Genomic DNA, 284007 nt, shown 5'->3' with positions numbered 1-284007 from the left:
CATCTAGAACAGAAGCTCCGAGGGCAGAATGAAGCACCTATGATAGCACCTGGCACAGAGTAAGTGCTCAGTTAATATCTGCCAGCAGCATTAGTGAAAGTTCAGAGACTCTGCTCTTGTCATGCAGCCCCAGAGCACTTTGGGCCTGGAATCCTCTTTTAACAGATCTTCCCTAGTAACTCAGATGGTAAAGCGTCTGCCTACAATGCGGGAGACCCGGGTTTGATCCCTGGGTCAGGAAGATCCCCTGGAGAAGGAAATGGCAACCCACTGCAGTATTCTTGCCTGGAAAATCCCATGGACGGAGGAGCCTGGTAGGCTGCAGTCCATGGGGTCATAAAGCGTCGGACATGACTGACTGACTTCACTTCATTCGCTTTAACAGATCAGGAAACAGAGCCAGTGGCTGCCTGGGGTCACAAAGGCCCAGTGGCTCTCCTGCCCACTCTGAGGTCCCCAGGTATCCGGGACATAGCCAGTTTCCCCTCAGACATCTGGTCCCATTGCAGAGAATAGCACATGAGACCCAGAGAGCTGCCACGCCCCCAGAAAATGAGCAGAGGGGCACTGGGACACAAATGGGTTTGACTTACACTTGTGCCCATCCCTCACTACCCTCCCAGGAGACAGTGGACCCCTGTACACACAGAGGTGGTAGCATCAGCCCCTGAAGCCCCAGCTGACACTCCCAGGCCTTGGGGGGCCCTAATCCTCATCCCCTAGATGCTCACAGGGCTTTCCCACCTCCTGGGGTCTGACAGGGCCCTGGAATCCAAGCCCTTCTGAGCAGCTGGTCCAGGTGCTGGGCACCCAGGAAGGAGGGTGGGCTCACCTCCTCAAGAGCCACTGCAATGTGTCTGTAGACGAGATCTCTCTGAATGATCCTTCCAGAAGCCCAGCTGGCAACTGAGAGGGGCTGTTCTGTGGACCCCCATCGCCCATTCCTATTAGTCACCTCCCCTTCCTCGTGGGGTTCCCAGGGGGCTGTGGATGGTCCCAGAGGACTTCAGGTGGTCACAGGGGCTTCAGGTGGTCCTGAGGGGCTCCAGGTGTTTCTGAGGGCCCACGGTGGGTCTCTAATTTGTCTTGGGGGGCCCCAGGTGGTCCGCAGGGACTCCAGATGGTCCCTGTGAGGCTCCAGTCTCCCCAGGGAGCTCAGGTATTCCTAAGTACTCCAAGTGATCCGAGGAGCTCCAGGTGGCCACAAGGCAACCAGTTGTGACAAGAGGCCTGGATGCTCCCTGGTCACATACCCTCCCACATCCGCCCCTGCCCCCCAATTATAAGAGAGAAAACTGAGGGCCAGAGAGGTGGGCAGGACTAGGGCAAGCCATGGGGAGCGGCCAGGAACCCACCCCAGCAGGATGGCAAGTTCCAGGTGGTGCCAAGGAGAAGAGCTGGTGGCTCAGGTGGGCCATCTGGCCCCAAGACCCTAGAAAGGGAAGGTGTGCAGGAGAAGGCCTCCATCTGGGCCCCCTATACCACAGGCTCACTGACCAGCTCTCCTGCTCCCTCTGCCAGGGTTGGTCCAAAATGGCCATGTGACCCAAGACAGTCAGTCCCCCTTTGAGGGTGGAGGGGGGCCATCCTGGAATGAGATGGGAGGGCCTCCCAGGGACCCCAGACCAGGATAAGAGAAAAGAGGGGAAGAAACCCATCCTCGGACTTTGCCTGAAGCAGCAGCGAGAGAATAAAGTTCATCTGGAGTCCTATTTCTTCTATGGCCCTGCTGCACCCCACAGCACCCACAGACAGGGACCAGCCTGCATCCTCCAAAATGTCCTGCCTTGACCCTATATTCCCAACAGAGTCCAGGCTGGCAGTATCCCTGAGAGGGACAAAACCCTCCCCTTTCCTGCCAGGGCCAGGCCTGCCCCTGGGAGCCCTGGTCATCAGCACTCCAGTTCTGCCTGCTGACAATGCGCTTGCCACATCTCATGAATCTATCTTCATCTTGGAGTGCCACTTCCCTGTGCTCTATCCAAACTCAGAGAGCAAATGATAGCCCCCCAGGACATCTGCCCCCAAGGGGCACTGGAAAACTGACACCAGAGCAGCCCCTCTCCAGGGAAAAATACTGGAGTAATTCCCAAAGCATCCCCACTTCCCAGAGACAGGGCATGGCCATTCTCCGTGTGTGGTCCTAAGCCCAGAGCCCTCCAGCATTCCCTTCCAAAACCTCAGAGGAAGAGGCCATTATCTTCACTCCATTCACAGACGGGGACACTGCAGCTCAGCTGAGAGTCTTGTCCTAAGTGGGTTCCCAGTAGCTCACAGAGGAGGGGGGCATGTCTTAGGTGGGTCCCCACTGCCTCCCAGCAGGGGGCCTGTGTCTTATGTAACTTTCTCTCAGTAGCAGATCCTGCTACACAGATCGAATGCAAAGAGTTTATTTGGGAGGCCACCCAGAAAGAATAGTAGAGGAATGGAGAATGAGGCAGAAAAGGGAAGAAAGCGAACACACGTTGGCTTCCTGAGTTGAATATTGTCCCTCATCTCAAATCCATGTTCACCTGAAACCTCACAATGTGATTTTACCTGCAAGTATATTTTTCACAGATGAAGTTAGTTAAAATGAGGATCGAGTGGACCCTAAACCCAATGACTGGTGTCCTTATAAGGAGAGGACAGGACACACGGAAGGCCTTGCGATGACAGAGGCAGAGACTGGCATGTTGCAACTATACACCAAGGACCAGCAAAGTTCACCTGGAGTGACCAGAAGCTCACTCTGGTGTGTGTGGCATCGAAGATCCTTTCCTAGAGCTTCCAGAGTGTACACAGCCCTGACGATATCTTGATTTCAGACTACTGGCCTCCAGAACTTTGAAAGGATAAATTTCTGTTGTTTTAAGCCACTAAATTTGTACAACAGCTCTAGCAAACTAATACAGATTTGGTACCAGGAAGGGGAATGCTGCTATAACAGATATCTAAAAATGTAGCTACGGAATTGGGTAATGTGTAGATGCTGGAAGAATTTTGAGGCACATGATAGAAAATGCCTAGATTTCCTTGAAGAGATTGTTGGTAGAGATATGCACAACAAAGTTGACTCTGGTGAGACCGAGGTCAGAAGGAAGTGAGGACCCTTGGGCATATACCTGAAGAAAACCGGCATTCGAAAAGATACACGCACCTCAATGTTTATTGCAGCACTGTTTACAACAGCAAAGACATGGAAGCAATCTCAATGTCCACTGACAGATAAATGGATAAAGTAGACATGATAGCAGCTACATGGATAGACCTAGAGATATCACACTAAGTGAAATAAGCCAGACCGAAAAAAACAAACATCATGATGTTGCTTATATGTGGAATCAAAAAACAAACAAAAAAGATACAAATGAACCCATACACAAAACAGAAATAAATGTACAAACACAGAAAACAAATTTATGGTTACCAAAGAGGAAAGTGGGAGAGAAGAATATATTAGGAGTTTGGGATTAACATATACACACTATATATAAAAGAGATAACTGACAAGGACCTATTGTATACAGCAGAGAGCTATACTCAATATTTTGCAATAACCTATAAGGGGAAATGATCTGATAAAAATATATATGTATGTATAACTGAACAACTTTTCTGTACTGGTGTACAACATTGTAAATTTTTACTTCAATTAAAAAAAGAAGAAGAAGAAAAAAAAGAAAAAAAGAAAAACGTCCAAAAAGGAAAAGAAAAGAAAGAAGTGAGGAGAATGTAGAGAAAGTTTCTATTGCCTCAGAGAATACATATATGGTTGTGAACATAATTTTGATATAAGTATGAACATGAGAGATGCTTCCAATGAGATCTCAGATGGAAATGAAGAACTGGTTACTGGAAAAGCCATAAAGTAGCAGAAACTTGGCTGAATTATGTTCTAATGTTGAGTAGAAAGTAGAAATTGTAAAGAATGAACTTGACTATTTAGCTGAGGAAATTTCCAAGTAAAATGTGGATGATATGGTCTGGTTTCTCCTTGCTGTTTATAATAAAATCTGAGAGGAAAGAAAGAAATGGGGGAAGGAACTGATAAGCAAAAAGGAATCAGCACTTGATGATTTGAGAAGTCCTCAGACAGTAAAGAATCTGCTTGCGATGTGAGAGCCCTAGTTTGATCCCTAGGTCGAGAAGATCCCCTGGGGGGGCCGGGAATGGCTACGCACTCCAGTATCCTTGCCTGGAGAATCCCATGGACAGAGGAGCCTCTCGGGCTATAGTCCATGGGGTTGCAGAAAGTCAGACACAACTGAACGGCTTTCAATTCACTTCACTTCAGTTTGTTAAATTTAGGAAATTTACTGTTCAGAAAATGTGGTCTAAAGAGAGCACCAAAGGTGTTGTGGGAGAACCTACTGCTGAAGAGATTAGGAACATGACTTGCAGGTCTACCCCACCATCTCAGTGGAATGAAGGAACAGAGATGGGTTATTCAGGAAAAATCTGTGGAGCCTCTTATCTGATGGTGTGGCTCCCTGTGAACTATACAGAAGACCAACAAGGTTTTTGAGACGGTTACATCAATTACATCTGCCAGTCTAGATTGCGAGGCCCAGGGATGGAATGAAGTGAAGAAAGAATGGTTTGGAGGGCAGAGCCATGAAGGCAGAGGCAGAGAAAAGAGAAGGTGGGGCTACAGCTGCTACCAAAGCCACAGGAAGCAGGGCCACCATCATGCACCCAGAGCATCAAGTCACAAAGGGTTATTTACAGGCCTTGAAATCTACTGGAACTTGCACTGCTGGGCTTCTGACTCACACTGGACCAGTGGCTCCTTTGTTCCTTCCTTTTTCTCCCTCTAGGATTGATTTAAGGCTTTGGGAGATGTTGGGATGGGGTGCATGTATTTTGTACATGGGGGACCAAACTGACTTTTGAGGGGTCAGAAGGCAGATGATGGGTTAAATAGTGTCCTGCACTAAAATTCATGTCCACTTGGAATGTCAGAATGTGACATTATTTGGAAGTAAGGTCTTTGCAGATGTAACTAGTTAAGATGAGGTCCATCCAATCACTGGTGTCCTTATAAAAAGAGGGAAAGAACACATAGAGACGTGATAGTGGAGGCAGACTGCAGTGGTACAAGCCAAGGCACACCAAGGATTCATCTGTTGTTTTAAGCTTCCTGATTTGTGGTACTTCCTTGTAGTGGCCCCAGGACACTGATACACAGAGTCTATTAGCAAGCAACTGAGGTCTGGAGCAACTGACGCTAGGCTGCAGGGGAAGCCTGTGTGCCAGTCACCCCATTCCTCCCAGCAGAGACCCCAGGACAACATTGGGGTTTTTAGATCTCCCGCAGTGAGATGAGATGAAGTGCTCGCAGTGGGAATGTGTGACCCATCTCAGTACAATGGTGTTAGGGAAGACCTGAGTAGGGTTTGGGCTCATGTGAGGCAATTTTGATGAGGGTTCAAGGAAGCAGAGCTGGATTGGATGCCGTGAGGAAGTGGGACTTGTTCTATGCCTGAGTATCAATACATTTTATTGGGAAGTGTGAGGAATGAAGGGAAGCAAAAGCTGTGTCTGGTAACAAAGCAGCGGTCACTTATATCACCAGGAAGGGGACGGTTAGTTATGTCTCTATCCTGGTGATGTATGCTGTTGTCTGTCTCACAGAGTGACCTTGTCTGATGCTGATGTCATAGTGCAGAACCATCACCTCGGAGCTAACCTGCCTATGGGGCTGGGGGCTGGGAGCTGGGAGCAGCACGGCACCACGCAGGGCCACAGAAGGAAGCACCACTGTTTCTCAGGAAGCAGAGGGAGAGGGGGACCTGTGGCGAGAACCTTTACCATGGTTTCCACAGGAAGGAAACAGTGAGCAGGCTTTACTCCCGGGCCCTGGGAACCCAAGAGATCACAGAGGCTGGCAGCATGGGGCACAGAGTCAGGTAGGAGCTGGTATTTAATGACTGCATTGAATAAAATAGGGAGTCAAGGAAGAGCTGGGCAGGGACCTTTTAACTAATTACACTGTGAGCCCGGTTTTGAGAGGTGGTGGCCATCAGCAAGGCAAGGCAGGACCTGTGCACTGCCCCCAGTCCTCTGAAGGCTGAAGAAGCATGTTCCCCACCAAGGATCACCGTGTTCTGTCCACACGTTGTCTCTGCCCAGGGGCCCCAGTGAGCACAGAGACAGAAAGACATTTAGCCCGTGCAATACCCTCGGGGATCTTGGCCTTCACCAAATGGGCTGGCCTCAGCCTCCCCTGGCCCTCCTTGAGCCTCTCAGAGGAGCTGAAAACAAGGTGGTTTCCAGGAGGGCTGGGACCATGGTGGATACAGGGGACAGGGGAGAAAAGTGTATAGCAATATCCATGATTCACATGAGCTTGGACCCACCTGGGCTGAGCTGGGCCTTGATGGGAAGGAAAACTCGAAGGTACCATCCCTGGGACTCCACAAGTGGGTATATGAGAGATGACCTTGTATCTGGGTATGGTCTCTGCCCGCCTGCCCTCAGATAGCATCTTTACAGCCCAAGGCCAGATGAATAAAGTGTACATTCCCCTGAAGGGTTCAGAAAATGTGGACAAACATCAAAAACACAGACATTACTCATATTTCCTATCAGCACTTAACACCATGTCCTCCAGCCCTCCTGTGTTTGCATCTGCTTGTGCATGTTTTATCAGAACTCAGATTACACCTACACCTAGGGTCTGAATTTGATCCTAGTTCTCTAATATGGAGTGGCCACTAGTGTGCAGGTGCCCATCAGATACTCGAGAAGTCTGGCCTAGTGCTTTTGCTCCCATGGTGGCCCTCAGATTTGCTGAAGGTGAGGTCTGTCTCCTCTCCTTGAACCTGAGTTCCCAGGCTTCTTGATAAACAGAATACAGTGGAAGTGACATTCCAGGCTAAGGCCTGGATAAACGGGCACTTTCCACTCCCTGTCTTCAGGAATGCTTGCTCCTAGAAGACAGCACCATGTCATAAGGAAGCTCAAGCAGCCCTGTGGAAAGGTGATGATGCCCTGGGATGAGCCCTCTCTAGTGGAGTCTCACTGTGGAGCAGAGCCAAGGTGCTGAGCCCTGCGTGGACTGCAGATTTATGATCAGAAATGACTGTTGCTGTTATAAACAGTATCTGTGGTTATGCAGCCACAGGTTCCCAGAACCCTGGTCCATCGAGTGACTCTACCTGACACAGCTCTTTGTCCAGGGATGAACGCATGGTCCAGCCCACCTCTGGGATGAGGTGTTGGGATGCTGAAAGAGTTGCTCCCCTGCTCTGGGATCCTTAGCCTCAAGGGCGTCCCTCAAAACTTTAAAAACTGCCAACAGCTATCTCTTCTGGGTTGATACTGGGTTTCTATTCCTTGGAGATGACTAATGCAGCTACTCAGCAAACATGTGACTCACAGGCCTGAGCCTCAGTTTCTCACTTGTAAAATGGGGACAGCAAAGAGCTCATGATGATTACTGGAAAAGCGCAGCTGTCAGCATAGAGTGGGGAGGTGAGTAGGTACGCAGGCTGTAGGGCTCAGAACAGCCCCTTCCTGCTCTCTGCTGATCCAACCTTCTTACTGGCTCTGACTATGGGGCTCGCATGCCGAGCACACTTGGACTTGCAATGTTCCTTTGACCCTGGTATGAGCAGTGTTAACATGCCCATCTCGGGGAAACTGAGAGGCAGAGACAGCCAGGATGTCAGGCCCCAGAGGCTGGGCCTTGGGGATGAGCTGTGTTGCTATGGACAGATCCTTCCCCCAGGCCTCAGATTCCCCATCTGTGAAGTGGGAGCCCTCCAAGCACCTGTTCCATGCAAGTCTCTCCAATCTATTCATTTGGATGGTCTTGGCCAGCCTTCCAGGCCTTGTGAAAGACCACTCCCTAGGAGGCCCAGGAAGTACCTTCCCCCAAGGTGTGCGCCAGGCCACCAGCCTGGGCCTCAGTGTCCCTGAGCCACGGCCTCAGTAGATGTGGTTTGGGAGAGCTGGGGAGGAGACAGGAGCCCAGAGACAGGGCAGAGCTTACCCAAAGTCGACCAGCAGGGTGCAGAAGTGGTTAAAATGCCCTGTGAGGGGCTGATGAGGGCCAAGAAGTCACAGTGTCTGTGTTAGGCAGGGGGAAGCAGGCAGGGAGGATGGGGAGGCAGGCTCTCATACCTCTCCTGGGACTGGGGACTCGGGCTCCCGCTGGCTGTGCAGGTATATGGCCTCAAAGAAGCTTAACTGGCTCAAAACCACCAACCCTCTGGATTACCCTGGACTCACCAATGCACATTTTACCCCAGGCTTACCTAGGAAAAACTTCCGTCTGTGAAAACACACCACTTCCCCCTGGCAAAGCATACCCTATGAGTGAGCCCTCAGACCACAGTAATGAGGCATCATTCGAGCAGGCAAATGGCCACAGATGGGATAATTCCATCTCCCTGAGTCTCAGCTTCCCCATCTGTAAATGAGGGGCCAGTCCATATCTTTTCAGACAGGTAGAATTTAGAACTGTCCAGTGAATGCGTGTAATCAGTTACATGTATTCCACCTTTAAAATATTTATTAGTTTCCTGTTTTCTGAAGAGAGAATAGATTCATGCCTATTGCAAAAAATTCAGACAACACAGAAAAGCGCCAAGAGGCAGGAGAAAATGAGCCACAGTCTGGCCACCCAGAGGTGAAGGAGGAGCCCCGGAAGTAGCCCATCAGACTTTGTCCTTCCTGGGCACCCTGTGTCCTGGCTCCCAAGTGGGCCTGGCATTCGGGGGGGCCGGCCCCCTCAGTTCTGTGACTCCATCATCTGCTTTTGCCCCCCTGGGAAAGCACACAGCCCATAGGCTTCTTCCTCCCACCTGCTTTGCTTCACATCTCCAAGCCATCACTGTGAACCTGTGGGTGATGGCTCAGATGTCGCCGGGGGTGACTCACCTTTCTCTCTCCTGAAAGTCAAGGAATGCCTCACTTGTGCAGACTCAGGGCCAGGGAAGACAACCCAGCAGTCAGGGCCCTGATGGGGAGTGGGCTCCGGGCAGGCGTTCCCTACAGAAGAGGACCAGCTCTGGCCTGCCTTTGGAGCAGCCAGAGGTCTAGTGTGTGTGTGGAGGATCCCAAACAGCCTGGCAGAAAATATTTTGGGGAAAATTCTTTTCTCCCCAGATACCCAGCTCATTGGAGCTACAAGTTTAGATTACTTTTTAAAATAATTGCTCTTAATTTAAAAACATAATTTTTTAAAAAAGAGGCAAAGCCCATGAGTGCTTAGTTACTTTGCTCATTCGGGTCCGACACTCTGTGGCCCCATGGACTTTACCCCGCCAGGCTCCTCTGTGCATGGGATTTTCCAGGCAAGAATACTGGAGTGGGTTGCCAATTCCTACTTCAGGCGATCTTCCTGACCCAGGGATAGAACCTGCAGCTCTCACGTCTCCTGCATTGGCAGGCAGGTTCTTTACCACGAGTGCCACCTGGGAAGCCCTTAAGCCCATGAGACCACTCTGCTTCCCTGACTCTTATTTTGGGATGGAATTTTCTAGCCTTGGTCCATTATGAGAAGTTTTTAAGATAAAAATCTTATTTTTATACTGAGTGAGAGAAAAAAATGGAGAATATTTAAAGAAAAACAAAAAGCATTTTACATTTCCAAAGTTATTATACAATTTGTGGAAAACAAACACACACAAAATGACCACTCCCTGGGGTACCATGGCCTATGGATGCTGTGTCAGGAGAATCAGGTTGAGGTAGGCTCTCTGGGACAGGCAACACTCCAGCTAAGTCTTGAGGGAAGAGGAGATGCCCAGACGAGATCTTCAGCATCCCCTCAAAATCTCTGGTAGCATGTGTGTAAGCCCATTTTACAGAACAGACTATGGAGACCCAGAGCTTCCAGAACCTTCCCCTTTCACCAGTCTCCCTGGTTCCTTCCTTGCAATTCATTTATTCAACAAATGTTTGTCTGGGCATACTCTGTGCTCCCAGATGCCAATGAAGATGGGGAAGAGGTTAATGGGGTGGGGGCTGGACCCCAAAATGCAGAGAGGCCAAGGCTTGGGTCAGCTGCTTAAGAGCCTCTGTTGGCTTTTTCTTGCCTCTTTGCCAGCTGCCCACACGCTGCCTTCAGCAGGGGAGCCATATGTCTTATCTGCTTCATAGAACTTGGGGTCATGCAGTACAGAACAGCTTTGTCTGGGAAGGGCATCAGGGAGGGCTCCCTTAAGGAGGTGGCCAAGGCCTGAGGGCCTGGGGACACCAGCCTGGCATAGCACAGGCACTGCTCCCCATCTGGGACAGGTCTTGGAGAGGTGGGGGAAGGTAGGGTTGGCCCAGCTTTCAGATGATGGTCCATCCCTGATCATGTCACAGTCTCCCTTCCCTTGGGAGGGTGGCAGGATCTTTTCTATCCCTTAGATGAGACTTTTAAGGCTCAAGCATCAGGTGTCTGTCAGAAGCATATCCCTGACATGAATGGAGCAGGGCCGAGGTGGCAGCTGAAGGAGTCTGAGTTGGTGGTGAGCTGCCGCCTCAGTTTCCCTCCCTACCCATGGTAGGTGTTGCTGGTGTCCCAGGAGCATGCCATTCCAAGAAGCCCCAGAAAAGGTGGATGGGGTCTAGACTGAGTTCATATTGGCCGAGAACCCACTGCCTCCCATTGCTCCTAAAGAGGTCTTTGACACAAGTGGGTGTTCTGAGGCATAACAAAATGTACGGTTTCTTGTACAGACGTCTCAGGCCACTCCCAGTTCCCTAACAGTACAAATGGAGGCCAGCACCACATGCTTGAATACCCAGAACATGTAACTGTGCCACAGATGGCCGAGAAAACATGTTGTCTCACTCCTGACATGTTATAGGCTGTTATGGACTGAACTATGTCCTCGTCAAAATTCGAGTGATTGAGACTTAACCCTGAGTACCTCAGAACATGACCTTATTTTGAAATACGGTCTTTATAGAAGCAATCAGGTTAAAACAAGGTCGTTAGGGTGGCCCTATTCCAATAGAACTGGCACCCGTCTAAAAAGGGGAAATTTGGACACAGAGACAGACATGCGCAAAGAGACAGAACAGCTGTGTAAAAACTGGAATGATGCTGCCACAGCCAAGGAATTATCTGAGGAGAAGTGTGGGAGAGGTGTGGAAAAGACCACTTTTAGTGCCTTCACGGGGAGCACAGCCCTGCCAGCATCTTCACCTCAGACTTCTGGCCTCCAGATCCCTGAGATTACACACTTCCGGGGTCCTAAGGTACCCAGTCAGTGGTACCTTGTTACAGCAGCCCCGGGAAGCATATACATTCTAAATAACCAGGCCCTGGGCCAGCGTGTGGTAGTGTAGGGCAGCCCGCAGGCAGCTCCTACCAGCTCTATCCTGTGATTCCAAGGGCCACACCAGACCTCCCCTCCCAACCCTGCTAATGCATCTTCAGACAGCTGTCCTGGATACACTGTTGTGCACAAAAGATCAGAGCCAACGAGAAGGCCACAAGACCCCAGAGGTGGGCATGGGGCCATCTGTAGGGAATTCTGGGGTCCCATGTCCCTGAGGGCTTCCCTCTGGGGCTCAAGGGAAGACACAACATGTGATTCAACTGGTAAAGAATCTGCCTGCAATGCAGGAGACCTGGGGTCGATCTCTGGGTTGGGAAGGTCCCCTGGAGAAGGGAAAGGTTATGCACTCCAGTATTCTGGCCTGGAAAATACCATGGACTGTATAGTCCATGGACTTGCAAAGAGTCAGACATACCCACCTCTGGGGTCTTGTGGCCTTCTCGTTGGCTCTGATCTTTTGTGTACAACACTGTACCCAGGACAGCTGTCTGAAGATGCATTAGCAGGGTTGGAAGGGGAGGTCTGGTGTGGCCCTTGAAATCACTGTCACATGTCCCTGAGTGTGGTCTGGAGGGGGCAGATCACAGTAGGCCCTGTGGATACCCCTGGATTCTCAATGTGGCAGATGGGACGTACATGCTTGGCTCATTTCAAGGGAAATGAAGAAAGTCATTATGTGTGACCCACAAGTCTGAAGTGGGAATTAGATATTATGGGGAGAAACAACTCTGATTCAGGAAAGAGGAGGGCCCTTATGTATTACACTGAACATGAGTGTCTACCAGACTAAGAAAGCAAAGGTGGGCAGGGGCCGGCCTGCTGGGAACCTGCCCTATTGTCCCACAAGACACCAACCTCTTTGCTGCTGCCCGCCAAGCACTCCAGAGCCAGTTCTGTCCACCTGGGCCATCTCAGAGACTTCCAGGGGTGGCTACACTGAACTTCTGGTTGTACCTTGAGCTTCCAAAGAATTAAGATTGTAAGGCCTTCTCATCAGCTGTTTTGTCACTGACTGTCTTATGGTGGCTCTCTGGATTCATTTTGGTATTTACTCCTAGTCTAATGGTGGATCCCTGGGTCTGTCTTGGTTTGCACTCCTGGTCTAATGGTGGATCCTGTGTCTCTTTTGCTCTCCATTGCTTAGTTCAGCGTTGGGTCCCGGATCCATCTGGGTCTAATGGAGGTCCCTGTGTCTACCTGGGTCTCCATTCCTAGTCAAATGGGGCATTCCTGGATATGTCTTAGCCTGCACTCCTACTCTAATGGTGGATCCCTGTATTTGTCTGGTGGAGAAGGAAATGGCAGCCCACTCCAGTATTCTTGCTTGGAGAATCCTGTGGATGGAGGAGCCTGGTGGGCTGCTGTCCATAGGGTCACACAGAGTCGGACACGACTGAGGCGACTTAGCATGCATGCATGCATTGGAGAAGGAAATGGCAACCCACTGCAGTATTCTTGCCTGAAGAATTCCAGGAACGGAGGAGCCTGGTGGGCTGCTATCTATGGGGTCGCATGGAATCGGAAACGACTGAAGCGACTTAGCAGCAGCAGCATTTGTCTGGTGTCTGTATTTGTCTCCACTACTTAGTAACAGAGGATTCCGAGGTCTAAAGGTGGACCCCTGGATCTACCATGGTCTCTACTACCGAGTCTAATGGAAGATCCCTGCGTCTATCGTGGTCTGTACTGCTACCCTAATGTTGGATCCAGGTGTCTATCTTGTTCTCCACTATGTATTTAAGGGTGTACTCAGTCACTCCAGTCATGTCCAACTCTTTGTGATCCCGTGGACTGCAGGCACCAGGCTCTTCTGTCCATGGGGATTCTCCATGGAAGAATACTGTAGTGGGTTGCCATGCCCTCCTACGGGGGATCTTCCCAACCCAGGGATCGAACCTAGGTCTTCCACATTGCAGGCAGATTCTATACCAACTGAGCCACCAGGAAGCTTATCCCTTCTCCAGGGGATCTTTCTGGCCCAGGAATCGAACCGGGGTCTCCTGCACTGCAGTTGGATTCTTTACCAGCTGAGCCACCAAGGAAGCCCTACTTTAAGGGCGGATCCCTGGATTTACCTTGGTCTGCACTCCTAGTCTAAAGGATGGATCTGTATGTCTATCTTGGTCACCACTACATAGTCTAATGTTAGATAAACTTAGTGATCCATTATTAAACTAGGAGAACGGACCAAGACAGACCCAGAATCTTCCACACACCTTCCCCCAGTTCTGCAGGACTGGTCACCTGGAGCTGCCTTGGGAAGACCCCGCCGTGGACTCGGTAATCTTAGAGTTTCCTCAGCATTTCCTGGGCCTGGGCGGGGTGCAGCGCCTGGGCTGGGCGGGGTCCTAGAGAGAGGAAGGGGCGGGCCGCAGCTCTGAGCCTAGCCAGGGGCCCCCTCTAAGGGGGCTGGGTAGGAGGAGTCACGAGAGGGCAGAGGCCCCCCCCCCAGTGGGGTGTGTGAGCCTAGGGCCAGACCCTGGAGGGCAGAATCCTGCCCCCGCGACCCGGGGGTCCTCAATGAAGAAGTGCAACATCGACACTCACCACAGAGGGCCTGACCCAGCGACACAGACGGGGTTCACATGTGCTACTCACTCAGAACACCTGGTCTGGGGAGGACCCTGGTGGTCGGAGGGGCAGGGACCGAGAGCAACGCCTGCGCAGGGCCCTGGAGCGAGACTTTCCGCTCAGCGACTTTCGCCCCCTCCGGGCCGAGGGCTCCCGCGGGGTCGGCCCCGCCCTCTACCCTGCGAGGGCGCGTCCTGGCCGCCCCGCCCACGCTGGCCCCTGCGCGGCAGTCCGGCCAAGCGCCGCGGAGGGCGCGGGGATGCGCGGGGCGGCGGCGACCCTCCGCCGCAGGGCGAGGCCCGGGGGGCGCAAGGAGAGCGCCATGCCCACCCCCGGGAACGGCACAGGTAAGGGCAGAGGCTGCGGGCCACCTGCGGGGGTCTGCGCCCATTACACAGACGGGAAAGGTGAGGGGCTGCGTGCACAGCCTCGGGCGGGAGCGGGGGACGGTGGGCTGCACTCTGCCGCGGGGAGGCGCACACCCGGCGGTTAACGCCTCCCGGTCTTCGCCGCCGCCCAGCGGGCGCCCCAGCGGAGCTGAAGCCCGGCAGCGAGTGCCCTGAAGCCAGGCGGCTGCGTTTAGCCGCGCGCCAGCCCAGGTGCGCGCCCTTTCCCACTGGGGGCCTTGGGGTGATGTGGAGGATGACTGCGCGACGGACGGGGGGGAAACCGAAACCGGCCTTACCTCGGGGAGATACTCCGGTTCGCCGGCTAGCTCCTCAGCCCCACTTTACAGGTGGGGAAACTGAGCTTGAGGGAGGAGAACGGCAGTCAGGCCTGGGGTGTGGCTCCAGTGTCTCCGGACGGCTGACTGTTACCGTAAATGTTTGATTTCTGGATTGTTCTGTAGGAGGTTCGTCTTTCTGCCCGCCTTCCGTGTGGGGAAAGCGTCCCAAGCCCGGGGTTCGAATGTCAGGCTTTGCGCCTTGAATGCGTCTGAAATTTAATCCTTTTAGAAACACAGATAAACCCAGACGTTGAGCCCCAGATGTTCCTGGAGGCTCACTGGAGGGCACACTGTCAGCTCCCCCTTAAACCTGAGGGTCTCTGCGCACCTGTGCCCCAGGCCGGGCGCTGAATTGTACGGGTGGAGGCCGGGCCTGGAGGAGCAGCCTGGCCCAGGACACACCCCATTGGGCATGCAGCCAGTCAAGCTTAAAACAGTGACACCTGCCAGCTTGGGAGCAATGACGGCTCTGTCTCCGCTGGGAAAACAGGCCCAGGGAAGTCAGTCTCAGAGCAGAGGCATGTGGCTTGATGGTGTGAAAGCTAAGACCTGAGACCTGCCCCTGGCCTGGTGGGGTGGGTTTTTCTTTAACTCCCTCTGGCAGCCTGATGCCCCGTCCCGAATTTAGTGTTTCAGTGTGTGTGAAGAGAGGATAATGTGTGCGAGTTGGGCAGCGCTGCCTGGGGAAGTGAGTGTCCACTGTGAGGCAGAGGGACTTGCCCAAAATCAGCCAAGGAGAGCCGGGGGGAGACTGGCTGCATACAGAAGACTGTTTCAGAGAACTGTCCTGGGAGAAAGGGGGTCTCAGAGTCCAGTTCCTGCCTTCTATCTAGCTTGCCTGGCCTGGCCCCAGCCCTGCTACCCTGGGGATCCCAGCCTGTGAATCCTTCCCAGGAATTTGGGGTTGAAGCACCCCCCAACTTGGGGTACGTCTGGCCTCACTGTGCGCCTCAGTTTCTCCATGTGCTAAGTGGTGGGCCTTGTATACCTGCCCAGGCTTGTGGAAGCCAGGGAAGGCCCAATGCGCCCACCCTCACCATGGCTCTGCCCCAGGGTATCACTGTTGTCTGGACTGCTCTGCTCCATAGCCTCAATATCTTGGGCTGTGAAATGGGCACCCACCTCTCCTTGTGGGGCAGTAAAAGATGGGTATGGGGGGGTCTTTAGAGACAGTTTGGCACTGTCTAAAACACAGGAATGGGAGGGGTGTTTTTCCTGCAGTCTGTAAAATGGGTACATTATTCTGCTCTTCCTGGAGGAGGTATGCAGATCCAACCAGTCAGACACAGAGTCCTAGGATTCTGTCCTCATCTCCCATGCACAGCCAGGGAGTAGCAGCCTGGGGGAGGCTGAATCGGAGCAAGGCCTTAAATCTTTGTTGAATGGCTGACTGGGAGGCTCCCCTCCCACTGCCCTTAGGCCCCTGGCCCTATTCCCAGGGCAGCTCCAGCACTCCCCAGTGGAGGAGACTGTCCAGGAACATGGCCCTGCAACAGGAATACGTCGGGGTTTCAGTCCAGAGAGATGACCTCCCCTACCCCTGAGAGGGGGCAGCAGAAGGACTGCAGGGGTGAGGACGTGCTCTATGGCCGTCCTCTTGGCTTCACTCCTGCAGGCCAGCCCCACAGCCAGCCTGGGCCCATTTGATGAAAAGACCGAAACCTGGGGGGAGTGGGTGGGCGTTGGTCTCTCAACAGGGTCTCCCACCAGGGTCTCCCACCAGGGTACAGACAGAGCTGCTGGTTGAAAGAGGCTCTCTGGAGCCTCAGTGCTCTCCCCTGAGAGATTCAGAGTGGAGGGGATGGGGGCATGGGGCTTGCGCTCTTACTGGGTTGGAATTAACCTGGTCACGTTCTGGAGGACGTACCTTCTCATGTGAGCTGACGTGCTGTCGGCGGACTGCCTGGGAGACCCAGGTCTGGACTGTAGCCAAGGACCAGAACTGCAGTCGTTCTGAACCCTGTGCCTGCCTCAGGACACAGCCAGGGCGTGGACCTCCTGCACGTGGCTCTCCCCACTGCTGGGGTCTTGTGGGTGGGAGTGGGGGGTGGCTGACTCTCCAGAGAGTACCTGTGCACCCACACCCCTCACCCATTTTGATTTCTCTTTGAGAAATCTCTCCTGTGGGTTCCTCTTTCCACTTGAGGATACTGAAACTCAGAACAAGGAAGTGACTTTCCAATCCCGCAGTGACCCAGGCCCACAGTGGGCGAGTCCAGGAGCCTGCTTCCCCCATCTCCCCATTGTCCCTGTTGTCCGCAGCCATGGCCAACATAAAAGGTTAACTTATTTACCTCCCAGCGGATGCGGTCAGGGTTTGAGGGCTGTGTTGGCTCCAGGAAGGAGGATGGGAGGGATGATCCTGTGGTCCAAGGTTCCAGATAAAAGATTAACAAGCAAGGGTTGTTCTTACCCCCACTGGCCAGGCAGGCTGGGGGAGGCATGGGCTGGAAGGACAGGGTATGCAGGCCAGGCCATACACCCACTGTGTGTTAGAGGGTAGGAGAGAGCATTGCCTGGCACTGGGGAGTGAGTTGGGGGAGTTGGATGCACACTTGATGAGCTGATCTGCCTCTCCACTGTCCAGTGACTTTATAGGGTTTGCTTTTGTTTTGTATCTTGCCTGCATCAAATCCATTCCTTTTGTTTTATTTTTTCTGTTGTTTTTCCTCTCCTTTGAGATTTATTTGTACATAGTGAAAAAAAAGATGGATTTATAAAGGGTGCAGAGAAAAAAAAATGCACCAAATATTGAGGGGCGCAGGGGTCCAGCCAGAGGAGGTCTGGGGGAATGCAGCATCCAGTGTATGAGTCGGGCTGCAAGTGGGCAGGGCCAGGCACCAGGGCTGAGTGGGGCTGGGAGGGAAGGACAGCTGGGAGTTGGGGGTGGGGTGGAGACCAGGCCTAGGAAGGATATACAGGGGCAGCTGGGTGTCGGTGAGGATTTTCAGCAGGGGATGGAGGAAGTGGGATTTGCCTCTTAAACACCATGTGTAGGGAGGGACTGTTGGGGGCCCAGCTAGAGCGTCTGGGGGCCTCCAGGCTGTGGAGGGTGTAGTGAGGAATGTGGAAAGGGGCTGGGTTTGCCGTGGTTAGGGGATGTCTCTGGACTGTCTCTGGAGCCAGCTGGTGGTTTCTTGGAATATCCTTAGAAGATGGGTAGACTGAAGCCCTCGTCGTCCCCTGACGCGGTGCCACCTTCCTGCCCCGTCTGGCCTGTGTGTCACAAGTTGGGTAGAAAGGTCTGGGGGGGGGGCACTGCCAGTGTGTACCTAGGGCCTTCAACAGGTCTGTGGACCTCAGTTTCCTCATCTGGAAAATGGGCCCAGCCCAAAGTGTCTTGCCAGTCTTCCAGGGCCAGAGAAGGGATGCAGGACATCCTGTTGGAGTAAGGGGATGGCAGATAAAGGTGTCTTGGCAGAGTGTCATGGTCTTGGGGAAGACTTGGCTCTGAGTCTGGGGGTAGCAGGTGCAGACCCAGACTTAAGTCTGGATACTGTGGACTTAGGATGGGGGATAGAAGTGAGGTATTAAACCTCCTCCTAGGGGCATTCCTGATCTCCCAGGCACAGGTTTAAGGCCTCCACCAGGTGGTCCCACTCTTCCTATCACCCGGAAGAGCAGGTCATCCTATTTTACAGGTTGGCAAACTGAATCTGATCAAGTTTAGGACCTAAGCCTAGAGGTGGTGGAGCAGGGCCAGACCTGGTGGAGAGGGGCTGGGGCTGAGAGGGTGATCCTAGCAGACCAGGCCCACTTGGCTCTCTGCCTTCGCTTCCTTGCTTGATTGGGCTCTCAGATTACTGTAGTTGAGCTCCTTGCCTCCCAGGTAGGGGAAGGTTCCATGATGTACTCACTGCAGGGAGGGGCCTTGGGCAAGGCTCATCGTCCCCCTGCTCTTTCTTCTCAGAGTTATTTCCTCAGACCTTTCATTTTCATTTTGAAAAGAGGACCTGTTCGAACATACACTTGGGCTTGAAGCAGGGGTTCCCTGCCTCTGATGGGCGTGAGACACCTGTATTGGCTGGCAAGAAATGCAGAGTGTGAGGCCACAGGTCTGGGTAGAGAGGCCATGATGCCTTTTAAAGCCCCCATTCTGAGTCTCTCGGTGGCCCTCCTGCCCCCATCCGAGCAACATGCATGGTCATGGGCAGTGGCGTTTTCACTGGGCCTGGGCTGCGAATTCTCTTGGACCTTTCCCTTGAGTCTTCAGTTTGACGCACACCCTGGAGGCATCCACACGTTAGGCCTGTTCCCTTTCTCTGGCATCACCCCTCTCCCTGACATCTTGGTGAGATTCCAGGAGCCAGGACAGGCTCTGGGCCTCTTGTGGGGAGGGCTTATTTCTGTCATTGAAGCAATGTGAGCCCCTTGGGTGATGAAACAGCGGCAGTGCTTGCCTCGGGATTGCATGTCACCATAGCGGAACCCAGCAGATGTACAGGATGTGGCTGTTGACAGCCGGGCCCTTTCCCCACGACAGGGGTGGTTTCCTTGCTGGGTTGGGGCTGCATGTCATCTCAGTCAGCCCCCGCCCAGTCTTGCCCGCTGCCACATTTACGGGTGAGATGAGGACCGAATTGGTAACCTGGTCACCCCGCAGGTTCAGTGTGGTTTATACCCAGATGTGTGTGTCTGTAGAACCAGCCTGCTGCCTCCATTTCTGAAACTTTTTCTTCTGTCTATGACTCCCCATGCCAGGGCCAGCTAAGCTGGTAGTGCAGGATGTGGACTGGGCTCTGGGTAGGGAGATGAGCAGCCAGCCCCTGGGGCATATGAGGCAGTCAGATAAATTCAACAATGATGCCTAAGGCTTTCTCCCCACATTAAAATTTTTTTTAAACATACCACAGAGGGAAGAATTTATATCCACACATCCCTCAGCTCTATCCTACCCTTAACTTTTCACCAGACCTGCTTCATCTCATCTCTTGCCATCTCTTTGTCCCTCCCTCACAGCATCTTATTTTTTTGATAAAGTTCTAGTTGCATCTTTAAAGGATAAACACAGGTTTATCCCTTCCTCCTTTTATTCGCCAGGTGCTGGGAATACAAGTGCCCACGAAGCTCCCACCCCTGCTGATCCCTTCCAAGGGGCCCTCGCTTCTCCAAGGGCCTCATGGGGCTGAGGAGAAAGAAGGTGCTTAGCCACAGAAGAATGGAGAAGTGGCATTTCTAAATGGGGGACTGGGAAGTGTTGGTTTCCGGTGACCCTGGGGAAGGGGCCATGTGGCTGGCCTGTGGCTGCCCTGCTGTGTCTGCCCAGTTCCAAAACTCCAGTCCACTTCCCTGGCTGGAAGGACAACACATGTCCAAGTCCACAGATCCTGAAAAGGAAAAGAGATTTCTCCTGGAGGAGTGCTGATCACAGCTTTCGGCTATTAGGTTGTCTGTTCACTCATTTGTACATTCATTCGTTCATTCATTTCTACTTTGGCACCTGTGGAAACACACTATGATGATTAATTAAGGGCCTATACTCTGGAATCAAGAGTACGACTGTACTACTGTGTACAGTACTGAGCACTCAGTACTCTGTACAGAGTATTGAGTACTGGGTGACCCAAGGCCAGTGAGGGTAATCTGGAAATGTCTGACTGGGGGCTCGAAGTTGGTGCTGTGTCCTTCTTGCCCCGCCTCCCTGGGACTCCCAGCTCAGGCTCCTTACCCCTTCCTGCCTGCAAACACCTGCCTGTCCCCTGCTGCAGGGGAGGACTGCTTCTTAGGTCTTCCTAAGGTGCCCTCTGCCCTACCCCTTTTCCCACAACCTCACTAACCCGGTGGGCTGGATTTTTTGAACTAGACCAAGCCAAAAGTAATAACTTGGGTTTCAAATTCACACCTCTTTAATTGAGATAAATATTTCCCCTGAATTTTTCTAACAGGTTTTATTGAGGTATTATTCATGTGCCGTACAACTCACAGATTTAAATTGTACATTTAAAGTGTACAACTCGATAACTTTTAGTTCATTCAGATACGTACAACTATCACCACAGTCAATTTTAGGACATTTTCATCATCCCAAAAGGAAGCCCTACATAACTTAGAGTTCACCTCCCAATTCCCCCTCTCCCTTGCCCCAGACAACCACTGATCTGCTTTCTGTCTCTCTAGATTTGCCTGTTGTAGACATTTCATATGAGTGGAATTATACAATATGTGGTTTTTTTGTGACTGGCTAGTTTTGAAGCTTCATCCACGTTGTAGCACATCAGTTCTTCAGATAATATTCCATTGTAAGGGTGAACCATATTTTAGCTCACCGTTTAGCAGTTGATGAACATTTAGGTGGGTTCTACTTTTTGGCTATTATGAATAATGCTGCTAATGAACATTTGTGTTCAAGTTTTTCTATAGATGTGTTTTCCTTTCCCTTGGGTATATTGCTGGGAGGGGCATGGCCACGTCATTTGGAAGTGCTCTGAAAACTGTTAGAGAAACTGCGAAGTGGCTGCCCCATTGACATTCCCAGTTGCAGTGTGTGACAGCTCCAGTTTGTTTACATTCTTGGTACACCTGCTATCATTTTTTTCATGTGTCTTTTTCATGATAGATATGAAAAAGCACCTCCCTGTGGGTTTGGTTTGCATTTCCTTGAAGCTAGTGATGTTGAGCATCTTTTCATGGGCTTGTTGGTGGCCACTGGTATATCTTTATAGAGAAATGTCTGTTCATATCTTTTGCCCATTTATAAATTAGGTTGTCTTTTTATAATTCAGTATAATAATTTATACACTCTAAATGCAATCCCTTTTCAGACAGATGCTTTTGTAAATATTCTCTCCCACTCTGAGGGTTGTTTTTTCACTTTCTTGATAGTATCCTATAAAACACAAATTTTTTCATTTTAGTGAAAGTCCAGTTTATCCGTTTGTTTTGTTTTTGTCTTTTGGTAATCATTGAGAAACCAATGCCATTGGAAGGTCAGGAAGATTTACCCTTATGTTTTCTTCTAAGAGTTTTTATGGTTTTTATCTGTTGTATTGAGATCCTTGATTCATTTTAAGTTAATATTTTTATATAAGGAGAGGTCCAACTTTCTCCTTTTGCATGTAAGTCTTGTTTTCATGGCACCAAATGGTTGAAAAACTATTCTCTTCCTGTTTAACTGTCTTGTCATCCATGTTGAAAATCAAATGATTATAAATAGGAGTTTATGTCTTGAGTTTAAATTCTTGCATTGGCCTGCATGTCTGTCTGTATAGCAGTGTCCTCTGTTTTCATCACCATAGCTTTGTGATAAAATTTGAACTAAGGAAGTATGAATCCTCCAACTTTGTTCGCCTTTTTCAAGATTGTTCTGTTTGTGCTATTCTAGGTCTTTTTGCCTTTCCTTATGATTTGTAGGATCGGTCTGTCAGTTTCTGTGAAAGTAGCAGCTAGGACTCTGATAAGGGTTATGCTGAATCTGGGTTATGCTGAATAAGGGTTAAACTGTTAAGTGAGCAGAGGAGCGTTGCCATCTTAAACCATACTAAGTCTTCTGACCCCCTGGTATGTCATGTATTTCTATTTTTTTACATCTTCTTTAATTTCTCTAAACATGCTTTGTAATTTTTAGTTTCAGTTTTACCCTTCTTTTGTTAAATTTTGTTCCTAAGTAGTTTATTCTTTTTGATGCTCTTGTAAATGGAATTGTTTTCTTAATTGCATTTTTAGTTTGCCCTCATTGCCACTGTACTGAAATACAACGGATTTGTGTGTGTTGATCTTGTATACCGTAATCTTGATGGACTCATTTATTAGTTCCTGTAGAATTTTTTTAGCAGTTTCCCAGGGATTTTCTAGATATAGGATCATGCCATCTAATAGAGAAGCTTTGCTTCTTCCTTCCTATTGTGGATGCTGTTTAATTTTCTTAATTAATTGCTCTGCTCACTAGTTTGGGACCATTTCCATTTTTTTTTTCCTAACATAACCATTTTTTCTGTTGTGACTTTTGTCTTGTGTAAGTGCTGTTTATATAAGAAAGATGCTCTGTTACACGTATGTTGCAAATGCCCACACTCCTCTGTTCTGCTGTTGATTAGGAATCTTAAGCTGTGTGTCAGTCCTGTCTGTGGGTTCCCTCTCTATCTGTGGATGTTGGGCGGGCCAGCCACCTCTCCAAGCTTGGTTGCTCATGTTAAAATGATATAATGACTGTTCTCCTCTGCAGACAGTTGAGTGCCACATGAGGGCAGGAATTGGGGTCCTTCTTGACCAGATGTTTCTATCAGACCTGCATTGCTATTGTTAATGTGAAACCAACAGTGGACATCTCAGACAGGGAAGCCCAAATCCTCCCAGACGTGTGGTTTACATGACAGCCGTGGCCTAGCACACTTCCACCCCATCACCCTCAGCATGTCATCCAGCCTTGCTGTGCTTCAGTTTCCCCATCTGTGAGGTGGAGATGGGTGGTCTTCTCATATGGCTGAAATGTAGTGAACCGTCCATTAGGTGCCCAGTGTTGCTTATGTTCTTCCAACGGTCAGTCCCCACTCCCTGCTAGGTACACAAGCTGCAAGGACGCCCCAGGCACAGACTCCTCCCTCCAGCCTTTTAGCCTGATGAGGCACCAGCCAGGTTCTTGGTATGGTGGGGCAAAGGCATGGACTACATGCAGCTTGGCCAACCTCACCCAAATGATGTCTCTGACTGTTGCTGCCCCACACCAAGGGTCTTGGGGCAGCCTTGGCCTCCTTGAGCGCAGAATGCAGGACCGAGGCTGAAGCCTAGCTCTCTCACTGCCCTGTTAACACCCTCACCCTAAGTGGGGCAGGGCCAGCAGGTTCATGCAGGGGGCGGCCTGACCTTCTTGAGCCTCGATTTCCCCTCTGGACGGGGCTGGTTGTGCGCAGACATGGAGGTCTGTCACGAGGTATGTGAGTGCATGTGTGTGACCCTCCTGAGTGAGCGCCGTGGCCCTTTGGGCAGTCGCAGGCATGCTCTGCCCCCACAACCTGTATGACCCCGTGTCCCATGCGTTCTGCCGTCGACCCCCTGTGGGGCTGCTTCCAGGTGGGTGCGGATTTTGGAGGACTCTCCAGCCTACTACGTATGTCCTGGGTGTGTATTTTGAAAACAGAGCTCACAGAGTTTGCTGGTGAATTGGTTGTGGACTGAGAAAAGGAAGTCCAGGGAGGTTCTAAATGTGAGGGCTAGAGCAAGTAAAGAAGAGAGGAACTGGTGGCTAACATCAGAGTTAGACTAGGGGTGTCAAGTGATGAGCAGGTTGGCCAGGGCAGGAGCTTGGCTGGGTGTGGCGGGCTGAGTGGGCCTTAGGACATCTATGCCTGGTGCCCAGGGCACGGTCCTGGCTGGAGGCATCATCCCATGTAGGTCAGGCGCAGCACTGTTTGAGGTTGGTGTGGAATAACAGGGTCCTCAGCCTGGGCAGCGCTAGCCCCTGTCCCAGTCCCCACCCTTGCTCCCACCTAGCAAGGGAGTTGAACACAGATGCTGCCTCTGGTCATTGTGGCCACAGGCACAGGCCGGACAGCCAGCTCAACCAGTCTTCCTTTTGTCCTTTTTGAGGCTAAGCACTTTATAGTGCTTATATACTGCTTACCAGTAGTACAGTCAGAAAGTTCCAGAAAAGCAGAAGGAAGAGCCTCTTGCACTTGGGCACGAGGAGGCATGCTCCAGAACATCAGTAGCCGCTTCATTCCATATTCTTGAAGGCCAGAAACAACGCACACATCCATCTGTCAGCAGGAACAGGGAAGCATACAGGGCATCCGTACAGTGGGGCTCTGCTCCACCATAAATACGGACAGCTGCCAACACACGCAGCACACCTCTTTCATGCTAAGCAAGGGAAGCCAGACACTAAGGACACATGATGTGTCTATCACATGTGTATATCGAGAGGGTAGGCCCAGATCCTCCTGTGTGGTTCAGAATCTCTGCCCTACAGCATAGGAGCTGTGTTACTTCAGGAAATGGTTAAACCACTCTGTGCCTCAGTTTGCTCCCCTGCCAAATGGGGAGGTATTTTGTGGATTGATGAGTTAATACATGTAAAGCATTTAGAACAGCATCCAGCACACAGTAAATTCTGTATATGTCCTTACATAAGGACATCATTGTAACGCTTTAGGATATCATTGCTGTCATTCATGTCAGCTGTACTCTGATTAACTGCACTGATGCCCACAGCTGGAGATGTGGATGTAGACAAATATCTTGTTATAGAAATCCTGGCAGCAGATCGTAAATATTTACTTTGGCTAAATTCTCAGATTTATATACAGGCATAAAGCTGTGAATACACTTTACCAAACTCTGTCCAGAAAGATTTGGGTCTGCACCCCTATCAGCAAGTCAGAGAGGAGTTGTTCTCAGGCCCTTGCTAAGTTCACATGTGGGGTTTTTTTTGTTTGTTTATTTGTTTTTACGTTTTGCCAGTGGAGGAGTGAAAGATTAGCTCTCATTTGAATTAATGTTTCTTCAGTTACTATGAGGGCTTCCCAGGTGGTGCTAGTGGTAAAGAACCCGCCAATCCAGGAGATACAAGGGACTTGGGTTCTATCCCTGGGTCAGGAAGCTCGCCTGGAGAAGGGCATGGCAACCCACTCCAGTACTCTTGCCTGGAGGATCCCATGGATAAAGAAGCCTAGCAGACTACAGTCCATAGGGTCACAAAGAGTCGGACACAACTGAAGCGACTTAGCACTCACAGTTAACTACGAAGGCAAGCATTTTCTCGTATCTGTTGGCTACTTGTTTCTTATGAGTAGCTTGTTCACACATCAGTTCATTCTGTTTTACTTGGATGTTCAGCTTTTGCTGATGCGTTAAGATCTCTTTATAAATTATGGATGTTAAACTTTTGTCCTGTGTTTTCCAAATATCTTTTCCTAATTTTTTTCATCTAAATTTGCTTTTCAGTGATTGTTGTTGTTCAGTTGCTAAATCATGTCCAATGCTTTGTGACCCCATGGACTGCAGCACATTAGGTTCCCCTGTCCTTCTCCCAGAGTTTGCTCAAATTCATGTCAATTGAATCAGTGATGGTATCTAACCATCTGATCCTCTGCCACCTCCTTTTCCTTTTGCCTTCAGTATTTCCCAGCATCAGAGTCTTTGCCAACGAGTTGACTCTGCATTAGGTGGCCAAAGTGTTGGAGCTTCAGCATCAGTCCTTCCAATGAATATGCAGGGTTGATTTCCTTTAGGACTGACTGGTTTGATCTCCTTGCAATCCAAGGAACTCTCAAGAGTCTTCTCCAGCACAACAGTTCAGAAGCATCAATTCTTCAGTGCTCAGCTGTGCAATATTGTTCTTTCCAGCTTTGGACTTTACTTTCACCACCAGACACATCCACAGCTGAGCATCATTTCTGCTTTGGTCCAGCCTCTTCATTCTTTCTGGAGTTTTCAGTAATTGCCCTGTGCTCTTCCCCAGTAGCATATTGGACACCTTCTAACCTTGGGGGCTCATCTTCCGGTGTCATACCTTTTTGCCTTTTCATACTGTTCTTGGGGTTCTTGTGGCAAGAATACTGGAGTGGTTTGCCATTTCCTCCTCCAGTGAACCACTTTTGTCAGAACTCTTCACTCAGACCTGTCTGTGTTAGATAGCCCTGCACGGCCTGGCTCATAGCTTCATTGAGTCATGCAGGCCCCTTCTCCATGACAAAGTTGTGATCCATGAAGGAGTTTTCAATTATTAGGGAATGACAAAAGTTTGTGTTGTTTACTTTTCATGAAATCACATCTGTCAATCTCTTTCCTTCCTTTTTTTTCCCCCTTGATTCTGCCTTTTAAGCTGCACTTGGATAGATGTGTGTTTCTTTTATCAACACCATGGTCTCAGCACCTCTAGATTTCACTTAATGTAGGGATTACACTTTGACCACATGGATGCCACTGACGTTTGTCTGGGTGACTGTCTGACCTTCTCCAGAGCACATACGGTCGTTGGGCCAGGTGCGGTCTCCCGCCAAGCCCTCCTGCCAAGCCCCTGCCCCCAAGGGCGGGGTCCTCACGTTGTCTCCCCTCTCTTCTCTCCTAGGCATGTGTGTGCAAATGCAGCAGCCCCTGCAGGGCACCTTCCAAGTACTTCGTGGGGACGGCACTTCTGTGGGGACTGTCATCGTGTTCCACTGCCCCTCGGGCCACCAGATGGTGGGGTCTGGCCTCCTCACCTGTGCCTGGAAGGGAAACATCGCTGAGTGGTCTTCAGGGACCCCCATGTGCAAGAGTGAGGCCCATTCTACCTGAGCTGCCCCCAGCTCAGCAGTGCCCCCTGGGGAGAGTGCTGATTTTGTCACATGGGTGGCATGGGTGTCCACAGAGAAGGTCCCATGGGCGTCTGTATAAGGTCCTGTTCCCAGGGCTGGTGGTCACTTGGGGCTCCATGTCTGCAGTATAGACTCAAGTTCTAGTAGTTGCTTCAGATTCTAGCACTGCCACTTACTTGGCCTGTCATCTCCAAGAGGTGACTCATGCGTCTGAGCTAGCACTTTTATCTGTTAAGCAGAAAACTGCATTCATTCATGTGTTATTTCATGCACAGATTCAGCAAAGCTTAATAGGATATTCCATGTGCCAAGAATTCTAGGACTGGGGAATGGGATTGCCTGGCTGTGGGGCTCAGTCTGGAGGAGGAGATGGTTTTCTATATTTGCTGTACAGGGTGTTGAAGAATAATACTTAGCACAGCATTTTCCAAAGTGAGGCTACGTATGTTGTGTTAATGTGTATTGTGCATTGAAAAAGGCTCTGTAGTCAATATAATTCGGAAAAGACTGGGTTAACAGGCTGCAGGACTTCTCAGAGCCTTTAAAATACTCCTGTGGTGGTTGAATCTCTGAGAAGGAGAGTGTCTCTTAGGATTAGACTCCAACAAGAGATAGAAAACCCAAGATAATGAGGGTTACCAAAGTAATGGGGGATTATGAGAGGTTTTTCTTGCCTCTGGCCCTCAGGATGGGCAGTCCTAGGCCTGTATAGTGCCCCCTGGTGGGGACCCAGGCTCTTTTCATATTGTGGCTCTGTTGGGCATGACCTCAACTGCATGATCCATGGAGTTGTTACAGGATTAGTTGCAGGGCAAGAAAGGCTCTTAGAGTTGTCCCACACCCCTGCCCCACTGTTCACCACTGGCCAGGATGTGGTCATGTGAAGGGAAACTGTAGTAGTCTTCAGTCAGGATGGCCAGTGTCCAGTTAGGGCAGAGGGACTAGGAAATGGAAAGCATGATCCATATCTACTACATGGGAAAATATGCAATGTTGTTCAAATTAGGATTCTGGGCCTCAGTTTCGAGAACATCCTTTAAAACCTGATAGAACTAGTACTCGGCACATAGCTGATAATGTGCCAAAGGCCCTTTGACCCCAAATACTGGTGTTTTCCTTTTTTCCACACCTTCCTAGAAAGTGACCTAAGAAGGAACATAGGCCCCCAAAGGGTTTTGCCAGCTTGCAGCATTGTGAAAATAGACCATGTGTTGTCTACTGTTCTCTGGTCTTAGGAGTCCAGTCTACAGGGGATGGAGCCAAAGAGGCCATCACTGAACTCCCTGTCAGAGCTTCCCCCCAGTATGCCACCCAAAACTCCTACACACTCACCAAAACCCTGCTTAAATACCTGCTTCTTGGGGGCAGTCTTACCTGGTAGCCCTACCCCTACAACAGTTTTCACAGACCTTCACCTCATCTGTCAGTGGCTCCCTGAGGGCAGGCTGGGCCCAAGAGCTGGTCTTGTCTCCCTCACAGCTGTGCCCCCCTACGAAACCTTTGGCTTCAAGGTGGCTGTGATCGCCTCAGTCATCAGCTGCGCCATCATCATGCTCATGTCCATGGCCTTCCTCACCTGCTGCTTAGTGAAGTGTGTGAAGAGGGGTGAGCAGCGGCGATCCGACAGGTACAGTGACCTGACACCTGCTGGGCACTTCGGGACCCCGAGGGGTGTCAGGGAGCGGGGCTGCTGCGATCGTGGCCTCTTGCTGTTCACAGAGCATCTAGGCCGTGGGGGGTACATGGCTCGCTTGTCTGGTCTTTTGTAAGACAGGTGACAGGGACATGCGGGCCCTTCTCATTCTGCAGACTGTGCACACCCCCAGACTGTGCACACCCCCAGTGTATGCTCTGCTGTGTGTGGATGTGCAGGGCTGACCGCACGAGGGGCCCGCAGGTGGAGTCTGACTCACCTCTACTTTTCTTTGCAAAAATTTACCCCGTTTTGTGTGTGTGTGTGTGGAGGTGGGTTTTGTGGGGTATTTTTTTTTTAACTGTGGTAAAATATTTACAACATAATAAAAGTTACCATGAGAAGCATCTTTCAGTGCACAATTCAGGGGTATTGGTTATATTCACAGTGCTGTGTCATCATTGGCTTGATTCATCGCAAGAACTTTCCACCACCTGTCTTTGTATGTGGTTTTTCTGGCACTTGCTCATCACCCATGACTGCCTTCTCCCTACAGCAGCAGAAGTGTCCAGCCCTAAAATTCTCACTCTTGGCCTTGCAGAAGCTTGCAGGACACGCTTGCACCTGAATGTCTCTCCCCCATCTCTCCCCAGGGCAAACCAACTGTGGCTCCAGCTGAGAGGCGAGGATTTGGAGACGATGCAGGCTCCCTACCTCGGCCTTAAGGGCGTCAACAGTGACAGCAGCATTAGTGGAGGGTCCAGGATCCAGCCTGTCCAAGTGCACGACAATCGCAGCTTCACCACGTGGGCATGGACAGGGCAAGGAGGGCGGCAGGGCAGTGATAAGGGCGGGGTGGGAGGTGCCTGGCTTGGCCAGAGAACCTGGACACGACACCAAGGGTGCTCACAGTCCGCACATGCTGTGAGTCCAGGCCCACCAAGGCCTCGACTCCCATCTGTCAGACGAGCTGATGGTCCTTCTGCAACCTGTGCCTGACCGTGTACCCTAGTACCTGGAGCTGCCCTCCACTCCGTGTCTTTATCTTGTCACCCCGTGTCCAGAGAAGGAAGCTTCCGGAAATGAATATTACCCTTCACCAGGACCCACAGGGCCCTGTCAGTTTGCTCTGTCTTCCCATCTCTCTCCCTGCCCCTCTGTCTCTCCTTGTCTCTCTTTCAAAACACACAGACACACACTTTTTATGAACCAATTCAAGGACATTTTTTACATACTTTTTTTTGACTCAAGGAGTCTAATCTTGGTGAATGTGGACTGCAGATAGAACATCGCCCAGTGTTTTTACCAGCTTTGAGTGAGCACCCTCTGTCCCAGGGCTTCCCGGTGTCTGGGCTCCTTAAATCGGGCAGGATGTTTGTCTTTGGTGGTGATTCCCTTGGCACACTCAAGGCCAGTCAGTGGTCTCCTACAGACTGTATTCTGGACTGTCTTGGCATTCCTGCATGACTCACTTGGGCAGCATTTCTGGTGCAGGTGCCCCGTGAGTGGTACTGGTGTGAATCATGGATGTAGGCTGGGCTATCGCCCTGAAGGCATGAGGCCTGGGCCCTCTTGGCTGAGATGAGCCCGTTGTCAAGTGACAAAGACAGGATTCTGCTAAGGGTCACTCTGCTGCCCCCATGACCCCTGACCTGTAGCCTTAGCATCCAGGGATGATCCAGCCAGAATCAGTTTTGGCCGTGAGGGTTATGGAATACTGATTTTAATTCCATTGTGATTCTGTTATTCCCTCTCTGAGGAATGAAGATGGATTTTGTCTTATCCTTCCTTTCCTTTTCGTTTTGTTTTGTTGTTTTTGTATCACTCTGAACTCATAGGTATTCTTTTCTCAAACTTTAAAAAAAATTTTTATTTATGGCTGTGCTGGGTCTTCGTTGCTGCGCGGGAGCTTTCTCTAGTTGTAGCAAGTGGGAGCTACTCTTTGTTGCAGTATGCAGGCTTCTCTTATTGCGGAGCGTGGGCTCTAGGCTTGCTGGCTTCCGTAGTTGCAGCACCTTCTCTCTCGCACAGGATGTTCTGGCCCAGTGAGTGCTTTCTCTGCCCCTCCCTGGCATCGCAAGGTCAGTTTCTGCTCATTTCCTCGGTCCGTCCCCCCAGGAACCTCCCAGGGAGCCCGTTGCTTGAGCCTGACACCTCTCTGTGTGGCAGCTGCTCATGCCTTGTTTGCCAGCCTTGTACAGTGAGGATTATGGTGGGCCTCACTTCTTGGCCCTGTTGAGGTGATACAGGTCAATGGGCTTGACTGGGCCTGGAGTACAGTTTCAGTGAGTGCCAGCCGTTGTTGTTCATTCTTCTCTTGTCCCTGGTACGCACGTGAGGAAACTGAGGTGCTAGAGGTGGTGGCCTGTGCAGGAGTAGCAGGGGCCTGTCTGATCCCACGTCCACACTCAAAGTGCTGGGGCTGGCTGACTCCTGGAGTGGTAAGGCCTCTGGGAAGGAATTGACTTCCTACCTCCTTTCCTTGAACTTCGGACACACGTTAGACATACATGGTGGTGGCCATGGCAGGAATGCCACCTTGCACCCTTTCCACCTGACCTGACACGTTGTGTGGCCGTGGTGGTCTGAGGCCCCTGGAGCTTCACTCCAAACACTTCAAGTGCTGTGCTCAGGTTTAGGCAAATGCCTGTACTTAGAGCTGTTTTTCTTTTTTGAGATGGTGTTTTGGGACGATCCTAGGAACAGATTGTTTAGGTCAAGTAAGTCTGAATATTTTTATTACCATATTCTTTCTCCAGGAACCCAGCACCAGTTGAGCCATTTTTACAGCTAACCATTGCCAAACGTTAATGATTTGTTTTCCATCACTTCCCTAGCAAGTGTGAGTTACATCGGTGGCTTTCATCAGCACTTATTTGATTAATATTGAGAAAGAGCATTTTCTCCTGCCTTTTGCTTACCAGTCGCATTGCTGGCTTTAGACATTTTTGGTTTGCTCTGCTGAATTGCCTGATGTTTTTTCTCATCAGTACTGGAAGCACCATGTACATTGTAGAAGAGATCCTTACCCATCAGCCAGCTGCCAGCACTTTCCTTTTTGTTTCAGTTATTTTCAGATTATGTTCAGGATATATTGGTAGTGCATATCCTTTTCATATAGTCACATTTCCTTGGCAGGTTTCAGAGCCTCTCCATTACACCCTGCCCTGTGACACCCTCTCCCCATTATAGACCTGTGACATACTGTCTGGTGTCTCAGTTGGGAAGGGCCCCAATGGAATAGGGGAAGGAATTGTTGCATTTCAGGATGTACCATCCTAGGCAAGGCCTAGATGCCCCAGTTCTCCCACTGATTGGTGGTAAAATCATCTTTAGTAAGGTGAGGTTTGCCCCTTGACCTTACTTTTCTTTCATAAATGCTTCTCCGCACTCACATTGTGCCAGGCACTGTTCTAAGCTTTTCCAGACATTACTTGTTCTAACCGTAGGAGTAGGGACTATTTTTTTATCCCATTTTGAGAAACTTGTCCAGAATAACACAACTGCTAAGCATGAAGCTAGGTTTGAAGTCAGCTCCAAAGTCTAGCTCTAGTCAGTGGACTTGCTTACTAAGCTGATTTTCCTTTCTGCTAGTTAGTTTATTCACTCACCTATTCATTGAACCAACAGATGATGTAATTCCTATTACTTCTTAGAGCTTTCCTGAGAACTAGATGTGGGTGGGAACAGAAATCTGGGAAAGCTTCCTGGAAGAAGTGGTGCCTGAGGTGAATAGATTGGGAGAGCCTGTATTGGAGAGGAGAGAGAGCGCATCTTAAGGGGAAGAAGTAGCCAGGCAGCCTCAGGAAGCAGAAACCAGTGTAAGTGGGTGGGAGCAGGGCCAGGTGGACAAAGGTGGGGGCCAGGGTTTGCTCAGCTTGGAAATTGGGTGGGTTTGTGGCTTGGGGGCTAGAGGAGGCCACAAGGGAACTGAAGATATAGAAGGTAGGAGATCTGGCCCCAGAGTGCCAGAGGAGAGCCTGGCAAGAGTGAGGGTGTCCTCCAGAATGTTCCTGGGACCCCAGTGTCCCTTCTCTGCCTAAGGCATGCTGTTTCCACATAGTTTATGCTCTGAAAAAGCTTCCTTCCTCTAGAAAGCCCCAGGAAGGTGAGTGTGCTGCCCCTTCAGTCATCCGTCTTGTATGAAGGAGGGACTTGAGGCTCAGTGAGAGGCACCTATGGAGGGGCCTCCTTGGGTGCAAGGCAAGAGAAAACAGGGGCCCTCACCTTGGGGCAGCAATCTATTCCAGACCCATTGCAGACCAGGGCCTGGGTACCCGGCATGGGGGCAAAGTTGGAGTTAAATGGAGCCCTCACTGTTCCCCCAAGCTCACCCTTCCTTTTCCTGCAGAGACCTTGGCGAGGGTACCAGAGAGCTGGCCAGCGTGGCCCGAGGCATGGACAAGGACTTCTGGACCGCTAGTGGCCCCACCAGCTCACCCCATGCCCAGGTGATGGTGCATACAGCAAACCCAGGGCAGATCCTGCCTCCCTCCAGGCCAACTGTGATGCTCAGACAGCCTGCAGCCTATGTCCCAGGGTGACCAAAGCAGAGACCAGAGCCTGCCCTCCACAGTGGGAAGGCCAGGACGACCCTACCAGCTGACACCTGCATCTCGACATGTGTCCAGCTCAAGATTGGTCAGTGAAATCAGCTTCCGGGCTTAGAGATCCCTCAGAGCATTGAGTTGGGGACCCTCTCAGGGGGTGACCTGTCCCAGGGGAGCCCAGCCATAGCTGTTTTTATAGACAGGGCTCCTTGAAACCACCACTGAGGTTCACAAAACCAGCTGCAGCCTCCCTCTAGTGAGGCTCCTTTGAAGAGACTGGAGGACATTTTAGGCACGTCTAGTTTTGCATAGCAGAGTGGAGGAGATGACAGCAGACTCCTCAACAGTTACAGCTGGCTGCCTTGTACCTACAAGCAGAGACCCAGCTGGGATGCTGCATCCATTATCTGTAAAGTTGTGGTAGGGGTATGAAATAAACAATTTTTTGAAAAACAATAAAGGTAAGAATTACTGTCTCAGTTTTCAATCCCTGTGTAACGGAGCCTCAAGTGTAGCAGCATAAAACTGTAGTTTCTCGTTATTACAGCCTGGGATTCCAGGACTGCTGGGCTCTGCTTGCCCCTCCCGTGTGCTTGTGGTCAGGTGGATTGCTGCCAGGTGTCCCCAGAGACCCACGAAGTGGTGACCACCTCGAGTGGCCAGGCCTCCTCACATCACGGCAGCTGGTTTCCACAGTGAGAGTCTCAAGTGCAAACCTTACCTTTCAGGGCCTCCGAAATCACCCTCGGTCACTACTTCTGTGTTTCATTCAATGAGGGGAGGTACTTGGACTCCACTTCTCTCCTGAACCAGTTGAAATCCGACTTCCAGCCTTCTGAGATTTGGGGTGTGATCTGTCTGGCCATTGAGGAACCTCACTGGTGTTTGCTCTCTGAACTTTCCTGCTTCCTGGAGGCCCTGCAGTCATGCTGAGGATGTAAGGAGAAGAGCCTGACGAAGAAGAGCTGGTGGTCCTGAAAGAGCCTGTGCTACCCTGAAGCCATGTTCGTCATGGTTTCCGTCACTAACAAATACATCTTGATACAGGTTACACGGGGCAGTCCATCTGTCCTGCCTCCAGCAGGGGGCACTTGGGTGGTTCCACATTTTCAGCTGCTACATTGGTGCCAACATCCTTTCTGGTCTGGGACGCTATTCCATCATGTGGCTTCCAGTGAGGAATTCTGAGGCCAGAAGGTGTGTGTGCTTCTCCAGTGAGGAGAAGGTCATGCAGGGGGCACTGGAGGGCAAGCCCGGACCCAGCCCGCAACCAGATAGTGCAGCATTCATGCTATGGAGTCCCTGGTAGACTCAGGCCCTCTTCAGCTTTTCTGGGAGGTGCAAGTAGTCGCCCTCAGCTCTGTGCCTCCAAGGGTCCTGTGGGCTCAACTTTGTGGGGCCAGACAGGGGTGGAAGGTCCGCCCTGATCCTGCAGAGTGCCTTCAACAGGAAGTGGGTGCTTTGTCCCCGGTGCCTGGACCTTGGGCTACTGGAGCAGAGGACAGGAGGGATGGGGTGAAGTGGAGCCAGGAGGATGGCGCCACCCTGCTCCAGCTCCCAACAGCTGAGAGTTACAGGAATAGGTGTCCAGAGGGCCACAGGGTGCTGCAGCGGTGGGAAGGAAGTGATGTGGTGCCCAGCTGGAGAGAGTGCTGGCTGAACCTCAGAGTCATTGCTCAGGAGAGCTAGAGGGGCATGAGGCCTCTGGGGTGCAGCACGCTGGACCCTGACCTGTCTACACCAAGGCCAGGAGTCTTAGCTGGATTAGGAGACAAGCTTGCCAAGGAGCAGAAAGAGAGCAACATCCTTTCACAGGCGTTTTAGAACAGAGGGCTTCACTTAGCACCAGAGGAGAAGCGGAAGGGGGAGCCAGCCCCAAATCTCCCCTAAAACCAATTCCAACTTTTACTGGGAAGAAAGAGGAGTGAACACCTTTTCTTGCTTACCAGGCTTAACCCCCCATGGACAACCCTTGGTACCTGCAATACTGCCCTTATAGGCCACATGGCCCACTGCCACACTTGCTTTCTTGGCTCAGGAAACATTTACCACTTTTTAGATCAGCATGGGCGAGACTATGCTGCTGAAACTGACAGCCCCTGATTCAGTCAGCTCAGGCAGCTCTAATACCACAGAACGGGTAGTTTAAACAATATAGATTTATATCACACAGTCCTGGAGGTGAGAACTAAGTGCTGGCTGATTTGTTTTCTGTTAGGGGCTCTCTTAGTGGCTTGCAGGTGGCCGCCTTCTTGCTGTGTCCTCACGTGGCCTTGGAGTGTGTCCAGAGAGAGGGAGAGAGTGCTTTCTGATGTCTCTTCCTAGGATACTCGTCCTATGGGGTCAGAACCACAACGTTAAGACCTTGTTTTACCCTAGTTCAGTTCAGTCGCTCAGTCATGTCCAATTCTTTGTGACCCCATGAACCACAACACGCCAGGCCTCCCTGTCCATCACCAACTGCTGGAGTCTACCCAAACCCATGTCCATTGAGTCAGTGATGCCATCCAACCATCTCATCCTCTGTTGTCCCCTTCTCCTCCTGCCCTCAATCTTTCCCAGCATCAGGGTCTTTTCAAATGAGTCAGCTCTTTGCATCAGGTGGCCAGAGTATTGGAGTTTCAGCTTCAACATCAGTCCTTCCAATGAACACCCAGGACTGATCTCTAGGATGGACTGGTTGGGTATCCTTGCAGTCCAAGGGACTCTCAAGAGTCTTCTCCAACACCACAGTTCAAAAGCATCAGTTCTTCAGTGCTCAGCTTTCTTTATAGTCCAACTCACATCCATACATGACTACTAGAAAAACCATAGTCTTGACTAGACAGATCTTTGTTGGCAAAGTAATGTCTCTGCCTTTTAATATGCTGTCTAGGTTGGTCATAATTTTCTTTCCAAGGAGTAAGTGTCTTTTAATTTCATGGCTGAAATCACCATCTGCAGTGATTTTGGAGCCCCCAAAAATAAAGTAAGCCACTGTTTCCCCATCTATTTGCCATGAAGTGATGGGACAAGATGCCATGATCTTAGTTTTCTGAATGTTGAGCTTTAAGCCAGCTTTTTCACTCTCCTCTTTCACTTTCATCAAGAGGCTCTATAGTTCTTCTTCACTTTCTGCCATAAGGGTGATGTCATCTGCATATCTGAGGTTATTGATTTCTCCCAGCAGTCTTGATTCCATCTTGTGCTTCCTCCAGCCCAGAGTTTCTCATGATGTACTCTGCATATAATTTGAATAAGCAGGGTGACAATATACTGCCTTGACGTACTCCTTTTCCTATTTGGAACAAGTTTGTTGTTCAATGTCCAGTTCTAACCATTGCTTCCTGACCTGCATACAGATTTTTCCAGAGGCAGGTCAGGTGGTCTGGTATTCCCATCTCTTGAAGAATTTTCCACAGTTTATTGTGATCCACACAGTCAAAGGCTTTGGCGCAGTCAATAAAGCAGAAATAGATGTTTTTCTGGAACTCTGTTGCTTTTTTGATGATCCAGTGGATGTTGCCAATTTGATCTCTGGTTCCTCTGCTTTTTCTAAATCCAGCTTGAACATCTGGAAGTTCACGGTTCACGTATTGCTGAAGCCTGGCTTGGAGAATTTTGAGCATCACTTTACTAGCGTGTGAGATGAGTGCAATTGTATTGTTTTACCTAAGCACTTCCTTAAAGGCCCACCTCTGACACATAGCCACAGTGGGAACCAGGGCTTCAGTATATGGATTGACGGGAATAAACACTCAGTTCATAACAACCCCCTAAGTCTCAGGGGCTCAAACAGCGTCATTTACTCCTTGCTCGGATGTGTGTCCAGTTCAGTCAGCAGGGGCTCTGCTCAGCGGAGTTGTCGGGTCCTCACCTAGTGGAGCAGCCCTATCCAACTTCCACCTCCACAATCTCCAGGAACAAGAAGGGACGCTGGAGCCTCTTTCACCAGCAGTGGAGGGGACACACCTCACTTCTGTGTAGGACATGTCAACCAGACTGACCTCGGGGCCCAGCAGGGTGACTCTCTGGGGTGTGCAGAAGAAGAGGGAGCAGGTACAGACAAGAGTCCCACCAGGGCTGCCATGTCATCCTGCATCAGCTCTTTAACATTTGGTGCTGATGAGATCCACGGTTTTCAGTTGCTATGACAGCTACTTTATCAGAGAAACGCCAGCCAGCCCTAAATACTGGAGCAGCACCATTCTTGTCACCAGAAGTAGCTGTGAAGAATCAGGCTGTGATGACCCAAGGGAGACTTCATTCCCCATCGGTTGGGGCACAGCAGTTGGGGAAAAAAACAAAACAAAACTGTGCCTCATATTGATTCCTCAACAATTTGGTTAGCTGTGTGTCACATTTATGCACTGCTGGATAGTGAGTCATCCCAAAACTTGGTGGCTGTAAACCGCAGCCGCCAAGTTGTCATCTCTCTTAGTGCTGTGGGTTCTTGCAGGCGTCCCTCCCCCACTGCTGCAGTTAGCAGGATCCAGGCCTGAGATCTCCTAGAGGTGATCACTCGCTCAGTTTAGTTGACCCTAGTTGTTTGGGACCTCAGCTGGGACTCTGGGTAGAAACACCACACATGGCCTGAGTATTCTTTACGGGTGGGGGCTGGGATTCAAGGGTAGCTGTCCCAGAAGTGGGAAGTGGGGGCTGTTGGTTTCCTATGGCCTGGGCCCAGACTATTGCCAAGCAGTCCTGAGGCAGGAGATAGATGGGCTCCAGGATAGGTATTTATAACTGGCCTCCTATTCACACCTCCTGGGGTGAGAAGAAGTTGAGTTCCAGGTAGGATATTCATAACCAGCCCCCTGTTTACATTTGCTGAAGCAAGAGACAAATGGGCTCCAGGATGACATATTTATCACTGGATTCCTGCCTATATTTTGAGATCTATACCTCGATATAAAAACCAGCAGAGGAATAGAGTAAATAACCAGACATTGGGTATTTTTATGGCAGGGACACCGGGACTAAACCCTCTTAAAAGATCAGGACATCATATATTTCCCATCCTTGGGACAAGGGAGACATTTCACAAACAGAAAGACTCCTGGAGGTAAAAAAGGAGGGGGCATCACCCCATAATATGTGATGCTAATATGTGGATCACATAGACCACTGGGCTGGGAGCCATCTTGGAAAAAAAGTTGCACATACATCTTGGGGAGGGTCCTAGGATTGGTCAGGTGTGGAAAAAGAAACCAGATAATTGGTTAAAGGTAAACAAAACCCAGAAGAACTGTCCTATATAAATGACTTAACCACCTCTTTTCTGTGCTCCTCCTCACTAGTGGGAATGCCCACACACTTTCTCTCTGTGTGTGTGTCTCCGCCTTGCTTCTATTTTAACGAAACAGTTTCTCTACCTGCTCTCTCACTTGTTGTGCTATGTCTCTAAATAAACTTTTTGTCTGCATTTACAGTTCTTGCTTCACTGAGAAATACAGTTTTCACCGGGGGCAAAGATCCAGGGAAAAATAGCTTCTAGCCTCTGGCCCTTGCTGGTCTGGTGGCTAGGATTCCTGGTTTTCATCCAAACTACCCAGGTTCAATTCTTGGGCATGGAATTCAGATCTCACTTCGAGCCACCGTTCACTGCTACATGGCTGGAATCATCCTGACATTTAGATATGCTCACACTTCTTGAACTCAGTGCGCCAAGCAACTGTCCCTTCTACCCTTCTACCTCTCTCCATCCCCTTCCCCAGGCCAAAATCCCTGGCCCCACTTTCTCTCAGACCCCATATCCAATCCTACAGCAGTCCTTTTGCTTCAACCTCAAAATTTAACTGGAACACACCCCATCTCCCTACCTCCACAACTGCTACTCTAGTTCCAGCCTCCTCCTCCTTTCACCTGGACCGTTATAGTAGCATCCTCCTGGCCACCCCTTGGTCTGCCTTCCGCACTTGCCTTCCTGCCAAGCCCCATCATCTGCCCCCAGGGTCAGTTCCCATATAACTACAAGAGGGTTACTTTGCTTTTTAAATTTTTAATTGTGGTAAAAGATGCATAACATAAAGTTTACTCTCTAAACCATTTTTAAGTGTGAAGTTCAGTACTGTGACGCACATTCACGTTCTGCTGCTGTCAACACCATCCATACCCAGAACTCTTCATCTTCCCAAACAGAAATTCTGTTCCTGTTAAACACCAACTCCCCCTTCGCCTCCCTCAACCCCCGGCACCCACAATTCTCCTCTATGTCTTTATGAATTTGACTACTCTAGGGACCCCACATAAGTTTAATCACACATTATTTGTCCTTTTGTGACTAGTTTATTTTGAAGTAGGAGGTAGATGGGTCTCCAGGCTGAGCAGCTGGAGTTTGTCAAGTGGAACAAATTGGAGCTTTGTTTGCCCTAGAAACTCCAGTGAAAATGTTAGTAGCTCAGTCATGACTGACTCTTTGCAACCCCATGGACTGTAGCCCACTAAGCTCCTTGGTCCATGGAATTCTCCAGGCAAGAATACTGGAGTGGGTTGCTTTTCCCTTCTCCAGAGGACAAAGTTAATGGCAAGAGCTGGGCTCTGCTAAAAAGATAAGATGACCACATGAGGTCAAGGAAACCTCCCCAAATGAATGTGCACAGGGAAGGTCCTTGGGGGTTAAAAGAGAGGAGGCATTATCCCACAGTTCAGTTCAGTTCAGTCACTCAGTCATGTCCAACTCTTTGCGACTCCATGAACCACAGCATGCCAGGCCTCCCTGTCCATCACCAACTTCCAGAGTCCACCCAAACCCATGTCCATTGAGTCGGTGATGCCATCCAACCATCTCATCCTCTGTCGGCCCCTTCTCCTCCTGCCCTCAATCTTTCCCAGCATCAGGGTCTTTTCAAATAAGTCAGCTCTTTGCATCAGGTGGCCAGAGTATTGGAGTTTCAGCTTCAACATCAGTCCTTCCAATGAACACCCAGGACTGATCTTCAGGATAGACTGGTTGGATCTCCTTGCAATCCAAGGGACTCTCAAGATTCTTCTCCAACACCACAGTTCATAAGCATCCATTCTTCAGCACTCAGCTTTCTTCATAGTCCAATTCTCACATCCATACATGACCACTGGAAAAACCATAGCCTTGACTAGATGGACCTTTGTTGACAAAGTAATGTCTCTGCCTTTTAATATGCTGTCTAGGTTGGTCATAATTTTCTTTCCAAGGAGTAAGTGTCTTTTAATTTCATGGCTGAAATCACCATCTGCAGTAATTTTGGAGCCCAGGAAAATAAAGTAAGCCACTGTTTCCCTATCTATCTGCCATGAAGTGATGGGACTGGATGCCATGATCTTAGTTTTTTGAATGTTGAGCTTTAAGCCAACTTTTTCACTCTCCTCTTTCACTTTCATCAAGAGGCTCTTTAGTTCTTCACTTTCTGCCATGAGGGTGGCGTCATCTGCATATCTGAGGTTATTGATATTTCTTCTGACAATCTTGATTCCAGCTTGTGCTTCCTCCAGCCCAGCATTTCTCATGATGTACTCCGCATATAAGTTGAATAAGCAGGGTGACAATATACAGCCTTGATGTACTCCTTTTCCTATGTGGAACCAGTCTGTTGTTCCCCTATGTGGAACCAGTCTGTTGTTCCAAGTCCAGTTCTAACTGTTGCTTCCTGACCTGCATACAGGTTTCTCAAGAGGTAGATCAGGTGGTCTGACATTCCCATCTCTTGAAGAATTTTCCACAGTTTATTGTGATCCACACATTCAAAGGCTTTGGCATAGTCAATAAAGCAGAAATAGATGTTTTTCTGGAACTCTCTTGCTTCTTCGATGATCCAGCGGATGTTGGCAATTTGATCTCTGGTTCCTCTGCCTTTTCTAAAACCAGCTTGAACATCTGGAAGTTCATGGTTCACATATTGCTGAAGCCTGGCTTGGAAAATTTTGAGCATTACTTTACTAGCATGTGAGATGAGTGCAATTGTGTGGTAGTTTGAGCATTCTTTGGCATTGCCTTTCTTTGGGACTGGAATGAAAACTGACCTTTTCCAGTTCTGTGGCTACTGGTGAGTTTTCCAAATTTGCTGACATATTGAGTGCAGCACTTTCACAGCATCATTTTCAAGGATTTGAAATAGCTCAACTGGAATTCCATCACCTCCACTAGCTTTGTTCGTAGGCCCACTTGACTTCACATTCCAGGATGTCTGGCTCTAGGTGAGTGATCACACCATCGTGATTATCTGGGTCGTGAAGATCTTTTTTGTACAGTTCTTCTGTGTATTCATGCCACCTCTTCTTAATATCTTCTGCTTCTGTTAGGTTCATACCATTTGTGTCCTTAATTGAACCCATCTTTGCATGAAATGTTCCCTTGGTATCTCTAATTTTCTTGAAGAGATCGCTAGTCTTTCCCATTCTATTGTTTTCCTCTATTTCTTTGCATTGATCACTGAGGAAGGCTTCCTTATCTCTCCTTGCTATTCTGGTCATAGCAAACACCTTCTTCCAATAACACAAAAGAAGACTCTACACATGGACATCACCAGATGGTCAACACCGAAATCAGATTGATTATATTCTTTGCAGCCAAAGATGGAGAAGCTCTATACAGTCTGCAAAAACAAGATCAGGAGCTGACTGTGGCTCAGATCATGAACTCCTTTTTGCCAAATTCTGACTTAAATTGAAGAAAGTGGGGAAAACCACTAGACCATTCAAGTATGACCTAAATCAAATCCCTTATGAATATACAGTGAAAGTGAGAAATAGATTTAAGGGACTAGATCTGATAGAGTGCTTGATGAACTATGGATGGAGGTTTGTGACACTGTACAGGAGACAGGAGTCAAGACCATCCCCAAGAAAAAGAAATGCAAAAAGGCAAAATGGCTGTCTGAGGAGGCCTTACAAATAGCTGTGAAAAGAAGAGAAGTGAAAAGCAAAGGAGAAAAGGAAAGATATCCTACAGTATGTGTTCTGAAACCTCCCTTGAGCCTTTGCGCTAGAATCCATCTTGGCAAAAAGATGTGCGTGCATAACAGGGAGGGTTCTAAGAAAGGTCAGATACGGGAAAAGAGGTGAGATAGTTGGCCAAAGGAGAACAAAGACTAGGAAGGACTGTCCTATATATTGATTTAACCACCTCTAACCACAGCCTTTGATTGTGGATCACAACAAACTGGAGAATTCTTCAAAAGATGAGAATACCAGACCACCTTACCTGCCTCCTGAGAAACCTGTATGCCGGTCAAGAGGCAACAGTTAGAACCAGACATGGAACAATGGACTGGTTCAAAATTGGGAAAGGAGTACATCAAGGCAGTATATTGTCACCCTGGCTTATTTAACTTCTATGCAGAGTACATCATGTGAAATGCTGGGCTGGATGAATCACAAGCTGGAATCAAGATTGGTGGGAGAAATAACAATGACCTCAGATATGCAGATGATATCACCCTAATGGCAGAAAGTGAAGAGGAACTAAAGAGCTTCTTGATGAAGGTGAAAGAGGAGAGTGAGAAAGCTGGCTTGAAACTCAACATTCAAAAAACTAGGTCATGGCATCTGGTCCCATCACTTCATGGAAAATAAATGGGGGAAAAATGGAAACAATAGAAGGTTTTATTTACTTGGGCCTCAAAATTACTGTCGATGGTGACTGCAGTCATGAAATTAAAAGATGCTTGCTTCCTGAAAGAAAAGCTATGACAAACCTAGACAGCATATTAAAAAGCAGAGATATCATTTTGCTGACAAAGGTCCGTATTGGTGGTTTAGTTGCTAAGTTGTGTCCACCTCTTGCAACTCCATGAACTGTAGCACATCAGGTTCCTCTGTCCATGGGATTTTCCAGGCAAGAATATTAGAGTGGGTTACTATTTTCTTCTCCAGGGATCTTCTCTACCCAGGGATTGACCTCGGGTCTCCTGCACTGCAGGCAGTTTCTTTATCCACTGAGCTACCAAAGCTATGGTTTTTCCAGTAGTCCTGTTAGAGTTGGACCATGAACAAGGCTGAGCACTGAAGAATTGATACTTTTGAACTGTGGTGCAGGAGAAGACTCTTGAGAGTCCCTAGAACAGCAAGGAGATCAAATCAGTCAATCTGAAAGGAAATAAACCCTGAATATTCATTGTAAGGACCGATGCTGAGGCTCCAATACTTTGGCCACTTGATGTGATGAGCTGACTCATTGGAAAGACCCTGATGCTGGGAAAGACTGAGGGCATGAGGAGAAGGGGCCGAGAGGATGAGATGGTTGGGTGGCATCAATGCCTCGATGGACATGAGTTTGAACAAATTCTGGGAGATAGTGAAGGACAGGGAAGCCTGGCGTGCTGCAGTCCATGGGGTCTCCAAGAGTTGGATATTACTTAGTGACTCATCAACAACAACAGTTACAATGTTGGTCCCCCTGGTAGCCAACCTCCATCCTTCAGTAACTAGGGGCTTTCCAGAAGTTACCTGAATATAACAATATAAAATATAAAAATATAATAAAAAGGTTTCTCTTGGGAGCAAGAGAAACCAAGCAGGACCAACTAAGCGGGACCCTGTGGGGCTCCTGGGCACATAAGTCTTTCTGTATCCCTCATTTCTTGCTTACAAGAAAATAGGCTTCATTCAGCCTCCATGACATTCTCTGCATTCCAAAGGGCAGATTCAAAGCATTGCTAATCAGGGAAGGGAGGGATTGCGGAGACAAGGGAGTACCAGTCAAGAACCAATGATCCTGGTTCCCCCTCAGTGGATGTACACAATATGTTTGAGCTGCTTTGCAGATACTGAAACCTCCACCAAGTGGGAGATGTTAACTCTATACTGCCCACAAGCACATAGACTTGTGGTTAAACTGGTTAGAACCAGAAGGTTAAGAATGCTGACTTCCAGTTGCATCACTACCAACCAATCAGAAGAATGTCCATGAACTGATCCTGTTCTCCTCTTTGAATCATTACTGTAAGACTCTCTGTCCCTTCCAGATTGAGGCACAGTTTTGAGGGCATTAGCTTGCTGTGGACCCTTTTGCCTGGCAAAGTAATAAAGCTATTCTTTTCTACTTCACCCAAAACTCTGTTTCTGATATTCAATTCAGTACCAGGATACAGAGGCTGAATTTTGGCTACCCAACCACTTGGGAAATTTCAAAGGCTTTTAGAAACTCTGTGCGGGGAGCCAGGATGAAAATCAAATATATATTTCTCATTGTAAATTGTAATATCACTCTTAGCATAATGTCTTTAAGGTTCATTTATGCTGTAGCATGTGTCAGAATCGTCTCCTTTTTAAGGCTGGATAGTACTCCCATCTTAGGTATATGCCATATTTGCTTATCTATTTATCCCTCAGTGGACACTTGTGTTGGTTCCACCTTTTGGCTACAGTGAATAACACTGCTTTGAACAGCATTCAAAGTGTGCATACATCTCTTTGAGACTCTTCATTCAATACTTTTGCGTGTTGTTGTTAAGTCACTAAGTCATGTCCGGCTCTTTGCCACCCCATGAACTGCAGTGTACTAGTCTCCCCTGTCCTTCACCGTCTCCCTGAGTTTGCTCAAACTCATGTCTATTGAGTCAGTAGCCATCTCATCCTCTATCATCCCCTTCACCTCCTGCTTTCAATCTTTCCCATCATCAGGGTCTTTTCCAATGAGTCGGCTTTTGCATGTGCAGGGGGTTATTTTTAAAACTTAAAAATCAGAGCAGATCTCCATTCTCCCCACCCTAGCTCATAATTCTCATACTGTCAGTTCTCAGCTACCTGGCCTGCCTGACCCTATGTGATTGGCCTGTCACCACCTGACCTTCCCCTTCTGCTCAAAACAATCATCATCATTTAGTATCTCTCACAGTTTCAGGTGAGGCTTGGCGGGGTGGCTCTGTCTTGGCTCTCTCTCTCTTTTTCTTTCTTTTTTAAAAAAATATTTATTTCACGGTGCCAGGTCTTAGTTGCAGCATGTGGGGTCTTCCATCTTTGTTGTGGCATTTGAACTTTTAGCTGTTGCATGTGGGATCTAGTTCCCTGACCAGGGATCAAACCTGGGCCCCCAGCATTGGGAGCATGGAGTCAAGATATTGAACCACCAGGGAAGTCCTTCTGTATTTCTCTTGAGGCTGCAGGCCTTCACCTGAAGTCTTAACTGGAGCCAGGGACTTCCTCATGGTGAGGCAGGAGATAGAAGGACTCTAGGTTAGACATTTACAACTGGCCTCCTGTTTGCATTTCATGGGGCATGACGAGGTGGGCTTCAGGCTGGATATGTAAAACTGTTAGCATTTCCTGAGACAAGACAGATGGGCTCCAGTTAAGACATTTACAATCAGCCTCCTGTTCCCCCTCCGAAATGAAAGTAACAATATAAACAGGGTAAATAGCCGGTGTTTGTCTCTTTTAAACCCTTTAAGGTAATAGTCATAGCAAGGAGAAAGAGGAGCAAAATCCTGTTTGAGATCTCTGCTCCCCTTTTTGGGACAAGGGAGACACTACACATGCACAGAAAGACTCCTTGGGGGTCAAAAGTCAGGGGATAAGGCCAGGCCATAATGAGTCTTGCTCCTTCCAGAAGCCTTCACTTTGAGACCCATCTTGGCTGAGAGGTGTGTGCTCACCCAGGGAGGGTCCCAGCGTAGGTCAGGCAATTGACCTGAAGGAAGACAAAAACCTGGAAGAACTGACCTATATAAATGACATCTGCCTCTTTACTGTGCTCCTCCTCACTAGGGAGGAGACCCACACCCTCTCTCTCTCTTTCATCTCTGCCTTGCTTCTATCTTAAACAAACTGTTTCTCTATGTGCTCTCCCACTTGTTTCGCTATGTCTCAAATAATTAACTTTGTACCAACACTTACAGTTTTTGCCTCTGTGATAAAAGTTTTTTTTTCCACCAGGTTAAAGAGTCAGGGAAAAATAGCTTCTAGCCTCTAGCCCTTGCTGGTCTGATGATGAGGGTTCCTGGTTTTCATTCAGGCTACCTGGGTTCAATTCCCAGGTAGGGAATTAAGATCTTGCTTCACACCACCACTCTCTGCTGCCTTGCTGAGATCAATGGCAAGCTGATGCATGCTGTTGTCTGGGGTCCCAACTCCTCAGCACACTCCTCAGCACTGCTTGCTCATCCTCATGACATGGTAGCTGTCTCCCCTAGAGAGAGTGATCCAAGAGAGAAAGGCAGAAACCACAATCCAGAAACCACAATCCCCTTGATGATCCAAGCCCCAGAAGTCAACATGACTTCTGCCATGTTTCACCAGTCATAAAGATTGGCCTGATTTGCTGTGGAGGAGACTGCACAGGAATGTGACCCGGGATGGTGCAAGCAGCTCTTTCACCCCTTTTCCATTTGTTCATCCCTGCTTTCCTCAGACCTTAACCATGAACATGAGATCGCTAGACAATGTTTAAGTTTCCTGATTTTTGCTTTACTGGATGTACACCATATTTCGCCTAACCTGTTGACTCCTTCCCTTAATTAAAAGGAGTAAGAATGAAGAATTATGTATTAATAATTAAAGAATGACTGAATCTCTACCTTATCTTGCCCTTGGTACATTTGCAGGCAGACCACAGGCAAGAGAACATCTAGTTGCCGGGGGACCATGTGAACAAGACAGTGTCCAAAGGAAGATCAGAAATCAGCAGATCCACACTCAATGGAAAAATGACTAAGAATCCAATCTCCTACATTAATGATTAACTGAAATCGTTTCCCCTTTATCCCTTTAAAGATTGTCATGGCTGAGCACGATCTTTGGAGTTGGTCTCCAGACAAGAGTTCACTTTCTCCCCAGATTGGCAGCTCTTCTGAATGAAATACCTTTCCTTTCTATTGACTCTTGGTCCTCAATTATTGACTTTGGAGCAGTAAGCAGGTGATCCTGAGTTCAGTAGCAATATGAGGGGCCATCTTGCAGGCTGGCAGGCTCCCCAGGCAGCCTCTGTCTAACCTCTTGCTCTTCACAACACTCAGCGCCCGCACTCAGACGTGTTTTGTTGCTCTTGGTGGAAGCTCCATGTGAGCAGGGCTCCTCTGCTCTCCCAGTGATAGCCTATCTCTTTTTTGGGCTTATCACAGGTGTTTAGGAGACATGCATTAAATCAATCAATGAGTAAATGAATGAATTGTGGCCTTTGGCCATCTGTGAATGTGGAGGAGAATGTCCTTGCTCTTCCTCAGTGATCAGGCCCTTCATCACCTGCCGTACTCCTTTGAATGGTCAGCTCTAGCCAGGCAGCCTGCCCCTCGGCCCATGGGCACACTTCATTCCTCTTGCCTCAACCTGTGCGTGCCTCTTCTTTCAACTCATCTTTTTAGGCTCTGAGTGCATTTACAGAGCACCTGTTGTATGTCTGGCACTGGGACCAAGGTAGATGTGGCCCTGTCCTTGGGAACTGACATTCTAGTTGGGAGACGGGTAGCAGAAAGTGCCTGGGGGGCAGAATGGGGAGCCTATGGTGGTTCCCTGTGGTGAAATGTTCCATGGCCTGGCCCACTGAAGGTCTGATCAGGAACTTGAATTTGTGCCAGTTGTACGCGTGGAACACAATGTTATTATGAATGAAATTGAGCAGCTCCTTAGGTGTTTCCTGTTTCTCTGATGATAGGAGTATTGACCTCTAGGGTTGATTTCTAGGAGTTCTTTATTAATTAGGGAGATGAGCCTTCTGTGAGGCGAGCAGCTGATATTTCCCCATTTCTAGTCTGTTTTTTGACTTTGTAGACATGTTGGAGGGAAGGGCAGCCGTGAGATCAGGCAACTGGCAAGTGCAGACACCATGTGGGCTGAACCCTCCCTGCCTGAATTTAACTTGTATTTACTTTCTGATCAGATAAAGCATACCAGGATTACAAAATTCGAAGACAGCAAAAGTCAGAAGTGAAAGCCACAGTGGTTGGGGGTGAGGGGCAGGGCCAGTGCATCCTGGACATTTAGGGACAGCTGGGGAGCAATGTCAGTTTGCACCAGTAAGTCCACACAGGGTGATCTGTTTCTGTCTGCATATAAGACCCCCCCAGTGTTCAGCAGATGGAGGAAGGTCCCCAGGAGTCCTGCCCCCCCACCTTGGATGGCCCAACCTCTTACCCAAGTGCTCTTTTTTTTTTTTGGCTTGTTTCTGAATTCTCTTTATTACTCCGACAGTTCACACTACATGCAGCTATAATTTGTCATTATTCCATATCATATTGTTCTTTATCAATTTACCTTTTTTAGGAGAGGGTCATCAGAGGTTCTACTACATATATCACAGTAATATCTAGCAAAACTTACATATTAAGCAACGGAAGTTAACATTGGTTGAATGCCTTAACAATGACCAAATCTGCCTGTTTTTTTCCCATGGAAAAACTGTCTTGTTTATTTGATTAAACAAAAATAAAATAAGCTCCAAGTACTCACTTTTGATTTGCATCATGCAGCATCTCAGTGGGGACAATGGGCAAGGAAGGAGACACTGCACATGACCCCGACTGGGCAAGGGAGTGCCCAGGGTCCACCCTTTGAGTGTCCACCGGCCACTCACAGGGTGGGATCTGCTGCCCTTGCTTGCCTGGAGCACCCATCCCAAGGGGCACGGGATCCATCTGCCAGGGAGTGGAGCCCCCATAGCAAATCCTGCACTTAGGAGATCCTGTCCTTGTTGTACAGGGGCAAGGTCCAGAAATCTGCTGCTCTTGATCTCGGAGGGAGAGCAGTGAACAGTCCTGAAGAGAGATCTTAGCTCCTTGTCCAGAGATTGAACCTGGCTAGCCTGGGTGAAAATCAGGAACCCTAGCAGTTTGACAACCAGGGGCTAGAGACTAGAAGCAAAGTGGCCCTGGTCCTTTCCCCTGTTTGAAAGCAAGCATGTTTCAAGGAGACAAAAACTGTAAAAAATAGGTACAAAGTATATTTTTAGAGACACAGTACAATGTATGGGAGAGCACACAGGAAAACAGTTTAAGTCAGAAGCAGGGCAGAGATACACGAACCCAAAGTGAAAAGGTATGATTGTCCTCTTGGTGAGTCAGAAACGAGGCAGAGAGAGAGGGTATGGGGATCCTGAAAGAGGAAGAGTGCAGTAAAGAGGTGACATAAATCACCTACATAGGACAGTCCTTCCGGGTCTCTGCATGTGTGCTCAGTCACTTCAGTCGTGTCCAATTCTGCAATCTCATGGACTGCAGCCCACCAGGCTCCTCTGTCCATGAGATTCTACAGGCAAGAATGCTGGAGTAGGTTGCCATTTCCTTCTTCAAGGGATCTTCCGGACCCAGGAACCGAACCCATGTCTTTTATGTCTCTTGCATTGGCAGGTGGGTTCTTTACCACTAGCACTACCTGGGAATGTTAATCACTTATATAGGACAATCCTACCTTTGGCCAATTATGTTGTTCCTTTCTTCACACCTAACTGGAACTTGGATCCTCCCCAAGATGCCTTGTGCAACTTTCTTCTAAGCTGGATCCCACTGCAGAAGTTTATGGGTGCATGTCCACACTTATAATGGGGTGGAACCCCTCCCTTTTCAACTCCCAAGAACCCTTCCTGCACATGTGCAGAAGAGTCTTCCGTGACCTCACGAGAGGGCACCTTGTCTCTCTACTTCAGTAGAGCTCAGCTTTCACTAGTTTTGTCCTTGGAATGTCTGGGTGAGAACAACGCTTGAATTTTACTTCACTTGACAAGTACCAGGTGCCCAGCCCAGAGGCCCATCTAACTCCTACCTCATTCTGAGTCTCAGTTTCTGCATCTGTCCCTCGGTGGCAGTGGCATAGAATGCTGGCCACCCAGGAAGGAGTCGAGCCTGAGAGCCCCCCTTCCCCACTGTGTCCCCTGTCCATCTAGACCCCAGGCTTATGGCACTGACATTACTTCTGAAACTGAGCAGCGTCCTGTGAGGCTCCCGGGTCCACAGAGAGCCTTTTGGTCTGCCACTTTTTGAAGGCAAGACTATAGGCTTCTCTGAGTTCCAAAGGGGAGATCTGAACAGTTGTTAATCAGGGAGGAGCACTAGAGACAAGATTAAAGGGACCAGAGAAGCTCATCAAGGTTAGGAGCCCAGATCACCTGAGATCCTGCACACACCCTAATCTTGTCAGCAACTTAACTCTTTGAAACTTTGCAGAAGAAAGAATGCATGACTGTTCCTACCTTGATCCTACTACTATCAAGTATCTCTGCCTGACTATAAGAGCTCTCCCTATCCCCCAAGGAGGGTGGCACAGTTCTTGAGGCACTAGCCTACTGTGTTTCCTCTTTGCAAAGAAATAAAGCCACTCTTTCCTTCTCCTCCATAACTCCGTCTCTGTATTTCTGTTCAGCATGGGTACACAGAGAGTCAAGATTTTTACATCACTCTTAGAAAGGAACTGAGAGAAGTAAATGCTAGGAACCATTGACTTTTGAAAAACACACAGGACTTTCCTGGTGGTCCAGAGGTTAAGAATCTGCCTGCCAATATAGGGGACACGGGTTCCATCCATGGTTCAAGAAGATTCCACAAGCCAAGGGGCAACTAAGTCCATGCTCCACAACTATTGAGCCTGTGCTCCAGAGCCCAAGAGTTGCAAATTCTGAGCCCGCGTGCCACCGCTACTGAAGCCTGCAAGCCCTAGAACAGTGCTCTAGCACAAGAGAAGCCACTGCAATGAGAAGCCTGTGTACTGCAAATAGAGAGTAGCCCCTGCTCACCATAATGAGAGAAAGCCCTCTTGCAGCCAAAAATAAATAAATAAAAACATACAGTCTTAAAGTTGCCAGTTATGCTTTCTTTATTCAGAGACCTTAGTGAAGACTGTAGGCTCTCAGCTCTGAGAAAGTGTTCTGTGAATGAATAATGTTGCCTGCCATATCAGTAAACATAAAAAGATGCTGGAGCCATCAGTCATTACCACTGCCCCTTACGGTGAGAACTGGGAACTCAGGATGCAGACAAATGAGCTGCCGCTCTCCCAAACCCTCAGCAACTGCAGCCGCTCCCATCAATGCCCAATAAGGGGACTCAGAATGGGAAAGAAAAGGATCATGGCCATAGATAGCTATGGTGCATATAAAAGGGATGATTTCAATGAACCCAAACTCTTACATCTGCCCATACAAAGAAAAGCAACAAATTCATCAACTTGAGATATCTGGTTTTATTTATTAAACAGTAAACTTTTGATGTTTCAACTATCTGGTCTTCCTTGCAAAACTTCTATATATCCTGGCTCTTCCCTTACCTCTTTGGAGCTATCTGAGAGACTACCTCCTAGTATTGAAGTCCTTAGAAAAAGTGTGGCAGATAAAACAGAGCTCAGTTTTCAGCTGACTGTTTCAAAGTTAAGAAGGAACCAGGATACACAGGAATTTTGCTAAAAGAAAAAAAATAAAATCCACAAAGAAACTAAAAAACCCATGCAGTTGAACATCGGAAGATTACTAATTACAAAAACAGACACTTCAAGCTAATGATCTTAGTGCTTTACTATCTTTGGGAAGATGCAAGAAAGTGGGTTCATTGAAATTATTCCTTACATACACATCTCAACTATCTGAGGCCAGTATCTTGTTTTTCTCCATCCTAAATTCCCCACAAAGCGAGTGGTACAGAGGCAAACGGCTTAATAGTGGGTATCATTTACCTTTACCGGGATGGCAGGCAACATTTTTTATCTGCAGAGTCATGATCCAGCAAGAATGATGCAGAATAATGAGGGGGTCAGGCCAGTTCCACTGGTGGGCAGGATGCCCCTCCCTCTGGGAGGACGGCGCCCTAGGACCTGGAGCAGGCCTGGACTTCCGCTATCACCCTCAGGTCATGTTACACAATCTTCTTGTCCAAAGTAGGTTCTGTCCCCCCCAGCTTAGGATAGGCCCTGCCTGGACTGCAAGGAGATCCAACCAGTCCATCCTAAAGGAACTCAGTCCTGAATATTCATTGGAAGGACTGATGCTGAAGCTGAAACTCCAATACTCTGGGCACCTGATGCGAAGAACTGACTCTAGAAAAGACCCTGATGCTGGGAAAGATTGAAGGCTAGAGGAGAAGGGGCCGACAGAGGATGAGATGGTTGGATGGCGTCACTGATCTGATGGACTTAAGTTTGAGTAAGTTCTGGGAGTTGGTGATGGACAGGGAAGCCTGGCGTGCTGCAGTTCATGGGGTCGCAGAGTCCGACACGACTGAGCGACTGAACTGAACTGAACCTCTCCAGTAAGCATCCTCCAGTTCCCTCATGGGAGAGGGGAACTCCGTGGTGGCGGGGCGGGGGGCAGCGCGGCGCGGAAAGCAGAAGCACCGCTGACTGTGTTGCGAATCTGGCCGGCCCGCCAGGCCAAAACATGGCTGGACCAGGGCAGACCCAAAGTGGAGCCAGGCCTGGGAGGAGTGCGTGGGCTACAAACGAAGTTGAGTCAGAGTTGGGGTGAGGCTCGAGTGAGGGGAGGGGCTCAGGACTGCGCAGCGACGTAGCTAGAGCCGAGGGGGCGGAGCTAGAGTGGGGGCGGTGTTTAGAGTCAGGACACGGTGGTGATTTATCCCAGAGCAGCGGGGGCGGAGCTCAGTGAGGGGCGGAGCTGAGGGCACCTCCTATGGGCGGGAGAGAGGCGCAAGGCTTTCGGAGGCCCGGTAACTAATGAGGACCGAGCGAGGGGCGGGGTTCAGCGTTGTGGTCGCGACCTAGTTAACGTCTGCAAGGGTGGGGCTCAGTGAGGGCAGGGTTTAGAGCCCTCGCGTTAACAAAGACTAGGCCCTGGATTCCCGGAAGGGCGGACGCAGTGAGGGGCGGGGCTAAGGGCTCTGCGGCGTCCGTAGCCCACGCGTTAGGAAGCTGGACTGAGGCGAAGGCTGGTGGTTTTAGACCCTACGGCAGCGCCGCCGACGCCATGGGCGGGGCCTAGCGGGAAGGGGCGGGCTCAGTGAGGGCGGGGTTAGAGCTTAGTTAGCAGAGAGGATACCAGGGGCGGGGCCCACCGGGAAAAAGCGGGCCAGAGCAGGAGGCGGTCACCGGGGCCCACGGGCAACGCGCGGACAACCACACGGACTAACAGCGGCAGGGGGACGGGTCGGGTCGCCCGAATGCACGGCGTGCCGCCGCCATGACAGGTGAGCGCGGTCCGGGGTCGTGCCTGCCATGCGGGGACAGGCACGAGGCCACGGTGGCGCGTAGGGTCCGAATGTCCCGATACCACTCCTCGCTGTGACGGCGAGTGACCTTGCCCGTGACTGCGTGCCCTGTAGACAGGACGACGGCAGAGCGGCGCGCGGCCTGGGGCTGTGTTCTTTGGGGGGCGAGGCCAGGCCGGGTCTGGGAGGGTGCTTGGGGGCGGGGGCCATGGACAAGCTCTGGAGAGTTCTGGTGGGCAAAGCCACGTCAGGCCCTGGAGGCTTCTGAGCGTTAGGGGCCGAGCCTTGGCGTGTTCTGGGCTGTGATGCCAGGTCAAGCCGTGGAAGGTTCTAGTGGGCGGGGACCAGGTCTTGGGTGATTCCAGAAGGGCAGGGGCCAACGTTCTGTCTGCAGGTGGGGAGCTGCTGGGGTGAGGATCTGTGGCCTGGCAGTGGGAGGTGAAAGTAAAATTGGTGTTAAGGAATACTCTCTGGGGTTCTACTGTGCTTCGGAGAGACAGAAACTCCTGATAAAAGGCTGTGTCTTCTATTAGGAGTCACCTGAGGAGACTGCCCTTCCTGGGCAGTGTGTGGTTCCTGTGGGACTCTGGTATCTCCCAGGCTGCACCCCTTGTCCAGGGACAGGCCCAAGGGAATCTTGCACACAGACTCTGTCTCCCAAGGCTTTGTGCCCCATCTGGACTGCCCCAGCCCCTCCAGCTTTTTTTTTTTTCCCGGCAGAATGCAGTTCCCAGCCTAGCCATCCTCCAAGGGCCTCTTGGAATGGGGACCCACCCACCACCTTCCTGATCCTGAGCAGAGTGACCCTGCTCTGTGGACCTTTCCTTGTAGGAGAAGCTCCATGAGAGTAACAGGCTGGTGAGAGTCCATGACAGTGTAATCAGGGAGTGTGGTGGCTTCCAGAAGCCATACCTTGTATCAGGGAATGCTTCTGAGGAAAAAGTCACTTAGGGTGACTCACAGGGTGTGGGAGGCCCCTGAAGTCCCTCTTCTCTCCCTAGCTGTCACTGGAGTCCCAGCCTAAGTCCCACATACAAGTAAGATTTCATGGGCAGGAACCTGGTGATTTCCAGGACACCAGTGTACCAGCCTAATTCAGAAGAGACCCCCAGGTACTATTCATTCCCCTGTCGTCTCTCTGAACTGTTTTTATCTGTGGCTGCTATTTCTGAGTAAAGTTGATCCTCTGACCTAAGGTTTCAAATGTGACGGTTTCAAATATATGGATTTTTTTTGATGCATACATACTACTGCCTGACCTGAGGTTGGCTGAATTCTCAGATGCAAAATTATGGATACGGAGGACTGACTGTAAAGTAATGTGTGGATTTTTGACTCCTCAGGGTCTGTCCCCCAATCCCCTCACTGTTCAAAGGTCTATTGTACCTACTGTGCATCTGGCCCTGCATCAGGTACTTCCTACTCAGGCCTGCTGTATGGGGAAATACGGAATATCTCTGTGTGAATGAGAAAACAAAGACTCAGCTTGGCCAGGTGCCCTAGACCGCTGGGGCAGTCAGTGGCAGAGCCAGGACTAGACCTTGCCCAGGGCCACCAATCCCCCTTCTCCCTGCTGTCTCTGTGTTCTGGGCTTCTAGAGATCTCTTCCCTCAGAGCTGTTCATTTTGGGGATGGGGAACTAGGGCCCAGAGAGTACAGACCTGGGAGGCTGTAGGTCCCAAGTTCCTGGCTTACTGTCTCCATGCACCAATAGCAACCTGTCTTGTCCTGGGGCCTTTATGAAGGGTCGCAGAGTGAGCGTGTGGAGCCTGATGCATCTTCGCAGGGCCCGAACTGACCAAGTATCACTGTAGCAATTACTGTTGCTGCAGAACCAGCCCCTTCCTTGTGGTGTGCTGGGGAGTGGGCCGTCTCAGCTCCATGCCTGAGGCCAGGTTGGACACTGGGACAGGAGGGGATTCTGGGAGATTCAATTTGGGAGGGGAGGTTGAGGCCCAAGCATCTGGACTTTGATAGGGGTGGTGGTGGTTGGGGAACTCAGGAAAGTCTCTTGAGAGGAGGACAGTGAGTGTGAGTTAGCCAGGTGGAAACCATAGGAAGAGGTGGTCTCGTCCCTGGGAATCCAAGGCAGAATGATGCAGTTGGGCGTTGGTGTGCAGGGTTGGCTCAGGGGCTGGGAGACCTGGTGAGGGCAAGTGAGGCCAGCTCCCACAGGGCCTCCAGTGCCAAGGCAGGCTAACAGGTTGGCCAGCCTAACCATGCTTGTGGTGCCAGGAGGGCAAGATGATGGGGGAGGGGGACTTCCGTGGTCACACAGTGGATAAGAATCCCCCTGCCAGTGCTGGGGGCACGAGTTTGATCTTTGGTCTGGGAGGATTCAACATGCCACGGAGCTTCTAAGTCCGTGCACCACAACTGCTGAGCCTGTGCTCCCGAGCTCATGAGCCTCAACTCCTGAGCCCATGTGCCGCAGCTGCTGAAGTCCACCTGCCCTAGAGCCCACCCGCTGCACCTACTGAGCCTGTGTGCCTAGAGCCTGTGTTCTGCAACAAGAGAAACCACTACAATGAAGAGTAGCCCCTGCTTGCCGCAACTAAAGAGAGCCTGCATGCAGCAGTGAAGACCCAGCGCCCCCCAAAGAAAAAAGCGACGATGGGGGAGGTAGGGCTTAGCAAAGGTTGCTGGCGAAGGTCTGGTGAGTTTTTATGCCAGCGCATTCCTCTTCCTCCTTCCTTAAAAACTATCTGGGACTGTCACTTGGGACCAAACTGGTTTCCTTTCTTGTGCTTTGTCATGCCTGTGAATGGCCGCCCGGGTGTGGTTTGTGTGCACAGCTCTCAAATGGCCACAGGAAGCATGGGGCACGGCAGAGCCCAGAGCTGTGGTCCCCAGGCTATGCCATTATGCCCAGTGACACACAGCTCCAGGCAGGGGAGGGCCCCCTGGCTGGCAGCCTGCCGGGGGGTGGGTGGAGCCACTGCAGAAGAGCTGGTCACTGTCCACTGACAGCCCTTGCCCTGAGCCTTGGACCTCTGTGCATTCGTTCCCACACTCTTTAGTGAGTGCTCCATGTGTGCCAGCCCTATGCACAGGTGCGCACGCTGGCTGCGCTGGGCACGACAGCCCATGGCTCGGTCAGGAGCAGACAGGATGCAGCTAAATTGCGTGATTATTTAGTAGATTGATCAGAGAGGCAGAAATGGGCCCCAACACTGTGCCTGGGTCCTGAACTCAATCCATCACTCTCCAGCTGATTGCGGTCTTGAGCAGGTACCTTATCTACTTATGGTGCCTCAGTTTCTCCTTCTGAAAATGAGGGTAGTGGTCATGCTTGTGTAGCAGAGCTGATGGAAGAATGATGATGCATAGAGCTCTCAGAATGCCCAAGCACGGGTCCCAGTCATGAACTATGGCCAATATTGTTAACTCTTTAATCAGAGAGTCTACAGGTGATGAAGCCAGGTGGTCAGGAGGGTCCTGCCACATGGTGGTGATAGGTGTTTCTGCATCCCTGTCCATGACTTCTTTACCATGTTGGAGCTGCTGACAAGTCTGTCTTCAAAATATACTTTCAGAGACTGGGAGAATCAAAAGTTAGAAATTCTTATTCTACGGGAAATAGACCATCCAGGAGGAGGTAGTATCAGGAGAGAGAGATGAGAAGGTAAACAGTCTATTGAGTTGGGCCCATGGAAGAAATCAGGCGGAGGCCCCACTTGTTCTAACTCAATGACCCTATATTTTAAAAATCAACTTTATTGAGGTACTGTTTACTTATAAATACACTCATTTTTAGGGAAAAATTCTCTTTAAGTTTTGACAAACGTATATACTCATGGAACAACTGACCCAGGCCAAATCAAGCTAGAATGTTTCTGTCACTCCAGAAAATCCTTCATGCTCCTTTCCAGTGAACACCACCCAATCCAAGAATTCATCTCCTTTCTGTGACTGTCGTTTTGATCTTTAAAATTCAATAGTGGAGGGTTTCCCTGGTTGCTTAATGGTAAAGAATCTGCCTGTCAATGCAGGAGACATGGATTTTATCCCAGAACTGGGAAGCTCCCACAAACTGCAGAGTGGCTCCGCCCTTGTGCCACAACTATTGAGCCCGGGAGCTGCAACAGCTGAGCTCCGCGCAGCCTAAAGCCCACGCTCTGCAACAGGAGAAGTCATTGCAATGAGAAACGTGTGCGCTGCAACTAGAGAGTTGCCCCTGCTCAGCACAGCCGGAGGAAAGCCCGCACAGCAGTGAAGACCTAGCACAGCCAAAAATAAAACAAATAAAATTGTAAAAGAAAAAAAATTCAACAATGGAACTTCCAAACAGTATTTCTTATTAATTACTAGAATTTATTTTTGGAGCATTTTTAGTTTATAGTCAATCGAGCAGATAGCACAGAGGGCTCCCCCCACCCCGTTTCCTCTGTTATTAATATCTTGCATTTGTATGGTTGTTACCTTAATAAGCCAATAGTGATACAGTATTATTAATTTCAGTTGTTACTAACTAAAGTCCATATTAATACGATGGTTCATTCCTTGTGTTGTATACTTTATGAGTTTTGAATAATTCATGATGTCCTGTATCCACTATTACAGTATCATCCAAGAAGTTTTACTAGGTTAAACATCTGTGCTCCATCTATTTATCTCTCCCTCTTCCATAACCCTTGGCAACTACTGATCTTTTTACTGTCGCCATTGTTTTGCATTTTCTAAAATATCATATACTTGGGATCATATAGTTTATAGCTTTTTCAAATTGGCTTCTTTAACCTTTAACAAAACTCATTTGTTTCCTCAATGTCTTTTTGTAACTTTGTAGGTCTTTTTATCACTGGGTTATATTCCATTGTAACTTATTAAACTGAACCACAGTTTAATATATTATCCACTTACCTTTATATGTATTTTGTTGTTCAGTCGCTAAGTTGTGGCCGACTGTTTGCAAGCTTGCTCAGGCTCCTCTGTCCTCAACTGTCTCCTGGAGTTTGCTCAGATTCATGTCCATTTATATGTATATGTGTGGTAAAATATACAGAACATAAAATTTACCATTTTAACCATTTCATTGGGATTAAATACATCCACAGTGCTGTGAAACTGTGCATTTCAAGAATTTTTTCATCATCACAAAGAGACACTGTGTACTCTTTAAACAAAAACTCCACTTTCACCCCTACCTGCAGCTCCTGTTAATCACTATGGTACTTTCTGTCTTTAGAATTTGTTTATTCTAGATAGTTCGTATAGTGGAATAATACATTTGTCCTTTTGTATGGGCTTCCCTGGTGGCTCAAATGGTAGAGCTGCCTGCAATGCAGGAGACCCGGGTTCCATCCCCGAGTCAGGAAGATCCCCTGGAGAAGGAAATGGCAACCCACTCCGGTATTCTTGCCTGAAAAATCCCATGGACAGAGGAGCCTTGTGGGTTACAGTTCATGGGGTCGCAAAGAGTCAGACACAACTGAGCAACTAACATAACACTTCACTTCATTTGTCCTTTTATGTCTAATTTATTTCACTTAGCATGTTGTTTTTATGGTTCAACCATGTTTTTGAACCCATGTATTAGAATTCTGTTCTTTCTTATGGTTGTATAGTATTCCGTTGTATGTATATCAAATTTTTCTATCTGTTCATCTGTCTGTGGACACGGGATGTTTTTACCTTTTGGCTTTGTGAATAAATGCTACTCTGAACTTGACGTGCACATATCTGTTTGAGTCTCTGCTTTGAATTCTTTTGAGTGTATACCCAGGAATGGAATTGCGGATGTATTTGATTAACTATTTGAGGAACAGTCATACTGTTTTCCATAGTAGCTGCACCATTTTACCTGCCCACCAGGAGTGCATGAGAGTTCCAGTTTCTCCTCATCCTCATATTCATGTTCCCTCTCCATATATTTATTTTACCCTAATGAGTATGCCGGAGAAGGCAATGGCACCCCACTGCAGTACTCTTGCCTGGAAAATCCCATGGACGGAGGAGCCTGGTAGGCTGCAGTCCATGGGGTCGCTAAGAGTCGGACACGACTGACTGACTTCACTTTCATGCATTGGAGAAGGAAATGGCAACCCACTCCAGTATTCTTGCCTGGAGAATCCCAGGGACGGGGGAGCCTGGTGGGCTGCCGTCTATGGGGTCGCACAGAGTTGGACACCACTGAAGTGACTAAGCAGTAGCAGTAATAAGTATGAAATGGTATCTCATTGTATTTTGACTTGCTTTTCGCTAATGACTGGTGATGTTGAGCATCTTTTCATGTACTTAGCAGTCATTTGTCCGCCTTTGGAGAAATACCTGTTCAAGTATTTTGCTCATCATTGTATTGGTTATTTTGTAGAATTTTTTGTTGTTGTTGAGTTGTAGGGGTTCTTTTTATATTCTCTGTCTTTCTATATATGTTAATCCCCAATCAGATATATGCTTTGCAAATATTTTCTCCCATTCTATGGATTGTCTTTTCACTCTTTTTTTTTTTTTAACTCAAAATAGGGTTAATTTCTGGACTTTCTAGTCTATTACATTGGTCTATATGTCAGTACCACAGTTTTGATTCCTGTAACTTTGTAGTAAATTTTGAAATGAGGAAGTGTGAATCATCCACTTTGTTCTTTTTTCAGGATTGTTTTGGCTGTACAAGTCCCTTGAGATCCCATATGAATTTTAAGATGAAAAAAAAAAAAAACAAAAAAAGATTTATTGCAGTTTGGATAGGGGTTACATTGAATTCCTGGATCACTTTGGGTAATATTGTCATCACAATATTAAGTCTTCCAACCGATGGACATGGAATGTCTCTCAATTTATTTGTATCTTTTAGCATTTCTTTGAGTAGTGTTTTGTAGATCAGTGTACAAGTCTTCCATCTCCTTGGTTAAATTTATTTCTAAGTGTTTTATTCCTTTTTTAAGAGTTCAGCTTTTTGTTGAATGTGTTGAATGTGTTACTGAAGAGGTTTAGTCAAAAAGACCAAAGCCCATGTCATCATTAGATTCTTATTTCTTTGCCTCTGCTTTCTTCTCCTCAGCTAGGGCAGCAGTGGTGAAGAGGATTGGACCTACTGCTGGTGCAGCGTCAGCTGCTTGGAGCAGATCCACCAGTCCCCCATGTGGCAGATGAGGCTCCCGATATTGACACTGGCCAAAGCCTTTGCAAACAAGCCTGGCCAGAAAGAGTCAACATTTATACAGGCTGCTTTAAGGAGGGCACTGGTTTTGTTGTTGTTGGCTGCACTGGGTCTTCATGGCTGCATGCAGGCTTTCTCAATATGATGTTGTTGTTTAGTTGCTAAGTCATGTCCAACTCTTTTCGACCTCATGGACTGTAGCATGCCAAGCTCCCCTGTCCTTCATTCTCTCCCAGAGTTTGCTCAAATTCATGTGCATTGAGTCAATGATGCTATCTAACCATCTCATCCTCTGCCAGCCCCTTCTCCTTTGCCTTCAATCTTTCCCAGCATCAGTACCTTTTCCAAGGATCAGCTCTTTGCGTCAGGTGGGCAAAGTATTGAAGCTTCAGCATCAGTCCTTCCAATGAACTTTCAGGGTTTATTTCCTTTAGGATTGACTGGTTTGATCTCCTTGCAGTCCAAGGAATTCTCAAGAGTCTTCTCCAGCACCAAATTCGAAAGCATAATATCAACACTCAGCCTTCTTTATGGTCCAATTCTCACATCCATATGTGACTCCTGGGAAAACCATAGCTTTGACTAGGTGGACCTTTGTTGGCAAATGATGTCTCTGCTTTTTTAGGTTTCTCATAGCTTTTCTTCCAGGGAGCAAGCATTTTTAAATTTCATGGCTGCAGTCACCATCCACGGTGATTTTAGAGCCCAAGAAAATTAAATCTGTCACTGCTTCCACTTTTTCCCCTTCTGTTTGCTGTGAAGTGATGGACCAGGATGCCATGATCTTAGTTTTTTGAATGTTGAGTTTCAAGCCAGCTTTTTCACTCTCCTCTTTCACCCTCATCAAGAGGCTCTTTAGTTCCTCTTCACTGTCTGCCACTAGTGTGGTATTATCTTCATATCTGAGGTTGTTGATATTCCTCCAACCATTCTGATTCCAGCTTGTGGTTCATCCAGCCCAGCATTTTACATGATGTACTCTGCATTTAAGGTAAATAAGTTTTTAAGTTAAATAAGTGTGACAATATACAGCCTTGTCGCACTCCTTTCCCAGTTGTGAATCAGTCAGTTGTTCCATGTCCTGTTTTAATTGTTGCTTTTTAACCCACATACAGGTTTCTCAGGAGACAGATAAAGTGGTCTGATATTCCCATTTCTTTTACGAATTTTCCACAGTGTGTTGTGATCCACACAGTCAAAGGTTTTGGCATAGTCGATGAAGCAGAAGTAGATATTTTTCTGGAATTCCCTTCCTTTCTCTTGTGAGCCAGTGAATGTTGACAATTTGATCTCTGATTCCTCTGCTTTTTTCTAAACCCAGCTTGTACATCTGGAAGTTCTCCGTTCACATACTGCTGAAGCCTAGCTTCAAGGATTTTGAGCATTACCGTGCTAGCATGTGAAATGAGCGCAGTAGTACAGTAGATTACATGTTCTTTGGCCTTGCTCTTCTTTTGGACTGAATTGAAAACTGACCTTTTCCAGTTCTATGGTCACTGCTGAGTTTTCCAAATTTGCTGACATATTGAATGTAGCACTTTAAAATCCTTTAGGATTTGAAATAACTCAGCTGACTTCTGTCACCTCCACTAGCTTTGTTTGTAGTAATGCTTCTTTTTATTTATTTTTTTTTACACTGTTTCCTCTGACAGGTTACAAGACAGACACCCAGTTTGCCTGAGTATTAAAAGGTTATTTCCTTTGCCCCACTTGAATAACCAATAAAGACATAAGTCCAGTTGGCAAAGTGAAAGGGGGTGTGTAGTAATGCTTCTTAAGGCCCACTTGACTTCACACTCCAGAATGTCTGGCTCTAGATGAGTGACCATACCATCCTGATTATCTGGGTCATTAAAACCTTTTTTGTATAGTTCTTCTGTGTATTCTTGCCACTTCTTCTTAATCTCTTCTGTTTCTGTTAGGTCCTTATACCGTTCCTGTCCCTTATCGTGTCCATCTTTGCATGAAATGCTCCCTTGATATCTCCAGTTTTCTTGAAGAAATCTCTAGTCTTCCCATTCTATTTGTTCTTTTTTTTTTTTTTTGAGCATTAAAATATTTTATAACAATAGAAGGTAGCTGGAAACACTACATGCTAACAGACAATATGATACATAACTCGGGGTGGGGGTAGGGGTAGGGGTAGGAGGAGTCAGCTAGGAGTGTGGCCAAGGCCACTGGTTTAGACTAAGAGCCTTTCGATGGACTGCTGGATGGACTGGATCTGCTGCTTCAGTTGTGAGCCCTCTTTGATGGTGACGGAGCAGGCGATGACAGGCCTGGCGACCCCACAGGCTCGCCCCAGAGCCTGCTTGGAGCGCACGAACACGTAGGGCACGTTCTTGTCCTCACACAGCAGCGGGAGGTGCAGGATGATCTCCAAGGGCTCTGCATCTGCAGCCATCACGAACTCAGAGATGCCTCTGTTGAGGGTTTCGGTGGCCTCATTGGCTCCTTTTCGAAGCTGCTTGTAGTTACATGACTGCTGAACGAGGTCCAATAGTTTCTTGGTGGGGTGGGCATCGGCAAGAGGGTAGGCCTTCGGATTGACGTCAGCCTCGGTCATAGCTGCGGTTCAGTGGTACTGTCCCTCCTTCCCATTCTATTTGTTTTCCTCTATTACTTTGCACTGTTCGTTTAAGAAGGTGTTCTTATCTCTCCTTGCTGTTCTCCGGACCCTGCTTTCAGTTGGGTACATCTTTTCCTTTTCCCCTTGCATTTCACTTCTCTTCTTTCCTCAGCTATTTGTAAGGTCTCCTCAGACAACCGCTTTGCCTTCTTGGTTTCTTTTTTCGATACATATTTCTCAATGCTTTTATTTCTGACACTTTTGGTTACAAAATGTGTGTGGGGTTATCCTCTGTCAAGCAGTTTTCCAGTTCTCTGGTGGACACCAACTGGGGGTCCTATAGATTTAACTCAGTTCTTACACCATCTGTCTGGAGAGTGTCAGATCCCACAGATTCACTTTAGGCTCAGTCCCACAAGATTGCCCCCACTTGAAATGCCAGTCACCAGTCCAGGCTGCTGACGGCTATAAATCAGAGTTCCCCTGACTGTCATTTGCTAGAGCAGTTCACAGAACTCAGGAAAACACTTACTGTTCACAGTTTGTTACACAGGATATTTCAAGGATACAAGTGAACATCCAGGTGGAAGAAATGCATAGGGCAAAACATGTGAGAAGTGGCATGGAGCTTCCATGCTCCTCCCAGGCACCTCCATGCGTTTAGGAATTGGGAGGTGCTCCAAACCCCACTTTGGTAGGGGGGAAGGTTATGGAGGCTTCCTTAGGTAGGCATGAGCTTCCCTGGTGGCTCAGCGGGTAAAGAATCTGCCTGTAATGCGGGAGACCTGGGTTCGATCCCTGGGTTGGGAAGATCCCCTGGAGAAGGGAAAGGCTACCCACTCCAGTATCCTGGCCTAGAAAATTCCATGGACTGCATAGTCCATGGGGTTGCAAAGAGTCGGACATGACTGAGTGAATATATATTTCCTACTGTAAATCACAGTATCACAAATCTATTCTGTCAATCTGTGTCTTTTGATTAGAGAGTTTAATTGATTTACATTTAATTACTGATAAGGGACAACTTGTTTCTACCTGTTTGCTGTTTGTTTTTCTTTATGTCTTATAGCTTTTTTGTCCTTCATTTCTTCCATTACTTCCTTTTGTGTTGATTTTCTGTAGTAACACACTTTGATGTTCTTTTGTGTATATTCAGTGGACATTTTCTTTGTGGTTACCGTGGGCGTTATGTTTAATATGGTAAAGTTACAGCTATCTAATTTGAATTGATGCCAGCTTAACTTCAGTCACATACAGAAACACCTCCTATACAGTTCTGCCTGCCCACGCACCAACCCCCCATCCCCTGGGTCTACCAGGAAACAGGACAAGCTCACATAGGTAAGGTGGTGCACTTGTTCAGGTAGCTAGGGCTGCAGGGACTTGGGACCTTTCCTCAGAGATTCTTTGCCATCTGCCCACCAACTTCTCCCCATCCACTCCCTGCCTTTAAAGGCCTGTCATTCTAAGGGACATTCTTAATGGGAAAGATAGTGTAACAGTGATGGTTGAATGATGATTCTGAAAGAAAAAAACAAAAGGAAAAGCATTTCCCAGCCTCCTGGGTAGCAGGCATGTTGGTCTGCTGTTTGTGGCAGCTTCCCAAGGCCTTGCAGATACTGTGTCTGGCGGCCGTGCTGGCTCAAAGTGGCCAGGCCACTCTAAGCCCTGAGCTCCTGTCTGCCTGTCTGTCTCCTGTCCCCATGACAACAGTGGCTGTAGGAGCTTTGGAGTTGGGCCTTCTCTGTGCTGCTGTGTCCTTCCTCAGGCCTGGCTATTTCCAGAGAGCACTGGGGGACTCCACAGACAGCAAACTCTTCACCCTTCTGAGTTTTTTTGTGATAAGCTCTCAGGCATAGAAGAGAGGAGGAGCCAGAGGCTCTGGTCTGCTTTTGAGCACTCTGTACCTTTATCACTGCACCCCCCCCCCACCCCACTGTTTTGCAGGGGGATTGGCATGACTTGGGGGAATCCTGGGCTGTGCATGAGTCGGGATGTCAGCACTTGTCCAGATGCTTACAGCTGGCACACCTCTTGGTGGGCACGGGGCCCTCCTGTGGAGCTCCTGCCATGGCTGTGTCACGGTGTGTGGGACTCTACACCCCCGCCTTGGGCTGTGCTGGCTCATGTCCTTCTGTGTTCTCTGCTTCTGTTTCAGAGCAAACCTACTGTGATCGCCTAGTCCAGGACACTCCTTTCCTCACCGGCCTCGGACGCCTGAGCGAGCAGCAGGTGGACAGGATTATCCTCCAGCTAAACCGCTACTATCCCCAGATCCTCAGCAACAAGGACGCAGAAAAGGTGCCAAGGAACCTGAGGCTGCTCTCCCATTCCTTCCTCTCTGGGCTGGGGGAGGGGGGGTGGGGCAGGACAGCTTGGAGGTGAAAACCTATCTCCTTGGGGTGACCTTGGGCCTAGAACATCAGCTCTTTGAGCTTTAGTCTCTTTAGATGTCATCAGAACTTCTAGCCCCTTTCAGAAATGCTGGAGGATCACAGGGTATGTGTGACAACATGAGACAGACCTGGGAGGGGGAACAGGGGAGTACCAGGGTGGGAGGGGAGCAGGGATACCAGATTCACTCTACTGAGTGCTGCAGAACTCTTCACTCAGCATCTTCCAAAAGTTCAAAATGGGCAATCACTTTGGGTGTGATCTGGCCCGTCCTGTTCGGGGACACTGGATGAGGGTGGGTGCCCCTTGTGCACCCCACCCATGTCTCTGGTGCCCTTGTGGCACTGGGGGTTGGTGCCAGAGACTGGGGCCCTGGGGCACATGACCTGCCTCCAGCTGGGTGACAGAGCGAGCCCTTCTCCTCTTGAGGCACCTGTGCAGGGCTCTCTGGAGGGTTGAGGCCTCTCCAGGGGACAGACGATATTGATCCTCAACAGAGCTAGAATCCACCCTGCACCCCGCTACTGGCTCAGATGCTTGTTGAGTTATAAAAGTAGTGCAGTAAGTTAAAAAGTAGGGGCTCAAATTTCTGTCTTGTAATTAAAAGTCTAATATGCATTCATTATTTTTAAAAAATTTGAAAAGCTTCAGGTGTTTACATGAGAAAAAGGAAACTCCTGCACACACACACCCGCACGGTTCCTTTCCTTGGAGATACCCATGGTTTCGGCTGCACACTTGCCTTTGCTTTGCAGTTTCTGTACTTGTGGTTCAACGCTAGTTCCTTGTAGAGTGGCCCATCACCACCAGGTGGCAGCACCCGCCATCCCTCCACGTTCTGGGGGTCAGTGCAAGTACCCTGTCCACTGACTTTACAGCCACGTATGTTTCAGTCAGCCACATCGAAAAAGCCACCTCTTTTTTCTGCTTAACCCTTGATATATTTTGTAAAACTTGAATCACATTCCTATAGACTATGAACTACTAGAAGTTATCATTTATGCCATTACCTTGAAGGTTTCCTATAATGATCATACTGTGTGTGTTTATTATTTCCTTTTTCACACGTGGGAAAACCAAGTTAGCAAGCTGCTAAGTTTCCACACTTATGGACATTATGGTGGCATAATGTCACCACCATCTTTCTTGGTGACCTGTCTAGGCCTCCAATGGGAGTGCAAGGATTAGTGACGTGTAGCACAGTCTTGGGCACTGCGTGGGAGTGGTTGAGCCTTTGGTAGCAATTGCTACCTCCCCATGGGTGTTCCAGCCACCAAGGTGGAATCACAGCCATTGAGAAGGTTGGGGCTGGGGCTGAGTCCAGAGTCCTCCAGCCTGATCTCGTCTTGTGCCCCTTCCTCCTCCAGTTCCGGAACCCCAAGGTGTCTCTGCGAGTGCGTCTCTGTGACCTCTTGGGCCATCTGCAGCGGAGCGGTGAGCGGGATTGCCAGGAGTTCTACCGGGCCCTGTACATCCACGCCCAGCCTCTGCACAGCTGTTTGCCTAGCCGGCACGCCCTGCGTAAGTGCGTGTCCCAGCCGCCTGGCCTTGGCATCTCCTTGCTCAGCCCTTCGCCAGAGACAACCCTCTGGTTGTGTCTTGTGTGACCCTCAGAGAGCGTAGAGAGAGTGTTTTCAGGCAACACAGATCTCTCTGTCTCCAAGCTCCCTGTCTCTGTCTCTCCATGTTGCTGTGTGTGTCCGTCTCCATCTCTCTGTCTCCCTTTTGCTTCTGCTATTTCTTACACAAAAGTATCTGGTGCGTGTAGTCCTCCCCGTTCCTCTATAATTGAATGAACCTGGGAATCCTTACCCTTCTGATCAGAATTAGCTCACAGCTGTAGGCTACACCAGCCTTGAGTGAACTGCCTCCCAGGACAGAGGTTGTATCTGCTTTCACCCAGGTAGATCGTCAGGGCGTGGGTGTTTCTGTACAACAGTCTCTGGCACATATGGCTGGTCACGGACAAGGTATTTGGGTTTAGAAGTGCCAGCCCATGGCCCAGGAAGCTTGAGAGGGATCCTCTGAGCTGCCAGTATGGGTACAGGGAAGCCACGGGTACGGATGGCAGCTCAGTCTTGAAGCCTCTGCACCCAGGTCCCCAGGGTGAGTGGCTACTGTCCCTCAATCCTCTCATGAAAGGCTGGAGGCCGTGAGGGGAGAGGTGGCTCCCCTCAGGCCACTCAGCTGGACCGGGGACCCCAAGGACAGGCAGGCAGGACTGGGCCCTAAGCTGCGGCATGGAACGGTCCTATCACCCCAGCTGTCAGGACCACACAGCCCTGCCTGGAGTCAGGGACCTTCCAGGGTGCCCTCAGGGTTATCAAGGAGCTGGTTGATTGGGGACCCCCAGAGAGGTCTGGGGAAAGAGAAAGAGCGCCCTGCCCTCAACTCAGCATCATCAGACTTTGCACAGGCAGGTGTTTGCACTGTTGGGTGCCTTGTGGTTGCCAGGGAACAGTGAAATCCCCATCCCATGGTCCTCAAGTTCCCATAAGTGGACAAAAGGAGAAGAGCCCCAAACTGTGCAGGGGTCCTTCCCTGGTGCTGACTGCCCCCCCCTCCTCCCCAGCCCCCCTCCCTGGCCCCCCTCCCTGGCCCCAGACACAGCCTGGAGGGCTCGGCACCTGCACAACCCAAGCGGCCTGGGTGGTCTTCGGGGAGGGCTTTGGCGGCCTTCTTGGTTTCTCGATGGCAGGTGACCACCTTACTCTCCAGCCCCCCATGACTAACCACGCCCTGTGATTTTGTTTCCAGAGAACTCAGATTGCACAGAGCTAGACTCGGGCACCGCAAGCCGTGAGCTCAGTGACAGGGGTAACCGCCTCCCACATCCCTTTTCTCTGTCCCCTGACCCAGGGCTCCACCTCTGTCTCGGGGGCTTCTCATTCCAAGTTGGGTTCCGTTCCTGGCTGCCCATTGGACAGACCCCATCAGGGTGCTCACTAGGGGCATCCCTGCCTGGCTGACCCCAGCACAGGGTGTGAGCCTGTCCTCGAGGCCTCTGGACCCCTCCCCACCCTTCAGGGCTCGCGAAGCTGCTCACCTGCGTTTCTCCCCAGGACCTGTGGCCTTCCTGACCTGCCTCGGCCTGGCCGCAGGCCTGGCGCTCCTCATCTACTGCTGTCCTCCAGGTGGGTGCTGCCTGGCCAGGCCTCAGCCAGCCCTCTCCACATCCTGGGGCTGAGCCCTGCCAGATGGACGGAGGCCCACACCTGAGGCCCCTCCTTGTGACGCAGTGTGGCATGCCTGCCGTCGCTTTCCTGCCTTGCTGACCTTGTCCAGGTCCTGGGTGGGAGTAGCGCCAGGCAGACCCTCTTGGCATGGGAACCCCACATCACTCAGGTGTGGGCTGGTGATGCTGCGAGGATGAGAGAAGGTACCTTCTTGAGGAGTTCTGAGACCCCCTTGTCTTCCAGACCCCAAGGTGCTGCCAGGGGCCCGGCGTGTCCTGGGCTTCTCCCCTGTCATCATTGACAGGCACGTCAGCCGCTTCCTGCTGGCCTTTCTCACAGATGACTTGGGGGGCCTCTGACCTCAGCCCGGCCCACCTGCGTGTTTGCTCTCCAGGGGCTTGCTTCATTCCTAAGTGTTTATTTCTTGCTATTTATAATTTCTGTAATAAGCACTTTACTTTCATTGTACAGAGGTGTTCAACAATATTAAATGTTTGAGTCTCATCCCTTCTCCCAGGAGTGTTTTCTAGATGATTCCAATTCAAGAAATGACAGCGTCTCTAGCTAGGGTTGATCTTGTGGGTTCTTCACTTCCTGAGTCCAACCCAAGACCCAGGTCCTGCTGAGGCCGCCTTCCCGGACTCCTCGGGGCTGGGTCTCACCCCTGCACGTGGACTACCCACCCCAGGTGTCCCCGGCCGTCCCCAGTGCACACTTCCAGATACAGCCCTGCACGTGTCCTGTTCCCTCCTTCTGTGGCCTTCTTCCACTGCTGCTCTGAAGAACTCCCTACCTTGAACCCTTCTTGCCATCTCCTACCTGGAGCACTGTTGGTTCCCATACCCGCCCCTGCCCATCTCTGCTCTGTCCCAGTCCTCAGCCCCAGGTCTGGAGGATGGACAGGCAGGCCCTCTGGACTGCTCTGTTACCCTTCCTCGGCTCACAGGGCCACCAGGGCCAAAGGCAGAGCACCAAACCCTCTTGGATGTGTACACTCACCCTTCCGTGTCCACAGGGACATTTCTATGACAAGATCCTGAGCCTGAGGCCAGGAGGTGAGACAGATGGGTGCAGGCTCCCTGGCTGAGGGGACAGGCCTTTATCCCCAAGGCAATTACAGGGCTTGGCTCAGAACAAGGGGCCTGCGTGTGGCCAAACCCCAGGCCGTTAGGGGAGGGCCATGGAGGGGCACCAGCCAAATGCCTTGTGATGCTCTAGTGCTTCCATGTGTTCCTTTGACTCCTCCCACAGCCCCAGAAGGTGGGGGCTGCTGCCCTTGCTTTCCTGATGAAGAAGCTGAGACTGAAAGGGGAGGTCACTGAGCCAAGAAAGGAGGACCCGGCATGTGAGGGGCTCGACCACCATCTTCATTCCCTCCCTATGATATGTCTCAGGGAGATACCCCCCATCAGCCCTCTTGTCTCTGTCTAGTCACCAGAGCCAACACCCAGTTCCTGGGCCCTGTGAGGCTCCTCAGACCCCACTGTCCGGGAGATGGAGCCCCTCCCTCCTGGGGAAGCGGTGACCTTGGCTTTGGGGGTCAGGGACACATATATGGTCGGAGCCTAGAAATGAACACAAAATCTTATCCCTGATCCCAGGTGGAGAGGAGGCTGAGACAGAGAAAGAGTCCACAGAGCCCTCTAGGACTGTTAAAGATGAAAAGTGTAATTGTGCCATCCGAAGTCTTGGGCCCTGGCTCCTCACACCCTCCCCTAACAGCCTGGGGGAGCTGCTTGTTGGCCACACACAGCCCCTTGTTCTCAGAGCCGAGCCCTGTAATTGCCTTGGGGAGATGGGCCTGTCTCCTCAGCCAGGGAGCTTGCACCCATCTGTCTCACCTCCTGGCCTCAGGCTCAGGATGTTGTCGTGGAAATGTCCCTGTAGACACAGAAGGGTGAGTGTACACATCCAAGAGGGTTTGGTGCTCTGCCCTTGGCCCTGGCAGTCCCCACCGCATGGCCCCTGTCCGCTGCGGGTACCCTCATGACCAGTGAGGGAGCTGAAGCTCAGCGCCCAGGACCACACGGCACCCGAGTGCCCTCGCCACGTGCGCACGTGCACACAGACGTGAGAGGTGTGCACAGTGCACAGAGACACACGTGCGCATGCACAAGGCTAGGCCCCTGATGGGTTCCTCTCCCCGTTGCCTCCCTCTGTCATCTCCTTCCCCTCCAGCCTCTTTCTGGGGAAACAGAAGTATGTCAACCCAAGAATCATCATGTGCTTGCATTTCCCACCGGGGGTTTCCAGAGGTACAGCAGGCTGACGCCAGGAATGATGCTGCCGCTGGGCAGGCCCTCAGGAGGAGTTCCACGCCCGCGTCCCTCAGTCTCTCACAGCGTGTGGGAGGGAAGCAAGACGGGAAGCAGAGGAATTAGCATCACGATGTGGTCTCTGGCCCTCGTTCAGTCAGCCTGTGGGTTCATTCACTCATTTGTATGCCCAGTCATTAAAGTGAGGGCCAGGGCCTGGGAGAGCCAGTCAGAGGAGCCCTCCCGCCCGCCCTGAAGCCCCAGACAGCACGGCTTACCGCTAGCTCTTCCATCTCTGCCCTGCCGGTCTTGGGGGTGTGGTTCTAGATTCTGAGCCTTAGTTGACCCATCTATTCAAAGAGACAGGACCCCTCCTTGAGCATGGATATCCTGAGCTGGATAGTCCTGCTCTCTGACAGACGTGCTTGGGTAAAAGTGGCACGTGCCCAGTAAAAGTGACAGATAGAACTGGGTAAAGGGCACCGCTGGGTGAAGGTGCCAGATGCCTGACTGTAAGTGATCGAGACATCCGGGTAAACGTCAATGCGGCCACTGTGTGTGGGGTGCAGGCAAAACAGACACCAGATAGCCAGTGCCTTGATCTCAGTCTTCCAGTCTCCCGAAATAAATGTTACTTATATACCCCCCTGATATATATCCTTTGTGATTAGCAGTCCTGAACTATTAAGTAGAAACACCTTTGAGGGCACATCCCAGAAACAGGCTGTGGCAGGGAAGGTCCTGGTACTTAAGTACTTACCCGTGAGGCCCTGTGGCAGGGAAGGTCCTGGCACTTAGCCGTGAGGCCCTGTGGCAGGGAAGGTCCTGGTACTTAAGTACTTACCCATGAGGCCCTGTGGCAGAGAAGGTCCTGGTACTTAAGTACTTACCCGTGAGGCCCTGTGGCAGGGAAGGTCCAGGTACTTAGCTGTGAGGCCCTGTGGCAGAGAAGGTCCTGGTACTTAAGTACTTACCCGTGAGGCCCTGTGGCAGGGAAGGTCCAGGTACTTAGCTGTGAGGCCCTGTGGCAGAGAAGGTCCTGGTACTTAAGTACTTACCCGTGAGGCCCTGTGGCAGGGAAGGTCCTGGTACTTAAGTACTTACCCGTGAGGCCCTGTGGCAGAGAAGGTCCTGGCACTTAGCCGTGAGGCCCTGTGGCAGAGAAGGTCCTGGTACTTAAGTACTTACCCGTGAGGCCCTGTGGCAGGGAAGGTCCTGGTACTTAAGTACTTACCCGTGAGGCCCTGTGGCAGGGAAGGTCCTGGCACTTAGCTGTGAGGCCCTGTGGCAGGGAAGGTCCTGGTACTTAAGTACTTACCCGTGAGGCCCTGTGGCAGGGAAGGTCCTGGCACTTCAGTACTTACCCGTGAGGCCCTGTGGCAGGGAAGGTCCTGGCACTTCAGTACTTACCCGTGAGGCCCTGTGGCAGGGAAGGTCCTGGCACTTAGCTGTGAGGCCCTGTGGCAGGGAAGGTCCTGGTACTTAAGTACTTACCCATGAGGCCCTGTGGCAGGGAAGGTCCTGGCACTTCAGTACTTACCCGTGAGGCCCTGTGGCAGGGAAGGTCCTGGCACTTAGCCGTGAGGCCCTGTGGCAGAGAAGGTCCAGGTACTTAAGTACTTACCCGTGAGGCCCTGTGGCAGGGAAGGTCCTGGTACTTAAGTACTTACCTGTGAGGCCCTGTGGCAGGGAAGGTCCTGGCACTTAGCCGTGAGGCCCTGTGGCAGGGAAGGTCCTGGTACTTAAGTACTTACCCGTGAGGCCCTGTGGCAGGGAAGGTCCTGGCACTTAGCTGTGAGGCCCTGTGGCAGGGAAGGTCCTGGTACTTAAGTACTTACCCATGAGGCCCTGTGGCAGGGAAGGTCCTGGCACTTCAGTACTTACCTGTGAGGCCCTGTGGCAGGGAAGGTCCTGGCACTTAGCTGTGAGGCCCTGTGGCAGAGAAGGTCCTGGTACTTAAGTACTCACCCGTGAGGCCCTGTGGCAGGGCTCCATCCCCGGAATGAGGGGCAGGCGGTGCCGCTCCCGGGCCTCAGGTGAGCTGGTGAGCTGCGGTAGTCCAGGGCACCGATTCCCTTAGCTCGAACTGGGCCACATCTTGCGAATGCTGACTTTCTCCTTTCAGCAATGACCCACCCAAGGCCTCGCCCTGGTGGTCCAAAACAGCCCCCTGAGTTCACGCTGTTCTTGAACCCCCTCTGTGGATCCCAGCCTCAATGGCCCCTTCTCCAACTGTGCCTGGACCTGGTGCCCACAACCAAAGTCTGTGGCAACAGCACAGACACCAGCCAGGCCCCTCTCCCATCTGCTTGCCCCTGGCTTGTGGCTGCCATACTATGACCACACTCGTAGGCTGGGACTGGGGGAGGTGGAACCATGGAGCATCCATGTCTAGGCACAGCACTCTCCCCATGAGGCCCCCCTGCCAACTACCTGCTCAGTCAGTAACCATGACCTGGAATGAATTAAGTCCATCAAGGTGTGAAAGAGGCCAAGGGCCACAGTCTTACTTGCTGGCCCCCTGGGACAGGCCCTTACCTTCTGTCCCCTGTCCCTACCTCCATAGCTCAACAACTGGAACTGCTCATGATCCATACCCCCACCTTTGCACATGCTATTCCCTCATCTGGAAGACTACTAACCACTCCCCCCACCTACTTAACCTTCAGATCTTTGGTAAAATGCCACCTCAACTGGGAAAGTACCCCCCGAACTCTAGTAAGAAGAGTAGTTCCTCATCTACCACAGTACCTCAGCTACCTCAGTGCTGGGATGACTGTCCCATCTCCGGTCTGCCTGGGTGGGGAAGAGCTCCCAGGTGTTGGGAGGGGAGTGAGGGAGGATGTGAGGAGGGTGGAAGGGAGGGAAGTGATGGGGTTGTTCAGGAGGAGTGTGTCTGTGAAGGAGGTGTGTATGTGAAGAGCAGAAGTCCTGTGATGGAGGCAGTTAGGGCCCTAGATGCTCTCAGGGATGTGGCTTCAGGCCCAATGAAGTAACAGGCTGTTGCCTATGGAGCCGGAAATGCAACTGCAATTTGCACAATGCAGGGTTCCCCTCTGGGAGAAGGCACAAGATCTGGATAGGGGTGCTGACACTGCTGGAATCTGGGGTGGTTATTTTCAACCCGCCAGGTCAGCGCTCTGAGGACTATCTCAGAGTGCCCACACCACACACCAAAACCTCTGCGCAAACCCCAGACCTGACCAAGTTGCAGGTCAGGTCCTTGCTGGATGGGCCCTGGGGCCCCAATCTTGTAGACAGTGTGGGGGTTTGGGAGCGTGGAGCAGGTGCCCTTCCTCAGCGCTGGCTCGGTGGCAGCTAGCACCTCAATTCTTATCCCACTTGGAGGCAGGACTGGAGCCCCATATCCCCTCAGAGGGCATTGAGGCCTAGGGCAGGGCCTGGGGGGGGGGGGGGCACTGCTGCCATGGGGCATCTTCCCTGGGCCACACACAGACCCAGAAGCTTAAGCAGTTAGCTTAGTTTCCACTAAAATAAATACTTAAGAGAGAGAAGAAAAATGTTAGAACATTCTGCTCGTGGATTCTTTAATGTAGTGAGAAAAGAGGAATTAAATTCCATTAAAGGCAGGTGGGAGAAAAGTTGCTTGAGAGGGAGGGAAGTGGGTAGGTGGGTGTGGCAGGTGTGGAAGGAAGGAACATTCCCACTCTATCCTGCAGCAGAAGTCCACCTTCTCACTCCACTGGCCCCATCCCATCCCATCCTGGCCCACCTTTCTCAGAGCTCCCTGCCTCACCCTGTCCTTCCTTCTCTCAGATCAAGTGGGCCTGAGCCTTGAAGGGTGGACAATGGGGATGGAGAGTCAGGGGAGGAGAACTCCAGGGTGACCTGGGGATGACTCATCTATCCCTACCCCTATCTGTCATCTATCTATACCTATTTATCTATCATCTATCTGTCTTCCATCCATCTGTCCATCAATCTATAATCTTTTTGTCATCCATCCGTCATCATCTCTCTATATTGTACAGCAAGGAAGTTAAGCACAAAATCCTCCCAGCTCAGTCGCCCCAATTCCTAGCTCTTCGTGACTTCCCCCTCCCCGGCACTGACCATCCTACAGTCCTTTAAGGCCAGCCCCAGCTCACGTGGCCTTGGGGCTCATGCACCACAGGCTTGTCCTTCCACAGGGCTCCCTCCTGGTCCTGGGTCCTGGAGCATCAGCCTCGAGAGCTCCCCTACTCTTGACTTCCCTGCGTGTGTCCCTCTGTGGAGTCTCCCAACTCGGCACATACGTTTCCTTGCTTCTTACTCCTTGAGCCCCTTGCTTACTCTCAGGGTCTCTGCCGTCCCCTGGGATGGCAGAGTGGGGTCCCCAGAGGGGCAGCTGCACAGCAGGGCTTGGCCCTGACTGGCTCTCTGGGCCCCATTTTTTTTTTTTTTTGTCTATCCCTTGGCCACTGTAACACATGTGCAGAGCTTGGAACTTAAGGAGGGGATCTATTGTAGACATATACTAAGTACCTAGACTAAGTATGCCAGACACAGTGCTGAGCACAGGCTTTGAGTCGTTGCATCAAATGGAAGGGCAGAGCAGATCAAATGGAAGTACAAGTATGATTAGGGGTCCACCTCCTTCCCCAGCTCAGGCAGAGCTCCCTTAGCCTTCAGGGAGATGGTGAGCAGGACCTTCCTTCTCAGGCAACAGCCCTGATCATGGGCCAGATGATGTGGGGGTAGTCAGGGCTCAGATGAGGGCCCCAGAGGGACACTGTGGGCAGTGATGCAACCAATGACATCAAAGGCCAAGCAAACCCAAATGGCCCACTGTGACAGTGACCAGAAGCAGTGGTCAGGAGGGCCAGTGGGGAAGACTCAGGGCACAGCCCTGACGCTAGAGACCTGCAGCACAAGCCAAGGCCCTGAGACACGAGTACATCCGCAGTGAGGGTCGGGGGCGGGTCTGCTGACATGAGCCTGGGCGCTGGTGGGTGGGGAGATCAGGGGCTGTCAGGGGTACCTGTGGGGGAGCAGCTGGGGCAGAGGCTGTCAGGGGCTGAATGCACATACCCACCCTCTGTCATGCGCTGTTCCCAATGCCCCTAGTGCCTGTAGGGGCCAGCCTGATTTGGTGACCTAGGACCCATCCAGCCATCTGGGGCTTACCCTCTGGGTTCTGGGTAAATTTCCTGTCCTAACCAAACGAGGAACTCAGCCATCTGCTGGCCATGTCCATGGTCCACACAGGCTGGCACCCCCCTGGTGTGGCTGTCAGGCAGCCCACACCACAGGCCACAGACTGCTTCAGGCTACCCCAGGGCTATGGTTCTGGGTAGCCTTCACTTGTGCAGAGCCCTGAGTGGGGCTGGACCTGGGGGCATGGGCCCAGATACCACCCTTGATCCACCACGAGGGCCAGGTAGTGGGGCAGGTTCACAGCCAGGAGACTGACCCCTGCTGCTTCCTGGCAGTGAGACAGCCAGAGTGCTCATGGTCACCAGCCGCAGAGGTTGGCCTCTACCACTTGGTCCCAGAGCCCAGCCCCCTGACAGCTGTGCATCTGCCCTCCTCTGACCAAGTTGGCCCCAGGCTCACCGGCTCCTCTGGGAACATGTGTCCACCCACTGCCCACCTGCTGGTCTTGCTTCTTCAGGGATCTCATCCCATGTGTGAATCACCTTTAGTAGCCTTCTTTACGGGACATTCGGACACTCAGCAGAGCAGAGAGCTGGCTCTGGGGCCCCAGCTCTGCAGTCCCTAGCATTTCCAATCTTGCTTCCCTGTCCCTTTTCCCTGAGTTATTAATTTTAAAGCAAAGCTCAGATTAGATCATCTCACCCATAAGCACTCGTTTATCAATCACTCTGTGCTCATCTTTCAGCCCCACAGAAGACTCTGGGGTCATCTGAAAGTCTGTTGGAGCTGTCCCAGGCTCAAAGTGGGGAGGGCAAGAGAAATGTGGGGGAGGGGCCTTGGGAGCTCCTGGGGGCTGCATCCCTTCCCCAGGCTCCAGTTGCTTGGAGGGAGTTCTCAGGTATCCCCCGGGGAGAGGCCCAGGCGAGGGCATTGCTGACTCGAGATGAGGGAATGGGGCCAGCAAGGGTCAGAAAGGAGAGGACAAGGGGGCGAGAGTGAGGGCTCAGGGTGGTCACAGGATGCACGGAGGGAGCTGGGGGTCCCAGCCAGGTGAGAGGTGGCTCCGTGAGCCCCCAGAGACAGCACCTGGCCCTCAATGGTGTCTCTGCAGGGTCGAGGCTGGCTTGGCATCAGCCCCACTCTCCTTGATCCAGTACTGTGGGTATAGAATGGAGCTAGTTGGGCATGTAAACTGCAGGAAATGTGGGAGTGCTAGAACTCTTCACGAGGCTCTGGTCAGGGGTCATTGAGCTGACTGCCCCAAGGAAATGCATGTGGGGGTGATGTCTGGAGATGCCAACAAAGGTTGCTCCTCTCATAAACCAGAGGCTTGGAGGCAGGGAGAGAGGAGGGTTGTATAGGCTGGGGGTCTGAGGGGCACAGTGCAGCACCCAGGCCTGGGTGGCGGGGAGGGTGGTGCTGGGAGCCACACGAGGAGAAGAATCAGCTTTATTGGTGTTATACATAGAAAAGTGGGGGCTCAGATCCCCAAGAAGGGGCTAAAGCCTTGCCCAGTTACTGCTGGTGGAAGGTGTGAGGTCTGGGTCAGTGGCCACGGTGGGGGTCCCACAGGGTCACTGATGGTCTATAGTCCTGGGTCAGGAAGTGCAGAGGTCACAGGTCACCCAGGGTGGGCAGCGCACAAGGCCAGGACGCTGCTGCACTGGCAGAGGGCAGGCATCGCCTCGTCTCTCTGGAAATGTCCCAAGATGGGGCCAGCCCCTTGACCCCTATCCTTGGGCCTGCTGCATGTCCACGCCAACGATGACCCTTGTTGAGGGCTCACCCGTTCCATCTTCTGGGCCTGGCCACTCCATGCTCCAGGAGGAGGAGCAGTTGAGGACGGGGCAGGCCCTGTGTTGCCAGAGTGGCCTGAGCACGTGTGGCTTATTTGGATGCAGTCCAGCCGGGCCAGCCTGGGCTCCGGCAGTTTAGGGGAATCCCGTGCACAGGATGATGGGCCTCAAGGGCGAGGCACCTCCTGTGTCTAGGCAGCTGCAGCCAGGCACGATCCAGGGGCACCTGCAGAGAAGAGAGAGGAGAGGCATGGAGTCACCAAGGCCAGAGGAGCCTCCAGCTCTGTTCTGGTGACCCTGCCTCAGCGTGGTGTCTGCTAACCAGCCCATAAATGTCAGGGCCACTCTGACTCCAGAGTCAGCCCAATCCTGACCTGGGAGAGCCACTGTGGGACGCTGTCAGGGTCTAAAAGCCTGGCCCGGCATGCTCTGACAGGACACCCCTGAGAGCAGGGGCTGGTGGGTGGACATGTGCTGTGGGGAACTTGGGGCCTTCTCACTAGGCTGATGCTTGGGGAGACTCAAGACTGTGTTTGGGGCACACAGCAGGTGATTAATAAATGGCCCCCCTGTCATCCGATGAGCTGAGGGAGCAGACTGGCATCTAGAGGATTCCACGAGGGACAGACGGAGCAACAACCTGGGGCCAGCAGCTGGGCAGGGAATCGATGCCAGGTGGGGCCAATAGTGATGGCGGGGCAAGTGGGAGCCAGATACTCACAATGGGGCCACACAAAGGCCCTGCTCCCAGCATCTTGCTTCATCGTCCACTTGGTCAATCTGGAAGGTTTCCTCCTATGTCCCTGACACACAGGTGTTTGCTGTGTAGAGACAGTCTCCTGTCCACTCTGCTGTGGATGGACAGCTGTCTGTCTGTGGCACCCGCCTCGCCTCTGTGGCAGGCCTGAGGACTGCTGGGTCCAGAGCCCTGTGGACCTGTGTTGTGCGACCCTGGCCAGGACATGTGCCAGACCTGCCAGCCTTCTGTATCTGCCCTCATGACAATCCCGGTTGCCTGCATCTGAGCCCCCACAACCTCCCTATAGGAGGGGCTTGTTGAGTGTGTTACAAGGCTCACTTGACTTCCTTGTGGCTTCTGCTCCCATGTGGGGTCACCTTGGGCAGGCACTGGGTCTCTCTGAGCAAGGACAGTGGGCTGAGTATGGTGTAGGGGTGCACATGCCCAGGGGCACCCACCCTGCAAGGTCTGGGCAAGGACAGATGCAGTCACGGGAGGTCTGCACAAAAGACCCTGAGTTTCCCACGCTGAGTCAGCAGCCCAGTGGGGTGAGCGGGTGGAACAGACCCTGCTGCAGATGGCCCTGCCAGCTCACCTGAGCCCCTACTGCTGGGGCGCCATGTCCATGGTGGGCTTCTGGACACCAAAGGCAGTGATGAAGATGTTGACCACGACGATGATGAAGACCAGACCAGTGGCCAGGTTGTTGAGGAAGTCCAGCTTGGCATGCTTGGCAGGGTTGTTGAGGTCATACCTAACTGTGAGAGGAGCAGGCACTGCCCAGGGCTGTGAGATATCATGGGGCCCTCTTCTACACCGCCCCCCCAACCCCCAGAGAGAGACATGCCTGCTTTAAAACACTGCCAAAAATGGGGCCTGGCTCAGGCAGTCTGGTATCTCTGTGCTGCAGAGAGATCTCTGCTGCAGCCCCGCTTGCTCTGTGAAAAGAAACTCAGAGGGGCCTGGCACCTCATCATGAAGTGGAAGGTGTGGAGGCCCGAGGCCCAGGCTTGGATTCTAACGCACAACGTACTGCACACACATAGGCAAGCACCATTGTGAGCACTGGCGTGTGATAATCAAGCCGTTCCCACATGTACCCAAGGCTGTCCTTACGCTCACTTTCTAGGCAAGGAAACAGAGGCCCAAGAGGTCACGTAACCTGCCTGAGGTCACACAGCCAGGCGGAGGCAAAGGGGAGCTCAAATTTTTGCTGCTTCTACACCTGACCCTCACCCGGGGGGCAGGACCATCACCCGATCCCTATGGACCACCTAAGGACTAGCAGGTACATAGTAGGTGCCCATTACACGTCCACAACATGGTTATGATGTTTTCCTGTGTCCTCAGCTTGGGTGAGTGGAAGGATAGGGACATGAGGGGCCCTCTGGGGGCCACAGTGGGAGCTGTTAATACATTTTGGACCACCCAGCTTACTGAGGTGGGCTGGGGCTCCTGTGCGGCTCGTGAGGGCCTGCAAAACGTTCAGCCGGGTAAGTGACCCATCCCAGAGTGTGTACAGGCAGAATCAGCTGACCATAGGAGAGGGGTACCCCAGGGCCCTCCCATGGCTGCAGCCCCCTGCCCAGGCACGCACCGAGGAAGATGAGCAGCACGCCCACGCCAATCTGCAGCGCGAGGGAGATGGAGATGAGGACCACCAGGGGGATGAAGAAGGCGAAGCCAGTGCCCTGCTCAATGACAGCCTTCAGCTGGGAGGCGTTGGCCATCAGCAGTGCGATGTCCAGCATGCTCTCGGCAGCGCTCTTCTTGTTGGCATAATGGTTCATGTTGATGGGCCGGTTCCTGCCCCAGCGGCTAGGCTGCAGGGAGCGAGGTGGTCAGGCCAGGCTCTGCAGCAGGGGGCTGTAGGCCCGGGCCCACCCTGGTGTCCCCTACTTTGAACCTGGTCTCCTTCCTAGGTACTGGCAAGAAGGTGGGGGTAGATCAGGTCAGCAGATGAGGCTCGAAAGGGATGTGCTGCTTAACAGAACAATAGGCCCAGAGAAGAAGACTGTACAGCCCTGCAAGACCCACCCTAGGAATCAAGTCCTGGAAGAGAAAGGAAAGAAAACACAACCTCAGCGCACTCTGGTTTTAGACAGGAAAATGCTGCCAACCATCTGCCTGCCATGGGTGGGGCCGCTTGGCAGCCTCCCCTGCGTGCCCCTGCCCGCCCTTCCCTTCAGGAGGTGACTGGTGCCAGGGCAGGAAGTGACGTGACAGCAGCTGGATCTCAGATTTCCACACACTCGCCCACATGTGAAATAAGCCTTCCTGGGATGGCTGATCCACCCAGGCCATCTCCCAGCTGTCCGGGCACACAGCAGGTGCTCAAGAGATGCCTCAGTATTCTAATCTACAGCTAAACTTAGCTTCTTCCTTACTTTTTTATTAAAAACAAATTTAAACCACTTTACTGAGTGAGATGTGAGTGACACGAACAACCTGAGGAGTTTGCAGCTAAGTATGCACCATGACACCATCACCACACATCGACCCCTCCAGAGTCTCCTCCTGACCTGTTATTACTAGTATTTGTGATAAGAAACGTGAGGTCACCCTTAGAGTGCCCTACTGGTCATGGCGTGTGGCTCTCTAGAGCTTATCCTGCCTTCATGTTTGTATTGATAAAATGCAAACACAAGTTCGGATACTTCCTCCCTCACTTTCTGCCTGAGAACATCCCCAGTCCTCAGGGCCAGGCCCCTGTCACTCTCAAGTGACAGGCCTCAAGGTCCCACCCAGAGCTGACTTTCTCTGCAGGTTAGGTTCTCTCCAGGGGCAGGAGCAGGGAGGGGAGTTAGGGAGAAGGCTGGCCTCAGAAGCTGGAGTCCAGGCCACACAGACCGCTCCCCAAAGGGACTGGAGTTTGCCTCTGGGACGGCTGTTTCACTTGAAGACAACTCTAAGCTGCCTGGCCTCCTCTTGGCAGCCAGCCTGTCTGCCCTCTTCAAGCTGCCCCTGGCCAGGCCCTTCCCCAACCTCCCAGAACTAACCTGTACCCCTCAGCCTTGGCCCCTTGTCCACAGGCCTCCCTGAGCCTAGGCCTCCTGGGGCCATTCAGGAGATCTTATTTCTAGACTCATGAAAGATGCAGGGATGGGAGGTGGGGGTTCTGGGGAGGGCAAACCTCTACTTTTTGTAGTTAGAGAAAGCATGGAGATTACAGAACTATACATATCATGGAAATTACAGAAATACAGAAATAAAACTATGTTTACATTATATCTTCTTTTTTAAATTGGAGTATAACTGCTTTACAATGCTGTGTTAGCTTCTGCTGTCCAACAAAGTGAACAGCTGTATGTACACATACATCCCCTCCCTCTTGAACCTTCCGCCCAATCTCCCCATCCAGCCCTCTAGGTCATCACTACATTGTATCTTTTAGAGTTTAAATTTAATCTAGAATAACAGGCTCAGGAGGGAGAGCATGGGAACAGAGACTCCCGTGTCCTATGTTCCCTCAGTGTCAGTTGTTCTTAAGCAGCAAATCCCCCTGGTTTAAAATTCTAGACCCAAGAGCTCGCTGGGAAAACCTTCTCTGTCCAACCCAGTGCCCTGGCCCTGCTCTCTGGGAAATTCCATGTGCAGCCTCTTTCTTTCTTCAAGCGGGGTCTCTCCTTCGCCTCCATGCCAGGCCTACACTTGCACTCACAGCTGGGTGGGCCGCCCGCCTTGGCCAAGAATACCCAGGGCGCATCACTCCTTCCCAGGGTCTGTGCCCCACCTCAAAAGCACCCAGGCTATCTCCCAGCTCTGCTCTTGCGAAGTGGCCCAGCTGGCCATGTGCCCATAAGTTTCATAAACCAGGAACACCAAAACGTCTTCCCTTGAGGCCACCCTGGGGCCTCATCCCAATCCCCAATCCCAGAGAAAAAGCCAGGTGCAGGTCTTCCAAGGAGCTTCTACCTTCTGGGGGCAGGGGAGCTATACATACACAAATACACATATTCATGAGCATATACACGCCGTACACATGCATCTATACACACATACACAGAAGCACAATATATATATGCATGTAAGTACACACTAACACATATACCTGCTACACATGCACAAACACATGTGTAGATACCCGTACACATACATGTACACACATGCACACAATACACATGCATGTATGCATTAACAAACACACGCAGCTAACTGTGGAGGCTTCTGGGCAGGAGGGAGAATTCCTCTTTTACTTGAACTCTCTTGAGCTGTATAAATATTTCACGCCTATGCAACCACACACACATTCAAATACACAATGGCGCCAGCAGCAGCAGCACCCCACTGCCCTGCACCTTGGGTGCCCAGGGCACAGCCCGTCATCCTATTCAACCTTCAGCTCGGCGCTTTCCTCCAGGGAGTCCCTGTCTTCACAATCACTTCCCAGGGGTAAACTGAGGCTGTACGGGGAGGAAATGTGTCCAAAGTCAATAGGAAGTGAGGGCTGCACTGGGATTTGAACCCAGGTCCCAGGACTCAGAAGCTCTGTGAACTGACACCACGGTCTCCTCCGGCCCTGCAGAGGGGGCTGGGGTCAGGGTCACCTGTGAGGCTGAGTGCTCAGAAGTCCCCAGCCCCCGTGGTGGTTGTGCGCCCTAGGTGTGCAACAGGGCCATGGAGCAAACATGCCAGGAGGTTCTGGGGGGTCTGGTCACTGTCTCAGGGCCCCTGGGAGCAAGCAAGGGCCTCAACCAATTTGCCCTTCCTGGCCAGGACATTTCCTACCCACAGAGCCATATGCTTCCTATTCAACCCATGCAGTGATAAGGAGCACTGGCCAGAGGCTGCAGGCCAGATGGTTGGTGGGGAGGGGGCTCTGGTCAAGCCCTAGCTGACTGCAGGCTTGCAGTGTAGCCTCGACAACAAGTTCCCTTCACTGGGCCTCAGTTTTCCCATCTGTACACCCCCGGCCACAGTCTGGGAAGTTCCACCACCCACCAAGTATACTAACAGTAAGAAAGAGCACTGTTCTCCCATTCTAGAGAGTGGAAGACTAAAGTTCAAGGGGGCTTACTCAGGGCCACCATGAGGGAGGGGCAGATCGGAATTTGAACCCAGCTCGTCCACCTTGAAGCTAAGGGCCACCCAGGACACGGCACAGCCTCATGTCCACACTGGGGAGGGGGCCCGGGGAGCTTTATGTGGTAGGGCCTTGGGTGGCGGGGGGCGGATTTCAGGGTTGATTCACTTTCCTCATGCCTGACCTTGGTACCCCAGGCCTTCTGGGGAGGGCCTTTGAGCTGTAGGGAGAGATCTGGGCCCGAGAGGTGACCACTGTACAGATGAATCCCAGGGAAGGTACTATCCTGAGGAGGTCACCCAAGTTGGGGCAAAGTCAGAGCCCATCTTGCACAGGTATGAGGCTTCATCTCCCCACCACCCAGCTGCCAGGAGTCACACTTGGGACCCTCCCACTGAGACCTCTGCCCATGTCTTGGGCGGTGCAGGGAACAAATGCCCAGTTTAATGTGTCCCTGGGGCCAAGAGGAATTCACTAAAACCCCAGTGGCATCTCAGAAGCTGAGTGAGCTCAGGGCTGCCAATTTTTTTCTTTTTTCTAAAAGTCAGGAAGGAGCCTGCAGGGAAGGAGCTGGTTTTGGCAGGGGTGCCCACAAGGCTGGCTCCTCAAGCCCACTTTCTGTGGACAGAGTGCCTCACCCCAGTCATTTGTACACAGGCAGCTCGCAGGGACCCAGGCCACCTGGCCCAGGGTCACACTGCACTGGGCAACCTCAGCTTGGACAGGGAGGCAAGTTGGAACAGAAGTGAGATTCAAAACAGGTCTGCAGTACTCAGAGTACCCAGCTTCAACACAGTGCATCCTCCAGTTCACCCTGGGCTTGGAGAGGCTGCCCATGGCCTCCAGCTGGGCCCACGAGGTCTGGCCCATCCTCAGCCTCTTGGTACACCCTCTGCTTCCTTGGGAGATGAGGGCAGGCCAGGGCCATGGCTAACTGAACCTCTGCAGGACCTCAAGGTTTGGGTTATGGACTTCTTCCAATCCTGCCTGTCCCCAATTCTGCCACTGACTCCAAATCCCAGGTACAAGCACGGAACAAGATTCCCATATGGGAATTCCTGCCCTCCTTCCCAGAGCCCAATTTCACATCTAAAGAACGAGAGACCAAGGCCCCCAAAATCTATGAGGCTCATCAGCTGCTCTGGGAAGAGGTGGGATGTGGATGTGGGCCTTCCCTTTATCATCTCCACATCCTGCCACACCACAGACCAGCAGAGTGACTGGTCTGTGCCATTTCCTCAGCTATAAGATGGGCAGGCAGGCATATGACGGGGAATGAACGAAACACTCAGAAGCCCAGTGGCTGGTTAGAACACAGCTGGCGCAGGGCAGGACTTGATGTTCCTCTTCCTCACCACCCAGCCTCACCACCTTGAAAGGCTGCCTCCCAAGTGAACTGTAACCATTTGTAATTAATTCTATGGTGAAAGTCCATAACAAGGAAGAGTGAGGACTAGCCCCAGAAACTGCAGGAGCTGAGTGAAGCGCAGCTCAGATGCTGGCCATTGCAGCCACTCCTGCATAGGGCCACTCCCCTTGGGCTCCATGGGCAACAGTAGAAGTGGGGGCTCTGGAGTCCTCACTTCTGGGCTGGGACCTGAGAACCCACCAAGAGGATCTGCTGGGGCCGAGTACGATCTGTCTGACCCATCAGTGTGGGGCAGAAGCTGCTACTGTGTCCACTGCTTGGGCTCAGCGTGAAGGCACCCACCCCAGGTCACACTAGCTCACTCCTGCACTGTCCCCACACCATCTGTGTCCAGCCTGCCTCGGGAGGTCTCTTGCTCCATGTCTGAGTTCCTGGCAGGAAGTTTCCCAGGGTTGGGGTGGGAGGTCCTCGCAGCAGCTGAGTGGCGTTGGGCAGTTCTGCTTCCTGTGGGCTCACCACTGACAAGGAATGACCGCGCGGCCACGTCAGGGTTGCCTTTTGGAACATGGCTAAGACCCCACCAGCCTCGGGATCTGCCAGGAGAGCAGAAATGAGAAAAAGAGCAAACTTGGAACTTCCCTGGTGATCCCGTGATTAAGACTCCACAATTTCAAGGCAGGGGGCACAGGCTCAATCCCTGATTGGGGAACTAAAATTCCACATGCCAGCTCAGCAAGGCCAAAAAAAGAGTTTAAGAGAAAAAGAGCAAACCTCTCCCAGCAGCTGAGGCTATGCAAGCAACCCTCCCTCCCAGGACTTGGTTTCCAAGCCCAAATGTTGCCCTGTGAGCCTCACTGCACCCTGTCCTGCCACCGCCTTGCTGTGTCCTCAGCTGGATATAGCCCCAGAGTCTGCTGCAGTGTCCGAGGCAGCTGCCCCCTCAGATAAACCCTGGGCATGGCCACATTTATTTTCACAATATAACTAATGCTTCTTATTTCTTCTGCTGCCATCCAGAAGTGAGTTAATTGACTAAAGACACCAACTCACTCAAGCAGGGGCCCTGAGAAGACTGGCCTTGCATGGAGGCCACAGGGGTAGGCAGCATGTGGAGGAGGACATCTGTGGAGCTCCCTCACTGCCCTGGCCTGACAGCTCATCTGCCCTTGGATTATACATACAACTCTCCTCTGAGCCCAGTCACCCTGGGAGGTGAGTGATTCTTCCCCACTCTACAGAAGAGGAAGCTGAGGTTCAGAGAGAGCCCGTACTTGCCCAGGGCCATGCGGCAGGGCATCTTGAGACCGATGGGGGCTCTGGGCTTGGGCTCCCAGTCAGTCTTCCTGCAGCCAGGGGCACGCTGAGGACATCATGGTGACTCAGCCCACACATCCTGTCTGGGGGCTCTTGCTCAAGTGGGGACATATCTGAAGATCCTGGGATTTTCCTCTTTCCAGCAAATCTTTCTACCCCTCCTCAAGCAGGACCTCGGGACTCAGATTCAGGCAGTGGCCACTGGGAGGGGAGGCTGTGGAAGAGCCAGGTGAGGTGCAGGGGGAGGGCCATGCCTATCGCGGGGTGGGGGGAGAGTGGACTGCACCTGGGAGAAGGTGCTGCCCTTCCTAAACCCTGTCGGGATGTCATCTTTGAAAGAGGATCTAGTTTGGCAGGCAGGAATGTTAATACTATGTGTCCAGTTTCCCCCAGCACTTCACACACAGTAGCCCATTTAGTCCTCACCACAAGCCTCTGAGGGCTTCCCTGGTGGGTCAGACAGTGAAGGATCTGCCTGCAGGACAAGAGATGCAGGTTCAGTCCTTGGGTCGGGAAGATCCCCTGGAGAAGGGAATGGTCACCCACTCCAGGATTCTTGCCTGGAAAATCCCATGGACAGAGGAGCCTGGCGGGTTACAGTCCAAGGGGTCACAAAGAGTCAGACACGACGGAGTGACTAACACTTTTACTTTCTTTCATAACCCTCTGTTGGAGGTGCTGCTCTCATCCCCTTTCACAAATAAGAAACTGAGGCACAGAGTGATGTGCCTAAGATCACAGTGAGGCAGGTCCTGAGGGTGGGAAGCGGAAGGCAGAGGCTGGAGAGAGAGCAGTGTTGGGTGGGCCTGGACCCCAGGCTGGATGAGCAGAGCAGCTGTCAATCCTGACTTTCTCTCCCAGAGCCTCCTTGCCTGTGACTGGAGCCACCTGGAAGAATGTGTCCACTCTCACATGAGCGTCCAGAGTCTCCATGGCCTCCGCAGCTGGCAAGGTCTGACCTCCTATAACCAGCCCCGATGTACTTGGTGGACCAGCTGCTGGGCCCTTCTCCCACTGTTCCCCCTGCCTGGGATGCCCTTCCGCACATACTCACACCCCAGGGCGGAGTGCCAATGTCCCCACTGGTCAGGAAGTCTTCCCACCCACCTGTGTGTTCAGCACTCTGCCCATGGCTTCCCCGTCAGGACTGGTCTCAGCTCTCAGACTGAGTGGAACAGGGCTGAGGCCCCCGCAACTGGTCCCAAGGCCAATGGCAGTGACCCCTGAGCACAGGGATCCCTGCCTGCTGAGGGCCTGTTCCCCAGGCCAGGGCCTTGCTTGCCTCACATGTTGCCCTCCGCCCCCTGAACATGGCCTGTTACTACAGCATCGCCTAGGACTGGTCGCCCACACCTGAGCAGGGTCAGTCTCGGCCTTAGTCTGGCGTCCATGACTGAGAGGTCTCTGTCCCTGCCCCCATCCGCAGGGGGTCAGAAACTGAAAGAATGGCCAATGTCAACAAGTTACCAAAGGGTGGTGCTCAGGGCTGCGCCACAAACACAGGCCCTGGGGAAGTGTTGGTCCTGGGCAAGGCCGGTTACCAACCGCTACTCTGGCTCTGCTCCAACAGTGGGACGGGACCCCAGGGTGGGAGGGTACTGGATCTAAATGGGACCACTGCCAGGTCCTGTCCCCATGCTCACAGCGCTCCAAGGCCAGCAGGACGGACTGAGGCGCAAGAACCCGCGGGTGGAGAGAGGGGAGGAGGCCACAGCGGCCCCAAATTCCCCATCAGGGCATGCACAAGACTGTGCGGTCGCTGTGGACACCGTAAGTGACGTAACTGTCTGCCCGCTGCTGGCCTAGAGCCCAGAGGCCGGGATCCGTTCAGCGCCTACTCCCGGCGCGCAGCGAACCGGAACAGAGGCAGAGCTGGAGCGCTGTGTGAAAGCCGGGAAAGCAGGGGCCCGCGGAAAGCGGAGTGAAGGTGGCGCCCAGGCCCCACGGCTGCGCAGCTCCGTGTGGGCGCTACCTGCCCCGGGCCACCTACGGCAGCCTGCCAACCGCCCGCGCCCCAGCCCAACCTTCCAGAGTGGCTTGAGCCCCTGGGCTCCCCGCGACCACGCTGGCAAGGGGGCGGGACGCAGGGGGCATGGCGACCACCCGACCTTCACTGCGGACGCGACGCGCAGCGGGTTGGCGCCCGTAGGTGCCTGGGAGCCGCGGGCGCAGGGCTCAGAGAGAGCGGGCGTCGGCCAAGGTCGCACAGCGGCACGGAGAGAGGGGGTGCTTACCGAGGCGTCTGGGGACCCGGGCGAGCTCGGGCGCAGGTCGCCGTTGAGCTCGTACTCTTCGGGGCGCGAGTCCATGGTGAGGCACTGGGTCAGCTTTGCTCCCGGTCTCAGCGTGGCCCGCGCCCCAGCCGCGCACACAGACTCCGCTGCGGGTCCGCCCACGGCCCGCCCCCTCCAGCTCGGCGCTCAAAGTCGCCCTCAGACTCCACCCACGGCCCGCCTTCCTCCGTCCCGGCTCACGCCCCCGCCCTCAGACTCCGCCCCCAACCCCCTGGCGGAGGCCGGGGGGCGGGGCTTAGGCCACCCGGGACTTGCCCTGCGTGGACCGCTATGGCAGGGGAAACCCGCGCTGAGTTTCCGTTCTGTTAGGTCCCCGACTTCTCGTGTTCGTGGTAACGCATGTCGCCTTCTGTGTTCCTGTCGTGGACCCTTGTAATCCATAAAAGGAGGGCAAGAACCGACCTTTCCCTGGCCGCTTCGCTAACCGCCATGAAGTCTAGCGGGTGCTGCCGCGGGCGTGGTTTTGTGTTTTCCCGGATGACGCTCATCCCGGGGGCCCCGGTGCAGCTTTCGCCAACATAACGCTCGCCCCGCACACGAAACCTGCCAGTCGCCTGGGTCTCACACCCTCTGAACTTTGACCTTATCTAGGAAAAGGGGACGTGAAGGCCTCCCACGCACTCAGGAGGGGGCAGACAGCAGATCACCGCAGCTTGGGCTGGCTTTGTGCCTGCCACCGTTCATGGAGCAGCCTCTGTGTCTTCAGGCAGGGCCCCTTGTTTGGGGTGGCACCTTGTCTGTGCCGGTGCCATCCGCTAGGGGTGGCAAAAGCATGTTGGTTCCTCCAGCCCTTGACTCTTTCAGTCCTGTTTCCCGGGACGCAGGCCTCTCCCAGAAGCCAGGCGGGTGCAAAGAGGCCAAGCATTATCTCCCTGGCCTGGTAGGCGAAGGTCTGGGTCTCTGTGTTCTGCCCTGACCCTGACCTGGCTCCCAGGACCAACAGCTTTTTACTCCTCCCAGTTGCACTGCCCACCTCCACCCCCATTCCCGCCCCACCTTCTGCCTTCTCTCATAATATCTGCTAAATTCTGTTAGCACAAGTCATTTGACCAAGGCCATGTAGGCGTGACCTTTCCCCTCCTGTTAAATCAGAGATCCGAGAGAGTAAGCAGCAGTGCCCAAGGTTGGGAGATAGTTACATTGGCTTAGAGCTCGTTCATTCATCCTGTAACCAGAGTGCCTGCTTTATGCTAGGCCCTGTTCTAGGTGCTGTGGCCTGGAACAGGGTTATGGGAGGTGATATGGGATAGCCTTGCGAAATGGGTTACCCTCTCATTTGACATGGGAGGAAACTGAGGCATAGCTGGGAAGAGACCTAGGAGGGCCATGCTCAGAACTCGGGGGATTGCATGGATCTGTAAGCAGTGGACTTGTTGCTCTCTTGGCTGGTCTAGCCAGTGAGAAATGAAATAGTTCCTGCTGTGTCAGTAAACAAGGATGCCACAGTCATCAGTGATTGCAGCCCTCCAGTGTGAGCTAGTGAGCCCTAAGGGAATTCAGGAAGGCAAAGAATACCTGCTGTCTAGCAGCCAGCAGACTACAGCCATTTCCTATGGTGAGCCCTGAAGAAAGGAAGTTCAAGATGTGAAAACACAGGGTACTGGCCCCAGATAGCTCAGGTGCATGTGAAAGGATTGATTTCAGTGAGCGCAGACTCTTGCATCTTCCTATAAATAGAAAAATGCTGATTTCCTTAACTTGGAATGTCTCATTTTCTTTAGATAACAGTAATCTTTTGATGATCAGACTACCTGCCCTTTGTTGCAAAACTTGGCTCCTCCCCTCACCTCCTGGAACCAGTTCTCTCAGGGTTACTTGAGATGCTGTCTCCTGGGCTAGAAGTGCTAAAAATTTCCACTGAATAAATATAACTCTCAACTTTTAGGCTGTGAGTATTTTTTCAGTCAACACCAGCCAGCAGGTGGGCATCCATGAGCACTGTAACCTAGTGCCTGCCTCACCTGTGATTGCCCTCCACACCAGGACCTCCTTGTCTCCCCCTGCCTAATGCCTTACCCTTGCTGCTGCTGCTGCTGCTAAGTCGCTTCAGTCGTGTCCGACTCTGTGTGACCCCATAGACGGCAGCCCACCAGGCTCTGCCATCCCTGGGATTCTCCAGGCAAGAACACTGGAGTGGGTTGCCATTGCCTTCTCGAGTGCATGAAAGTGAAAGTGAAGTCTCTCAGCGGGGTCCGACTCTTGGCGACTCCATGGACTGCAGGCTACCAGACTCCTCCATCCATGGGATTTTCCAGGCAAGAGTACTGGAGTGGGTTGCCATTGCCTTCTCTGACCCTTGCTGCTAGAAGTAGCTTTTTTTTTTTTTTTAAACAATCTTATCTTTTTAAAAATTGGTTGATTTAATTATTTTGACTATGCTGGGTCTTAGTTGTTTCATGCAGGGTTTCTCTAGTTGTGCCGAGTGAGAGCTACTCTAGTTGTCGTGCACAGGTTTCTCATTGCAATAGCTTTGTTACTGAGTCCAAGCTCACTCTGCCCACTGCATGTTAGGCCAATGAACCCAAGAGACAAGGTGTTGTTGAGGCAAGGAATACTTTATTCTTATTCAGAAAGCTGGGAGACAGAGAAGATGGCAGACTAACGCCTCAAAATAACCATCTTGTTTGGATGCCAGGTTCTTTTATGAACCAGAGATAGGGGGAGGTGAGGAAACAAAGTAAAAAGTCCACTTAATCTTGCAAGTATCTCCTGGAACAGCAAGCTTCAGGCAGAGTGATGTGTTAATTTCATCCTTCTTGCCATCTACACAAGGACAGCGTTCTGAACAAAGGCACTTTAGTTTAATAGTCAGGCAGAGGGGTAGGATTCTCTGAGACAGGCCATTATGTGTAATTATAATAATAAAAGCAACGGAAAGCAAGTCAAAGAAACCATTTCAACATGGAGTCAGAATTGACTTCTCCCTGCAACAGCTCATTAGTTGTGGTGTGTGGACTTAGCTGCCCCCGGGGCATGTGCAATCCTCCCAGGGGACAATGGAATCCTTGTCCCCTGCATTGGCAGTCAGGTCTCCAACCACTGGACCACTAGGGGAATCCCTAGAGGGAATTTTGAAAGTGAAACTGAAAGCATGGAAAATGCAAGTCACCTTGGAGATTTATCAGAAAAGGGAAACTTCCTCTAAATCCTGCTTCAGGCCTTCCTCCTGACATGCTGGCACATCCGCATCATTTGTGGTGATGGACAGGCTGGGGGCCGTGGGGTGCCCACAGCCCTGGCTAAACCCAGCTGGGTATTTACCGACTGTACGATGTGACTGTATGATTTCCTCCTCTGTTCAGCGAGCTGTTTGGGCTTGATTCCTCAGGGCTCTGGCCGTGGTGGGACCCTGGGGTCTAGGGTCTGTATGGGCTAGGCTGCCTGGGAACTTGTCCTGACCACAGCCCTAAAGTCCTGCAGCCACAGCTCAGACCAACAGGCCTCCGTTTTGTGCAGGTGTGGGCAGGTCCTGCCCACTTGCAGCGCTGCTAAGGGCCCAATGCATATTAGCAGGGCCTCAGTTCTGGCCACTCACAGCCCTCTGGTGAAGAAGGAACTGCTGTTGTCCTACTACTTCATAGCTGAGAAAATGAAGGTTCACAGAGATGGCTATTGCCTCAGTCCTGGTTGACAAGGCCAACATGAGCAGGGACACAGCAGTGCCTGGGGCTCTGGTCAGACCCAGGCATGGTGACAAGTAGCAATTATTGTTATTCTCACATGACCCAAGTGTAACTAAACACGAGCAGCTAGAAATCTCTGCTGCGGCAGCAGCCTGGCTCCTGGAGAGGCTTGGGAGAGGGCAGCAGGAGAGAGGGCCCTGAGGGTGCAGGGGAGGCCCCAGGTGCAGGGCTGGGCCAGGTGGGGGAGGTGGGAGGAGCGTGCTTGAGAGGGCTCTGTCCTTGCCTGTTTACTGGATGAGAGAGTTTCGGTGGGTGTCCCCAGGATCTCTCATGTGGGGCCCGTGGCAGCTCTGTGCTGAGGTTCATTATTCCCTCTGTCCAAAAGGAGGAAGCTAGGAGAGATCATGGTTGAATAAATAATTGGGCATTCAGACTTGGGTTTGTAACCTTGCTCTGTATGACCACCAGGGACCCAGGCAGGCACTTCACCTTCCCTGAGTAGAGCTGATGGGGGCATGGTCAGTCCTTGGCAGGGTCTCATCCTCCAGATATGCTTGTCCTCAGGGAGGGACTTTCCCCAGTCTGCTTTGTCATCCTCATCTGCCTGTGCTGTCTGTTTACCAGACTGTTCCGGGACAGACCGAAAGGGGCAGTCCATACTTGGATGTCCTCACATCTACCTGGTTTCAGATTCTCCTGCTGGAGAGATCAGCATGGGTTTCCGAGGTTGGTTCCCAGATTCTGATTGTGAGGCTTGGGTCCATGGGGAAGTGACCACTGGGGAATGTCCCAGGAGAGAAGGTAGGCTGGGGAGGGACAGGGCCTGTTGCTTTTCTACAGCAAAGAGACACATAGGAGAAGGGCTCATGTGGAGGCAATACACACGTGCAGACACACACATCGTGTGATGTTTAGTTCACCTGCCCATTCTGATCTGTGTCACTGGAGGTGCATTTCCTGTCTGTAAAATGGGGATGCTCTGAAGATAAAGTGACCCAGCCCAGGTGAAGCCCAGACAAGCTCCCAGTAATGGGGATGATGACAGTCTCGACCTCACCCCCCTCCTCATGCTGCCCCCCCCCCTTGAGCAGGTGCTGAAATCCTGCTGGCCAATGATAGTCAAGAGCCACATCACCCAGAATAGGCCCTAAAGTCGGGTGGCTCTTAGGGCGGTGGCTTCACACTCTGGGTGAGACAGAGACCAGATGCCCGGGCAGTTTCACTCCTCATCAGGAAGGATGGGGTCTCATGTCTAGAAGGACCCGGGCCCCGCTCCACCCAACACAGCACTTGGAGGAGGACAAATATTGCCTGCGTCCCTGAATTACTGTGGGGAGAGCATGGCTGTGTCAGCTGGGATCTGGGAAGATGTGCATTCAGATAGATCACGTGAATGGGAACCTTCACAAATGGCTGAATCCCTGGCCCCTTTCCATCTCTGAGAGGCAAGGAGACAGGGAGGGCATTTCCATGTACAGAGAGAGAGGAGTTTGGAAAGGTGCTGTGGCACGCATGAGGTGCCCCAGGCTAAGCCAGGCAGGCCTGTGCTCAATCCTGCTCTGGGAGGCTGGCTTTGCAACCGAAGCTCCTGGCTCTGCCAGGGCCCAGGCCAGCCCACACATGCCCACTACCAGGGAGAGCGGGAGGAGGGGGACGAGCTGGAGGTCAGCCTGGGGCAACTGGTGCTTCCTGGGAGCTGTTGGCCTGACTTCCTGCTACCCACTCGAGGGGAGCCTTGTCATGGCTGTGGAGTGGGCCTAGGATCTGCATTCCTATCAAGCACTTCCAGGCAGTACACTACCCACTTGTTCAGTGCTCAGAGCCAGGAGACTGGGCAGGGCTGCCACCCCATTTCCAGAAGGACAGAGGAGTGAAGCCAGGCATGTGAGGAGGTTCTGTGTTATCACCCTCATTTTAAGGATGGGGTGGCACCTGCCAAAGTCATGCGTGGTAATGGACTAGGTAGTGTGAAATGGGCACCCAGGTAGTCATACGCACCACCTCACTCAGTCCTCCAGCAAGATGTGACATGCCTAAGGTCACACGGTTAGGCCCTCATCCCCCAAACAAAGTGGGTTTCTCCCACGAGGGTGTCGCTGAGTTATGCTCATCGTATTCTGGAATATCACCAACAGGACAGTGTCTGGACGTTCTATAGCCTTCACCAGAGTGTGAGAGGCAGGTTGGGTGACTTGGAAGCGCCCACCCAGTACTGTGGAGAGACAGCAGTGAGACGCAGCTTCCTCCGTGGAGACTTGATCCGCCCATTTGTCTTGCCTTCTGTGTATCAGTCTCTCCCTAGTCCCCACAGGGTTGACTCCGCTTGCCATCTATAGGAGTCTATGCCCAGCCAAGTCCTTGTTCCCACAGCAGGTCAAAGGGGCAGGGATAATGGCCATCCCTGCTATTGGTTCTCCCCTTCTCCTTCAGTCACAGATGCCTGAGTTTTAGCTCAGCCAATGGTTTCCCAGAATAGGGGTCTCTCCTGCACTTCTGAACTTCTCCTGCATTGAGGTATGGCGGTGTGGCTACATTCTGGCATTGGAAGAGGTGTGCCACATTAGGAAAGGGACGGAGGAATACCATTTCTTTCTTTTTTTTTTATTACTTCTACCTTCCTATTGGCCGAAATATGGATGTAATGACTGGAGCTCCAGTAGCTCTATTGGACCATTAGACTGGGCACGGGAGTCTCACACATAGAAGGAGCCTGTGTCCCCTTGGAGCCCAGGCCTTCCCTAGCCTGCCCACCTCAATACTTCTTAAGTGTAAACAAACAAACAAACAAAAAACTATCTTGTTTTAAGATACTGGAAATTTTTTTCCCCCTGATACAGCTGATCTTAATCCTAGTTTTTATTTGTGTTATATTTTTCATTGATAAATAGGTTTTTCCCCCCCTTTAAACATAGGACATAAAACAGATTAAAACACTCATCCCTCCCCACAGTCTTATCTTGAAAAAGTAAATCAGGTTATACCCCTGACCAGATGAAGTCCCTCTGAATTCTTATGAAAATCCTCACTCCTGGGACGTATATATCCGACACCCCTGCATCCTCCCCTCTCCTCACCCTACTCACTGCCCTCTTTTTGTTCCTTGGACTCATCGCTGTGTCAGGACTTTGCATTCCCCATATTCCCCACCTGAAGATCCTGTTCCCAGGTCTCCACGTGTCCAGCTTCTTCATGACATCCGTTGTACTCCATCGGTTTGTTTACCATCTGTCTGCAGTAGCCTTGGCCTCCCTCAGCTTGTGCCCTGGATCAGCCCCTGAAAGCCCCACGCTTGTTGTTTGCGTGTTAACTGTCTCCTCCCCCGACGGGACACAAAGCCCCAGGTACTGCTGACAGCCCACGCCCGGTGGCTGCCCCGGGCATGCCCTGGCCGTGCCTACTTTGCCCAGGCTTCGGGAGCCCCTCAGCCTAGCCAGCGCAGCCCAGCCTGTGCTTTTCAAACCACTAATGATGGGGCTCCGTATTCTTGGCTCTGACAGTGACCACTGACTCAAACCATGAAGCTACTGGGCCACAGGTGAGTGTGGGAGTGAGGACAGGTGTCTGGAGCACTGGTGGGGTAGGTGGCTTGTGGTTTGGCAAAGAGGTGTCCTCTGGGAACAGGTCAAGTCTAGTCTAGGTACCCCACTTCCTGTTCCGAAGGTTGATTGCTAGCCTTGCCCTGTCCAGGGAACCAGCTGGCCAGAAAGCCCAAACCCAGGCCGTGACGAGGTCCTATGGACTGATGATGGCTCCTCCATGGTAAACTGGATCTCAAAGCTGCACACCACGTGCTGAGAGAAAAGTTGCTGAGGGACCGGTGGGGCCTGTGCACATCCAGCCTGAAGACCACCCTGCCACTTCCTGCCTTCCCCTTCCAGGGTCAGTGTCCTCCTTGTCCAAGCCTGGGGGATGTGTCCTCTGGGAAACCCCAAGATGCCCCTGAGGACATGCTTTCACACCCCCGAGTCTCTCCCACCGCCTTCCAAGACTCCTACTCATATTGAGGGTCTCAAGGCTCAGGCTGGGGCTGTCTCCTTTAGCACCCACAACTTCCCACAGGTTGTGGACAAAGTGGAGACACCGCCACCAAGAGGTCAAGGATAGAACTAGCAAGCATTGCTGAGGGACGCTGGTCTGGGGCTTTGGTGCGAACTATCTCACTATTCGCCCATTCAGCTTGCTTAAAAACTACTATCTCGCTATGCGCCCATTCAGCTTGCTTAAACACTAAGGCTCCCAGAGCTGAGGTTTGAACCCAGGTCTCCTGAGCTCACCCCACCTGCCCCAGATGGGGACTGGGAGCTACCACGAAAACAGAGGTGAGTCTCACAGGAGCACTCAGCTGCCCCAGGCCCTTTCCTCTCTTCCCTGGAGAAGCGAGGCCCGCCTCAGATTCTGGGCTGACCCATGGCTTCACTTTCCTTAGGGCTGCTGCTGCTGAGTTGCTTCAGTCATGTCCGACTCTGTGCAACCCCCCGCCAGGCTCCCCCGTCCCTGGGATTCTCCAGGCAAGAACACTGGAGTGGGTTGCCATTTCCTTCTCCAATGCATGAAAATGAAAAGTGAAAGTGAAGTCGCTCAGTCGTGTCCGACTCTTAGCGACCCCATGGACTGCAGCCCACCAGGCTCCTCCATCCATGGGATTTTCCAGGCAAGAGCACTGGAGTGGGTTGCCATTGCCTTCTCCGACTTTCCTTAGGGAGACCCCTGAAAATACCCTAGGAGCCACAGCAGGGTGGGAAATTTGAGCCTCCTGCTCTGAGGTGGGGAGGGGACAGTGGCCCCTGTGTCTGCGGACATCATGCGGTGCCATCCACATAGGTGTCCTTGTTCTGACCCTGGTTGGACCAGCATCAGAACTGCCGAGGGACGCTGCTCGCTACCCACTCCCTGCATTTCTACCCAGGTCCTGGGGAAGCTTGTGTGGCTGCTCTGGGGACCCCACTCTGAGCCCCAGGGTGGGAATTTGAGTCAAGTGGATTTGACTGAGGGGTGCGGAGGGGAGGAGACCCCACTGCTGAGCACCAGCCTTGGTCCTGGCGTCTTTGCGCAGATGCTGCCCCCAATCACCCCTCAGCACACAGGGCATGTGTCTCCTGCTATGGAAAAGCTAAGACTCCTCAGGGTAACATGTTAGAAATGCCTGTACTGCAAAGGCACCATTTTATTTCACCTGCATAAATCCATGAAGGAAAGAGTCCTAAGGAGGGATCCTGCTCAGATTCCAGGGTCAGCCGGCACAGTCTTCATGGTGGCTGGATTCTTGATGCCCTGGCATCGGTCATTTCTCACAGTTGATGAGCAAATTCGGTCCAACAGATGGCAAGGTTGCCTTCATCTTGGTAAAGCCTATGCCGTCAAAAAGCAAGGGTTTCAGAGGACTTCGTTTGCTAAGAATAACTGCGGGGCAGCCAGGTGAGGGAGCAAGATGGTTTCACTTTAACTTGCCCTTTGCCCTCTGGCTGCTGCCTGCCCGCTGTAAGGCCTGGGCTGTGCTTCTCCATCTGACAGTGTTGGTCTCCACAGCCTCTTCTTTGAAGCTGCTTGTGAATTCCATTTGCTTGGCTAGCCTCTGGTTCTTTCCTTGCTTCCAGCCTAGGCTGGCTGGAAGAACTTGGAAGCTGAGATATTCCATTCAATTCCACAGCTGCCACCTCCCATCTAAGGGAGAGGGTATGAAGGTTTGGGGGGTGAATTGGCCTGCCCAGGAAAGGACTCTTGTCCCTTCAGGAACAGGCTTGAGGCAGGTGTCTCCTCCTGGTCCAACATGGAGTGGGATGGGGGTGGGTAAACCCAGGGGCTCGTTCTGGGGTTACCACTGCTTGGGAGTCCAAACCACCAGACCATTGAGGCCTCCAGCTCCATATTCAAGGCATTCACAGGAGCCAGGCCCTGCAGGACCTTTTGTGGTCACTGGCCTCTTCGTGGGGCTGGCTGCCCATCTAGCCCATGGGTGTTGCCTTCACTGTGCAGAGGTTGACATTTCCAGGGTGTCTCCCCCAAATGTCCTTCTCCCGTTGCTGGCTCTTCTGCTGTCCCAGCTGGCAGGACGTTTGCTGGGCAGAGGCCAGGGCAGGGTGCAACCAGCTCTCACTAAAGACATCTCGTAAGTTGATGGAAACCCATCTAGCACAAAGGGGCATTTACTGGACTGGATGGTATGTCTCCATCTGAATGCAGGGAGGACAGAAATAGCCTTTCACGGAGTGCCAGCAGGGCTGGGCTCTCCCGCTCTGAGGGTGTCAGTTTTCCAGCTCTTTCTCCAAGCTATGCAGCTTGTCCCTTTTTCATGTGAGTTACTCACCCTGTCCTGGACAGAGGACTCGCTGATCCCTCTCTTGCTAAAACTGTTAGAGAGAGGGGGGAAAAGGGGGAGAGAGTGAGGAGGGAGAGAGAGACTGAAAACATGAAAACACAGGCTGAGTTTCTGTTGAGAAACTGAGATGCTGTGTCTCAGTGGTTCTCCATGATGGGGCGTGACATGCATTAATGTCTTACCTGACACCCTCTCAGTAAGATGAGATTGGATGGTGTCATGCTCCAGGAAGCGATTCTTGTGTTTCTGAAAATGGCTATCATTTCCATGATAGCTTTGCTTGTGTTCCTCCTTCTGCCTATAATGTTTCTCCAAAAATGCCCAATTAAGCAGCAGTTAAGTCTTATTTGACACCTATACATAATTTTTTAAAAAAATTCAGTGTGCTAAAGCCAATGCTAGTAATGTTTTGGAGAGGTTAAGAAGTAGCCCAGCTGCTACTTTATTGCTAAAAAATGCTATCATCTGACACAGGTTGCCACAAACCTTCAATTTGTGAAAAATGCAGTATCTACAAAGGGCAATAATGCAAAGCACAATAGGAGAAGTTATGAACTGTAACTTAAATTTCCAGCAGGGAAAACACATGATCATACTATGTTATAATCACTTGGTGGGATTTTCAGTCACTGTAAATGTTACTCATGAAAGACGTATAGTAACAAAAAGAGTTTTTACAAAGTAACTTCAGAGGAAAGTCAGAATATAAAAATGTGCATTGCAATTATTACTAGTTACTGTGCATCTGCAGAAGGCTGGGAACAGAAATGCAGAGTGGCCTTAAGGAAAGGTTTTCTTTCTAAACATCCCAAAAGCTTGTTTTATACATATGCACATACACATTTCTTTATATTAGAAACTTAAATAAATAATAACACATATACACAATAAAAATGTATATAAATAATAAAATGTTATACTTCATTAAATATACTATATAAATAATAAATATATATTGAACAAAATATGTAATTAGATTAATATAATATTATGTTCATATCAGAAAATTTAGAAAATGAAGGTAAGGGGGAAAAAAGAAATTAATTCTGTTACGCAGGAATAGCAGTTTTTCCTATTTTGATGTTGTGTAATCAGTCACAGCCACTGTGAACAGTAGGAGGTGCTGGAGGGGAAGGGTGTAGGTCTTGCTCTCATACCTGTGACTTGGCTAGGGCTCGGCTTCAGCTTCCAGTTTAGTCCAGGTCTGCTCCACACGTCTCCCATTCTCCTGGGACTGCCTGCTACTCAGATGAGAGTCTGAAATTCCCAGATTGGCAAGGAGAGCATGCAAGTCCTCTGAAGGTTTGGAAGTGGAATAGGCCACTGATGCTGCTGCCAGAACAAGCCATTTGGCCAAGCCCAAGATCAACATGGTGGGAAAGTGTCCCCCACTCACAATTGAAGGGGAGGTGTGTGGATACATGCCCATCTATAATCCCAAATTACCCAGATGGGTAGCCTTTCCTTCATTTTCTATGCTTTATATAAAGACATGTTCTTTAGGGGGCTTCCCAGGTGGCGCTAGTTGTTAAGAACCCACTGGCCAGTGCAGGGAACATAAAAGATGAGGGTTCTATCCCTGGGTTGGGAAGATATCATGGAGAGGGTCATGGCAACCTACTCCAGTATTCTTGCCTGGAGAATCCCATGGACAGAGGAGTCTGGTTCATAGGCTGTCCATAGGGTCACAAAGAATCGGACACAACTGAAGCAACTTAGCACTCACACATGTACTTTAGGACTTCCCTGGTGGTGCAGTGAATGGGAATCTGCCTGCCAGTGCAGGGAACATGGGCTCGATCCCTGGTCCAGGAAGATTCCACGTGTCGCATAGCAGCTAGGCCTGTGTGCCACAACTATTGAGCCTGTGCTCTGCAACAAGAGAAGCCACTGCAATCAGAAGCCTGTGCACCGCGAGGAAGAGGAACGTCTCCTTGCCACAACTAGAGAAAGCCCACATGTAGCAATGAAAACCCAGTGCAATAAATAATAAAAGACTCATTCTTTACACAGCAGAATCATTCTACCTATGTTTTGTCAATTATAAGTACATCTTTCTATGTCATAAAATCATTCTGCAACATATGACTACATACAATTCTATTTTAATATCACATTATGCCTTATTCAACATAATGGACATTATGTCCCCTCCCTTTTTTTCTGCTTCTAAAAGCAATACTTGAGTGGCTATCCTCTCTTGGTACTTAAGTCTTTGTGTATATCCATGATTTTAAAAAATTAATTTCTTTAATTTATGTTTTTGGCTATGCTGGGTTTTGTGGCTGCCTGGGCTTTTCTCTAGTTGTGGGAGCAGGGGCTCCTTTCTAGTTGTGGTGTATGAGCGTGGCAGTGGCTTCTCTTGTTGGAAAGCATGGGCTCTAGGGTGCAAGGGCTTCAATAGTTGCGGTATGTGGGCTCAGCCGTTGAGGCTCCCGGGCCTTAGAGCGCAGGCTCAACAGTTGCGGGCATGCTCCGAGGCATGTGACGTCTTCCTGGATCAGGGATCGAATCCGTGTCTCCTGCATTGGCAGGCAGATTCTTTACCCCGAGCCACCAGGGAAGCACTGTCTATGACATCTTTAAAGAATCAATTTCTAAAGTAGATTTAGGGAGGGAGAGAGCTGACCTTAAGGTGGCCGCAATAATCTTTGCTTTCTTATTCACATCCTTCTATAGCCTCTTCTTACAGTAAATCAAGGCCAGACTATCTGGCCAATAAATTACAGCAGAGGTGATGGTGTCTGACTTCTGTGGCTGAGTCATAGAGGGCACTGTGGCTTCTGCCTTTCTCTCCTGGCTCAGAGCCACTCTGCAGGGTGACTCCTGAATTCTTGACCAACAGAAACTACTGGAGACATTAACTGATTATTTTTTAAAGCCACTTACTTGTTTTAAAGTGATAGATAGTGTGCGTATTTTGATCGAGAGGCCCAATTCTGCTTTGTTATCGGATAAACCCCAGCATCTTGGTGGCTGAGTATGGTTTATTTCCCACTCCCACACACCTCATGTGGGTAAGGGGGCTCCCCTGCTTTTCAACCAAGTGGTACCCAGGGACCCAACATATTTCAGTCTAGTAGCAGATCACTGCCTCTCACATCCAGGTGGTGAGAATTAGTCAGGTGATCACACCCAGATGTATGGGACCAAGAAAATCATTTGACCAACTCTTGATGTTGAAGCTGAAACTCCAATACTTTGGCCACCTGATGCGAAGACCTGACACATTTGAAAAAACCCTGATGATGGGAAAGATTGGGGGCAGGAGGAGAAGGGGACGACAAAGGATGAGATGGCTGGATGGCATCACCAACTCAATGAACATGAGTTTGGGTAAACTCTGGGAGTTGGTGATGGACAGGGAGGCCTGGTGTACTGAACTGAACTGAACTGAACTGAACATTATCTCTGCCAATGAATCAAAAGAAACAAAATGTAGACTCAGAAATAAAGATCTATATATTGAAATCATGATTCACAATAAACAACAAATCCTGAAGGTGCTCAAATTTCCACAGTTTCTACATGACAAACATGTACAAACACAGTGACTCTTCCATACGACAATTTGACAATCTATACCAAGGGGTTTTAGAATATTTATATCCTCTGACCCAAATAGGGACTTCCCTTGGTAACTCAGCTGGTAAAGAATCTGCCTGCAATATAGGAGGTCCCAGTTCGATTCCTGGGTTGGAAAGATCCCCTGGAGAAGGGAATGGCTACTCAGTCCAGTATTCTGGCCTGAAGAATTCCACGGACTGTATAGTCCATGGGGTCATACAGAGTCGAACATGACTGAACGACTTTCACACTGACCCAAATAATTTTGCTGCTGGGACTCTATTCTAAAAATACGTTGTCTAATAAGATAAAAATCATTATGAATAATTCACCTTAACACTATAAGAAGTAATGAAAAATTGTAGGCAACTGAAATGTATGCCAGGGAAAGGATAATTTGTCAGCCCCTCCATGATAGAATATTACATAACCACTACAAGAGATGCTTGCTGTGCAGTTGTCATAGCTGACACTATACTGTTATGGGGAGAGGTCGCAAAATTAAATTATTTCAATGATACAAACACAGTCAGGGAGAAAACACTACATTATTTACAAACTACCTTATTTTATAACCAGAAAGAAGTTGAAAGAAGCAATTTAAAAAGCGTTGCTGGTCTTTCGGATCCCGAGTCAAAGGCACATCTATTGGCTCCACTCTCCCCTTCAGGTGACAGCTTCCCTAAGCTTCCCCAGGAGTGGATGTGGGAGAGGGTGCAGGCCAGGTAGGAGCAGGGACACTTCAGAGCGTATCAGAGTGCTGGTCCTGCATCCCCAGGGATGGAGCTGGGATAGCCCACCTGGGCACCACCCTCTTAGGCCAAAATGAGAGCCCAGCCTAAGGCCAGGGACATGTCCCTCCTCACTGGCTCCAGAAGTTGGTGGCCTCCACGATGCTGATATCCCTCCATGAGGTCCATGTCCTTCCATTACGTCCACGATGCCCATGATGCCCCTGGCCCCCTTGCTGCCTATAGCTCCCATGGTTTCTATGGTGTCTATAGCTCCATGGTATCTATGGCCCCCATGGTGTCCCCCCATGGTGTCCATGACCCCCTGTGATGTACAAGGCCTCAGTGACGCTCATGGCCCCTGTGATGTTCATGACCTTCATGATATCCAAGACCCTATGAGACCCACAGATCCCCAGTGATACCAAGGGATCCCCCTCAAAGGTGACCTCTGCTCCCAGCCCACCATCTGCTGAGTGTACTGTCCTCACGGACCCCTCAGGGCAGGCCCTATGTGGGCTGGCTGGACAGAGGAGTGGGTGCAGAAGTTAGTCACCAGGGTTTGGGCTGGGGAGGGCAGAGAGAACCCAGGGGACCCACTCATCTCAAGGCTGGCCTCAGGCCTTGGTTTTACTTCTCTGAACTGTGCTAGAGCTGCTTCCTCAGGCCTGGGTGCTGAGGAACATCAACCTTTGATCCTGGTGAATGGTGTCCTGGAGGGAGGGGGACTGGCTTGCATGCATTGCTCATAGCAAGTCAAACTGTGGATACTATTATCCCATTTGATAGATGAGGAAACTGAGGCCCAGAGGATGGCAGAGCTAATGGATAGAGGAGAGAACTTGAAAGCCTGGAGGTCAGGCCAGAGCTCTCTCACATGATTGCTGTGAGGGGGCAGCTCCCCCCTGGTGCAGGCCAGGTTCAAGCGGACAGGGACGCAGGATGGGTCACAAGGCTCAGGACTTGGTCACAATAGGGGCCATCACCAAAACTTAGGCTGCAGAGAGTTGCTGTGTCAGGCCCAGGGGCTGCCTCCTAGGGAGGTGCCTGAGAGCTGAAAGGGAGGAGAGGAGGAAGATGGCCAGGCTGTGGTGTGCCCAAAATCCCCTGAGGCTCTTGGCCTTGGCTCAGGGCCTGCATGAGAACAAGGCAAATCCAGGCAGCTGGAGGATTAAAAGTGCCACGGAGCACATGAGTCCAACGCTGTGACGTGATTATCAGGAGCAGAGAAAAGCCCAAACCTGTGGGCACTTTGCAAAGTTCCGCGTGTGATTGTCCATTTAGTTCTATCTCATAGGCGGGACCTGAGGCAGAGGGGATGCTTGACTTAAGGTCAAACGGCTGGTACAGCAGGAGGATGGGAGAGCCTTCTAACGTGGAACTCAGCTCTCAATCCTTCAGGGTGCAGGAAGGGCACACAGTCACTGCCTCACCTCACTGCCTGCATTTATTGTCAAGGATGATGAGAAAATGGAGATTTGAAAGTGCAGAGATGGATGGAAGCGAGAGGGAGCCGTGAGAAAGAGAGAGAAATACGGGAGTAGGAAGACAGAGAGAACCTGAGAGAAAGGAAGGGAGGAAGGAAAAGGCAGGGAGTGGGGGAAGGTGAGTCCGCCTCTTGGCCCCACTGGCTCTTGTGCCTGGTTTGGTTGCCCCTTGAAGTCACTGCCCACCTCCCCCTGACTTGGCTCAGGTGCGTGCTGGCTCTGATCTCCAGAGAGGGAGCCGGCCACTTCGTGACTGACTGAGAAGGGGCGTCTAATGCAGTTATGGCCTGAGTAACTCTTGCAGCTGCTCCTGTGACATTCCTTGGTCTGGGGTCTGCCCTCTCCCCTGTGCCCCTGGATCCTGGTGCCCAGCTCCCGACTTGGGAGGCAGGTCCTCCTTCAATACAGCACATACCATCACTAAGGCCAGCAATGGTGGTGTCGCCCTGGGTCATCCCCTGAGACGGGTATGCCTCTGGCGTGAGGCCCAACTTCACAGCGGTCGGTAGTGGGTCCTAACAGCTGCCCTCCCTCCCTTGGGCTCTGGTTCAGCTGGCTGCTAACCCCTGAGCTGTGGTGAGGGGCAGGAAGCAATTACTGCCACTCGTCTACCTGTGGTGTCCACCCTTGGCCCTGGGTATTTAAAAGACAATCGGACTGGGAATTTCAGAAGCTCTTTTCCTGTTTAAAAGCATCAGCCATAATTGCAAATGACGGCATTTATTTTTCTGCCTTTTTTCTTATGTTGCCCAGAAATTGCTTCTAAAACACATGCTGATTAGAGTGGATTCAGGTAAGCGTTTCCTCCCCTCCACACTGGGCTCCTGACAGCCCAGCCAGGGATGGAAAGAGGCAGCAGGCTGATTGGAGGGGGGTTCCAGGAACCACACAGGCCCATGGTCATGGGAACACCAAAGTGGGTGAGATGCTCACTCTTCACCTCGAAATTGGGGCATCAGGAGAAACGATTAAGGCACTGCGAGTTAGTTTTTAGGCAGCATCGCAAATTGTGCCACTAAATGTGTGCCTTCCCTTCTGGTCTGCTGTCTAACCTGGGTAACAGCAGCCAGAGAACTCCTAGCACTCACCACATCCTCAGAACTCATCCCTGGGAGTGGCTGTCACAGCTGGCTTATAAGCTAAGTTTTGTCTATCCACTAGGAATTTATGGGGTATCAATAATAGACATAGTTTTATCCCTCCCATCACTAGATCAGACCCAAACAGCTGCTGCCTTGCTCAGAAGCTTGATGGTGTCTGGACAGTAACTCTGAGATGATCTTGGCCTTCTCCATGGAGTTGTTCCCTCATGGTCACAACTGAACTCCCACAGCTTCGGGTATCACGTCTGTGTGCAGACCAGGGAGAAACAGGGAGAAGACCAACAGCCACATCTGTTCCCCTTCTGGAGCAGAAGTTCTGCATTTCTCCAGCAGACTGCCCTTTAAGTCTTAGGGTCACCCCTCACTGCAAGGGAGGCTCGGAAATATGGAACAAAACTGGCCCAGTCACCTGTCACCTGGGCTGAAGATGCTGTCCCCGGGGCAGAGATTGCCACCCAGTATTCATTCTTTCCCTCTTGATTTTTAGTAACTGAACCCCCAAATTTTAACTGGATTACCCCCAAATAGATACCACCTCTTCCTGTCTTCGTAACAGCCAGATGAGACTGAGTTCCAAACCATCATCTCAACTCACTGGAGTTTTGTTCACAAGAAAGAAGGGAACCGTGGCTGTTCGGGATGTGTCAGGGCAGTAAGTCCACTGCCCTGGTCTTTGCTCAGTGGAGTGAAATATCATTTCATAGCTTGATCCTTGGCTGATTCATCACATGGAGCTGCTTCTCCTCTTTAGACAGAAACTTCTTATCATCTTCAGGCTTTCTCTTCTGCGTGGTTGGGTCTCCCTCTAAGAAGGGGCCCACTGGGATATGGCATCCTGTGGGTTGGACAGGGCTAGACAGGGTGAGACATGCTTTAGATTTTAGCAATGGATCATTACTCACATTGGAGAAGGAAATGGCAACCCACGTCAGTACTCTTGCCTGGGAAATCCCGTGAATGGATGAGCCTAGTGGGCTACAGTCCATGGGGTTGCAGAGTCAGACACGACTGAGTGACTTAACTTTCACTTTCACATTATTACTCACATACACCAAGAAAACACCCATCTGGGAGGTCCAGACTGATGTGTTCTGAGGACTGTACAGGCTGACCATCACGAATATCAAGTCTAGAACACTGCTATCCCCAAGAAAGCTTCCTCAGGCCCCTGTGCAGTCAAGCCCTTTCTCCCCATTACAGGGGCTACCCTTGTTCTCATCGGCTTTGCCTGTTCTGAATCAACAAATAAATGGATTAATTTATTACATTTCTGGCTTCTTTCACTCACAAAAAGCTTCTGAGATTCATCAGAGCTGTTCATGTATCAGCAGCCCATCCCTTTTCCCTCTTGAGCCCACCCCAATGTGGGGGCACCCAGCATGTTTTCACATTCACCTGCAGACAGTCGTCAAGGTGGCCCTTGTTTGCGGCTGTTATGAATGAAACTACTCTTAGTGCAGTGTGTAAGGACTTGTGTAAGCATGTTTTCACTTCTCTTGGCCAAACAGAGAGGAATCTCTTGTGTATATTTATAAGAAACCACCAGACCATTTTCAAAGTGGCTGTACTATTTCTTACCAGCAAAACATAAGTCCCAGTTGCTCCCTGCCTCCCTAACACTGGTTATTTTCTATCTTTTAAATTTTTAGATGTTAAAATGATTGGTGGAGGTACTTCATCGATGACACTTAGCACACTTTCAGGGGCCCAGCCATTCGTATATCATCTTTCGTGAAGTGTCTGTTAAAGTCTTCAGCACATTTAAAAATTTAGGTTATTCATCTTTTCAGCCTTGATTTTTAAAGGAGTTCTTTACACACTATGACCACAAGTGATTTTTTTCAAATACAGGTATTTTTTCCAAATCTGTGTCTTGTCGTGTCATTTGATAAGCAGAAGTTTTCAATTTTATAAAGTCCAATCTACCAGATTTTATTCAGATAATAAATTCAGATAAAACAATTTTATAGTTTTTGATTAGGTATTTTTTTTTTTAGCATCGTGTCCTAGAGGCCCCTTTACCCCCAAGGTCAGTTCATTGCCTCTGAGCTACAAATACCCTTGGACATTTTTCCTTCCTGGTGAGCAAAATGTCAGGCTCCCCCAGTTCAGAGAACTGAAAGGGTAGAAAGAGGATGGAGCTCTGATACCTGGGGGTCTGAGGTGCGGGATTCAGGATACTTGGTGCCCATGCACCCCAAATGACATTCCTGTGACCTTGCAGCCCTGCCCTGGTGGTTACCTTCCCAAGGCCTCTAGATTCAGATTCCCCACTCTCGGCCTCCAGCTCCTTTTTGGTGCCCCGAATTTGCTAGGCACCCAGGCCACTGGGCACAGCGCCTGTGCTGTGGTGGTTGCAGACCAGCCTGGCCGACACAGGCCAGCAGATTTCCCTGCCAACTAGTGGGTTCAGGCATGCCTTCTCCATTGAGGTCCAGCTCCCTCCAAGCTGACCTCCTCAAGTGCCCTCCCTCAGTCCTGAAGTTTCCTAGGGCTTTCTTTCAGGTCTCATCAGTGCTTACTGATTGGGCCTATTAGACATCCTGTTCAGGTCACTGTGTGGTCCCTGCCATCTGATTGGACACAGATTAATACAGCCACAGAGATACTCTCCAAGGTCTGTGATCAATGAGACATGAGATCCATCAATATAGATACAGGTAATTGTTTTTTAACCGCTTAATTATTTTTAAGTTTGCAGTTCAGCAGTGTTAAATGATTTCACCTTGTTGTACAAAAGATCTAGAACTTATTCATCATTCCAAACAGAAACCGTCCCCATTAAACACTAATTCTCCATTCTCTTTCCCCCAGTCTCTGGCACCCCACATTCCACTTTTTGTTTTTATAATTTGATAACTGTAGGTGCTTTATACACATGGAATCATATAGTATCTGTCTTTTTATGACCAGCTTATTTCAGTTAGCACAATGTCCTCAAGGTTCAACTATGTGTCACGTGTCAAAATTTCCTTCTTTTTTAAACTGAATGATATTACCAGTGTCCAGAGCAGGAAGGACTCTGGACCCAGGCTCAGATTCGGAGCTGGCAGTCCCTGAGTGCAGTGTGGCTGTGGGGGCCTCCCTGGGAGCCCGTCATCAGTCACTCTGCTCCTGGGGCGTCTGTGGAGCACGTCCAATCTGGGCTGCTTCTCCTCTGGCACTCAGAGGACTTTCCTGCCACCCAAACAACAGATGGTCAGGAAATGAAGACTCACTCCAATATCAACCAGAGGAAAATCTAATTCAATTGGCAAAACATAGAGTCAGAAAAGCATGTGGCTTAACACATGTCATCTTGTTAGGTGGCGTTGGCTTTCAGAGACTAAGGACCCACGACCAACAGCTGGGCTGGGGCTGGGATAGGGCAGTGGAATTTTGTGGTTTTCTCTGTGTCAGCTTCCCTCCCAGGTTCACAGGCCTGGGTTCATTTCTACTCCACTCCCATCATACATGTGTGACTGGGTTGGATCCTCAACTGGGTGGGATATCTGTAATCGGCCAAATGCTAATCAGGTATTTTATATGATGTGCCACTCAGGGCAAGTGCAACTGTGATGACACAAACCCCAAAATATCAGTTACTTAAGCAAGAAAGACACTCTTTCTTCTTACATAGAAGACGCCCTAAGGCAAGCAGGATGGAGCTGGTGGGGCAGTTCCATGCCATCAGAAGCCCAGGTTCCTCCTAATTTCCTGTCCTGCTGTTCTTAATATGTAGTCTCCACCTTGTGGCCCAAGATGGCTGGTTGAATTCCAGCCATTCTGCTTGCAACCAGCTAGCAGGAAGGAGAAAGAGAGAAAGAAATGTGCATCCTGCATTCTAAGGCTTTTTTTTTTTGGCCACACTGCAGCTTGCAGGATCTTAGTTCCCTGACCAGCAGTGAGAGCACTGAGTCCTAATTTCTGGACCACCAGGGAACTCTCTAAGACACTTCTTAGAAGTTTCTGCACACTTCCACTCACATCTATGGTCAGAACTTAGCCACGTGGCTATACCTAGATGGAAGGGAAGCAGGGAGATGTACCTTCTGTTCCAGGCATCCATGTTCCTAACTGAAAGTTGAGGGTTTCTGTGACAGAGGAAGGGAATGGATGGTGGAGGGCACTTAGCCATCTCTGTTACACACATCTAATTTTGATAAGTTCTAATCATTAAGTTTAAATCATATATATATATATATATTTGTTGTTGTTGTTAAGTAGGCTGATCACACCGTATGAAATTAAAAACAGTGTGTTGAAAACTCTTCCTCTCGCTCCTGCCCCCTTCTTGCTTCTGCACTATTTCTTTACTTTTCTATCAGGTGATGAGGCCTCCTGGCCAGCTCTTGGGGGACTTGGATGCTCCGTGGGCAATGGCTTCACTCACAGGAGCAGTGAGAATAATAACATCTCCCTCCCAGGGTTTCTTCAGTCAGCAATCAGGGGGTTCTGGGGTCCTGGCCTGTACTTTCCTATGGCATTAAGTCTGCTTAGTCTGTCCTTGCTGAGTTGGCCAGTGTTCAGCTGGTGTCTGTGTGAGGAGGCGTCCTCACAAATGTTTGGTGAGTGAATAGATGAAGGGTCAGCTTGTCCCTGCAGCTCCATCTCCCAGGTGGCGCTAGTGGTAAAGAACACTCTTGCAGATGCAGAGGACACAAGAGATGCTGGTTTGATCCCTGCATCAGGAAGGTCCCCTGGTGGAGGGCATGGCAATTCACTCCAGAATTCTTGCCTGGAAAATCCCATGGACAGAGGAGCCTGGCAGGTTACAGTCCATCTCAAAGAGTTGAACACGACTGAAGCGACTTAGCATGCAGCAGCTCCATCAGTAACTCTGGACCTTGGGCACTTAACTGCACTTACCCAAACCTCAACTTCCCGCCCTGTTAGAAAGGGAACTGACATCCTCACCTCACAGTGTAGTAGCCAGAGTCCAAAGAGAGACGGCCAGGGGTCGGCTGTGTCTGGGATTGGGAAGCAGCAATGTTTTCCTCTTTCTTTCTTCCCAGAGAAAGAAGGTTGCCTTGAGTACAGATGGTGCTTTGTCAAATGTACCGTCGACGCCCCTGGAGCCTGATTGTGCCTCCCTGCCGGAGTTGTGCACCCGGCCTGAATGGCCAAGCGCCACCAGGGGGCGCAGCACACCAGAGTCTGAGAAGGGCCCTGCTGTCCAGGAGACTGAGTCGAGAGAGGGGGCCCAGGCCTTGGCCTGCGGAGTGCGGGGAGTTTAGGCAAAGATTTTGTTGGGCACAGACACCTTAGGGGGAAAATGGATCAAATTCATCAAAATTAAACACTTTTGGAATCAAAGGACACTATCAAAGTAGTGAAAAGACCATCCACAGAATGGGAGAAAATACTGGCAAGCCACAGATCTCACAAAGATCCAGTATCCAGAATATGTAGAGATGTCATAAAAGTCAACCGCAAAAAGACAAACAACACAATTCAAGAACGGGCAAAGGCCTTGAAAAGACATCTCTCCCCAGAAGATATATAAATGGCCAATAAACACGTGAAAAGATGCTGAATATCACAACTGTTAATCAAAACCACCATGAAGTACCCCCTCACACCCACTGGGGTGGATAGAAGAGAAAAACACAGAAATTAAGTGTTGGTGAGGATACGGAGAAATTGGAGCTCTCATACACTGCTAGTGGAAAAGTAAAATGATATAGCCACAGTGGAAAACAGTTTGGTGGTTCCCCAAACAGTGAACATAGAATTACCTTATGATCCAGCAAGGCCACTTAGGTATATACAAAAACGTATACATGATTGTTCATAATGGTCAAAAAACAGAAATAACTCAAGTGTGCACGATTGGATGATGGATTAAACAAAATGGGGTGTATTCAAACAATGGAATATTAATCGGCTATAGGAGGGTGAAGTGGAGGTACATGCTACAATGTGAATGAACCTAGAAAGCATGCTGAGTGCAGGAAGCCAGACACAACAGGTCACATATGTTATGATTCTCTTCACATGAAATGCCCTGAATAGGCAGATTCAGAGTCAGACTCATGGTTGTCAGGGTGCGGGGGCCCTGAGTGGCAGCTGATTGCCTGTTGGGTACAGGATCTATTTTTTGTTTTCTTCTTTCCCAAATTTTATTAAAGAAAAAGCAACGGTGGTTGCTTTCTAGAACATAGTCAAATTTGGGGGAGTTTTCCATTGAAAATGTAGCATTTGCTTCCATATATATGCCAGTTTGTACTAGGTAGGGGCGATGCTAGAATTCTAATTTTAGATGAGCTTTCTAATATTCATCTTCCACCCAGTCTGTAGTCTGTCTTTGGATCAGCAGTAATCATCTGAACTGTCACTATGGCTGCATTAATTCTTGTCTGCGGCTCTCTGAGCTCTTCTATATGCACCAAGTGCAGAATTTGAGCAGCTTCATTAAGAACCTCAGCTCCTGTGTTAAAACCAAGAGTATGCTTGTCTTAAGCAGCAGGCAAGCCCTCTTCTGTTGGGTTTGTGTTAGCAACTGCATGCCATGTCAGGGTTCCTGGACCAAAATGTTAATAGTTTGAAGCACTGCCAGGTAATCACCATGGGTTGACTCTGAAAGGTAGCCTGGGCCAGGACACCAGCCCTAAAATTAGGATTATTTATGTCCAAATTGATCATGGTCTCTGCATTTTTAGTTGTGTTGTCAGCATTTTTTGCATTATCAGTTACCAAGTAGTTGTATTTTTCAGCATTATCTCCATATTCAAGTGTAACAGCTAAACCAAGAATCCAGTCAAGTGCTTCTTGTCCATCTAGACTTTTGAAAAACAGTGAACATCTCTGAGATACTTTTCAAAGAACTTGGGCTGGTCACTGTCATGGATTACCTCTGTCTTCAGTCTTACAGTGTCTGATTTTCTGGTCTTCAAGGCAAAAATCAAGTTTCTAAATTTTGTTTTTTCTGTTCAATTGAAGAGGTAGGTTGTGGCAGAGAAAGGCCATCATGCTTCCTGCTTCAGCTGGGAGGGCCAGGTCTTCTTTTGTGATGATGAGAACATTCTGGACTTAGTGATGATGATTGCCTAAGTCTGTGAATGTGCTAACAACCCCTGAATTGTACAGTTTAAAAGGGGGATTTTTATGGCATACAAATTACGTCTCAATTTTTTAAAAAAAGGTTTTTTTGGTCAGAGTGAAATGTAGTGGCTGAGTATTGGTCATGTCCGTGCAACTCTGGCCTCCTCCCATCCTGCTCCCTGGGGGCGGGGGAGGCAGGCAACCCAGGAGGAGGGGGGCAGTTTCCAGACAATTTCAGCTTCCTGTCAAATTCATATCCTCGTTCATTTCACTCTGTGATTCTGTGATTCTTTCTCTAGGGCACAGTCAGGAGATGTGATGGAAAACTGCAGTGTGGCAGACAGAAGCACAGCTGGGGGCCAGATTGTACGGGTGGGGTGGGGATATTCACTGTCCCTGGGGCCCTGCTTGGCTGTCCCAGGCCGGGAGCTTCGGGTCTGTGGTCCGTCTGGGCATCTTGAAGGCCATGTGCTCCCATCAGCTGGCTGACACCCCTCAGATCCTGGGGAGGGGCTTCCTGTACCAGCTGGGGGCTGGACCAGACGATGTTGAGTTTCTGTGTTATTCACAACATGCATACATTAAAAAAAAATCTCCAAAGTTACAAACAGTACCTCAGAGTAGGCTAATTTATTTAACTAACAAATAAACACTGTTTTACAAATGGCTTCCCTATTTACTCAGATGGTAAAGAATCTGCCTCCTGTGCAGGAGACCCCGGTTCAATCCCTGGGTTGGGAAGATCCCCTGGAGAAGAGGATGATGACCCGCTCCAGTATTCTTGCCTGGAAAATCCCGTGGACAGAGGAGCCTGTGGGCTACAGTCCATGGGGTCACAGAGAGTCGGACATGACTGAGCGACTTTTCACTTTCAGCTACTATCAGCTGTGAAGGAACCGCTGAAAGGCACATCCTTGTCATGACTTCAGAATTTTGCCTGGTTGCCTGTGATGACATCTTACCTCTGGCACCTGCGGTGAGGTTAGGGTGAAGTCAGACAGAGGCAGCCCCTCCCCACCCTGAGAAACCCAGGGTGGCAGAGTGTTCATCACGAGCTGACCGTGAGCGCGTGCTGAACATCGTGGTGTGTTTCTAAAAGTGCAGAGCAAGAAAAGTGCCAGAACAGCGTAGGGTCTGGGAGCTCCAGGTGTTGTGGATGCAGGACAAGCTATCTTCGCCTCTATTATTATGGTTTCCATCCTGCAGGTCAACAAGGAGATCTCAGAGAAGTCGGCAAATCTGTCCAGGGTTTCCCAGCTGACCATATGGGGGCAACTTTCTAGTTTATCCTTAGCAGATTGTGATCCTGTCTTTTTGCCCATTCATCTTTCCTCCCTTCCCTCCCTCCTTTCTTCCACCTTCTCCCTTCCCTCCTTCTCTGAGTCCCTACCTTCTTCCCTCCTTCCCTTATTTCCATCCTCCAATCCTTTGAGCAGAGACTCCCACGTTCATTCTCTCATCTGCCTGTCCTCCTCTCCTTGCAAGTGAGGAAAGCAAGGCTGGAGAGTGGCATCACCACCTGTTTAAGGCCACTGAGCCTCCTGGCTGCCTCCACCTGTGTCTGCAAGGCCTCATGTCATTTGTGTTAAATTCTTGGGAAAGAAGATGAGGGTGTGAGGCTGCAGGCTTGGTCCTCCCAGGGAAACTACTGACCCTGTCCTCGGGCCCCCGTGAATGAATGCTGGTGCTTCATGAACAGAGGTACCCGTGCAGTCCTGGGTCATGCTGGCCCTTCCCGAGGTGCCACTCTGAAAACGCCCTGGACTCCAGTTAGCACTGCCCACCCACCCTTGCTCCATGTGGTATGGGGGGCACTGGCCTCTACCACCAGAGTCAGGCATATGCTGCAGGCAGGCGTGGGGACTCCAGGGTCAGGGGTCTGGCTGGCAGGGACCAGGCACGCACTAATTGATCAGCCTCCACCCCAGCCGTGGCACAGGCAAAGTGGGCCCTGGGAGCGGAGATGCTGATCCAGCCCAGCATCATCTGGAGAAGGATGGAGAGCTCAGGGCACGCGCCCTCAGCTGCCTAGAGCTGCAGTGACCACCCCTCCTGTGCCCGGGCCTAGGCTGCCCACGGGAAGCACTGCAGATGTCTGCTCTGTCACCCTGACAGTGACCTTGCTGGTTGGCAGATAGGAAACTGAGGCCCAGGGAATGAGCTTATTGCAGCTCCCCCCAGCCTAGGCATCTCTCCCTCAGGCTGGTGTGGCCTAGGGTGGCCAAGGGTCTGGACTTGAGTCCAAGACACACTTCTGATGGCCACCATAGGGGCCTTCATCTTGGCTAAAGGCCTTGCTCCATACAGAGCCCAGAGGAGTGAGATGGGTCAGTTAGCACAGACTCATCTCCAACTGGCTCAGGCCCTGCTGGGGCGAGGGGGCTGCCAGAACCAGGGGGGCAGGGGCTCTGGGCTGTGATCTGAGTGCCTGTTGCAGAGAAGCAGATGCTCTGATGGTGGCCCCACATCAGGCAGGGCTGTGGGCCCCTCAGGGACCTCACCCCTCTGCGGAGGGGAATTCTGAGCCTGGGGCTGACAGAGGAGATGGAACTAGTCACCCAGAAGCTGAGCGAAAGTGGTCTGGAGGTCAGCAGGGCAGGGAGACATCAGCCTCTATGAGGCTGTTGAAGGAAAGAAAGCAGGTTTGAACCCATGGGCAGAGGCTGAGCTCACAAGTGACGGAAGACACGGAAATTAAATCCTCGGGGAGATACAGCATTTCTCCTAATGCAAAAGTCAATTAATGTGCTCTGTGGGCAAGCCTACAACACTGGTGGGAGTGTAAATTGGTACAACCTCTTTTGAGAACAGTTTGCCAAAATCTGTCACAATTACGAATGCATGAACTTCTGACCGAGCAGCTGGTTCAGGGTTGGCCAAGCAGGTGAGTGCATGGTACAAGCTGTGGGTCGGCCATGACTGCCATTTGAAAATACTAGAAAAGCATTAAAACAAAAAATGGAATTCACTCAGATAGAAATAAAAGTGAAAGTGAAAGTCGCTCAGCTGTGTCCGACTCTTTGCGACCCCATGGACTGTAGTGTCCAGGGAATTCTCCAGGCCAGAATACTGGAGTGGGTAGCTAGCTGTTCCCTTCTCCAGGGGACCTTCCCAACCTGGGGATCAAACCCAGGTCTCCCACACTGCAGGCGGATTCTTTACCAGCTGAGTCACAGGGGAAGCCCAGATAGAAATAACCACTGTTGATACCTGGTGTATTTTCTTTGAGATTATTCCTTTACTGGCTGTTTTAACAATTGTTCTTTGAGCTTCCAGAATACATCAAGCTTTCTTGTGCCAGGAATCCAGTGTGGAGTGTATCAGTCCACATTGCTACAGTAACAAATTATCACAAACTCCTTGGTTTAGGATAAGGAAGGGTTACCCAGGCCTCCCCCTGGAACCTTGTCATTTCCAATCTTTTGTTATGTATAGTAACTCTGAGATAAACTACTCTAGGTCTAAAATCTTTGCTTTCCTCAGGGTAGATGCCAAAAGTGAATCAAAGTAAGAAATAAGTGTGAGGCTTTTCCAAGCTGCTTTCCTGAAAGGCTGGGACTGACTACTTGCTCACAGCTTGCCTGTCTGCTTCTCTCTGCCAGCACCGGGCCTTATTATTAAACCAGGACTGCTAATCTCCACATGAAGATGCCAGTTTGTTTTACTTGCCTTCTGACAGTTCCTGGTGAGAGAAAACTGTGATTCTATACATTCTGAAACTTTCTGTGCTTGTTGGCATGACTTTCATCCTCTTTTCTTTGGGGAATTTGGCTTTTTTCGGCTAATACTGAACCCGTGTTGACTCATGTGAATTTTTGTATATTAATGATAACTCTCCTTGCCCTCTATATCTGCTGTGAATTGTTTTCCTCAAGGGAATGGCTGCCTTTAGGTCTTGTTTCTTAATATCTAAAAATTTGGTCAATTTTATCTTTCTTTTTAAAATCTCTGATCTCTCCTCCCTGCCCTGCCCCCTTTTGCTCTTGTGTCTGGAAGGCCCTTCCACAATCCCAATACACACATGCAAACACACACATCTAATAACTGATCACTTAAAGCCCCCTCCAGCAAGAGACAGGGCCTCTTTTGACCCTGGAGGCCTGGTTCTATAGCCTGATCACCGCGTGCTCTTGGGTAGCTCCCTTTTCCTCTTTGAGCCTTGGTGTCTCCACCTGTTAAAAGCCCTACTTTGCCCTTGCTGGTGTCCGTGTTGGCTTCTGCCCCTCAGCTTCAGAACCAAGGCACCCTGCCCCCTACCCCTCCCACCACTCACATCCTCACAGACAGACCAGAACCGCGTCAAGCCCCATGCAGCACATTATACCTCACATCCTTACCCCGTGGCATCTAGGGCTTGGCTCCTGCCTGGATGTCCCTGGGATGCTCATGTAGAAATCGCCCCAGGGCCTGAGGCTGCCTGCAGTATCCTACTGATCCCAGTTATATTTCAAGTGTTTATTCAAAGTGGAGTATGATTCTGGTTGTTGGTGCCCAGTTATCTTGTAAAATGGCAATTCCGTCTCTAAGACCAATAAGTGTTGGAGTCCCTGCTGTGGTTTATTGGTCAGTGACTTCATTCCTGGATGTGTAGTTCACATGAAACCTTCTAGAAAAACATGTTGCAGCTCAACGGACTCAGAGGTTGTGACCCATTCCCTTGGCAGGTTTGTGCCGAGTGTTGAGCCTAGGAGGATGGCATTAATATTTAATGAGCACCTACTGTGTGCCAGGTTGTTTAGGACACTCCCATTCGCCCTTGCATGGTCTGATGAGGTGAGCCATTCAGCAGATGAGCAAATTGAAGCCACAAGTATAAAAAGAATGCATGGGGCTCCCTGGGGGTTGGTGCAGACATTCAAAGAGGAGCCATGCCTCCTTCCCCAAGGTCAAGGTCAGGGTGTAAGTGGGATGCTTCCTCCTTATTTTGGAACAAGCCCTCTTCCCACATCCAGTCTTTGGACCTATGGGGGACATGTGCCAAGTCTGGCACATAAGAACATCCCAGCCCCGTCCCCAGGTGTGGTTCAGGGATGAACACGTGACCTCTCAGCTAAAGACATCCATCTCCAAGACTTTTCCTAGAGCTGTGGAGGGAAACGCTGGGAATGTCAATGTGGAACTACTGGTGGGCATGGGTGCCTCCTCCAGAAAGAGTCAGACTGTACATGAAGCCAACAGAGAAGGAAGCATAGCTGAAAGACAGGCAGTGCCTCCTCTTATGATGTGGTCATTTTCCAAAGTGTGCACTAGGCCTGGCCACCAGTGACTCCATCTGGGCAGCAGGATGAAACAGGGGCAGTGGACAGTATGCAAGGGCTGGCATGAGCCATCAGGACCAGAATTCGGGGCCTCACTGCGATAAGACCTCTCTAGAGGGCACAGCAGATGTTGTGATGATATATTATATCACCCAGACACCTCTTCATTCTGAATGAACAGGCATTCCCAGGGGCAGGTATTGCAATTTGAACTGGGTCTGCTGGAAAACCCCAAGTCCAGCAGGCCAAGTTTTCAGCCAGTGGAAAAGGCCTCCTCTGCGTCACATGGAGAAGTATGTGGCTCCCCTGAGAGCTCCTGGGGGCTGACGGGGACCACTGAATGTAAAAAGGAAACTCTGGGTGAGTGAGACCCCTGTGAACCATGTGGCACAGCCCACCTTGGCCACTGGCCAGAACCTGTCCTAGACGGTGGCCTGGCTCTGGTCTGAGGACTCCAGCCAAGGCCTTGTGGCACCTGGCTCTCTATGCACTTTCTCTCTGCTCTGTCCACACGAGCCCACGTGTCTGCCCTCCCTCCTCACTAGCTCTGCGGTCCTAAGCAAAAGACATCAAACCTCCACATCCCCCTGGGGAAGTGGGGATTCAATGGCTCTCTTGAATCATGGGCCATTTCTTTCCCTATGTCAGGTCCCACCAGTAAGGAGACAGGTGGCAGGGTAGGAGGTGGTCAGCGTCCAGGATGGCCACCACGTTTCAGCCCTACTGGCCTGCTAGAACCCCTGGGGATTCATTTAGTGATTCTGTCACAACCCCAGGAACTGGGCGCTGCTACCACCCTGTGACTAACGAGGAAACTGGAGTTCAGAGACATTCATTAATGAATTGAAGTTCACGGCCAACAGATGGTGCCAGGATCTGAATCAGATCCAGGCTTCCAGACCCTTGCTGAATCAGTGCATCCCCTTTTCCAAAGACATGGGCCACACATTAAGTGAAGCTGCCTCTTGTCCAAAGTGCAGAAAAACACACAAAAGCAAAACCACCTACTGCTGACATTTTGATATGTTCTCTTCTGGTTTTTCTCCAATGCATTGTCACTTCAAATTATCTCTAATCACTTCCTGTCTCATTATAAAACTCCAAGAGCATTTAAATGCCTTCGTCATATTTGATTATGTCGGAATAACACTTTTTATTGAACCATTTTCCGATTGCTGAAAATTTACATTATTCCTAATGCTAATTATAAACAACCCTTCAGTGAACATCTTTATGTGCCATTATCTACATAGCTGGTCACTTCATTTGTATAAATTCCCCAAAAGGGAATTACTGACTTAAAGGGTATAAACACTTTTACATTCTTGCTCCAATTATGAATTGCTTTCCAGGAAGCTTGTGCTAGCCTGCTCAGTGGATCCATTTGGGCAACAGGATAAGAGAGGCAGCGGGGCCATGTTAAGCAAGGACTGGCGTGAGCCATCAGGACTAATAGAACACAGCCCATAATCTGGGGTCTTAACTGGGATTTGGTATCTCTAGAGGGCAGTAGGGAGAAGGCAATGGCACCCCACTCCAATACTCTTACCTGGAAAATCCCATGGATGGAGGAGCCTGGTAGGCTGCAGTCCATGGGGTCATGAAGAGTCAGACATGACTGAGCGACTTCACTTTCACTTTTCACTTTTATTCATTGGAGAAGGAAATGGCAACCCACTCCAGTGTTCTTGCCTGGAGAATCCCAGGGACGGGGGAGCCTGGTGGGCTGCCGTCTACGGGGCCGCACAGAGTCGGACACGACTGAAGCGACTTAGCAGCAGCAGCAGCAGAGGGCAGTAGTTATATGTGGTTGGGGTCAAGCTAGAATTGAGGGAGGGTCAGCTCAGTCAGTAAAGAATCTGACTGCAATGCAGGAGACCAGAATTTGATCCTGGGTCAGGAAGATCCCCTGGAGAAGGAAATGGTAATCCATTCCAGTATTCTCACCTGGAAAATCCCAGGGACAGTGGAGCCTGACAGGCTCCAGTCCATGGGGTTGCACGTGTTGGACATGACTTAGTGACTAAACCACCACCTCTCACTCCTCAGCCTGCCCATTAAGACAGATCCCTCAAGAGTTGAGAGCTGAGGAGAGAGCTGAGGCCGAGACTGGGCGGAGCATCCATTTAATCCTAGTGCTTAGATACCAGGTGTTGGCAGGCTGATTGAGCACACTGGGGACTCTGCTCCCACTGAAACCCAGACAGCAGTGCATACTCTGAGTAGCACAGAAGGAAGCTGTGGAGCTTGGACAGGTGGCCACCTCAGGGGATGCTCAGCCACGGGGATCGGGAGTGTGGGAGGGGGCTCTTCTGTGCTCTGGCTGCTCCCTAGGAGGGGAATGGAGCCAGATGACTGGCTCTGGGGACCAAAAGAAGTCTGATGGAGAGCAATGTATACCCCCTGTTCAGTGGATGGGGACAGGAGCTCCTTCCAATCTGCCGCTGCGAGCAGTTCCTCTGACAGTGCCTTCCTGAAGCCACTGGAGGCTGGGAGAGATGGAGCACAGATTCCCCAGCCCCAGTACTGCATGGGGTGGAGCTGGAGGTGGGATGGGTCATGGGCATGTGACAGAAGAGCCAGCAGAGTTAGAGCTCCTGGGGCCGCATGAACAGAGGTGTTACGAGAGGATGCGAGAGAGCTGGCATGATGAGGCATGTACCAGCTTGCTGAAGACCAGCCCCTCGAACTAGCAAATGTCAGTGGGCGGGGACTGGCCACAAAGTTCTGAAAAGGCTAGAAGGCAGCAGTTGCAGGCTGAGAGGCAGCTCACAGTGAGGTGTGAGCTGGTTCACCTCCAGGTCTACTGCCTGCAGTCGACAAACTGAGGCAAGACTCTGCCTCTCTAGTGCTTCCAATCTGATAACAGGGCCCTCTAGGACAGTGTGGGGCAAGACAAGAGAATTCCTGCAAACTTAGCTCAGCACTGGGGATCATCATCATTATCATTATTGCAGCAGCAGGACTTACTTTAGGCCCCACCACCCACTGGGTTCAGTGACTCAACCCTATTTTCGATGGCTATCAGGTACTCAGGCTATGGCAGAAAGTGAAGAGGAACTAAAGAGCCTCTTGATGAGGGTGAAAAAGAAGAGTGAAAACCCTGACTTAAAACTCAACATTCAAAAAATGAAGATCGTTTCATCCAGTCCCATCACTTCATGGCAAACAGATGGGGAAAAATGGAAACAGTGACAGACTTTATTTCCTTGGGCTCCAAAATCCCTGTGGATGGTGACTGAAGCCATGAGATTAGAAGATGCTTGCTTCTTGGAAGGAAAGCCATGGCAAACCTAGGGAATATATTAAAAAGCAAAGACATCATTTTGCTGACAAAGGTCCATATAGTCAAAGCCATGGTATTTCCAGTAGTCAAGTACAGATGTGAGAGCTGGACCATTAAGAACACTGAGCACAGAAGAATTGATGTTTTCAAACTGTGGTGCTGGAGAAGAAACTCTTGAGAGCCCCTTGGGGCTCAAAACGGTCTATCCTAAAGGAAAGCAACCCTGAATATTCATTGGAAGGACCAAAGCTGAAACTCTAATACTTTGACCACCTGATGTGAAGAACTGACTCCTTAGAAAAGACCTGGATGCTGGGAAAGATTGACAGCAAAAGAGTAGAGGTCATCAACGAGGTACCATTTCATACCAGTCAGGATGGCTGCTATCCCAAAGTCTACAAGCAATAAATGCTGGAGAGGGTGGGGAGAAAAGGGAACCCTCTTACACTGTTGGTGGGAATGCAAACTAGTACAGCCGCTATGGAGAACAGTGTGGAGATTCCTTAAAAAACTGGAAATAGAACTGCCATATGACCCAGCAATCCCACTCCTGGGCATACACACCGAGGAAACCAGATCTGAAAGAGACACATGCACCCCAGTGTTCATCGCAGCACTGTTTATAATTGCCAGGACATGGAAGCAACCTAGATGCCCATCAGCAGATGAATGGATAAGGAAGCTATGGTACATATACACAATGGGCTATTACTCAGCAATTAAAAAGAATTCATTTGAATCAGTTCTAATGAGATGGATAAAACTGGAGCCCATTATATAGAGTGAAGTAAGCCAAAAAAGACAAACACCAATACAGTATACTAACGCATATATATGGAATTTAGAAAGATGGTAACGATAACCCTATATGCAAGACAGAAAAAGAGACACAGATGTATAGAACAGACTTTTGGACTCTATGGGAGAAGGCGGAGGGTGCGATGATCTGAGAGAACAGCATTGAAACATGTATGTTATCACATGTGAAACAGATCGCCAGTCCAGGTTGGATGCATGAGACAAGTGCTCGGGGCTGGTGCACTGGGATGACCCAGAGGGATGGGATGGGGAGGGAGGTGGGAAGGGGGTTCAGGATGGGGAACACATGTAAATCCATGGCTGATCATGTCAATGTATGGCAAAAACCACTACAATATTATAAAGTAATTAGACTCCAACTAATAAAACAAATGGAAAAAAAAAGAGTAGAGGTCAGCAGAGGATGAGATGGTTGGATGACATCACTGACTCAATGGACATGAGTTTGAGCAAACTCAGGGAGATAGTGAAGGACAGGGAAGTCTGGCACACTGCAGTTCATGGGGTCAAAAAAAGCCAAACATGACATAGCGACTGAACAACAACAATGTTACTCAAGACCCCTGGTTCAAATTCCCGGGGCTTTAGGAGAGATGAAAACATGGAAAATAGCCTGTGTTTTCTTCTGCCCATTTCCATATTTCATGGTCCATGCAGGTCTCTAGAACCATGCAGAACTTCTCTTTGCAAACCGAAGTCAATCCTGCTCTGAGACACTAGAAGAGGGCTCGTTCAGTGGGTCTTAGGTGGGGGACCCAAGCATCATCTCTTTTGTGCAACCAGGAGTTGTGCCACACTCCGTCTACTTCCACCAAAGGCTGAGAATGAAGGGCAGGCTGTGACCAAGGATGATGGTTAGGGTGAAGGCACTGCTTCAACTCCGGAATTTACCACAACTCCTGCCGAGGCTGAAAGCTGGTCTGAAGGTGTGCAGGATCTGTGCCCACCTAGTAATTCCCCACTGAGACTGATCTGCACTCCCACAGCTCAGGCCACTGAATGGGTAGGAATGATCATTGAATGGTCTTAGCTGTTCTTCCTCAGACTCTTAACCATAAAATGGAAATAAACTGTTTCTAAAAGTTAAATCCATAAAAAAAAAAAAGCGGTGGGGTCAGGAACTAAGCTGTGCAGTTTGGGAATGGTCCCTGGGGGGAGACTGAGGGTTGACAGCATCTCCCACACCTGGAGGCAGGCTCACTTCACAGCAGGGTCATGGGGAGAGGATTTCAAACACCTGCACAGTCAGGATATCTGAAGGCTAAAGCCGTCTTCTCTGGACTGAACCAACAAGGATATATAACGTAGCATCTGGTATGAGCCAAGCTGAGTAAAGTTAAATAACTTTAAGTAACTCACTGCATAGGGGAAAAAAGTTTGAATCGTTATTCAGTTATTTGATGCAAGCCTGCTGAGCATCTCCTGAGTGGACAGCTGCACATGGAAAGATGTGCCTGCTAAGGGTGGTGCAGTGGAAGTCATACTTGTTATTATTCAGCTCCCAAGTCATGTCCGACTCTCTGTGACCCCATGAACTGTAGTACACCAGGCTTCCCTGTGTACTTCCCTTCCCTTCCGGGAGTTAATGCTGGACAGGGAAGCCTGGAGGGCTGCAGTCCATGGGTCGCAAAGAGTTGGACATGACTGAGCGACTGAAATGAACTGAACTGAACTGAGGCTTCCCTGTCTTTCACTAGCTCCCTGAGTTTGCTCAAACTCATGTCCATTGAGTCAGTGATGCCATCTAACTATCTTATCCTCTGTCGTCCCCTTCTCCTCCTGCCCTCAATCTTTCCCAGTATCAGGGTCTTTTTTAATGAGCTGGCTCTTTGCATCAGGTGGCCAAAGTATTGGAGCTTCAGCTACAGCATCAGTCCTTTCAATGAATATTCAGGGTTGATATCTTTTAGGATTGACTGGTTTGATCTCCTTACAGTCCAAGGGACTCTCAAGAGTCTTCTCCAACTCCACAATTCGAAAGTGTCCATTCTTCAGCGCTCAACCTTCTTTATGGTCTAACTCTCACATTCATACATGACTATTGGAAAACCTAAAGGCTCCTGGGCAGTGGATTGGCCCCTGGGTGGCCAGTGGCAACGACAAGGCTGGGAGCCAAAAAAAAAAAAAAAAAATCTACTTCTGTTTCATTGACAACACTAAAGCCTTTGACTGTGTTGATCACAACAAACTGTGGAAAATTTTTAAAGAGGTGGGAATACCCAACCACCTTACCTGCCTCCTGAGAAACCTGTATGCAGGACAAGAAGCAATAGTTAGTACTGGAGGTGGAACAATGGATTGGTTCAAAATTGGGAAAGGAGTGTGTCAAGGCTGTATATTGTCACCCTGCTTATTTAATTTACATGCAGAGTACATCATGCAAAATCCTGGGCTGGATGAATCACAAGCTGGAATCAAGATTGCTGGGAGAAATATCAACAATCTCAGATATGCAGATGGTATCACTTTAATGGCAGAAAGTAAAGAGGAACTAAAAATCCTCTTAATGAAGGTGAAAGAGGAGAGTGAAAAAGTCACACTTGGGTAACAACTTAAAAACCTCAAAGGGTTTTTATTTCTACTTTTTCTATCTCATAAAATTTTAATGAGCAAATGCTCTTATTCTCTACAACAGAATATTTTTAAAATTAGTTAATTATATTTTTGGTTGCGCCGAGTCTTCATTGCGGCCTGCAGGCTTGAATGCTCACTCTTTAGTTGCAGTGAGTATGATGAACCTTCCCAGGCCAGGGATCGAACCTATGTCCCCTGCACTGGCAGGCAGATTCTTATCCACTGTACCACCACAGAAGTCCTCTACAACAGAATATTATTTGACCACAGAAAGGAGTGACGTACTGATACATGCTACAACACGGATGAAGTGAAACACTATGCTGAATGGAAGAAGCCAGTCACAAAGAACTGTCGTATGATTCCATTTCTATGTGATGGTGCAGTTATTTAGTTGCTAAGTCATGTCTGACTTTTTTGCGGCCCCATGAACTGTAGCCCATCAGGCTCCTCTGTCCATGGGATCTTCCAGGCAAGAACACTGCAGTGGGTTGCCATTTCTGTCTCCAAGGGATCTTCCTGATCCAGGGACAGAACTTGTGTCTCTGGCATTAGCAGACAGATTCTTTACTACTTGAGTCACCAGGAAAGCTCATATGTGATGTTATGAATTAGCAAATCTATAGAGATAGGAAGTAGATCACTGCTAGCTGGGGACTGAGAGAGGGGTAATGTGGAGTGACTGCTAATGGGCAATTGGGTTTCTTTTGGAGGTGATAAAAATGTTCTGTAATTAAACAGTGGTGATGGCCACACAACTCTGTGAACATAGTAAAAATCACTGACTTATACACTCTAGAAGAGTGAATTTCATGGTAACTAACATATATCCCAATAAAGTTGTTATTTTAAAAAATCAACACATATTTTCTAGTTTGGGAGTAAAAGAAATGTTGTATCATCTTACTATAAAAGAAGAAAATGATGCATTATAGACCTGCTTGGCCCCCACTGGATGGGAAGACTTCTCCAAGGAGCCAGAGCCCCGGAGCCCCAGGCGCCCCATCATTTGCCCTCAGTCACAGGAGGCTCCAGGGCCTCGGAGCCCAAGCTTGGGAGTCCCATATGCCCTGACTCCATCTGCCTGTCCCAGCACACTTCCTTCAGTTCCTGAGAAGTCTGCCCTGCCTCCATCACCCCAACTCTGCTCTCCTGGCACAGTCCCCCCATTTGCCCCATCCCCTTATGGGATCTGGCTCTCCACTATTTCACCTGTGTCTGGGGTGGACCCCACATAGTCATCAAGTGAGGGACCACGTCCCCATGCAGTAGGCTGTGGGGGGCACTCAGGGAAGCGGACTGGCTGCACTGGGTCTGACCACTGGACTGACCCCAGGCTGTCTGAGCCCACTTAAAGGCAGGCCCACCCTCAAAACTACCTCTTGACTGGGCTCCCTGGGGGCAAAGCCAGACCCTGACCTTCCTACCAGTGGGCTGTGCTGGGAACTGGTTGGAGCAGAGGCAGAGCGTAGGCCTTGTCTCCATTCCCCCCTACTTCTGTAAGCATTGTTGAACACCAACTGTGCACTAACCATTGTGTTCATCTCATGGATGAGCAAACTGCAACCTGTCCACTAGCTGCTTAGCTGTGTACTCATGGGTCACGGGTCAGCAGAGAGTGAGCTCCCTATCACAGGAGTCAGGCAAGCAGGGCTGCCCCAAACTACCCTTAAGGGTGCAGAGAGCAAGCACAGAGCACTCGGTCAGGGACAGGTTCTCTTCGATCCCCCAGCATCTAGGTTGCCCCTTCGATGTGCGGGATTCTTGCTGCCATATTATCTACATCTGCCAGGTGTGGGTGGGCAGCGGTCTGCCAGCGATGACATGAATTGCCTGTCATCTCCTCCATCACCGGGCAGGCATGATGCCCACATGCCACCAGCATGTCCTAGGGAGCACGGAGGAAGCCAGACTGGCTTGCATGCGTCTGTCTGGAATATGCTTAGCTTTATTCCTTGATAGGCCTAGGCTCGTCCGTCATGGACAGGCTTGAAACGGATAGGCTTGTAACTCAGGATGTCTCCCTAGACTGATTGAGTCTTAATGAAATCGGCAGCCTTTCCAAAAGGCGGACAAACTAGGATGGTCAAGCCGTTTCTGGAGGGGGGATAACAGACCTTTCGCGGCCAGCAGTCCGGTGGGGCATTCCAAAGATCCTCAGAGGCCAGCAGTGCCCCCTGGAGGGGGAACAAGAGGGCTGCAGTGGGCCTGCGCGGCCCCGGGGGCTGGCCTGCAGGTGGCCGCGCGCACCCGAGGACAGGTGGGCGTGCCAGGCCCCGCCCCGCCGCGCCGGCCGGGGGCGGGCGGCCGAATGCCCCGCCCTCCTCGAGCGCCGGGTCGGATCCCGTGCCGGAGCGCAGCCGCGCGGAGCCGGAGCAGCACGCGGGAGCGCGGCCCCGGAGCGGGCCGGCCAGAGGGAGTAGCGTCGCGACCTGGTGCCGAGGGTGACCCGTGTCTGGAGCGCGGACCCTGGCCCTGAGAGCAACCCAGACCGAGCGCGGATCCCGGCCCTAAGAACGGCCTCGCCCGCCCCTGCTGCCGGGCCGCGGGCATGGACGGCGCCCGTTCGCCCTGTGAGTGCAGAGCCCCCCGCCCGCTGCCTTTGTGTGCGCGCCGCGTCGCCGCAGCCCCCTCCCCGCGCGCCCCTCCTGCGCCCCGGGCCGCGTCCTTTGTGGAGCCGCCGCCTGGCCAGTACCTCCTTCTTCCCCAATCTCCTTCACCCCTCCCCGGCCCAGGGTTGAGCAGGGCACTGCGCTCCCACTCCCCCAGCCCGGGCCTCCCGGTCCCGTCTTCACCATCTCCACCTCCCAGGGACATCCCAATAGGCCCCTTTCCCCGGGTTGGGCAGGGCACAGGTGTGCTCTCCTCGGCCTCCCGGTCCCCTCTGCAGCCTCCCCCGATCCCCCCCTGAGACAGCCCTGCAGGGCTCCTCCGCGGCCCAGGCCTGAGCAGGGCACGGCCCCCTCCCACCCAACCCGGCCTCCGGGTCGGGTCTGCAGCCACTCCCCACGGACAGCTCGTCAGGTCTCCCCGCGGCCAGGGAGGGCAGGGTGCGGACTCCGGGGCGGTGCTGTTTCATCCCGCGGCCCGGGCAGGTGCGGCGAGGCCCGCACTCACACGGCCCTGTGTGTCCTTGCCCGCAGAGATGGACGACGATGGCGGCCGCCGAAACGCCGCGGGCGCACTGATGGAGGCCGGGCGCGGTGCGGGGCCGGCGGGGATGGCGGAGCCCACGGCGGTGCCGCGGGTGCGGGCGGCGCGGCCGGGGCCCCAGCGCTTCCTGCGGCGCAGCGTGGTGGAGTCTGATCAGGAGGAGCCGCCGGGCCTGGAGGCTGCCGAGGCGCCGGGCGCGCAGCCCCCGCAGCCGCTGCAGCGCAGGGTGCTGCTGCTATGCAAGACGCGCCGCCTCATCGCCGAGCGCGCCCGAGGTCGCCCGGCCGCCCCAGCGCCTGCCGCGCCTGCTGCGCCGCCGAGCAACCTTGCCGACCCCGGCCTGGAGCCGGCGGGAGCGCAGGAACCCGGCCCGGACCCCTCGCCCGCTCCCGTGCCCGCCCCCGACGGCGGTCCCCGTGAAGAGGTAGCGGCCACGAGGAAGGAGGACGCGGGGGCTCCCGAGGCCAGGCCGGAGCTCGGGCGCTCACGCCGGGAGGAGCCCGAGGAGGAGGAAGACGATGAGGACGACCTGAAGGCGGTGGCCACCTCCCTGGATGGCCGGTTCCTCAAGTTTGACATTGAGCTTGGCCGCGGCTCCTTCAAGACGGTCTATAAGGGGCTGGATACCGAGACCTGGGTGGAGGTAGCCTGGTGCGAGCTGCAGGTGAGGGATGCGCTGCCCGCAGGTGGGTGGTGGGAGAGTGCAGTTCCGGCATGGCGCCTGCCGGGCTTAAGCCAACCCTGGCGGCCGCCGTCTGTCTGTCACCCTCTGTGTGGGTGGGTGGTTGTGCTGGCGGTCTGTGCGTGGAAGGTTTGGGTGATGGAGGTCGGACCTCCCAGTGTGTGAGTGTGGCACGATGTGAGCCCATGATGGAGAGTGGGCGCTTGGAGGGCGTGTCTAGCTAACACTGTGTGTGGTAGTGCTGCTCTTCTGGGCTGGGCTGACACAGGCGGGGGCTTGGCTAACTTGGTGTGGGTGCTCCGGAGCCCTGGGTCCAGGTGGTCACAGGGTGGTTTGGGGGACTCTCGACTGCTCTTAAATGAACAGCTTCCTCTATCTTGCAAAGTGTAGATGCCCTAGTTGCAGATATCTGAGGGGCTTCCTTTGACCTGGGGTCTGTTTACAGTGAGGCCTGGGGGACAGAACCTGGAGCTGCTGTCACTAGTTAGTTCACGAAATGGGTGTGTGAGAAGTCCTAAAGCCAAGTCATGCAAAATGCAGGTGGGGTTTGGTTTGGTTTGGTTTGGTTTTGGTTTTTGTGGATGTAAAGGCTCTGGACATGCATTTTTCATAACCTTGCCCTCCCGCTGGCTGTGTCAGCCCCAGCCCTAGAAGATTATATAAATGGTAACTCAAGCTGCCCTGGGCCAGTCCTGGAAGCTCGGGCAGCGCCTGTCACAGTGGGTGTTTATGGGCCCTCCCTTGTTTGGGGGAACAGCTGTCAGGCACTGGGCTGGCCTATGCGAGAGCTGGCCGTGCGGTGTAAGCCTACCTCAGCACCCTGTAAAGTTATAATAGCTGGGCCTGCCAGTCCTGACGCAGGCTGCCTGCCACACTGCAGGCAGCTTTCCTTTTTGGCTCAGAAATGGGATTTGGTTGCTTTGTCCTCTGGGCCCCTGCAGGGTGGCCTGTGTGTGTGTGTATGTGTGAGCTGGCTAATGTGTCCAGTGTCCACCTGTCCTCAGCCTTTCTCCTGACACAAAGAGCTCGGGAGACACCCCTCCCCACAGCTCCTTGGTTCTTGTGTGGAAATACAGATTTTTCATGGTGAAGCCAGTGGTGTCCTGTTGAGACCCTCAGGAGGGACCGAGAGCTCCTCTCCCTCGTGGCTGCAGATTCTGGGCCCTGCTGAGGGCTAGCCTCAGTGGTCTGTGGTCTGGGGCCCGCGGGATGGTGAGCTGGGATGGCACAGTCATGAGCTGGGCATCACTGCTGTGTGTGAACACACAGGAGAGAGGGGACCCGGAAAGGGAAGATGGGAGAGGAAAAAGGATTCCTGATTCTAGAGTGCAGTCATGTGCCTTCCCTCCCTCCCCTCTCACTCTTGCCAAGTGGCCTGGTGTGGCGCTCCAAGCACCCACTGGTGCTCTGCCACGGAATGCCTCTGCAGGGTAGAGGACAGGAGTGGGGGTGCTGCAGCAGGCAGGAGCTGAGTTAGACCTCAGCAGCAAAGCCCAGCTGATCTGGTTGAGGCGCTGCAGGCTCATGTGACCCTTGGAGGAGGTTGTTAATTCCCATTCCCTTTAAGGCAAGGCAAGCTGTTCTGCCTCTGGGTCCCTGAGCAGAGCGGCACCAGAGTGTACCTATCCAGGGGGCCTTTCCTCCTGTCCTTTTGGTGGGAGTGGGAAGGTGGGAGATTTGGCTTCTACTGTCTGGTTTTGCTTCTTCTACAGTAATTACTGGAGGCCCCATGCCAGCCAGAAAACTGTTCCTGTATCTCCCCTAACAAGAGGGCTGATGGTGCAGCATTTGGGTTCAGCTGCCTTCTGCTGGGCGGGTCTGAAAGGGTTTTATACCAAATGGGGCTGGGACCCAGCTTAGGGCAGCCAGGCGTCTGCTGTGTGTACTCTCTTCTTTACTAAACAGGAGGCTGCTGTCTTCCCCATTTGGCTGTTGAGCGCCCACCAAGGTCACCTGTGAGGATCCAGATGATAGAAGGGATGGCAGCATCTTGGGAAGAGGCCACCAGCTGTCCTTAGGAGAGGAGAGAAGGGTGGAGGGCAGGGTGCCGAGTCAGTCCTCTTAGATCACCAAGCACCAGGGAGGGTGACAAGTGGCCTGCTGGCTTTGTGTGTGGGGAAGGGGCTTCTGAGTGCACAGGGTGGAGATGTTCATCTTCCACCCAGCACCCAGAATTCCCCGGCATCAGGGCTCCCAGTGGAGGGTGGGTTGCCGGGAGCATTGCCTTCAGTGCGGGGAGCTTTGCAGGATTCCTCCTGCTCTCCAATCCTCCCTTCCCCAGTCCCCATAGGCTCCTCAGCAGGCAGCCTTGGAATGCCCTGAAAATCACCCCTCAAAAGTCTGTTTCCTCCTCTCAACCTTGGGGTTGTGGGAGATGTTGGCACCTGCCTGCCTCCCCCAGAACTGAGACAGTGTCACCCGTTCGCTTTTTCCGGGGTTCCCTGCCAAGGGAAGGAAAGGCTACATTTTTGGACCTAATAAGTCTGACTTGGAGGATGTAAGATCCCCATGACTTCCAGTTTCCTTCTAGAATTTAGTTTTGAAAGAGATTTGCGGAAAGAGCAATGTGTGTTCACGTCACAGTGAAGGGCAGCGATGTGTTTCACCTCCTGAATTCTCCAGACGTTCAGAGCTCATACTGATTTTGGGGGGGGGGGAGCATTTTAAAGTATTACCTCCCCTTCTGTTTTATTTTGAATGAACGTGTATTTCTGGCACTAGGACATGTTACAGTGGCAACAGGGACCTAGAACCACTGACTTTAACTCACGTTTCCCACTACTGTGTGGCTAGCTCTGGCCCCTCCTAGACCGTATCCTGTCAGACAGTGCATGGGATAGCTGGAGCTTCTGGTTGACTCTGGGTTGCCATGGAAGGATAGGTGTGGATCCCTGACATGGTCCCGGGTGACCCAGGCACCCTCTTTCACCTGCTGATGCCTCCAAGCCATGGGCGGGGCCTTGGAGCAGAGAAAATGCAGCCACCCCAGCTTCCAGCCAGTGTCCAGAAGCCTCGTGGGAGATGGCCTGTTGGCCTTTCTTGGACCACCTGCTTAAGCATCTTCCTCGAGAACTTGGAAGGAACCTTGGTTTTCGGCCCCCTTGGTCAGTACTGCCCCCTCCCGTCAGCAGGCCCCTGCATCCAAAGGAGACAGGTCTCAGGTGCTGTGTGCTCCCTCCTCCCCACAGAAAGCTGCTTGTTACAGGGTTAGGCCCTGCCTCCGGGCGATTCCACCTGGAGCTCCTGTTTCCTGCATTTGTGTCCCAGCCTGTGCCCAGTGCGGGAGACATTTTGCGTCATGGAGGTGTCAGCTCTCGACCTTTCTGGAGTACTTGCAGGGGCTGTGAGGGCCATGAGAGTCCTAGAGAGACACCACGGGGCCTGAGTCCCCGTCAGCCAGGACGGGTGCCTGGGTCCCTCAGGTGTCATCGTGAAGCTGTCCTGCTGGTTGGTACTGCCCAGAGGTAACTCCACTCCCATGGAGTGGTGATGGCCTGGACTCCAGGCCCGGGAGTTGTGAGGACCACAGGACCTACTGACATCTCCTTCTTGTGGCCGTGGAGGATCGTGTGTTCCCAACCTTGCACTCCAGCCAGACCTCTGTCCCATTCACCTCCCTGCTCCCTGGATGTGGATGAGGCCTCTAGGGGTCTGCTGGGTGCAGCCATTTGAGCATGCTGGTCCCCTTACTGTCCTCAAAGGGTGACCAGGTCTTCCTGCCGTTGGTGTGTCCTGGCACCTCTCCCGTGGCTGGACTGGGTGCTGAACTCACACACTGATCTTACCAGCGTACCATCGTCTTTCGTGGACAGACCAGGCATGTGCCCTGCTGTGCTGGGCAAGCTCAGGCCTGGGATTGAGAGGTGTCCCCTGTGGCCTCCATAGGAGACTCAGGTGCTGCCTCACCTGCTTTCAGAGGAGCCACAAGCAGCCGGATCCGGCAGACATGGGGAGTCAAGGGAATGTGCAGAGGAGATGGCGCTTGCTTGCTGTAGTAGGATGCTTGCATGCTGTGGTTAGTCCCTCAGTTGTGGCCGACACCTTGTGACCCCATGGACTGTAAGGATCCTCTGTCCATGGGGCTTCTCCAGGCAAAAATACTGGGAAGCCATGCCCTTCTCTAGGTGATCTTCCCAGCCCAGGGATTGAACCCAGGTCTCCCTCACTGCAGGCAGATTCTTTTACCATCTGAGCCACCAGAGATGCTTAGAAAGGGCTCAGCTCAATTTGGTTGGTGGTCACTGTGCTTTTTAAATTTTTATTAAAAAAGAAATCTTTTAAGAGCTTAGTTTTGTTGCGAGAGGTGTAACTTGAAAGCAGCTGGGTGTCAGCCCTGAATTTACTTTCTCAAAGGACATCCTATGTACCACCTTGACCACGGTTCTGGTCTGGTTGGTGAGAAGGGTGGGTGCCAGCTGCCTGAGAAGCCTGAGGAATGCACTGGGGAGGGGCCCACCAGTGCTGAAGTGTCCACGTCCAGAACCCAGAGGGGCCTCCCCTGTCCCCAGGCTTTGTTGGGAGTGTGGTCAGAATGTGGTCAGCAGTGATGGACCAGCAGCCTGAGCTGTGGGTCACCACTGTGGGCACAGGGGGCACTGTGGCTCATTCCCTGTTGGAAGAAGGTGCTTCTCTGGCCAAGTGTGTGTGTCCCAGGGTATTCTCAGGGCTCTGGCGTGTACCAGGCTGAGCGTTTCAGGCCTGAATTGCCCACTGACTTGGAGCCCAGGGGAGGGTCCTCAGACTGTCTAACTTGAGTGGAGGGGTAGTGGGCATTTCTCCACCCCCTGGGCCATTTCAGGTGGTAGCTGGGGTGTAAGTCTGAGGTGGGTGAAGCTTTGCTGATGGACTGTTAGCTGGAACAGGATGGTGGCAAGAGAAAGAATTGCTGAGAGGAGGGCAGAGAGTGGATGTTCAAGAGCGTTCCCAATGCTGGGTCTTGTGTCTGGGCTCAGCAGTGCAGGGTGGTGTGGTTTATTGGTTCAGCTGGCATTTTTTGAGCACGTGAACTGGTTCCAGCCCTGGGATACTACTGTGAACAGAAGCATCTTGGTGGGAGAGCCAGGTTCTCTCAGAGGAGGGCGTGTTTGCGAGAAGCTTGCAGGAGGCAAGAGAGTGAGTCTGTGTAGAGACTGTCCTGTGGCCCTGGGCTGGCTGGCCTCGTTGGGTGCCTGCCACTCACCTTTCAGAATGGCTGACTCTAGCAGCCCTCTGCCTGGCTGTAGGCATCTTTTGGGGCTGGTGGCCTGGGCTGGAGCTGGATGATGCCGAAGGTGACACCACAGAGCTCCAGGTCACCACTTTGAAGCAGGAGAACTTGACCCGGTCCTGCAGGGGTTTGGGCCATGGACTTGGATCTCCTTTGTGGTCTGCCTTGGCTGAACAGTGAGATGGGTGCTGGCATCTGCCTGAGGTGGTGGGAAGGCAAGGCACGCTGTGTGGTGTGTGAACCTACTCCAGGAGCAAGGTATCTTGCTGCATTTGGGTCCCAGCCCCGCAGCTTCCCAGCGGGAAGGCCGTAGAGAGGGTACCTGCCTTTGTGAACTTCAAGGTTTGCCTCTTTGTGCAATGAGGGTGGTGCTAGCCAACCCTCACAGGGTTATGGGGAGTGCGGAGAAGTACATTCAGCACTGAACATAGAGCAGGCACTCTTCTCACCCCATGTGAAGTCCCTCAGTCATGTCCGACTCTTTGCAACCCCATGGACTGTAGCTTACCAGGCTCCTCAGTCCATGGGATTTTCCTGGCAAGAATACTGGAGCGGGTTGCCAGTTGCCATTTCCTTCTCCAGGGGATCTTCCCGACTCAGGGATCGAACCCAGGTCTCCCACATTGTAGGCAGATGCTTTACTGTCTGAGCTACCTTTGGTCCCATGCATGCTGGTCTAAACAGTTTTAAGAAGCTGAGCTTGAGATGGAGAGCAGGCTGTATCTGGAGGAGCAGGGAGGCTTGCTTGAGGCTGGAGGGCCTGTGCCTCTGCCTGAACACCTGGCTGCCTTATCATCTGAGCTGCAGATAAGGAGAGGGTGTGAACGAAGCAGCTGCAATCTCCCAGAAGCAGATTAAGATCTGCTTCTGGGCACAGACAATCCAGGAGCTGTGTTTTGGGTGGAGAGCCTCCCTTGGTGAGGATGCAGAAGTCCAGTCTGTCTGAAGTTGGCAGCCTGAGTCAGCGGTGGGTTTTCCTCCTTCAAATAGTTTTCAAATCCAGATCTGCTCCTGAGAGACTTAAATTCTTAGATTTTCTGGAATACTTGATCACTGCTTTCAATTTATGTCAGCCTTCTCTAAGTAAATGTTAAAGTTTTTAAAAAAGAATTGAATAAAAGAGGCAGTGTGGTATGGAGAAATAGATCACTGAAACAGAATAGAGAGCCCAGAAACAAATCCAAATAAATATATGACCTGACCTTTGATAAAGGAGCAAAGGCAACACAATGAGAAAAATGGTCATTTCAACAAACAGTACTGGAACAACTGGACACTCACATGCAGAAAAAGGAATTTGGACTCAGACTCTATACCTTTCAAAAAAGTTAACTCACAATGGCTCATAGACTTAAATATAAATACAGAACTATAAATCTCCTGGAAGATCACATAGAAGGGAACATAGGTGACATTGAGTTTGGCAATTACTTTTTAGATATAACGCCAAAGATATGATCTGTGAGGGAAAAACTTTCTAAGTTCAACTTCACTGAAATGAAGAACTTCTGCTCTGCAGAGGCCTATAAGTGAATGAAAAAACAAAATGCAGACTAGGAGGAAATCTTTGCCAAATGCATATCTGATAAAGGGCTGTTACCCGGAACCGGGGAGTCTTGCATTGCAGGCAGATTCTTTACCATCTGATCTACCAGGGAAGCCCCAGAATACACTGAGAACTCTTAACAATAAGAAATCAGACAACCAGATTAAAAAATGGGCCAGCTCTCTTTTTTTGTGGGTCAGAGAAGGTGAACACAGACCCACGTTTTCCTCCTTGTTTCTGACTTTGGCTTCTAGAACAGAGGAAAGCTCCTGGAGGGAAAAGTAGGATAAAGACCTTAACAAACATCTCATCAATGAGGTTTACTGATGGCAAATAACCATATGAACAGATACATCGTATTTCACTGGGGGAAATGCAAATTAAAACAATGAGATGCCACCAAACAACTATTAGGATGGCCAAAATACAGAACACTGGCATCAACGAGTGGCACTAGTGGTAAAGAACCTGCCTGCCAATGCAGAAGATGTAAGAGACATGGGTTCAGTCCTTGGGTTGAGAAGATTGCCTGGAGGAGGGCATAGCAACCCACTCCAGTATTCTTGCCTGGAGAATCCCATGGACAGAGGAGCCTGTGAGCTACAGTCCATAGACTTAAGTGTCTTAGCACACGCATGCATGACATCACCAAATGCTAACAAGGATGTGGAGCAGGTGGAACACTCATTCATTGCTGGTGAGAATGCAAAATAGTACTGCCACATACACTTACCATACGATTCATCAACGATGCTCCTTGGTATTTACCCAAATAAGTTAAAAATTTATGTCTGCATTAAAACCAGCATGCGGATGTTTATAGCAGCTTTGTTCATAATTGCCAAAACTTGGAAGCAACCAGGATAGCTTTCAGTAGTTGAACAGATAAATTATAGTACATGCGGATAATGGAATATTATTCAGTGGTAAAAAGAAAGGAACTATCAAACAATGTAAAGATATGGAGGAATCTTTTTTTTTTAACTTATTTATTTTAATTGGAGGCTAATTACTTTACAATATTGTGACGGTTTTTGCCACACATTGACATGAATCAGCCACCAGTGTACACGTGGCCCCCATCCTGAAACCCCTCCCACCTCCCTCCCCATCCCATCCCTCTGGGCTGTCCCAGTGCACCGGCTTTGAGTGCCTTGTTTCATGCATCAAACTTGGACTGGTCACCTGTTTCACATATGGTAACATACATGTTTCAATGCTATTCTCTCAAATCGACATGGAGGGATCTTAAATGCATGTTAGTAAGTGGAAAGATGTCAATTTGAAAAGACTGCATACTATACAATTCCAATTACATGGCCTCTTGAATAAGGCAAAGCTTTATGCAGATTCTTTACCACCAGAGCCATCAGGGAAGCCCATAATGATGGATACATGTCATAATTTGTCCAGACCCATGGAATGAGCAGCACCAAGAGAGAACTGAAATATAAAGTATGGACTTTAGTTAACAATAATTTATCAATATTGACATATCACTTATAACAAAGTACCACGCCAAAGCAAGGTGTTAGTAATAGACAGTACTGTGCAGGTGTGAGGGAGTACAAGGGAACTCTGTTTTCTGCTCAGTCTTTCTATAAACTGAGAACGTCTTTAAAAAAAAAAATTATTAATTAAAAAACAAAGCAAAGCAGTGTAACAGCTACATTAAAGAAGTCTGCGTAAATGAAAACACTCATAATTAAGTGATTATAATTACTTATTATTTTTGCATATTACCTTCAAGTTCTTGTTTCCCCATATATGGCTTTTATAAATAGCATTATAGTCTCTAGGTGTCATTGCTTTTAAAGTCTATCTTTATGTTTCTCGAGTGTTTCTTAATCCTGTGTATTGGTTTGCAAGGAGAATCTGTGGTTTAGGGTCCATTCCTGTCTTTGTGCTTCCTGTTCTGGTCCTCTTGGAGGGGTTTTCCAGAAAGCCCTGCTCAGCTGTGCTCTGAAGGTGGGGAGCAGGCTGCAGCCTGGGCAGAGTGTCCATGACCGTGGCAAGGTGGTCTTGGATTGTGGGCTCCCTAAGCATCTGCTTCCAGGAGCTTCTGTGCTCCCGGAGTGGTCTTTATGCCTTCTGCACAAGTCAGGAGGGTCTAGATAGTGGACCCCCTCATGCCCCACCTCCCTGGGGACCAGGGATGGCCAGCTCCTGAGCTGGGATATTTCCCAGGTACTCAGGAGTGGGATCTCTTTGGTGGCTTCAGGAATTAAAGATGGCATGGCATGAACCCTGGCCAGGCACATGGGCAGAGGCGGCTGTGGAGGAAAGAGGGGTGCCGGATGAGGCCTGGTGCCCCCGAATTCTGGTGGTTTGCACAGAGCTGTCCTTACTTGGCTTTGGCAGGTGGGGGAGGGTGGGGTTCCTTGGCAGTAAGGTTCAGGCCTGACTGTCAGCTGGCCAGGAGCAGGATGTGCGCACAAGGGCAGGGAGGAAGCTGTGGTGTGGGGAGGACTTGAAATGGATGTGTAGACCCGTATGTGGGTTTATTAGGTTCTCAGAACCACTTTGAGAGGTCTTGGGACTCTGTTTTCGCAGATGAGAAGGAGACTCAGGGGAGGTGTCACACTTCTAAGCTCACACTGAGGGGCAGCAGTTGGTGGCATACTTCAGGCCTCTCCCCAGGATTGTCATTTTCCATGTGTGTTCAGGGGCTTCCCTGGAAGCTCAGCTGGTAAAGAATCCACCTGCAATGCAGGAGACCCTGGTTTGATTCTTGGGTTGGGAAAATCCTCTGGAGAAGGGATAGCTACACTCTTCAGTATTCTTGGGCTTCCCTGGTGGCTAGATTTGATAAAGCATCTGCCTGCAGTGCGGGAGACCTGGGTTCGATCCCTCGGTTGGGAAGATCCCCTGGAGGAGGGTGTGGCAACTCACTCCAGTATTCTTGCCTGGAGAATCCCATGGACAGAGGAGTCTGGCAGGTTACAGTTCATGGGGTCGCAAAGAGTCGGACACGACTGAACAGCTCCGCCTGGCACAGTGTGTGTTCAGAAGGTTGCTGGGGAAAGGGAGGTGTTACTAAATAGGCGTGGGGAATGCTGGGTCAAGAATGAATTGCTGTTGTGGGACTTCTCAGAGGCTTTGAAATGCTCACTGTGTTGTAAAGCTCTCAATGGGGCACGGGAGGCCTTGCACCCCTTCCACCTTTTCTTGGCTCTTTGAACATCTCGTGGGACTGGGATGGGCTCTGGGGAGCGTCCTGTTGGCTGACTGTTGGTCGAGGTACGTATGTTCCTGTGGCATGTCTTGGCTCCATTTCAAACACCATGGGAGTTCCCATCTCACTCACTGGTGGTGCTGTTGGCTGCACTTGGATCTAAACATGGAAAGCTGGCCTTGCCCTTGAGACTTTCTACCTGTCTCAGGCCAGAAGCTGCCCTGGAAGGACCTGTCCTCCTTCTGATGTCCACCCCGACCACCCCCAACTCCCAGGCCTCCTGCTTTCCTGACTCTTCCTGTGCTTTCTCAGAAGTGGATAAACGGGGAAAAGTCTTAGCTATAAGCCAAGTGTGGCAAAGCAGTGCAGACCTTTGATAATTCCCTGAATCTGAAATCTGGGGATGGCCAGTTCAGGGCCTTAGAGACTCAGCAGTGTCAGCATGGTACTTTCCTCAGCCTTGTTGAATTTGTCCCCTGTCTCATTGTCTCATGGTGGCAGAAAAGCTTCCATGGTTCCAGGTATCACAGCCATATTTGAAGACAGGAAGCAAGTCGGTGGTTAGGTGGCAGTTAATTAAGATGTCCATATTTTAATCCATAAAGGGAAATATTTGCCAGTAAGCTTCTTTGGTTTTCCTGGTTTACAATGAGATGGTGTGGTCTCCCTTCATTGTAAGGGCATCTGGTAAAGGCTTGATGGTGTAGATGGGTCATGATTTGTTTCCTGGGATGGGGCACAGTGGGTTTTGTTGGTAGAAAGGTGTGGCAGGCAGTGGGCAGGTGCAGAGGGGTGCTTTCCTGTGTCTGTCTAGGTTTCTTTGGTTTCCTTGGTTTCCTCCCAGGATCTGATGGGTGCTCGTGATTGATGAGGCCCTCCTCCACCTGGGCCTCTCTTCTGGACAGAACAACCCACATACTCTTTTAGGTGCCTCCAGGGGCTGCTATGCCAAACTCCTCCCACCTCTCACTTCCCAGAGTCTGTGGCTGGGATCCGGTGACCTGGAAGCTCTCTGCGTGCTCTTTTTCCTTTTTCTCTGAGCTTTACATTTCCCCACAAACTTTTTATTTTGAAAAACTTGGACAGAAGAGTTGAAGTTATCAGTTGTTAACATTTTGGCATGTTAGCTTTGTCTCTGTACCTCTGCGCCTGTTTTATTTTGGCCCATATACACTTGCCCTGAAAACTTCAGCACGTGGCTCCTTACAGGAGTGAGGATAGTTTCCTACAAAAGCACAGTTCAGTGTCCCACTCAGGTCTAACTCGGATGCTGTCAGCCACACATCTGATGTGGACTGTGCCTTCCTAATAGTTTTCCTGTTTGGATCCAGGATGCAGTCAAGAGTCACGCACTGCATCTGGTTGTTAGGTTGGTTTTCATCTAGAACGGTCCTCCCCCACAGCGAGCTGGCACTGGGCCCCTCCGGTGTGTCGGGGTTGCGAGGATGGAGGGGGTTGTGGACAATGGGTTGGGGAGGCCACTGTGAGCTTTTAGGGGAACATTTCCAGCCACCTAATTTCTAGGAGGGTGATGGACATGACCATGCTGAAACCTAAAAAAGGAAAAACTGCCTCAAATGTCTTTCCTCTGACATAGCAGTTTTTACTTTGGTACGTGCCCTTTTTGTCTCTTTTTTATGTTCTTGGGTATTTTGCAAAGTCATAATTGTAGCATTTGTACTAATGTGTGTGGTGATGGTGAATCACCGCATGCCTGCAGTTTCTACCTCCTTGAGCTTTGGTGAGAGCCCACCACAGGGATGAGTGGGTCTGCCAGTCTCCCTCTTCCCTAGGGGGTAAGTTCAGGGTGGGCTCACCCCGTGTCCGGCCCACAGCTGGGCCCAGGGTTTTGCATGCCCCTCTCATCTCCAGATTGGGGCCAGACCTGTCAGGGTGCCTCTCCCTGCGCCGTGGGGGATGCAGCGTCTCTGCCCAGGTGCTGCTGCGGTCTCTGGGGCGCCCCACAAAGAGCTGGCTGTTGGGCTGTGTCTCAAGCCAGGAAGTTCTCTTGCTGCTCTGGCCAGCAGCAATCCACTGGCACCTGCCCCAACAGGTTCTGAGGCATTTCTTCTCTTTAATTAAATGTTTCAAGTGGGAGAATAAATTTGGCTTTTTTGGAAAAAGCGTTGTAAGCTTGAAGGGTGGAGTAACGAGGACCAGGGGCAGGGCAGTGGTGAAGTCACCAGGTATATTCCTGGGTGTGATGAGGGCCCATGTGTGTTTGCATTTTAGAAATACTCTATCATCCTGAAGTGTTTTGTGGCAATAGAAGTAATTGACTTAAGGGGACTGCAGGATCATTTGATTAGCAGCAGTGCCAGGGTCCTCTGCCACTGTTGAAAGCCTCCCACGCCCCCCCCCCCATCCTCTCAGGTCTTTGAGACCATCCTGTGTTTCCAGTTGGAAGCAGATTCCAAAGGTGTAGGTCTTGATGGCCACAGCCACAGGCAGAGTGGGCTGGTTCTAGGGGACCCTGTGGAACAGTCTAGATGTCTGCACTGTCTCGGGCCCTGTGGACGCAGGTAGCACCCTGTCTCTCCCTGGCTGTGCACTGGACCTGTGACATATGAGAATGATCTGCTATAACGTTTGCTGGGGGATGGTTGATCGGGCTCCTGATGTCTCGGGTGGGTCCTGGTTTTATCATGGGGTGATGGTGAGTGCTGAGACTCCTCTGTCAGCACAGGTGTGGTGCTGTGAGTGATTTGGAGCCCCTCAGAGGGGGCTGGTTCCAGGGGACAGTAGAGAGTGTGAGGCAGGGGTGTCCCCAGGCATTGGGGACCCTGACTGTGAGCGGGATTCTTGGCCAGTGGACCTTCCCTGTCTATACTGACTCCCGGGGTTTGGGGCCCAGCCTCAGGAGGGCTTGCCTGCCTCTGCCCATCTTGCTTAGTTGCCTTTGCAAGTTTGAGGTTAACATCCCCTGGACAGTACTCCTGGGATATCTACAGAACTAGTGTGGGTTTTTAGGGCCCTTGGGTGGTCTGCCCTGGCTGGAGTCTAGTTGTCGTGGCTGTAGGCCGGCTCAGCCCTAGGGGACGTATGCACAGGTGACTGTGTTTGCTGTTTGTGAAAAGAAGGTTAAAAGGGAAACTGGAAAGTGAATAAACTCAGAGGAAGAGGACAGGATGAGTTTAGGGAAAATGGTAAAACATGTTAAAAAAAAAACTATCAGAAATAAAATGAAACAACAGCAGATGAAAATAAACAGTGAAAGTTTTTAAAAGGAAAGGGATACACAATGCTCTTTGAAAGTAGAGGAAAACAAAAGGCTGAATGATGGAGGGGCATACGTTTATTCTCATGGAAATCAAACTGCTGGAGCCCACTTAGCGGGTTGGTGTGTTGTGCGCCCCACCTGGCAGAGTAGATGCTTCCCTGTTACCCCGGCCCCAGGGCCCCTTGCCCGGCTGCTGTCTTCTGGATCGCCTGCCTGCCCTAACGTTTCCTGCACGTAGATCACACAGTGTGTGTTCAGCCTTTTGTCTGCTGCCCGAGCACGTGTCAGTGAGCCTTTGGGACTCAGCCCTGGCTGCACCAATCACAGTCGGTCTCTTTTCTGCTGTGTAGGTGTCCTCAGTCTGTGGACAGACTTGGGTGGTTTCCAGTCTGAACTGTAATGGATTGGAGGGAGGCCGCAGAGGTGGAGGTGGGGGTCAGGGGCTGCCCTGTCCTTGTCCTCAGCAGCACGAGGACTGCTGCGATGCCCAGACTGTAGTAGATGCCCACTCATGCCGTTGCTCGTGACTTCCTGGGAGTCCTGAGTCTGGAGAGCCCTTCTGTACTTCTTGCAGTGGGGTCAGCGTGGAGGCAGCCTGCCCTGGCCTCTGTGACCAGACAGCAAGGGGTGGGCACGCTTGCTCCAGCTGAAGAGAGCAGCTGCCTGGCAGGAAACCCCACCCCTCTTGCCGCCCCGCCTTCTCACCTGCAGCTCCCCGTGTCCTGGGAAGCGTGGTGTTTGGCTCACGGCTGGCCTGCCTGAGATGTCCGTCAGCCTCTGTAAATATTTGATGACGGCGATGATAAAAAACAAAGCCCTGCTCTGTTCCTGGAGGGGAGCAAGATGGTGACTCTGGAACGTTCCGGCCCTGCTGACTGCTTCCTGGAGAGGTTTATAGATGCATTTTTTGAGGCAGGCCCTTTGTGTCCTCAGTCTGGCAAGGCGGAGCGGAGGCAGTTTGGCCAACTTTCCACCTGGAGCCTGGCTGCGCCTCTTGTGAGTGCTGCTGGCCAGGCCGGGACTCACAGTGGGGTCTTGCCCTTCAGTTGTGACCTGGGACAAACCCCTGGCCACAGGTCCTGGGGAGGAGCTCAGAGAAGCCAGGGGGACTCGGGTTTGGCATAGGCACTGGACCTTATAGCAGAGAGGTTAATGGCTGGCCAATACTGTTGGGCCCTGATGGGCTTAGCTGGAGTGTCACAGGTATGTCACATACCTGCCTCCGTGGTCCTGCCCCCGTGGCCCTGTCCCCATAGCTCTGCCCCTGTGGTCCTGCTCCCACAGTCCTTCCCCTGTGACCTGGATGTGGCAGCAGCAGCGCCTGACTCTGGCTTCCCCACCACTGTCTGTTGCTTGTGCAGGCTGAGTGTGCTGAAGATGCCCCATCAGGCCGTGCTGGCCTCCGTGTGCCAGACTTATAGCTGTCGCCTTGGGTCTGTGTGCCCGAGTAGAGGCCTCCCTGCCCCGTGGGCGCTTCCGTGGGAATGACAAACCCTTTGAGGCAGCCTTGCTGAGGGGGAGCAGGCCTCCAGGGCTCTGGAGTCAGGGCCACAGCCCTAGCAGACAGTGAAGGCCCTCTCTGTGGGTGGGGCAGGAACTGCTAGTGGGCCTCTGTGCTCCCGGGGGTTGGGGCGGGTGTTCCAGATGGGTGTTTATGGCTGATGGCCTTTCAATGAAGGGTTTCTGTTGTGTTTTCTCTTTGGAGGAAGGAAGATATTACGGGCAGGGTGGGGGTAGGTATAGTTTGGTGGAGGTTGAATTAACGAGGGTTTCCAAGGACCGTGTCTCTGAGTGTAATTATTAATGGTCATGATAAGAGCTATGGCAATTTCCTGAAAGCTCGCCGAGGACGTGTGTTAACGTGTGTGCTGATTTTCTCAGAGTCCCGGTTGCTGCCCCAGGAGGCTGGTTTATCCTCTGAGGCCCAGGAAGGCGGTGCTTGCTGAAGCTGTTCCTCCACTGGGCTGCCTTTGCCTGGGATTCCTGTCGGCTGGAGCCCCTGCTGCCCGGACCTGGAAGGGCAGTTCCTGGGGGCTGTGGGAAGGGGGCCAGCCAGTCTGACCCAAGCAGGGGTACAGAGCACTGTCGTGAGCCTTGAGCACGCTTTGCTGAACCTGGTTTGTGCCATGAAGCTGGAGTTAAGGGCCCCCGGGCCTGATGGGCTGGGTGTGGCCAGAGGAAGGTGTGGAGGCCAGGAGGGGGCACAGGTCTTGGCAGTGTGGACAGGTGGCCCCATGTGGGCAGTGAGAGATGGGATGTAGATGAAAGAGGTCCCACGTGGGGCTTCCTTCTTCATCTAGAGAGGGAAAAGATGAATTAAAAAGATGGCATTACCCCCGAGTATCAGTTGTGAGACTGGGTGATGGCTGGCTTGGGGAGAGATGTGTCTGGTGTGAGTGCTGTAGACAAGGGACTCTGGTTAAGGAAACACACTGGCAGTCTTAACCTGGTCAGTGGGCATGAGGGGCTGTTGCAGGCTTTTGCAGGGGTGATGTGAAAACAGGGTTCAGGGACAAGGGCCTGACAGTTGAATGTGAGATGGTGGGAGCAGTAGAGGCACTGGGTGGCTGTGGCCACTTCCTGTGGTTCTGTCCATGCAGGCAGCCTGCTGACTCATCACTGTTGGGGGCAGCAGAAAAAATGAAGGCTCCACCTGTGGCATGTGATGAACTGCCTGTGGCCCCCGGAAGGGGTGGCTTCGCTCTCTGGGGAGGCATGTGCAGCCAGCCCATGGGTTCTGAGGGGTCTACCCTAAAAGCTCCTGCCTGGGTCCTGGCTCTGGGCTGATGGCACATGTACCCCCTCTACCTGTCACAGAGCTACATATGTCCTGTGGCCAGAGAGTCAAGTGGACCTTACCTGCCAGATGGGACCTGCCAGGGCTGGGGTCTCCGTGGCAGGGAGAGGGAGTGCAGGAGAGGACACGGCCAGCTGTCCTGTGGCCATTCCCTCGACTCCCTCCTGGAGGGCTGTCCTGCCGCTCCCTACAGGCCAAGAGTAAATCCAGCCCATAGGAGGTAAAGGAGTCAGTGAATAGTAGGAATCAAGGCTCTCTGGGGACATATGTGGACTTGTACTCAAATCAGAAAAGTGTTTGCATTTGTGGGAGATCCTGTTTTCCTCCCTCCATTCTGGTACAAATATTACTGTTTAGTGACCTCCCTCCCCAAAGTCTGTATTTGCAGATCAGCTTTACCAATGACGAGAGGCATGAGGGCCAGGGTTGGCCAGATGCCTCCTTCCAGCTGACCAGCCCTTCTCTCCTGCCCCCCTGCGGGCACTCTCTGTAGCCCACCATCTCTTTGCGATCTCATCTCTGTACTCCCCTCTCCCAAAAGCCCCCCTCCCCCATCTCTGTCCCCACCCCCTGCTTAACAGGAGCTCTGTATCCATAGCAACAGTTGCTGCTGTGGAAGCCACTGCCTGCCTCCTCATCCCATGGGGAGGTATTTTTGGCACTGCAGAGAGATATTTATTTTATTTTTGGTTTGACTTTTCCTCTCTGAGTGAGCACTACACAGACAGAGCTGGGGGCAGTGTTCAAGGAGGCCTTTGCGCTGGGAGGGGCGCCGGGCTCAAGAGCCGCCTTGTGTAGACACAGGCCCTTCCCCAGGGGATCCTGTAGACCCCATCAGAGATGATGGGTCCTTTGAGCAGCCTCTGGGGACGTAGATCATGGGGTCACAGATTGTACTAGGGGTTTGGGGCAGTGACTCTGGACAGCAGGAGAAACCAGCGGGGTAAGCCTGGACTTGAGGAGTGGTCTGACTGAAGCCCCAAGGCCTTGGGCCTGAGCCGGTAGTCACAATAATAGCTCACTGGGAGCATGCAGGGCATTGGCCTTTTGGGCACCAGCCAGCCTAGCGCTGGCCCTGGAGCCTAACGCTGTAAGTTCCTGTGATGCTGCCTGGATTCCGTTTTACAGGCTGGGGATACTGATGCCACCAGGGTGGTCTTCAGCACTTGGCTAGACATCTCCTTCTGAGACATCTTCCTGTCCCCCCAAGGCCCACGGATGGCAGAATATCTGGGCTCAGCTTCTTCCCCTAGTGTGTGAAAGTGAAAGTCGCTCGGTCGTGTCTGACTCTTTGTGACCCCATAGACTATATAGTCCATGGAATTCTCCAGGCCAGAATATTGGAATGGGTAGCCGTTCCCTTCTCCAGGGATCGAATCCAGGTCTCCTGCATCGCAGGCAGATTCTTTACCAACGGGGCTATTAGGGAAGCCCTCCCCTAGTGTGTGGGCCCCCCTTATTTCTTTGGGGGTTGGGGCTGTACCCTTCTTTTGCTCTAGTCTTGGCCGCTGTGAGTAGAGGTGACCCTCACATATGGCGCCTGCCCTGACACAGCTTTGCTCCTTACTGGGAGTGCCACTGGGCTGCCCGGGAGACCCCAGGGGCATGGGATCTGCTCCGTCTGGCCCAGGCACACCCTGGCATGTGGCTGGGGGCCGTGGGTTTCCAGTGTCCTTGACTCAGACATCAGGGGGGTTGGCGGCCAGATGGATGATGGAGTGGACAGGTCTTCCCATGAGCCAGTGCTGGGGTTGATGTATGCTGGGTTTGTCCTGGAGGGACTGTCACTGAGGGTGGTCCACAATGCATCTGCTGCCATTGGTGGGGAGCTGTGGCCCCTCGGGGAGGGAGTCCAATCCCCTCTCGAGGGTTTCCTTGTTGAGGAGGTGGCTGGGTGTGCTGCACCCCAGGGTGACTAAGAGCTGTTCCCTGATCCTCCACGTGGGCGTATGGCAGCTTGCAGGGGGCCGTGGCATTGCTCATGATGCCCATGCCTGGCCAGGTTTCCTGCAAGGGTCATGACAGGGTATCCAAATCAGAGTCAAGGGCACTGGTGTTGACTGAGGGCCAGGCAACCCAGTTGTTATTTTTGATTTATCATCATGGAAATTCCATATACGTCAGAAACTAGACTAATAAACCTCATCCCACCCCAAATTATTATCAGGAGGTTCCTACACTTTATCTTCTCAATCTCTCAGTTTTGGATAAGCTCCCAAGTACAGACCTGAGAGGTTAGACCTGCCCAGATCTCTGGAGGGGCCTTAGTTACCATCACTGATAGGCAATACCTGCCAGTTCCCCCCAACCCCTGCAGAGGGTTGCATTTCCCACTGATCAATACACAGTAAGTGCTCAGTGCACACACGGGAGGATTGGACTGGTCCATCTGCCCCCCAGAGGAGATGGAGCTCAACAGGAAGAAGCATTTAGGGTTTGTGGGTTTTACAGAATCAGGAATTCTGTCTCCAATGAGTGTGTTTGGTGCATACCCAAAGCCGTTTATAGAACAGATGCCAAAGGGAGCACTTGAAATAAACGCCATGGTAACCTCACCCTGGGGAGGAAAATAGCCTTGCAGTAAGCATTGCTGCTGCCCAGAACATGATCCGGGGATGTAGCTGGCGAGTGCATTTTGTGTTTAGTTTCATGAAGTTTAGCAGATTGCAGAGAATGGGGGAAACAGAAGGAAGGAAGAGAAAAGTCCCTGTGCCCTCCTCCCAGAGCTCAGCCCCCCACTCTCACTGGTCGTTTTGTTCTCACCGTGTGAATTTTATTAAGTCCCCGCATGGTGCTTTTCACCCTTGGCCGTCTCACCACTTTCCTTGGTAGTTGGGGATTATTACTGCCCCGTAGACCACATGATCTAAGTCACTGCCGCCAGGCCTGTCCTGGGATGTCCGGTTATTTCTCAAAATTATAAATAACCATCCAGTGAAGAATTCCAGGCACACACACACACAGAGGCATTGTGGTTTTGGATGGCTTCCCTGTGGAGGAGGAGCACGGGGCTGAGAGTCCCAGGTGGGTTCTGCAGGACTCACAGGCTGTGGTGCCTGCTGGACTATGTGAGCAACTGCAAATGAAGTTGTAGTGTTAACAGTATCTGCCGCCCTCTTATGTTGTATTCTCTGAGAAATACTGTAATTTCAGTAGAGGAAGTAGCTTTGCGTAGGGAAGAGACGCCTGACTCCTGTCTGCGGGCTGAGGGTAGGAACGTGCCCGCGCCTGTGTCCTGTGTGTGTGCGTTCACACACGTGCAGTTGGGCTGCGCTCAGCACTTCCCCGGCGGCTCAGATGGCGGGTTGGGGGGCGTTGCTGAGGAGGAGCAGCTTGGAGGAGACAGCTGTGCCTGGCAGAGGGGACAAATGCTGCGTTGCTGGGAGCTGGGTGTCAGTCCGTGTGGCCTCTGGCAGTCTGAGGGTGCTGTGAGCATTGGGAGTCACCATTGCCCAGTGGCCTTGCACGGTGCGCGTTCCCCGCTCCCCCAGCTGCCCCCGGCTCCCTCCTGGGTCAAGGGTTGGAAGGGGGATGGCTGCAAAGAGTTACGAGATGACGGTGACCCTGGCAGAGGAGGCCGCGAGTGAGTGAGCTGACTGCATCCCATGGTTTACCTTGGCCAAGTATCTACACCTGTGTTAGGCGTGTCCTGTGCAGCCAGACCACACAAGCAGGTTCCCCGTGTCAGTAGCTGGGAAGCTGATGGGGCTGGCTCGTGTGGGCCACACAGTGCCCGAGCCCTGGCCCTGTCCTCGGGAGTCGTGGGTACCTCGAGGCACAGCCGGGGGGAGCCCACACGGGCCTGAGGAGTGGTGTGCTGAAGGCCACTGAAGAACACTGACACTTTGCCCATGCCCTGGTCTCTGGAGGGAAGGGGAGTTGCGTTGTGGGAATGGTGGGGTCGGGTAGAGTCAGGGCTCTGACCACGTCGCAGGCTGGGCCAGGTGGCCGACGTACTGATTGCTCCCGGCACTGTCCCTTATGGAGAGTGGCATTCCAGCCTCTCCTGGCCATCTCTCTACATTGTGATGCGCCTGCCTCTGGATTTGAGGACAACTGGGGGTGTGGGCGAGGTGGAGCTGTTTATGTTCACAGGGCCAGGGTTAGAAGGCTCTGGAGTGAGTCTGGCTGGGATGGGGGAGGGGGCAGGTGCCACATGGTCCTGGGGCCTGTGCCGATGGCTGTGGTCCCTGCCGCAGTGTGGGTGCTGACGGGGGCAGGCCGTCTGGCGATGGGTATGAGAGGGACTTGGTTATCTGAAGAGAGGCCCGGGGAGGGGGAGCTGAAGGGTGAGCTGCAGGTACTCACCCTGCTCTTTGCTTTGCATCGGTCTTGGGTTCTTTCAAGTCTTCTCATCTGGAGCGATGTGTTCACCCCACTCTGAGATCTGCCTGTCTTCTGCCGCCATGCTTCGCCTGTGTTCAACCATGTTCCCAGGAGCTTGCACACACCTGGAGGGAGTGGGAGCCAGGTTGGCTGAGCATCATGTTCTGACCTGGTGCTTGCTGAGGTGTTGAGCTTCCGTGAACCTCAGCTTCCTCTTCTGTAAAATGGGGCAGCACCGACTTGCATGGCTTCTAGGACTGAACAGCAAAGGCAGAGGTCTTGTCTTAGGGTCACCGTAGTGAGCTCAGTCTGTGGCTGTCCAGCCCAGCATGGCTTTTGGGAAGTGTTTGCCTGAGGGAGAGAGGTATGGAGGAGGTGGAGGTATTCCTTCACGCATTAGGGTGTTCGTGACAGGAGAGAGACTCCCTGACACTGGTTCTCCCGACCCTGAGTTCTCAGGGTATCAGACCTCAGGGTTTGCTCCTGGCCTCAGAAGTCATTCCTAACTGTCCGAGGTGAGATATAACAGATGGAGGCAGAGCAGCCCCTGTGAGGTGCCAGGCCTGGCATCTGTAGGTCTCAATCGTGCGAAGGGGAGGTGGCTTTACCATCTCCCGGGGAGCAAACCCTCCTGCAGAAGGGAGCCCCACTGAATACTAGCTCTGCTTTGGATTTGGGATGCTTTTCTATCTTGGGAAGATTGTACCATCATCCCATGTCACAACGATGGTTGTCCTTTGTAGGCATGCCCTGGGGAAACCTGGGTTGTAGGGCTGCATAACTGAAGAGGGCAGGATGGAGGGTGACAAAGAGCAGGGTAATTGGAGTGGTGTGCTTATTTCACTTGTCATTTCCTTTTACTTCATTTTGTTGTGTTTTTGCAATTTTTGGCCATTATTTCATTACATACTTGTATAGCCATATAGTGGGAATTTTAACAACTGAGGTGTGGTTTCAGGTGTGTCTGCCTTGTTACTGGATGAACCAATGTTAGCTCTCTAGGCTTTGAGCTGTTTAGAGTTTGTACTTAGAAAGTTTCTCATGCATTCTTTCCTAAGTTTTTTAGTAGTCCAACTAGAGATTACAATAATGTATCCTTGATTATTAAAGCACCTTACCTGTCTCCTGAGAAACCTATATGTGGTCAAAAAGCAACAGTTAGAACCATACATGGAGTAACTGACTGATTTCAAATCGGGAAAGGAGTACAACAAGGTTGTATATTGTCACCCTGCCTATTTAACATCTATGCAGAATATATCATGCGAAATGCTGGACTGGATGAAACACAGGAGGAATCAAGATTGTAAGGAGAAAATAACAGCCTCAAATATGTAGATGATACCACCTTAGTGGCTGAAAGTGAAAAGAAACTGAAGAGCCTCTTGATGAAGGTGAAAGAGGAAAGTGAAAAAGCTGGCTTGAAACTCAACATTCAGAAAACTAAGATCATGGCATCCGGTCCCATTACTTTATGGCAAATAGAAGGGGAAAAAGTGGCAACATTGACAGACTTTATTTTCTTGTGCTCCAAAATAATTGTGGACAGCATCTACAGCCATGAAATTAAAAGATACTTGCTCCTTGGAAGGAAAGTTATAACAAACCTAGACAGTGTATTGAAAAGCAGAGACATCACTTTTCTGACAAAGGTCTATATAATCAAATCTGTGGTTTTTCCATAAAGAACAGAAACAGTAAAAACCTAACAGAATCAGAAGAGATTAAGAAGAGGTATCAAAAATATACAGAAGAACTGTATCAAAATGGTCTTAATGACCTGGATAACCACAATGGTGTGGTTACTCACCTAGAGCCAGATATACTGGAGTGTTAAGTCAAGTGGGCCTTAGGAGGCATCACTACGAACAAAGCTAGTGGAGGTGATGGAATTCCAGCTGAGCTATTTAAAATCCTAAAAGATGATGCTGTAAAGTGCTGCACTCAATATGTCAGCAAATTTGGAAAACTCAGCAGTGGCTGTGGCACTGGAAAAGCTCAGTTTTCATTTCAATCTCAAAGAAGGGCAATGCCAAAGAATGTTCAAACTACTGCACAATTATGTTCATTTCACATGCTAGCAAGGTAATGCTCAAAATCCTTCAAGCTAGGCTTCAACAGTATGTGAACCAAGAACTTCCAGATGTACAATCTGGATTTAGAAAAGGCAGAGGAAGCCGATATCAAATTGCCAACATCCATTGGATCATAGAGAAAGCAAGGGAATTCCAGAAGAACATCTACTTCTGCTTCATTGACTATACTAAAACCTTTGACTATGGATCACAGCCAACTATGGTAGTCTTAAAGAGATGGGAATACCAGACCACCTTACCTGTCTCCTGAGAAACCTGTATGCAGGTCAAGAAGTGACAGAACTATACAGGAAACAACTGACTGGTTCCAGATTGGGAAAGGAGTACATCGAGGCTGTATATTGTCATCCTACTTATTTAATTTCTCTGCAGAGTACAGCATGCACAATGCCTGGTGGATGAATCACAGGCTAGAATCAAGATTGTCAGGAGAAATATCAACAACCTTAGATATGAAGATGACACCACCCTTATGGCAGAAAGTGAAGAGGAATTAAAGAGCCTCTTGATGAAGGTGAAAGAGGAGAGTGGAAAAGCTGACTTAAAACTCAGCATTCAAAAAACTAAGATCATGGCATCCAGTCCCATCACTTAAAAGCAAATAGATGGGAAAAAAATGGAAACAGTGAGACTTTATTTTCTTGGGTGCCAAAATCATTGTGAACAGTGACTGCAGCCATGAAATTAAAAGACGTTTACTTCTTGGAAGAAAAGCTATGGCATACCTAGACAGCATTAAAAAACAGACATCACTTTGCTGACAGAAGTTGGTATAGTCAAAGCTATGATTTTTCCAGTAGTTATGTACAGATATGAGAATTGGACTATCAAGGCTGAGCACCAAAAGATTGATACTTTTGAATTGTAGTGCTGGAGAAGACTCTTGAGAGTCCCCTGGACAACAAGGAGATAAAACCAGTCAATCCTAAAGGAAATCAACCCTGAATATTCACTGGAAGAACTGTTGCTGAAGCTGAAGCTCCAATACTTTGGCCACCTGATGTGAAGAGCCGACTCATTAGAAAAGACCCTGATGCTGGGAAATATTGAAGGCAGGAGGAGAACGGGATGACAGAGGATGAGATGGTTGGATGGCATCACTGACGCAATGGATATGAGTTTGAGCAGGCTCCGGGAGGTAGTGGAAGACAGGGAAGCCTGGCATGCTACAGTCCGTAGGGTCGCAGAGAGTTGGACATGACTTAGTGACTGAATAACAGCAATGAACTAGAACTTCGACCGCATCCTGGGCAAGGAAAGCAGGGGTCTTAGAACATTGCACTGTATCTACCCACCCCTGCCTGCCTTTGTGATATTGTGTCTAAAATTTTCCTGTGTGTTTGTTTTGTAGGAGTTTTATTTGGCTGCAGTGTGCCCTTGGGTGATTTTCCTTATATTTATTTAACCTGATTAAGGTTTATAGTACTTACTGAATCTATGTCTGGATGTCTTCTTTCAGTTTTAGAAAACTTTAGGCTATTATTTTAGACACATTGCTTTTGTTCCATTCTTTATGTCCTCTTGTTCCAGAATCCCTTTTATGAAAAAGTTGGGCCTTTTCACTATGTTCTATGAGTTTTTAAAAATCCTTTTTCCTATATTGTCTATACATTTGTCTCCATGTTTTCAGTCTGTGTATTTTGTACCCCCATCTTCTAGTTTTTTGATCCAGTCTTTAGCCGTGTCTAATCTGCTGTTAAACTTGTATATTGAGTTTCCATTTTCATTTCTTAGTTTTAGATTCCATCTGATTTCTATTCCATAGATTTTGGTTCTGGTGAAAATTATTGGTCTCACTATCTATTTTCTTGACCACACTAATCAGGATTTTAATGTCTGTGTCTAATAAGTAGTATTTGAGTCCTCCTGGAGGTCACTGTCACTGTCTGGTTTTGGCTGTTGTCATTTTTCTTCCTCTCAATTTTCTATCATTTGGCCCTGTCTCCTAGTCTGCCTGGCCGTTTCTGATGGATGTATTTAAAACTTATGGAGATATTTGAGGGAGGCTGTGGGTGATTTTGTCTTTCTGTAGAGAAGATTTACTTTTGTTCCCAGAGGCAGTTAGAATAAGAGGAGATTGTATTAATTGAGTCTGGAATTAGGCTGATTCAAAGTCAAGCTTCAACCTCTGTGAGGGCTGCTCTGTTCCCTTTTATCCGTTTTCCTAGCGCTTAGGCCTTCTGGGGGGACTAGACTGAAGCCTGGGTGTTCACTGAGGCCTCCCTCCCGCAGCAGACCCTTCATCCTGCTGACGCTCTGCCCAGCCCTTCAGTGTCTAGAGCGTTGGTAGTAGTGCCGATGCTCCGAGGTCGAGCAGCACGGTCCTGGAGAAATTTATGGTGAACCATATGTGTAATACATAGTTTAAAAGCCACTTTCAAAGTATAAAAAGAACAAGTAGAGTTAACATTAGTAATACATTTTCCTTAACTTAATATATCAAAAATATCTCTTTTAACATGTATGGTTGACCTTTGAACAATGTGGGTTTGAACTGCATGGGCCCACTTACTATGTGGATTTTTTTTTCCCGGTAAATACATGTGACAGTATTATATGATCCATGGTTGGTTCAATCTATAGATGCAGAACCTTGAATATGGAGGGCAAACTGTAGATTTGAATGTGGATTTTCAACTGTGTAGAGGGTCATTGACCATAACCCCCATATTGTTCAAGGATCAGCTGTCATTAAAATAAGATGATTAACGAGACTTGAAAATTACTTTAAAAAATGGTGTCTTAGAAATCTAGCATGTATCTTACATTTAGATTGCATCTCAGTTTGTACTGGCTGCATGTCAAGTATTCATAGCCACATGTGACTCATAGCTATTGTCTTAGGCCACACAACTCTAGAGGAGAATGTGGCTGGATGTGGGGTTCTCTTCTCTTCAGAGGGGTCAGACCCAGAGCTTATTGCCCGTTTCACATGCATTTGCCCCTTGTGCCTGCTGTCTTGTTTTCACTGAGGCCCCAGGGCTCTTGCTACCATCTTGAGGAGGAACCAAAGAGTTGGTTCACAGGACTGGGGCAGATGGGAGCCACTGGCCTTTCTTTCACCCCTGAGAGCCCTGAGCCTCTGTCTGTGGTCCTCTGTTTCCTTGATTGCATGCATTGTCCATCTGTCAATGCCTCCCTCCACCTTGCATTCTGGTGCATCACCTGACCCAGAGGGACATCCCCAGCTTCCTGACCTGCATCCTGGTATCCTGGTACAGTGTCTGGCCCAGAGGGGACCCCATGGATGTTCAGGGCTGGGAGCATGTCCACTCAGCAGACACTAACCTGAGCCCATCAGTCTGCCACCTGGCCCGTGTGGTCATCTTAGCTCTGTTCGTTAGATTACTTGGACTGCCCAGGGCCTCCGGACAGCAGTGGAGTGAGTCTGGGCCACTTTTTTTGTGGGGTGGGGCTTAGAGGACTTGGCTGGATGGGACCTTCTGCAGTATGAAGCATTGGGCTCTCCCTCCTTTCTGCTTCTGGGAGCAGTCAGAGCTGCAGGTCTAGGTGTTCCTGGGCTTGGAGGTATGTGGGGGAGGGTCTGTTTTCTGGGGGAGTGTCCATAGCATTCAGCAGATTGATACAGGACCATGGACCCTACTGTTACAGTAGGGTGCCCCAGCTACAGGAAGATCCTTTATAAGACATGGGGCCAGGGAGGAGGCCCCAAAGGAGTGACCTGTCAGCAGCGTGGCCCTGGCGTCGGGCAGCGTGTGGTGTCCTGTCCCACTTCTCGCCCAGGCACTGTCCTTGGTGAGGTACTCACCTCGACTGACCTTTGTCCATGGTACGTCCACATCTATCTTTAGGTGTCTCTGTGGGGACGTGGCCTGGGCTGGAGCCGGCCCTTCCTAGAAACCAGACACGTGGTGTGGTCAGGTACCGGGGGGTGACTGCTCCCGAGCTTCTGCCTGCTGGGCTTTGGGGCTACCTCAGATGACTTCTCCTGCTTGAAGGGTAGAGGGGGAGCCAGGGCAGGAGCAGGGAGTGGCCAGTGGGATTGGCATGGGCCAGGAGCTAGCTCCCGTGTTCACTAACCTCCTATTTGCATTTCACACCACAATGGATGACCCACTGCTCTGGCCCAGCATACCAGGGTTATTCCATTGCTCTGTTCTCTCTTGTCTGCCTGCTTCCAGGAGAGAACAGACCTGAGTTTGTGGTGCCACCTCCCTAAGACCTCCATCCTTTCCCTTTGTATGGAGAGGAATGAGGTGTGGTGAGACCACAACTGTATAGTTAAGACCCCGTGGCTAGGCCAGGAGGGGCAAGCTAGGCCATGGAGGGCTGACTCCTCACTACTTGCCAGGGAGACCTGCTCAAGGCCGCTGTGATAGGAGGAAGTGTGTCTTGGCCGTGACCATCTGTCATTATCTGGGACTGTCTGCAGGGCGGGTTCAGGTCTGTCTGTGGCCTGTGTGAGGCCTGAGGTCCCATGAAAGGTTTCACGGGCTGGAGGGCTTGGGGTTGGATACTGCAAAGGGCCGGGTCCTGCTCAGCGAGCGCCTGCCCTTGAGGATGCCGGTGGGCGCTGTCTCTAATCAGGTGCTATCCGCAACCCCCGGCCTCCTCCCTGCAGCTTCTCTGCTCCCTGAGATGTTCCCCAGCCCCGGTCCGGTCCTCTTCCCCTGTTTGGCCCCTTCTCTCCATCTGTCCTTACCAAGTAGTGACAGCTCCTGCCAGTTTCACTGTGGCCCTGCCTGTCCTGTGATGAGGAGGATGGGCCGGCCTGGGGTGGGGTGTAGCCTGCCCATGACCCAGAGCCTGGGGTGGGGCATGGCGCAGAGGCCTCCACCCCAGGAGTGCCCAATATAAAGGGCCGTCTCAAAACTGACCCACTGTGTTCATGCCCAGAATAAGGGCTTCTTAAAGGGTAGGAAGGAGCCATCTCCTGTACACACCCCACCCCCCCCAACTGCCAGACCTCACCTCTAGCCCTGCCCAGAGTAAAAAGTGACAGTAGACCCCAGTGAGGGTCTGGGGATGGGCTTGGCACACTTTGCTATGTTCACAGAAATGGAGGCGGGCCTGATGGGGCTACCAGCTGGTCCTGAAGAACTGGTCTGTGCTGGGCCCGTAACTGCTCCCTCACCCCATCTGCTGGCTGATGAGAACCAGAGGTGAAAGAACTGATGCTGGCTTGGCCTCAATCGAGTGATAATTAAGATTCACCCATGGAGAATAGGGAGAAGGCAATAGCAACCCACTCCAGTACTCTTGCCTGGAGAATCCCATGGACCGAGGAGCCTGGTAGGCTGCAGTCCATGGGGTTGCTAAGAGTTGGACATGACTGAGCGGCTTCACTTTCACTTTTCACTTTCATGCATTGGAGAAGGAAATGGCAACCCACTCCATTGTTCTTGCCTGGAGAATCCCAGAGATGGGGGAGCCTGGTGGGCTGCCGTCTATCGGGTCGCACAGAGTCAGACATGACTGAAGTGAGTTAGCAGCTTAGCAGCATGGAGAATATGTGAAATGATAGGGAAAAGGCTCCACCCAGCTCAGTAAAAAATGCATGTTCAGTCACATTGGTTATTTGTTTGATCAACTATGCACTGCTGTTTCATAATAACTCAGTGCATAAGAAAAATATTTGGACCTGAAAGTTATATGACCATAGGAAATAAAAACCCTAAATTCCAATATGCATCATTTTGTGACAGAGAAGTGTGGTCAGGTGATCAATAAAGGCTTTTAGGAAAAACCTGTATTGTATTAGGTCTGTGGAGTGAAAATAAGAATCTGGACTATATTAGAGATGCTTTTACTTGTGTATTTTTATAATGCAGCTAGGAGACTATGAAGTTCCATGGGAACCATTTCATAGAGCATTAAAATAATGACACTATTTCCAGTATGCTGCAGATGACGTCCTTTACAGCTCGTTAAACTTGCGACATAGTTATATCCCAACTCACATTTAGTGAGGGCACCTAGTTTTACGCAGTCCTCTGTAGGTGGCAGAAGGAGCGGGGCCTGGTGGGGCTGGCCACTGGTGGCTCTGCCTTTCGTGGGAAGGGCAGTGGCCTGGGTGGCCTTAAAAGAGCAAAGGCCCTTACAGACTCTAATTTTGAGTCATTTGTGTACCTAAACCTCCCTCCACCCTAAAGGAGATAGTATTGTTTATAAAAGCAGTGAGAGGCTGGATGGTGATGTTCACATTTCCTTCTCAGCAATTATAAGCTTGTTGGCACCCATGACAGAGAAAGTGTGAGTGTCGGAGTGTCTAGGCCTCCCTGACCTGTCTGTCCACTGAGATTTTACTCTCAGCCTCAGTGCCCAGCGGGATCTTCCTTTTTCTGAGACTCCATGGGCCCTTTACGTTGGGTCTGTACTTCCTGAGAAGAGGGATTCCATCTTATGGTAGCAGTGGAGGACTTTTCACTTCAGTAATGGTGTCTTTATTTTAGTTCAGTTTAGTTTATCTTGCATTTTTTCAGAAGCAAAGGAAAACTGTATTCTTTGATCAAAGAGTGGAAAGGTGTGAGTTCATGCTCTGGAGTACACACTCTTGGATGCCTTTGTTTGGAAATGATTTAGAAAAAAAAAATACCTCCCTTTTTGTGAGTTCGTGTATTTTATTGCTTAGATGCAGCTGAAGAGAGCATTTGAGTTTAAAAGATGTGAATACAGTAAATATTAGAGGCAACAGTTCACAGCCCAATGTGTGTGATATTACTGTCTGTCCAGGGCTCTCCTTTGCTGCCCAGGTGGAGCGTAGCTCTTGAGAGAGGTCAGGACAGCCCCACCGAGCCACCTGCCTTGGGGCAGAGCCAGCACCTGGATGCTGTCCCTGCAGCCACCAGCCCCTGTGGTGGGTTGTGGACCACAGTCAGCCCACTCTTCTGGGACCTCACACCCTCATATAGGATGCTTCCTCCCGGAATCCCTGCCCTGCCAGTGCCCTGGGTAGGTGGGGGCGGCCTTCTCCCCAGGCCATTGGGGGTGTCCTCTGGCTCACGGTGCCTCCAGCTGGCACACCCACATATCCCTTTGCTCTGGTTTTTGGGGCAGTGTGATTGCGTGTTTTTCTGTTGCCTGCCATCCCTGCCGCACCTGAGGTTGTCCACAGCTTTTCCTGCATGCCCAGAGCCTCAATGACCATCGGTTGACCGAGCGAGGTGCAGGGATCCTCGCCTGAAGCAGGAGTCAGGGACAGAGCAGCGTCCTCTTCTCCACTGACGTCTCCATTCCCTGTGTACCCACTCCTCCCTGGACCCGAGGCCCTGTGCCTTCTGTCTGTTTTATGGTGAGAGAGTGGTGAGGAATGGGCGGGCTCTGCAGCAGGTTGAGCCTGGGTCAGATCCTCTAGACGTGGGAAGGCTCTGCCCACCAGTGGTGTCTAGGGCCTAGCGTGTGCAGAGACTGTGCAGGGCCAGTGAGCCCCACCCTTGGGCCCACTCTGTTCCTGGAGCCCCTGTCCTCAGGTGGCTCTCTGTACACGGGACTGTTCTCAACAAAGACCCTCGAGACTTTGTTTTATGACCAAATGGGGTTGAAGAGAGGTCCAGATTGTCAACCCTAGGACTCTGGCTGTTCTTGACACTCTCCCAGCTGCTCATGTCCCCTCTCTGTATTGTATGTGTGGATCCTGCCTTTCCCCTGGCTGGACTCAGGGTGGCCAGGCAGCTCTGCTCCTCATGGGGTTGGTTGGCTTTGCGTGGAGAAAGGAGATGGTTGCAGAATCCCCTGAGAACAGCCAGGGTGGCCCTGTGGGTCTGATGATTTCAGCCCTCACTCGTGTGATGTTGAGGGGAGCTGGTGACCCCTCGGTGGCTGGGAGGGCCTATTAGATCCAGGGATTTCTTCCTCTGACCACCTTGGCCATCTCTTCTCCCTGCCCCTACTCAGAGGGTGCCATCTGTGACTGGCTGGACCTTTTTCCTATAGGAGAAAAGGGCCGGCATTATCCCAGAATGCATTTATCCTTTATCATCTGGTTGACTTTCACCATCCTTACCTAATAAATTATTTACCAATAATTTACCCACCACCAGGGATCTGGTGGGAGAGAGGCTGGTCTAAGAGACCTCACCTTCTTGTTTGATGGGGGTGAACTGTCCCATAGTGATACTATGTGACCAGCCAGAGCCCACCTCCTCAGATCTCCAGAACAAGCTGACTCTGGCAGGATTTGGGGGCCTCAAAGGGATTATGTGCTTTCTTCCTACCCTGATTTATGACTTGAGCCCCCAGCACATCAGTGAATGAAATCACTCCACAAACAGTGATAAAGCATCAGTCAGTGTGGTGGTCCTTCCTCCATGGAGTCACTGAGCTGATATGGGGCCAGCCAGCAGTCAACAAACTGAAAAAGGACCCCAGCCAGCTCTGAGAGAAGGGACGCTGGGCAGCATACTGCAGGCAGCTCTGGACAGTGCTCTGAGGACATGCCAGCCGACCTTTTAAATAATCGAGCACTGTGTCACCTAGTTAAAAATAGCCTAGTGGCTTAGAACAGAAAATAAGGTCGGCTCCCTCCCACTTCCACACCCAGTCCAGCTCCAAGAGGCGCTGTTGTTAAAGATCTGACTTTTGTGTTACACTTGAGTCTTGGATTTACCATGTTTAGCTGGCATCTGAAGATGAAAACTGTAGCATATGCCGGGCCCTTTCCTCTCCCTCTCAGTGTTGCTAGTTATTTATAATATGAACCTTTTGCTCTGCACTCAAATGAAATCTTTTACTTTACTGTTGGTTGATGCTGAAATACTGGCAAAAACGATTTTTATTATAAGTAATACTGTGAGTTTGCTTTAGAATAAATGACTAGACCATTAGAAGGTCTGGTAACTGAAATGTAACTGAAATGTCATTGCCCAGATGGCTGCTGGGTCTGGGAGCGGCACAGTGGTGCACACTGTGTCCTTTCTGGCTTCTGTGGCATGTTGCAGCCAAGTTCAGTCACCCACTGCGGGCCAGTGGGGCTTCACCAAGTTCCCTTTTGTGTTCTGTGTTTTGCAGAAACACTTGCAGTAGCTGTTTCACCTGGGGTGCTGTGAAGTAACCTTTGGGTTCTCAAGTGTCTGAGAATAAGTCTTTAGGCCTCATGGTTTGATGTCCCTTTGGCGGGTGATAGAACTCCAGGTGTGAGTCGGCATTTTGAGGATGCTGCCAGTATTACCAGTGAGACTGGGTGCCTGTCTGGGTGTTCCTTGGGAGGTAGGACTTACTCTCAGTCCTTGGGAATCTGATTTTTTTTCTGGAATGAGACTGGAGGTGGGTCGTTTTTCATTGATTCGGTGGCAGCATATGCTTTTATTCTAAACAGTTCTCCTTTTAGCTCAGGGAAATGCTATTCTGCTGTCGTCCTCTTTCCTGATACCTGTTCTCTCCTCCTAGAACTCCTGTTCCATGTTGTGAGGACTTCCAGCTGGTTCTTTTTTGTCTCTTGATGTTTTTCTTCTCTTTATCTATTTGGCTTTCTGATGCTTTCGTTTTACTTTTCACATTGGAAAAATTGCGGTATAACTTACATATAATGAAACACAGATCTCAAGTGTATACATGATGAGCTTTGACATATGCGTGGGAAGGTGTAACCTTTGTCTTCAGTTACAGTGTAGAATGTTTCTGTCACGCCCTCATCCCCCCGCCCCACTACCCCCCATCCTTCTCTCCCCACCCCCCACCCCCGCCAGGTTCTCAGCTCCTGCATTTCCCCTCACCCAAGAGACAAGCCCTTTTTCTGGTTTCAACCCCGTGCCTTCTTTAGAGTTCAGGAGATATTAGGAGTAGAGCTGGGCTTCCCTGGGGGCTCAGTGGTAAAGAATCTACTTGCCAAAGCAGGAGACGCAGGTTCGATCCCTGGTCCGGGAAGATCCCTGGAGAAGGAAATGGCAACCCATTCCAGTATCCTTGTGGGGGAAATCTCATGGACAGAGGAGCCTGATGGGCTGTAGTTCTTAGGGTTGCAGAGTTGGACATGACTTAGCAACTGAACAGCAACGAAGTTGAAGGGGAGTGGCTGGATCTAGAGCGGGGGTGACCCTGCCTAGGGCTCTCTATCTGAAGCTTGTACCAGCTTGTATTTCCCACAGCTGTGTGCCCAGAGAGCTCAGCTGCTCTCGGATGCCCAGTGGTTGGAATGATCCATCTTTTTATTTTAGCCCTTCTGGTGGGTGTGAAGTGGTATCTTGTGCTTTTAATTGACATTTTTCTGGTGACTCATGGTGCTTTACACATTTCCATGTACTTATTGGCCTTTTCTGCATCTTCTTTTGTGACTTTTCTGTTCATGTCTTTATTGTTGAGGTATGGGAGTTTTATCTATATTCTGGATGTAACTCTATGTCAAATGCACCCATTGAGAATATGTTGGTGACTTACTTTCTAAAACAAAGTATTGCTTTTGATGAGCAGAACATGTTTCCATGTTATTGTCTTGGTGAAATGGTAGCTTTTTTGTATTTACTGTTTCATTGGGTTATAGAATATCTTATTCTTAAAATACAGAACTTTAATTTGCAAAAGCTCTTCCTTGATTGTTCCTATTTAAATAAAAGCTGCTCTTATTTATTTGTGTCAAGCTCTTGGATTTTTATGAGGACATGAACTAGATTTTTGGGGGAAGTTGCTTTTGTGCCTGAATTGCTTGTTTTTCTGGACTCAGTCTTGGTGTGTCTTTGCTTTGTTGGTGATTATTCTGTCCAGTCCCATTTGTACCTGGACTGCCTGAAGATGGTTTGTTGCAGTGGGCCTGGTGGGTGGGAGAATGCCTAGTGGGTACAGTGCCACTTGGGATAGAATTCCTTAACCAGCTAATCTCATCATGGGGTCTTTCAAAGGACCCTAGAGGTCTTGGGCTGTGTTTTTTTTCAGCTCTGATTTCTTCATTGAAATGTATCCATTTCTGTCTTCCTAGAAGGCCTCAAAAATTTGATGGTTTGTGTTCATTTGTATTTATGTTTCCTTCTGAGAGTTCTTCTGGAGGGAGGGTGAAGGGTGGGCTTTGTAGGGCTGATTGGGCTGTGATGGAGGCAACATCGGGGGCACATATTCAGGCTTGGGGAGAAGGCTGTGCTGGGGCCTCTAGGGGTAAGATTCACCCATCAGGTGAAGTTGAAAGCGGCAGAACTCTCGGGGTGTTCTGAGTGGTCTCTGGTGGGAATCCATTGGAGGGATTTAAGAAGGGAAGGGCCAGGATCTAGGATGCAGAGGAGGGGTGAGCCAGGTGGCCGGGTTGGTGGTGGATTGGGATCGGGGTAATGCTGGAGCAGATGGATCAAGGGCAAGGAAGGTGCTTGGTGTGTGTGGATGTGCGGAGGGAGTCCGTGTCTTCCTCCCAGGATGTGACTGGGCATACTTACGGGTGACACCCCAGAGGTGCCTCCCCGTACTGTGATGGTGGGGTTGTAGTTCCCTGTTTAACCTTGAGGTCCCAGCTCAGGGCTCAAGGTGTTCCCAGGCCCCAGGGGTGTGTCTTCTGTGTCCTCTAGCATTGATGCAGATGTGGCTGGGACTCTGCTATTCTTCTCTGCCTCTCATGTCATTGTTTCCTTGTTTTCTGGTTGTCATCTGCTGTGGTTGTGGACATGTCCTCAAAGTTATGTGTAAATTAGAAGTAAACAGATGCTTCTTTCTTTTAATAATACTCAGTAAGTGGGTGTGGAGGGAGCAAGGTTTCAGAGGGTTTTTTTTTTTTCTTCTTTTTTTAAATTTCGATATAGTTGCTTTAAAATGTTGTATTAGTTTCTACTGTACGATGAGGTGAACCGACTATATGTATGCATATATTCCCTCCACCTTGGGCGGCCCCCCCAACCCATCCCACCCATCTAGGTCACCACAAAACCCCGAACTGAGCTGCCTGCACTATACAATAGCTTCCCACTAACAATATACATGTCCATCTCAACCTCCCAATTCAACCCACTCCCACTTCCCTTCCACCCCCCATGTCCACAAAGATTCTCTACACCTTTATCTCTATTCCTGACCTTCAGATAGGTTCGTCTGTCCTGTTTTGCTAGATTTCACATATATGTGTTAATATACAGTATTTGTTTTTCTCTTTCCGACATATATCACTCTGTATGACAGATTCTAGGTCCATCCACATCTCTACAAATGACCCAGTTTTGTTCCTTTTTATGGCTGAGTAGTTTTCCATTGTATATATGTACCACATTGTCTTCTCTTTTTTCCTTGGCCACACCACGGAGAGTGTGGGATTTTAGTTCCCCAAGCAGGGATCAAACCCATGCCCCCTACACTGGAAGCATGGAATCCTAACCACTGGACTACCAGGGAATTCCCCTGGACCACATGTTCTATATCCATTGGTCTGTGATGGATGCTTAAGTTGCTTCCATGTCCTGGCTATTGTAAATAGTGCTGCAATGAACATTGGGGTGCCATGTGTCTTTTTAAATTATGGTTTTCTCAGGGTATATGTCCAGTAGTGGGGTTGCTGAATCACCTGGTAGTTCTATTTTCAGTTTTTTTAAGGAACCTCCATACTGCTCTCCGTAGTGGTTGTATCAGTTTACATTTCCAGTGCAAGAGGTTTCCCTTTTCTCCATACCTTTTCAAGCATTTATTGTTTGTAGATTTTCGATGAAGGCCATTCTGACAAGTGTGAGGGGACACTGCATTGTGATTTTGACCTGCACGTCTGTAAAAATTAGTGATGCTGACCATCTTTTCATATGCCTCTTGGCCATCTGTATGTTTTCTTTGGAGGAATGTCTGTTTAGGTCTTCCACAAGTTTTTGTATTGGGCTGTTTCTTTATGTTGAGCTGTGTGAGCTGTTGGTATATTTTAGAGATTAGTCGCTTGTCAGTTGCTTCATTTACAAAATATTTTCTCCCATTCTGGGGGTTGTCTTTTTGTCTTGTTTATGGTTTCCTTTGCTTTGCAAAAGATTTTAAGTTTAATTAGGTCCTATTTGTCTATTTTTGTTTTTATTTTCATTGGTAAAGGAAGTGAGTCAAAAAGGGTGTTGCTGTGATTTGTGTCAAAGAGTGTTCTTCCTGTGTTTTCCTCTAAGAGTTTTATAGCATCTGGGCTTAAGTTTAGGTCTTTTATCTGTGTTGAGTTTATTTCTGTGTATGTTAGGGAGTGTTCTAATTTCATCCATTTACATGTAGCTGTCCAGTTTTCCTAGCACCAGTTATTGAAGAGACTGTCTTTTCTTCATTGTGTATTCTTGCCTCTTTTGTCATAGATTAGGTGACCACAGGTGTGTGGGTTTGTCTCTGGGTTTTCTGTCCTGTTTCATTGATCTACATTTCTGTTTTTGTGTCAGTACCATACTGTCTTGATGACTGGAGCTGTGTCGTATAGTTTGAAGTCAGGGAGCCTGATTTCTTCAGCTCTGTTTCTCTTAAGATCGCTTTGGCTCTTTGGGATCTTTTGTATTTCCATATAAATTGTAAAACTTTTTGTTCTAATTCTGTGAAAAATGCCATTGGTGATTTGATAGAGATTGCATTGAATCTAATGATTGCTTGGGTAGTATAGTCATTTTCACAATATTGATTCTTCTAATCCAAGAGCATGGTATATCTCTCCATTTGTTTGTGTCATCTTTGATTTCTTTCATCAGTGTCATATCAGTTTCTGAGTACAGGTCTTTTACCTCCCTAGGTAGATTTATTCTTAGATATTTTATTCTTTTTGTTGCAAAGGTAAATGGGAGTTTCCTTGATATTTCTTTCTCAACTTTTGTCATCAGAGTATAGTAATGCAAGAGGTTTCTGTACATTAATTTTGTATCCTGCAACTTTATCAAATGCATTGATTAGCTTAAGTAGTTTTCTACTGACTTCTTGAGGATTTTCTCTGTATAGTATCATGTCATTTACATACAGTGTCAGTTTTATGTCTTCTCTTCCAGTTTGAATTCCTTTTATTTCTTTTTCTTCATAGCTAGGACTTCCAAAACTTTGTTGAATAATAGTGGTGAGAGTGGACATTCTTATTCAGTCTTATTTCTGATGTTAAGAGAAAATGCCTTTAGTTTTTCACCACTGAGAATATTTGCTGTTGCTTTGTGATATACAGCCTTTATTATGTTGAGGTAGGTTCCTGCTCTGCCCATTTTCTGGAGAGTTTTTATCATGGATGGATGTTGAATTTTGTTAAAAGCTTTCTCTGTCTCTATTGAAATGATCATTTGGTTTTTATTCTTTAATTTGTTGATATGGGTTATTGCACTAATTGGTTTATGCGTATTGAAGAACCCTGGGATAAATCCCACTTGATCATAGTGTATGATCCTTTTTCGTGTGTTCTTGGATGCTGTTTGCTGGTATTTTGTTGAAAAGTTTTGCCTCTATGTTCATCAGTGATATTTGTCTGTAATTTTCTTATTTTGTGCTTTTTTTGTCTGGTTTTGGAATCAGGGTGATGGTGGCCTTGTAGAATGAGCTTGGGAGTGTTCCTTCCTGTGCAGTTTTTTGAAAGAGTTTGAGAAGGGTGGCTGTTAGATCTTCTCTAGATGTTTGATAGAATTTGCTTGTGAATCCATCTGGTCCTGGATTTTGTTTGTCAGAAGATTTTTAATTGGAGTTCCAATTTCATTACTTGTGCTTGATCTGTTTAAAACTATCTTCTATTTGTTCTTGATTCAGTCTTGGGAGATTGTACCTTTCTAAGAATTTGCCCATTTCTTCCAGGTTGTCTGTTTCATTGGCCTATAGTTGCTTGTATAGTCTCTTATAGAGAAGGAAATGGCAACCCACTCCGGTATTCTTGCCTGGAGAATCCCATGGACAGAGGAGCCTGGCAGGCTATAGTCCATGGGGTCACAAGAGTTGGAAACGACTTAGCAACTAAACCACCACCATAATCTCTCATGATCCTTTGTATTTCTGTGGTATTAGTTGTAATTTCTCCTTTTTCTTTTCTAATTTTATTGACTTGAATCCTCTCCCTTTTTTTCCTTGATGAGTCTGGCTAACAACTTATCAGTTTTGTTTCTTTTCAAATAACCAACTTTTAGTGTCATTGATTTTTGCTATTATTTCATTCCTTTCTATTTCATTTATTTCTCTTTGATTTTTATGATTTCTTTCCTTCTACTAACTTTGGGTTTTGTTTGTTCTTTTTTATCTAGTTGCTTTAGGTATAAGGTTGTTTATTTGTTATTTTTCTTGTTTCTTGAGATAGGATTGAATTACTCTAAACTCTCCTCTTAAAACTCCTTTTGCTGCATCCTGTAGATTTTCGGTTGTTATGTTTTTGTTGTCATTTATTCCTAGGTATTTTTACAATTTCCTCTTTGATTTCTTCAGTGATGTCTTAGTAGCATATTATTTAGCCTCCATGCGTTTGTGCTTTTTACAGTTTTTTCCCTATAATTGATTTCTAATCTCATAGCATTGTGGTTGGAAAAGGTGCTTAATATGATTTTAACTTTCTTAAATTTATTGAGACTTGATTTATGACCTGAGATGTGATCTATCCTGAAGAATTTTCTGTGTGCATTTGACAAGAATGTGTATTCTGTTGCTTTTGGATGGAATATCCTCTGAGTATCAATTAAGTCTGTCTGGCTTGTTGTATCATTTAAAGTTTGTGTTTCCTAATTTATTTTCTGTCTAGATGATCTGTCCATTGGTATAAGTGGGGTGTTAAATCCCCCCACTATAACTGTATGACTGTTGATTTCTCCTTTTATTGCTGTTAACCTTTGCCATATGTTTTGAGGTGCACCTATGTTGGGTGCATAAGTATTTACAGTTGTCATGTCTTCTTCTTGGATTGATCCCTTGATCATTATGAAGTGTTCTGCCTTGTCTCTTATAATAGTCTTTATTTTTTTTTAAAGTCTAGTTTATCTAATTGCTACTCCAGCTTTCTTTTGGTACCCATTTGCATAGAATACCTTCTTCCATCCCCTCACTTTCAGTCTGTACGTGTCTCTAGGTCTGAAGTGGGTCACTTGTAGACAGCATGTATACAGGTCTTGTTTTTTTATTCATTTAGCCAGACTTTTCATTGGAGCATTTAATCCATTTACATTTAAGACAATTATTGATATGTATATTCCTATTGCCATTTTCTAATTGTTTTGGGTTTGTTTTATATGTTCTTCCCTTGTGTTTCCTAGAGAAATTCCTTTAGCATTTGTTGTAAAGCTGGTTTGGAAGTGCTGAATTCTCTTAGCTTTTGCTTGTCTGTAATGGTTTTGATTTTTCCATCAAATCTGAACCAGATCCTTGCTGGCTAGTATAATCTTATTTGTAGGTTTTCCCCTTTCATCACTTGCCACATGTCTTGTCACTCCCTTCTGGCCTACAGAGTTTCTGCTGCCAAATCAGCTGATAACCTTTTGGGGATTCCCTTGTGTGTTATTTTTTGCTGTTCCCTTGCTGCTTTTAATATTTTCTTTGAATTCAATTTTTGTTAGTTTGATTAATACGTGTCTCAGTGTCTTTCTCATTGAGTTTATCTCCTTGAGTAGAGAAGTCTCTGCTTCCTGGACTTGGGTGGCTGTTTCCTTTCTCATGTTAAGGAAGTTTTTGTCCCATCTCGTCAAATATTTTCTCAGACCCTTTCTCTTTTCTTCTTCTGAGCCCTTTATAATTCAATGTTGTTGTGTTCAGTGATGTCCCAGAGGTCTATGAGACTGTCCTCATTTCTTCTCACTCCTTTTTCTTTATTCTGCTCCTCAGTAGTTGTTTCCAGCATTTGATCTTCCAGCTTACCTATTCATTCTTCTGTCTCAGTTATTTTGCATTGATTCCTTGCAGTGTATTTTTCATTTCAGTTGTTGTGTTGCTCATCACTCTGTATTCTTTAGTTCTTCTGGGTCCTTGTTAAACATTTCTTGTATTTTCTTGATCCACGCTTCCATTCTATTTCTGAGGTTTTGAATCATCTTTACTATCATTCCTCTGAATTCTTTTTCAGATTGGTTGCCTGTTTCCTCTTCATTTATTTGGTAAGGTTTTTACCTTGCTCCTTCATCTGTAACATATATTGTTTTGTCATCCCATTGTTTTTGGTGGGCAGGGCTGTGTTCCTGTCTTGCTGGTTGTTTGACCTGATTAGTTCAACACTGGAATTTGCTGACAGTTGAGTGGAGCTGTGTGTTGGTGCTGAGATGAGGACCTCTGGGAGACCTCACAGTGACGAACTTCCCTGTGACCTGAAGTTCTCTGTTAATCCAGCAGTTTGGACTTAGCACGACCACCGCAGGGAGCTCAGGCCCAACCCCTGGCCTGGGAACTAAGGCCCAGTAAGCCTTAAAGTGCAGCAAAAAGGAAAAAAAAGCAAGCAACAAGCAGAAAAGAACAGAACAATACCAAACAATAAAGTAAGATAAAATTAGGAAAGTAAAAATTATAAATTAGAGAAATAACTCTAAAAATTAAACAAGAAGACAAAATAAAATGATAACAGCAAAAAAAGTAAAAGAAAGAAAATAAAACAATTTAAAAATTAATTAGAAAAAGAATAAAAAATAAAAGATAAAGACATAAAAATAGGACTTCCCTGGTGGTCCAGTGGCCAAAACTCTATGCTCCCATTGCAGGGAGCCTGAGTTCGATCCTTGTTTGGGGAACTAGATCCCACATGCCACAACTAAAAATTCCACTTGCCGCAAGGAAGGTCACAGATCTCGCTCTCATGTGACACAGCTAAGACCCAGCACAGCCAAATAAATAAATAAAAATGAATAATTATTGAGAAAAAAGATAAATAAAATATTCTCCATGCCTCCTCTTCCAGTGTTCTTCCTTCTACTGTAAGCTGCAGCCTACCCCTGCCTCCCCAGTAGACCCTCCAAGACCTCCAGAAAGGTCTCTGGACCTGCTTTGTCAGCCTCATGTCTGCATGTGTTCCCCTCACTAGCATCTGTTCCTGAAGCTGGCCCGGAGCACACATGCCATGTAGGCCAGCTGGGGCGTAGGCCTCCACTGGTGTGCCCATAGGGGCTGGCGCAGCCTGGGGAGAGGCCTTGGAGGCGGGTGGCGTCTGGCTTGCCTGCACCTGCATGGCTGGAGGAAGCCCTGTCAGGGGCGGGACTTGGGCTGCCAGTACTGTGTGGCTGGAAGAGGCCTTCGTGGGTGTGAGGGCTCAGGACTGGGGTCCACACAGCTGGAAAAGGCGTGGGGGCTGGACTCAGGCCCAAGATGCAGGTGTCTGGAAGGGGCCTGGGGTGGTGGGGGGACCGGGTGGTCTTAGGCCTGAGATCTGTGCAGCCGGAGGGGGCTCCAGTGGGTGGTGGGGCTTTCAGGCCCGGGGCCCCCATAGACTCACCGGGGCTGAGTGGGCGGAGGGGCTGTGTTCCCCTCCGATCCCCAGCCTCCCAAAGGTCCCTCCCTGTCCTCGCTGATCACTTGGTGGTGAGTGGGTGGTGAGTGTGGAAACCTTCCCTCTCCTCCAGACACCCTCAGTGGTGCCGGTCTGGTCCCACCGCCACTCTTCTTTTCTTCCTCCCTCCCACGTCCTACCTGGTTGCTCAGGGGTTCCCCCCGCCCCTTAGGTGTCCAGGGTCCCACACCAGGGCCTCGTCAGTGCCCTGGTTGTGGGCAGATGCAAACGCCACGTCCTCCTACTCCGCCATCTTGATGCTGCCTCTCAGAGGTGTTTTTAGGGAAGAAGCACATGAGTATTGCCGTGTGGGGTTTGGAAGTGTCTCTGATTCCCAGGGACCTTTTTGCTGAGCTTCTTGAGCAGGGAGAAGCTAATTTGAAATCGATGAGATATCAGGGTCTGATGTTCCAGGCGTTGGAGAACCGTGAGCAGTTGTGCTGGCTTTATGAATCAGAGGCCTGCCCTGCTCTCTGTGGGGAAAGCGGGGAAGGACTTGGGACTGGGTCGGATTTCCCTCGACCCCAGATGTCTGGTCCTTTCCTCCTGCTGGGCTGTGTGTTAGGAGCCGAGAGAGCGGCCTGGCAGAGTCCTGGCCCCGGCTCCCTGGAAGGCCGCTGCCTGAGGCTGTGCAGTGGGCCTCTCAGTCCGTGTGTGTTTCTCTCTAGGACCGGAAGCTCACCAAACTGGAGAGGCAGCGGTTCAAGGAGGAGGCCGAGATGCTGAAGGGCCTGCAGCACCCCAACATTGTGCGCTTCTATGACTTCTGGGAGTCCAGTGCCAGGGGGAAGCGGTGCATCGTGCTGGTGACCGAGCTGATGACCTCGGGGACACTGAAGACGTGAGCATGCTACCCACCCTGCCAGTTGGGGCCTTGGGGTAGGCTTGGCCTGGGGCTCAAGAGTTGCAATGGCTGAGGCCCCGGGCCTGCGTCTGTTTGGGGTGGTCCTGGCTGGTGTGGCCAGCAGCCCTTTCTCAGAAGTGCCCCTGTTTAGGGAGTAAATGCACAGCCCTCAGCAACTGGGGGCCCCTTCCCCACACGAGCCGTGGTGAGCCACACCCCCACCTGCAGGTATCTGAAGCGGTTCAAGGTGATGAAGCCCAAGGTTCTACGTAGCTGGTGCCGGCAGATCCTGAAGGGCCTGCTGTTCCTGCATACCAGGACGCCCCCCATCATCCACCGGGACCTCAAGTGTGACAACATCTTTATCACTGGGCCCACAGGGTCTGTGAAGATCGGCGACTTGGGCCTGGCCACCCTCAAGAGAGCATCCTTTGCTAAAAGTGTGATAGGTGAGCCCATCTTGTCTCTTCATGCCCCTGTGCTTCGGGGTACCTCCCCACCCCCCCCCGGGATCACCACCCTGCAAGTGCTGGCTCTCTGCCTGTGCCCCCAATGCTGGCTGCAGCCCTGGATGCCCTGTGTGTGAGTCCCTTAGCTGTGTCTCTTGGGTGCTGAGGCTGACTGGCACCCAAGGGCCTTAGGGACACTAAGGGTACTTGGGTGCGGGAGAGAGATCTGGAGGATAGAAGAATATGGGGACTTTGTGGTCAGTGAGGCTGGAGCTGCCTTCAGTGGACTGAAGGTGGGGAGGGTGCCCCAGACCCCAAGACCCACAGAGGGAATCTTTGGGGTAGTTTGGGGCATGGAGTGAGCATGAGGGGCATGGGGCTGAGGGATTTCATGTGGATGGCAGTTTGCTGGCTATTACTGCCTCTGCATTTCTTAGCCTCCTCAGAGAAGCTCCTCTGTGGCTGTGGCTGTCGTGAAGACATGGTCTGCAGTTCATGCCAGCCCCATGTGGGGTCAGCTTTGGTCCTGCACACAGCAGGCAGTGTGTGTCCACCAGAGCTGAGGGGAGCCCTTCCTGGGTTTTGCAACGAATGTGCTTGAAGGGGCTGTGGGGCAGCCTTTTGTTGGGTTCAGGATGTCTGGAAAGTGCCAGTGAGCTGCAGGGTCAGGTGGCTGCAGGGCATGGCTCTGGAAGCTTGGATCAGGTAAGGTTGGGAGAGGCTCTCTTCCATGCCATGATGTGATGGCTTCTTCCCATATAGCAAGATGAGAGGTGATTAGGGCTTGGCAAGTTCATGGTTTTGTTGTATGGTTGGAGACAGAACTTGACCTGTTTGTGGAAAATGGAACTGCTGGGAATCTGGAAACTTCTCTGGCAGGCTAGTGGTTTTGGGATGTGACAACATCTGGGACAAGGTAGCCACCAGGTATCCTGTGAATGTGAGGCCTCTGGCTGAATGGGGGAGCTGAGTGGTGATGCAAGGGTTGACTCAGGCGTCAGTTCCCTATCTGTGAAATGGGTGGAGCAGGTGAGGGCCTGGCTATGGGACCCAGGGGTTTGGGGGGTACACCACCAAGCCTCTTGAGCTGCCAGAGGTGTCCAGGCAGGCTTTGCAGATTTGGCCTTGGAAGTCAGGGCTTCTCTGACAGCTCTTTTTCCTCTTGGAAATGGACTTTCCAGTTGCTGAGTGATGTGGTGGGGTGAGATGAAGCCTGTGTGTTTCTGGAGGCACAGTGAGCCCCACACAGTGTCTGGCTCCATGGGGCTCCCTGATCACCCCACCTCTTGCTCAGCTGGAGCCCTCAAAGCTCCACACTCATTGTAAATGGAGGCTGGTCAGCACATCTAAACAGGTGGTTTAGACAGGGCAGCAGGGCCCTGTCCCCAGCAAGGGGCCTCAGCTGACCTGGGGTCTGTGGTCAGGTGAAGGATCCCCCAGGCCTGTGAATGAGGCTTTTCCCTCCGTGCTCTGTCCAAGGTACAGGGGGGCAGTTGATACTGTGGACCCATTCGAGGTGCAGCCGTCAGAGAGGTTTTGTGCAGATAAGACATGGTTTGAGATATCTGGTGGTGGCGGCCTCCCAGAGGCTCCCCATGACCCTTGTGGGGCTTGTCCCTGAGGGCCACTTGGATCTGATGCCGTCGTGATGTGCTGTCACTGCTTTTGTGCTGGCCGGGCCCTGAGTGGGTGGAGGTGAAGTGGGTGCTGTCCTTCCTGCAGGTGTTCACAGCCATGGAGGCTGGGACTTGGGGGATGCAGAGCTGTGGGGCTTAGGAGGTGCGCCCAGAGGTCCCCGGACACATGTGTGTTTGGGTGCTAGCACACACACATTCTTCTTAACATTTAGATTTAAACAGCTGTGTTGTAAGGAAAGAGAAAAAAGTTCGGTCTCTGTGGTCCTAGCACAAGTGCAAAATTGGCATCTCCTACCATCCCACCTTGGAGCTGGGCCCCCCACACACCCACTGTCCACTCTACTCCCACGAAGTCAGGACATCTTGGGTCCTTGGGGTATTTCTTGCAAGGCAGCATTTGTGGTTCCCAAGGGTCTCAGAAGAGACTGAGCTGATTGATCAGGAGTCCTGAACAGGTAAGTCGGGTCCTCTCTGAGCCAGCTTTGCTCCCAGCTGCTTGCCAGCAGCCCTGAGGCTCTTCTCTCTTATCCTTCTAGATGGACATGGCCAAATGCCAAAATTTTCAGTATTATTGTATGGTTCAAAACCCCAAAAGGATGAAAAATTGCCAGTGCAAGATTCCTTGAACTCCAGTTCCCTCTCCATTCATCATTATTTCTGATGGAATCTTCCAGAATTCTTTATGCATGTGTGTAACTCAACTCAACATAGATTCTTGTGTTTTCCATTTTTTACCCAAACTGTTAACTTTTTTTTTTGTAAATATATAATACATCTTAAGTTGAAATTATGGGTAAAGGAGAAAAAATTAAAATCACCCTTAATCTACCTGCATGCAAGATACCCCCAAACCTCATGCTTTTTAACACACTAGTTTGTACTGTTTTATATCTGCTTTTTTAAAAAAACTGGAACGTTTGGAGAATCTTCCAAGGTCAACAAAGATGGAGAAGTTGAAATTAAAAGCAGTCTTATTGAAATTGATGGCCCCATTTCTTTGCATTCAGCTTGACAGATGCTCAGTTAGACCTTTTTTTTTTTTTCATTAAAAGAGTTTGTGATTTTTAAAGCAAATATTTGTTACAGAAAAATTAAAAACACCAGACTAAAGGAAAAAGCCATAACCCCACCTTCTAGATGAGTCATTTTGGTCTGTGCTTATTGTTTTATATGGGATGGTCAGCATGCATGTACAATCATATATTTTGCTTATTTTACTCAGCCTATGTGAGTCTATCATGTCCTTAAAAATTCAGAGTAAGCTTTGTTTTAAAATCTCTTGTGCTTAGAATGGATGGGCAGTTTTCACGTAACACGTTGCTGGTACCTGCCAGATGATTGGCGCCTGCCCAGCTGTCCCCAGGCAGCCATCTTTAGTGAAGAGGATCACTGTGCTGACTGATGCTCCAGGGACATGGGGGCCTTTCTGGGCTTTACAATTTACGTAGCTCTGTGGTGACCCCAAGTTTTTGTCTGCTCTAGGTTATCCGTGCCTGTAGCCAGGAGGGATATGCTCAGACTTCTGCCTCCTCAAAGAGAGGCGCCTCCATTATTTCTGGCACAGACCCTGTCTCCTGGGAAGTAATGGTCTCCCAGCTCTGTGATCAAGGGATGGCGCTATAAACTGATCCACTCTAGAATTGGGAGGGTATGACGCGGGGGCGGATTTGGGGGGAACTTCTATCAGTAAAGCAGAATCCTGTTTGAATCCTGGATTCTAGAACCAACAGCGAGGAGCGTGGGGGCCGGGCCCGTCCTGGCTTGTGGATGGGGGAGGAGGTGCGGGACTCTGATGAGAAGCCCAGGGGGCTCCGGGGCCCAGCAACCACTGACCCTGCGTCTTCTGCTCCTGGGTGCAGGTACCCCCGAGTTCATGGCACCAGAGATGTATGAGGAGCACTATGATGAGTCCGTGGACGTGTACGCCTTCGGGATGTGCATGCTGGAGATGGCCACCTCGGAGTACCCCTACGCGGAGTGCCAGAATGCCGCCCAGATCTACCGGAAGGTCACCTGTGTGAGTCCCCGGCCACGGTGACGGGCTGGCTGTGTGTCCCACCTTGAGCTCTGTGTCACGGGGGCCGTGTGAGGAAGGGAAGGAAGCCATTTTACACATGGAGAAGCAGAGGACTAGTAGGGGGTCTCCCAGCTTCCTTGGGGTAGCAGCAGTTGTAACGTGGGCTGTGGGTGGGCCCTGGAGCCTTCACTGGGGCCTCAGGCAGCGCTGCAGGGCTGGAGCACCAAAGGGGCCTCTCCAGGAGGCCCAGGCCACCAGGCCATAGAGACTCTCCTCTGTGCCACCTGGAGGCTGCTGGCTTTCTCGTCTTCTGGCATGTCCCTAGACTTTGATCAGATGGTTTCAGCTCTGAAAACAGCATCCTGTCCTCCCTCTGTGGCTGTCCTGCTGGGTGGGGAATGCAGCAGGAGCACCCATCCCCGGGCGGCTGGGGCTGCCTGTGCCTTTTCTGGGCCCTGGTGCCTTACTGTCCATCTGTACCTGCAGGCACCAGGTCCCACCACCCGAGTGCCGGCTGCCTCTCCCCAACGCCAGCGCCCACCTCCCTGCAGCCTCCTCACTTCTGCAGAAGCGTGAGGCGCCACGGCTCTTGGAACCCCAGAGCACCTGCCCTTATCCCGCCCTCTACTTTGAGCCCTCCCCGCAGATCACAGCTTCTTACTGTCCTTTGAGTCTTCATCTTCAGTTATCTATCAGTCATTTTTCTTTCACTCTAAGCACCTCCTCTGTGCTGCTGAGGGTGCAAGGTAGAAAGAGAGAATCCTTGGTTAGTGGCACTAGTGGGTGTGGGTCAGATACCCGCAGAGGTGTGCAGCTCCCCGGAGGTGCTGACCAGAGAGGTGCCCCATCGGCCATGGGCAGTGGTCCTCCGGGGGGACAGGGAGGGCCTCGGGAGGTTAGGGCTTCTTTGCCGGGCCTTGGTGGAGCGCTGGGGCCGGGGTGCAGGTGGGGCTGCTGCTGACCGTGGTCCTGGTTGCGTGTGTGGATGGGGTGGTGGTCCCTCTGCTGGGCTTGGGGAGGCAGGGACTGAGTCTCCTGGGCACATACTCCTTAGCCACCTGGGTTCTTTCAGCAGTGCCTCTGCCCCCATTTAGGCCCTGAGAAACAGAACACTGGTCAGGGTCCCAAGGCTCCTAACATGGACCCGTGTTGGTTTGAGTAAAGCAAGGCCCTACCTACCCTGCCTCCTTGAGGAAATCGGATGAAAGGTGCCTTCCCTGAACCTTGCTGTTTCCTCTGTTTGCCGTGACACCCTCACGCTCTGGGTCCCCTGGGCCCTCCTGCCACACCCACGCACTGGTCCAGCCTCCAGCATCTGCTCCAGTCCTTGGAGGGTCTTGGTTCCCTTTCTTCTCAGCTGCCCCAACTCTGTGCTTCTGAGCCCAGGGATGTGAACCCCTTCAAAACAACACCTTGTTCTGGCACATTCTGCCACTGCCTTCCAGAGATTTAAATGATGGTCTGTGTGCACATTTACCTGCGCTTATAGCTTCTCAGACCACTGGTTCCCTCCCCTGTTAGGACTGTGGCCTTTCTTTCTGGCATAATTAAATTTCTTTTTCTGTTGGCTTCAGTGGAGTAACATGGGGGTCTCATGTTCAAGGAGGACCCCTCGCCCACTTTTAAAGCCAAGGGCTGTGTCTGTTACTGCACAAACTCCCTCCCCTGCGTGTCAGACCCAGCATGACCCATTGGTTATGGCCAGATGTCCTAGGCAGGAGTTTGTTGGGCACTTTGGGGCCTCACGTGCACTCCCAGGGTGCACTTCTCCTCTCCCCTATCCCTCGCTGTGGGAAAATGTATGCTTAAAAAAAAAAAAAAAAAAAAAAGCCAGGACGAGACCTTTGAAGACAGTCTTTTTGAAGGAGGAAGAACATGATGGTTGAGCCCTCACTGTGTTCCAAATCTTCAAAAGCCAGGATCCCCTCCACCCAAAGCCCTCCCTGGGCAGATTGCAAATAAGCCCTGCCATCCAGCCCCTGCTTCTCTTGGAATCCCATCTGCTTGTGGGATCAGAACCCTGCTCCCCCCATGCCTCTGGCTGCACACCCCTGGTACCCGCTGGCTTGCTGGTCTGCTTTAGTACTCGGCCGCCTCCTGTTGTTGCTGCCTGAAAGTCATCTGATCAGGCCGCCGGCTGTAGACCTTCATGGTGCAGATGCTTGCTTGCAACCCCTTCCAGCCACCGGCCTTGGAAGTCAGCCCTGCCTGTGACCACAGTGTGGCCAGAGTCTCTGGTGGCCCTTGCCCAGCAATAGTGACCACACAGTGACTTCTGCATCCTCCGGGGAGGTGTGGCAAGAAAGGCCAGCTCTTTAGGGTTCCCTGTCCAGCCTCTGAGACCCTCTGGGCTGCCGGCATGGGAGGTCCTGCCTGGCTGGTGTGTGGCCTTGGGTAGGTGTGCCTTCCCCCACCCCCACCTCCTCTGTGCAGTAAGACTGCAAGTGCTCCCTTGTGCGGAGCTGGATTAGGCAGAGCGAGCATCCTTCACGTCTGCTCCGAGTCTCCTCTGAGTCTTTCTCATCCTCAGACCTCACTACTCCCAGTAAACCTTTAGTGGGGCCTTAGAATGAAACGATGCCCCTGTCCCCCAACCCCAAACAAGCCTCTTGCATTTCCCGTTTTCTCTTCTACTGGGGTGAGTGTGAAGTGAGCAAGAAACAGACCCCAATTCGATGTCAGGTGACTCTGCTCATGTCGTCTTCAGGGCATCAAGCCAGCCAGCTTTGAGAAGGTGCACGATCCTGAAATCAAGGAGATTATTGGGGAGTGTATCTGCAAAAACAAGGAGGAAAGGTGAGTTCCCAGGCAGCACTGTATCTGGGCTGTTGCTCTGCCTGAAATCACATCCCAAGAGAAGGCGAGGGTTGGGAGACAGGCCACTTCAGGCCACAGACGTACTGGGTCCCAACAAGCCCGCTGGGCAGTTGGAGGGCAGCCCCCTGCCTGACTTCTGCTGTCTGGAACATGCTCCCTGGCTTTGGATGCTGTCCTAGAGTCCCCATCCCCTTTACTGGCTGCTTTCTCACCCACCCAGCCTGGAGTGTGGGGGCTACTGAGGCCTTATCCTGCCCTTGTTGCTTTTTTTCTGTGTTGTCCCTGGCAAGCCTATCCATCCCCCCAGTCTGGAGGACACCCCCATGCCAGGGTTCCCGTCGAGCCTCATCCTGCCCCTCTCTCTCAACTCCAGGCTGCGTCTTTCATGCACCTGTTGTCTGACCCATTTCAAAGTCCCACATTCAAGTCAGAGCCCTCCAGATGCCCCCGGACCAGCTCCCTCCTCAGATCAAGGCCCTTCCTTCCTCAGCTGGTCAGCCAGGAAGCTGGGTGTGTGTTCTGAGCCTTCCTCCGTCCTTCCTTCTTTCCTCCCCCCTCTCTCTTTCCTCTTTCCCTCCCTCTCTCTCCTCGCTGCTCCTTTCTCCCTCTGTCTCTCCTTTCTTTCCTCCCTCCTTACTCTCTCTCTCTTACCCACTCCTTCTTACCTTCCTTCCTTCCCTCCCGTCAACCCTCCATCCCTCCTCCCTTCCTCCTTTCTCCCATCTCCCTCTCCCCGCTTCCCCCTCCCCTGCCCCTTTATCCTGCCCATTTCCCACCTTCCCCATTCCTCCATGTCTCCCCTTAATACCTCTTCCTCATGGCAACCCACTCCAGTATTCTTGCCTGGAGAATCCTGTGGACAGAGGAACCTGGAGGGCTGCTCTCCTTAGGGTTGCACAGAGTCAGACACGACTGAAGCGACTTAGCATGCATGCATGCGTTGGAGAAGGAAATGGCAACCCACTCCAATATTCTTGCCTGGAGAATCCCAGGGACGGGGGAGCCTGGTGGGCTGCCGTCTATGGGGTTGCACAGAGTCGGACATGACTGAAGCGACTTAGCAGCAGCAGCAGCAGCACCCCCTCATATTCTGTCTCTGCTCTTGCACAGCCAGCCCGTGCCCCTTCCCCATGTTACTGCTCCTAACATTGACCACTGTTCTTTCTGTCATCTTTCATGTGGGGGCCTGTCCTGATCTCTCAGGCCTGTCCTGATCTCCTGAGTCTTCTCTTTTGCCCCCTGCACATTATCATGTTTTGTTTCTTAAAGAGAAAATACTAAAGAACTGGGAACTATAGCTCACATCAGAAAAGTACAGAAACCACCTCCCAGATCAGGACAGAACCCCCCAGGGACTGTGACCTCTGCGCCCCTAGGGGCCCTGACTTCCGTGCTTCCCCAGGGTCCCCACAGGCATTTGTCAGCCTGTGTGAGGGTTGCTCACCCTTCCCTCCCCTTTTCATACATGGTGGCTCTCCAGGTGGCATGGTTCCACCACCTGTGGGATGTGTTGCCCTCAGTAGAATTGGTGATGGGCCACTGGAACTCAGAACCCACAGTGACCACAGAGAGGAAGCTGGGAGGGAGCCAGGCCCTGGACAGCACTGGGATCTGTTTGTGCCAGAGATCAGAAATTAGGCAAGCATTTAGGGATGTGGATTTGGGCGGCAGAGTGGTTAGCAGGGCAACACGCCACACCACACCCCCCCATTCCCGTCCTCGGGAGCCTCCAAAATTATCCCTGCTTCTTGGAGGTCAGGGTCCCTCGGGTGGTGAGCTGGGGAGGTTGAGGCTTGCCTCGTCCAGGTCCAGTTCAGTTTTACCTGGATCCACGGTATCCTATGACAGCTGAGAGCTCCCCAGCATCTCAGCAGGCTTTGTCTGGACAGTGCAGAGCCTGATTTAAAAATTCTTTTCTGAATTACCCAAATCTCTTAATAATGGAGATTTTTTTTTTATAATGAGAGAAAAAAAAAGGTCTTAATAGTATGTAGTTAGATGTGTTCAGGTAGCAGGTTTTTCCTCTTCCCCTGAGAGTTAGGGAATGCAGATGTACTGTTTTGTGCTGCCCTCGGGGACAGAAATGCCCAGTGAGTGGTATGATCAGAGGACTTTCCCGGGCGGGGGGTGGGGGGGTGCTGGGCAGGTACAGGACCCTTTCAGCTGGTATGCCCGTGCCCTGCCTGACAGCTGCCTCCTTCCCAGGTATGAGATCAAGGACCTGCTCAGCCACGCCTTCTTCGCGGAGGACACAGGTGTGAGGGTGGAGCTGGCAGAGGAGGATCATGGCAGGAAGTCCACCATTGCCCTGCGGCTCTGGGTTGAGGACCCTAAGAAACTGAAGGGCAAGCCCAAGGACAATGGGGCCATAGAGTTCACCTTCGACCTGGAGAGGGAGACGCCAGATGACGTGGCACAGGAAATGGTAATGTGTGCTTGTTCCTTGGCAAATCTGGGTGCGTGCCTTGCACGTGTGTGGTTTCCAAACATTAGAACGAAGTCAGGAAAGGAGCATGGTCCCTTAGTGGGTGTGCAGTTTTGTGAACAAGGATCCCCATTTGTTGAGTGCAGCCGTGAAGGACAGCATAGGTCAGAATCACAGTGCTGCACTATAGGACATCACCTTGGAAATGGTGCAGTGAAAGGATATTGTGGACCAGTGCAGTGATGCCCCTGGGGACTTCAGCATATTAGGAAGAGCCCTGTTTTGACCAGATTCTTGCTAACTTTGAACAGATGTAGGCCTTTGAGTTTTGATCTTTATTTCACTTTGTTTCTGAGGTGCATTGTGGTCTGAAGAGCCTGGCGAGAGCAGGCTTATAGAGATGCTTCATATCACGGGGAGAAAGAGTATATGTGAGAAATAAATTAGACACTAATTTTTACTAGAAAATCTGAGCAAATGTAAAAATCTACATGTTTATTGCAGTAGAGTGAGTACTTGGCTGCACCTGTCATAACCACAGAAGTGCATGTCCTCTTTTTAAAAAAATACTGTGTCATTGAAAACAGCACATCTTTCAGAAATGCAGTAAGTCACACAAAGGTGTGGCTGATGTTTTCTTTACAAGTGGATTCCCTGAACCCCAGTAGGCTTTTTTTTGAATCAATAAAATGTATTTAAAAAAATTGAAGTATAGTTGATTTACAATGCACAGGTGTACAGCAAAGTGATTCAAATATATGTTTGTGTATTTTTATGTATATGTGTATATATCTTCTTTTTTAGATTCTTTTTAGTATAGGTTTTTACAACATATTGAATATACTTTTCTGTGCTCTATAGTAGGTCCTATTTTTTACCTGTTTTGTATATAGTAGTGTGTTTCTGTTAACCCCAAATTCCTAATTTAACTTTGCCTTCTGTTACCCTTTGGTGACCGTAAATTTGTTTTCTGTGTCTGTGAGTCTATTTCTGTTTTGTGAATAAGTTCATTTGTATCCTTTTTTAAGATTCCACATATTAATGATATTGCATGATGTTTATATCTGTCTTTACTTCACTGTCTTTACTTCACTTAGTATGGTAATCTCTAGGTCCATCCATGTTGCTGCAGTTGATGTCATTTCATTCTTTTTTATGGCTGAGTAATATTCCCTGGTAGCTCAGTTGGTAAAGAATCTGCCTGTAGTACAGGAGACCCCGGTTTGATTCCTGGGTTGGGAAGATCTGCTGGGACAGGCTACCCACTCCAGTATTTTGGCCTGGAGAATTCCATTGACTGTATAGTCCGTGGGGTCGCAAAGAGTCGGACACGACTGAGCGGCTTTCACTTTTCCAACATTCCTTTTATTTAAGGAATGTTCCTTTATATGTGCAGTATCATGTCTTCATTCACCCGTCCATGGACATTTAGGTTGCTTCCATGTCTTGGCTGTTGTAAATAGTGCACTGTGAACACTGGGGTGCATGTATTTTTTTCAAAATTGAGTGTTTGTCTTTTCCAGTTATATGCCTAGGAGTGGGATTGCTGGATCATATTGTAACTCTATTTCTTAAGCAACCTTCATACTATTCTCCAAACTGGCTGCATCAATTTACATTCCCCCCAACAGTGTAGGAGGGTTCCCTTTTCTCCATATCCTTGCCAGCAAATGCAATTATTTGCAGACTTTTGAAGATGACCCATCTGACAAGTGTGAGGGGATACCTTATTGTAGTTTTGATTTGCCCTTCTTGAATAATTAGCAATGTTGAGCATCTTTTCCTGTACCCGTCGGCCATCTGTATGTCTTCTTTGGACAGGTGTCTAGTTAGGTCTTCTGCCCATTTATTTTTATTGGGCTTCATATATATATATATATATGTTCAGTTCAGTCGCTCAGTCATGTCTGACTCTTTGTGACCCCATGGACTGCAGCATGCCAGTCTTCCCTGTCCATCACCAAGTCACAGAGCTTACTCAAACTCACATCCATTGGGTCAGTGATCCCATCCAACCATCTCCCCCTCTGTCGTCCCTTTTTCCTTCCTCCTTCAATCTTTCCCAGCATCAGGGTTTTTTCCAGTGAGTCAGTTCTTCACATCAAGTGGCCAAAGTATTAGAGTTTCAGCTTCAGCATCACTCCTTTCAGTGAATATTTGGTTTATATATATATATATTTAGTTTATATATATATATATATATATAGAGAGAGAGAGAGAGAGAGAAAGCTATATGAACTGTTTGCATATTTTGGATATTAATCTGTTTTCAGTTGCATCATTTGCAAATATTTTACTTCATTCATTTTTGTTTTGTTTTGTTTATAGTTTCCTTTGCTGTGCAAAGACTTTTAAGCTTAGTTAGGTCCTATTTATTTTTGCTTTTATTTTCAGTACTCTAAAAGACAGATCCAAAGAAAATATTGCTGCAATTTTTGTCCAAGAGTGTTCTGCCTGTATTTTCCTCTAATTTTATTATATCTAGTCTTACACTGAGGTCTTCAATCCATTTTTAGTTTATTTTTGTATGTGATGTTAGAGGATGTTCTAATTTCATTCGTTTACATGTAGCTGTCCAGTTTTCCCAGTACCACATATTGTCTTTTCTCCAATGTATATGCCTGCCTCTTTGGGGGGTAGATTAATTGACCATAAGTGTATGGGTTTATTTGGGGGCTTTCTATCCTATTCCATTGGTCTGTATTTCTGTTTTCATGCCAGTACCATGCTGTTTTGACAATTGTAGCTTTGTAGTATAGTCACAATTTGTAGTATAGTCACAAGTCAGGGAGCATGATCCCTCTAACTCTGTTCTTCTTTCTCAGGATTATTTTGGCTATTTGGGGTCTTTTGTGGTTCCATACACACTGTAAAATTGTTTTGTTCTAGTTCTGTTAATAAGGCCACTGGTAGTTTGGTAGGAGAGGACCCTGGTATGGCCCTGGAAGGTGGGCTACAAGGGTTGGAGGGGAGACTGCCTTCATAGGCTCTTGTGGGCAGCATATCTTTGGGAGCAGCCTGTGCTGACCACTGGACCATGGAACTCTGGTCAGATGAGGAAGCTGAGGCTGGCCATGCCATGTAAGGTGTGGGAGTCACAAACCAAGGGGACCTCGGGGGACAGGGCACACGTCAGGTGAGGGGTCCATGGAGCTTGGTTTAGGTGGTTGCAGCAGGCTGGTGCATGACAGGAGTGGGAGGTGCATGGCCACCCAGGACCGTGCCCTGCACTTGACAGCAGCCGGTGCCTCTGCTGGTGTGTGTGGAGGGTATGACGTCCTGCTGATGGCATGGAGCCCATGTCAGGACTCCTTCCCAGCTGCTGGTCACATTCCTGGACTTAGAAACAGACACCTCTGCTATAATCGGATTTGATAGAATTGTCTAGCTCCGTGGCTTCCCGGAGTATCTTTCTATGACCTTGCATAGTGCTGTTGAATTGCTGCGTATTTGCTGAGAGTTGCATTAGGTTAATTACCAGCTTATCTATTTTAGTATAGTAGTTTGTATCTGTTAATCTCGAGACCTCATTTGTCCCTCCCCCTCCCTTTCTCCTTTAGTAACCATAGTTTGTTTTTCATGTCTGTGAATCTATTCTGTTTTTTATATATCAATAGATTCATTATTTTTTAGATTCCACATTAAAAAAGTTAAAAAAAAGGAAAAAAGAATTACCAGCCCATCAGTCCTATGAATTCAGGACCTTTCTTTTCCATACTGTGACATTTGTCAGTCCATGTTTTCTGCTGAACTTTAAAGCATAAACATAAGTAGCAATCAAGGTCGTGTGTAGGCTGGTATCCTGTGAGCTGAGATTCATGAGGGTGAGTTGCATTTGGTGAGCATCCTGGAGGGACCATGGAGATTGGGAGTACCTGGCCTGCAGCTCTAGCTGTCCCAGTGTTAAGAGGATGGGAGGCAGGCCGAGGGCTGGGACAGCCCTGCTTGGAGATGAGGTAGGTCCCTGGGCGGCCTTGAAGGCTTGTGTCTTCGACGTGCAGGCACCTCAGAAAGCACAGGTGATGAACAGTGTTCTCATTCCCCCGTGAACACTGCATAGCAGCGGTATGAGAATGACAAGGGACACAGATTCACGTGGTGGCATGTCTGGAGGCACCTGGGACCCAGACAGCTGGAGCCATCTGTGTCTCAGATACACCAGCTACGTCCTGCAGCTCTGGCTCCGTTCTTGGTTTGTTCCAGACACTCTTCAATTATAGGACGACTGTGCCCAAACATGGTCTGGACCCCTTCCTAGGACATGCCTACCTTCCTGAGAGGACTCATCCCTCCTATGGCTCAACATAGAGAACGCCCATGGCTCCCAGGCCCTTGGGTGTATGCCTGTGCCTACAGCGGTGGCCCTGTCTTCACCAAGTCTCTAGCACCTGCCTGGACTCATGGGCAGGAGGTGTCTCTGAGAGTTCACAGCACAGACCTTGGGCCCAGCTCCTGCCCCTTTCCGCTCCTGTGTTTCCTTTAAAAGCACTTTTTCATGGGCACACCCCCATGTTGTATGGCATCCGTGTAGAGGGCGGCACATCTTTGTGTTCAGTTAAGGAATAATAAAAACCAGCACACACCCAGCACTCTGTTAAGAATCAGAATGAGCCCAGAGCCCCGGGTGCCTGTGATGAGCTGAAAGTGGCCGCATTTGCACAGTGGGGTCTTCCTCCTGTGTGAATGCCCCGGTTGTTGCTTGTTGCTACTCCTGTCTCCTGGCTGGGCCTTGTAGGTCAGTGCTGGTGCTGCAGCCCTTGGTGAGGGTCTAACTCCCCTCCCTTCCCTTTCCCTCCCCTCCCTTCCCCACACATCTGTAATCACCAGACCCAAAACTGGGGTCTGAGGCTCTCCTTCCTGGGGTCCTGATGGTAGCTGCCTGAGCCTCTCCTGGGCTGTCCCTGAAGACAGCCTGAGTTGAGGAGACTTCCAGAAACCCCAGCCTCCTGGCAGCTCTGCTGGGTGGTCACTTGCCGACAGCTTTAACCCAACACAGTTTTAGGACCTGGTCCCCATTCTGGGCTGCCCTGTTGTTAACGCCTGAGATTAGCGAGCGTTAAGTTTTTGAAGATGATGAGGCTGCTTTCCTGAGGCTGCTGGGGGTGGGAGGAGGCTGATGGGATAGGTTTCTCTTCTCCCTCTATCATCACCTTCCAGCAGGTCCTGTGGGGAACATGGGAGGTGGGGGGCACTGGGGATGGGGAGAGGATGCTGTGAGGTGGCCCAGGTGGATGTGGATCAGAACAAAGATGCCCCCATGGCCGAGAGAAGGGTAAGTTCTTTAGGGACCTGGGCTGGCTTTGATCTGGAAGTGACCCCTTGTGTAGACCCCCCCAAGGGTGGGAGGGGAGGGGGCTTGGAGCCTAGCCCAGGATTCTTGTGTCAGTGGTACCAGCCCTTCCACCTTCACAGCTTCCAGCTAACAGGATGCCCCAGTGTGGCCAAATTCTCTCCTGATTGAGAAAAAATAGAAGGAACACTTCGGAGAGGATCACTAGGTGGTGACTGTGAAAATGGAGACGTAAGGAAAAATGGGTCATGGGCAGAAAATAGAAATGGCAGGCAGGCGTGTCTGTGGGATGCCTTCTTCTCAGCGGCCTCTGGTCAGGTTGGCCACCTGGGTAGCGCTGAGGGTGGGCGCTGAACCTGCTCGGCCTCTTCAGCGAGTCCCGGCCGTGGGCACAGCCCTGGTTGCACCTCCACCTCCTGGGCTGAGCCTGGTGGGAGCCTCAGGGTAGATGTCTGCACGGTTCATTCTGTCTGGTAGAGTTGTCTTCTGACAGGAGTCTTTTGAAGTGAACACAAACTTAGAGGGAAGTTGCAAATGCAGGACAGGTCCGTTCAAGATGACTCTGGACCCTGAATATATGCGTGTCTGTTTCCCACAGACGGGGACTTGCCTTACAGCTGCCTCAGCTGTCAGAATCCCGAGAGCAGCCCTGCCCCGCCACGGGGCTGGAGCTGTCCAGTGATGCCTTCATGGCAAGAGTGGCTTTATGGGAGAAGGTGATCCACAGGAGGGAAAGAAAGAAAGGGAGAAACAGAGAGACAGGCTGAGAGATGGAGAGGCAGAGGCAGAGAGGGCTGAGAGGCAGAGAGACAAACCGCATGTGTGTGGCAGTCCTTTGTGTAACCTTGTATCGGCAGCAAACCAAGTACTTCTGCCTCCACAGACCAGTTCTGCTTCTCCTGTGTGCATTAGTGGACGTGTCCTTCAAACCATCTCATGGTATCACTTTATTTTCGTGCTCAGAATGCCCCAGATTCAGCCAGCGGGAGGCCTTGGATGCTGGCTTGCGTGTTGTCCTGCTGTCTGTCATCTCCCCAGCATGTCCTCGATTTCAGGCACAGTGAGATGTCCGACTCCCCCCGCCCTCTCCCTGAGAGCCTGAACCTGCCGTCTCATGGGGAGTCCCTGCACCGTCACGGCAGCTGGGCTCCCGTTGTAGGCTGTCATGGCCCCAGGCCCACGCATTGGTTGTTTCAGAAGCACACTCTCCACCGTGTATTATGGATGCTCAGATCTGGTGTATTTATGTCTGTTGTACTTTGAAAACTGTGAGTTCACACCATTCCCATCCAGCCCCACAAGGTTTGTTCTTTTGTTTTCTCTCTTTTCACGTGGGGGATCCCACAGTGATGGTGAGGAGGCTGGCTTCTGCTGTCGCATGGTTTTGCCACAGGTATTCTCAGAGGGCACCATGATGTTTCCTAGAGATTGTTGACTCCTTTACAGATGGTCTCAAATGCTCTGTCGGGTGAATTGGGTTCAGAGTTTTGCTCGGCATGGGTACCCACCTTCCTGGTCTCTTGTTACTAAATGTACCTCTTTTCTCCAGCCTCTGTGGTTTCTCAGAGAATGCCCAGGACGACACTGAGGACAGTGTCGGCTGAGGCTCCTTGTACTTGTCCCTGAGCACACAGATGCAGCCAGGACCTCCTTCCTGCCCTTGGCCAGCCTGAGGGAGGGGCTCCGGGAAAGCCCTGGGGCCCAGCCAGCGGGAGTCTGCCCCGTGTTCTGGCCCTGCCAGAGGCAGATTGGGATCTCCCTTCCCCTCACACACCTGTATTGCCACAGACCCAGGAGCTGGATTATTGTAGGTTTAGATGGTCAGTCTCCCTGTGGATCTACAGTCAGTGGTGGGAAGATGTTTACTTCCGGGATGATGAGAGTGTCCATGACAGGGATGAGCTTGGTAAGCTTGGTTATGGGGGTGCGGGACCCTAGGAGGGGACTTGGGGCAGAGACTCCTCAGGCAGGAGGTGGCAGTGCAGGTGGCAGGGTCCCCTGGAAGTGGGGATGTGCAGCTGGAGCTGATCCCGGTGATGACATGGCGATTTCCTTTGCAGATTGAGTCAGGATTTTTCCATGAGAGTGACGTGAAGATTGTGGCCAAGTCCATCCGTGACCGTGTGGCACTGATCCAGTGGCGGCGAAAGAGGATCTGGCCAGCACTGCAGCCGCAGGAGCAGCGAGAGCTCGGCAGTCCTGACAAGGCCAGGGGCCCACCCACGCCCCTGCAGGTCCAGGTGACCTACCACTCGCAGGCCGGGCTGCCAGAGTCGGAGGAGCCCGAGGCCGACCAGCACCTCCTCACCCCCGCGCTGCCGGCCAGCGCCACCTCCCTGGCCTGTGAGTGCTGCCTCTCCAGGTGCCCCCTCCCCCTGCACCGCCCCTCCCTCTCACCCACCTGTGGGTACGAATGATTGGTGTGGGCAAGCATTTCTTCAGGGAGGGATTCCCCTGGGAGGCATCCCCATGTGGCAGAGAGATCTGTGACCAGAGGCTCCCTGAAGTCTGGCCTCCCAGGGCAGACTCAGAACTGAGCCAGCGGGGCTGGAGCTGACTCAGTTCAGCTACTTTTCCCCTCTGGAGGCTCTCAGCCCAGCCTCACAGGGCACTTGAGGGGCAATCCCTCTGCCCTGGATTCCCTGTCTGATGGAGGTGTCTGAGCTGCACGCTGTTGTTCTGAGGCTGCCAGTGGCTGCAGCCTCCAGTCTTGCTGTGGTCTTGGTTGTGAGTTTTACTGCTTGGATTATCCATCCCCAAGGTTACCTCCCTTCTGGTACTGTACTTGTGACCTTTAGTATGTTTCCCTGGGAATGCCACCAGTGGATTGGTGAGAATTACTTCATATCTGACTTCATCTCAGACCACTGGAAGGGAGAATCCACTGTCTTCTTGAAGTCTGAGTAGAAATTCAGCCTTTACCCTCAGTATCTTAAAAATTCAGCTGTGAGCCACGGATGGAGGATGTAGCCTTTTCTGTCTGTTCTGTGAATAAGCGTGGAGAGCTGAGCTGCCTGCCCAGGCCACGATTTTAGGTGTTTTTGTGTGGAAAGACCAAAATAGTCTGTTTATTTAATAGTTACATCCTTTCTTTATCAGTAGAATAGCTAAACATTCTTCAAAGTAGCCTGTTTAAATTCAAACCAGCAGCTGGCCATCACTTTAAGTTGCCAACTGTTTACTTTTCTCCTACCTGCTCAAGTTTGCTTTGGAGAATAGAATCATTACATCATTACTACACTTTATGATAAACCAAAAAATTAATTCATGAGTATAAACTTTTTGTAGGAAAAAGCTTTCCACACCTGGCATACCACTACACATTTTGAGAACGTAATTTTTGGTTGAGCAATTTTTAGGACAGGAACTAAGAAATCTCCTTTTGTTGAACTTTGCAGAGATGCAATCTGGGACCTAGAATAGGCTTTGCTGTGGTAAGACGTCGTGATACAGGCTTGACCTGCTGTATAGACGTGAATCGACAGATGGGTTTAGAGTGGACGTGTGTCTGCACACGGATCCGCTTCCTGATTAACTGACTAGGTGTGAGAAGTGTGCTTCATGTCACAGCCATAGTTCTCAAAAACATTTTTACCCATTTATTGTATTGGGTTGGCCTCAAGGTTTGCTTGGGTTTTTCCAGGACACCGTACAGAAAAGCCCAAACGAAGTTTATGGCCAACCCAATAATTTCTTTAAAGTAGATAATATAGTCACATTGTATAAAATTCAGAAACTCCAAGAGGATATACAGCAAAAGCCAGTTAATTTTCTTCCCTGGAGGTCGCTGATGTTAAACGTCTTTTAACTTTCACTTCCAGAGATTACAACTTCCAGACATCATCTGGACACATGCATGTGTACACACAGGCACCATGTCTCTCTGTAATTCACAGTCCAGCGTCCTGCGCATGCTCTTCTGCACCTTGCTGTGAGTCAGAGCAGAAAGCCTGTGCTCAGCCATCCCTCTGGCCACAGTGCCTGTAGCTGGCTGGACCACGCTGGCTTCATAAAGCTAAACTAGTGGGGACAGCAAGCAGCACGCATGTCACTGTAGAGGACCTGGTCTTAGGTGACAAGATGGGCACACGGACTTTCATATATCAGCAAGCGCAGCGAGTCTCAGATAACTTCCCGCTATGCCTTCTGTAAGCTACCCACCACAGTCCCCATCAGGCTCAAGCCAGCATCAGTGACCGTGAGAACACAAGTTTTCCATAGCTTAAAAATGATTTTTTAAAGTAATTTTTATTATACAAATAAACACATTCACTTAAAAATGTAAAATGTCACTTACATGGTTAAAATCACTCTACTTGGAACTGGTCTCGCTCTCTCTCGTGCACTTACTCCGTCTCTATCTTTCTTTCCCGTGCCCACACTCTCCATTTCTCATGTGCACATACATGGTCTGTTTCTGTCTCTCTCTCTCTCTCTCTCTAAGTAACAGTGACGACTAGCCACCTCATCAGAGATCAGAGCCACTTGTTTAACTGGTTTTTCACAATCAAACCTCACCATTTGTAAGTCTTCCTGGGTCAAAATAAGTTCTGCTCAGCTCTCGGGAAAAATTATTTTATTGCAAAGCCAACAAGAGTCCTCTTGTCCTTTATTTGTTTAAAGTGAAAACTGAAAGTTTAAATCCACAGTGAAAGGTGTCCTGTAGAACTAGCTTGGTGTTCATGGATGGCGAATCCTAATGTTTAGGTAGCTTTTGGAATCTGGAGGCGGTAAAACAAAAACGCCACTTCAAACAGGTTTTTGCTCTCCATTCTTGCCTGGCACGACCATACATGTGCCCAGTCCTCCCAGATGTGTCTTGGTGAGACCAGCCGGTGGGCTGTGGTGGTCCTGTCTGTGCCACCTTGTACAGGCAGCTCCTTCCATCCAGGCTGGGTTTGACAGGCCGGTCTAGGCTTACCTTGGGTGAGGCTGGCCTCTTGGGAGGCTGTCTTGAGGCTCCAGAGCCTTTGGGTCCTCCTCTCATGGCCTCCCTGTGGGGCAGAGGCCTTGTCAGCCCCATTTTGAAGCCACTTTAGACTCGAGCCTGTGAAGTGAGGGATTAGATTTGGACCTAAGTCTTCCTAATTCAGGCTCTTTGCTGTGGCGAATGGAGGTGGTCAGGGCCCTCTCCCACTATAAAACACAGCTGGTAATTATGTCCTCCACATGACTGCAGCTTTTCCTAACGTGGACGTTCGATCTTCTACCTTTGAAGAGCTGAAAGCGCCCACTTTCAGGGCCAGGGCAGGTGCCAGGTGAGGTCCCCATCTGTAAGCTGGTGGAGGTGGCCATCCTGCCTACAGAGGATGGTGAGTTGCCCACCTGGGATCCATGGTAGTCTATGGTGAGCAACAACAGGTGTCAGGCAGTATGGGGTATGGGCTCCCAGAGCCGTTTCCGGGTGGTGCAGTTATAGCCTCTGTATAGGTGATTGTTTAAAATGATGCACATTTATTATGTTTGTGATCTTGAAATGCAATCAAGTCTTGTTTTACGGAAGAAAATACATGGACAATCTGTCCCACATTTGCATTCCCTGGGACTCGTGTGACGTGCTGTGGGGGTGATGTTTGGAGGTGCCTGCTTTGAGCCGTGCTTTTTTCCTCCCTCCCCAGCGGACAGCACGTTCGACAGTGGCCAGGGCTCCACGGTGTATTCAGACTCGCAGAGTAGCCAGCAGAGTGTTGTGCTGGGGTCGCTGGCAGACGGAGCGCCACCCCCCTCCCAGTGTGTGTGCAGCCCCCCTGTGAGCGTGAGTGATGGGCCTGTCCTGCCACATAGCCTGCCCTCGCTGGGGGCCTACCAGCAGCCTGCCACGGTGAGTCAGCCCGCCCCTCCTGACCAATCTTCCTGTCCACAGGGCCGAGAGTCTGTGGTGGTCCATTCAGTCTGTGCTAGCCTGTTGTCAGTTCGGAACAATGCAAAAGTGGGCTTGCAGGAGGTCCGTCCTTGCTGGTAACTGCAGGGCTGTAGGCTGGAGCAGCCTGTGATGTGCCCTGAAAGACCTGCTAGATGAGAAAATCCTGAAAGCAGAGCCCAGTGACACCCGTACGTACAAAGCTGTGATAAAGCTGCGATAAAGCTGGTGAGGTCCTGCCCTATGTGCTGGGCCTGAAAAGTAACTTCTGACTGTTGCAAAGGTGATGGAAAAGCATCATTTGTAGCCCTGAAATCTTTGATTTTGTCTCAGTGTCCAGCTTCACTGAGAGAGTGCTAAGTATCTCCCAGTATTTCTCCTCTGCTTCATACAGCCATTAAAAGTTAGAGGTATGGAAACAACCAAATCATAGGAAATGTTTTCAGTGATGTTTCAGAAGTGGGATTGAAAGGGCCTCATGCTTCTGCCTGTGGAAAAATCTATAAGATATGGAAAGCCTAAGGCTGCTAGATGAGATGGAAATTGCTAGATGAGGGAGTCACATTTCATTTATTGTTTTATTTTGATTTTTTTCTAATGCCGAAGAAAGCAGAACAATTGCTTGTCTCCCATTCCCCAGTCAGTCCAGAGAAGTCACCCTTGAGCTGGGCTGCGGAGAGGGGTCCACAGGGAGATTTAGATGCTCCTCAGGCCCAGAAGCGGTCAAGGCTGTGCCTCTGCCGGAGGAGCCTCTCCTGCCTGGTCCTCGGTTACCGCGGTGCCCACACCTGCTCTCACTTCCTCCCTTTCGCGTGTCCTTTCGATCATGTGCTCTCACACTGTGGCCGCCTTTTGGGGCTCCCTGAGTCCCAGGTACCAGCCTTTCCAGCCACCTCTGTCTCTCTTCCCTCCCCTCCTGTCTGCTCAGGCTCAGAAAAGTCCCCTTGGAAAGACAGCTGAAGCATTTGGCTCTGCTCACTGGAGCCCAGGATTCATTTGCAATTTGCATTTTGCAGTTTGACTTGTTTCGCACAATTAAGTGAAATACGATTTTACAGCAGGAAGAGTTCACTGCTCAGAGCAGCGGTTCTTGGCTTTAGGTCGCCCTTGCCGGGGCTGAGCCAGACCCGTCCACAGGCCCTCATCCCCTCTAGGGTAGGTCACACAGTGTGTTCTCTACCCAGGCCCCTGCAGTGCTGCGCGTGTCCTAGGTTTGGCTCATAGGCCAGGATGCCCGAGCATAGGGAAGTCTGGGGCCAGGCCGGGAAGCACCTGACATTGGCTGGGGTGCTCTCTCCCATCTCTAGCCAATTTATGCAGAAACACCTTGGACAGAAGGGGTCCCCAGGGTGCACCGAGGGTTCCTGGGGAGTGTTGCCATGGTAATGTGCCCCTAGGACCCAGGGAAGGAAGGGCACAGCCGGTGGAGTCAGGAATACAAGCTGCTCCTCCTCTGAGGCTTCCGGGCTGCCTGAGCGCCTGACTCCCACTGGGCCAGGGACTGCGGCTCTGGGAACATGTGCGCAGGTGACTCATTCTGCCCTGTGGCTTCAAGTAAATGCAAAGGAGAGATTCCATCCTACCCCACGCTGCTTTTCATACAGCATTTACTGTGAAAGATGAAGTGAGTGATAATGGTTTTGGAAATGATGGTCACCTGTTTCACTTAGAAAACCTCAAGTGAGAAAGCTTCTGATGTCAGTGTGTTCTCAGCTTCAGAAGTCATCTCTGTTTTTTTTCCATGGTCTCACCTGCTCGCACCCCCAGTATTTTGAAGTAAATCCTAGACAGAAAGATGTTTTGCCCCCAAGATATTTCTGTCTATATCTCTGCAGGATCAAGACTCTGAAAACAAAACCCAGTACCATTATTGTGCCTAAAAGGGAACAAGTTAGCAGCATCAGGCATCCAGTGCTCATATTTCTGACTCTTTCCCATTCTGTGCCTGTGCTTTGCCTAGTGTTGAAGGCTTACATCTGTGGCCTCGTTTCTCTCCTGATGGCGAGTCATGGGAGACTCGCAGCTCTGCAGAGCACCCTTCTCTCCGGCCCTGTCCTGTTTTTTATCCCCACGTTTCCCTATTCTGTTTGTGAATATATCTGCATGTACACCTTTTATTCAGCTCTATAAATGAGAGATGTGTGCATTTTAATCTTTCCCTCAATGCCATCACAAGTATTTTCCAAGGTCCCACAGATCTCTTGGTTGCATGATACTCTGTGGAATTGAAGTTCTAGCACATTCCCTGGTTGGGAGGTGTCGAGGCCATCACATCTTGCTTCTGCTGAATCCTGTTCCTAGGAAAGTGTCCCTGGCAGGATGGCAGACATAGGGAATGAGAGGTGGGTCCCTGAAGATGGTGAGTGTATGCCTGATGGCAGTCCTTATGGCAGCTTCTGAGTGTGGCTATGTGCTCTCTGCAGCCTGGCCTGTCGGTGGGCTCTGTCCCACCCCCCGCCCGCCCTCCGCTCCCACAGCAGCCTTTCCCGGAGCCGGCCATGAGCTTCACCCCTGTGCTGCCGCCGCCCAGTACCCCTGTGCCGACCGGCCCAGGCCAGCCAACAGCACCCGCCCACCAGGTGAGTGCTGGCTCCCTCCTTCTGGGTGCCATGGGTGTCTGGGTCTCCCCCGGCCCTGCCCATCCATCTCGGCTGGCCTGAGCCCAGGGCCTGTGAACCTCCTGGCAGGTCCAGGCCCGCTGTGCTCCTTCTCTGCAGTTCCCCAGGGCCTGGGGTGTAGACGGAAGTGGGGATGGGTCTCTTGTGTCTGGGGAGTTCAGGGTTACACGGCATTTGGAAGGCCCCCATTGCACAGAACGGTCCTCTCAGATCTGTGTGTCCTGGGCTCCAGGCTGGGTGTGTGTGTCACTGTGGGTATGTGTGCACGTGTGTTGTGTCTAAGTATATGTCTCAGGAGGACACTGGTCTAAGAGAAGCCCCTCTCTCTTTCCAGCCTTCTCTCCTGGCCCAGCCGGTACCCTTGCCGCAGGTCCTGGCCCCACAGCCCGTGGTCCCTCTGCAGCCAGCGCCCTCCCACCTGCCTCCGTACCTGGCTCCAACCTCCCAGGTGGTGGCCCCTGCTCAGCTGAAGCCCCTCCAGATGCCTCCGGCGCCCCTGCAGCCACTTGCTCAGATCCCCCCACAGGTACCTCTCTGTCCCCTGCCCTCCAGCCTGGCCTGCTCCCCCAGCCTGACTGGCCAGTCCTTGTCCTCCGGGCACGTGGGTGCCTCAAGAGAGAAACAGTCCCTGGTGACAGGATGGCTGGGCTGGTGTGTTCTGCCTTTGACTTCTGCCCCAGATGCATCCAAGATTGGGAAAGGTTTAGTCCAGTGTTAGGCCAGCAGAACCAGGATGGAGCTGTGAGCACAAAGCTTTGGTCACTGTTCTCCATGGAACTACCCGAGACTGTGCGGACCATGGATTCTTGAGGGTGCAGTAGACAGCTGAGCAGCTTGCCAGCTGCAGAGATTGGCCGGTCTTTGGGGGAGCATCACATGACCAGTATCATGTGATAGCACGTGGTTGATACTTGGGTGCTCTTGCTCAGGCTAATGTTTTTGGTGGTCATGCATGTTTCTAGTGAATCTTTCACTAGACAGGACAGCTTTCATTTCATGGGTCCCATTGTTGTGTGTTGGCAGGGCTAGGATAGGAAGTGCTTCTTTGTAGCGAGGATGTGAGTATTCCTACGGTTTATAGGTACCCCTCAGAAGGTTCTTTCACTATTGCCTGTCACCTGCCTTGTCCTTATCACACCTACATTGGAGTCACTTTTAGCATCTACTTATTCCAACACCTTGTTCCCAGTGGTCGTGGCATTTAGTAGCTTTTCAAATACACAGAGGTGAATTTGCACATTTTCTGTCTTATAATTGCACAAAGGTACTTGTTCTGTGATGCTCATGTGTCTATAACCAGAAAGGCTTTATTTTAGAGCTGTCAGAGAATCTACTGAAATGTTTCAAGTGCTAAATCCATGAGATGTCTCCAGGATAGAAGACCAGACACAGAAGGTTCTGGAGCTCTGCTGTTGCGACATGCCGCTCTCTCCCAGGCTGCATGGCACAGGGACATTCAGCCAGCAAGGAGAGGCTGGAAGATTTGCTTTTTTTTCAGATAACTTGTCGAAGAATTTGGTCTCACTGTGAATTTACACAGATTGGAGGGAATCAGCCAAAGTAATTTCAGATATTTGGAGTCAGTCTGGTAGCTCGGACAGTCCTGGTACTTCTGAATGAGAACATGCCAAAGCTGGATATCTGATGGTCACTTTTATTACCCCCAGTATCCTTGCAGTAACCAAGGAGAGTGGTCCAGCCTGAGACTTTCTGAGGTGGTGCTGACTGGAGGCTATCTTGAAGGTCGTGTCTATATCCCACACCCTTCTAAGGCCTCCTGCCTTTCCTTCTGTTTGAGTGCCGTATATACTTGGTCTCGTTTAAATTGGGTTTATGCTTTGGTTCCCTTCCGCAGCAGCTACATGAAAAGTGTCTTGGGGGCAGAAGCCGGGGGTGATGGGGACCCTCTCACCCATTGCAGTGTGCTGCCGGCAGGGCCCAGTCCTGATGTGCTTGTTCTCTTGCAGATGCCTCCACTTCCTGTTGTCCCCCCCATCGCTCCACTGGCCACAGTCGACAGCCTCCCCACAGCCCTTCCTGACCTGCCAGCCACCAGCGGGCCCACCGTGCCTCCCCCCTCTCAGTATTTCTCTCCAGCTGTCATCTTGCCAAGCCTCCCACTCAGTGCCACCACCGCTCCCTTGCCTGCGTCTCCAGCTCTGCCCCTGCAGACAGTCAAGCTGCCCCACCCCGCTGGGGCACCGCTGGCCGTGCCGTGCCGGACCATCGTGCCAAATGTGGCGGCCACTGCCACCGCCATCCCTCTGCTGGCGGTGGCCCCGCAGGGCGTGGCCGCCCTCTCCATTCACCCCACTGTGGCCCAACTCCCAGCACAGCCCGTGTACCCAGCGGCCTTTCCGCAGATGGTGCCCAGCGACGTCCCACCTTCTCCCCTCCATGCAGCGCAGACTGTGCGGGCTGCCGCTCCCCAGCCGGCACCCCCCGTGCTGCCACAGCCCCACCAGCCAAGTGTTGCCCGCCTTCCGGAGCAGGCTGCTCCGACTGCCAGTGCTGGGAGCCAGGTAACCCACCTGCTGGCCAGGGCCCACGCTTCAGGCGTTGGGAGACCCCTTAGCACATGAGGGGCTCACAGATCTCTGCTCCTTCTCAGGACCTTCACCCAGGTGGCAGAGTGGGAATGGTTAAGCAGGCAGTGCTGTCTCATGACTGCAGCGTCTCATCCAGTGTGGGGAGTGTCTAATGCTTCCTCTCACTTCCCAGCATGTGTTAGGAGCCTTGGGGACTGGGGTGACTAAAAGCTTTGCTCTTGGTTCCTTCCCAGGTGTTGGAGGAGCTGTCTGGGGCGGGGTGGGGGGGGGGTGGGCAGAGGGTCCCTGGCCATACTGGGCATTGTGGCGTCTGCCTTCACGTGGATAGAGTTGGCAGTCTTGGTGCAGCCGCATCAGCCCCTCCGTGGGTGCTGGAGAGGCTCACACTGCCTACCTTGTTACCTGCCAAAGGGTAGTAGGTGGACAACCCCCATCTCTGCAGTCAGCAAACGAGGAAAATGGGGTTCTGTTGGGGTCTGTTGGTGATGACCTGGGCAGTGTTGGGTGTACATGGGCTACTGGTTCTAAAGTAGTCATGGCAGACAAGGATGATGTCTCAGAGTCAGGTGAGGGCCATGGGCAGCTTGTTGGGCTGCCGGTGAAGGGACATGCCCCTTGCTGGCTGGGAGGACCTCCCTGTGGCTCCCACACCTGCACATGCCATGCGCGTTTTGTAGCTCTAAGCCTGTTAGCCAGCCTCCTGTGAGGGCAGGTTTTGTTTCAAAACCAGTGTGAGGAGGCCACTGTCAGTCCAGTGCCCTGACTGAGCGACCACCTCCCTGATCTCTTACTTAGAGTAACACTGACTCAGGCCTCAGGGTCATTTGGGGGATGCCAAGGGCTGAGCGGAGGCCTGGGGTGTGTGGTATCATTGCTGGGCCTGTGTCTTGCACCCTGTGCTGGCCTGGCACACTGCTGACACTGGGTCGTCTGCTTAGCCAGTGGCTGGAGAAGGTATGGGTGCTTAGAGGTCACTGCCCAGGCCTGGTGGCCTCCCTGCTGTCTTGCTGACAGAGAGTCTGGGGTTTACTGATGAGCTAGGCTGGCCACCCAGAGGCTTTCCTGTGCCAAGGGAAGAGACTCCCCTGGAGGCTGGGGCATCTGTCCAGGAGAGAAAGTTCCACGGCTAGGCTGTGGCTTGCACATCTCACCCCACATGCCATGTGTCTGATCAGTCTCATACTTGTAGGCCCTGTAGCAGGTCGTTCCCATTCCCAACCTCAGCCCCAAACTGGGGCCCTTTCAGGCCATGCGTGGCTCTTCTTCAACCTGTCTTAGCCTCTCCCCTGAGAGCCTTTGAAGAAGGAACAGGAGGGAATCTGGCCCAGTTCCTAAGTCACCCCATGGAAGGCTGAGGTCTGCAGCCCCTCTTGCTCATGGCTGGGATTGGAACACAGGCTTTGACCTGACAGGAGGCTGGGGTGGAGTAGCTTGGTGATCTGGCCCTGCAGACTGGTGGCAGGGAGCCCAGAGAGGTGCTAAGTGTGTGCCGTACTTCCAGCTTCTCAGCCTGACGCAGCATGGATGAAGTGTGCTTTTAGGTTTGACTTGATGCACACGGGGACATGAGAGTGTCTTGTTCTTGGTTTTGCTAAATCTGCATACACGCATGCTGTGATTTGTCTGTGGGGTGTAGGTGGGTGGGGAAGTTCGTCCTCACCACCTGCTCACCCCCTTGGATGATGGAAGCACCTGCTTTGGTCCAGGACCCTTTGGGGGAGGCGATGGCCCACACCCCAATCGCATCCCTGTCCCCTGTGTCCTCAGATCCTGCTTGGCCACCCACCTACATATGCTGTGGACGTCAGCACCCAGGTCGCCACAGTGCCCACGCCTGCCGCCGTTCTTTCCCCACCTCTGCCGGAAGTGCTGCTGCCTCCTGCCCCCGAGCTCCTGCCTCAGCTCCCCGGCTCTCTGGCCCCAGTGATGGCAGCTCCTCAGAGCGTGCCTGTCCAGACCACCGCGCTCCTGCCGCCTGCTAACCTGCCGCTGCCCAGTGGGCCTGGGATTCCTGGTCCCTGTCCGACTGTTCAGCTGACGGTGGAGCCAGCTCCGGAGGTGTGTGGCCCTCCCCTCGAGGCTCAGCCCCCAGTCCGTCACCCTGATTCCTGACCCCAGCATCACTGCAGCCCTCCTGTGCCATGACCTTGTGGCTCAGCCCTAGAAGTCGGGAATAACCTCGGGAAGGTGGAAGTGTATATCCGGGGACAGCCACAGGTGCTGTTCTTCTCCTTCTGCTGTCCCTGGATGGATGTCACATTTTCCTTAATCACACATCCAGCTGGAGACCCTGATTTTTACACATGGATTCAGAGTGCTTTTCTTGGAGGCGATGGGAAGAACCGGTGATAATTCTTCCTGGGCCATGTGCTCCCTCGTAGGGATGATCAAAGTGGGTTAGCATGTTTGGAAAGGAGATGGCCCCAGCTTTTAGGAATCTGCTTGGCTCTAAGTGTTAAACATAAAATCCCTCACTCCTGCCAGCCTGCGCGTGATTTGCTCCCTGCAATCAGAAGGGAGTGGGTGGCGGGCTGGGTGGTAATGGTGGGGAGACGGCAGACTGAGCGCGGCTGTGTCGCGGGGGAATGAATGTGACCTGGCCTCCTTTCTGTGGTTTTATTTCAGGAGCAAGCCTCACAGGACAAGCAGCCCAGCCTCCCTCAGAGCTGTGAGAGGTAATGGCACACTTTGCCCTCGTATGTCAGAGCTTCTAACAACGTCGCCCATTTCCAAGCCTGACCTGGGGGAGCCTCGGGGAGCTTCTCTGGGGGGTTTGTCAGTACTTGTTGTTCTTTGGTAGTCAGATACTCCCAGTTGTATTCTGGGTCCTGGTGCTGGTTTGCAGTGCTGAGGGCAGGAAGAGGCTATGAATGGAGAGTCACGAGATCCGGGGACTGTGGAAGGCCGGAAGAGCAGGGAAGAGTCCGGTCCTCATCTCAGGTCTCCCAGCACCTTGGGCGTGGACAGTGTTGCATTTAGGGAGGGAGCTGGTTACAGGAAGTGATCTTGTGTCCCACCCTCCTGGTAATGCCAGCACCAAGCGCAGTGCTCTGCAAACTCCTCAGATGCCACAGTAGCTCTCCACCTTGTTGGCGTTTAACAGATGGGGGAACCAAGGCACGAGGGGTGGGTTGTGTCTTAATCCTGACCTATACTGTGAGCTGATTAAGTGTGATCTGCAGGTCAGGAGCTGAGAAGACTTAGGTCTTGGGTCAGAAAGGTCATATGCTCCCTATGACCCCAGCACTGTCCAGGACAGATATTACAGGGTGAGGGGAGGCCGTGGGCTCAGGGTCCCTCTGTTGTGCATGGCCAGCTTTAGACCCTTTGGGTTTTCCACCTAGTACACCCAGACAGTAAAGCTTCTGTTGGTTTTCTGGGAAGCCAAGTTTCCCACGGGAGGCAGGCTGGGTTCCCCTGAGTGCTGTAACAGTCTTGGTTTTCATGTAGCTTTGGAGGCTCTGACGTCCCTTCTGGAAGAGAGATGAGTGACAGCTGTGAAGGTGCGTTTGGTGGGGGAAAGCTGGAAGGCAAGGCCGCCCGGAAACATCACCGCAGGTCCACGCGTGTGCGCTCCCGCCAGGAGAGGGCCAGCCGGCCCCGACTGACCATCCTGAATGTGAGTATCCAGGCAGAGCAGGCCGGCGAGACGGGGCAGGCTGGGCGCAGTGTCCTCCCTGGTCTCACTGCCCGAGTGTCCCTTAGGTGTGCAACACGGGCGACAAGATGGTGGAGTGCCAGCTGGAGACACACAACCACAAGATGGTGACGTTCAAGTTTGACCTGGATGGGGATGCACCTGATGAGATCGCCACCTACATGGTGAGGCTAGGTGTCGTGCCTGGGCGCATGAGCCCACAGCCCTGCCCCTGGGACTGTGAGGCTGTCTCCTTGTGTCATGGGGCACATGCATGCCAGCCCCATGGAGGGGAGTACTGGTTGCTAGCCTTGCTTGTCCTCCCCCCTCTGCCAGTGGCTGCCTCTTGGAGATAGCACTGGCCCATCACCTGGAGGCCTGCTGTGGCTTCTTGCTGAACTGTGTAGCCCTGATGTTGGTAACTAAGTTCGGTGGCCGTGTCTCCCCTTTTGGCTTTAGTCCCAGCGTAGAAACCAAATAAATCCATCCGTGAAGACGCTATGTGGCCAGTGGCCTGAGGCACAGCCCCAGCAGCAGGGCTGATGTGTTGTTGCAGGTAGAGCACGACTTCATCCTGCAGGCCGAGCGGGAGACATTCATTGAGCAGATGAAGGATGTCATGGACAAGGCAGAGGACATGCTCAGTGAGGACACGGATGTGGACCGTGCCTCTGACCCTGGGGTGAGCCCACCACACCTCAGCACCTGTGGCCTGGGTGCTGGGGAGGTAAGTCCCCGTTATGAGGTCCTGGGAGGGTCTGGACCTACTTATACCCCAGCTCCAGGCTCTGTGAGTGCAGCGCTGTGATGCGGCCTGCTAGAGGAACCTATATGCCATGCAGTGTCGGGTGAGGTGGCCGGGAGGGTAGGCGCTTTCTGTCCAGTTAGAAATGTCTGAGCTCTTGAGGCCCCTCAGATGATTTGAGACAGTGTTGTGCTCTGAAGAAGGTTCTTGTTCCATGCAGTCAGCTGAGTTCTGATCCTTTGCCTCCTTCAGGAGAATCGCCAATCCCAAGCAAACGCCCCAGTGTACCAGCAAAATGGTATGTCTCCCTCACGGCTGTCCCTGCCAGTCAGACATGCATTTGGAGGAGTCATGTCTGCCATTGTCCTTTCTCTGCTTCCAGTAGGCATTTGATAAGGGCCCCCCACTGAGCATATTGCAAGGGGTTTTGGCCATCACACTGGGGGGTTGCTGGAGCATGTGGTGAGCAGGTCCCCATCTGGGGACAGACCAGCCATGTCCGGTCTGGGTGGGGACTGAGTGTGGTGTGGACTCACTGCCCTGCTGGTCCCCCAGCCAGCATTACCACTTCACTGATGTACTTCAGGTGACCTTGGAAAGAAGCCCGTGCTGGGGGGACGTGTGAGAGCTTCTAATGCCAGTGAGGGGCCCCTGAGCAGGCTGCACATCCTCCCCACTGGTGTGAGATGAGTTCCTCAAATCCCCCTTAGACAGGTCTGATATTGGCGGGGAGGGGGTCACCCACTCACTCTCACCGGCTGTTTTTGTCCTGCCTCTTAGTCCTGCACACTGGGAAGAGGTGGTTTATCATCTGTCCGGTGGCCGAGCACCCGGCAATAGAGGCCCCTGAGTCTTCACCCCCACTTCCTCTGAGCTCCCTGCAGCCAGACACCAGCCAAGGTATGAGCAGCCAGAACTCCCAGCCCTTCCTACTTGATAATTCCGTCTGTCTCCTGTGTATTGCTCCACATCATCTCATGGTCCTCAGTCTGACTTCACTTGTGCTCATGTTTTGCCAGCATGTGCTGTGTGCCAACCAAAGTGCAAGAGCCCCACCCTGCACTGTTGCCCCAAAGCCCAGAGCGGTCTGTGGGGCTGTGTCCTTGTCTGTATCCCTGTCCCAGTTGTCCACCAAATAAGTGAAGTCAAGGTGGCTTGGGCCTATCAGTTAGCTTCACAGTGCAGGCGAGGCACATGGGTTGCATAGGTATATGCTAAAAAGTCTCGGCCCTTGCCCTTTCCTACCAGTATTTTTGCAGGAAAAATTCTCAAGGAAAATCAGAAAACATTTTGATATAAACAAGAATGAAAAAAAACATTAAATTGTGTGAGATGCAGCTGAAACAGTAATTAAAGGGAAATTTGTAGCACTAAATGTTTAGAGGAAGAAAGAGATCTCAAATCAATGACCCAAGTTTTCACCTTGAGAAGTTAGGAAAAACTAGAAAGTCCAAAGCAAACAGAAGGAAAGAAAGAAAGGTAAGAGCAGAAATTAATGATATTTGAGACAAAAACAGTAGAAAAAACAATGAAACCAAAAACTAGTTCTTTGGAAAAAAATAAAAATGTTTGGTCTCTTGTAAGACTGACAAAGAACAAGACAAAATACTGCTGTCAGGGAAAAAGGGAGACATCACTATAGACCCTGCATAAAGAGATGCTGATCATGGAATCATAGTCATGGACTATTTTGAACAAACCTACACACATTTATTTGACAACTTAGCTGAAACAGACTAACTCTATGAAAGCCACAAACTACTAAAACTCATCCAAGATGGAATAGATAACCTGAATACTCCTATACCTATTAACAAGATTGAATTTGCATCAAAAATATCTCCCAGATAGTTTCACTGTTGAATTCTATGAAACATTTTAAGGAAATAATACCAATTCTACAGAAATTCATCCAGAAAATTGAAGAGAAAGGAACACTTTTCAAGTTGTTTTGTGAAGCCAGCATTGCCCTTATATCAAAACTATATAAAGGCAGTACCACAAAAAAAAAAAAGAGAGAGTGACAGACTCTCTTGTCTATTTTATCTGCTCTCCTAATCTTTCAAGGATATAGAAGGGAAAAAAAAAAAAACTCAGTAAAATATTAAAAAGTCAAATCTTGCAATATAAAAAGAAGAATATGCCGTAACAAAGCAGAGTATATCCTAGGAAGGCAATATTCAAGAATCAACTAATTCACCATATTAATGTCAAAGGGACTCTCATTTCCTTACAAAGGGAAAAGTACACGATCATATCAGTTGATACAGAAAAAGTATTTGACAAAATACAACACCCATTCATGATAAAAATGCTCAGCAAGCTAGGGATAAAGGGAAAATCCTCAACTCGATAAAGGGCATCTACCGAAAACTGACAGCTAACATCATGTTTAGTGATGAAAAGCGAAATGTGTTTTCCCTAAGATGGAGATCAAGGCATAATGTTTCATCTCTCTTTCTATTCAATGTCCCACTAGAAATATTAGAATCCAGATAAACAAGAAACAGAAATAAAAAGCATGTGGATTGAGGACTTCACTGGTAGTCCAGTGGTTGGAAATCCATGTGCCAGTGCAGGGGACACGGGTTCAATCCCTGTTCTGGGAAGATTCCACATGCCACTAGGCTTCTAGGCCCATGCACCACAACTGCTGAAACCCAGGTGGCCTAGAGCCCATGCTCTGCAGCAAGAGAAACCACTGCAATGAGAAGCCCATGCCCTGCAAAAACAGAGTAGCCTCCACTTGCGTAACTAGAGAAAACCCGTGTGCAGCAATAAATCTGGCTATGCTGGCATCGCCAAAAAAAATGTTTAAAGTCGTGAGGAGTGAAAAGGAAGAAATAAAACTGTCTCTACAGCTAGTATGATTTTATGTGGAAAAAAATCACAGTCATTCTAAACAGAAACAACTCTGAGAACCAATGAGAGAGTTTAGCAAGATCATAAGATATGTAGTCAACAACAAAAATAACTGTGTTTCTGTATGCTGACAGTGAACAATTGAAAATAATATTTTGAAAGAATACTATTTACAGTAGCTAAAAAAAGATACATAGTCCTAAATTTAACAAAACATATACAGAATCTGTATAGTGAAAACTGTAAAGTAATGATGCAATGGATTAGAGATGATCTCAATAAATGGAGAAGCATACTGTTTTTATGAATTAGAAGATTCAGCAGTAAAAATGTTGATTTTTTTAAAGAATTTTTAAAGAATTCAGCAGTTCTTCCCAAAGTGTTATATAGATCTAATAGAATGCCAATAAAAATTCAAATGGTAAATTTTGTAGATACAGACAGGCTGACTCTAAAATTTATATGGAAGTACAAAGGTATAGCTAAAGCAGTTTTGAAAAAGGCAGATGAAGTTGGAAGCATCATACTACTCAATATTAAGACATTATAATGTTACAGTAACCTAGAAAGTATAGTATCGACAAAAGAATTGATGCATATATGAATGAAAAAGAATATAAAGCCCAGAAATATATGCATAGAAATATAGTCATTTGATTTTTTTGACAAGGATGCAAAAGCAGTTCTATGTAGAAAGGATAGTCTTTTCAACAAATGGGGTTAAACTAGTTGCTCATCCACGTGCACTAATTGAACTTTGACCTATGCCTGACATCTTTATGCAAAAATTAACTCAAAATACATTGTATATCCAAACATAAAATATAAAACTGTATTATAATTTTTGGAGAAGAACTTTTGTGACCTGTGCCAAGGGAGTCTTTAGATCTAACACCAAAAGCATAACCCATAAAAGAAGAATGGATAAATCAGACATCATCAAAGTAAATTCTTTTGTGCTATGAAAACTGCTGTTAAGAGAATGAAAAGACGATCTACAGACTGGGAGAAAATAATTGCAAGTTACATATTCAGCTTAGTATTTGTTCCCAAAATATATAAAGTACTCTCAAAACTCCTAAGAAAACAGCTCAACTGAAAAATGGACAATGGACTGGAGCAGACACTTCCTAAAGAGAATATGAGGATGACAGTTAAGCACATTAAAAAAAAATTAATCTCATTGACTACCAGGGAAATGCAAATAAAAGCCATAGTGAAGGGTCATCACACACTTGTGAGAATGGCTAAGCTAACAATACTTAAGTTTTGTGTGGATATGGACCAGCTGGATCTCTCATGTTAGTGGGAATGCAAAATGGTACAGCTATTCTGGAGAATATTTAGTTGGATATTTTAAAAATCAAAGATATACTCAGTATCTGACACAAAAGTTTCACTACTCAGGGAGAAATAAAAACTCATGTTTACTAAACACTTATATATAAATGGTTATAGCAGTTCATTTGCATAATTGCCCAAACTGGAAACAACCCAAATATGTTGCAGTGGGTGATTGGAAAAACAGACTATGGTGCTTTGAGAAAGTTGACATATGCAACAGCATGAGTGAACCCCAAAGGCATACTGAGTGAAGGAAATCTGTCTCAAAAAGCTGCATACTGGATAATCCTATTTTTAATGACATTCTCAAAAAACTATAGATACCAGATCAGTGTTTCCAAGGAGTTAGAGATAGGGGGAGAATGTGAGTATAAAGGGGTAATAACACAAGGAAGTTTTTTAGGGGTGATTGAATTGCTATGCATTACAGTAGTAATTATATGGATATATGTATGCTGAAGTTCTCAGAATTCTGCAGCTAAAGAAGTCCATTTTACTGTATGATAATTTAAATAGTGAAAAAAAAATTTACATATGTTGAAAGAAAGTATGTAACCTGGCAGATAATGAGGCAAGATAACATGAAAGAAAAGCAGCAACAAGAACAGACAATAAAAGAGATCCTCAGACTTTTACTTTAGGTCACGATGGATAATAGGCATTGGATTTATTTTCCCTTAAAACAACTGAAAAAGCACACAAAATATATGAAACTATGTTTTTTAAAGACTTTGAACATAAAAGAGTGAATGACATTGTTTCCTGCAAGACTGAAAAAACTCTATGATCATTTCAGCTGACTGCACTGAGAAAGTTTTCACAATCCCAGAGCAGGGAGGGAGGGACCCAGGTAAAGCTCAGCAGATTTCCCATAATGAGGAGACTGACCTGAGAGTCTTGGGAAGTCCAGAGGCAAGAGTTCGTGAGCAGAGTTTTGGAGAGGAGAGAGCACAAAGAGAAAAGTCTCTGGATTGACAGAGGATTCCCTTTGATTATTTTGCAGAGTACTGTGTGTGAGGAAACTAACCAATGCTGGGAAATGAACCTCTCCAAAGGATTACAGGGACTATATATAAAGGGACTGCTATAACTTGGAGAAGGAAATGGCAACCCACTCCAGTAGTCTTGCCTGGAGAATCCCATGGACAGAGGAGCCTGGTAGGCTACAGTCCACGGGATCGCAAAGAGTCGGACACGACTGAGCGACTTCACTTTCACTTTTTCTTTCTACTATAACTCATAGTATGGGAGTGTCTGTTCCTCCCAGTTAGCTGGAAGGACTTACGATTCAAGGGCCATTGGGTAGAGGACTGACAAGGGCCTTGCTTCCCTCACGGAGAATAATTAGCCCTAAATTAAAATTCGTTCTTGTCCTGCTGAACAAATCTCAAGAGCAAGATATCAAAAGATCAAGCCAGAGTAGCTTAACCTCATCCCATAGCACAGAATGTTATTAGGAACACAAACTCTTACAGCACCCAAGAAGGCAAGTTTTACATTGTCTGATATCCAGCTGAAATTATCAAGTGGGACAATATGAGAAAAATTCCTCATTCTAATGAACCCATAGCTGACAAAGCTGTTAGAATTAGCAGACAACCACACTAATACGGTTAATTATAGCTGTATTCCATATGTCAAAAAAAACTATAGGAAAGAGATATAATTTATCATATTGATAAAGTAGTAAACAGTCCATAAGATTATCTAAATAAATGCAGAAAAGGAATTTCACAAAATTCAACAACTACAAGTATCCTCTGCAAACTCTCCATGAACAATATAGAGCTAAATCTGATAAGATATTTGTAAGACTGTTCAGTAAGAACTACAAAACAATGTGGATGGAAGCTAAAGACCTAAAGAAGTACCCTATTCTCAAGTCAGAAGACACAATGTTATTACAGTTTTAATTCTCTCTCACTTGATCAATAGATTTTATGCAGCTGCCACCAGAATCCCAGAAGTTTTTTTTTAACAGTTGAAAAGCTGTGAAAATGAAAAGCCATTGGAATTTGGAAGTAAGAGAAATAGATTGCAATGCTCACACTAGCTGATTTCAAGAATTATTATAAAATCATAGTGATCAAGACAGTGCGGTGCTGGTGGTAGTGTTATTTGGTCACTTGAGTCACGTCCAGTTCTTTGCAACCACATGGACGGTAGCACATCAGGCTTCTCTGTCCTTCACTGTCTCTCAGAGTTTGCACAAATTCATGTCCATCGAGTTGGTGATGCTGTCTCACCATCTTATCCTCTGCCACCCCCTTGTCCTTTTTCCTTAAATCTTTCCCAGCATCAGGGTCTTTTCTGTTGAGTCAACTCTTTGCATCAGGTGGCCAAAGTACTGGAGCTTCAGCATAGCCCTTCCAATGAATATTCAGGTTGATTTCCTTTAGGATTGACTGGTTTGATCTCCTTGCTGTCCAAGGGATTTTCAAGAGTCTTCTCCAGCACCACAATTCAAAAGCATCCGTTCTTTGGTTCTCAGTCTTCTTTATGGTCCAACTCTCACATCCATACATGACTACTAGAAAAAAACCATAGCTTGGACTTACATGGACCTTTGTCAGCAAAATGATATCTCTACTTTTTAATATGCTGTCTAGGTTTTTCATAGCTTTCCTTCCAAGGAGAAAGCATCTTTTAATTTCATGACTGCAGTCACTGTTGGCAGTGATTTTGGACCCCAAGAAAATTAAGTTGCCATGAAGTGATGGGACCAGATGCCATGGTCTTAGTTTTTTGAATGTTGAGTTTCAAGCCAGCTTTTTTGCTCTCCTCTTTCACCCTCATCAAGAGGCTCTTTAGTTCCTCTTTGCCTTCTTCCATTAGAGTGGTACCATCTGCTTATCTGAGATTGTTGGTATTTCTCCTGGCAGTGTTGATTCCAGCTTATGATTCATCCAGCCAGGCATTTCACATGATGTACATGTGAAATGATGTACATGCGCATGATGTACTCTGCATACAAGTTAAATAAGCAGGGTGACAATATACAGCCTTGTTGTACTCCTTTCCTAATTTTGAACCAGTCATGTTAGTTCTGTGTTCGGTTCTAACTGTTGTTTCTTGACCTCCATACAAGTTTCTCAGGAGACAGGTTAGGTGGTCTGGTATTCGCATTTCTTTTAAGAATTTTCTACAGTTTGTTCCATTCCACACAGTCAGAGGCTTTAACATAGTCAGTGAAGCAGAAATAGATATTATTTTTCTGGAACTTCCTTGCTTTCTCTATGATCCAATGAATGTTGGCAACTTGATCTCTGGTTTCTCTGCCTTTTTTTAAACCCAGCTTATACATCTGAAACTTCTGGGTTTACATACTGCTAAAGCCTAGCTTGAAGGATTTTGAGCATAACCTTGCTATCATGTGAAATGAATGCAATTGTACAGCAGTTTGAGCATTCTTTGGCATTGCCCTTCTTAGGGATTGAGATGAAAACTGACCTTTTCCAGTCCTGTGGTTACTGCTGAGTTTTCCAAACTTGCTGATATACTGAGTGCAGCACTTTAACTGCATCATCTTTTAAGATTTTAGATATCTCCACCAGCTTTGTTTGTAGCGATGCTTCTGAAGGCCCACTTAACTTCACACTCCAGAATGTCAGCTCTAGGTGAGTGACCACATCATTGTGGTTATCTGGTTCTTTAAGAGCTTTTTCTTATAGTTCTTCTGTGTATTCTTGCCACCTCTTCTTTATCTCTTGTGCTTCTGTTAGGTCCTTAACTTTTCTGTCCTTTTATTGTGCCCATCCTTACATGAAATATTCCCTTGATATCTCCAATTTTCTTGAAGAGATCTCTGGTCTTCCGCCATTCTATTGTTTTCCTCTATTTCTTTGCATTGTTCATTTATGAACAGGAGAGTTCTTATATCTCCTTTTTATTCTCTGAAACTCTGCATTCAGTTGGGTATATCTTTCCCTTTCTCCTTTGCCTTTTGCTTCTCTTCTTTCTTCAGCTATTTGTAAGCCTCCATAGACAACCACTTAATCTTCTTATTCTTTGGGCTGGTTTGGGTCACTGCCTCATTTACAGTGTTACTAACTTCCATCCATAGTTATTCAGGCACTCTGTCTACCAGATCTAATCCCTTGAATCTACTCATCACCTCCAGAGTATAATCATAAGGGATTTGATTTAGGTCATACCTGAATGGCCTAAATGGTTTTCCCTACTTTCTACAATTTAAGCCTGAATTTTACAATAAGGAGCTAATGATCTGAGCCATAGTCAGCTCCAGGTCTTGTTTTTGCTGACTGTATAGAGCTTCTCCATCTTTGGCTGCAAAGAATATAATCAGCCTGATTTCAATATTGACCACCTGGTGATGTCTATGTAAAGAGTCTTGTGTTGGTGGAAGAGGGTGTTTGCTATGACCAATGCATTCTCTTGGCAAAACTCTGTTAGCCTTTGCCCTGCTTTATTTTGTACTCCACCACCAAACTTGCCTGTTACTCTCAGTATCTCTTGACTTCCTACTTTTGCATTCCAGTCCTCTATGATGAAAAGGATATCTTTTTTTTGGTGTTAGTTCTAAAAGGTCTTGTGGGTCTTCATAGAACTTTTCAGTAGTAGATACAATAGTCATCTAAATTAAATTTGCCTGTTCTCATCCATTTTAGTTCACTGGTTCCTAGGATGTCAATGTTCACTCTTGCCATCTCCTGCCTGACCACATCCAGTTTACTGTAATTCATGGACCTAACATTCCAGGTTCCTTTGCAATATTGTTCTCTGCAGCATCAGACTTTGCTTTCACTACCAGATGTGTCCACAACTGGGCATCGTTTCTGCTTTGGCCCAGGCACTTCATTCTTTCTGGAGCTATTAATAATTGCCCTTTACTCTTCCCCAGTAGCATATTGGACACCTTCCAACCTGGGGGTTGCTCATCTTCTGGTGTCATATCTTTTTGCCTTTTCCTACTGTCCGTGTGGTTCTTCATGCAAGAGACCACTCCAGGTTACTAGAGTGGGTTGCCATTTCCTTTTCTTAGATGGCTGTATACAACATGGCTCATAGCTTCCTTGAGTTACTCAAGCCCCTTCTCCATGACAAGACTGTAAACCATGAAGGGGTGGTATTGGAGTAATTACAGGTAAACAGAATAAAGAGAATTCAGAAATAGACACAAACACAGAGAGACACTTAATTTTTTTATAAACATATAAAGGACATTCAATGAAGAGAGAACAGGTTTTTCCAGTCTTGTAATAACTGATCATTCATAAAAATATTCATAAAAATGAATATTAATCCATACTTAACACCATATACAAAAACCAACCCAAAATGGAATGTAACCCTAAATGTAAAACTAAAAATTGTGAAACTCATGGTAGGAAACACAGGAGAACGTTTGTGTGACTTTGGGTTAGGAAATACTGGTATCCTCAAGGTGCTAAGGAAAGTAAACATAAACCTTGAATCTCTACCTGGTGGTTAGCATGCTACATAAATAAAGGTGAGATTAAAAAAAGAGGATTTAATACCTGCATATTGCAAATATAAGAGGGGATATTTTTAGGCTAAACCACAGTGATGCCAGATGGAAGGTCAGAAATACAGGAAGGAATAAAAGTAATGGGATTATAAAACATGGACAAGTCAAAAGGAATGTTAACTGTTTAAAAACATAATATCTTCCGAGATTTGAAATATATTTGTTGTGCTAAAATATGTGAAAGTAAGGGCAGGGGAAGGGAATTGTGCTCAAAGAGCTCCTGCATTCTTGCCTTGTTAGAGAAGGGAGCCAAAATCAAGAATGTATATTGTAGTCTATAGAATACTCTTTTGAGAATTGTAAAGTAGTAGATAACTTTCATACTCATGGGGGAGGGGTAGAGTAGGGAAGAATTTTTTAAAAACAAAAGGCAAGGAAGAAGAGAAAAAGCAGCATTGAACATGATGAAAATATAGGAAATCATTTGGAAGATGGTAGTCTTAACCCTAGTAGATGAGTAATTAAATATCAATGAAATAAATATCAAATGTTGTCAAATGTGAAAAAAAGAGAACAAACTAACAACAAACTAAGACATAAGACTACAAATGGTGATGAGTAAAGAAATGAAAAAAGAGCATGTTAATACCTAAAGAAGGCTAGAGGAGATTGTTTTTATTTTTTTTTTGTGGAGTGGGCAGAGCCATGGGTCATGTAGGATCTTACTTCCCTATGTGCTTGCATGCTAAGTTGCTTTACTCATGTCTGACTCTCTGTGATCCTGTGGGCTATAGCCTGTCAGGCTCCTCTGTCCATGGGGATTCTCCAGGCAAGAGTACTGGAGTGGGTTGCCATGCCCTCCTCCAGGGGATTGTCCTGACCCAGGGATTGGAGCATTGTCTTCTGCAGCTCCTGAACTGCAGAAGGATTCTTTACCCCTGAGCCACCAGGGAAGCCGCTTAATTCCCTGACCAAGGATCAAACCTGTGCCCCTTGCAGTGGAAGTGCAGAGTCTTAATCACTGGACTGCCAGCCAAGTCCCATAGAGTAGATCTTTTATATCAGACAAATAGACAAAAAAGTAATGATGAAAGATTTAGTTCTCCTGGAAGATCAAATAACTCTACATTTGCATGTCTTCAATAACACAACCTCAAAATATATAAAGCAAAAATTAATAGAAATAAATGAAAAAAATCATCATGAGAGTTTTAACTTTTAGAATGAGAAGACAAAAATCAATTCAGAATATAAAGGATTTCAACAGTAGAATTAGCAGTTTTGTTTTTGTTTTTTGAATTAGCAGTTTTGTTTTATATGTAGGACACCCAATAGCTGAAGAATGCAAATTTTTTCAAGTACACAAAGAATATTTTAAAATTAGCCATATATAGGACACAAAGCTAATTTCAAATTTAAAAGGATTGAAATCATTCAGTGCATGTTCTTTAACTACAATTGGCAGTAAGCTAGAATTTGAAAACAAGAAGATACCTAAAGTTTCACAATTTGACAGTTAGGAAATGCATTTATCTCATGAAGCAACAAAAAAATTATAATGTAAGTTGTGAAAATATTCTGAATAATAATGATATGAAAATCATGCAAATGAAACATTAATCATCACAATGTGTGGGATGCAGCTAAATCTATACCTTGCAGAAATTTTGCAGTCTCAAATGCACATTTTAGAAAGGAGAAAAGATTAGAAACAATCAAAATATATCCACTGTAAAAAGAGAAGAGAAAGTTTGAATGCAGTTAAAAGGAAGAAATAAAAAACATGAATTAATGAAATACAAAATAAATATACAATAGAGTATCATTTCAGTTCATTCGCTCAGTCATGTCCAACTCTTTGTCACCCCATGAACTGCAGCACTGCAGGCCTCCCTGTCCATCACCAACTCCCCGAGCCTACCCAAACCCTCGTCCATTGAGTCAGTGATTCCATCCAGCCCTCTCATCCTCTGTCGTCCCCTTCTCCTCCTGCCCTCAATCTTTCCCAGCATCAGGGTCTTTTAAAATGAGTCAACTCTTTGCATGAGGTGGCCAAAGTGTTGGAGTTTCAGCTTCAACATCAGTCCTTCCAATGAACACCCTGGACTGATCTCCTTTAGGATGGACTGGTTGGATCTCCTTGCAGTCCAAGGGACTCTCAAGAGGCTTCTCCAACACCAGAGTTCAAAAGCATCAATTTTTCGGCACTCAGCTTTCTTTATAGTCCAACTCTCACATCCATACATGACCACTAGAAAAACCATAGCCTTGACTAGACGAACCTTTGTTGAGAAAGTAGTGTCTCTGCTTTTTAATATGCTGTCTAGGTTGGTCATAACTTTCCTTCCAAGCAGTAAGCATCTTTTGATTTCATGGCTGCAATCACCTTCTGCAGTGATTTTGGAGCCCAGAAAAATAAAGTTAGCCACTGTTTCCACTGTTTCCCCATCTTATTTGCTATGAAGTGATGGGACCGGATGCCATGATCTTAGTTTTCTGAATGTTGAGTTTTAAGCCAACTTTTTCACTCTCCTCTTTCACTTTCATCAAGAGGCTCTTTAGTTCTTCACTTTCTGCCATAAGGGTGATGTCATCTGCATATCTGAGGTTATTGATATTTCTCCCGACAATCTTGATTCCAGCTTGTGCTTCCTCCAGCCCAACGTTCCTCATGATGTACTCTGCATATAAGTTAAATAAGCAGGGTGACAATATACAGGCTTGACATACTCCTTTTCCTATTTGGAACCAGTCTGTTGTTCCATGCCCAGTTCTAACTGTTGCTTCCTGACCTGCATACAGGTTTCTCAAGAGTCAGGTCAGGTGGTCTGGTATTCCCATCTCTTGAAGAATTTTCCACAGTTTGTTGTGATCCACACAGTCAAAGGCTTTGGCATAGTCAATAAAGCAGAAGTAGATGTTTTTCTGGAACTCTCTTGCTTTTTTTGATGAGCCAACAGATGTTGGCAATTTGATCTCTGGTTCCTCTGCCTTTTCTAAATCCAGCTTGAACATCTGGAATTTCACAGTTCACATATTGCTGAAGCCTGGCTTGGAGAATTTTAAGCATCACTTTACTATCGTATGAGATGAGTGCAATTGTGCAGTAGTTTGAGCATTCTTTGGCATTGTCTTTCTTAGGGATTGAGAATGAAAACTGACCTTTTGCAGTCCTGTGGCCACTGCTGAGTTTTCCAAATTTGCTGGCATATTGAGTGAAGCACTTTCACAGCATCATCTTTCAGGATTTGAAATAGCTCAACTGGAATTCCATCACCTCCACTAGCTTTGTTCGTATATAGAGTATCAACAAAGCTTAAAGTTGTTTCTTTGATTTGGCAAATAAAACTGGTGAGTCTCTGGTAAGACTGACTCTAGGAAAGAGAAGGCACAGTCAATATCAGGAATGAAAAAGGGACATTGCTACAATCTGGCAAACTTATGTCCTGGAGAAATATAACTTGTCATACTTCTTACTAACATAAGAAATAAAATCTGGAAAGTGCCATAAATGTTAAAAAGTTGAATAATTAAAAACCTCACATTTATATTTTGTGATCAGAAAATTGCTGGAACAACTCCAGTGTGTAGTCTTCCAGATTCAAGTATAGACAGGAGAGTTATCACTTTTCAGAAGGATTCAGAAGTTCTGCCTAACTCTACTATGCAGAACTGAAGTAGTCATGTGACCAGGTGGCTGGAATGCACAGACCAACCTGTTCCCAAGTTACATGCACATCCTTGGACTTGAAAGTAAGGAAAGCTGTTCCCTGGAGGAAATTTAAGAATGCTGCTGCATGAGGGAAGGGATAAATGCTATATGGTCAAACCAGAAACTTGTTCATGATAGTGAGAATGGTGGACTCACTCACATGTTGGAAAAGAGGTAATAATTGTTGAGAAGAAAGAAAAAGGACAAAAGGTTCATGTGAGGTGTGGAAAACTCTGCCCAGATTAAAAAATCAGATTGAAATAGACCGTCAGAGGATAATGGGGGTGGAGTGATGTCAGCAAGATTGCAGAGCAGGAGATATCAGCATCCGTCCTCACATGAAAACAATAGTTGGACATCAATTCATAAATGGAAGTGGCTGTGGGATGGCTCAGAAATCCAGTTAAGAACCTGTGTTAGCACAGGGGAGCAGAAAGGAAGAATTAATGAACAGAAAGGATTAGGGGGAATCAGCTTAGATGAGATGGCAAGGAACAAAGAAGATCGAGGTATCTGTATCAGCTACACAACTTGTGCCGTCGTGGTCCCCAGCGGCCAGCTCTGTGAAGGACTCCAGCGGCCTTTGCCGCTAAGGGCCCCTACAGCCCCCAGGGCAGCTGCAGCTTCCCCACGGCTTTCACAGCAGAGGAACCTGTAGTGATAGCGGGCACGGGCCCCAGTTGCCTACTCCACAGAGGACGCTGGGTGCATTCACCATGGGGTTAACCAGCAGCCGTCACCACCACAAGACACCCTAGGGAGAGAGATGCCGCTGCGCCTTATTCTTCCCTCCCCAGAAGGAGCTGCTGGTCGGCTGCCCTGGGACCAGGACTGCCAGCTGCCTCCCTCGGCCCTGTGCAGACCCCAGGCCCCAGAACCCTGGCTGCTGTGGTGGCACCCATGCTTCAGATCCCAGCTCCATGGAGCTGCAGCCTCGTGCACCTGAGATGCTGGGGCCGCCCCCATTGTGAACGAGTCGGCACACCAGAACCCGGAGCCATTGTCCCCCTGTGAGTGCCTGCACTCCAGACCTCTGCTGTGTCTTTGTGCCATCGATACCTATACATCAGACACCCGTGTTACCGCCGCCAGGAGAGTGTGCGCAGGCTGCATCCAGTGCCAAGAGGTGGCCCATCAGCGATAACATCCCCATGGGGAAAAAGGGGTCAGAAGGTGCCCACACACTTTCACCATTGTAGACTCCAGCAGTCCCACAGCCTCTGTAGCTGCCTTCAGTTGAGGACTCATCCCATCCCTGGCCTCAGCTGGTGAGCTGCACAGAGCCACAGTGCTGGGCCTGCCCTGTACCTGCAATCAGCGTAGCCCATCCAACCAGCTTCCCTCTACCCACTGGCAGGTAAGGGTCTTCTCCACAAAAATCAGTTTGTAAGGTCTAAAAGAGATGAGTGATCCATCAAGTACACAGATATTAACGCAGAGTTACAAGAAACATGGAAGAAATCAAGGAAACATGACACCACCAAAAGGAGCAGAATAATTTTCCAGTAACAGGCCACAAAGAATTAGAGATCTATGAATTGCCATAGAATTCAAACTTGATTGTTTTAAAGAAACTTGGTGGAAGTATAAGAAAACACATGTAGACAACAAAATCGTGAAAACAATACACAAAAGTGAGAAGTTTAACGGAGAAATAGAAATGGTAAGAAGAACCAAACAGAAATTCTGGAGCTGAAGAAATATAATGAATGAGGTTTAAAAAAATGCAATAGAGATCAGTTCTGCAGTACAGACTTGATCAAGCTGAAGACAGAATCTGTGAACTTGAAGTTGAGTCATTTGAAGTTATCGAGTCACAGAAGAAAAGAGAATGAAAAATAGTGAAGAGAGCCTATGTGCATTATGGGGCTCCATCCAGTAACTAATATTGTCATTGTGGATATCCCCAGAGAAGAGAGAGAGAAAGGGTAGAAAACGTATTTTAAGAAATTTCCAGGAGGGAGTTACAGGGGAGAGGGGACATATGTATGCCTATGGCTGGATCCTGTTGCTGTATGGCAGAGAACAACACAATACTGTAGGGTAATTATCCTTCAATTAAAAATAACTTTAAAAAAATTCTCAAATCTAGGACAAGATCATGAACATCCGTGTCCATGAATCTCTTAAGTCCCTATAATAGATTTAACCCAAAGAAGATTTTCCCAAGGTACATTATAATAAAGCTATCAAAAAATCAAAGACAAAGAATTTTGAAAGCAGCAATTGGGAGAAAAAAACTTGTTTTACATGGGGAAAAAAAAACTCGTAGCAGATTTCTCAGAAGAAACCTTGTAAGGCAGGAAAAGGTGGAATGATATATTCAAAATTCTGGAAGAAAAAAGCTGATGACTGAGAATACTACTTTAACAGGCAAAGCTGTCATTCAGAAATGAAGGAGAAATAAAGACTTTTCCCAAACATACAAAAGTTGAGGGAGTTCATCACCACTGTACTTGCCTCATGAAAACACATGGAAGTATAAAATTCAGTGGTAAAAGTATATAGGCTGTTATAACTATATTTTTATTTTAAGCCTCATGGTAGTCACAAAGTAAATACCTATACATAAAAGAAAAAGAAAATACAGCATACCACTATAGAAAATCATCAGATCACAAAGGACAAAAGAGAGGAAGGAAGGAACTGTGAAATAGAAAGCACGAAGATGGCAATTAGTGAGTCCATATTTATCAATAACTACTTTAAATGAAAATGAATTAATGTCTCTAATCAAAATATAGAGTTGTTGTTCAATTGCTAAATCATGTCCTACTCTTTGGGACCCCATGGAGTGCAGCATGCTAGGCTTCTCTGTCCTTCACAATCTCCCAGAGTTTACTCAAACTCATGTCCATTTAATCAGTGATGCCATCCAACCATCTCATCCTGTGTTTCCCACTTCTCCTGCCCTCAATCTTTCCCAGCATCAAGATCTTTTCCAGTGAACTGGCTCTTTGCATCAGGTGGCCAAAGTACAGAGTGGCTGAATGAATTGAAAAACAAGACAAAACTATATGTTGTCTGCGGTAGATTCACTTCAACTTTAGTGGCATATATATTCTGAAGGTGAAGGATGGAAACTTATGTTACAGGCTGATGGAAACCAAAAGAGAGCAGGGGCAGTTATATTTATATCAGACAAAATGGCTGTGAGTCAAAATCTGTAACAAGAGACAATGAAAATCATTCTATAATGATAAAGGAATCAGTTTATCAAAAGGACATAGCAATTGTAATTATGTATGTACTCAAGATATGAGCACCTACATATATGAAGCAAATATTAACAGATCTGCAGACAGAAATAGATGTCTATGCACAAATAGTGGGGGACTTAAACTACTTCACTTTTAATAATGGATAGACCTTCCAGACGGAAAATCCATGAGAAAATATAGAACAAAAGGACCATAGAACAAATGAACCTTAACAGACATAAGCAGAACATTCTACTCAACACCCACAGAGTACACATTCTTCTCAAGTGCACATGAAACATTCTCCAAGATCATTTGTTAGATTACAAAACAAGTCTTAACAAATTTAAGAAGACTGAAATCACATCAGGTTATTCTTCCAACCACAATGTCATGAAACTAGAAATCAACAGGAGGAAAGCTGGAAAATGTAAAAATACATGGAAATTAAGCAACGCATTTCTGAATAACAAATGGGTCAAAGAGGAAATTAAAAATGAAATAAAAATATCTTGATATAAATGAAAATGGCAATACAGTGTGCCAAAACTTACATAATTCAGCAAAAGCAATTTTAAGAGGAAATTTATGGTAACAAAAACATATTGAGAGACAAGAAAGATCTCAAACTCTTTAACTTCACACCTCAAGGAACTAGTGAAAGGATGAACTTAGCCCAAAGTTAGCAGAAACAAGAAAACAACAAAATTCAGAGTAGAAATAGAGACTCAAAAAAAAAAAAAAAAGAAAAGATCAACAAAACTAAGAGCTAGTTCTTTGAAAAGTTAAAGTCAGCAAAGCTTTAGCTAGGCTAAGAAAATGAAATCTGAATTGAAAGGGGAGATGTTGCATCTAATAATACAGAAATGAAAAGAATTATGAGAGAATACCATGAATAAGTACATACAAAAATATTGAATAACCTAGAAAAATGGATAAATTCTTAGAAACACATAGACTATCAAGACTGAATCATTAAGAAATAGAAAATCTGAATGGACCTGTAACTAATGAAGAAACTAAATCAGTAATCAAAAATCTCCCTACAAAGAAAAGTCCAGGACTGGAAAACTTCACTGGTGAATTCTATTAAACATTTAAAGAAGAATTAGCTCCAGTCTTTCTTAAACTCTTCCAAAAAAAATTGAAAAGGAGGTAACACTTCCGACTCATTTTGCTAGGCCAGCTTTACCCTGATACCAAAGCCAGCCAAGGATACTATAAGAAGACAGTTACAGCCCAGTATCCTTGATGGATCTATATGACATTTGTATACAAAAACTCTCAACTAAATACTGCCAAACTGAATCAAGAGCACATTAAAAGAATTATACACTACAGTCATGTGGGATTTATTCCTGAGGTGCAAGGATGGCTCAACATAAGTAAATCAATAAATGTGATACAACACACTAGCAGAATGAAGTAGAAAATGTTATGATAATGGCAATAGATGAAGAAACAAGGGATTTGAAAAAATTTAAATGATGAAAAACTCTCAACAAATGAAGTGTAAAAGGAGTGTACTTCAACATAATGAAAGCTGTATATAATCAGCCCACAGCTAACATCATACTCAACCATGAAAAGCTAAAGCTTTTCCTCTTAGTTTAAAAACAAGACAGGATTCACACTCTCATTACTTCTATTCAGCATCACCCTGGAAGTCCTAGCCAGAGCAATTAGTCAAGAAGAAGAAATAGAGGGCATCCAAATCAGAAAGGAAGAAGTAAAATTGTGTCTGTTTGCAGGTGATATAATCTAATATATAGAAAACCTTAAAGACTCCATCAAAAAACTGTTAGAATAAACAAACCCAGTGAAGTTACAGAATACAAAATCAACATGCAGAAATAAATTTTATTTCTATAAATGAATCTGAAAGATAAACTAAGAAAGCAGTCCCAATTACAATAGCATCATACTCAGAAATAAATTTTACCAGATGAAAGCCATGTGTGCTAAAAACTATGAGACATTGATGAAAGAGATAGAAATAAATGGAATCATATCTTATGTTCTTGGATTGAATTAAATGTCTATCCAAACTTATCTACAGATTCAATGCAGTCCCCATCAAGATTCCAGTATCATTTTTCACAGAAATAGAAAAATTCTAGAATTCATATGGAATCACAAAAAAAGCCAAATAGCCAAAGCAGTTTTGAGAAAGAACAAAGTATATTATTCCATGATTTCAAACTATATTGTAAAGCTGTGGTAATCAAAACAGCATATGGTATTAACATAAAAATAGACATAGGCCAGCAAAACAGAGAGCCCAGAATACACTCAAGCATATACAGTCAACTAATCTATGACACAGGTACCACATGTACACAGTTGAGGGAAAGGTTAGTTTCTCCAATAAATGGTTCTGAGAAAACTGGACATCCAAATGGAGAAAAATGAAATTGGACATCTGTCTCATACCACCCACAAAAATCAACTTAAAATAGATTAAAGACTGAAACTTAAGGCCTGAAACCTTGAATAGAATGGCCATATGTTCCAGCAGTCCCACTTCTGGGCATTCATCCAAAGGAACTGAAATCACTGTCTCAAAGAGACATCCGCATCTCCATGTTCATGCACCATTATTCATAGTAGCCAAGATATGGAAACAACCTTAATTGTCACTAGTTGAATGGATAATGAAAACATGGCGTGTTCAGCCATAAAAAGAAGGAAATCCTGCCATTTGTGACAGCATGGATGAAGTCACAGTCATTATGCGAGGTAAAAGAAGCAGAGAAAGACAAATACTCCTTGGTTTCAGTTGTATGTGGAATTTGGCCGGGGAGGGGGAAAGTTGAGCTCATAGAACCAATGAGTGGAATGGTGGTTTGCCAGGGGTACGCATTAAAGAAGCGTATGATCATCTCAATAGATGGAAAAAAAACATTTGATAACAGTCAGCATCTGTTAATGACTTTAAATAATAGGGGCATAAATAGAAAAGCAAATTCGTTTAATCTGACAAAGGATATCTATTTTAAAAACAACAGCAACTATTCTTAATGGTGATATGCTGCTTTGTTTTTTGTTTTTCTTGTCAGATGGAGAGCGATATAAAGATACTCATTATCAATACTTATTTTTGGTATCCTACTGGTGGTCCTCAATAGCCCAGTGTAGAGTAGGACATTTTAAATGGGTTCCCTGACCCAATTCCAACTTGGTATGTATGCGTAGGCTTCCCCACACCAGCGAGCAATTCTTAGATGCCACCAAGGTGTCTGAGAATTCAACTCAATTCTGACACTTTCTACCTGGAGATAGAATCAGATTCCAGAGGTAAAGGGTTCCGTTCCACTGGACCACCCTCCACAATAGATGCCAGTCACAAGCCCAGGTTGTTATCTGTGCATCTAACCAACTTGCTACAAACTGGAGTTTCCAACAGACATCCTCAAACTTAGGATGTCAATTGCAAGTTAAGGTTGTTTCTTGTACTTCTGACTGACTGTCTATAAATCAGAGTTTCTCATGACCCCTTAATTTGCTTGAATTGCTCACAGAACTCAGAGAAACATGTATTTTACTGGATCACCAATTTATTATAAAAGGATGTTAAAGTATATCAATCAGCAGCCAGACAAAGCGATATATAAGGCAAGGCATTGGGAAAGGGTATGGAGCTTCTGTGTCTTTTCCTGGCTCACTGCTCTCTCCAGTCTCCATGTGTTCAACCTGGAAGCTCTCTGAACCTTGTTCTGTAGAGGTTTTATGGAGGCTTCATTCAGTTCAGTTCAGTTCAGTCACTCAGTCGTGTCCGACTCTTTACGACCCCGTGGACTGCAGCACGTCAGGCCTCCCTGTCCATCACCAACTCCCAGAGTTTACTCAAACTCATGTCCATCGAGTCAGTGATGCCATCCAACCATCTCATCCTCTGTCGTTCCCTTCTCCTTCTGCCTTCAATCTTTCCCAGCATCAGGGTCTTTTCCAATGAGTTAGTTCTTTGCATCAGGTGGCCAGAGTATTGGAGTTTCAGCTTCAGCATCAGTCCTTCCAATGAACACCCTGGACTGATCTCCTTTAGGATGGACTGGGTTGGATCTCCTTGCAGTCCAAGGGACTCTCAAGAGGCTTCTCCAACACCACAGTTCAAAAGCATCAATTTTTCGGTGCTTAGCTTTCTTCACAGTCCAACTCTCACATCCATGCATGACCACTAGAAAAACCATAGCCTTGACTAGACAAACCTTTGTTGGCAAAATAATGTCTCTGCTTTTTAATATGCTGTCTAGGTTGGTCATAACTTTCCTTCCAAGCAGTAAGCATCTTTTGATTTCATGGCTGCAATCACCTTCTGCAGTGATTTTGGAGCCCAGAAAAATAAAGTCAGCCATTGTTTCCACTGTTTCCCCATCTTATTTGCTATGAAGTGATGGGACCGGATGCCATGATCTTAGTTTTCTGAATGTTGAGCTTTAAGCCAACTTTTTCACTCTCCTCTTTCACTTTTATCAAGAGGCTCTTTAGTTCTTCACTTTCTGCCATAAGGGTGATGTCATCTGCATATCTGAGGTTATTGATATTTCTCCCGACAATCTTGATTCCAGCTTGTGCTTCCTCCAGCCCAGCGTTTCTCATGATGTACTCTGCATATAAGTTAAATAAGCAGGGTGACAATATACAGGCTTGTCATACTCCTTTTCCTATTTGGAACCAGTCTGTTGTTCCATGTCCAGTTCTAACTGTTGCTTCCTGACCTGCATACAGGTTTCTCAAGAGGCAGGTCAGGTGGTCTGGTATTCCCATCTCTTGAAGAATTTTCCACGGTTTGTTGTGATCCACACAGTCAAAGGCTTTGGCATAGTCAATAAAGAAGAAATAGATGTTTTTTTGGAACTCTTGCTTTCTCGATGATCCAGTGGATGTTGGCAATTTGATCTCTGGTTCCTCTGCCTTTTCTAAATCCAGCTTGAACATCTGGAAGTTCACGGTTCACATATTGCTGAAGCCTGGCTTGGAGAATTTTGAGCATTACTTTACTAGCGTGTGAGATGAGTGCAATTGTGCAATAGTTTGAGCATTCTTTGGGATTGCCTTTCTTAGGGATTGGATTGAAAACTGACGTTTTCCAGTCCTGTGGTCACTGCTGAGTTTTCCAAATTTGCTGGCATATTGAGTGTAGCACTTTCACAGAATCATCTTTCAGGATTTGGAACAGCTCAACTGGGATTCCATCACCTCCACTACTTTTGTTCATAGTGATGCTTTCTAAGGCCCACTTGACTTCACATTCCAGGATGTTTGGCTCTAGGTGAGTGGTCACACCATTGTGATTATGTGGGTTGTGAAGATCTTTTTTTGTACATGAGGCTTTATTATATAGGCACAATTGACTAAATCATTGGCCATTGGTGATTAATTCAACCTCCAGCCTCTTGACCAGGGGCTGGGACTGAAAGTTCTAACCCTCTGATCACATGGTTGGTTCTCTTGGCACCCAGTCCCCACCCTTGGGTGGGACCCAAAAGTCATCTTCCCTGAAGCATTTTCAGGAACTGAGGGCAAGGGACCAAATATTATACTCATAATGTATAATTAATGCTCTTAATGCTCAGGAGATTCCAAGGATTTTGGGAATCTGTGAGCCAGGATGTATGGATGAACACCAAATACATGTTTTTCCTATAAATCACAAATATTGCAGACATGAAGCAGGAAAGGAGGGTGAGAGGAAACAGAAAGGGGAAGAGAAAAAAGCGGGAAAGGATAAAAGAGAGGAAGAAAAGCAATAAGAACTGAAGAAGGCCAGGCCCTGCTTTACACAGTGAAATCTGCATTTCTACACATGAGACCCAGCATCACTCTCTTTTGTACCTTTCAGGTGATTCCAGTCTGCAGTCTTCTTTAAGAACCATGCCCTGTCCAGTTTTTATAAATATTTAAAGAAGTGTCACGGTGCTGGCACAATAGCTTAATTTTTCATTTGAAGTAAATACATTTTTCTCAAAACAAGGGTTTCTGAAGCAAATTTTTGCTTGTTTGAGTTTGTACCAGCTAAACGTAGGCTTCCTTTTTTTTTTTTTTTCAGAAGTGAAATCAGGGATCATTTATTCAGCTGCTTTTAAAGACATGTCATCACTGTTTTCCCAGGCCTGTGGCAAAAACTAACGTCTGCCTTTTTTCAGGCAACTTCATAATTCCGTGTTCCCAAAACTTTTTATCTTTTTGAGCAAGAATTCTTCTGGTGTCTTTTACAGTCTTCCAGGGAGTTGGAATTTTTCTATTAAGAAAATTTGTAAAACTGAAATAAACAAAAATCCGGTGCAATGTCTGGTCAGTACAGCAGATGAATCAGAACTTCCCAGCCAAGCTGCATCAGTTTTTGCCTGGTCATCAAAGAAGCATTCAGTCTTGTGTTATACTAATGGAAGATGATGCATTTTCTGTTGACTGATTTCAGACGCTTTTCATCAAGTCCTGCTTTCAGTTGGTCTAATTGGGAGCAGTACTGGTTGGAACTAATTGTTTGGTTTTCCTGAAGGAGCTTGTAAATAGAGGACTCCCTTCCAGTCCTACCATATACACAACATCACCTTTGGATGAAGACTGGCCTTCGGTGTGGTTGGTGGTGTTGGTTCATTTCCCTTGCCCCACAATCTCTCCCATTCTCTATTGTTGTACGGGTCCACTTTTCATCACCCTTCACAATTCGTTGTTGTTTTTTTTTTTTTTTCACTATTCGTTTTTAAAGTGGAATGTTTTTCTTGCAATTCAATAGAGAATTGCATGTGGACTTATGGTCAAGAGGGTTTTGGTTTTTTTTGGCTTAACTTATGTGGAACCCAAATATCAAAGGTATTAACATTACCAAGCTGGTGCAAATGATTTTCATTGCTTGATTTGGATAGTTTGAGTGTGTCGGCCATCTCCCATGTGGTATAACATTGATCTCAGTTAATGTCTCAATTTGATTGTGATCATTTTCAGCTGGTCTACCCAACCACAGCACATTGTCTGGTATTGGTTTCCATGATAGTTTATCATGGGATATTGAATATAGTTCCCTGTACTATATAGTAGGACCTTGTTGTTTATCCATTCTGTATATAATAGTTTGCACCTGCTAATCTCAAACTCTCAATCCACCCTCCTCAATCCCCTTACTCTTTGGCAACCACACGTCTGCTATCTATGTCTGTGAGTTCATTTCTGATTTGTAGATGAATTCATTTGTTTTATATTTTATTTTTTAAGTTATTTATTTGTTTATTTTTGGTTGTGCTGGGTCTTTGTTGCTGAGCATGAGCTTTAGTTGCAGAAGCAGGGACTACTCTTTGACGTAGGTGTGTGGGCTTCAGCAGTTGCGGCACATGGGCTCTAGAGTGTGGGGGCATGTAGGATCTTCCCAGACCAGGGATCGAACCTGTGTCCCCTGGATTGGTGGGTAGATTCTCAACCACTGGACCGACAGGGAAGCCCCTGTGTTATAGTTCAGATTCTACGTATAAGTGATATAATATAGTATTTGTCTTTCTGTTTCTAACTTAAACTTCACTTAGTATGATAATCTCTAGTTCTATCTGTGTTGCTGCAAATGGCATTACTTTGTTCTTTTTATGGCTAAGTAGTATTTGTATATATTGGAGAAGGAAATGGCAGCCCACTCCAGTATTCTTGCCTGGAGAATCCCAGCGACGGGGGAGCCTGGTGGGCTGCCGTCTATGGGGTCACACAGAGTCAGACACGACTGATGTGACTTAGCAGCAGCAGCAGTATTCGTGTGTGTGTGTATATACACACACACACACACATATATATCACCTCTTCTTTATCTATTTATCTGTTGAAGGACATTAAGTTGCTTCCTTGTATCAGTGATGATGAATGGTGCTGCTATGAACATAGGGGTACATGTATCTTTTTGAATTGTAGTTTTTTTCCAGATACATGCTGGATCATATGGCAACTCTATTTTTAGCTTTTTGAGGAACCTCCATACATGTTTTCTGTAGTGGCTGCACCAACTTACATTCTCACCAACAGTGTAGGAGGGTTCTTTTCTTTATGTCCTCTCCAGCGTTTATTATTTGTAGACTTCTCAAGGATGGCTATTCTGACTGGTATGAGGTGGTACCTCATTATAGTTTTGATTTCCATTTCTCTAATAATTAGTGATGTTGACCATCTTTTTATATGCCTGTTGTTGGCCTATAATTTTTTTCTTTTGTAAATGTATTTTTCTGAGTATCACGCTAATGGTTGCCTCATAGAATGAATTTGGGGATGCTTCCTCCTCTTCAGTTTTGGGGATAGTATAGTTTGGGAAGGCTAGGTATTAGTTCTTCTTTATATGGTAGAATTTTGTATGTGAAATCATCTGTCTGATTCTGTACTTCTGTTTGCTGGGAGTATTTGATGGCAAATTCAGTTTCACTACTACTGACCTGTCTATTACAATTGTCTATTTATTTCTGATTCAGTCTTAGAAGATTGTGTGTTTCTAGGGTTTTTATCCATTTATTCTAGGCTGTCCAATTTGTTGCTGTATGATTTTTTTGTATCTCTTTGATATTGGTTTTATTATTTCTTCTTTCATTTCTTGAGTCCTCTCTTTTTCTCTTAATGAGCCTGGATAAAGACATCAATTTTATGCTAAAAATAAAGAAAGCAAAAAACGCTGGGTCTTGTTTTCATTGATTATTCTATTGCTGCAGTGGGTTTTTTTGGTCTCTATTTTATTCATTTCTTCTCTGATCTTTATTGTTTCTTTTCTTCTGCTGACTTTGGGCTTTGTTATTTGATTACTTTAGACAGTAACTGACGTTGTTTATTTGAGATTTTTCTTCCTTTTTGAGGTAGGCCTTTATTGCTTCCCTCTTAGAACTTCCCTTTTCTGTGTCACATGGATTTTGGGAAGTTGTGCTTTTATTTTCATTTCTCCAAATGTTTTCTGATAACCTCTTTGATTTCTTCATTGACCCATTGTTTTTATAATATCATACTATTTAGTCTCTGTGTTTTTGGTTTTTTTTCCCCCATTTTTCTTCCTGTAATAAGTCCCAAAAGTGGAAAGTGAAAAAACAAAAGTGTTAGTTGCTTAGTCATGTTCGACTCTTTGCAACCAGATGGACTATAGCCTGCCAGGCTCCTCTCTCCATATAATTCTCCAGGCAAGAATACTGGAGTGGGTAGCCAGTCCCTCTCCAAGAGATTTTTCCAACCCAGGGATCAAACCCAGGTCTCCTGCATTGCAGGCAGATTCTTTACTCTCTAAGCCGCCAGGAAGCCCAAAAGTTTCATACTATTATTGTCAGAAAAAAATGCTTGGTGTAATTTCTGTCCTCTAAAGTTGTTGAGACTTGTTTTGGGGCCTAGCATGTGATCTGTCCTGGAGAATGTTCCACATGCACTTAAAGAGAATGTATATTCTGCTGTTTTTTGATGGCATGTCTTACAGGTATATAATAAGTCCAACTGGTCTAATGTTAAGACCACTGTTTCCTTATTGGTTTTCTGTCTGTATGATTTTTCCCTTGATATAAGTGAAGTGTTATAATCTTCTATTCTTATTCTATTGTCAATTTTTCCTTTTTCTGACCATTAATATTTACTCTCCATATTTAGGTGCACCTACATTTGTTTTTGTTAAGCTGCTAAGTTGTGTCTGACTCTTTGTGACCCCATGGAGTGTAGGCTTCTCTGTCTTCCACCATCTCCCAGAGTTTGTTCAAATTCATGTCCATCGAGTTGGTGATGCTATCTAACAGTTCTGTCCTCTGCCACCCGCTTCTTTTGTCTTCAGCATCAGGATCTTTTCCAATGAGTCAGCTCTTTGCATGAGGTGGCCAAAGTATTGGAGCTTCAGTAACAGTCCTTCCAATGAATATTCAGGGATGATTTCCTTTAGGATTGACTGGTTTGATTTCCCTGCTGTCCAAGGGAATCTCAGCAGTCTTCTCCAGCACCACAGTTTGAAAGTTTCAATTCTTCACACTTAACCTTTTTTATGGTCACTTCAGTACATGACTTTTGGGAAAACCATAGCTTTGACTATGTGGACATTTGTTGGCAAAGTGATATCTCTGCTTTTAATATGCTGTCTAGGTTTGTTGTAACTTTTCTTCGAAGGAGCAAGCATCTTTTAACTTCATGGCTTGTAGTCACTGTCCACAGTGATTTTTGAGCCCAAGAAAATAAAATCTGCCACTGTTTCCATTATTCCCCTTCTATTTGCCATGAAGTGATGGAACTAGATGGGACCTGGTATCTTACCTTTTTAAGTGCTGGCTTTTAAGCCAGCTTTTTCACTCTCCTCTTTCACCCTCATCAAGAGGCTCTTTAGTTCCTCTTCACTTTCAATTAGAGTTGTGTCATCTGCATATCTGAGGTTGTTGATATTCTTCCCATCAATCTTAATTCAGTTTTTGTGATTCATCCAGCCTGACATTTCACATGGTGACAATATACTCCTTTCCCTATTTTGAACCAGTCAGTTGTTCCATGTTCAGTTATAACTGTTGCTTCTTGGCTTGTATACAGTTTTCTCAGGAGACTGGTAAGTTGGTCTGGTAGTCCTGTCTCTTTAAGAATTTTCCACAGTTTGTTGTGAGCCACACAGTCAAAGGCTTTAGTGTAGTCAATATTAGGTGCATATATATTAATGAATGTTTTATTCTTTTCTTGTATTGATCACTTTATCAGTATACAATGGCCTTCTTTGTCTTTTTTATAAACTTTTTCCTAAAGTCTATTTTGTAAGATATGAGTATTGCTACTAGCTTTCTTGTCATTTTCATTTCTGTGAAATATCTCCTTCCATCCCCTCACTTTTAGTCTGTGTATCTTTAACTCTAAAGAGAGTCTTTTGAAATAAATGGGTCTTGTTTTTTTATCCAGTCATCTTCTCTATGTCTTTTGATCGGAACATTTAGTCCATTGACATTTAAAGTGATTATATATAGGTATGTACATATTGCTATTCTGTTACTTGTTTTCTGGGTTATTTTTTTTCATTCTGTGTTCTTTTCATCTTCTTTTAGTTTCTTTCCTTGTGGTTTGATTATTTTGCTTAGTGGTATGCTTGTGTTACTTTCTCCCTATTTTTGTGTGTCTACTGTAGGATTCTGATTTGTGGTTGCCATGGGGTTTGTATATATTGACCTAAATATCTATTTATTTTAATCTGGTCATTTAAGTCATTTAAGTTCAAGCACATTCTAAAAAATCTCCATTATTTAACTCATCTCCCCCACATTTTTTTGGGTTTTTTGTTTTTTTGTGTGTGTTTTTGGCTGTGCCACGCAGCATGCAGGATCTTATTTCCCTGAACTAGGGATTGAACCTGTGCCTCCTGCAGTGAAAGCATGGAATCTTAACCACTGGACCACAAGTGGAGTCACCACATTTTGTGTTTTTTTATGTCATATTTTACATCTTCATGTATATCGCTTAACTGTTTATTGTAGTGATAGTCGACTTTCTAATTTTTGTCTTTTAATCTTACACTAACTTATATAAGCATTTGATCCACAGTCTTTGCTGTATATACTGTGTATTCTCCTTTACTGGTGGGATTTTCCCTTCCTATAAATTCTTTCATTTTGTTGTACCCCTTTTTTTCCACTTGGAGAAGACTGTCTAAGACTTCCTTTAAAGTTGGGTTAAGTATTGTGAACTTTTAGTTTTTCCTTATCTGAGAAGTTATTTAGCTGTCTTTTAATTCTGAATGCTAATCTTGTTGGGTAGATTTTCCTAGGTTTTAGATTTTTCCTTTTTAGCACTATGGGTATGTCATGCCATTCCCTTGTGGCTATAAAGTTTCTGCAGAAAAATCAACTGATGGACTTATGGGTGTTTCTTTATGTATTACTCGTTTGTTTTTCTCTTGCTGCCTTCAGATTCTCTCTTTGTCTTTAACATTTACCATTTTAATTATGATAGGTCTTGGTGTATATGTCTCTTTCAGCTTGGGACACTCTATGTTTACCGTACGTGGGTATCTATTTTTCTTCAGGTTCAGGGAGTTTTCAGGCATAGTTTCATCAAATACATTTTTTTACCCTTTTCTCCTTGGAACCTCAATAATGCAAATGTTAGTATGCTTGATATTGTCCTGCTGCTGCTGCTAAGTCGCTTCAGTCCTGTCCAACTCTGTGCGACCCCATAAACGGCAGCCCACCAGGCTCCCCCCGCCCCTGGGATTCTCCAGTCAAGAACACTGGAGTGGGTTGCCATTTCCTTCTCCAATGCATGAAAGTGAAAATGAAAGTGAAGTCGCTCAGTCATGTCCGACAATTAGTGACACCATGGACTGCCGCCTGCCAGGCTCCTCTGTCCATGGGATTTTCCAGGCAAGAGTACTGGAGTGGGTTGCCATTGCCTTCTCCTGATATTGTCCTAGAGGTCCCTTAACTTGTTCTCGTTTTTTAATATTCTTTTTCTGTTCTGATTGGGTGATTTCCATTATTCTGTCTTCCAGCTCTCTTAGGCATTCTTCTGTATAACTTAGTCTGCTGTTAAATCTTTCTGGTGTTTCTTCATTTCAGTTGTTGTATTTTATGACTTTATTTTGTATATTTTCTACTTCTTTGTTAAAATTTTCTCTGTGTTCATCTATTATCTTTCTTAGTTCATTAAGCATTCTTTTCCTAATGCTTTGAACTCTTTCTGGTAAATTATTTATCTCTGTTTTATTAGGTTTTTTTTTTTTAGGGTTTTTTCCTCCTTTTTTCATATGAAAGAAATCCCTCTGTCTTCTCATTTTGCTTAACATCTGTTTTCTCTATGAAATTAGGTGAAACAGTTACCTGTCTTGGTCTTGAAGAGTTGTACTTATATGGGAGCATCTCTGTTCAGTCTGTCTTTGCCCAGTGGCTTTGGTTGGAGATCTGGGTCTGAAGTAAGCAGGGTCATATCTTTTCCCAGAGTGTGCGGGCTGGTGTCACCTTGATGGTATGTAGGATTGGAGATGGAGAGGTTAGAGGCAGAGCCAGGTAGGATCTGGGGCTTCTTGTATGCTCATTGGTCATCACAGCCCTATCAAGGGTGGGGTCTGGTCCCAAAGTTTGGAATCCCTGAAGGTGGAGTTCAAGCTGCCTTCTTTCCCTCTGAGTGTGTGCTCCCCACTCTCCTGACAATGAAATGTTTGCTCCAGTGGAGATCTGTGCTAGCGCAAGAGGATCTGAGTGGTACCTGGTATAGGCCAGTGTGTGTGCTTGTACTGTGCCTGCACACCAGTCAGAGCTCCAGTCTGTCCTGATCTGCCGCCTCTGTGAGCACCAGTGATGACTGTCCCACCCCACCCCCACCCAGATGCAGGGCTGGGTCAGAGCCGGCTCTGTCTCCCACAGATGCAGGTGTCCTCCACCATAGCAGCCTTTGACCTAGTGGGAAGCCGTGCTGAAGCTCGTGGTGCGGGAGTGGGTGCTCAGTGTGGTCTAGGGCATGCCTTGGATCAGTTGCAGGAAACTGACCAGAGTCCAGGCACTTTCAATCTGCTTCCTCTGTGTTTGCTTCCTCTGTGTTTACTTCCTCTAGGAGTAAACAGAGTATTCACACTCTTCACGAGCGAATTCTAGGTTTCTTACAGCCCTCCTGTTAGTCCCACTGGTTTTCAAATCAACCGAGGGGACTCATCTTCTTGGTGTCAGACCCCAGGGATGGGATATCTAATGTGTGGTTCATACCACTCTCTCTTCAGGGAGGATCTCCAAGCCCAGGTAATCCCCCTTTACCTCTGTGTCCCCTTCTAGGGGCATCAGTTCTCACCTGATCACTTCCTACCCGACTCAGTGTGGATCTTTACAGCCTTGATTGTACAAAAGACTCCTGCCAGTCTTCAGTTTGATTTTAGTGAGAGTTGTTCCACCTGTGATGTATTTTTGACGTGTTTGCAGAGGGTGGTGAACACGTTGTCCTTCTGCTCCTTCATCTTGATCTCCTCTCGAGCTGGTCCAAGCTTCTGATCTTACCAAAGCATGGTGTCCGGCTTATCAGAAGTTAATGTCCTCTCCAGGGCAGGGGAATGTGTACTGCTTGCTACTTAAGACTTTATAATTTTTTACAGTTTTGTGGAATGGGCCAGTGCAGGGGTCATAAGAGACATCTTTTTATGGAGCTTGCCTGGCACATGGGGCCATGGAAAGACAGTCGACAGACAGGGATAGGTTATGCCTGATGGCTAAGTACTACAGAAAAATCAGAAGGAAGGTGGGATGTGCTACTGTGGCTGAATGGAATACTTCTGGAACCCAACCTGAGGTGGGAAGCAGGGTTGCAGGAAGATGTGTGCAAGAAGTCTCACGCTGGAGCTAGCACATGCATGAAGTTGGCATGTTGGAGAAAAGGAGAAGAGGACTTGTGTATTCAGCACTACCAGCCCAAAGAACGCATCTTTTTGGCTAGCAAAGTGCCAGGTGAATAGGACCAGAATAGGTTAGTATAAAGGCATTTTTCCTATTTCTTCTAGATTCAACACCCTCTAAAGACCAGCTATCCTCCAAGGAGAAACCCAGCTTCTCAACTGATCTGCAGCTTCTGAGCCAAGCAGGCCCCAGGGACCTTCCTGGTGGTGCACCAGCCCCTTTGGTGCCATCATCCCCTCCCGTGACTGCTGTGTCCCAAGACATGGCCCCACCAGCTGCCAGTCCTAAACTGGAGCCAGCAACGGGGCCTGCCATGCAGGCAGGGGGACCAGGAACTCCTCAGGGGCCGGCCAGTGAGCGTAAGACTCCCTGGCCATTAATGGAGACTCTTGATGCTCAGCTTGCTGCACAGTCCCCTGGCATGGGCCGAGGGCCTTGTGCCCCACCTTTGGAGGCCCCCCTTCACCCCTTGGGTCTGGGGGATCCTGCCTTAGCCAGAGAGCCCATCACCAAGGGGGAGCCTCTGTCAGCTTTGGCCCCCACATCTGTTGCCCCTAGTGGGGCCCCTCAGCCCACTGTGAGCCAGCCCCTTCCCCCACTACCCACTGTGGTGGGAGCGATCAGTCTGGCCACTCCCCAGCTCCCCAGTCCCCCGCTGGCACCCACCGCCCCCCCTCAGCCGCCTTCAGCCTTGGAGTCAGATGGAGAAGGGCCACCCCCAAGGGTGGGCTTTGTGGACAGCACCATCAAGAGCCTGGACGAGAAGCTGAGGACTCTGCTCTACCAGGAGCACGTTCCAACCTCCTCAGCCTCGGCTGGGACCCCTGTGGAAGCAGGTGACCGAGACTTCACCCTGGAACCCACAAGAGGGGATGAGCCCCGTCCAGAGGCCTCTGGGGGCAATCTGGCCCTGCTGCCCCAGCCTGCGGTGAGTACTGCCCGAGGCACTGTCTCCAGGCAATTCATGTCTGACCCACCCACACGTGTTTTGCTCGAGCTGCCTAGGGAGGAGGAGTCCATCCTTCGGACTGGAGGAGAGGATTTGCAGTTTTGCTACAGAGATGTTAGCAAGTAAAACTCACAGCTCTTTCTTTCTGTTTCTTTCTTCAGTTGGAAAAGTCAGAAATGGCCCCTGGATTAGAGGTCACACTGGAGCAATCCGTTTCCTTGTCAGTGACAGGTAACAAGCCGTGGATGCTTCCAGCCTTCCTTCCTTTGAAACATTGTTTCTTTATCCTTCATCCCCACAGCATCTTGGGTGGGACCCAGATGTGGCAGAAGCAGTTCTAGCACAAACCATGTGTTCACACTCCAAGAAAAGAAAGCCCTCTGTGAAAATGGGTAAAAGCCCTATTGACTGGGTATTGGGATCTTAACAGGGCCTGTCTGGCGCCCCAGTGCTCTCAGTATATTCTGGTGGATACCCCTAGCTCCTATTTCTGTAGGAGGTTATAAGATGACTGTGGTTATTGTGGACAGAATGCAGGGATGGGGCTGGGGAGTTCCAACAGGTCTGTGGAAGCTGCCAGCCTAGAGCCATCCGTGAAGTTTTGAAACAGGATTTCTTCTGTGGTTCCTGAGTATTGTGCATCTCTGCAGGAAGTCTTGCTGTAGTTCTCATTTCATTACCTGAACACATATGTTTTAGCACAAGGGAGTTGGTCTGATCTAATGTGTTGGTTCCTTCTCGGCCTGGAATTTCTTGGGAGATGGGCAAGATAAGGATCCAGCTGACCTTGTAATGGGACCATGGGTGTGTATCAGTGGCAAGAACAGCCCTCCCACATCACAGAACAAGGGGAGTGGACCATTGGATGCTGTGGCTGGACCCCAGGACACTGCATTGTTACAGATGTCACACTTTAGAGGGGTGGGGCTTCTGGGATTGGGGTCAGAGGCCGTAACATATGATGTTTACCTGGGGAAGATAAGGATCATGGGCTGAAGCAGGAGTGGGCTGGGCAAGGGGGAAGGTGAGAGATTATACCTGAGTGCCCTCTCTATCTCCTTCTGCCTTCTTTCTGTGAGTTCTGTACCATGGGCAGCCGCCTTCTGCAGCATCAGTGCCTTCAAGTGCCCAGAGTGTGGAACTGACAGAGAAGCTCTAAGAGACAGATTCTAGCTTGGAAAAGGTCAATTTTTCTGGCCGTCAGAGCTGATCAGAAATAGAGTGCAGTTGGTAATGAGCCTTCTGTCCCCAGAGGTGTGCAAAGCAAGACTGTATGATCTTCACCACAATCATGTAGGGAGGAGTGTTGTATATTGCCTAGGGTTGGGGTTGCATGACGGATGAATCTGGGTCTTCTCAGGAATCTGTGTGGGGGCAGCCCCCCAGCCTGGCTGGAGGCTCTTTCAGCCCCTGTCATGCCTCCCCCAAACCCCTGCCCACTGCAGCATGTCAGTTCAGCTCAGGCTAACACACAGCTCTGGTTTTTTTTTTGCTATGTGCAGTCTCAACTCAGGCCAGGCTTCCACACATCAACTCCTTCTGCTTCCGTTGTTTACTCTTCACAGCAACCCGGGAAGGCTGGTCAGATGTATCATCTGTAGGTGGGGAAATGAGACAGTCTCAGATGACAGGGACCTCCCATAGACTTTGGAGCAGCAGGATTGAGTCAGCCTTATTGTTCTGATTTTCCTGGACCTCGTAAGACCCTTTTATCATCAGAACTTGTCAGGGAGAGAGAAGGTGATGCTGTCAGGTGAGACAAGGTGCATCAGGGGTATAGAGAGGACAGGTGAAACAGGTGATAGTCGTCAGGTATTTGGAAGGCCTGGCCTGTGCCTGAGGGTCTGGAGCAAGGTCTTCAGGGGTGTGAGTAGTATTGGGCTGATGTCTCCCCCTTTTCTGGATCACAGAGCATCTCCTGTGAAGTGATGGGGTTAGGATGTCAGTAGTTTTTGTTTTCCAGCTGCACACACTGCTTCTCTGGCCCCTCCCTTTCTCTTCTGGATGGCTGCTTTTGGGTCACTCCTGCCTTTGTTCTCTGCACCAGCCTGAGTAATGGTTTTAACGTTCCTACAGCTGAATCATCTTTGAGCCACACGCTTGGCCGTGAGGGAGGACAGGTGGCCTCAGATTCGCTTGGAGCACCCAGTGCCCCCCAGGTAAGACGTTTTCTCCAGTGAGATGCTCAGTGGGTTGGCGGGCTTGCTCTCTGATGGTGTTTGCGTGGAATCTTTTCCTTTCCACTGTTTCCCAAGGATGTCCCTGCTTCTGCCATCCCTGCCCATCTGGAGCCCACAGACCGGACCAGCAGGGCCCCTGGGGAAACCTTGGCCGAGTCCGTGCAGAGCTGCCCGGGGACGTTGATTGAGGGTGGCCAGGACAGCCAGCCCCAGCCACACAGCACTCTGGTATCAGGATCCCCTCCGAAGTGGCCAGGGCAGCAGGATGGCAGCTCGCCAGCCAAAACCGTGGGCCGGTTCTCAGTGGTCAGCACCCAGGATGAGTGGACTCTGGCCTCCCCCAATAGCTTGCGGTACTCAGCCCCACCTGACGTTTACCTGGACGAGGCTCCCTGCAGCCCAGACATGAAGCTGGCTGTGCGACGGGCGCAGACAGCCTCCTCCATCGAGGTCGGCATGGAAGAGCCCATGTCCAGTGACTCTGGGGATGAGTCCCCTCGCAGGAGGCCTTCTGTGCAGAAGCATGCCTCCCTGCCCAGCAGCAGTGGTGGTGTGGCCAGTGACTTTGTGAAGAAGGCCGCTGCCTTCCTGCATAGGTCCTCTCGGGCTGGCTCCCCAGGCCTGGAGACGCCCAGCAGGATGGGCGTGAAGGTCCCCACCATCAGCGTGACCTCCTTCCACTCCCAGTCATCCTACATCAGCAGTGACAACGACTCAGAGATTGAGGATGCTGATATCAGGAAAGAGCTGCAGAGTCTTCGAGAGAAGTAGGTCGTATGGAGCAGGTCAGGTCTGGGCTGTGGTGTCAGGGGACGTGTTCGGCAGCTGAAGTCCACGTCTTGCTGTGTGCACTTTGAGCTGCTTGGGCTGGGTGACAGGGCAGAGGCAGTGTCCCTGCCGTCAGATCTGGTCCCTGGTCTCTGGGGCGCACCCCTCCCCTCCTCCTCCAGTCTCACACATAGGCCTTGATCGCACTTGCTCTCTCCCCGTGCAAGTTTACCTGCTCCTGCTGTGGTCAGGGTCACTGAGATACAGCCAAGCCATGAAGTCTCCTTCAGGACAAGAGGGCCCCACACTTTAGTTACTAAGGTCGGGAGAGGCTGGAATCCTTGGGAAGGAGTGGCTGTGGGTTCTTGGAGTGGGCCCAGAAATGGAGACATGGGCAGGAGAAGCCTGTGCTCTCTCCTACTCTTGGCTATGCAGAGAAGGCCCCAGCCTTAGCTGCATGCTCCCTGAGGAAGGCCAACTGGGACCACCCAGCCCTTTCCTAGACTTTTCTGGAAACTGCCCTTGCCCACAGCCAGTGATTCCACCCAAGTCTTAACAGCAGCTTCCCACCCATGTGACCAGGCATCTTGGCTCTATTCTCAGGAATAGTGATGCTTGTCGGGTCAGCCTTAGCTGGAAGCTCTACTGGGCACAGCTGGGGCTCCAGGATCCTGGCTAATAACATATTTTCTGTAGACTTGCTTGTACAGGCTTCCTCTCCTCTGAGAGGCCTCTTGTGCTGTGTTCCCTCACATGGAGGAAGTAACACTTATTTGCCTGATAAGCTAAGGCAGCCTTCCAATTCTGAGCCCTGATTACCTGTTTCTTCACCCATGTTTATGGGTAGGGTTTGTATTGTAAGCATAAATGTGTGAAGTTGTTCATATACTACCCCCGTCCTCTCCACCCCCCCCAAAAAAACCAGCAATGTTACAAGTCTGGATATATCGGAAAACTTGAATGTCTTAGACTTGTCTTCATGCAGTTCTATTGTTGGGTGAGCTGATGCCAGAGGTCTCAGTGATACTCCCATTTGGCTTAGGTGTAAACAGAAGGTGACGCCTAAATGCCCTTATGTCCCCTGCGCATGGCCTGTCTGCCCAGCCTCCCCTGCAGGCTCTACTCCTCACACCCATCCTACCAGTCCTGGGCTCTCCTGGAGGGGCCTCATGTTGGAAATGACCAGAATGCCCACCTGGCTTCCCTCTTCCTTTCCCTCCTACAGGCATCTGAAGGAGATCTCAGAGCTACAGAGTCAGCAGAAGCAGGAGATCGAGGCCCTGTACCGCCGCCTAGGCAAGCCGCTACCCCCCAACTTAGGCCTCTTCCACACGGCCCCACCCATCGGCCGCCGGAGAAAGACCAGCAAGAGCAAGCTGAAGGCGGGGAAGTTGCTGAGCCCCCTGGTGCAGCAGCTCAAGGTCGTGGCCTCCAGCACAGGTTGGCCCAGGGCCCTCCCAGCCACCCTCAGTCGTGGGAGCTGGGCAGATGGGAGGCAGGCACTAGGCCTTGGAAGAGCGCTTCTTGAATCTCCTTTCATTGGAGCAAGGAAGCGTCTTCTGGCCCAAGAGAGCCAAGGCCTCCACCCCTCCTGTCAAGAGGGAAGAACCGGAGTCCCAGCTGCCTGTGGGCTGCAGTGTGCTCCTCCCTGCAGAATGCTGCCCAGGCTGGGGTCTGCTTCCTCTGATCCCGTTTCTCAGATGTATGTCAGCCCCTGACAGTGGGGGTTGAGCAGCTGCCTTGGGAGAGGGAGAGGATGATAGCGACCCTCCCTGCCCCCTAGCCTTTAATCACAATGCCCAGGCACTAAGAGTACATACCCCAAGCCCCCCACACTCTGGGGTGGGGACCCAGTGAGCTGAAAGCCCCAAATGCACCAGGTGGGAAGCCAGCGGTGAGCTGACCTTAAGCCTTCCCTCTCCAGGTAACCTGCAGGATACACACCCAAGAATTTCTAGGATTACCCAAAATTACATGAATTCCATATCAATTCCTAAAGCTAACACGAGGCTTCAGAGAGTGAGGAAATCCACAGGTCCCCTTTGAGCCCACGTGTACATCTGCGGATGGGCCGTGGTCCTTTCACAGCGTTTGCACAACGTAGGTTAGCATCAGTGGAAACTGGTCATTTTCTTCGATCTTCCTGACAACTGCACATGGGTGATCCAGCAGTATACCCATTGCCTGTAGGGACTCAGCTTCCCCAAGGTCACCCAGCAAAGAGCAGAGAGGATAGACGTGGCCTGAGCTGGCTGGTCTGTCCTGTGGTGCCTCATCGTGCCTGTCACCCCTTCTCCCCCCAACCCAGGTCACTTGTCAGACTGCAGCAGAGCCCCTCCTGCTAAGGACCCTGCCCAAGCTGGGGCAGGGCCCACAGCAGCTTCAGACCCATGTGGGAAGGCAGTTCAGACTCAGCAGCCTTGCTCCGTGCGGGCCTCCCTGTCTGCAGACATCTGCTCCGGCTTGGCCAGTGATGGAGGCGGAGCGCATGGCCCAGGTGATTCCCAGCTCGCCCGTCTCCGAGCATGTGCTAGCCTCATAGGGCCCGTGTGGCGTAGAGGGGACATGAGCTGCGGCCAAGGCTGCCGACAGCCTCTTAAGGAAAAAAAAAAAAACGTTAGATGTAGATTTTGAATGAGAAAAGTGGATGGCCTGCCCATCATCAAGTCTTGCTGTAAGCGGCTCAGAGGGAGGTGCGCTTTGCAAGAGCCGGCCTGGGGAAGGCGCCAGGACCACTGAGAGGTCAGATGTGGCATCTGCTGTGTGCTCTGCGCCGGTTCCCAGGCACTGGCCCTCCCCCGCCCTACCCCACTCCCCACTAAACATGGGTCCTTCCGTCAGGAGGGCCAGTTGGGGGGACGAGGGCACAGCTCTCTCTCGAGCTGGGAGATTGGCCTTGAGGAGGAAATGCTCGTCACCGCTGCCGTGGATGCAGCAGCTGCGCGATGAGGTGCTCCACCCCCACCATCTCTCTCCAGAGAAGTCTTGGTGACCACTGCTGGTGCCCACCCCCCACCCTGCCCCGCACGCTCTCCTGGGGTCCGCTTCTCTTCCGCTCCAACATTGCCTCCTTTCCATTATGTGATCAGTGGCTGTGGTCCTCTGGGCTGGGCTAGGTGGAGCCGTGGATGCTAAGTGAAGAGGCTGATATGGCTGGTGGTGTGTAGGAGGAATCCCAGAGACTGTACTTGATGCCTGTCTCTCTGTTTTCTTCCCTCTATATTCATTTGCAGGCTGGACGGTTTACCACCCAACGTCTGAGAGAGTGACCTATAAGTCTAGTAGCAAACCTCGCGCTCGATTCCTCAGTGGACCCGTGTCTGTGTCCATCTGTCTGTATTTGTTCTTTTGTATTTTATCACCTCCTGGCCCTTGGTTTCTCCCCTGCCCCTCCCTGTCTTCATTATCTTCCATACATCTTGTAGGACACCTTACCCCACCCCCATTGAAATCATGTACTTAACATAAAAAAAATGGAACCCCGTCCATGCCCACCCTTCTGGCCCCAGAAAGCGCCAGTGCATGCTCTTGGCTGGCTCATGCCTGGACACCAAAAGCATGTGCAGTGGTTTGCCCACTCCCAGCCTCCGGCGCTCTGTCCCAGGCCCCAAGGTGCTCTGCATTTCTTTTGTCACTTGTTTTGTTTAGTGTTTTTTGTTTTTTTGTTTTTTCTTTTTTTATGTTGGACGTAGTTTTATTTCTGTTGCAATCGTGGCAGATTTACACGTCCGCTGTCCCCAGTTCCAGCGACAACAAAAAAGACAACCCCGGCCTTCTCTAGACGCATGGTGTGTTTCACACGTGTCTGGACTCTGAAGACATGCATGTAGCGAGCCGAGACAGTTCTAGAAGGTCACTGGAGGGTGTAACTTCTGTACAAGGGCCGTATCACAACATCCAGTACTGTTCACCCACTGCCCCACTCCCTGCATGTGGAAATGCTGAGAGAACGTGCTCCAGCTAGGATGCCCCAGCCCCTGCTCCATTCTTGTCACGTCAGCAATCTCTGACCCTGAGAGACCTGATGCCAAGCCTCCTGCTGTGCCTCTCTGTGGGGGCCCAGCCCCTCCTGCTCTTCTCTCTAGCTGGAGCACTTTACTTGGTGTATTTCCCTCTCATCTCACCAACCTCAGAGATGAAGTCAATTATTCAGTTCCCCAAAGCTCTGCTAAATCAAAACTCAAGTCCCAATCATCATCTGCGTCCCTGGAACACACTGCTAGTACCCAGGGACTCCATGTCCAGGAATGGCGCGTCTGCTCAGGCTGTCCAAAATCGTTTTCCTCCCTCAGATCAATTGGCCAATGATTCAGAAGCTGTGAGGTTTTCTGGTTTTTGTTTTTCAACAGAAGTATTAAGCTTTTTACCCATTGGATTGTACATGCTGGTTTAGGGCCTCTGGCTTTTGCTGGTACAATAAAGATACATTGTGCTTGTTGGGATCTGAGGCCACATCCATGGCAGGCATCCATCAGAGTTCAGTGTCCATTCCCATCAGAGTGACTCTGGCACCCTCCCCGGGAGGGACAGGTCAAAGGCATAGGACTGTGTAGAAATGCTCAGGAACTGCCCAGTGCTCCTCGTCAGCTAACAGCAACCCCTACCCCCGGGGGGGGCCCCCCCCCCCCCCCCCCACCATTTCTGCTCAGGTGTCTTGGGTCTGCAGGTTAGTTGCCAAGTTGGGTAAGCGGCTGGGAGGCCTGCATGCATCCTGGCTCCCTGCTCACCTCGCGCATCACCCACTAGTCCTCTTTCTTCTGCCCGTGTGTGCCCAGCCTCGCCTGGGAAGCTGTGGCGAGGGCATCTGCACCTCTAGGCATCTCCTAGTCAGACAAGTGTGTATATCACTGCTGTGAGAGTGGCCGGCCAGGCGTGGGAAGCAGATTGGAGCAGGGCATTTGGGGTAAAAGTGTGAGTGAAGAGTACCATGTAGCCCCTGAGATCATTGCCAGGCTACCTTTCTACTCAGGTGGTTCTACTTTTTTTTTAAGGGTTTTCATTTATATCATTATTAATTGTTTCAAGATAAAAATTATTTGAGGCTCAGTAGGGACAAAGGGTTTATGTTTTCCTTCTGTGCTTGTGTGTGTGGCTAGGAAGAAAGAAATGTGTATGGCACGGCTTGGTAGCAAACGGGGAGCTGGCCTACGTAGATTGATTTTAGGTGGTGGTACATGCTGGCCTATAAGGCTTTATTTCCTCTGATGCTATGAATCCAGTAATGCTGCCTGTTTTCACACAGTGGCCCTTTTAGGCATACGATGGCTAAGCTTGGAGAAGGCAATGGCACCCCACTCCAGTACTCTTGCCTGGAAAATCTCATGGACGGAGGAGCCTGGTAGGCTGCAGTTCATGGGGTCGCTAAGAGTCGGACACAACTGAGCAACTTCACTTTCATGCATTGGAGAAGGAAATGGCAACCCACTCCAGTGTTCTTGCCTGGAGAATCCCAGGGACGGGGGAGCCTATGGGGTTGCACAGAGTTGGACACGACTGAAGCGACTCAGCAGCAGCAGCAGCATGGCTGAGCTCCTAGTCTTTGGGCCACAGCGTGGCCCCCACATGCTCTGAGGTTGCTGGTCAGGAGCGTGTACTGTGGGTTCCTGCCCTGGACCCGCTCACTGCAGCCTCCAGCTGAGCCATGTGAAGGCTGAGCCTGTGCCCCTGCCACTGTAACAGGGTGAGATACCCCAGGACTCCCCAGCCTGTCCCACGGGCGCTGGCATTTGCTGAGCCCTGCAGGGGGTTCTCTTGGACCTGTAGTCTGCCGGTTTCTGGGTGACCCCGGAGCTTTGTGCTCTGAGAGGAGACGGAGCGCATGCCTTAGTGAGAGATCAGAGGGAAATGTTTAGGGCTGGCTTCAGCACCTGAAGCCTGAGAGGCAGGGGGACTTTGGATTGGCTGCAAGGGCAGAGGGAGCTTGAGCTTGGGAGCTGAGGGCCGTGGCTCTAGGGTTGCGGGGGCAACTGGTCCAGCCCAGAGCTGGAGGTAAAGCCAAGAGAAGGTTTTCAGTTTGTACAGGAGACAAGGCTCTAGGAAAATAAAACCTGCGTTAAGCTTTGAAGTAGACAAAGAAGGTCCCAGCTTCCATGAAGCTTGGAGAAGCTAAGAGGGGCTGGAGATGGGTGGGGGCACCTGGGGGGAGCTGCAGGCAGCTTCCGGAGGTGAGGAGGTAACTCGAGGTGGTGAAGCAGCCATGCCCAGGATGGAGAGCCGGGGCGGGGGTGAGGCCTGGGTGCTGCCGTAGGGTGGGCACCAGAACAGGCCAGCCCCCAGAGCCGTAGGCGGGCTGGCACTCAGGGAAGGGCAGACTTGGGAGTGAGGCTCTGGGCACAGATCCCTCCTTGCAGCCAGTGGAGGGTTCAAGGAAGCCTGGAGTCAGGGGTGTGAGGTCATGTTCAGAAAGTGGTTGTGTCCTGTTGGTCAGAAGCTGTGGTCAGACCCACTGATCCTCCCTGCGCCCCCCCATCCCACCCCGCCACCACTCTTCATCGGAACAGAGACAGGCGCGAGCCAAGCCTTTCTTGTGCATGTGGAACGGGGGGTCTGTCCTCTGTTTTTCTCACATGTCCGTCAGCAGCAGGCCGGGTGTCGTCCATGCTGTAGCAGGTTTGTCTCTGGGACCGCTTGGTGCCACAGTGCAGCCCCCCAGGTTCTTCCCTCACCTGGGACTATTCTCATCCCTCCCTGTGGGGACTCACGAAGCCCCAGCCTACACTACGGGCACTCAGGATGAACTGTCCTAAGGGTAGGCCCTGTGCCACTCGGGGAATGATGTTCAGGATGGAGTCACCCTAGGGTAGAGCCGAGACACATCCTTCCTCCCTGCTCATGCTTCCCAGAAAAGTTTCAGCTCCGTTCTCGGATCTAGGTGGCTTGATACAGAGACACCCAGGATGATGTTTTGTCTCTATGTCCCATTTGTCTTCTGTGCCAGAAGAGAGCACCTGATGTCACATGCAAGGCTGACCAGTGGAGTTGCTCCTCTTGCCATGGGGGAAGCGGGGAGGCCCCTGGCTGGTCCGCACTGAGGCTGTTGTCCCCAGATCCTTGTGAGCTTTGTTAGTATTTGAACCTTGATAAACTGCAGGTGTGATAGTGGCTGCAGGGCCTGGCCCAGGCAGATGTGATAGTGGCTGCCCTGGCCCACCTCTTGAGCCGTTTGCCTGCATCATGTATCCTTGGATTTGAGGTGTCCTTCTGGCAGTCCAAGGGTCTAAACAATATCGATCAGTTGTCTGACAGGGCTGGCCATCCATACCACGAGCCACCTCTGTTTCTATGCCAAAGTGAATATAGGGGCAAGTGGGGTGGGGGGCCTTATTGCATGCAGGCCTGGGCAATGCCTGAGACTCCTGGCCTGGCTATGGGGGGTCCTGCAGACACGAGTTGCACCAGGACAGGATGTTAGGTCATCCAGTGTGTTGCTCCTTTGCAGTCTGGGAAGAACAGTTTTCTCAGTAGCTGGGAGAGGCTGCCAAGCCCCAGATCCCTAGCATCTGCCCGTGTGGAAGCTTCTTGGAGTATTTCTGGGGTTGCTAAGCTGGCTTTTGCTAAGCCTTGGCTAAGGATGGAAGTGCTATGGGGAGGACTCTCTCTTCATGGGAAACCAGGGGGTGGGGCTGGTGAAAACCATTATTCCCCAAGTGCACCTGATGTCGGCTTCCTATGGGCCTGTGTGGGTCCCATATAGGTATCCTGTGGGCTGCAAGTGGGCCCCTGGTGTGTCCCATGTGGGCCCTTTGTGAGCTCTGTGTAGGCCTGCTGCTCTTGCATTGCTCCCTTGTAGCTTGATGTTCCTTGTAGCTGCCTTGTTCCTTCCTGCTCTGTAGGCAGGAACTCGATATGTATACTAGCCCAGTGTGGGTTGAGCAGGGCTGGGTAGAGGCTTGTTTATCAGACGCTATCTGCATGGTGTGTGTTTAGAGCAGGACTCAGGCCAGGGAACAGACACAGGGGGCGAGATTCAAGGGGCCACTCGAGGATGGGCAGGGCTCTGGTGTGAGTATGGACTGGTTAGCCACATGATGCTTGCTCAGCTGTGGTTTTGTAGAGCCAGACAGTGTGACCTGTGTGGAGGGATCCAAATCTGGTTTGTTTACGTTAAAGACCCACCCCAAGGGCTGGGAGCTGACCAGGCTCTGGTCACCTCAGGGCCCATGTTCAGCCAGGACATGGAAGGCCAGGAGTTATGCTCCATCCCTCAGGCTGTGTCCAGTGAGGGTGAGTTGGTATCGCTTTCTGGCTCTGAGCACGGTGTCCTGGTGTCTGATGGCTTTGACCCTGCCTGGGTAACCAGAAAGATTGGTCTGGAGCCCTGATTTCAGGCTGACCGCAGGCAGAGACTCCCTCTAGAAGGCAGCTTCTGTGGCTGGCTGGCGTGTTCTCTTTCCCATGAGGGTGACAGGAGACAGCTCTGAATGCGGAGCTCTAGCAACACTAGGAGCTGCCAGGCAGGCACAGAGCAGCCTTTCGAAAAAACCTATTATGGTTAGACTGCAAGGACCTGGCAGAGTACTTAGTCCCAAGTCCCAGGGTCGTCTGTAGGGGACTGCTGTGGTCCAGAGGACAGTACAACCCCAGGATCTCGACTAGGAAATCTGTGTTCACTTGTCATAAACGGTCACAGAGCCCAGAACTCGCCTCCCACTGTACTTTGGAACCCCTAAAGGGCTCTGTGCTTCCACCTCAGGATGCAGACCAGCAAAAACTTTTGAGAGCTCCCACTGAGAATCAGTCTGGATTGCGCCTGCCTGGCCCAATTCCATTTTATTCTCATTACAGACCCCAACTGAATAGCACCTCCCTCTTTACCAAGTCAACCTCAGCGAACACAATAGGACAAACCAAGATAAGTGCAGCTCAGTGTGAGCTAGCTTTCTGAGCCAATGAGTACAGCTTTTCCCCAATAAGCCTTTGCCCCTGTCCCCAAATACAGTAAACAGGGTCTTGCCTTCCGTAGTGAGGGGGCTGGGAATGGTGCTGTGGTGGGCACTCTCTTGAGAGAATGGGGGTGTGTAGGGAATCGTGCTCCAGGGGAGGGGCCATGTGCAGGAGCACGAACAGACCCTCCATGCTAGTGTGGCCTTGCTGAGTGACCTTGGGAGCACCTGAGCCATCCTTGCCTATCCCATCTTTGCCTGCTCGGCTGCCTGGAATGCCACACGGTAAGCTGGGTGTGGCAGCCCCTTTCAACCAGCTCATCTGCCCTCCAGGTGGGCACTAATTGTCAATGCCAAACACTAAAGTCACTGTCCATCTGTCTTAGCGCAGGCAGCCTCTGGGAGCCCGGGGTCTAGGAGCTGTTAGTGATGGTGCGGTAAGGGGGCCTCTCACCCTGCCCCCTGGACAGGGAATACCTGATGAGGCAGCTGTGTTACCAAGAATGAGGATCAGCTTCCCTCCCACCTCTGTAGACAGGGCTCCTCATATTTCCGTCTCCACACTCACCACTGGCCTGTTCAGGGCAGCCCAAGATCTGGGATTGGCCTCAAATCTGCAAGACAATGTATCTTTTTGCACTTGGAAAACTGCCCATGAGCCTAACACCAGGCAGGGCCAGACTGTGCTCCATTGAGAGTTCTCCTGGCTGACTTTTACTGGGCATCCTGCTTCAACCAGCAGGACTCCCCAAAACCTTACATTTGAAAGCCAAGCAGTGTGCTTTGCTTTTTTTTTTTTTTTAATTGTTTTTTTTTTCTTTCGCTATCTCTCTTTCTCTCTTTTTTTTTTTTTTTTTTTTGAAATATGCTTCTAGAGACACACACACTTCTACCTGAAGCTTGGGGCTTGGCCCTGCACCTCCGCCCCTCGGCGAAGCTCGTGTGAACCTCCACACTGACGTGGGGGCCTCCCAGTTAGCCCAGGAGGCTGGTCCCTTCTCTCTGAACTGCTGGCCTTTGCTCCTCCTCGCAAACTGATGACTTTTGCTTAGAGTGTGGTGGCTTGTCCCCCTCGTGTGCTGTCCTGCCTAACCCTGTGGTCTTGTGTCGTTTCTTCTTCCCTTGCAGGGTCTGCCTTGAAGCGTCTCTGTCTAGGCAAAGAGCACAGCAGTCGTAATTATCGGGTTTTTTACCCCTTGTCCGCTTCCATCGCATGGGCTTTATTGTGGCTAGTGTGCATCAGGGTTTCCACGGCTGGACCGGGAGCCGAGGGCCCAGCGGGTAGGCGGGTGTGGACCCGCTCTGTGCCCACCCTCCGTGGGTGCTGCTGGGCTTCCACCTGGCGAGATAGCCGCCCTCAGGCACCCTTTCAAGCCTCCGTGGCTCCTAGACTTTGTGCATTCTCGCCAGTTCACACCTAACTGGCTTTCCTTCTCCGAAACGTCCATGTATTACCCATCATTAATTGGCTCCTTTTCCAAAACCGTAGGAATGAGTATTTCCTTCAAGTGCTAAAGATGAGTGCCCCTACAGAGGAGAGATGCCGGGACAAAATGGGTATCAGTTTACCTGGGCCGCCCACTGCTCTCATCTCATGCCTCTTTTTTTTTAATTTTTAAAATTTTTCTGTTTTTCTTTCCGGGCTGAAATGTTCATGTAGAAATAGCAACGTGTGTAAAATCTCATCACTAATGTTTAACTGTTTGTGTCTGTGCTTTTTCATTGCTAGCCTCTAAAGTAAACTATGTTTTGCAATGACTTGTTTGAAGAGATGGTCATTGGGTCATTTATTTAGTGCAGAAAATTTAAAAATTGGCTTATCCAAAATTGCCAACCAGAAATTATGTACTGGAGGAGGAAAGGGACATGATTTTAAAAAGTTTAAAAGTCCTAAAAGACCTTTGAGTAAAGTGGCCAAGTGTGCTCACCTTTGTCTAGCTTCACCTAAGCCACAGCCCCAGGCCTTCGTTGGGCATCTGGGCCTCCCAGTTTCTTCCTTTACAAGCATCAGCCTCTTAGTTGGCACCAAGGCTCTGGGTGTTTGTACCCCTTATTTTTATTACATGCTCTGGTAAGGAGAGGCATGGTTTCTGTGTCTTAAATTCCAGATCCCCAAATCATTATTGTTCACGGAAACAGCAGTCCAACCTATTGCAAGCATCTTCCCTTTGTTGGAAAGATATTGGCAGCTGCTAAGCACTCTGCCCAAGTATTGTTGAGTCTCCCCTGAATACTCATGTTAGAACTTTGAGTGCAGAAGCCGGAGGACTTTGCCCCTAGTCTGTGTCCAGCTATACCGGCAGTTTTCTGAACTCCCTCACATGGAGGTCTGGTGGTCCTGGGTAGTGTGGGCACAGAGTGGATACTGTGTAAAGCTGCCAGCAGTTGGGATCCTGACCCCTGACTGTTGAGATGGGTAATGTCTGCCTGGCAAAGCCCTGTAGCCTGAGATCACTCCACTGTGTCTAAAACTGCCTGGACCCCCAAATGCAGACCATCTCCTGAAGCAAGGTGTTGCCTGGCTTAAGCAAGTCCATTGTTTAAATGACTGCAGCTGGCCAGTGGTGCTGGCGGGCGGTGTCACCAACCTGGCCTGTGTGTGCTCCCCAGGGTCCTCCACCAGCAGCCTGGTCCCGGGCCCTGAGCCGGGTCCCCAACCTGCCCTGCACATCCAGGCGCAGGTGAACAACAGCAACAACAAGAAAGGCACCTTCACGGACGATCTGCACAAGCTGGTGGACGAGTGGACAAGCAAGACGGTCGGGGCCACACAACTAAAGCCGTCACTCAACCAGTTGAAGCAGACACAGAAATTGCATGACATGGAGGCCACAGCAGGCTGGCCTCTGGCCTCTGGCGAGGCACGGGCTGTAAGTGGGGCATGGTGGGGGGTTGAAGGGGGGTGGATTTGCCCAGAGTCGAGGGGACGGAATGGGAGTGAAGCCATGGCTCCAGATCTCAGCAGAGCAGTAGGCCCTGACCTGGTGCTGGGCAGTGCCTGGGTGGGACTGGCCAGCAGCTTGCAGATGTGGCCTTGTCCTGGTGGCCCCACCTTCACTGTCTTCCATCAGAACCCAAGCTGGCAAAGTGGGCATGGTCTGCATGACATACCCAGGGGATACCTCTTGTTGCGTTTTAGCTCAGGTGTGCCCAGAACACATGGGACAGAAGTGAGGAGCTGCTGTCTTTGGTTCTGCTGTGTGATTGTTCCTGGATCAGGACTGCTGACTTCAAAACCAACTTTGAAGGAGTATTCCCTCTTTTTTAGTCTCCTGGGAGAGTTTGTGCAAGATTATGTTATTTCTCCCTGAAATGTTTAGCAAAGTTTACTGGTGAAGCCATCTGGGCCAGGAGGTTTTATTTTATTCTGTTGTTGTTTTTTTTTAACTTTTTATTTTATATTGGAATGTGGTCAACTAATAATGTGGTCTTAGTTTCAAGGGTACAGCAAAGTGTTTCAGTTATACATACACATGTGTCTGTTCTTTTTTTCAATGTTTTTTCCCATTTAGGTTGTTTCATAATACTGAACAAAGTTCCCTGTGCTATACAGTAGGTCCTTGGTTATCCATTTTTTGGTGGGGGAGGGGGCTGCACTGTCTTCACTGTGGCCCGTGGGCTCTTTGTTGCACACAGACTTTCTCTAGTTGTGCGTGGGGGCTTCTCTCTAGTTGTGGTGTGTGGGTTTCTGTTGATTGGTGCACAGACTCCCTAGTTGTGGCATGCAGGCTCTAGAGTATGTGAGCTCAGTAGTTGCAATGTGCAGGCTTAGTGGCCCTGCAGCAGACATGTGGGATCTTCCCCAACCAGGGGTGGAACTCGCATCCCCTGCAGTAGAAGGTGGATTGTTAACCACTGGACCCTAGGGAAGTCCCTGTCTATTTTAAATATAGCGGTATGTACATGTCAATCCCAAACTCCCTAGCTGTTCCTTCCCCCATCCTTCCCCACAGTAACTGTAAGTTCCTTCAAGTCTGTGAGTCTGTTTCTGTTTTGTAAATAAGTTCATTTGTATCAGGTTTTTTTAAGACTTTGCATAAAGTAGTGATATTTTACAATATTTGTCTTGCTTGGTCTGACTTACTTCATTCAGTATGACAGTCTTTAAGACCATCCGTGTTACTCCAAAAGGCATTATTCATTCTTTTTAATGGCTAAGTAATGTTTCACTGTATATGTGTACCACATCTTTATCTGTTCATCTGTCCATGGGCCAGTAGGTTGCTTCCATGTCTTACCTATTGTAAACAGTGCTACAATGAACATTGGGGTGCATGTATCCTTTTGGGCCATGTTTTTGTCCGTATACATGCCCAGGAGAGGGATTACAGGATCATATGGTAACTCTGTTTTTAGTTTTTTGAGAAGCCTCCATACTGTTCTCTACAGTGGCTATGAAGTAAAGTGAAAGTCGCTCAGTCGTGTCCGACTCCTTGTGACCCCATGGACTCTACAGTCCCTGGAATTCTCTAGGCCAGAATACTGGAGTGGGTGGCCTTTCCCTTCTCCAGGGGATCTTCCTAAGCCAGGTATCGAAACCCAGGTCTCCCACATTGCAGTCAGATTCTTTACCAGCTGAGCCACAAGGGAAGCCCACAGTGGCTGTACCGATTTACATTTCTACCAACATTCTCTTCACACTCTCTCCAGCATTTATTATTTGTAGATTTTTTGACGATGGCCTTTTATTTTTTTGAGTGTGGGAAGGTTCAAAAGTTTCTAATGTACAAAAGATTGAAAATTCTTCCTTGAACTCTCAGGTACCCTCTTCCTGTGAGCTGTGATTGACATTTTGCTGGTATGTATTTGTCACATCTCTCCCCATCCCTTGAGGGTAAGGTTTCATTATGGATTTAATTTTCTTTACAGTTTTAGTACCATTTAGGTTTTCTATTCTTTCTGTTAAATTCTGCTTTTCTAACAATCGGTACATCTCTAAATTTATCTGTTTTCCAATTAATTGACATAGAGTTGTTTGTAATATCTTCTCTTCACAGTTTGCAGGGTTTGCAGTGATGTCTTGTTTTTCATTCCTGATAATGGTGATTTCTCTGAGTTTATAAATTTTATTAACCTTTTCAAAGCACACATCACTTTGATGATAATTCTTTATTGTATGTTTCATTATTTTTTTTTTAGATTATCAACCAAAGAATATATTAATTTATTACAACAACTGAACAAAAGGCATTCCTTTGGAATACTTTTACATACAAAGAACTATTATTTATTACATATTTCAGCTTGTGGGAAAATGAAGAATGCATTGATTCTGGAAATAACTATTCAGACTTTTGGAAGTTCTTTAAGTCTTCTTTCTCTGCTGATCTTTCCCTGTATGTTTCATTAGTTTCTTCCTTTTATTATTTCTTTTATCTTTGGGTTACTTTTTTCTAGAAAGTTTCTTGAAATATGTAGTACATTGATTTTGAGCCTTTCTTCTTTTTTAATATAGGTATTCAGGCTATAAAATTCCTTCTACTAGTATTAGCTGCATTCCAAAGATTTTGATATATAGCATCTTCTTTAGCCTTCTGTTCAAATATTTTATAGTTTCCATGGTGATTTGAGGTAATATAGTAATTAATTGAGGTAATATAGTTATTAGTGTCTTCTCTCGTGGTAAAGAATCCGCCTGCCAAGCAGGAGACTCAGGTTCAATCCCTGGGTCAGGAAGATCCCCTGGAGAAGGGAATGGAAACCCACTTGAGTATTCTTGCCTGGGAAATCCCATGGACAGTGGAGTCTGGCATGCTGCATTCCATGGGGTTGCAAAGAGTTGGACACAACTGAGCAATATAGTTATTAATCTTTTTGTTAGTGTTTTTTTTTGTTTGTTTTTTTAACCTAAATGCACTGTGATAAGAGAACAACTTTTGTGTTTTCAGTCCTTTAAAACTTGCTGGGACTGGATTCTTGACCCAAGTTGTGAGTTTTGGTCACTGCTCCATAGGTGCTTGAGGTCATCCCCTTTCGTTCCCTCTCATATCCACACTCCCCGTCTGAACTTCCTCTGTTCCTCTTCTGTAGCACCCTCCTGACACTGCACCTCCATTAAACTCCTCAAATCTCTGCTCCATTATTCTGGGACAGAATTGAGAGCTCATAACCTGGCCCAAGGCCCTGCAGGGTCTGCACCCAGGCCTCGGGCAGGCTAGTCTCTATTTTTCTGTTCAGACTCCACCACATCAGCTCTCTGTATCTGTGCTGGGCCAGGTCCTCTTGGTCAGCTCTGCTGATGGTGTTGTTCAGATATCTGCGATTCTTAATAAGGTTTTGGTTTTTTTCTTAACTATTCACGACTGTCCATTTCTAGAACTTTTTTGTTATCCCGGATAGAAACTACTCAATAAGAAACAACTATCCAGCCCCTCTTTCTGGTAACTCTGGTTATCCAGACACTGGTAACCGCTATTCTACTGTCAGTCTCTGTGAATTTGACTTCTTTTCTTACCTCATGTAAGAGGAATCATACAATATTTTCCCTTTTGTCACTAACCTATTTCACTTAGTATAATGCTTTCCAGGTTCAGTTTTTAAAAAAATTGTGGTCAAATACACATAACATAAAATTTAACATCTTAACCTTTTAAAAATATATACAGTTCAGTGGTATTAATTATATTTATATTGTCCAACCATCACCACCTTATGTCTATAAAATTTTTTCATTTTGTAGAACTGAAACTTTACAATCAATGAAAAATAATTGCCTATATATGCCCCCCTTTAGCCCCAGCCCTTTTCAACTATCATTCTGTCTATGAATGTGACTTCTTTAGGTACCTAATATAAGTAGAATCCTATAGTCTTTTTGTAAACTGGTTTATTTCACTTAGCATAATGTCTTCAAGTTTCATCCATGTTGTAGCATAAGTGAGCATTTTTTAACACTGAGTGATAGTCCATTGTATGTACATGCCACGATTTTTTTTATCCATTCATCCGTTGATGGACACTTGGGGTGCTTCTATCTTTTAACTGTTGTGAATAATGCTACTATGAACATGGCTATATAGATATTTCTTTGAGTCTTTGCCTTCAGTTCTTTGGGATTCCAGAAGTGGAATCACTAAATCATATGGTATTTATAGTTTTAACTTTTTGAGGAGTCACCAAACTACTTTCCAGAGCAGCTGCACTATTTTACATTCCCACCAACAGTACATAAGGATTCCACTTTCTCCACATCTTTGCTAACACTTTTAAAATTTTTCTGATTTTTTAAAAATAGTAGTCATCTTGATAGGTATGAATGGTATCTTCTAGTTTTGTTTTGCATTTCCCTAATAATAAGTGATGTTGGGCATCTTTTCAGGTGCTTATTAGCCATTTGTGGGTCTTCTTTGATTCAAGTCCTTTGCCCATTTTTAAACTATAAACAAAAGAAATTTATTTCTCATAGTCCTGGGTGCTGGATGTCTGAGATGAATGTATCAGCATGCGAGGGTGAGAGCCTTCCAGGTTGCAGACTTCTTATTGTATCCACCATTGTATGGTGGAAAGAGCTTTTGAATTGAGTGTTTTTGTTGTTGTTGAGTTGGAAGAGTTCTCTATATATTCTGGATATTAATCTCTTTTCAGATAATATGATTTGTAAAAATCATCTTCCATTCCTTGGGTTGCCTTTTTGCTCTGTTGATAATGTCTTCTGATACATAAACGTTTTTAATTTTCATGAAGTCCAGTTTATCTATTTTTTTCTTTTATTGCCTGTGACTTTGGTATCATATCCAATAAATCATTGCCAAATCCTATATTATAAAGCTTTCTCTCCATGTTTCCTCCTAAGAGGTCTCTAAAGATGCTAAGAGTTTAAATAGCTGTAGCTCTTATGTTTAGAGCTTTTAATCCATTTTGAGTTAATTTTTATATGTGGTGTTTGGTAAGGGACTAGCTTTATTCTTTTGCGTGTTGATATCTAGTTGTACCAGCAGTATTTGTTTAAAAAAAAAAAGTGTTCTCTTCCCATTGCATGCTTTTGGCACTCTTGTTGGAAATCAACTGGCCAGATATGCAAAGGTTTATTTCTGGATTTTCTGTTCTATTCCACTTGTCTACTGTCTATCCTGTTGCTAACGTTACAATGTTTTGATTTCTGTGGCTTTGCAGTAAGTTCTGAAGTCAAAAAGTCAGAGTCTTCCAATTTTGATCTTTTTCAAAATTGTTTTGGTTATTGGAATCCCTTAAAAATCCAAATAAGTTTTAGGATGAGTTTTTATATTTCTTGGAAAAATGCTATTGAGATGTTGATAGTGATTCATTGAATCTGGTTAGATTCATTTTGGGTTGTATTGACATAGTAACAATATTGTCTTCAAATCCATAAATACAGGATGTCTTCACATTTATTTAAGTTTTCTTTAATTTCTTTTAGCAGTATTTTGCAGTTTTCAGTGTATAAGTCTTTCAACTCCTTAATTATTCCCAATTATTTTATTCTCTATGTTTAAATGTAATTGTTTTCTTGATTTCCTTTTCAAATTATTCATTGCTAGTGAATACAAATACAACTGACTGTGGTGTGTTGATTTTGTACCTGCAACTTTGCTAAATTCATAAATTCTAGCAGTGTGTGTGTGTGTGTGTGTGTGTGTGTGTGTGTGTGTGTGTGTTCTTTAGGGCTATCTGCATATAAGAACGTGTTATCTCCAAGCAGAGGTAATTTCACTTCTTTCTTTCCAGTTTGGATGCCTTTTATTTCCTTTTCTTGCCTAATTTCTCTGGCTAGAACTTCAACTATATTGAATAGAAATGGCAAGAATGGCCATCTTTGTCTTTATCTTGGAGGAAAAGCTTTCTGATTTTTCACATCATAATGATATTTCACATCATTATGATGTTAACAGTAGGTTTTTTCATATATGGCCTTCATCATACTGAGAATATTCTGTTATTTCTAGTATGTTGAGTGCTTTTGTCATGAAAAAGTTAGATTTTAGCAAATGGTTTTTTGCATTAAGATGATCATAGTTTTTCAAACTTTCATTCTATTAATGGTATATCATGTTGATTGATTTTCATATATTAAATGATCCTTGCATTCCTCAGATAAATTGCACCTGGTCATGGTTTATACTCCTTCTTATATACTATTGAATGCAGTTTGCTGTTTTCTGCATCAGTATTTATCAAAGGTATTAGGCTGTAATTTTTTTATTGTGATATCTTTATCTGGCCTCGATAGCAAGGTGATGCTGGCTACATATAGTGATTTAAGAAGTGTTCCCGCCTCTTCAACTTTTTGGAAGAGTTTGAGAAGTATTGGTATTAATTCTTTAAATAGTACAGCTTACCAGGGAAGTCATCTTATCCTGAGGCTTTTCTTTGTTGAGAATTTCTTTTTTTCTTAATAATTCAATCTCAATACTTGTTATAGGTCTACTCAGATTTTTCTGTTTCCTCTTGAGTCTGTTTTGAAAGTTTATGTGTTTCTAGGAATTTGTATATTTCATCTGAGTTATCCAGTTTGGTGGCTAAAAACTTTGCCAAATTTTTATCTTTTTAAAACACCAAGTTTTGATTTCATTGATTTTTATTTATTGTTTTTCTTTTCTGTATTTTGTGTATGTATCTTACTTGTAATCTTTATTATGGTATACATTTAAGTTGTTGACTTAAGAGCTTTCTTTTTTAATGTAGACTTTTACAGTTTCAAATTTCCCTCTGGACATTATTGTGTTTTCCTTTTAATTTGTTCTAAGGTGATAGATATGATAGACAGAGTACCTGAAGAACTATGGACAGAGCTTCATGACATTGTACAGGACACAGGAATCAAACCATCCCCAAGAAAAAGAAATGCAAAAGGGCAAAAATAGTTGTCTGAGGAGGCCTTACAGATAGTTGTGAAAAGAAGAGAAGCTAAAGGCAAAGGAGAAAAGGAAAGATACACCCATCTGAATGCAGAGTTCCAAAGAATAGCACGGAGAGAGAAGAAAGCCTTCCTCAGTGATCAATGCAAAGAAATCGAGGAAAACAATAGAATGGGAAAGACTAGCGATCTCTTCAGGAAAATTAGACATACCAAGGGAACATTTCATCCAAAGATGGAGCACAATAAAGGACAGAAATGGTATGGACCTAACAGAAGCAGAAGATATTAAAAGGTGGCAAGAATTACCAGAAGAACTGTACAAAAAAGATCTTCACAACCCAGATAATCTCGATGGTGTGATCACTCACCTAGAGCCAGACATCCTAGAGTATGAAGTCAAGTGGGCCTTAGGAAGCATCACTACGAACAAAGCTAGTGGAGGAGATGGAATTCCAGTTGTGCTATTTCAAATCCTAAAAGATGATGCTGTTCAAGTGCTGCACTCAATGTGCCAGCAAATTTGGAAAACTCAGCAGTGGCCACAGGACTGGAAAAGGTCAGTTTTCATTCCAATCCCTAAGAAGGGCAATGCCAAAGAATACTCAAAGTACCACACAATTACACTCATCTCACACGCTAGCAAAGTAATGCTCAAAATTCTCCAAGCCAGGCTTTAACAGTACATGAACCGTGAATTTCCAGATGTTCAAGCTGGATTTAGAAAAGGCAGAGGAACCAGAGATCAAAGTGCCAACATCCGTTAGATCATAGAAAAATCAAGGGAATTCTAGAAAAACACCTACTTCTGTTTTACTGACTATGCCAAAGCCCTTGACTGTGTGGATCACAACAAACTGGAAAATTCTTAAGTGATGGGAATACCAGACCACCTGACCTGCCTCCTGAGAAATTTGTATGCTGGTCAAGAAACGACAGTTCGAACCGGACGTGGAACAACGGACTGGTTCCAAATAGGAAAAGGAGTACGTCAAGGCTGTATATTGTCACCCTGCTTATTTAACCTATATGCAGAGTACATCATGAGAATGCCGGACTGGATGAAGCACAAGCTGGAATCACAAGATGAAAGCACAAGATTGCTGGTAAAAATACCAATAACCTCAGATACACAGATGACACCAGCCTTATGACAGAAAGTGAAGAGGAACAAAAGAGCCTCTTGAAAAATGAGAGAGGAGAGTGAAAACGTTGGCTTAAAACTCAGCATTCAAAAAACTAAGATCATGGCATCCAGTCCTGTCATGTCATGGCAAATAGATGGAGAAACAATGGAAACAGTGACAGACTTTATTTTGGGGGGCTCCAAAAGCACTGCAGATGATGACTGCAGCCATGAAATTAAAAGACACTTGCTCTTTGGAAGAAAAACTATGACAAACCTAGACAGCATATTAAAAGCAGAGACATTACTTTGCTGACAAAGGTCCTTATATTCAAAGCTATGGTTTTTCCAGTAGTCATGTTCTGGATGTGAGAGTTGGACTATAAAGGAAGCTGAGCGCCAAAGAATTGATGCTTTTGAACTGTGGTGTTGAAGAAGACTCTTGAGAGTCTCTTGGACTGCAAGGGGATCAAACCAGTCCATTCTAAAGGAAATCAGTCCTGAATATTTATTGGAAGGGCTGAAGCTGAAACTCCAATACGTTGGCCATCTGATGCGAAGAACTGACTCATTTGAAAAGACCCTGATGCTGGGAAAGACTGAAGGCAGGAGAAGTGGACAACAGAGGGTGAGATGGTTGGATGGCATCACTGACTTAATGGACATGAGTTTGAGAACACTCTGGGAGTTGGTGATGGACAGGGAAGCCTGGCATGCTGCAGTCCATGGGGTTGCAAAGAGTCAGACCCAACTGAGTGACTGAACTGAAGGTGTTTTCTGGTTTTGCTTGTGATAATGTCTTTGACTATTTGGTTGTTTGAGTTTGTCATCTACTTTCTATGTATGTATGTGTGTATGTTTGTATGTATGTATGTGTGTCTGTGTGTGTGTATGTGTATGTGCCAGTCATCTAGTTTTTTAATTTCATCCATTGTGTTAGAAAGTGTACTTTGTATGATTTATATCTTTCAGAATTGTTTTGTGGCCTAGTTCAGTTCAGTCACTCCTGTGGAGCTCTTGCAGTCAAGTCCTGCTGGCCTTCAAAACCAGGTGCTTTTGGGGCTCCTCCCTCTGATATCAGAGCCTCAGGCTGGGGAACCTGACTTGGGGCTCAGAGCTCTAACTCGTGGGAGAACTTCTGTGATGTGATTAATCTCCAGTTTGGATAGTCCACCTAGTGTGTATGGGATTTGATTGTATTGCAAATACACCCTTCCTACCATCTTGTTTTTGTTTATTCTTTATATCCTTTGATGTAGAATATCTTTTTTGGCAGCTTTCAGTCTTTTTTATTGATGGCTCCTCAGCAGTTTTTTGTGTGTGTGCTCCTGAGAGGGGGTGAGCCCAAGCTCTTCCTGCTGCACCATCTTGGATGAGCTCTCAGGAGTTTTATTTCACATCATTTTACTTTCTTTTTAAAAATTTTCTTTAATCGTATAGTTGATTTAAACTATTTTTATTAGTTTCAAATGTACAGCATCATGATTCAATATTTTTATAGATGTATATCATTAAAATTATTATAAAATGTTGGCTATATTCCCTGTGCTGTATAATATATCTTTGTGGCTTATTTATTTTATACATATTGGTTTATACCTCTTAATCTCTGGCCACTGTCTTGCCCCCTCTCCCTCCAGCTTCCCACTGGTAGCCACTAATTTATTTTCTGCATATCTGTGAATCTGTATCTGTTTTGTTATGTTTATTTTTTTTAGATTCCACATATTTCTGATCAGATACAGTATTTGTTTTTCTCTCTCTGACATTTCAGTAAGCACAATACTCTCCAGCTTCACCTGTATTGATGCGAATGGCAAAATTTCATTCTTTTGGCTGAGTAATATTCCATTATATATGTAAACCACATATCTTTATCCATTCATCTGTTTCTTAGGTTGTTTCCATATTTTGACTGTTGTACATAATGCTGCCGTGAACATGCATTGAGGTACATTTATCTTTTTAAATTAGTGTTTTCATTTTCTGTTGATTCATACCCAAGAATGGAATTGCTGGATCATATAGTGTTTCTAGTTTCAGTTTTTTGAAGAACCTCTATGTTTTCCATAGTGGCTCTACCAATTTGCATTCCCATCAACAGTGTACTAGGGTACCCTTTTAGCAATATCCTTGCCAATGTTTGTTATTGGTGATCTTTTTGGTTACAGCTATGGGGAAACAGTGGAAACAGTGTCAGACTTTATTTTGGGGGGCTCCAAAATCACTGCAGATGGTGATTGCAGCCATGAAATTAAAAGACGCTTACTCCTTGGAAGGAAAGTTATGACCAACCTAGACAGCATATTAAAAAGCAGAGACATTACTTTGCCAACAAGGTCCATCTAGTCAAGGCTGTGGTTTTTCCAGTGGTCATGTGTGGATATGAGAGTTGGACTATGAAGAAAGCTGAGTGCCGAAAAGTTGATGCTTTTGAACTGTGGTGCTGGAGAAGACTCTTGAGAGTCCCTTGGACTGCAAGGAGATCCAACCAGTCTATCCTAAAGGAGATCAGTCCTGGGTGTTCATTGGAAGGACTGATGCTGAAGCTGAAACTCCAGTACTTTGGCCACCTCATGTGAAGAGTTGACTCATTGGAAAAGACCCTGATGCTGGGAGGGATTGGGGGCAGGAGGAGAAGGGGACAACAGAGGATGAGATGGCTGGATGGCATCACTGACTCAATGGACATGAGTTTGAGTAAACTCCGGGAGTTTGTGATGGACAGGGAGGCCTGGCGTGCTGTGATTTATGGGGTTGCAAAGAGTCGGACATGGCTGAGCGACTGAACTGAACTGAACTGATTCTGATAAGTGTAAGGTGACACCTTATTGTGGTGTTCACTTATATTTCTCTGATTACCAGTGTTTAAAAGCTTTTCATGTGCCTTGGTCATCTTTATGTTTTCTTTGAAAAATATCTATTCAAGTCCTCTGCCTATTTTTTTAATAAGGTGTTTTGTTTATATTGAGTATATGAGCTGTTTATTTATTTTGGATATTAACCCCTTATCAGTCATATAATTTGCAAATATTTTCTCACTTTCAATAGGTTGTCTTTTCTTTTGGTCAAAGGTTTCTTTACCTGTGCAAAAGCTTTTAAGTTTAATTAATTCCCACTTGTTTATTTTTATTTTTGTTTCCTTTGCCTTAGTTTTGTAGTCTTTAGATTATAGACCTTTTGCCTCCTTGGTTAAGTGTATTCCATGTATTCTCTTTGATGCAATTTTAAATGGGATTATTTTATTGCTTTGTCTTTCTGATAGTTGATTATTAGTGTTTAGAAAAGCAATATGTTTCTGTTTGTCAATCTTATATCCTACAACTTTATTGGATTCATTTACTAGTTCTTAGTTTTTTGTTAGGACTTTAGAATTTTCTATATATAATATGTCAGCTGCAAATAGTGACATTTTTACTTTTTCCTTTCCAATTTGGATACCTTTTATTTCTTTTTCTTATCTGATTGCTGTGGCTAGGACTGGAAGTGGCAAAAATGGGCATCCTTCTCTTGTTCCTGATTTTAGAGGAAACAGATGAGTATGTTAGCTGTCAGCATGTCATAAATGGCTTTTATTATGTTGAAATATGTTTTTTTCTATACCAACTTTGATGTGAGTCCTTATCATGAATGGAAGTTGAATTTTGTCAAATGTTTTTCCTGTGTCTATTGAAATGATCATGTGATTTTTATCCTTCCTTTTGTTAATGTGGTGTATCACACTGATTGACTTGTGGATTTTGAGCTATCTTTGCATCTGTGGAATAAATCACACTTGATTATGGTATATGATCATTTTTATATCTTGTTGAATTTGGTTTGCTAATATTTCTGAGGATATTTGTGTCTGTATTCATCAGAGATATTGAAGTAATTTTATTTTTTGGGTAATGTCTTTTTCTAAATTTTATCAGGGTAATAATAGCCTTGTAGAATGAATTTGGGAGTGTTCCCTCCTCCTCATTTGTTGGAATTGTTTGTGATGCTAGGTATTAGCTCTTCTTAATATATTTGGTAGAATTTCCCTGGGAAGCCATCTGTTCCTGAACTTTTGTTAGCTGGGAGTTTTTTTTTTGAACACTAATTCAGTTTCTTATTGATCTGTTCAGTTTGTTTATTTCTTTCTGATTCAATCTTTGAATACTTTGTGTTTCTCAGATTTTTATCTGTTCCTTCTAGGTTGTTCACTTTGTTGGCATATAACTGTCTATAATATTCTGTGACAGTATTATGTTTCACTGATATTGGTTGTTATCTTCTGTTTCCTAAACACTTTGCTTATTTGAATTCTCTTTTTTTCTTAATGAGCCTAGCTAAAAGCTTATCAATTTTGTCTATCCTTTAAAAAAATCAGCTCTTGCTTCCATTGATCTTTTCTATTTTTTGTCTCTATTTTATTCATTTCCTCTCTGATCTATTATTTTTCAATAAAGATCAGTAAAAATATTATTTTAAAATATGCCTTAATTATTTCTTTACTTGTGCTGACTTGAGCTTTGTTCTTTTTCTAATTCATTTAGGTGGAAGATAGCTTGATTTTTCTTGTATGCTCAGATATGTATGTATCATTATAATCTCCCCTATTACATCTACTTTTGCTGCATCACATCAGTGGTACAAAGGTGTGTTTTTGTTTTTATTTCTCTCTTTTTTTTCTGATTTCTTCTTTGATTTCTTCACTGACCCATTGTTTCTTTTAAAGACATGTTATTTAGGCTCCATGTGTTTGTGTTTTTTCTTCCGGTAACTGGTTTCTAGTTTCATACTGCTGTGGTTGGAAAAAAAAGCATGATGTAATTTCAGTGTTCTTATATTTATTGACACTTGTTTTGTGGCCTAGTCTACGATCTATCCTGGAGCACATTTCCATGTGAACTTGAAAAGAATGTGCATTCTGCTGTTTTGGGATGGAATGTCCTATATATTTATCTGTTATGTACATCTGGTCTAGTGTGTCGTTTAAGACCACTCTTTCCTTATTGATTTTCCATCTGTTTGAATCTGTTCCTTGATATAAGTGGAGTGTTAAACTCTCCTACTATTTTTCCATTATTGTCAGTTTCTTGTTTTTATGTCTGTTAATATTTGTTTTCCATAAATTTAGTTGCACCTATATGGGATGCGTATATATTAATGAATGTTATATTCTTTTTTTTAATTGAATCACTATGTCATTATATAATGCCCTTCATTTTCTTTTTCATGGACTTTCCTTTAAAGTCTAATTTGTAAGATGTAAGTATTGATACCAGCTTTCTTGTCATTTTCATTTGCATGAAAAATAGTCTGTATGTCTTTTGAAAAAATTATTTATTTTAACTTATTTTTTGCCTATGTTGTGTCTTCATTGCTCCTTGCAGGCTTTCTCTAGTTGTGGTGAGCAGGGTCTACTGTCTAGTTGCAGTGCACAGGCTTTTCATTGCAGTGACTTCTTTCACTGCAGAGCTCAATCTCTAGACTTAGTCTTCAGTAGTTGTAGGCATTTTGGCTCAGTAGTTGCAGCACATGGGCTCAGTAGTTGTGGCGCATGGGCTTAGTAGCCCCACGGCATGTAGAATCTTCCTGGGCCAGGGATTAAACCCATGATCCCTGCACTGACAGCTGGATTCTTAATAACTAGACTACCAGGGAAATCCTAGTGTGTGTGTCTTTAAAGAGAGTCTCTTGCACACAAATGGGTCCAGTTATCTGCTCTGTCTTTTGATTGAAACATTTAAAGTGATTATATACAGGTGTGCATTTAACTGCTATTTTGTTACTTGTTTTCTGGTTATTTTTGTCATTCTATATCCTTTTCTTCTTCCTTTAGTTTCTTCCCTTGATTTGATTATTTTCTTTAGTGATATGCTTGTGTTACTTTCTCCCTATTTTTTGTGTATCCATTGTAATATTTTGATTTGTGGTTACCATGAGGTTCATATATGTTGACCTATATATCTGTTTTTGTTTAACTTGTAGCCATTCTAAAGGACATTTTACTAGCCTCCCCTATGTTTTGTGTTTTGATGTCATAGTTTACATCTTCATGTATATACATTAACTGTTTATTGTAGTTATAGTGGATTTTCTAACTTTTGTCTTTTAATCTTTGTACTAGCTTATGTTGAGTGATTGACCCACAGCCTTTTCTATATATTTGTGTTTACTTGTGGGGTTTTTCCTTTTCTATAAATTCTTACTGGCATCACCGACTCATGGACATGAGTTTGAGCAAACTCCAGGAGTTGGTGATGGACAGGGAAGCCTGGCATGCTGCAATCCATGGGGTCTCAAAGAGTCAGACATCAGTCACTACTGAGTGATCAAACCGAACTGAACTGATAAATTCTTCCATCTTGTTGTACCCCTTTCTTTTCCACGTGGGGAAAAGAATTTAAGACTACTTTTAGGATTGGTTTAATATTGATAAACTCCTTTAGTTTTTCCTTATTTGAGAAGTTTTTTATTTCCCTTTCAACTCTGAATGATAGTCTTAATGGAAATAATCCTAGTTGTAGGTTTTTCCCTTTTACCACTCTGAGTATGCCATGCCATTCCCTTTTGGCCTGCAAACTTTCTGCAGAAAAATCAGCTGATAGACTTATGGGTATTCCTTTGTATGTGACTTTATGTGACTTTTTCTCTGGCTACCTTTAATTTTTCTCTTTAATTTAACTCTTCCCATTTTAACTATGATACATCTTGGTCTATATCTCTCAGTTCATCTTGTTTGGAATACTCTGAATACCTGAATATCTGTTTCCTTCTTCAGGTTCAGGAAATTTTCAGCCATAATTTCATTAAATACATTTTCAACCCTCTTCACTCTCTCTCTCCTCTTCTGGAACCTCTATAATGTGAATGTTAGCATACTTGATGTTGTCTCAGAGGTTCCTTAAACTGTTCTCATATTTTAAAAATTTGTTTATCTTTTTACCATTCTGGTTGGGTGATTTCCATTATTCTGTCTTCCAGATCACTTATGCATTCTTCTCTGTTACTTAGTCTTCTGCTAATTCTTTCTAGTATATTTTTCATTTTAGTTATTTCATTCTTCAATTCCGATTGGTTTTTGTACTTTCTAGTTCCTTGTTAAAATTCTCTCTGTGTTCATCTGTTCTTTTCCCTAGTTTGTTTAACATTCTTATTTCCAATGCTTTGAACTCATTATCTGGTAAATTCTCTCTGTTCTCATTGGTGGTTTTTTCATTGTTCTTTCATTTGAAAGACATTGCTTTGTTTTCTCACTTTGCTTAACATTTTCTCTTGCCATGAAATTAGGTGAAACTGTTACCTATCCTGATCTTGATGTATTGTACTTAATGTGGAAGCGTCTCTATGCCGTCTGCCTGTGCTCAGTAGTTTTGATGTGAGAGCTGGATCTGATGTGAATATGGGTCATGTCTCCCCCCAGGGTGTGCTGTCTGGTATCACCTGGTGGGTGATGGGGCTGGAGGTGGAGGGACTAGAGCCATAGCCAAGTGTGAGCTGAAGCTTCTTCTATGCTGAGTGGTCATCACTACCTATCAGGGGTGGGGACTTGTCCCCAGGTGCTGAAGCAGGGGTGGTATTCAAGCTGGTTGCTTTCCCTGTAAGCACGCACTCTACCCTCTCCTAGAAATGGCACTTTTGCCCCAGGAGGCACAGTGCCAGAGAAGAAAGGGCTGCAGTGGGCACCAGGTGTGGGGCAGGGTGTACACTGGGACAGTCCCAGCAGGCTAGTCAGCTCCAATCAGCTCCTGATATGCTGCCTCTGAGTACCAGCAGTGGCTATACTTGCCCCATTTATATGCAGGGTTAGGTCTGAGCCAGCTCCACCCCCAGCTACACACGCTCCTCAGCAATGGTAGCTTTCAACCCGGTGGGAAATCTCCAGAGGCAGAGGGGCTGGGCACATGCTAGGCAGTTTCATGAAAGTCTCCAGAATGCCATCCTACACTACATTCCTGGGAGTAAGCAAACTTGGGTCTAGGTTTCTAGGTTTCTCACCCTCCTCGAAGTCCAATTGATTTTCAGACCACTGAAGAAGACTTATATCCTTCTGGAACTCCTATACTGTAAATGTCAGCATGTTGGGCCCCAGGGCTGAAGTACCAAATATGTAGGTCAAATCACCACCAGGAGAGATTAGCGACCGCCACATATCACCCTTCTCTTCTGTGGGCCCAGATCTCAGCCTGATAGCTCTGTTTCCTTCTTACATGACTCATAATGGCTCTTTCTTTTACAGCTTTTATTTTAGAACAATTTTTCTTTCCATTTCCAGTTTGTTTTCAGAGAAAGTTGCTCCATGTATTAGATTATTTTTGATGCATTCATGGGGGAAGGTGATGTTGGCATTGAAAGGTTGTTGCTAAACGATGAGACGCGGGATTCTTGGCCTCCGGAGGAGACGAATTCAATCCGGGGCCAGAGACGAGGCTGGATCGCTCAGAGCTTTTGTGTAATAAAGTTTTATTAAAGTATAAAGGAGATAGAGAAAGCTTCTGACATAGGCATCAGAAGGGGGCAAAAGAGTACCCCCCTCGTCTTTAGCTGTATGTTATATAGTCACTCACAGTCTGTTAATGAAAAGAAAGGAATGTCATAAAATTTAAAATGGCACCAGATAATTCATCCCACCAGATAATTCATCCCTGGCCATAAAATGATTGACTTGAATCTTGTAGAAGGGCAGAATACCAACAAATAGTTTCATTTACATAGATTAGGGGAACAATACCTGAGTAAGTAAGCTAGGCCATTTGGAGGAACCAACTTGAAGAGTCTGGGGTACATTAACATAGCTTAAGACAACATTTCCATAAGAAAAAGAAACATATTGGTTAACTCAAGATTTGAGAGTAGTTAGCTTCAGGTGAAACCAGGTGTCATGGCAACACAGCATTTTAAGAGAAACCTCCTTTTAAATTTGTATAGAGAAGAAAAAATATCTGGTTTTTTTCCTCCTGTTGCTTAAGAGAGATAAAAATGTCTGGCACTTGCAGCCTCTTTCCTCCGTTTGGAGACCCCTGGCCTTCCTGCCTGTTACCCTCTCAGCATCATCTTCCTACTCTGCCATCCTGATCTCCTCTCCTCCATCCTTTACTTTCAGCGTCTTTGTGTTTTTGTATCTAAAGTGAGTATTTTGTAGACAGCATATAGATCACTTATGCTTTTTTATCCAGTCTGCCAATCTTTTATTTGGAGATTTCAATCCATTTACATTAAAAGTAATTATGGATAATAAAGGGTTTCTACTGTTTTTTTTTTCTGTATGTCTTACAGTTTTTTATTCCTCAATTACTTCATTATTGCCTTTTAAAATTTTTTAGGTTTTTTTTTTTTTTGTAGTGTGTTGTTTTGATTCCTCCCCTTTCAAACTTTTCTGTATATATTTTTATTTTCTTATTGATTATCTTAGTGTTTACAATTAAATCTTAACCTTATAACAGCTTTATTTGAATGATACCACCTTGTTTCAATAGTGTGAGAACACTACTTCTGTTTGTCTCCATCCCTTCTCCTTTGTGTTTTTGCATAGATTGCGTCTTTATACATTGTGCACCCATTCACATGGATTTATAATTGTTATATAATGCATTTGCCTTTTAAATCATATAAGGGAAAAATAAAACCAAAGTTACATATTTAGCTATGTAGTTGCTTCATTTATTTCTTATGACTTTTGAGTTACTGTCTATTATCCTTTCATTCCAACCTGAAATGAAAGTTTTTCGTTTAGCGTTTCTTGTGAGGCAAATCTTTTAGTAACAACCTGCCTTTGTTTTTGTTTATCCAGAAGTCTTAATTTCTCTTTCAACCTGCTCAGTGTAGAATCTTGGTTGACAGTCTTTTCTTTCTGTACTTCCAAGTATTTTTTCCTGTCTTTAGTTTTCTCTTCTTGATAGGCTCTGTACACTTATCTTCTTTTTTTTTCTTTCTGTTTCTTAGAATTGACTATTTCAATTATATGGTCTCAAATTTGCTGATTCTTTTTCTGCCTCCTCAGATCTGCTTTTGAGCTCCTCTAGTGGAATTTTAATTTCAGCTATTATCCTTTTTAGCTCTAATATTTCAGCTCTAATATTTTATAACTTCTTTGACTTTATTGATATTCTCATGTTGTTCATTCGTCATTATCTTGATTTCCTTTTTGTCCATGTTTCCTTTAATTCTTTGAACATATTTAAAACAGTTGATTTAAAGTCTTTATTTTGTAAGTACAGTGTCTAGACTTCTTCAGGGACAGTTTCTATTAATGAGTTTTCCCCTTTGTATGGATCATACTTTCCATTTTCCATGTGTAAATATTTGTGATTTCTTGGTGAAAACTGGACATCCAAATATTGTAAGTGATAACACTGGAAAACAAGAGTCCTGCCTTCCCCAGCATTTGCTGGTTTTGTTTGCTGAAGGCTTAGCTAGTGGTCATTTTTTTTTTCAAATTGTATTCTATTATACGTTATTTCAAGATATCAGGTATAATTCTGTGTTACACAGTAAATTCTTGATGCTTATCTTTTTATGTATAGTTTGTATCTGTTAATACTTCTTATTTGTCCTCCAAGAATTTCTTGATTTTTCTAGGTCTTTAATAGTTCCATCTGCATTTTAGAAACAGCCTGTATGTATCTACAAAATAGCCTTATTAGATTTTTATTCTGATTGTATTAAGTCTGTTGATCATCTGGGTAAGATTTGACACGTTAACAGTAGCAAGTCTATTATAAACATGACATTTCTTTGTTTATGTCTAATTTTCTCTCAGTGAAGTTTTGTAGTTTTCAGTGTAAAGTTGTTACACATCTTTCATTAAATTTAACCTGAGATAGTTGATATTTTGGAATGTGATTATAAATTTTATTGCTTTAAAATATCCTTTTACAGATTATGTTGGTGGTAAATATGGTAGTAAATAACTGTAAATATGGTTATTTTTTGTACCTTGTATCCTGCAATCTTGCTAAATCTACTTCTTAGTTCTAGAAATTGATTTTTCTGCTCTTTTTGGTTTTCTCCATCCACGGTCTTGTCGTCTGCAAATAAGGATGGTTTTCCTTTTTCTTTTCAGTCTGTGTTCCTTATTCTTTTTCTTTTGTTGGCTGGAACTTTCCCATACAGTGTTGGCTAGAGGCAAGGGCAGCAAGGGGCAAGGGGAAACACATTTGGCATTTCACCTTTGGCACAGGGTTGGCTGTGGGTTCTACAGAGGCCCTTCTGGATGGAGGAGGGACCCTCCAGCTTCAGCCCCTGTGCTTTCTGTGAGGGAGTGTGGGACTTCTCAGATACTCCCCCTGCATCTGTGGGGAGCATCACATGGAATTCTCCCTTGGTGTGTAACTGTGGTGAGATGCAGTGATTTTTGCTGGGACAACATCATTGCATTTGTGGGGCAAAACCTCACTTGGCTCTGATGTTTTATCTCTTTTTTTAATAGTTGCTTGGTTATGTCTGCCAGCATTTTGTCTAGAGAGTTTGAAGGCTGTTGGTCTGTAATCTCTTTTCTTGCAGTAGCTTCATCAGGCTTCTGCGTCATGGCCATGTGGGTCTCACTAACCATCACAGCTCATTTCCCTGTCCTCGTGGTGCTTCTCTTCTGGGGCTGTACCCGAGCTGCAGGGAGCCGAGGAGCCGCCCTGCCCCCGACTCCAGATCGCTGGGCACCCAGCCCTGCAGAACGCCCAGCTGTCCTGGACCTCCCACAATGGCCCTGACTAGTCAAGCAGGAGGTCTTTGGGTGGGGGGGTGTGGTTCCCTCACTGTGACTCAGGGTTTAGGTCCTGCCGGGTCTGCTTTGAAGCCCGCTCTGGCCGGTGGACATTCACGGCATGTGGCTGCCTTCTTGCCCCACACTTTCACTCTGATGTCAGCCACTAAAAGGTGCCCCAGGGCAGGTCCTGAGACCACCCTCTCCTGAGGATGGAGGAACTGCAGGGACCCCCAAAGCCCTGAGTGATGCCAGCTGATTGAAGCCATGTTTCTTGTCTTGTAGATGAACACATCTCGAACAGCAATGGGGATGCCTTGTCTGGCCCCGGTACCCAGCGCCGTACCCACCGTGGTCATTCCTGGAGCTGCCTCAGCCCTTCCTGTGCCCGTGCCAGGTACTGCCCTCTCCTGCCTCCCAGCCCCACCTTTGGGCCAGTATGGAAGCCTGATCCCAGCTCCAGTGTCCTGGGGTCCCTGGGCAGCCCAGGCAGGCAGCCGGAGCCCCAGCGGGGGGCCAAGCCTGGGGGCAGCAGATGCACCAGCCCTCCCTGTGTTCTTCCGGCCAACTGTGGTCAGCATGCCTGGCCCCAGGCTGCAGATCATGTAGCTCTCTGTCTCACTACTTGCCAGTGGAAGACACTGAACAGCCTGGAGGAGTCAGGTTGTGGTTTGGCCTCCGAGTCCTGCCCTGCCTGCTCATGGGTGCCCAGCCAGGGAGCTGGCACATGGGCAGCAATCCTCGCTTCCTTTATTGCTGCAGACCTTGTTTCCTCTTAGGTTCCTGTGGTCAACACTTGCTGTCTTTGCACTCACTTCCTGTACTTGAATCGATGGTTAGAACATTGTAATAACCCTGCAGAAGTACAGTGCCTTGAATTCCAGCTTTTCCATTCCCTGATGGAAAGAGGTGTTTTAAAAAAAAACCGTGTATCAGAAAAGGTGTATTTCATTTATAGTTGGTTTGTGCTTTGATATCTCTGTTTCCCATTTTAAGTTGCAGAGATATGAATGGTTTACAAATCTGAAGCTAAAGTCTGATCTTTTCTGTTGTACCTGCTTTAAAAAAATTGAACTAGTGACCTTGAATATTGAAGAGTTGCAAATGCTAGAGTAACTCTGCTTTGTACTCATAAAATGAGATCTCTCCAGCGGTATGGTCACAGATAGCAAACAGATGGACAAATTCCCTCACCTGCAGTGCCATGGGCACTGCCAGCAGACTTCCCAGGGGTGCATGGTTATTGGGGCAGTGCATTGCTAATGGTGGTTGATCTCTTAGTCAGGACTGTTCGCATCTGTGTTTGGCTACGTGGAACCTGCTGTAAAGTGCTGGGTGAGCAGACATGATCCAAAGCCTGCAGGGCTGCTACGAGTGTGGGAGAGGTAAAGGTGTGTGTCTGGAGGTGCCGAAGCACAGGCAGGCCACCTGCTCTGCAGAGAGAGTGTGGCCCCTTCTGCTCAGGGGGCCCACCAACCTCCCCTCCCAGCCTGCCTTCCTTTTCTGTTCTTTGCACAGAGGCCTATGGCCACCTGGGCCTGGCTTTCCCATGTGCTCACAGGCTGCTCTGCCCACCTCTGGCCTCCAGACTGTTCCCCAGGCACCAAGCCATCATGCTGGGGGGTAGGAGTGTTCCTCTCCTGGAAATTTCAGTGGTATCCTCATCTCAGACAGGCACCAAACAGCCCAGGGTGGGAGCTGAAGGCCCCACTCCCCACTGGCCAAGATGTTTCCCGTTTCCTACTAGGAGGCAGCTGGTTGGGCTGCCCAGTTGTGAATTGTATAGTTCTGCTGTACTTTGGGACTTCACTAGGACTGGCTGAATTCTTTTGGTTTAAATGTATTATTCCATCAATTCAGTTAGAATTGAATTTTCTAGGTGATTATGCAGAATCTTCTGCCAGGGCATGACGCTATAGTAAGAGATTTCTGTTCTCTGTAATGTGCCCCTGGGTCCTTGGGTTGAGACTCCTGTGCGCCGGGTTCCTGCGGGTGGTGGAACCTGCCCTCTTCCCACTCCCCTGCTGTACCAGACATGCGGTTTGGAGTCCTGGCCTGTAACAGGAATGGTCAGTGGCACAGGCTCTCCAAGAGATTGTATATTTGAAGGAGAAAAATAAACATTTTTGCTTGAAAACAGTGTGGAGCCACATCTTTTTCTTAACTTCTGGCCACATAGAAGCTGAACCAGCCAGTCTCATAGGGAGCATTGGGTGGGCAGCCCTGGCAGGCAGCACTGCTCTGGCCTGGCATAGCTTCACTCTCAGCAACACGCCTGCTGTCAGCACCTCGCCCAGGAAGCCGGGGCGGCCAGGAGGGGCCTGGGGGGCTGAGTGGCAGGTGCTGTCTTCCTGGCAGGATCTGGTGTGACTGATGCTGAGCCGACCGAACTCGGAGGATGAGAGTGGGGTGTTGGGCAGGGCTCGTAGACCAGCTCTGTGGCTCTGGGCCTAGGTTTGCCTGTTCACTCGGCTTTCAGACTCTGAATCTGAACTGCATTTGGATGTACAGTAGCCTCTGCCTATGGAGGGTATGAGTCTCATGGCCAACCGAAAGGTGTCTCTGACCCCTGTCCATGTTGTCTAACAGAAAGCCAGGTTTGTGTGACTCGCTCTGGACAGAGCTGGATGGGGGCTGGGCCACCTGCTCTCAGGTCACCTGAGGGGCTGTGCTGTCCTGCAGGTGCAGGCTGGGGGAGGCCCCCTGCGGGGCTCAGCACGTTTTCCTGGCTCGCTGGCCCTGATGGCCGTATGCTCAGCCGGCGGTGCCCCCGCATGCCTGCTGCACGCACTCAAGCTGGGGGTGGTGGTTCCTCCCACTGCACCCAGCTGGGGTCGCGGCCCTGGCCTGTTTGTCCTGTTTCCACCAAGGTGCAGTCAGGCGTTGTACTCCGGCCACCTGCAGTGCTCCACCTCAGCACTGGCTCTGGGCAGAGGCCAGGGTGGCTTGGGGTGCTGTTCTGCTTGCTGTGTCCACAGAGCCAGGGGTCCCTCCCTCTCCCGAGCAACAGTTGTGCGGACCCTGGGAGACCCTGCCTGGTTCAGGCGGTTGCTCAGCATGGAAGATGGCCAGATGGCAGAGGCAGCCAGGAGTCTTATCTGTGTAGTGCCTGGGTCTTGGTCAGGTGGCCCGGCCCTCCAAGGAGTGTGACCGCTCTGGTGTCACCATTCCAATGTCCAGGGCCTCACATGGTCACGGCAGGCCTATAATGAGCTGTGGCGGTTTTGTTTTCTAGATTCTGAAAGTGAGAAGCCCGACTGAGCCCAGGCAGGCCGACCCAGACCCAGACGCCAGGCCCCGTGTCATCTCACGCAGAGAAGGCGAGCCCACGCCTCGCGTCCGGTTCACCATGTTTTGTAATCACTTTCTAAGCATTTTTTATTCACAATTGGAAACACAAATGTAAGCAAGAATAAAAAAATATTTTGGGGGAAACGGGACTTTGGTTTTTCAAACTCTCCTTTCTGGTGGTCCCCAGACAGGCAGGTAACCTGCAATGGTGGTAAGTGAATGAGGGTGTTGGAAAAACTCCTGGGATCGCACAGCTGGACGGGTCTGGGGGTAAGTACCCTTAGCTAAGGGGTTCTTAAATATAAGGATGGACACTTTCTATGGTGCTTAATAGTGCCCAGGGTAGCTCAAGGTCCTTGTGTCCAGACAGCAGCTAGGATGGGTCAGATGTGTGATAAAGACCCAGCTCTCAGAGAAGCAGTTGAGGTTGTGGATTGCAGGCATCCTGGCCCCAATTTTCAGGCATTCTCCTCCTTCACACCCAGGACAGCCCCATTCTGTGCAGAGCCCTGGAGGCTGAACAGTGGTGCCCATCTCCAGTGACGGCTCCTTGGCCCATCCAGGCTTGGGCCTTTGTGCACACAGCTCCATTCATTATGCTGCCCCTCAGGCTTCCTTACTCTGTGTCACTTGAAGACTCATGATCATACATCCCCCAGGCACGGGACAGGCATCCACAGTGGCTTGAAATGACCCTTCCTTCAGATTTCACATGCACCACTGGGAGGGGCCAGGCCCAGGTCTGAAACCCCTGGCTTCAGTAGGTGGTAGGATCGGCGCAGTGGCCCTTGTAGGGCTGCACCACCACCCTGGTAGGGTGTCCGAAGCACAGTGTGAAAGCCAGGAAACCGGCTAGGGGCTTCACAGAGTAGCGTGCAGTAGTAAAGTTGCAGCCTGGCCAGCTGCAAAGGGGTTTGGGCCCAGGGGTTGGGTGTAGAATTCCAGGGGTCCCATTCATTGGGATGAGAAAACTGTATCTTGGTTTTCATTAATCTCTGAGTGCAATTCAGTGTTTCTTCCAGTGAAGAATGTGGAGTTGGAGCAGCAGCACCTGGGCTCTGTCACCACTGGAGCCCACAGATGCTTTGTATAACATTGTAGTTGTCAGGGTATCCCCCAGTGTCATGTATGGTTGTCACACAAATTGCCAGCTCCTTAGACTCAATACCTGTCCAACTGGCTGACAAAAGCAGTAGGCTTCCTACCTCCCCACAGCTTCCCAGAGGGTGTGCAGGTGAAGTCTTTGGACATACACAGCGGCTGCCCACTTCATCCGTTGTCAGCTCTTGGTGTTGCTTCCCAGGCCAAGTGGACATGTGCCAGCGTGTGCTCTCTGTGATGAAGCAGAGTAGGCAAACGTTTTACCACGTGTAACAACATTGTGTATTGTCATTGTGTTCATTTTGTCACTGTCCGTTTGTGGCTTTTGTTACTTAGGTTTTCTATCAATGGCAATAATGCACAGTTTACTTTTTCAGATAGCGAATTTATTTAAATCATTCCTTTTAAGCGAGTATGAGCTAATGGTAAAAATTACAAGAGCCAATGGCTGAAGTGTGGAAACCCAGCATGGGCTCACAGGTTCACATCCAATAGCCCTTGGATGTGAATACCTACGAGGGCCCAAGCTTCCTCCAGAATTTGAGTAGGCAGCTGTCAGATTTCTTTATTGGGGGTATGTTTCTGGTTGGGCAAAGGGGAGAGGCTGGGTTGGAACAGACTGAATACCTGTTCACACTACAGCATCATTGAGCACTTCCCATAGCACATCTTGGGAGCAAAAGCCAGTGGCTACCTTACCTCCTATGACTCCCATGTAGCAGAGTCAACCTCACCCCAACTGCAGGGGCAGCCAGGTCCTCCCTGAAAATGGGGATGGCCCTCTGGAAGCAGCTCAATTGTTGTAGTCATCAGCACAGGCAGAGGGACAGGCAGGTGATGTTGATAATCAAGCCACTAACCCAGGGGGTGGATTCTGCATATTGTTGTCCTGGGGATCTGCATTCAACAGCTTCATCTACTGCTTAGTAATGCTTAGTGGCTCTCTGGAGCCTCCAGGAAAACTGTAGTCCCAGATAAAACCCTGGAAAACAGATAAAACTGCAAAGAGAGCAATAGACAAATTCACAATCACAGTCAGCTATTTCAATAAATGACACAATTAGACAGAAAGCCATTGTAATAGAGGTGACTCCATTTTTGAGGTCTGAGTTCTAACAGCTTTTAAGCATCACCTCCCCTCTCTACTCCGTGTCTGGGCATGCTGATAAGCTAAACCCTAGTACCCCATCCCTTGGCATCATGGGAAATTCATGCTATAAGCAGAAGCCTCATCCTGACTCTACTCCGTAATAACCATAAAAACCCCAAGCCAGTCTCCCTTCCCTGCCAGTCTTCTTTGCCTGCTCACTCAATCTGTTTTGGATCTTAACACCTCATAATGTGAGTAACAAGCCTGTTTATCCTCTTTTGATGTGAGTGTGTGTTTGTGCACATGTGTATGTGTGTGTGTCTCAATATCCAACCAAAATTTGGCTGGAGGTCCCTCCTGTTTCTATGAAGTGACCACAGCAATCACTGAGAACATTTAAAACTTGAACAACACTCTCAACCAGCAGTCTTGATTAACATTTCTAAAACTCCACCTGCCACAGAGCACACATTCTTTTTATGTGTATGTTGTCTGTATACCAAGATAAGCCAGATTCAGGGTCATAAAAATGAGTGACAATAAATTCTAAAGGATTCAAGTCATGTAAATGACATTTTCTGACCACAATGGAATTAAATTAGAAATTAGGAACAGATCTCCAGAAAACATCCAGAGATGTTTGGAAATGAGGTAACATACTTCTAAATAACCTATGGATTAAAAGGAGATCAAATGAGAAATTAGAAAACAAGTTAATAAAATGAAAACATCAAAATTGATGGTATATTGCTAAAACAATACTTGGGAAATTGATAGCACTAAGCCTATATTAGAAGAGAAGATCAAATTAATGACTTCATCTTCTACCTTAAGAAATTAGCAGAGGAAGAAATTAAGTCCAAAGTAAACACAAGAAGTGGAATAATAAAAATCAGTAAAATAGAAAACAGGAAAAATAACAGAGAATATCAGTGTAACAGAAAGACAATATATGAGAAACTCATTAAAACTGAAAAATCTACGCAAAAGTCTGTTGCATTCCTATACACCACCAACAAAAGATCAGACAGATAAGAAACAATCTCATTCACCATTGCATCTAAAAGAATAAAATATCTAGGAATCAACCTACCTAAGGAGGCAAAAGACCTGTTCTCAGAAACCTACGAGATACCAATGAAAAAAATGAGATCACACAAACAGATGGAGAGATATACTATGTTCTTGGATTGAAAAAAATCAACATTGTGAAAATGACTTGGGCTTCCCTGGTGGCTCAGATGGTAAAAAAAAAAAACCAAAAAACCTGCTTACAATGCAGGAACTCAGATTAAATCCCTGGGTCAGGAAGATCTCCTGGAGAAGTGAATGGCTACCCACTCCAGTATTTTTTTTAACAATTTGTATGGAAACATGAAAGACCTCAAATACTCAAAGTAATCCTGAGAAAGAAAAGCAGAGCTAAAGGAATTAGGGTCCCTGACTTCAGACTATACTACAAAGCTACTGGCATAAAACCAGAAATATAGATCAATGGAACAGGACAGCCCAGAGACAAACCCACTCACCTATGGTCTCCTAATGAGTGACAAAGGAGGCAAGAATATACAATGGAGAAAAGACAGTCTCTTCAAGAAGTGGTGCTGGGAAAACTAGACAGCTACGTGTAAATGAATGAAATTAGAACTAATACCATACACAGAAATAAAAGAGATTAAAGACTTAAATGAAAGCTGGATGCTATAAAGCTTAAAGAGGAAAACAGGGAGAACACTCTGACATGAATTGGAGCACCATTTTGGATCCACCTCTTAGATTAATGGAAATAAAAACAAAAGTAAACAAATGGGACCTAATTAAACTTAAATGCTTTTGCACAGGAAAGGAAACCATAAACAAAAAGACAACCCACAGAATCAGAGAAAATATTTGAAGACAAAGTAACTGACAAGGGATTAATTTTCAAAATATACAAACAGCTTCTGCAGCTCAATATCAAAAACAACCCAATCCAAAAATGGTGGAAGATCTATATACAGACATTTCTCCAAAGAAGACATAGAGATGGTAAACAAACATACAGCCTCTTTGGTGGTTCAGTAGTAAAGAATCTGCCTGCCAATGCAGAAGATACAGGTTTGATCCCTGTGTTGAGAGATTCACCGAGAAGCAAATGGCAACACACTCCAATATTCTCCCCTGGGAAATCCCATGGACAGATGAGCCTGGCCAGCTACAGTCCATGGGGTTACAAAAGTCAGACACAACTGAGCAACTAAACAACAAAAGCAAAAAGACACAAATGGAAAAGATGCTCAACAGCGCTCGTTATTAGAGAAATACAAATCAAAACTGCAATGAGGTATCACCTCATACCAGTCAGAATGGCCATCATCAAAAAGTCTACAAACAATAAATGCTGGAGAGGGTGTGGAGAAAAGGGAACTTTCTTACACTGTTGGTGGGCATGCAAATTTATACAGCATGGTATTGGCAGAAAAACAGACCAATGGAACAAGATAAAAAGCCCAGAGATAAACCCACACACCTATGGGCACCTTATTTTTGACAAAGGAGGCCAGAATATACAACAAAGAAAAGACAGCGTCTTCAGTAAGTGGTGCTGGGAAAACTGGACAGCTACATATAAAAGGATGAAATTAGAACACTGTAATACCATACACAAAAATAAACTCAAAAGTGGGTTAAAGATTTAAATGTAAGGCCAGAAACTATAAAACTCTTAGAGTAAAATATACACAGAACACTTTGACATGCATCACAGCAAATCCTCTTTAACCCACTTCTAGAGTAAGCCACACTGCATTAGGTGTAGGGTTAGGTTGCTTATTTGTGATTTTTCTTGTTTCTTGAGGTAAGACTGTACTGATAGAAACTTCCCTCTCAGAGGGGATTTGCTGCTTCCATAGGTTCTGAGTCACGGTGATTTCACTGTCATTTGTCTCTCAGTATGTTTTTTAATATCATCTTTGATTTCTTCAGTGATTCATTGGTTATTTAATATCATATTAATTAATCTCCAGGTGTTTGTGCTTTTTTAAAGTTTTCTCCCTGTAATTGACTTCTAATCTCATAGTATTGTGGTCAGAAAAGATGCTTGATATAATTTCAGTTCTCTTAAAATTACTGAGGCTTGATTTGTGCTTTATAAACAATTTTGCTTATTCTTTTCCCAATTTGGATTCCTTTTATTTCTTTTTGTTTTCTAGTTGCTGTGGCTGGGACTTCCAATACTATGCTGAATAATAGTGGCAAGAGTGGACCTTTGTTGGCAAAGTAATGTCTCGGCTTTTTAGTACACTGTCTAGGTTTGTCATAGCTTTTCTTCCAAGGAGCAAGTGTCTTTTAATTCATGGCTGCAGTCACCATCTGCAGTGATTTTGAAGCCCAAGAAAATAAACTCTGTCACTGTTTCCATTGTTTCCCCATCTATTTGCCATGAAGTGATGGGACCAGATGCTATGATCTTAATTTTTTGAATGTTGAGTTTTAAGCCAGCTTCAAGTATAACTAACTCTTTGCAAATGACATACTATACATAGAAAAATCCTAAAGATGCTACCAGAAACTGACTACAGCTCTTCGATGAATTTGGCAAAGTTACAGGATACAAAATATATATACACAGAACTCTCTTGGATTCCTATATGCTAACAAGGAAAAAGCAGAGAAAGAAATCAAGGAAACAATCCCATTTACCATCATTTATTCTTTTTGATCTTAGCGGAAATGCTTCCAGTTTTTCACCTTTGAGAATGGTATTGTTGATCAGTCTCTCAGTCGTGTCCAACTCTTTGCGCTCTGTGGACTATAGCACACCAAGCTTCCCTGTCTTTCAAAAACTATCTCCCAGAGGTTGCTCAAACTCATGTCCATTGAGTCAGTGATGCAATCTAACTATCTCATTCTCTGTCATCCCCTTCTTCTCCTGACTTCAGTTTCTCCCAGCATCAGGGTCTTTTCCAATGAATTGGCTCTTTTCATCAGGTGGCCAAATTATTGTAGAGTAATTATCCTCCAATTAAAAATAACATAAAAATTTTAAAATACTGTCCTATAATTACAATCCTATAACAAACTTCAGTACAAACTATGTAGCGTCAGTTAGGGATGTGTGACTCTGCTGTGTGACTCAGGAAACTCAAACCTGAGCTCTGGGAGGTGGGAGGGAGGCTCATATGTATACCTGTGAGAGGGGACATATGTATACCTGTGGCTAATTCATGCTGATGTATGGCATAAACCAACACTTTCCTTCTACTAACTTTGGGTTGATTTCCTTTAGGATTGACTGGCTTGATCTTGCAGTCCAAGGGACTCTCAAGAGTCTTCTCCAACACCACAGTTCAAAAGCATCAGTTCTTTGGCACTCAGCCTTCTTTATGGTCCAATTCTCACATCCATCCATGACTACTGGAAAAACCAAGCTTGCACCTATACAGACTACTATACCAAAATCTCATTGGAAGCACAAACCAAAAAACTACAGTAGAAACACACAAGTAAAAGCAACCCAAACACACCACTAAAGATAGTCATCAAATCATAAGAGAATAGAAGAAAAGGAGAAAGAAAACCAGAAAAAAACACAAAAAACCAAAGCCAAAGCAATTAAGAAAATGGCAATAAGAACATACATATTGATAATTACCTTAAATGTAAATGGATTAAATTCTTCAACTAAAAGACATAGACTGACTGAATGGATAGAAAAGAGAGATCTATATATATGCTCTGTACAAGAGACCCGCTTCAGACCAGGGACACATACAGACTGAAAATGAAGGGATGGAAAAATATATTCCATGCAAATATAATCAAAAGAATGCTGGAGTAGCATATCAGACAAAATAAACTTTGAAATAAAGACTGTTATAAGAGACAAGGAAGGACACTACACAGTGATCAAAAGATCAATCCAAGAAGATATAACAGTTATAAATAAATATGCACCTAACATAGGAGCACCTCAGTATACAAGGCATATACTAGCAGCCATAAAAGGGGTGATCAACAGTAACACAATAATAGTGGGTGACATTAACACCCCACTTACACCACTGGACAGATCATCCAGACAGAAAATTAATAAGGAAACACAAGCCTTAAATGACGTACACCAGAGAGACTTAATAGATACTTACAGGACACACCATCCAAAAACAGCAGAAGACAATTTCTATGCAAGTGCACACAGAACAGTCAGTCTAATGCCATACAGAAAAATAAACTCAAAATGTATTAAATACCTGAATGTAAAGTCAGATACTGTGAAAGTCTTAGAGGAAAATAAAGGCAGAACACTCTTTGACATAAGTTGTAGCAAGTTCTTTTTGGATCCATCTCTTAGAGTGATTAAAATAAAATTAACTAATGGGAAATTAAAAGCTTTCACATTAGAAAGGAAATCATAAACAAAATGAAAAAAACCCTCAGAATGAGAGAAAATGTTTGCAAATGAAGAGACTGAGAAGGGATTAATCTCATATATATATATATATATATATATATATATATATATATATATATATAAAACAGTTCATGCAGCTCAATATCAAAAAAACAAACATCCCAATCAAAAATGGGCAGGTCTAAATAGACATTTTTCCAAAGAAGACATACAGATGGCGAAAAAGCACCTGAAAAGATGGTCAACATCAGTAATTATTAGAGAAATGCAAATTAAAACTACAATGAGGTATCATCTCACACCAGTCAGAATGGCCATAATAAAAAAATCCGCAAACAGATGGTGGAGAGGGTGCAGAGAAAAAGGGAATCCTCCTATACTGTTGGTGGGAATGTAAATTGGTATAGCCACTATGGAGAACAATATGAAGTTTCCTTAAAGAAAACTAAAAATATAGCTACCATATGATCCAGTGAAAACCATAATTTGAAAAGATACACTCACTACAATGTTCAGGGCAGCACTGTTTACAAAAGCCAGTACATGTAAGCAACATAAATGTCCATCAACAGAGGAATGGATAGAGACGATATGGTACATATATATAATGGAATATTACTCAGCTATTAAAAAACTACAAAATAGTGCCATTTGCAGCAACATGGATGGGTCTAGAGATTGTCATACTGAGTGAAGTAAGTCAGACAGAGAAAAACAGTTATCATATGGTATCACTTATATGTGGAATCTAAGAAAATGGGCTTCCTTAGTGGCTCAGATGGTAAAGAATTTGCCTGCCTTGCAGGAGATCCAGTCTCTATCCCTGAATCAGGAAGATCCCCTGGAGAAGGGAATGGCAACCCACTCCAGTATTCTTGCCTGGAGAATCCCATGGACAGAGGAGCCTTGTGGGCTACAGTCCATGGGGTCAGGAAGAGCTGGACATGATTGAGAAACCTTCACTTCACTTCAAAAAATTGGTACAAATGTACTTATTTACAAAACAGAAATAGAGTCACAGATGTAGAAACCAAACTTATGGTTACCAAGGGGAAAAGGGGAAGGAGAGAGAAATTAGGAGACAGGGAAGCCTGGCATGCTGCAGTCCATGGGGTGGCAAAGAGTCAGACATGATTTAGTGACTGGACAACAAAAACAACATGCACACGACTGTATATAAAAGATAACTAGTAAGAACCTACTTAGTATAGCAAAGGGAACTCTACTCAATACTTTGTAATGACGTCTATGGGAAAAGAATATAAAGAAGAGTCATAAATGTATCAATTCAGTTCAGTTCCCTCAGTTGTGTCCCACTGTTTGCGACCCCACGGACTACAGCACGCAGGGCTCCCTGTCCATCACCAACTCCCAATGTTTACTAAAACTCAGGTCCATTAAGTCGGTGATGCCATCCAACCATCTCATCCTCTGTCGTCCCTTTCTCCTCTAGCCTTCAATCTTTCCCAGCAACAGGGTCTTTTCAAATGAGTCAGTTCTTTGCATCAGGTGGCCAAAGTATTGGAGTTTCAGCTTCAAGATCAGTCCTTCCAATGAATATTAAGGACTGATTGCCTTTAGGATAGAGTGGTTGGGTCTCCTAGGTGTCCAAGGGACTCTCAAGAATCTTCTCCAACACCACAGTTCAAAAGCATCAATTCATCAGCACTCAGCTTTCTTCATAGGCCAACTCTCAAATCCATATATGACTACTAGAAAAACCATAGCCTTGACTAGACGGACTTTTGTTGGCAAAGTAATGTCTCTGCTTTTCAATATGCTGTCTAGGTTGGTCATAACTTAGTATATTGATTAACTAGCTGGAAAATTTATGAAATCATACTTCACATCATAAATCATGGTAGATTCAAAAGTTATTAAAGAATTGAATATAAATTAAACTGAGGAAGCAACAAAGGAAAATATAGTTAAGATTTGATCTCAAGACCGGTGTGGAAAAGGACTGGTTTTGGAAAAAGCATGGAATATACTTTTTAAGCATAAAAGCAAAGAAGAAAAAATAAAAGAAAACACTGATCTACTGAAAATTAAAGAAATCTCTACATTAAAAAAAAAAGTTCTGGAGGACAGAGCCAAGACGGCGACAGGAAGTCCAGTGCCTCCCCACACCTAGGATACTCACAGATGCTGGTGGGGGACCTCCAGCAGACAGACTGACAGGAGGAGCCCTGGGGGTGACCAGCTGCTGAGTAGGGGGGAGTGGGGGAAGGTGGAAGCCAGGGGGCCAGTGCAACTGAGGGGCTGCTGGGGGTGGGGGAGTGGTTTGGGTGCTGGGGAGTGGCGTGCCTGCTTGATGGGGGAGAAGGAGGGGTACTAGGGGATCATAGGATTCATTAGGGGAAGCCCCTGAGGTTCCCCTTACACTTGACTCCAGGGAGCCTACTGGGGCCCTGAGGCATGGCCTTCACCCTCTGGGGACCCCTCTGCCTTCCGGGGCCCTCTCTACCCTCCCAGCCGAGCCTCCTGTCCTCCAGGGCACCCTCTGCCTGGGTGGGTCCTGTGGGCATGGGTGGGGAGCCAAGCCAACAAGAGAGGCTTTTGGGGTTTGAGGGGTAGGAACTGCCTGGTGTTCCACCACTCATTCAGCAACCCCCCAGGAATCCCTTGAGGCCCCTGGCTGAGCCCTCTGCATTCTGGGCCCCCTCGGTCCTCCAGGGCCTTCTTGTCCTTGGGGTGCACTCTGCCAGGGTGGGTCCTGTGGACACGAGAAGGGGGGGAGGATCGTGGGGGAGGCTCTGCAGGGTTGCACAGCAGGGAACTTCCTGGTGTTTCCGTGTCCACTTGGCCCTGGGGAGTCTCTTGAGGCCCCAGGTCTAGCCCTCCACCCTTTGGACCCCCCCCCTCTGCTCTCTGGGATCCCCTCCACTCTCCAGGGCCACCCTCTGCCCTCCAGCTTCCTCCTCCCCCTAGGGCTCCATCTTCTGGGGTCCCTCTCATCCTTCTGTGGACCCCCATCCACACTCTGGACCAGGACCTCTACCCTCCAGGGATCCCCTCTGCCCCCCAGGACCCTCTCCTCCCTCTGGGGCCCCCTCCTCCCTCCAGGCTGAGATTTCCACCACCCAGGGGCCCCCTCCACCTTCTAGGGTCCCCCTCTGCTTTCCAGTTTCCTTCTCCCTCCAAGGGCCCCATCCTTTGGGGCCCCTCTCTATCCTTCCATACCCTCCTCCTTTAGGGGCTCCCTCCATCCTCCAGGGCACCTCCATCTTCTGGGGACCCACTTCCACCCTCTAGAGTCCCTTTTGTCTTTCAGTCCTGGGTGTCCATTGGAAGGACTGATGTTGAAGCTGAAACTCCAATACTTTGGCCACCTGATGCGAAGAACTGACTCATTTGAAAAGACCCTGATGCTGGGAAAGATCCAGGCTGGAGGAAAAGGGGACGACAGAGGATGAGATGGTTGGATGGAATCACCGACTCAATGGACATGAGTTTGAGTAAACATCGGGAGTTGGTGATGGACAGGGAGGCCTGGCGTGCTGCAGTCCATAGGTCACAAAGAGTCGGACATGACTGAGTGACAGAACTGTAACTATAAGGAAGCCCAGAGAGTCCCATACAGGATACCCCAAAGAGAAGTTCACCAAGACATATATTAATCAAGCTAACTAAAATGAAACACAAAGAATAAATATTAAAGGCAGCAAGGGAAAAGCAAAAAATAATGTACAAAAGAATCCCCATAATGATAACAGCTGATTTTTCAGCAAGGACTCTGCAGGCCAGAAGGGAGTGGCAGAATATACTTAAAGTGATAGAAGGAAAAAAATCTACAGACAAGATTATTCAGCAAAGATCTTATTCAGATTCAAAGGAGAAATCAGAAACTTTACAGACAAGCAAAAGTCGAGAGAATTCAATACCACCAAACCAGCTTTAAAACAAATGCTAAAGGAACTTCTCTAGATACGAAACACAAGAGAAAGAAGAGGCCTAACAAAAACAAACTCAAAACAATAAATGGTAATAGGCTCATACATATCAATAATTGCCTTAAATATAAATGGACTAGATGCTCCAATCAAAAGACACAGAATGGATGAATGGATACAAAAACAAGACCTGTACATTTCTTTCCTTCTACTAACTTTGAATTTTGTTTGTTCTTTTTTCTCTAGTTCTTTTAGGTGTAAGGTTAGGTTGCTTATTTGAGATTTTCCTTGTTTCCTGAGATAAGTTGTATCACTATTAACTTCCCTCTTAGAATTGCTTTAGCTGCATGTCATAGGTTTTGGATTGTTGAGGTTTTTTTAAATTTATCTCTAGGTATTTTTTAAAATTTCCACTTGATTTTTCCAGTGATCCACTGGTTGTATAGTAGCATATTGTTTAGCCTCCATGTGTTTCTGGTTTTTTGCAGTTTTTTCCTTGTAGCTGATATCTAATCTCATAGTGTGGTTGGAAAAGATGCTTGATATGATTTTAATTTTTAAAAATTTGCTAAATCTTCTTCTGTGGCCTAGAATATGATCTATCCTGGAGAATATTCCATGTGCACTTGAAAAAACTGTGTATTCTGCTGCTTTCTGGTGGAATGCTCTATAAGTATTAATTAAGTCCATTTGGTCTAATGTGTCATTTAAGGTCAGACCATATCTTCTTTATCCATTCATTTGTTGAGATGGACACTTTCATTGTTCCCATATCTTGGCAATTTTAAATAATGCTGCTATGAACATTGGGATGCATGCTTCTTTTTTAATTAGTATTTTCATTTTTTTCATATATTTACCCAGGAGTGGAGCTGTTGTGTCATATTGTAATTCTATTTTTAGTTTTTTGAGAAACCTCCATACAGTTTTCCACAGTGGCTACACTAATTTACATTGCTCCCAACAGTGTACAAGGATTCCCTTTTCTCCACATTCTCACTAACATTTGTTATTTTTTGTTTTTTTGATGTTATTCATTCTGACACATGTGAGGTGATATCTCATCATGGGCTTGGTTTTCATTTCTCTGATGATTAACTATGTTGAGTATCTTTTCATGTGCCTGTTAACCGTCTGCATTTCTTCTTTGGAAAAATGTCTGTTTAGGTCTTCTGCTCATTTTTAAATCAAGGTGTTTTGTCAGTCTCACTGTTTGTAAATATTTTCTCTCATTCAGTAGGTTATCTTTTCATTTTGTCAATGGTTTCCTTTGTTGTACAAATACTTTTAAGTTTAATTAGGTCCTATTTGTTTATTCTTGTTTTTATTTCCCTTGCTTTAGGTGACATATCAAAAAATTCTTGCTATAATTTATGTCACTGAGTGTTCTGCCTATGTTTTCTTCTAAGAGTTTCATGGTTTCCAGTCTTACATTTAGGTCTTTAATCCGTTTTGATTTTATTTTTGTATATAGTGTTAGAAGTGCCAGTGTATTCTGTTCCAAGCTCTTTAGGATTTAGCTACTAGTTTGCTATTCTAGTTGCCTCTGCTGCATGCTCTCTTTCTCCAAAAAGAACCCTTACTGTTGATGTTTCATTTCCTGTTTTCTTTATAGTTGTAGATTTAATATATTTTTATTGCTTTACTGTTTGTCTAGTTTTAGGGAGGTACCCCCGGAGGTGAGGTGAAGTAGATTGTTACTCTATCATCTGAAATTGAAAGCTCTCCATCATAGATTTTGTATATAACCTGCTTTTGAATTTGGGTTAGAAAAAGGTAATAATGTTACTAAGCAGGACCCTTTGGGGCCTTTCCAGGGACATTCCCCCCAACATGTCCCCTACCTATCTCTTGTTTATAAAAAAAACTTTAGCATCCTAGGCCTTCCTCAAATTCTAAAGAGAAAATTAAATCAGAGAAGTGAGAAAATGCAGAAACAAAGAAGAAAAGTGAAGTAAGACAAAATAAGAATTGTTTAGTCATAAAATATTAAGTCAAGGATATTAAGTTTCTCTTCAAGGATTATAAATAATATCCTGAGCCACATCCTTGAGTTGTTTTGCAGGTTCTAAAACCCCCACCTGGTGGAAGAAGTTAAGTGCTTACCACCAGCAAGTAGACCCAGGCCAGTTCAAACCAGAAGGTTCATGATGTTGACTCCAGAAACATCACCAATCAGTCAGAGAATTGAGCACAAGCTGATCACACATCCTGGGACTCTCCCTCACAATGTATTTAAAATTCTTCCCTGAAAGCCATCAGGGAGTTCAGGTCTTTTGAGCCTGATCTGCCTGTTCTTGCTTGCCACACAATGGTACCTTGCAAAAAATGCTGTACTTTCCTTAACCACAAACTGCTGTCTGTAGATTATTTTTAATGCATATGGATGAGCAGATCCAAGTTTGATTGAGTAATAATAATTGTAGCATTCCTTTCTAAAGCTAAGTCTACCTGAGAGTGAAAATTTCCCACTTGTGTCTGACTATGCAACAGCATGGACTGTAGCACACCAGGTTCCTCATTCCATGGGATTCTCCAGGCAAGAATACTGGAGTAGGTAGCCATTCCCTTCTCCAGGGGATCTTCCCAACCAAGGGATCGAACTGGGTTACTGGAGCTATGGGACGGCTCTATTATCTTAGTGAGATTCAATCTCTGACAGGAGGAAGGGGAGGTGTATGGGTTGAAATACTTTGAGAAATACTTTGATATTTCTCTCCTCTTCCTTTCTTACCTTTGCCTGCTGAATCATTATGGTGAGATACACTCTCACCATAAACTCCACTCATGGCACAGTGCCTTACAGTCAGAAGGGATGCCTGAGGAATAAAGGATTTGGACCACACATGGAACACCTCAGTTTTTACCACCTGAGTGATGACCGCTCAAATCACCTAGCTCTGAGAATCAACAGGGTTTGCATTCATAAGTCCCACAGGACCACGAAAAACAAAGAAGCATTTTTAATTGATGTGTAATTGATATAGAACTTTATATTAGTTTCAGATTTAAGGAAGCAATTTTTAAATGAGTGAGTGAGCATTCCTTTGCACTTATAGCTTCAAGCTCACCACAGAGGTAGCAGACAAAAATACCCATCTCCCAGTTTCTCACTGGAAGGGAATTGGCAGCATATTTTTCCAGTTGCTGCCTAAGGGTTTTGCTTCTAATCTGCCTGCATGTGACTGACTGGGATACTCTCAGGAGCCTGAAAGAACTGGTGGGCACAGCTATCCTCATCTATCCCTGACTCATTCCAACAGTAATACCAAGTCTCTTGCTTATGACTGAAAAAAGCTTTCCCACACATCTAGCACCCCAATTGTTACGACTGCCTCCTGAGGAACTGGCTCCCAAATCATTGATCTCGGTGAGCTAACAGGGATCAGCATTCGTGAGTCCCAGAGGACCACAGAAAACCAAAGAAATGTTTCTATGTGGGCATGCTAGCACTCCAGTGACTATTTCCTCTGACTCAACAGAGAGTGAGTAAGCAAAAACCTCAGTTTCTGGTTCCTTACTACTTTATGAATGTCCCAATTTCCCCAACTCCTGCCTGAAGATTGGGCTTCCAATTAACTTATATCCAGGAGCTGAATGGGGCAGGCAATTGTTAGTCCTCCAGGAGCCTGAACAGGAATATGGGCATTTCCAACATCTTTGAGACAATGCTAAGTCTTGG

The 284007-nt window shown here is 48.4% G+C and overlaps 4 protein-coding genes, 1 non-coding gene and 2 pseudogenes across 29 annotated transcripts; 3 read left to right on the top strand and 4 right to left on the bottom strand.

Annotated features, from left to right (window-relative positions):
- Positions 1–5696: 5696 nt before the first annotated feature.
- Positions 5697–48312, top strand: SUSD3 (sushi domain containing 3). Of its 8 annotated transcripts, XR_011484970.1 has the most exons (7): positions 14455–14574; positions 26570–26758; positions 28278–28425; positions 29085–29252; positions 32783–33072; positions 33710–34178; positions 46478–48312. XR_011484970.1 is itself a non-coding variant. In XM_070459452.1 (5 exons), the coding sequence occupies exons 2-5, from the start codon at positions 26572–26574 to the stop codon at positions 32973–32975; spliced, it is 696 nt and encodes a 231-aa protein (XP_070315553.1). In that variant the 5' UTR covers positions 5697–5891; positions 26570–26571; the 3' UTR covers positions 32976–33441. The 8 variants fall into 8 exon arrangements, 6 of the variants coding, with proteins under 6 accessions (XP_070315553.1, XP_070315554.1, XP_070315555.1 ...); XR_011484969.1 differs by lacking the exon at positions 46478–48312 and having other exon boundaries at positions 33710–36732; XM_070459452.1 differs by lacking the exons at positions 14455–14574; positions 33710–34178; positions 46478–48312 and adding an exon at positions 5697–5891 and having other exon boundaries at positions 32783–33441.
- Positions 14057–68750, top strand: CARD19 (caspase recruitment domain family member 19). Of its 7 annotated transcripts, none has more exons than XM_070459458.1 (7): positions 52532–52987; positions 55466–55664; positions 64835–64977; positions 66438–66591; positions 67828–67887; positions 68133–68204; positions 68490–68750. In XM_070459458.1, the coding sequence occupies exons 2-7, from the start codon at positions 55622–55624 to the stop codon at positions 68603–68605; spliced, it is 588 nt and encodes a 195-aa protein (XP_070315559.1). In that variant the 5' UTR covers positions 52532–52987; positions 55466–55621; the 3' UTR covers positions 68606–68750. The 7 variants fall into 7 exon arrangements, with proteins under 7 accessions (XP_070315561.1, XP_070315562.1, XP_070315557.1 ...); XM_070459457.1 differs by having other exon boundaries at positions 55443–55664; XM_070459456.1 differs by lacking the exons at positions 52532–52987; positions 55466–55664 and adding an exon at positions 14058–14185.
- On the bottom strand, positions 61742–61868 carry LOC139032527 (small nucleolar RNA SNORA27). The gene has a single exon (XR_011485066.1). It is a non-coding gene; the product is annotated as a small nucleolar RNA SNORA27 (small nucleolar RNA).
- On the bottom strand, positions 62126–62696 carry LOC110147789 (NHP2-like protein 1 pseudogene; annotated as a pseudogene).
- Positions 68751–77030: 8280 nt separating the features above from the next.
- NINJ1 (ninjurin 1) lies at positions 77031–88644 on the bottom strand. Of its 4 annotated transcripts, XM_070459447.1 has the most exons (5): positions 88074–88501; positions 80040–80185; positions 79731–79956; positions 78729–78887; positions 77031–77620 (listed from the first exon to the last, which is right to left on the bottom strand). In XM_070459447.1, the coding sequence occupies exons 3-5, from the start codon at positions 79921–79923 to the stop codon at positions 77586–77588; spliced, it is 387 nt and encodes a 128-aa protein (XP_070315548.1). In that variant the 5' UTR covers positions 79924–79956; positions 80040–80185; positions 88074–88501; the 3' UTR covers positions 77031–77585. The 4 variants fall into 4 exon arrangements, with proteins under 4 accessions (XP_070315548.1, XP_070315549.1, XP_020765157.2 ...); XM_070459448.1 differs by lacking the exons at positions 80040–80185; positions 88074–88501 and adding an exon at positions 88536–88644; XM_020909498.2 differs by lacking the exon at positions 80040–80185.
- Positions 88645–111217: 22573 nt separating this feature from the next.
- On the bottom strand, positions 111218–113707 carry LOC110147790 (RNA transcription, translation and transport factor protein-like; annotated as a pseudogene).
- Positions 113708–126225: 12518 nt separating this feature from the next.
- WNK2 (WNK lysine deficient protein kinase 2) lies at positions 126226–268993 on the top strand. 9 transcript variants are annotated; one of them, XM_070459443.1, is made up of 30 exons: positions 126227–126493; positions 127064–127737; positions 169061–169233; positions 169465–169685; positions 173182–173339; positions 176047–176135; positions 178362–178581; positions 185932–186214; positions 189490–189692; positions 192155–192310; positions 192684–192875; positions 194317–194871; positions 196666–196956; positions 197524–197573; positions 198349–198517; positions 198604–198720; positions 199092–199262; positions 199533–199578; positions 200061–200180; positions 230276–231099; positions 231282–231351; positions 233197–233279; positions 233376–234067; positions 235294–235508; positions 236377–236565; positions 237302–237400; positions 244079–244123; positions 245561–245820; positions 265844–265955; positions 268794–268993. In XM_070459443.1, the coding sequence occupies exons 2-30, from the start codon at positions 127066–127068 to the stop codon at positions 268817–268819; spliced, it is 6501 nt and encodes a 2166-aa protein (XP_070315544.1). In that variant the 5' UTR covers positions 126227–126493; positions 127064–127065; the 3' UTR covers positions 268820–268993. The 9 variants fall into 9 exon arrangements, with proteins under 9 accessions (XP_070315541.1, XP_070315542.1, XP_070315540.1 ...); XM_070459440.1 differs by lacking the exon at positions 268794–268993 and having other exon boundaries at positions 126226–126493; positions 199092–199217; positions 265844–267695; XM_070459444.1 differs by lacking the exon at positions 237302–237400.
- The last annotated feature ends 15014 nt before the right edge of the window (positions 268994–284007 follow it).

The sequence above is a fragment of the Odocoileus virginianus genome, chromosome 31 (genome assembly GCF_023699985.2).
Source record: "Odocoileus virginianus isolate 20LAN1187 ecotype Illinois chromosome 31, Ovbor_1.2, whole genome shotgun sequence".
In the NCBI taxonomy this organism is placed as follows: Eukaryota; Metazoa; Chordata; class Mammalia; order Artiodactyla; family Cervidae; genus Odocoileus; species Odocoileus virginianus.
The sequence above is the reverse complement of the archived record's forward strand: the minus strand, read 5'-3'. Positions and strand labels throughout refer to the sequence as shown.

Excerpts from the sequence above, each read along its gene's own strand:
- WNK2 (XM_070459438.1), top strand. The coding sequence starts at position 127,066 with ATGGACGACGATGGCGGCCGCCGAAACGCCGCGGGCGCACTGATGGAG. Across the intron at positions 192,311-192,683 it reads CAACAGCACCCGCCCACCAG|CCTTCTCTCCTGGCCCAGCC; the intron begins GTGAGTGCTGGC and ends CTCTCTTTCCAG. Across the intron at positions 237,401-244,078 it reads ACCCGTGTCTGTGTCCATCT|GGTCTGCCTTGAAGCGTCTC; the intron begins GTCTGTATTTGT and ends CTTCCCTTGCAG.
- SUSD3 (XM_070459450.1), top strand. The coding sequence starts at position 14,472 with ATGTGGAGGATGACTGCGCGACGGACGGGGGGGAAACCGAAACCGGCC. Across the intron at positions 28,426-29,084 it reads GAGCAGCGGCGATCCGACAG|GGCAAACCAACTGTGGCTCC; the intron begins GTACAGTGACCT and ends ATCTCTCCCCAG. Across the intron at positions 29,253-32,782 it reads ACCACGTGGGCATGGACAGG|AGACCTTGGCGAGGGTACCA; the intron begins GCAAGGAGGGCG and ends CTTTTCCTGCAG.
- CARD19 (XM_070459456.1), top strand. The coding sequence starts at position 14,098 with ATGCGCGGGGCGGCGGCGACCCTCCGCCGCAGGGCGAGGCCCGGGGGG. Across the intron at positions 66,592-67,827 it reads GCCTAGCCGGCACGCCCTGC|AGAACTCAGATTGCACAGAG; the intron begins GTAAGTGCGTGT and ends TTTTGTTTCCAG. Across the intron at positions 68,205-68,489 it reads CATCTACTGCTGTCCTCCAG|ACCCCAAGGTGCTGCCAGGG; the intron begins GTGGGTGCTGCC and ends CTTGTCTTCCAG.
- NINJ1 (XM_020909498.2), bottom strand. The coding sequence starts at position 88,148 with ATGGACTCGCGCCCCGAAGAGTACGAGCTCAACGGCGACCTGCGCCCG. Across the intron at positions 79,957-88,073 it reads CCGGGTCCCCAGACGCCTCG|CCTAGCCGCTGGGGCAGGAA; the intron begins GTAAGCACCCCC and ends CGCTCCCTGCAG. Across the intron at positions 78,888-79,730 it reads CGTGCTGCTCATCTTCCTCG|GTATGACCTCAACAACCCTG; the intron begins GTGCGTGCCTGG and ends TCTCACAGTTAG.